The 288358-nt window shown below is 49.0% G+C and overlaps 3 protein-coding genes across 3 annotated transcripts in view; 1 reads left to right on the top strand and 2 right to left on the bottom strand.

Moving 5' to 3' along the window:
• The first annotated feature begins 59973 nt into the window (after positions 1-59973).
• POMGNT1 (protein O-linked mannose N-acetylglucosaminyltransferase 1 (beta 1,2-)) lies at positions 59974-191719 on the top strand. The gene is made up of 22 exons (XM_077278903.1): positions 59974-60178; positions 61937-62149; positions 68685-68787; positions 68861-68976; positions 69166-69231; positions 83864-83977; positions 110385-110502; positions 111825-111923; positions 150061-150188; positions 155503-155573; positions 155645-155720; positions 155871-155954; positions 156097-156138; positions 156499-156557; positions 158200-158272; positions 158361-158489; positions 158582-158707; positions 159055-159119; positions 176198-176242; positions 176317-176452; positions 188008-188117; positions 190919-191719. Exons 2-22 carry the CDS (start codon positions 61967-61969, stop codon positions 191004-191006), a joined length of 2031 nt encoding a protein of 676 aa, XP_077135018.1. The 5' UTR covers positions 59974-60178; positions 61937-61966; the 3' UTR covers positions 191007-191719.
• A 77984-nt stretch (positions 191720-269703) lies between these two features.
• LOC143788192 (uncharacterized) lies at positions 269704-282417 on the bottom strand. Its single transcript, XM_077277632.1, has 6 exons — positions 282309-282417; positions 275008-275102; positions 272896-272970; positions 271875-272073; positions 271558-271720; positions 269704-270759 (listed from the first exon to the last, which is right to left on the bottom strand). Exons 1-6 carry the CDS (start codon positions 282415-282417, stop codon positions 270408-270410), a joined length of 993 nt encoding a protein of 330 aa, XP_077133747.1. The 3' UTR covers positions 269704-270407.
• A 3342-nt stretch (positions 282418-285759) lies between these two features.
• TSPAN1 (tetraspanin 1) overlaps positions 285760-288358 on the bottom strand; it is a 7695-nt gene continuing 5096 nt past the window's right edge. The window contains exons 4-8 of the mRNA XM_077278027.1: positions 288104-288178; positions 287611-287709; positions 286563-286706; positions 286402-286485; positions 285760-286088 (exon numbers count right to left, since the gene is read on the bottom strand). Coding sequence (XP_077134142.1) covers positions 286023-286088; positions 286402-286485; positions 286563-286706; positions 287611-287709; positions 288104-288178 — 468 coding nt within the window. The 3' untranslated portion in view covers positions 285760-286022. The remainder of the gene's footprint in view (positions 286089-286401; positions 286486-286562; positions 286707-287610; positions 287710-288103; positions 288179-288358) is intronic.

The raw sequence follows: 288358 nt of genomic DNA, 5'->3' as shown, positions 1-288358 counted from the left end.
GCGCGCATAGACGTCGGATTCAAATGATGATTGGCTCCTGTTAAAGCGTGGTGCGGAGGGCTGCCGGGCGCTTATTGGCTGCAAGGAGCCCAGGGGCGGAGCGATATCTGAGCTCGGGCTCTTTGTCTGCTGGAGAACGCGAGAGCTGAGGAGAGGAGAACCACTCACCGCCGACCCTGCACCATACCAGCCAATCAAAGAGCAGGGCTAAAAAGCGGTGCCAGTGATTGGCTGCTGCAGTTACTAAGATGGACAAAGAGAAAGAAAAGGTTTCTGGGAGTATTTAGGAGAAGAGGCGCGAGTGTAGGCGAGATGTCCGAGGAAGGTGAGGGAGAAGAGGAAGGTGAGGGACAAGAAGAGAAAGATGAGGGAGAAGAAGAGGAAGGTGACGGAGAAGAGGAAGGTGAGGGACAAGAAGAGAAAGATGAGGGAGAAGAAGAGGAAGGTGAGGAAGAAGAGGAAGGTGAGGGAGAAGAAGAGGAAGGTGACGGAGAAGAGGAAGGTGAGGGAGAAGAGGAAGGTGAGGGAGAAGAAGAGGAAGGTGAGGGAGAAGAAGAGGAAGGTGACGGAGAAGAGGAAGGTGAGGGACAAGAAGAGAAAGATGAGGGAGAAGAAGAGGAAGGTGACGGAGAAGAGGAAGGTGAGGGAGAAGAGGAAGGTGAGGGAGAAGAAGAGGAAGGTGAGGGAGAAGAAGAGGAAGGTGAGGGAGAAGAAGAGGAAGGTGACGGAGAAGAGGAAGGTGAGGGAGAAGAAGAAGGTGAGGGAGAAGAAGAGGAAGGTGAGGGAGAAGAAGAGGAAGGTGAGGGAGAAGAAGAGGAAGGTGAGGGAGAAGAGGAAGGTGAGGGAGAAGAAGAGGAAGGTGAGGGAGAAGAAGAGGAAGGTGAGGGAGAAGAGGAAGGTGAGGGAGAAGAAGAGGAAGGTGACGGAGAAGAGGAAGGTGAGGGAGAAGAAGAGGAAGGTGAGGGACAAGAAGAGGAAGGTGAGGGACAAGAAGAGGAAGGTGAGGGAGAAGAAGAGGAAGATGAGGGAGAAGAAGAGGAAGGTGAGGGAGAAGAGGAAGGTGAGGGAGAAGAAGAGAAAGATGAGGGAGAAGAAGAGGAAGGTGAGGGACAAGAAGAGAAAGGTGAGGGAGAAGAAGAGGAAGGTGAGGGAGAAGAAGAGGAAGGTGACGGAGAAGAGGAAGGTGAGGGAGAAGAAGAGGAAGGTGAGGGAGAAGAAGAGGAAGGTGACGGAGAAGAGGAAGGTGAGGGAGAAGAAGAGGAAGGTGAGGGAGAAGAAGAGGAAGGTGAGGGAGAAGAAGAGGAAGGTGAGGGAGAAGAAGAGGAAGGTGAGGGAGAAGAGGAAGGTGAGGGAGAAGAAGAGGAAGGTGAGGGAGAAGAGGAAGGTGAGGGAGAAGAAGAGGAAGGTGAGGGAGAAGAGGAAGGTGAGGGAGAAGAGAAAGATGAGGGAGAAGAAGAGGAAGGTGAGGGAGAAGAGAAAGATGAGGGAGAAGAAGAGGAAGGTGAGGGAGAAGAAGAGGAAGGTGAGGGACAAGAAGAGAAAGATGAGGGAGAAGAAAAGGAAGGTGAGGGAGAAGAGGAAGGTGAGGGACAAGAAGAGAAAGATGAGGGAGAAGAAGAGGAAGGTGAGGGAGAAGAAGAGGAAGGTGAGGGAGAAGAAGAGGAAGGTGAGGGAGAAGAGGAAGGTGAGGGACAAGAAGAGAAAGATGAGGGAGAAGAAGAGGAAGGTGAGGGAGAAGAAGAGAAAGATGAGGGAGAAGAAGAGGAAGGTGAGGGAGAAGAAGAGGAAGGTGAGGGAGAAGAGGAAGGTGAGGGAGAAGAAGAGGAAGATGAGGGAGAAGAGAAAGATGAGGGAGAAGAAGAGGAAGGTGAGGGAGAAGAAGAGGAAGGTGAGGGAGAAGAGGAAGGTGAGGGAGAAGAAGAGGAAGGTGAGGGAGAAGAGGAAGGTGAGGGACAAGAAGAGAAAGATGAGGGAGAAGAAGAGGAAGGTGAGGGACAAGAAGAGAAAGATGAGGGAGAAGAAGAGGAAGGTGAGGGAGAAGAGGAAGGTGAGGGAGAGGAAGGTGAGGGACAAGAAGAGAAAGATGAGGGAGAAGAAGAGGAAGGTGAGGGAGAAGAGGAAGGTGAGGGACAAAAAAGAGAAAGATGAGGGAGAAGAAGAGGAAGGTGAGGGACAAGAAGAGAAATGAGGGAGAAGAAGAGGAAGGTGAGGGAGAAGAGGAAGGTGAGGGAGAAGAAGAGAAATGAGGGAGAAGAAGAGGAAGGTGAGGGATTAGAGGAAGGTGAGGGACAAGAAGAGAAAGATGAGGGAGAAGAAGAGGAAGGTGAGGGAGAAGAGGAAGGTGAGGGACAAGAAGAGAAAGATGAGGGAGAAGAAGAGGAAGGCGAGGGAGAAGAAGAGAAAGATGAGGGAGAAGAAGAGGAAGGTGAGGGAGAAGAGGAAGGTGAGGGACAAGAAGAGAAAGATGAGGGAGAAGAAGAGGAAGGTGAGGGAGAAGAAGAGGAAGGTGAGGGAGAAGAGGAAGGTGAGGAAGATGAGGGAGAAGAAGAGAAAGATGAGGGAGAAGAAGAGGAAGGTGACGGAGAAGAGGAAGGTGAGGGAGAAGAGGAAGGTGAGGGAGAAGAAGAGGAAGGTGAGGGAGAAGATGAAGGTGACGGAGAAGAGGAAGGTGAGGGAGAAGAAGAGGAAGGTGAGGGAGAAGAAGAGGAAGGTGAGGGAGAAGAGGAAGGTGAGGGAGAAGAAGAGGAAGGTGAGGGAGAAGAAGAGGAAGGTGAGGGAGAAGAGGAAGGTGAGGGACAAAAAAGAGAAAGATGAGGGAGAAGAAGAGGAAGGTGAGGGACAAGAAGAGAAATGAGGGAGAAGAAGAGGAAGGTGAGGGAGAAGAGGAAGGTGAGGGAGAAGAAGAGAAATGAGGGAGAAGAAGAGGAAGGTGAGGGAGAAGAGGAAGGTGAGGGAGAAGAAGAGGAAGGTGAGGGAGAAGAAGAGGAAGGTGAGGGAGAAGAGGAAGGTGAGGGACAAAAAAGAGAAAGATGAGGGAGAAGAAGAGGAAGGTGAGGGACAAGAAGAGAAATGAGGGAGAAGAAGAGGAAGGTGAGGGAGAAGAGGAAGGTGAGGGAGAAGAAGAGAAATGAGGGAGAAGAAGAGGAAGGTGAGGGATTAGAGGAAGGTGAGGGACAAGAAGAGAAAGATGAGGGAGAAGAAGAGGAAGGTGAGGGAGAAGAGGAAGGTGAGGGACAAGAAGAGAAAGATGAGGGAGAAGAAGAGGAAGGCGAGGGAGAAGAAGAGAAAGATGAGGGAGAAGAAGAGGAAGGTGAGGGAGAAGAGGAAGGTGAGGGAGAAGAGGAAGGTGAGGGACAAGAAGAGAAAGATGAGGGAGAAGAAGAGGAAGGTGAGGGAGAAGAAGAGGAAGGTGAGGGAGAAGAGGAAGGTGAGGAAGATGAGGGAGAAGAAGAGAAAGATGAGGGAGAAGAAGAGGAAGGTGACGGAGAAGAGGAAGGTGAGGGAGAAGAGGAAGGTGAGGGAGAAGAAGAGGAAGGTGAGGGAGAAGAAGAGGAAGGTGAGGGAGAAGATGAAGGTGACGGAGAAGAGGAAGGTGAGGGAGAAGAAGAGGAAGGTGAGGGAGAAGAAGAGGAAGGTGAGGGAGAAGAAGAGGAAGGTGAGGGAGAAGAGGAAGGTGAGGGAGAAGAAGAGGAAGGTGAGGGAGAAGAAGAGGAAGGTGAGGGAGAAGAGGAAGGTGAGGGAGAAGAAGAGGAAGGTGAGGGACAAGAAGAGGAAGGTGAGGGACAAGAAGAGGAAGGTGAGGGACAAGAAGAGGAAGGTGAGGGAGAAGAAGAGGAAGGTGAGGGAGAAGAAGAGAAAGATGAGGGAGAAGAAGAGGAAGGTGAGGGAGAAGAAGAGAAAGATGAGGGAGAAGAAGAGGAAGGTGAGGGATTAGAGGAAGGTGAGGGACAAGAAGAGAAAGATGAGGGAGAAGAAGAGGAAGGTGAGGGAGAAGAGGAAGGTGAGGGAGAAGAAGAGGAAGGTGACGGAGAAGAGGAAGGTGAGGGAGAAGAGGAAGGTGAGGGAGAAGAAGAGGAAGGTGAGGGAGAAGAAGAGAAAGATGAGGGAGAAGAGGAAGGTGAGGGATTAGAGGAAGGTGAGGGACAAGAAGAGAAAGATGAGGGAGAAGAAGAGGAAGGTGAGGGAGGAGAAGAGGAAGGTGAGGGAGAAGAGGAAGGTGAGGGAGAAGAGGAAGGTGAGGGACAAGAAGAGAAAGATGAGGGAGAAGAAGAGGAAGGTGAGGGAGAAGAAGAGAAAGATGAGGGAGAAGAAGAGGAAGGTGAGGGAGAAGAAGAGGAAGGTGAGGGAGAAGAGGAAGGTGAGGGAGAAGAAGAGAAAGATGAGGGAGAAGAAGAGGAAGGTGAGGGAGAAGAGAAAGATGAGAGAAGAAGAGGAAGGTGAGGGAGAAGAAGAGGAAGGTGAGGGAGAAGAGGGAGGAGAAGAGGAAGGTGAGGGAGAAGAAGAGGAAGGCGAGGGAGAAGAGGAAGGTGAGGGACAAGAAGAGAAAGATGAGGGAGAAGAAGAGGAAGGTGAGGGAGAAGAGGAAGGTGAGGGACAAGAAGAGAAAGATGAGGGAGAAGAAGAGGAAGGTGAGGGAGAAGAGGAAGGTGAGGGACAAGAAGAGAAAGATGAGGGAGAAGAGGAAGGTGAGGGACAAAAAGAGAAAGATGAGGGAGAAGAAGAGGAAGGTGAGGGACAAGACGAGAAAGATGAGGGAGAAGAGGAAGGTGAGGGAGAAGAAGAGAAAGATGAGGGATTAGAGGAAGGTGAGGGACAAGAAGAGAAAGATGAGGGAGAAGAAGAGGAAGGTGAGGGAGAAGAGGAAGGTGAGGGACAAGAAGAGAAAGATGAGGGAGAAGAAGAGGAAGGCGAGGGAGAAGAAGAGGAAGGTGAGGGAGAAGAGGAAGGTGAGGGAGAAGAGGAAGGTGAGGGACAAGAAGAGAAAGATGAGGGAGAAGAAGAGGAAGGTGAGGGAGAAGAAGAGAAAGATGAGGGAGAAGAAGAGGAAGGTGAGGGAGAAGAAGAGGAAGGTGAGGGAGAAGAGGAAGGTGAGGAAGATGAGGGAGAAGAAGAGAAAGATGAGGGAGAAGAAGAAGGTGAGGGAGAAGAGGAAGGTGAGGGAGAAGAGGAAGGTGAGGGACAAGAAGAGAAAGATGAGGGAGAAGAAGAGGAAGGTGAGGGAGAAGAGGAAGGTGAGGGAGAAGAGGAAGGTGAGGGACAAGAAGAGAAAGATGAGGGAGAAGAAGAGGAAGGTGAGGGAGAAGAGGAAGGTGAGGGAGAAGAGGAAGGTGAGGGACAAAAAGAAAGATGAGGGAGAAGAAGAGGAAGGTGAGGGAGAAGAGGAAGGTGAGGGACAAGAAGAGAAAGATGAGGGAGAAGAAGAGGAAGGTGAGGGAGAAGAGGAAGGTGAGGGAGAAGAGGAAGGTGAGGGAGAAGAGGAAGGTGAGGGAGAAGAAGAGGAAGGTGAGGGAGAAGAAGAGGAAGATGAGGGAGAAGAAGAGAAAGATGAGGGAGAAGAAGAAGGTGAGGGAGAAGAAGAGAAAGATGAGGGAGAAGAAGAAGGTGAGGGAGAAGAAGAGAAAGATGAGGGAGAAGATGGAAACTCCCTTGACTTGGTCTTCTTCCGGCTTTGCTCACTGGATGATTTCACAAACTCCCCTCTCCCGCTCTTTGACCACAACCTTCTTTCATTCTCTATCAAGAACTGCCATCCCGCTCAGGTCACCCCCACTTTCCACACTGATAGAAACATACAGGCCATTAACACCCAGAAACTTATGAAGAACTTGCAGTCCTCATTGGCCCCAATCTCCTCCATCTCATGTCCTGATTCTACTCTGAAGCATTACAATGAAACCCTGAAAAGTGCCCTGGATGAAGCGGCACCTCCTATACATAGAACAACTCAGCACAGACGACGACAACCCTGGCACACGCTGCAAACACGTTTCCTGCAGCGGTGCTCCAGGTGCGCTGAACTGTGGAGAAAATCTAATCTACCCGAAGATTTCATCCATTATAAGTTAATGCTAAAAACATACAACTCTGCCCTTGACCTCTCCAAACAAACCTATTTCAACACCCTCATCACCTCACTGTCAAATAACCCTAAACATCTCTTTGACACTTTCCAGTCCCTACTCAACCCAAGAGAGCAGGCCCCAACCACAGAGCTCCGCGCTGACAATCTGGCCAATTACTTAAAAGAAAATATTGACCACATTCGACAGGAAATCACCTCCCAATCTCTTCATACCATGCACTGTCCTCCCTCCCCCACTGCATCTAGTTCACTCTCTGACTTTGAACCAGTTACAGAAGAAGTAAGCAGGCTCCTTGCATCTTCTCGCCCAACCACTTGCACCAGTGACCCCATTCCGTCACATCTCCAGTCCCTTTCCCCGGCTGTCACCTCTCACCTAACAAAAATATTCAACCTTTCACTCACTTCTGGTATTTTCCCTCATTTAAGCATGCCATCATACATCCATTACTTAAAAAACCCACCAAAACTGTGCCGCTAATTATAGACCTGTCTCTAATCTTCCCTTCATCTCTAAACTCCTCGAACGCCTGGTCCACTCCCGTCTTACCCGCTATCTCTCAGATAACGCTCTTCTCGACCCTCTTCAATCTGGCTTCCGCTCTTTACACTCTACTGAAACTGCCCTCACTAAAGTCTCTAATGACCTACTAACAGCTAAATCTAATGGTCACTACTCCATGCTAATTCTCTTGGATCTCTCCGCAGCATTCGACACTGTGGATCATCAGCTCCTCCTCACTATGCTCCGCTCCATCGGCCTCAAGGACACCGTTCTCTCTTGGTTCTCCTCCTATCTCTCTGACCGATCCTTCACTGTATGTTTTGCTGGTTCCTCCTCCTCTCACCTTCCCCTTACTGTTGGGGTTCCTCAAGGATCAGTCCTAGGCCCCCTCCTCTTCTCTTTGTATACCGCCCCTATTGGACAAATAATCAGTAGATTTGGTTTCCAGTACCATCTCTATGCTGACGATACCCAATTATACACCTCTCCTGTTATCACGCCGACCTTTTTAGAAAACACCAGTGATTGTCTTACCGCTGTCTCTAACATCATGTCCTCCCTCTATCTGAACCTGTCAAAAACTGAACTCCTCGTTTTCTCTCCCTCTACTAACCTACCTTTGCCTGACATTGCCATCTCCATGTGTGGTTCCACCATTACTCCAAAGCAACATGCCCGTTGCCTTGGGGTCATCCTTGATTCCGAGCTTTCATTCACCCCCCACATCCGATCACTGGCTCGCTCTTCTTATCTGCATCTCAAAAACATTTCTAGAATTCGCCCTTTTCTTACTTTCGACTCTGCAAAAACTCTTACTGTCTCACTCATTCATTTTCGTCTGGACTATTGTAACTGTCTACTAATCGGCCTCCCTCTTACCAAACTCTCCCCGCTCCAATCTGTCCTGAATGCTGCTGCCAGAATCATATTCCTCACCAACCGTTACACCGATGCCTCTACCTTGTGCCAGTCATTACATTGGCTACCCATCCACTCCAGAATCCAGTACAAAACTACTACCCTCATCCACAAAGCACTCCATGGCTCAGCACCACCCTACATCTCCTCTCTGGTCTCAGTCTACCACCCTACCCGTGCCTTCCGCTCTGCTAATGACCTCAGGTTAGCATCCTCAATAATCAGAACCTCCCACTCCTGTCTCCAAGACTTTACACGTGCTGCGCCGATTCTTTGGAATGCACTACCTAGGTTAATACGATTAATCCCCCAATCCCCACAGTTTTAAGCGAGCCCTAAAAACTCATTTGTTCAGACTGGCCTACCGCCTCAATGCATTAACCTAACCATCCCTGTGTGGCCCTGTCACGGATTGGGGTGCCTTTAGGCCAACAGACGGCTATCACATGCGCAGGGGGGCTTATCTTAGTTACCCCTCCACTGCCACAATGTGATGAAAAAACACACACAATGCTATTGACCTCTTAGTTTACGCAGGGGCTTATTTTAGGTATCCCACTGCTCTTCAATATACCATGAACTGCAGGGATTTGGGTATATCCCGCTTACAGTTCCACTTAACACTTGCAGCTCTCTGGCGCCCCCCTTACTGTCAGGTCAGATTAGGTACTGCACCTAGGGTAATTAGTCGCCAGAATGGCTGCCTGCTATGTACTGGCTATTGGGCAGGCTGCAGCGACGCGATAACTACTCCCGCTCAGGCAGGAACAATAATTATCAAGCCGCAGTCGCTACAATCACCCAAAAGTCTGCACACGGTCGCTGCCACCAGCTCCGATCAAACGGGTCCGGAGCTAACCCAACACAGCGTAATTTCCCTTCAAAGACAGGGTACGTTTTTAGAGCATGGAGAAATAACTGGCATGAAATAATATACCCATAAAGTTTATGCAGTGTTTATCAAAATATTTTACAAAGATGTTACAAATGAGACAATTGCAAATATGTACAAGGTAATTATGAAAATAAAAGGATTAAATGAAGAAAAAAGATAACACTCACATATTCTCAGTTCAGGCAACCACACGTCCCAGCTCATTGGACGTGCTCCGGGCTCTTCCAGGAAAAGACTCAAAATCTCCCTCCTGAAAGTCTCCCAGCAACTTAAAACCTGCAGTCTGTGACCTCACAGAAAGGGCTGGCTTTTCCAACCCCTCCTACTTCTTCAGTATTACTCACTGGGCATTAAATATATCTGATGCCCGTAACTTCGCCACAGAACATATCATAATCGTACCATACCCAGCATTCATCTCGTATTATCGCTGGCATTCTAGTGAGATCAAATATGTCCTATTATTTACAGAGCAATCCCTACTTCTTCCCCCGATGGAGTTAGACGACTGTGTTTAGAGTGATGGGTAGATGCTTCGATGGAGATCAAGGATATGTATTTATCATTCTCCTATCCTAAATAGTTTGCCTAATATCTCACAATAACAGAACAAAGGACCGCATGGTTCTAGAGACTTAGAATCCAGTTCTTGCTGGGCACTTTCTACTACAGGAAATGCCGGTCGTAAATACCTTAGTGCTGGGGATGAGGGCTTGTGAGCTGAAAGTCAGGTCTTGGCAGCCACAAGCTGCTACAGAATCACTCCAAGAAGGGGGCTTAGCCCACAGCAGGCTAGCAAGAGAACTAAACTTATATGATTTCCTACCATATCGTGACAGGCCCATTCAAAAAAAAAAAAAAAAAACATAATCAGGTTCCTCTCATCATGTTCTCATACATTTTATGCAGTTAATAGCCCTCTGTGTCTGTACTGTTACATACTTAGGCAGTTAACTGGTTCATGCAGCTTTACATGAACACCCGATCCTTACACTATGGCTGGTCCAAATAACTAAAGCAATTGTTACCATCCACCTCTCGTGTCTCCCCTTTTCCTCATAGTTTATAAGCTTGCGAGCAGCAGGGCCCTCATTCCTCCTGGTATCTATTTTGAACTGTGATTTCTGTTATGCTGTAATGTCTATTGTTGTGATCCGGTGACCTAGGAGCCGCATGAGAGACGTTCTCAGGAGTAGGTGGTATCTGTACTGACCGCAAACCCTAAACTGACACCGCAACTAGAAGTAGCCGTGGGATGTACCTAACGTCCTAGACACCTCGACACAGCCGGAGGACTAAATACCCCTATAGATGGAAATGGGAATTCTATCTTGCCTCAGAGCAGAACCCCAAAGGATAGGCAGCCCCCCACAAATATTGACTGTGAGTATAAGAGGAAAGACACACGCAGGCAGAAAAACAGAATTTAGCAAAAGAGGCACTTCTAGCTAAATAGAAAAGGATAGGACAGAATTCTAAGCGGTCAGTATTAAAATCCTAAAAATATCCACAGCAGAAAATACAAATATTCTACATCTAACTAAAGACATAGCAAGTATATCTGCATCTCCCGAGAATCCAGCATGACTGAAAAATCCAAACAAAGTCTAAGCTGGACAAAAACAAAATGAATTGCACTGAATTGCAAAGCACACTGCATGTGTGCACAGAGACAAAAAAAACCCAGACACTTATCTTAGCTGAATTGGTGGCAGAGCATGAGGAACCAGAGAGAGCTGCAATCCCTCCAAGAACAATGGACAACTGGCCAGGAGTAATGGATCCTGCACACCTAAATACCTAGTAGAGCTACAATCAGCAGAAACACCTGCCCGGATTACAACCCCAAGACAACTGCACTACCACTAACAACCACCGGAGGGAGCCCAAGAGCAGAATTCACAACAGTACCCCCCCCCCCCCTTGAAGAGGGGTCACCGAACCCTCACCAGAGCCCCCAGGATGATCAGGACGAGCCAGATGAAAGGCACGGACCAAATCAGCAGCATGGACATCAGAGGCAAAAACCCAAGAATTATCCTCCTGACCATAACCCTTCCACTTGACAAGGTACTGAAGCCTCCGCCTCGAAAAACAAGAATCCAAAATCTTCTCAACCACATACTCCAACTCCCCATCAACCAACACAGGAGCAGGAGGATCAACAGAGGGAACAACGGGCACCACATATTTCCGCAATAAAGATCTATGGAAAACATTATGGATGGCAAAAGAGGCCGGAAGGGCCAAACGAAAAGACACCGGATTGATAATCTCAGAAATCCTATAAGGACCAATAAACCGAGGCTTAAACTTAGGGGAAGAAACCTTCATAGGAACATGACGGGAAGAAAACCAGACCAAATCCCCAACCCGAAGCCGGGAACCAACACACCGACGACGGTTAGCAAAACGCTGAGCCTCCTCCTGAGACAACACCAAATTGTCCACCGCATGAGCCCAAATCTGCTGCAGCCTGTCAACCACAGAATCCACACCAGGACAATCAGAAGGCTCAACCTGCCCCGAAGAAAAACAAGGATGAAAACCAAAATTACAAAAGAAGGGCGAAACAAAGGTAGCCGAACTAGCCCGATTATTATGGGCGAACTCGGCCAATGGCAAGAAAGCCACCCAATCATCCTGATCAGCAGACACAAAGCATCTCAAATAAGTTTCCAAAATCTGATTAGTTCGCTTGGTCTGGCCATTTGTCTGCGAATGAAATGCGGAAGAAAAAGACAAATCAATGCCCAGCCTATCACAAAAGGCCCGCCAAAACCTAGAAACAAACTGGGAACCTCTGTCGGACACAACATTCTCCGGAATACCATGCAAACGAACCACATGCTGAAAAAACAACGGAACCAAATCAGAAGAGGAAGGCAATTTAGGCAAAGGCACCAAATGAACCATCTTAGAGAACCGGTCATAAACCACCCAGATAACCGACATCCTCTGGGAAACCGGAAGATCTGAAATAAAATCCATAGAAATATGCGTCCAGGGCCTCTCAGGGACCGGCAAAGGCAAAAGCAACCCACTAGCACGGGAACAACAAGGCTTGGCCCGCGCACAAGTCCCACAGGACTGCACAAAAGAACGCACATCACGCGACAAAGAAGGCCACCAAAAAGACCTACCAACCAAATCTTTGGTACCAAAAATACCAGGATGTCCAGCCAACACAACAATGAACCTCAGAAATCACTCTACTTGTCCATCTGTCAGGAACAAACAGTTGGCCCACTGGACAGCGGTCAGGTTTGTCAGCCAGAAATTCCTGCAGAACCCGTCGCAAATCAGGAGAAATGGCAGAAAGGACCACCCCTTCCTTCAGAATGCCGACCGGTTCCAGTACCTCAGGAGAATCAGGCAAAAAACTCCTAGAGAGGGCATCAGCCTTAATATTCTTAGAACCCGGAAGATACGAAACCACGAAATCAAAACGGGAAAAAAACAAGGACCATCGAGCCTGTCTAGGACTCAGCCGTTTAGCAGACTCGAGGTAAATCAGATTATTATGATCGGTCAGGACCACAATACGGTGCTTATCTCCCTCAAGCCAATGTCGCCACTCCTCAAACGCCCGCTTCATAGCCAACAACTCCCGATTGCCGACATCATAATTGCGTTCAGCAGGCGAAAACTTGCGGGAAAAGAAGGCACACGGTTTCATCAAGGAACCAACAGAATCCCTCTGAGACAAAACGGCCCCTGCCCCAATCTCAGAAGCGTCAATCTCAACCTGAAACGGAAGGGAAACATCCGGTTGGCGCAACACCGGAGCAGAAGTAAATCGGCGTTTAAGCTCCTGAAAGGCAGAGACAGCCGCAGAGGACCAATTCGCCACATCAGCGCCTTTCTTCGTCAAATCGGTCAAGGGTTTAACCACGCTGGAGAAGTTAGCAATGAAACGGTGATAAAAATTTGCAAAACCCAAAAATTTCTGAAGGCTCTTCACGGATGTGGGTTGAATCCAATCATGAATGGCCTGAACCTTAACCGGATCCATCTCCATAGATGAGGGAGAAAAAATAAAGCCCAAAAAAGAATCCTTCTGCACCCCAAAGAGACACTTAGACCCCTTCACAAACAAAGCATTGTCACGAAGGATCTGAAATACCATCCTGACCTGTTCCACATGAGACTCCCAATCATCTGAAAAAATCTAAATATCATCCAAATATACAATCAAAAATTTATCAATATAAGTCCGGAAGATATCATGCATGAAGGATTGAAAAACAGATGGAGCATTAGTGAGCCCTAATGGCATCACAAGGTATTCAAAATGGCCTTCGGGCGTATTAAATGCAGTTTTCCATTCATCTCCCTGCTTAATACGAACAAGATTATATGCCCCCCGAAGGTCAATCTTAGTAAACCAACTAGCCCCCTTAATCCTAGCAAACAAATCGGAAAGCAAAGGTAAAGGGTATTGAAACTTGACCGTGATCTTATTCAAGAGGCGATAATCAATACAAAGTCTCAAGGAGCCATCCTTCTTAGCAACAAAAAGAAAACCTGCTCCCAACGGTGAAGAAGATGGCCGAATATGCCCTTTCTCCAAAGACTCCTTAACATAACTCCGCATGGCGGTATGTTCAGGCACAGACAGGTTGAAAAGTCGGCCCTTAGGAAACTTACAGCCTGGAATCAAGTCAATCGCACAATCACAGTCCCTGTGCGGTGGAAGGGAACTGGACTTGGGCTCATCGAATACATCCTGAAAATCAGACAAAAACTCTGGAATTTCAGAAGAGGAAGAAGAGGAGATTGACATCAAAGGAACATCATTATGAACCCCCTGACAACCCCAACTAGTCACAGACATAGACTTCCAATCCAACACAGGATTATGTACCTGCAACCACGGAAAACCCAGCATGATAACATCATGCAAATTATGCAACACCAGAAATCGACAATCTTCCTGATGGGCTGGCGCCATGTGCATGGTCACCTGTGTCCAAAACTGGGGCTTATTTTTAGCCAAAGGTGTAGCACCAATCCCCCTTAAAGGAATAGGGTTCTGCAAAGGCTACAAGGGAAAACCACAACGCCTGGCAAACTCAAAGTCCATTAAGTTCAAGGCGGCGCCTGAATCCACAAACGCCATGACAGAAAATGATGACAATGAGCAGATCAAGGACACCGATAACAGAAATTTAGGTTGTACTGTACTGATGGTAAATGAACTAGCGATCCTTTTTGTCCCCTTAGGGCAGACTGAAATGACATGAGAAGCGTCGCCACAATAATAACACAACCTATTCTGACGTCTGAATCCTTGTCGTTCCGTTCTAGACAAAATCCTATCACACTGCATTGGCTCAGGACTTTGCTCTAAGGATGACGCCACAGCGTGCACAGTTCGACGCTCCCGCAAGCGCCGATCAATCTGAATGGCCAGAGACATAGAATCACTCAGACCGGAAGGCGTGGGAAACCCCACCATAACATCTTTAACGGATTCAGAAAGACCCTTTCTGAAAATTGCCGCCAAAGCATCATCATTCCATTTAGTCAACACAGACCATTTTCTAAATTTCTGACAATACAATTCTGCCGCCTCTTGACCCTGAGACAGGGCCAACAAGGTCTTCTCCGCTTGATCCACAGAATTCGGTTCATCATATAATAATCCTAAAGCCTGAAAAAAGGAGTCTGCATTAAGCAAGGCCGGATTCCCAGATTCCAGGGAAAATGCCCAATCCTGTGGATCACTACGCAGCAGGGAGATGACAATTTTAACCTGCTGAATGGAATCACCGGGGGATCGCGGTCTCAGAGCAAAAAACAGTTTACAATTGTTTTTAAAACTCAAAAATTTGGACCTGTCACCAAAAAACAAATCAGGAGTAGGAATCTTTGGCTCTAAAACAGGAGTCTGAACAATATAATCAGAAATACCCTGTACCCTAGCAGCAAGCTGGTCTACACGAGAAGCTAATTCCTGAACATCCATGCTGGCACAAGACTCCTCAGCCACCCATAGATAAAGAGGGAAGAAAAGACAAAGCAGACTGCAGAAAAAAAAATGGCTCAACACCTTTCTTCCCTTCTTCTGAGATGCATTTAACTCATTATTGGCCAGTTGTACTGTTATGATCCGGTGACCTTGGAGCCGCATGAAACTTTCTCTGGAGTCGGTGGAACCTGTACTGACCGCAAATCCTGAACTAACACCACAACTAGAAGTAGCCGTGGGGTGTGCCTAACAAACCCTAGACACCTCGACACAGCCGGAGGACTAAATACCCCTATAGAAAGCTCTTGAAACGCGTTGGCTTCAATAAACTACCTAAAAATTCATACCGTGTGCGCGGTCTTCAGTTCGCCTAAGACTATCACAATCTAACTAAAGACGTGGAATGAATATCTGCAACCCCAGAGAATCCAACAAGACTGAGAAAATACTGACACAATCTAAGCTGGACAAGAAAGCACAAAAGAATAGCACTGAATTATGAAGCACACAGCATGTGTGCCACAGAAAAAAAAACCAGACACTTATCTTTGCTGATTTGGCAGAAAGGCAGGAGGAACCAGGCAGAGGTCCAACACCTCCCAACAACAATTGACAACTGGCAAGGACTAATGAATCCTGCACACCTAAATACCCCAGTCAGAACTGCAATCAGCAGAAACACCTGACCAGGACTGCAACCCAGGGACAACTGCATTACCACCTACTACCACCGGAGGGAACCCAAAAGCAGAATTCACAACACTTCCTGCCGTCCCTCTGTGCCTGGTTATCATTTGTTCCTTCAGGTGTTCCTGGCCGCTCTTAGTCTCTGTGAAGTTCGGTTTCCCTCTGACTTTGGGTTTATCTTGTCTTTCCTGTATCCTGCTAGCCTCTGTGTTCCCTCAGTTCCTCCACCAGTCCCTGCACTAATGCAGTTTACCCACCAGTCCTGTGTCTCTGCAGTACTCACCTATCCTGTGGTCCTACTATCTCCGCCTCTTCTTGGTCTTCTCCCGTCCTGGTCCTCCAGCTTCCATTGCGATAGTCCTTCACGGGCCTGCCCCTAACTCTCCCTGTATAGGGGGCGGTCTATCTGGTCAGCTCGTCCGTGAGGGGTTCGTCGTCGCGGTCTAGAGGTTCCACTTTCCGTTTTCCCTTTTTGAATCGTCACACTCACATTTGGACTGCACTCAGATGACATCTGAGTGCAGCCTGATTCTTACAGCATAACAACAGTGATCGATGAGCCTTTCCAGCAAGTGGCTGTGGATATCATAGGGCCACTTTCAATACCTAGCAGCTCTGGCAAAAAGTTGATTCTCACAGTGGTGGACTATGCTACATGATACCCGGAAGCTGTGGCACTGTCCTCCATCTGAGCAAAGTGGCGGATGCTTTACTGACTGTTTTCTCTCATGTGGGTTTCCTCAAGGAAATGTTGACCGATCAGGGAACCCAATTCATGTCCAATCTGATGGAAAGGCTCTGCAAAAAAATACAAGTACAGAATTTTGTGGCCAGCGCCTATCATCCCCAAACCAACGGACTCGGCGAGCGTCTTAACGGGACATTAAAAAAAATGCTCAAAATGCTGGTGGAGACTGAAGGGAGAGACTGGGAGCGGTACCTCCCCCATCTGTTGTTCGCATACAGAGAGGTACCCCAGGCATCTACTGGATTCTCCCCCTTTGAACTGGTTTATGGGAGGAGGGTCAGGGGGCCACTTGATTTGATTAAGGACAGTTGGGAGGGTGACCCCAAAACTTCGGGAGTCTCGGTGGTTGAATAGGTACTGTGATTCAGAGAAAGAATGCAAAAACTAAGCAACCTGGCCCATGCGAACAGGACCCAGGCCCAAATTTGCCAGAAGGTCTGGTACGACCGTAATGCCAGACTGAGGGCCTACGAGGAGGGGCAGAAGGTTTGAGTGTTGGTCCCTATGTTACAGAATAAATTACAGGCCGCATGGGAGGGACCATACACTGTAAATAAGCAACTAAATTATGGTAATTATGTGGTGACACTAGATGAACAGGCAAAGAGTCAGAAAATGTTTCATGTAAATATGTTGAAGGCTCATCATGCCAGGGAGGCCTGTGTCTTACCTGTCTGTAGCCTGCCTGAAAAGGGGGAGGCTGATCTGTTGCTAGATGTGGGGACTGGGACTCAGTACATGGAGTCCCTGGAGTCAGCAGAGATTAACCCCAAGCTATCCCACTGTCAGGTCTGAGCTGATGGAGGTGCTCAGCGAGTTCACAAAAGTCTTCACAGGGGAGCCTGGGAGGACGCACTTAGCAACTCACCATGTGGACACTGGTACTAATCCCCCAGCATGGCTGCATACCGGGTGTCAGCAGAGGTGAAGGCACACATAAGGGAACAGGTAGAGGAGATGCTAAACCTCAAGGTAGTACAAAAATCCCAGAGTGCCTGGGCCTCGCCTGTGGTCCTTGTCCCGAAAAAGGACCGTAATACCCGGTTCTGTGTAGACTACAGGAAATTAAATGTACTGACTACATGTGAGGTCTACCCCATGCCGAGGATAGATGAGCTGTTAGAGAAGCTAGCTAACTAACGCATCATACCTCACTATCATGGACTTAAGTAGAGGATATTGGCAGATACCCCTGACCAAAGAAGCTCAAGAGAGGTCTGCCTTTATAACGCCATTTGAGCTGTTTGAGTTTCTGGTGATGCCATTTGGTATGAAAAATGTCCCTGCGACCTTCCAGAGGTTAGTCACTTATTCGAAAGATGTGATGGCTTTGCCCTCGCTTATCTTGATGATAGTCTTAGTTACTCACCGGTTAACGTTTTTTTTCGGAGTCCATGACAGCACTACGGAGAGAGGGGATCCGCCCTTCAGGAACAGGAAACCTACAGATACATAAGGGCGGCACCTGTCCCACGCCTCAGTTGGTTTACAGAGCACAAGATGACCACCAAGGTTAATAGCATACATAATAAACAATGATACAAATAACTAACTATTCACTACCCGTGAATTATATAAATAAAGGAAGAGGTGTACACCCAGAACTTAAGAAGACGGAAGGGTATGTACAGGTGCTGTCATGGACTCCGAAAAACACCGTTAACCGGTGAGTAACTAAGACTTTATCGGTCGTCCATGACAGCACTACGGAGAGAATTACAGAGAGTAACTAACTAGGGAGGGACTACAGCTTGCAGCACCCTTACACCAAACGAAAGGTCAGAAGAGGCACCCAAGTTCAATCTATAATGGTTATAGAATGTGTGTGGAGAAGACCAAGTAGCAGCCTTACAAATTTGGTCGATCGACACCTCCAATCTTTCCGCCCACGAAGCCGCCATAGCTCTAGTGGAATGCGCTTTCAGACCTTCAGGCGCCGGCTTGCCCTTTGAGATGTATGCCAGCGAGATAGCCTCCCTGATCCATCTAGCTAAAGTAGATTTTGATGCCCTGTGACCCTTCCTACTACCCTGATAGGACACGAATAGGGCGTTATCTATCTTCCAGGGATCAGTTACTGCCAGATATTCCAGGATACATCTTTTTACATCTAAAGTGTGTAGCTTCCTTTCCTTATCGTTAGTAGGATTGGGGAGGAAGGATGGAAGAACTATTTCCTGTGTTCTGTGGAACCTGGACACTACTTTAGGAAGATATGCTGGATCAGGGGATAGTATCACTCTATCATCCCTAAGCTGCATGTAAGGGGGAACCCTGGATAATGCTTGGATGTCGCCTATCCTACGCGCCGATGTTAGGGCCACCAGGAAGGCTACTTTAAGTGATACATTTTTAATAGAGGCTGATGCAATTGGCTCAAATGGGGCCTCTGTCATGGCTGAGAGGACTAGGTTCAGGTCCCATGGCATGACCCTATTCTTCACCATTGGCCTGGACCGTTTTGTCGCTCTGATGAATCTGCTGACCCAGTGATTCTCAGCAATGTTGCAGCCAAAGAGGGCCCCTAAGGCTGATACCTGCACTTTAAGTGTATTTGGGGATAACCCCATATCTAACCCTTTCTGTAAGAATTCTAAAATCTGGTCTATTGGTATTGACTGACCAGCTATTACCCCCGAGTTTTGAAGGAACCTCTTCCAGATCCTAACATAAATCTTTGTGGTGATTATTTTTCTGCTCTTCAGTAGAGTGTTAATGAGGCCCGGAGAGAACCCCCTATCCTTTAACAGCACCCGCTCAAAATCCACGCCGTCAGATGAAGGCCAACCGCCCGAGGATGGTAGACTGGGCCCTGGGACAGGAGATCCGGGATGTCTGGCAAGACCCATGGGTCGGATATCGACATAGCCCTCAGGCATGGAAACCACGTCCTTCTGGGCCAGAAGGGGGCAATTATTATCACTGTGGCTTTGTCCTTCCTGATTTTCCTCACCACCAGAGGAAGTAGAGACAGGGGAGGAAAGGCGTAGGCTAGCCTGAAGTTCCAGTCTATGAGGAGGGCGTCTACTGACAGAGGATTTTCTCTGGGGTTGAGAGAGCAGAATTGTGCCACTTTCCTGTTTTCTTTTGTGGCAAACAGGTCTATTTCTGGTTGACCCCATCTTTCCACGATGAGGTTGAAGATGGAGTCGTTCAGGGACCACTCCCCCTGCCTCAATGTGTTGCGGCTTAAGAAATCCGCTGTAGTGTTTTCTGCCCCTCTTATGTGAAGAGCCGTCAATGAGAGAAGATGTTGCTCTGCTAGATGGAATAGACGATCTGCTACGCACATTAGGGATTTGGAACGAGTCCCGCCTTGGTGATTTATGTATGCCACGGCGACCCGATTGTCCGAGAATACCCGCACGTGGTGGCCCTGTAGATAGACAAGGAGTGATTTAACTGCCTGTTCCACAGCCGTTAACTCCTTTAGGTTGGAAGACATTTCTATCTGATCCTGATCCCAAAGCCCCTGGATCAATGTATCCCCCATGTGAGCCCCCCATCCAGAAGGGCTAGCGTCCGAGGTGACTATACGAGTTACATTATATTCCCAGGGGACCCCTGTGGACAGGTTCTCTTGGACTAGCCACCATCCGGGGGATATAATAGCGTCTTGGGATAGGGTCATCAGGCTCTCCAGACATCCCCCCAACCTTTTTTGTTGTAACAGCACCTCGCCCTGAAGTATCCTCGTATGATACTGGGCCCATCGGACCGCTGGAATACAGGACGAGAGAGAGCCCAACAGAGACATGGCTCTTCTAAGGGACATGGTGGGGTTTTTAGAGGCATTCAGCACCTGAAGGTGCAGGCGATCAATTTTCTCTTGAGGCAAACGGCATTCCTGAACCTGGGAATCCAGGGTCAGGCCTAAAAATCGCTGCACCGTCATGGGCTGTAAGCGTGATTTTTTGACATTTAGCATCCACCCCAGACGCTCCAGAGCAGACATCACTTTATGTAACTGTTCCAGACAGTGATCCGCCGTTTTACCTACGATAAGGAGATCGTCCAGGTAGGGGATTATTAGAATGTTGGACTCATGCAAGTGAGCCATAACCTCCGCCATAACTTTGGTAAACACTCGAGGGGCGACCGATATACCAAAAGGGAGGGCCCTATACTGGAAGTGTCTGATTACCCCATCCAACCTTACCGCCACCCTCAGGTATCGTTGGTGACCTGCATAAATGGGGATATGGTAATAGGCGTCCTTCAAATCCAATACTACCATAAAGCAGTTTTTAAACAGCAGCTTTATTGCGGTGTTAATAGTTTCCATCTTAAATGATTGGACGGTCAGGAAATTATTAAGAGCCCTAAGGTTAATAATTGTTCTGAAGGAGCCATCAGGTTTACTTATTAGAAATAGAGGAGAGTAGAATCCTCTACCCTGTTCTCCTTCCGGAACCTCTGACAGGACATTCTTACTGAGCAGGTCGTGAACTTCTGCTTCCAGGGCCGCCTGTTCTGCTGGAGAGGACCTGAGTGGGGTAACTCTGAAGAAGTTCTGAGGGATGGAGGAGAACTCTAGCCGCAGACCCGTAGCTATTAACCCCAAAATCCAATCACTACTGGAGATTTTGGACCAGGCCGGGTAGAAGGCAGATAGTCTACCTCCCACCGGGGCGACTAGTCATTGGGGTGGTTTTTTGACCTCACGGGATGGCTCCTGACGTCCTCCACCTCCAAACATAAATCCAGTACCTTTCTTCTTTTTCTCATCCCATCTGCTCTGGTCTCTGGCTGGTCTCCTCCGAAAGAATCTTTTCCCTGTGAAGGGACGCCTGTAAGAGGTAGCTGGTAGATTGGGAAACTTTTTCTTCTCGTCTCCAGCTTTCTCCAGCAGTTCGTCTAGGACTGGACCAAACAGGTATTCCCCTTCGCATGGGATAGAGCACAGACGGGATCTGGATTGAAGGTCACCTGGCCAACATTTCAGCCATAGGGCCCTGCGTGCTGCGTTTGATAGTCCGGCCGCCCTAGCCGCCATTCTTGCCGAATCCGCAGATGCGTCCGCGAGAAAGGCAGCGGCATTCTGAATTGTTGGCAGGAATTTCAACATAGAGTCTCTGGAAACACCGCCTTCCAACTTAGACCCTAGCTGATCCAGCCAGACCATCATCGATCTGGCTGCACATGTCGCCGCTACAGCAGGTCTCAGGGCACCCGCCGACATCTCCCATGTCCCTTTAAGGAATGAGTCAGCCTTCTTATCGAGAGGGTCCTTTAGGGAAGCCATGTCGTCGAAGGGGATAGATGATTTTTTAGACGCCTTAGACACCGCTGCGTCCAATTTCGGCGCCTTATCCCATGTATTCACCATGGGGTCCTCAAAGGGATATCTGCGTTTAAAGGCAGGTGGAAAAGAGCCTTTCTTCTCCGTTTTTTTCCATTCCCTTTTGATGAGGTTCTGGACCTTGTCATTGAGCGGAAAAGACCTACGTTTTTTAGGGTCTAGACCGCCAAACATTAGGTCCTGTGTAGAGAGTTCTGGCCTTTCATCAGCCACCCCCATGGTGGATCTAACTGACTTAATAAGTTTGTCCATTTGGTCCAATGGGAAACAGAACCGGTTAGACTCCTCTTCCGAAGAGGACGCTGAGGAGACAGAGGCGTCTGACTCATTCTCCCTACTAGGGCCAGCGGACAACTCCGACTCTGAGGCGCTAGGCTCCCTTCTTCTTTTTGAAGACTCCCCCCGGGACAGGGATTTCAGGGAATCTTTCACCTCCTTCCTGATAATCTCCCTAAGGCTTGATGTGAAATCAGGAGACTCTTCCGCCACCTATGGGAGCGGAGAAAAAGGCTATGTAATTTATCTGGCGCTACCGCTATCAGTGTTCCCATCAATTTATTTCCTACCGTCTGCCGTACACACGACTGACAAAGTCTCTTAGGGTAGGCGTCTGGCAAAGGGCAAGCGCATAACGCGCACTCCTTGTTTTTTGATTTACCAGCGCTTTTTTTCCCCTACGGAAATAAACATAGGAAAAGACTGCATCAGGGTACATTCACGAAGATCTCTTACCCAGGCAGTAGCGGTAGGTACCGGATTACTGGGGGGTCGGTCCAGATCCTTCTGCTTAGATCTGCGACTGGTCTGGTTACTGCGTCCGCGGGTCTTCAGCTGGGGGTTCGCATGGGACTTCTCCGAGGATCCATCCTGCTCCTGCTCCAGCAGACCGACGGCAGCTTCCGGCTCATCCATAGCTGCAGATGGGCTCACAAGCAGTGCTGCAGCATTCTGTTTGGCTATAAATAGCCCTCCCCCGGATCCGGAATCAGTGCAGGTGTGTGGCCAAATCCACCCCCCCGACTTGCAGGTGACTGCTCCACCCCCCCCTGCACCCAAACGCCCCCCCCCCCCCGCCCCCGCCGCATGCAGGACAGCGGCGTTTTTAGAAAAAAAACCGGCCGGCGTTTGACTTCCGGTTTTGGCCCCGCCCCCTGCGCGTCACTTCCGGTTTCGGGCAGAACGCTCAGAAACGTGCCCGGAAGCCGGGGAACGGTGCCGCCGGACCATCCAGCCGCCCCCCCGCTACGCCACCGCAGCTTCCACGGCCGCAGCCCAGCGGTGACCGCGGCAGAGGCCGGCGTCCGACCCCCAGCTCTGGTCCCGAATCAAAAGGAGCACACAGGACGCCGCGCTGCACCGCACCGACGGGGATCAGAGTGGGGAAGACCGAGGCCCAGGGGGGAGAGCGGACCCCGGGGGGGGACATACTCACCTGCTGACCACTGGGGATGGAGCTCCTCCGGACGTCGCTCCACACTGCACCGCTCACTGTCGTGGAGCCCTACCCGGACCCACCGTGGCGCTTCCAGGGACCCGCACTGCCCGAGGTAGGAGACCCCCTCACTACCTGGGTCGGACAGCCGGCCTGGGTATTGATAGGAGAAACGAAGTCGTATCTGCAGGGAATCCTGTCCTCCAGGAACAGGAAACCAACTGAGGCGTGGGAGAGGTGCCGCCCTTATGTATCTGTAGGTTTCCTGTTCCTGAAGGGCGGATCCCCTCTCTCCGTAGTGCTGTCATGGACGACCGATAAATAGCCATTTTTAGTTATTCTTGGGAGGAACACCTCGTACATCTTTCCCAAGTGTTGCAAAGGCTTAATGCTGCAGGTCTTACTGTTAAGCCGGGGAAGTGTCAGGTAGCCATGCGGGAAGTACAATACCTGGGACACCGGGTGGGGGGAGGACTGCTAAAACCTGAGCCAGGGAAGGTAGAAGCCATTACAGCCTGGTCCACCCCACGAACCAAGAAGCAGGTACTGTCCTTCCTGGGTACGGCTGGCTACTATAGGAGATTTGTACCAAACTACAGTGCTCTGGCCAAACCATTAACTGATCTGACCAGGAAGAAACTTCCCAAAATTGTCTCCTGGAGTCCTCAGTGTGAGGAATCATTTTCTGCCCTAAAGTCGGCATTGGTTAGCTCACCAGTCCTTCAGGCCCCAGATTTCACTCACTGGTGTGTAGTCCAGACAGATGCCAGTACCTATGGGATGGGTGCGGTTCTCAGCCAGGTGAACCAACAAGGAGAGGAACACCCAATTCTTTACCTAAGCAGGAAACTTCTATCCAGAGAAATGGCTTATGCCACCATTGAGAAGGAATGTTTGGCAATTGTGTGGGCTCTGCAGAAGCTGCAACCATACCTCTATGGGCGCAACTTCACCGTGATCACAGATCATAACCCACTGAGTTGGCTCAACAGGGTAGTTGAGGGCAATGGGAAATTGCTTAGATGGAGTTTGATATTACAGCAATATGATTTTACAATTCAGCATAAGAAGGGAGCTGATCATGGCAATGCTGATGACCTATCTCGCCAAGATAAAAGTGAGAGAATACTATCAGGTACTTGCCAAAATTTAGACTTGGGGTACCGTCACACATTGAAATTTCCATCGCTACGACGTTACGATTCGTGACGTTCTAGCGATATCGTTACGATATCGCAGTGTCTGACACGCAGCAGCGATCAGGGATCCTGCTGAGAATCGTACGTCGTAGCAGATCGTTTGGAACTTTCTTTCGTCGCTTGATCACCCGCTGACATCGCTGGATCGTTGTGTGTGACAGCGATCCAGCGATGTCTTCGCTTGTAACCAGGGTAAACATCGGGTAACTAAGCGCAGGGCCGCGCTTAGTAACCCGATGTTTACCCTGGTTACAAGTGTAAACGTAAAAAAACAAACCGTACATACTCACCCGTCGGTGTCCTTCAGGTCCCTTGCAGTCTGCTTCCTGCTCTGAGTGCCGGCCGGAAAGTGAGAGCAGATCACAGCGGTGCTGCGCTCTGCTCTCACTGTACGGCTGCACTCAGAGCAGGAAGCAGACTGCAAGGGACCTGAAGGACACCGACGGGTGAGTATGTACTGTTTGTTTTTTTACGTTTACGCTGGTAACCAGGGTAAACATCGGGTTACTAAGCGCGGCCCTGCGCTTAGTTACCCGATGTTTACCCTGGTTACCCGGGGACTTCGGCATCGCTCCAGCGCCGTGATTGCAACGTGTGACCGCAGTCTACGACGCTGGAGCGATGATCATACGATCGCTGCGACGTCACGGATCGTGCCGTCGCAGCGATGAAAATTTCAATGTGTGACGGTACCCTTGGGACCCCACCTGCATGGTCAGTTGTATGTACCTTTGTAGTGTTTAAGATCCTATAAAGATATGTGTTCACCCCCCATGTAATGATGTGCCTCATCCTGACCCCTAATAGGCATAATGTCACCCCATCCTAGGCCCTTTTCCAGTAAAAATGTCCCCCCTCCCATGGATAATGTCTCCCATCGTGGTCCCCTTCCTGTGATATAATGTGCCCCTTCCTGATTTGCCTCCTGGGATATAATTTGCCCCATCCTGATTTCACTCCTGGGATATAACTTGCCCCATCCTGGTTTCCTTCCTGAGATAATGTGCCCCATCCTGGTTTCCTTCTTGGGACAGAATGTGCCGCAATCTAGTTTCCTTCCAGGGATATAATGTGCTCCATCCTAGTCCCCTGCTTGGTATAATGTGCCATATCCTGGTCCAGTTCCTTGGATAATTTGTCCTGTTTTTCTGCAACACATGAAAAAAATGATTCTCCTCACCTTCCTCCGCTCCCACACCACGCAACGTACTCTTCTGTAGCCGACGCAGGAGACGCCAGCTGACCTCGGCATCCCCACCATGGCGCATGACATCACTGCCATGTGCCCCCAGTCATGGGCACACCGAGATCAGCTGCTGAGCTCTGATTGGCCAGCGGCATGTACTGCAGCGCAGGGAGCCGGAGGATCCCCTGCGCTGCGATATATTTCAGCTCCACCGATGCACATCCAGCTGAAATATTCGTTGGTGCCAGAGGGCCTCCCTTCATCTTTGGGCCCGATGCGGCTGCATCAGCGATTTGTCCGCCTCTGGGAAAACCTCAATATTTACCTGTACACAAACTGTCTATAGTATCTCCATACATAAATTAGGGGGCTTTAGACATTGTGGGGAGACTTTTTGAGACTAGCATTAGACATACAGTGGTTGCCTTTATCAATGAGCCAGTATTTACCTATATATTTAATACACAAATACAGTATGAATCTACTGTACACAGGTGGAATATACTCATATAATACACACGTGTGTACTATACTATTTATGTGCACATATTATACTGTATATATTATGTGCAGCACTACAAATGCAGCACAGGAGGAAGGCTGGGGTCAGGGGTCACTCTGAGCCTGGAGATATTGCAGCAGTAATGGCAGGGGGAGTCTGGGGTCAGGGATTACAAGCAGTGAATTAGTGCCTGTGAGGCAGCTCCGTGCTATCCGCTATCCGCTCGATCGGTGCAGGATCAGGTCTCTCAGCCATTCACTGCACCGACCAGAAAGCACCGAGCGCACAGTCACTGCTGTCATCAGGGACATGCTGCCTCCTGACACTGCTGCTCTGAGGATGCTAACCAGCAGCAGTGATAACTCCCGGCCATCCCTCACCCTGTGCTCTGGAAGGTAAAGAGGCCGTGAGATCCCGAACACAGGGTGCAGGAGGCACGCTCTGCCCAGGATGGATGCTGGAGCAGTAGACCTGTGACAAGCAGAGAGGACCCAGACGAGGGGCTGCGCAGACCAGGGCAGCGTGTGTGCACTAAGAGGCAGACGCTATGGAAGATTGCAATCAAACTGATGTATCTACTGCCTAGTCACACCCCTGCATATGGAACTGTGAAACGATGCTGCGATTCTCCTGCATCATAGAGCCAGCAGCAGCATTGAGAGGAAGCGGCCCCTACAGCATCTCCTGCAGCGTGCAGGGCCCTCAGGTACCGGCCCCCTTCCTCTCCACTTACTGGAGGGGCTGCTGCTGGCTTTATGACAGAACAGTTCAGCAGCTGATCGGGCCCCCTCTCCTTCGGGGCCCCTGTGCAGCTGCACCGGCGTATGTCCGCCCCTGCATCTATTACACTATGTAACGCAATTATTGTCTCCACCTTTTAAGTGCTATATTCCAGATACTCATGCCTAAATAGTAAAGAAAAGCTATGTAATTATAGACTTGGTGTTTGTGACCAGGACAATGAAATATTCAGTTTTATACAATTACGTAGGGAAATAAAAAATGTTAATTTCTTTCTGTTGATACAGTTACAAAAACATTGTATATGCGTTTAATATTGGCCAAGATGAGTAAGAGTGGTTTAGAAGTGAGCAGCTTTTGTCGATTTACGATGATACAGCAAATCACTTTCACGAATCAACCTCCAAATAGTCTCCCATCATGGTCTCGTTATACTGTCCTGGGTGGAGTAGTTCAAAGTCCTTTATATCCTGATGAAAGCACCCGCCTTGCTCTTCTGTTTAAGCCCCCATGTTTTCCTTGAATTTGTCAAGATGAGCATTCAAGATATGTATTTAGAGAGACATCCTACATCCCATATTTCCAAAGTTCTTTATCAGTCTGAACCAGTTGCACATATCTCTCATCCTTGTGATTGCACATGAAACCATGCACAACTGCAGCAAAGCTGCTCCAAGCTGCTTTCCATATTCTGGTCAGCTTCTTTATGAATTCTTCTTGCTCTAGAATCTGCATGATTTGTGGTCCGAAGAAGATACCAGCATTTACCTTTGCCTCAGACAGCTTAGGAAAGAGATCTTGTAGGTACTTGATGGCTGCCGATTCTTTGTCGAGAGCTGTGACAAACTGTTTTATCAGGCCTTGATGTGCAGGGGTGGCATCAGCACATTCCGTGGGTCCACCAATGGCTCCTACTTCACATTATTTTACACAAAAAACTCGGTCCTGTTGCCAGTCCTGCCTGTGATAGTGCTTATTGGTGTCCCGGCTGTCCCAAAGGCAAAGAAAACAAGGAAACTTTGTAAAACTGCCTTGGAGTCCCATCAGAAATGCCACCATTTTGAAGTCTCCAATGATGTCCCAGCCATAATCCTAGTACTTCAAGACACATGACAGCAGCTTGACACTGGTGTAGTCCTCGTTGAGGTGAACTAAGTGCGCCACAGGCAAAGATGTGTATTTGTTCCCATTATTCAGCAGCACAGTTTTGAGGCTCCTGGATCAACTATCTATGAATAGGTGCCACTCGCTCGAGTTGCACATGATTCCTATAGCTTTGAATACACTCCCTGACAGAAGTTATGTCGCTTATCCATGTTATGTAAATAAAAGCTTATAACCTGACGTTAAATTCATCCATTGGTTGTATCAATAATTCTTTTGAAAGCTGAAACCCTCCGAAATGTGGCTTAGATTAAGAAAATAAATTGGCATCAATACAGAAATATTGATCAGTTAATGGACACAGAATGGTCAGATTTTGACAAAAGTTTTGTCGCCTGGTCATATAATGTACCCAATCCTAGTTTACATCCTCACCTGTGCTCAGTAAATGATCGGTTAATTAGCGTGTGTGTATAAAAAGAAGCCCAGCACCCCAGACCTTCACTTGAACTGCAACTTGAGCTCTGACAACATGCCAAATATCCACCCTGCGACCAAAGCCTGGATTATCAAGAGGCTGAAGACCAGATCCACTGCAGAGGTGGCTGGCACCTTCAATATGTCTCAGCGTCAAGTACAAAAAATCTAAAAGATTTGAAGACCAGAAAGCATAGGACCTGGTATAAGAGAGATGCCGTAAAGTGGCTACCAGGTACACATAAAATTGGCCTTTTTTATGCGCTAAACGGTCTCATTTTTCATATTTCTAGTGCAGCAATGCAGTTCAATTTTCGTGTTTCATGTTTGCATGTTTTAGCGCTGCAGTGTGCTGCCTTATTTGCTTGACTGTATAGGAGTTGGTGACTCTAAGGTTCAGCACCTGTTCACACTTAGTCTATGTTTGGATGTGACGGTGTTTTTTGAAATGTATTATTTAGCCTTCTGACCGAGCACTCCGCCTCCTAGTCACAGGTGTTTTGATTGCAACAGGTCCAGTACCCCTCCACAGAGAGAGAGAATTTTAGTCTCATAAGAGGTTTTCACAGGTACCCATTCACATGGAGACGTTTATTTTCAGCGAGGAAGGAAAGCATAGGACCTGGTATAAGAGAGATGCCGTAAAGTGGCTACCAGGTACACATAAAATTGCCCTTTTTTATGCGCTAAACGCTCTCATTTTTCATATTTCTAGTGCAGCAATGCAGTTCAATTTCCGTGTTTCATGTTTGTATGTTTTAGCGCTGCAGTGTGCTGCCTTATTTGATTGACTGTATAGGAGTTGGTGACTCTAGGTTCAGCACCTGTTCAAACTTATTCTATGTTTGGATGTGACGGTCAGTTTTTTGAAAAATAAAAGATTTGAAGAGTTTGGAGATGTGTTTGACAAGCCCAGGTCCAGCAGACCCCGCAAGACAACTGCTCAGGAGGAACGTTTGTTGGTTAGAAAATCCAAAGCAAGCCCCTCTTCCACTGCAGCAGAGCTCCAACAGGCCTGGTCACCTCAAGTCCCTGTGTCAACTAGAATGGTTTATAGGATTCTGTCTCGAAATGGCCTCCATGGTCAAATCAGTGCCCAGAAGCCAGCGCTAAAGAAAAGGCAAATATAAAACCGTCTGGCATTTGCAAAGTCCCACAGCCTGCTAAACAGATGGACGCTGAAAAAGTGGCAGAAGGTGGATTTCTCTGATGAATCTTCAGTAGAATTACACCACCATGGTCTGGGGTTACATTCAGTGTGGGGGTGTGCGAAACATTTGCAAGGTAAAAGGCAATATCAATAGCCTAAAATATCAAGAAGTATTAGCTACCTCTTATATTCCAAATCATAAAAGGGGTCAAACTCTGCAGCAGGATGGTGCTCCATCTCATACATCCATCTCTACAACAAAGTTCCTCCAGGCAAAAAAGATCAAGGTGCTCAAGGACTGGCCAGCCCAGTCACCAGCCATGGACATCATTGAGCATGTTTGGGGTAGGATGAAAGAGGAAGCTTGGAAGACAGAAACAAAGAATCTAGATGAACTCTGGGAGGCATGTAGGACTGCATTCTTTGCTATTCCTGATGACTTCATTAATAAATTGTATGAATCATTGTTGAACCGCATGGATGCAGTCCTTCAAGCTCATGGAAGTCACACAAAATGTTAAATATGACTAATAGCACCACTTCATTCACCAATGTTATGCAACATATATTTGTATTTTAAGTTATTTGTTTGAATATCATACTTCTTTCTGTGGGCGACAACACTTTTGTCTTGGCAAAATCTGATCAATAATTGTGCAATTTTCTGATACCCATTGCGTCTCCACTTTTCGTGATCTCGAGTTGGGTGAGGGCTTATTTTTTGCACGCCGAGCTGATGTTTTTAATTATACCAATCTGGTGTAGATACAATCTTTTGATCGCCCGTTATTGCATTTTAATGCAATGTCGCAGAGACCAAAAAAAAGTAATTCTGGCATTGTCTTTTTTTTATCACTACGCCTTATAGTGATCAGGTTAATCCTTTTATCATTGATAGATCAGGCGATTTTGAAGGCGGCGATACCAAATATGTGTTTTTTTTGTTTTATTTTGAATGGAGAAAAAGGAAGGTGATTTGAACTTTTATATTTTTAAAAACATTTTTCTTCAACTTTTGGCATGGTTCAATAGTCACCATTGGAGACTAGAAGCTGCCATAGCCCGATCGGCTCAGCTACATACAGGCGATGGTCAGATCGCCTTTATGTAGCTGAATTGCTATGAGCACCGACCACTGGGTGGCGCTCAGCAATCTGGCACTGAAATCCATAGAGGTCTCAAGGAGACCGCTGGTTGTCATGATGACGAACCAGCTGGTTTATTGACTCAGGAGCAACAAGTCACATGACTAGTGATAAAAGCTTCTTTACTGAACTTGATGATAATAAGAAGGAAGCAATTTAATCTTGCAGATGGGAGTAAAATAACCGCAGAAGGTATTGGACAAGGAATGCTAATCTGTCCTGATAGATTTGGGCACAATTCAAAATTACTAGTCAAGGATGTGTTATATGTTCCAGGACTAGAAGGAGGATTGTTATCCATAAAGTCTCTGACAGCCAAAGGACTTACTGTAAAATTCAAAGATGATAATTGTGCAATCCTAGCAGGAGATAAGGTAATAATTAATGTCAAAGCAGGTGAACAATTATATCATCTAGACACATTAAAGGAACAGATGAAGATATGTACGCAAGATCACAAGAATTGTATTCACATGTGGCATAGACGTCTAGGACACAGACATCCTGAGAGTATAATGGCATTACAAAAGAATTTGACAAAAGACCTATTGATATCTGATTGCACAATTACAGTAAAATGTAAATGTTGTATAAAATCTAAAGCTACAAAAGTATCTATACCTAAGGGTACCGTCACACTGAGCAACTTTTGAACGAGAACGATAGCGATCCGTGACGTTGCAGCGTCCTGGATAGCGATCTCGTTGTGTTTGACACGCAGCAGCGATCAGGATCCTGCTGTGACATCGCTGGTCGGAGCTAGAAGTCCAGATCTTTATTTCGTCGCTGATTACCCGCTGTCATCGCTGGATCGGCGTGTGTGACGCCGATCCAGCGGTGTTCACTTGTAACCAGGGTAAACATCGGGTTACTAAGCGCAGGGCCGCTGTTGTGAATTCTGTTGTGGGTTCTGCTCTTAGCCTCCCTCCAGTGGTTATAAGTGGTAGTGCTTCTGTTTGTCCTTCACAACAGTCATCAGCTGCTTCCACTTTGGACGGGGCTATTTAGTCTGGCTTCTTCCTTTAGTGAGTGCCAGTTGTCCATTGTTTTCTAAGGGATCCACATCTCTGCTTGGTTTCTCCTTCTGGATTGTCCAAATCATCAAAGATAAGTCCTGGCTCTGTTTTTGCAGTCCACATGCGGAGGACTTAATAGTTCTGTGAATTGCTATGTTTTTTCTTGTCCAGCTTTGTCTGTGTTAAGATTTACTCAGCCAAGTTGGAAGCTCTGGAGTCACAGAGTTACCCTCCATGCCTTTAGTTAGGTGTGGAGATTTTTGTATTCTCTGTGGTGGATTTTGTAGTATTTTAATACTGACCGCACAGTACTCTTTCCTGTCTTTTCTTTCTAGGTAGCGTGGCCTCCTTTGCTAAATTCTGTTTTCAGTCTGCGTTTGTAATTTCCCTCTCCTCTCACAGTCAATATTTGTGGAGGGCTGCCTTTCCTTTGGGAATTTTCTCTGAGGCAATAGTTTTCCTGTTTCTTCCTTTAGGTGTAATTAGTCCTCTGGCCGTGACGAGGTGTCTAGGGAGTGACAGGAACATCCCACGGCTACTTCTAGTTGATGTGTTAAGTTCAGGGTCTGCGGTCAGTATAGAGGCCACCTACTCCAGAGCTCGTCCATGCTGCTCCTAGGCCACCAGTTCATAACAGTACAACTGGCCAACAATGAGTTAACCGCATCTCAAAAGAAGGGAAAGTGCTGAGCCATTTTTTTTTCTGTACTCTGTTGTGTTTTTTTTTTCCTCTTTACATCTGGGTGGTTCAGGAGTTAGGCGTTGACATGGATGTTCAGGGACTTGCTTCTCGTGTGGATCAACTTGCTGCTAGAGTACAGGGTATTTCTGATTATATTGTGCAGACTCCTGTTTTAGAGCCTAGAATTCCTACCCCCGATCTGTTCTTCAGGGACAGGTCCAAATTTTTGAGCTTTAAAAATAACTGTAAACTGTTTTTTGCTCTTAAGCCCCGTTCCTCTGGTGATCCCATCCAGCAGGTAAAAATTGTCATTTATCTGTTGCGTGGTGACCCGCAGGATTGGGCATTTTCCCTGGAATTTGGGAATCCGGCCTTGCTTAATGTAGACACCTTTTTTCAGGCGCTTTGGTTATTGTATGATGAACCTAACTCTGTAGAGCATGCTGAGAAAACACTTTTGGCCCTGTGTCAGGGTCAAGAAGCGGCAGAGTCATATTGCCAGAAATTCAGAAAATGGTCTGTGCTTACTAAGTGGAATGAGGATGCTTTGGCGGCAATTTTCAGAAAGGGTCTTTCTGAATCTGTTAAAGATGTTATGGTGGGGTTCCCCACGCCTGCAGGTCTGAGTGATTCTATGTCTCTGGCCATTCAAATTGATCGGCGCTTGCGTGAGCGCAGAGTTGTGCACACTATGGCGTTGTCTTCCGAGCGGAGTCCTGAGCCTATGCAGTGTGATAGGATTGTGTCTAGAGCGGAACGCCAAGGATTCAGACGTCAGAATTGGTTGTGCTTTTACTGTGGCGATTCTGTTCATGTTATTTCTGATTGCCCTAAGCGTGCCAAGAGAATCGCTAATTCCGTTACTATCAGTACTGTACAACCTAAATTTCTGTTGTCTGTGACCCTGATCTGCTCATTATCGTCATTTTCTGTCATGGCATTTGTGGATTCAGGCGCCGCTTTAAATTTAATGGACTTAGAATTTGCCAGACGTTGTGGTTTCCCCTTGCAGCCTTCACAGAGTCCTATTCCTTTGAGGGGCATTGATGCTACACCGTTGGCTAAAAATAAACCTCAGTTTTGGACACAGCTGACCATGCACATGGCGCCAGCCCAACAGGAAGATTGTCGTTTTCTGGTGTTACATAATTTGCATGATGCTGTTGTGCTGGGGTTTCCATGGTTACAGGTACATAATCCGGTGTTGGATTGGAAATCTATGTCTGTGACTAGTTGGGGTTGTCAGGGGGTTCACGATGACGTTCCTCTGATGTCAATTTCCTCCTCCCCCTCTTCTGAAATTCCTGAGTTTCTGTCAGATTTCCAGGATGTTTTCGATGAGCCCAAGTCCAGTTCCCTTCCACCGCATAGGGACTGTGATTGTGCTATTGATTTGATTCCAGGCTGTAAGTTTCCTAGGGGCCGACTTTTCAGCCTGTCTGTGCCTGAACATGCCGCCATGCGGAGTTATGTTAAGGAGTCTCTGGAGAAGGGGCATATTCGGCCATCTTCTTCTCCATTAGGAGCAGGGTTTTTTTTGTTGCCAAGAAGGATGGCTCCTTGAGACCCTGTATTGATTATCGCCTCTTGAATAAGATCACGGTCAAATTCCAATACCCTTTGCCTTCTGATTTGTTTGCCAGAATTAAGGGGTCTAGTTTGTTTACTAAGATTGACCTTCAAGGGGCATATAATCTTGTTCGTATTAAGCAGGGTGATGAATAGAAAACTGCGTTTAATACGCCCGAGAGCCATTTTGAGTATCTTGTGATGCCATTCGGACTCTCTAATGCCCCATCTGTGTTTCAGTCCTTCATGCATGATATTTTTCGGAATTATCTTGATAAATTCATGATTGTATATTTGGATGATATTTAGATTTTTTCAGATGATTGGGAGTCTCATGTGAAACAAGTCAGGATGGTATTTCAGGTCCTTCGTGACAATGCCTTGTTTGTGAAGGGGTCTAAGTGCCTCTTTGGTGTACAGAAGGTTTCTTTTTTGGGCTTCATTTTTTCTCCATCATCTATAGAAATGGATCCGGCTAAGGTTCAGACCATTCATGATTGGATCCAGCCCACATCCGTGAAGAGCCTTCAAAAATTTTTGGGCTTTGCTAATTTTTATCGCCGTTTCATTGCCAACTTCTCCAGTGTGGTTAAACCCCTGACCGATTTGACGAGGAAGGGCGCTGATGTAGCTAATTGGTCCTCTGAGGCCGTTTCTGCCTTTCAGGAGCTTAAGCGCCGATTTACTTCTGCCCGTGTTGCGTCAGCCGGATGTTTCTCTTCCTTTTCAGGTTGAGGTTGACGCTTCTGAGATTGGGGCAGGGGCCGTTTTGTCTCAGAGGAATTCTGATGGTTACTTGATGAAACCGTGTGCCTTCTTTTCTCGAAAGTTTTCGCCTGCGGAACGCAATTATGATGTCGGCAATCGTGAGTTGTTGGCTATGAAGTGGGCATTTGAGGAGTGGCGACATTGGCTTGAGGGAGCCAAGCACCGTATTGTGGTCTTGACCGATCATAAGAATCTGATTTACCTCGAGTCTGCCAAACGGCTGAATCCTAGACAGGCCCGATGGTCCCTGTTTTTCTCCCGTTTTGATTTTGTTGTCTCGTGTCTTCCAGGTTCTAAGAATGTTAAGGCTGATGCCCTCTCTAGGAGTTTCTTGCCTGATTCCCCTGGGATTCTTGAGCCGGTTGGTATTCTTAAGGAGGGGGTGATTCTTTCTGCCATCTCCCCTGATTTACGACGGGTTCTTCAGGAATTTCAGGCTGATAAACCTGATCGCTGTCCAGTGGGGAAACTGTTTGTTCCTGACAGATGGACTACTAAAAGTGATTTCGGAGATTCACTGTTCTGTGTTGGCTGGCCATCCTGGGATTTTTGGTACCAGAGATTTGGTTAGTAGGTCCTTTTGGTGGCCTTCTTTGTCACGGGATGTGCGTTCTTTTGTGCAGTCCTGTGGGACTTGTGCGCGGGCCAAACCTTGCTGCTCCCGCGCCAGTGGGTTGCTTTTGCCTTTGCCGGTCCCTGAGAGGCCTTGGACGCATATTTCTATGGATTTTATTTAGGATCTTTCTGTTTCCCAGAGGATGTCTGTTATCTGGGTGGTCTGTGACCGGTTTTCTAAGATGGTTCATTTGGTACCTTTGCCTAAGTTGCCTTCCTCTTCTGAGTTGGTTCCGTTGTTTTTTCAGCATGTGGTTCGTTTGCATGGCATTCCGGAGAATATTGTGTCCGATAGAGGTTCCCAGTTTGTTTCTAGGTTTTGGCGGTCCTTTTGTGCTAAGCTGGGCATTGATTTGTCTTTTTCTTCCGCATTTCATCCTCAGACAAACGGCCAAACCGAGCGAACTAACCAGACTTTGGAAACTTATTTGAGATGCTTTGTGTCTGCCGATCAGGATGATTGGGTGGTTCTTGCCATTGGCCGAGTTTGCCCTTAATAATCGGGCTAGTTCTGCTACCTTGGTGTCACCATTCTTTTGTAATTCTGGGTTTCATCCTCGTTTTTCTTCAGGGCAGGTTGAGTCTTCTGATTGTCCTGGGGTGGGCTCTGAGGTTGACAGGTTGCAGCAGATTTGGGCTCATGTTGTGGACAATTTGGTGTTGTCTCAGGAGGAGGCTCAGCGTTTTGCCATCCGTCGTCGGCGTGTGGGTTCCCGGCTTCGGGTTGGGGATTTGGTCTGGTTGTCTTCTCGTCATGTTCCTATGAAGGTTTCTTCCCCGAAGTTCAAGCCTCGGTTTATTGGTCCTTATAGGATTTCTGAGATTATCAATCCAGTGTCTTTTCGTTTGGCCCTTCCAGCCTCTTTTTCCATCCATAATGTTTTTCATAGATCTTTGTTGCGGAAATATGTGGTGCCCGTGGTTCCCTCTGTTGATCCTCCTGCCCCGGTGTTGATTGATGGGGAGTTGGAGTATGTTGTGAAGATCTTGGATTCTCGTTTTTCTAGACGGAAGCTTCAGTATCTTGTCAAGTGGAAGGGTTATGGCCAGGAGGATAATTCTTGGGTTGTTGCCTCCGATGTTAATGCTGACGATTTGGTTCGTGCCTTCCATTTGGCTCGTCCGGATCGGCCTGGGGGCTCTGGTGAGGGTTCGGTGACCCCTCCTCAAGGGGGGGGGGTACTGTTGTGAATTCTGTTGTGGGTTCTGCTCTTAGGCTCCCTCCGGTGGTTATAAGTGGTAGTGCTGCTGTTTGTCCTTCACAACAATCATCAGCTGCTTCCACTTTGGACGGGGCTATTTAGTCTGGCTCCTTCCTTTATTGAGTGCCAGTAGTCCATTGTTTTCTAAGGGATCCACATCTCTGCTTGGTTTCTCCTTCTGGATTGTCCAAATCATCAAAGATAAGTCCTGGCTCTGTTTTTGCAGTCCACATGCGGTGGACTTAATAGTTCTGTGAATTGCTATGTTTTTTCTTGTCCAGCTCTGTCTGTGTTAAGATTTACTCAGCCAAGTTGGAAGCTCTGGAGTCACAGAGTTACCCTCCATACCTTTAGTTAGGTGTGGAGATTTTTGTATTCTCTGTGGTGGATTTTGTAGTATTTTGTAAACCGACCGCACAGTACTCTTTCCTGTCTTTTCTTTCTAGGTAGCGTGGCCTCCTTTGCTAAATTCTGTTTTCAGTCTGCGTTTGTAATTTCCCTCTCCTCTCACAGTCAATATTTGTGGGGGGCTGCCTTTCCTTTGGGAATTTTCTCTGAGGCAAGATAGTATTCCTGTTTCTTCCTTTAGGTGTAATTAGTCCTCCGGCCGTGACGAGGTGTCTAGGGAGTGACAGGAACATCCCACGGCTACTTCTAGTTGATGTGTTAAGTTCAGGGTCTGCGGTCGGTATAGAGGCTACCTACTCCAGAGCTCGTCCATGCTGCTCCTAGGCCACCAGTTCATAACAGGCCGCGCTTAGTAACCCGATATTTACCCTGGTTACCACTGTAAATGTAAAAAAAAAAAAAAACAGTACATACTCACATTCTGATGTCTGTCACGTCCCTCGCCGTCAGCTTCCCGCACTGTGAGCGCCGGCCGTAAAGTAAAAGCAGAGCACAGCGGTGACTGTCATGATTCTCAATGGCGAGAGAACATAGCCCAGCATATATGAGAACTAGCTCTTGGAAGATGGAAACTATACTGACCATGAACTAAACCTGCCGCACAACTAGAAGTGGCCGGGTAGCATGCCTACGTTTTTTATCCCTAGATGCCCAGCGCCAGCCGGAGAACTACCTAATCCTAGCAGAGGAAAAGACAGTCCTGGCTCACCTCTAGAGAAATTTTCCCAAAAGGCAGACAGAGGCCCCCACATATATTGGCGGTGATTTTAGATGAAATGACAAACGTAGTATGAAAATAGGTTTAGCAAAATCGAGGTCCGCTTACTAGATAGCATGAAGACAGAAAGGGCACTTTCATGGTCAGCAGAAAACCCTATCAAAACACCATCCAGAAATTACTTTAAGACTCTAGCATTAACTCATAACACCAGAGTGGCAATTTCCGCTCACAAGAGCTTTCCAGACACAGTAACGAAACAGCAGCTGTGAACAGGAACAAAATGCAAAAACACACAAGGACAAAAGTCCAACTTAGCTAGGAGTTGTCTAGTAGCAGGAACATGCACAGAAGGCTTCTGATTACATTGTTGACCGGCATGAAACTGACAGAGGAGCAAGGTTATATAGCGACTCCCACATCCTGATAGGAGCAGGTGAACAGAGGGGATGATGCACACAAGTACAATTCCACAAGTGGCCACCGGGGGAGCCCAGAATCCAATTTCACAACAGTACCCCCCCCTCAAGGAGGGGGCACCGAACCCTCACCAGAACCACCAGGGCGATCAGGATGAGCCCTATGAAAGGCACGGACAAGATCGGAGGCATGAACATCAGAGGCAGTGACCCAAGAATTATCCTCCTGACCGTATCCCTTCCATTTGACCAGATACTGGAGTTTCCGTCTGGAAACACGAGAGTCTAAGATCTTTTCCACAACGTACTCCAACTCACCCTCAACCAACACCGGAGCAGGAGGCTCAACGGAAGGCACAGCCGGTACCTCATACCTGCGCAACAATGACCGATGAAAAACATTATGAATCGAAAAGGATGCAGGGAGGTCCAAACGGAAGGACACAGGGTTAAGAATCTCCAATATCTTGTACGGGCCGATGAACCGAGGCTTAAACTTAGGAGAAGAAACCCTCATAGGGACAAAACGAGAAGACAACCACACCAAGTCCCCAACACAAAGCCGAGGACCAACACGACGACGGCGGTTGGCAAAAAGCTGAGTCTTCTCCTGGGACAACTTCAAATTGTCCACCACCTGCCCCCAAATCTGATGCAACCTCTCCACCACAGCATCCACTCCAGGACAATCCGAAGATTCCACTTGACCGGAGGAAAATCGAGGATGAAACCCCGAATTACAGAAAAACGGGGACACCAAGGTGGCAGAGCTGGCCCGATTATTGAGGGCGAACTCCGCCAAAGGCAAAAAAGCAACCCAATCATCCTGATCCGCAGACACAAAACACCTCAAATATGTCTCCAAGGTCTGATTAGTCCGCTCGGTCTGGCCATTAGTCTGAGGATGGAAAGCAGACGAAAAAGACAAATCTATGCCCATCCTAGCACAGAATGCCCGCCAAAATCTAGACACGAATTGGGTCCCTCTGTCAGAAACGATATTCTCCGGAATACCATGCAAACGAACAACATTTTGAAAAAACAGAGGAACCAACTCGGAAGAAGAAGGCAACTTAGGCAAGGGAACCAGATGGACCATCTTAGAGAAACGGTCACACACCACCCAGATGACAGACATCTTCTGAGAAACAGGCAGATCCGAAATAAAATCCATCGAGATGTGCGTCCAAGGCCTCTTCGGGATAGGCAAGGGTAACAACAATCCACTAGCCCGAGAACAACAAGGCTTGGCCCGAGCACAAACGTCACAAGACTGCACAAAGCCTCGCACATCTCGTGACAGGGAAGGCCACCAGAAGGACCTTGCCACCAAATCCCTGGTACCAAAGATTCCAGGATGACCTGCCAACGCAGAAGAATGAACCTCAGAGATGACTCTACTGGTCCAATCATCAGGAACAAACAGTCTACCAGGTGGGCAACGATCAGGTCTATCCGCCTGAAACTCCTGCAAGGCCCGCCGCAGGTCTGGAGAAACGGCAGACAATATCACTCCATCTTTAAGGATACCTGTGGGCTCAGAATTACCAGGGGAGTCAGGCTCAAAACTCCTAGAAAGGGCATCCGCCTTAACATTCTTAGAACCCGGTAGGTAAGACACCACAAAATTAAACCGAGAGAAAAACAACGACCAGCGCGCCTGTCTAGGATTCAGGCGCCTGGCAGACTCAAGGTAAATTAAATTTTTGTGGTCAGTCAATACCACCACCTGATGTCTGGCCCCCTCAAGCCAGTGACGCCACTCCTCAAAAGCCCACTTCATGGCCAAAAGCTCCCGATTCCCAATATCATAATTCCACTCGGCGGGCGAAAATTTACGGGAAAAAAAGGCACAAGGTCTCATCACGGAGCAGTCGGAACTTCTCTGCGACAACACCGCCCCAGCTCCGATTTCAGAAGCGTCGACCTCAACCTGAAAAGGAAGAGCAACATCAGGCTGACGCAACACTGGGGCGGAAGAAAAGCGGCGCTTGAGCTCCCGAAAGGCCTCCACAGCATCAGGGGACCAATCAGCAACATCAGCACCCTTCTTAGTCAAATCAGTCAATGGTTTTACAACATCAGAAAAACCAGCAATAAATCGACGATAAAAGTTAGCAAAGCCCAAAAATTTCTGAAGACTCTTAAGAGAAGAGGGTTGCGTCCAATCACCAATAGCCTGAACCTTGACAGGATCCATCTCGATGGAAGAGGGGGAAAAAATGTATCCCAAGAAGGAAATCTTTTGAACCCCAAAAACACACTTAGAACCCTTCACACACAAGGAATTAGACCGCAAAACCTGAAAAACCCTCCTGACCTGCTGGACATGAGAGTCCCAGTCATCCGAAAAAATCAGAATATCATCCAGATACACAATCATAAATTTATCCAAATAATCGCGTAAAATGTCATGCATAAAGGACTGGAAGACTGAAGGGGCATTTGAAAGACCAAAAGGCATCACCAAATACTCAAAATGGCCCTTGGGCGTATTAAATGCGGTTTTCCACTCATCCCCCTGCTTGATTCGCACCAAATTATACGCCCCACGGAGATCAATCTTAGAGAACCACTTGGCCCCCTTTATACGAGCAAACAAATCAGTAAGCAGTGGTAACGGATATTGATATTTAACCGTGATTTTATTCAAAAGTCGATAATCAATACACGGCCTCAAAGAGCCGTCTTTCTTAGACACAAAGAAAAAACCGGCTCCTAAGGGAGATGACGAAGGACGAATATGTCCCTTTTCCAAGGACTCCTTTATATATTCTCGCATAGCCGCGTGTTCAGGCACAGACAGATTAAATAAACGACCCTTAGGGTATTTACTACCCGGGATCAAGTCTATGGCACAATCGCACTCCCGGTGCGGAGGTAGTGAACCAACCTTGGGTTCTTCAAAAACGTCACGAAAGTCAGACAAGAATTCAGGAATCTCAGAGGGAATAGATGATGAAATGGAAACCAAAGGTACGTCCCCATGAGTTCCTTTACATCCCCAGCTTAACACAGACATAGCTCTCCAGTCGAGGACTGGGTTATGAGATTGCAGCCATGGCAATCCCAGCACCAAAACATCATGTAGATTATACAGCACCAGAAAGCGAATAACCTCCTGGTGATCCGGATTAACACGCATAGTCACTTGTGTCCAGTATTGTGGTTTATTACTAGCCAATGGGGTGGAGTCAATCCCTTTCAGAGGTATCGGAGCCTCCAATGGCTCCAAATCATACCCACAGCGTTTGGCAAAGGACCAATCCATAAGACTCAAAGCAGCGCCAGAGTCGACATAGGCGTCCGCGGTAATAGATGACAAAGAACAAATCAGGGTCACAGATAGAATAAACTTAGACTGTAAAGTGCTAATTGAAACAGACTTGTCAGGCTTCTTAGTACGCTTAAAGCATGCTGATACAACATGAGTTGAATCACCACAATAGAAGCACAACCCATTTTTTCGTCTAAAATTCTGCCGCTCGCTTCTGGACAGAATTCTATCACATTGCATATTTTCTGGCGTTTTCTCAGTAGACACCGCCAAATGGTGCACAGGTTTGCGCTCCCGCAGACGCCTATCGATCTGAATAGCCATCGTCATGGACTCATTCAGACTCGCAGGCACAGGGAACCCCACCATAACATCCTTAATGGCATCAGAGAGACCTTCTCTGAAAATCGCCGCCAGGGCGCACTCATTCCACTGAGTAAGCACAGACCATTTGCGGAATTTTTGGCAGTATATTTCAGCTTCATCTTGCCCCTGAGACAAGGACATCAAGGCCTTTTCCGCCTGAAGCTCTAAATGAGGTTCCTCATAAAGCAACCCCAAGGCCAGAAAAAACGCATCCACATTGAGCAACGCAGGATCCCCTGGTGCCAATGCAAAAGCCCAGTCCTGAGGGTCGCCCCGGAGCAAGGAAATTACAATCCTGACCTGCTGTGCAGGGTCTCCGGCAGAGCGAGACTTCAGGGACAAAAACAATTTGCAATTATTTTTAAAATTTTGAAAGTGAGATCTATTCCCCGAGAAGAATTCAGGCAAAGGAATTCTAGGCTCAGACATAGGTGCATGAACAACAAAATCTTGCAAATTTTGTACCTTTGTGGCGAGATTATTCAAACCTGTAGCTACACTCTGAAGATCCATTTGAAACAGGTGAACACAGAGCCATTCAAGGATTAGAAGGAGAGAAAGAGAGGAAAGCTGCAGTATAGGCAGACTAGCAAGTGATTCAATTAAGAGCACACTCAGAACTAGAGGGAAAAAAAAAAATAAAAAAAATTGTAGCAGACTTCTTTTTTCTCTCCTTTCTCAGCCAGTAATTTAACCCTTTTTTGGGCCGGTCAAACTGTCATGATTCTCATTGGCGAGAGAACATAGCCCAGCATATATGAGAACTAGCTCTTGGAAGATGGAAACTATACTGACCATGAACTAAACCTGCCGCACAACTAGAAGTGGCCGGGTAGCATGCCTACGTTTTTTATCCCTAGATGCCCAGCGCCAGCCGGAGAACTACCTAATCCTAGCAGAGGAAAAGACAGTCCTGGCTCACCTCTAGAGAAATTTTCCCAAAAGGCAGACAGAGGCCCCCACATATATTGGCGGTGATTTTAGATGAAATGACAAACGTAGTATGAAAATAGGTTTAGCAAAATCGAGGTCCGCTTACTAGATAGCATGAAGACAGAAAGGGCACTTTCATGGTCAGCAGAAAACCCTATCAAAACACCATCCAGAAATTACTTTAAGACTCTAGCATTAACTCATAACACCAGAGTGGCAATTTCCGCTCACAAGAGCTTTCCAGACACAGTAACGAAACAGCAGCTGTGAACAGGAACAAAATGCAAAAACACACAAGGACAAAAGTCCAACTTAGCTAGGAGTTGTCCAGTAGCAGGAACATGCACAGAAGGCTTCTGATTACATTGTTGACCGGCATGAAACTGACAGAGGAGCAAGGTTATATAGCGACTCCCACATCCTGATAGGAGCAGGTGAACAGAGGGGATGATGCACACAAGTACAATTCCACAAGTGGCCACCGGGGGAGCCCAGAATCCAATTTCACAACAGGTGACGTCACCGCTGTGCTTTACGGCCGGCACTGACAGTCAGTGCGGGAAGCTGACGGTGAGGGACGTGACAGACATCGGAATGTGAGTATGTAGTGGGTTTTTTTTTTACATTTACAATGGTAACCAGGGTAAACATCGGGTTACTAAGCGCGGCCCTGCGCTTAGTAACACGATGTTTACCCTGGTTACCCGGGACTTCGGCATCGTTGGTCGCTGGAGAGCTGTCTGTGTGACAGCTCTCCAGCGACCACACAACAACTTACCAACGATCACGGCCAGGTCGTATCGCTGGTCGTGATCGTTAGTAAATCGTTTAGTGTAACGGTACCTTAAAGAGAGACAAAAAGCACAAGACCACTTGCCTTGGTACACACTAATGTATGTGGACCCATGAAAGTGACCACATCAGGAGGTAGTAGATATGGTGACATTCATAGTTGATTACTCAATATACACAGTAACGTACTTGATAAAGAACAAAAGAAAAGTTTTTTAAAAATTTGAAGACTGTGACAAAGTCAAATAATTTGCAGAAGAAGCCAATCATCATCAGAAAGAATAATGGAGGTGAATTTACAGGACACCAAATAGAAAACTACTTAAGACAGAATGGAATAGAGCATCAAAAGACTGTTCCATACACACCTGAACAGAACGGGGTAGCAGAAAGAAAAAACAGAAGTGACTGAAGTGATAAGACGTATGCTAACAGACTCCAAACTACCAGAGAAATATTGGGGTGAAGCAGCAATGACAGCTACTTATCGGCAAAACAGACTTTTTTCAAGAAAACTGGAAAAAAAACAAAACATATGAACTGTGGCAGGGCAAGAAACCAAGTGTGAATCATTTGAGTTTTTGGTTGCAAAGTTTATGTTTATTCCAGAAGAAAAATGGTCCAAACTTCAAAACAAAGCCAGTGAATGAATATTTGTCGGATATAGTGACAATTGCAAAGGATACCGAATCCTAGATCCTAAGACAGAATCACAGTAACAGTGTAACAATCGTTGAAGATGTAAATGATGATATAACGACATTACTGGAAACAAAAAATGAGAGAAACGACAGTGATATAACTACAGGAACATCTGATAAGAAGTGGAAATCGATGAAAATCAAACAAGGCCAACTCAATGTCTTTCATACAAGGCAAATACAAATAAAATGCATGAACCTACAACTTGGGAGGACATAGCTCAACTTTCAGAAGAGGCTAATAAATGGATAAAGGCTGCAGAAACAGAAATAAAATCCATGCATGATTCAAAGACATGGACACTGAGAACTACCAAAAGAAGAAAAGGCTATAGGATGTAAATGGATTTTTAAAGTAAAATACCAGGCGGCACAGCTGATCGATACCGAGCAAGACTCGTAGCTAAAGGCTATTCTCAGAAATATGGAGAAGACTGTGATGTACAATAACAAATTGTATTGTGGTACCATATTAGCCAGAAAAATCGATGTGAATACTTTTCTGCCCAATGATAACAGAAGTATTCTAGGAGTGATACCTTTATTGGCTAACCAGAAAATAATATGTTTGCAAGCTTTCAGAGCACAGTGGCTCCTTCTTCAGGCGAGATTACAAATAGATTAATAAGAAACAAACACATTTAAAGGATACTAAAGCAGATTTGTTAGGTGGTGGGAAGTGTGATGAGTCCATAGATAAGCCATGGTAATCAAATTAGGCATTTTCCTACAAATGGAGAGGCGGTGGGAATAATGTTCTTAATTATCTGGAGTCCGTCTGGTGGAGGTGTGAATTGTATCTATGTAGAGACTCATAAATCCAGGGGTTACACTGAGTCCTAGTGTCAACGAATTAAACATATTCATTAGTTTGTATTCCCAAATTTTTCTTTCTCTTTGGTCCTTAAAATAACCTTTTAGTACTAAGACTTTTAAATCTGTTATGCTGTGTCCAGGTCAAGAAATGTTTTCCCACAGGCGTGTCCATTTCATTCCTGATTGTGTGTCTGTGTAGATTCATCCTAGTTTGTAGTCTCTGCATGGTTTCCCCTATATAGATACTTCCAGGGCACCTCGTACATTTTATCATGTACACCACGTTGGAGGATGTACAAGAAAAGGAACCCATGACCTTATAGTCCTGATTTGTGTTTGGTACATGGACTATATCTGTTGGTAATATGTGGGGACAAGTTTTGCATTTTTTATTGTTACAAGGGATTGTGCCGGTCACTGATGGTGGTGAGAGGACACTCCGGACAAGCAGATTCCTTAAGTTAGGGGGCTGTTTATAGGAGAGAAGTGGTAGTTCTGGGAATAGGTCTTTCAATTTGTGATCTCTATGGAATATGGGTTGGAGATCAGCACCAATTTTCCTTACGATGCTCATGTGGGGGTTGTATGTGACCACAGGAGGTACCCTGTTGTTATCCTCTCTCAGTTTGTAATCCAGGAGGCTGTTTCTTGGGATCCTTGTAGCCCTGTGGATCTGCTCATCTATTACCAGTGGATGTAGCCTTGTAGGAATGTATTCCTCAGTGATCGCAGCTGTAGTTCCGTCTTTGCTGTCTGAACAGATCCGAATATATCTCAGAGCTTGACTGTAGATGATGGATTTTTTTGTGTCTTGGATGAAAGCTGTTCCATCTAAGATAAGCCGGACGTCCGGTGGGCTTGTGGTAAATAGAGGTCTGTATGGCATTGTCCTTGATGTGTATGGTCATGTCCAGAAAATGTATTTGGGTCTTTGAGACGTTGAGGGTGAGCTTGATGGTTGGGTGGTACTTGTTGAAGTTATTGTGGAAGGTGAGTAGATCATCTTTCGAGTCTGTCCATATTATTAGCAGATCATCAATGTAGCGGAAGTATACAAAAGGTTTAACAGAACAAGACAAAAATTCTTCCTCTAGTTTCGCCATAAATAAATTAGCATAGTGTGGGGACATTTTGCTTCCCATGGCACTGCCCATACACTGTTGGTAATTGTGATGGAGCACAAACCTGATAAATTGCAGTGTTGGTTCTGTGGCTAGATTGTTCTTTTGAAGGAAATATTTACATGCTGCAATTCCATCCTCATGAATGCTGGACTCTACATCCATGGTGGCTAGTAGCGTGTCCTGTGGAAGTGGGCCCAGCGCTGACAATTTGCAATGAATATCCGTGGTGTCCTGGATATAGCTGGGTGTGCGCTTCACCAAGGGTTTCAGAATGTTCTCCACCCAACCCGAGATATTCTCAGTTAAAGTCCCAATACCAGAGATGATAGAACTCCCAGGATTACCTTCTTTATGTATTTTAGGCAACATGTAGAAGGTACCTGTTTGGGGATTGAAGTGGAATCAAATCCATTGATGATGTGTTAGTTTGTCTGAGAAGACTGTGATGAGACATTTGCTCCAGTTGTTAAACACGCCACAATCAGAACTTTGCAGTTGCAGCAACGAAACAAATGCAGTAGAAACATCTAAATGTAAAGGCAGCATTTCTGAATGGAGACTTAACAGAAGAAATTTACATGGAACATCCCCAGGATTCAAGGATAAAAGGAAACCAAACATGGTTTGTAAGCTGCAGAAAAGTATATATGGTTTAAAACACGCCGCTAAAGCGTGGAATGATAAAATCACAGAAGTGCTCATAAATTTCACATGTAAAGCGCCATGGAATAAATGGCGCTATAAAAATGTTTAATAATAATAATTGAACATTTTCAAAGAAGCAAAGTGGATCCGTGTCTATATACAAAGAGACTAACAGACGGATCTATGTGCTAATATATGTGGACGATATTTTAGCTTGTTTTGAAAAAGAAAGGGATGAAGCGGAGATAGTGAAAACATTGGATCAACACTTCGAGATCAAAGATCTAGGAAATGTGAAACAGTACCTAGGAATACAGATAGAAGAAGACGGAAGTTTACTTCTTAATCAAAATCACATGATTCAAGACATAAAACATTTGGATTGAAAGATGCAAAACAAGTCTCCAATGGAAACCAACTATCTGAAGGAAATAGTGAACAGAATCTGTTATGAAATAATGAACAATACAGAAAGGCAATGGGAAAATTATTATATCCTGCGACTGTTACAAGGCCGGACATTGCAGCAGCAGTGGGAATTTTGAACAGGAAGGTGTCAAAGCCAAACAAAACGGATTGGAATGCAGTGAAGAGGGCAATCCGTTATCTGAAAGGGACTAGCAGTGTTACACTGAAGCTACCTGCAAGTGAGAAATGCACTTTACCCGGATACGTCGACGCAAACTGGGCTACAGATCCAATTGACAGGAGATCTACCAGTGGCTCTCTTTTCTTGCTCTCAGGCGGACCAATTAGTTGGACTAGTAAGAAACAATCTATAGTAACACTGTCGTCGATAGAAGCAGAATATGTCACAGCAGCACATGCCAGTCGGTTAAGACAACTGCTAACATACTTAGGACAATAATTGGGACCAACAAAGATGTACGAGGACAATGATGTCTAGTTCTTGTTCAGATGGAAAGAGTTAATCTAAGAACTAAACACATTGATGTGAAGGTTCACTTCTTGAGAGATCACCAGGAACAAGAAATCCAAAATTTAGAGCACTGCCCAAATGAAGATATGACAGCAGATATTTTCCCTAAGGCATTGAACGCTGAAAGACATCAGAGCCTGATGAAGAAATTTGGCTTACCTGAATAAGTCCTTACTCTTGAGAAAGGGTGCTGGCAGATATGCAACAGATAGACTTATTTGTGTGCAGGAGTTTACACTTTTCTGACATGAGATGGCGATGGTGTTACTATTATATGCTTCGTTGACTGTAATGCATATACTTGTACTTTGGTTTCACTTTCTCTCTGGTAAAAGGTTTTTCAGACTTCCTGTTATGCTGTATTAAGAAGCTGATGCATGTACCTCACCTTGTGGAGATAAAAGTTGAATTACCCCATATAATCTACTCACAAGTAACAGACTGTGCAACACCCACTTCTGCAGCCAGCTCCTGCAGCAGGGACCGTCTCCTGTGACCCAGCTCCACAACTGCCACCACACCCATCCCCGTAAGCTATATTTGGACTATAACACACCCCAATTTTCCTTACAAATTTTTTTGGGCAAAATTGCGTCTTCTAGTCTGACAAATAAGATAAATGCTGCTGAGGACAGGAAGGAAATGGTCAGTGAGATCTGAATGATTTAGAGCGGGACTACTGGTGAGGACCTTGCTGCAAATGTGTGAACACACTGCAAGCTTTAGAAACATAGAAATAAAAATTCAACACAGTTCTGTTTTATTAAAAACACAAATGAATAACAAAAAGGAGAAAGAAATATATTGATACAAAGAAGTCTGTAACAAATGGACTTTACAAACCAATATGTAGAACGAAGAGATAAGTAACAAAAAGCAAACGAGTGACACCACCCTCCCCACGAGTGACATCAACCCCCCAACATGCAGCCTCAAGAGTGACATCACCCCCCCAACATGCAGCCTCACGAATGACATGACCCCCCCAACATGCAGCCTCACGAGTGACATCACCCCCAGTCCCCCAAAATGCAGCCTCACGAGTGACATCACCCCCCAGTCCCCCAAAATGCAGCCTCACGAGTGACATCACCACCCCCCCAACAGGCATCCTCACAAGCGTGAAATCACCTCCCCCTCACACCCGACAATATGTGCTATTTTAAGGCTACCGTCAAACTATCAGTATTTGGTCAGTATTTTACATCAGTATTTGTAAGCCAAAACCAGGAGTGGAAGAAATCGAGGAAAAGTATAATAGAAACATATGCACTATCATACCGCTGCTGCCGCCTCCTCGCTCGCTCCCGGCCTCTGCTTCTCGTGCGCGCACATACCAGGTTCAGTGCTGCGCGTGTGCACTTCTGATCTTCTGTCGGCGCCCCTCTTCGTCTCCTCTATGGTCCTGGAGAACTAGTACCTGGAAGTCGGTCCTCCTTATTGTCCTCTCTATGGTTCTGGAGGTCTGTTACCCGGAAGGGCTACCCTGCCTTTAGGTATTTAAACTGCTTCCTGCCGTCCCTCTGTGCCTGGTTATCATTTGTTCCTTCAGGTGTTCCTGGCCGCTCTTAGTCTCTGAAGTTCGTTTTCCCTCTGACTATGGGTTTATCCTGTCTTTCCTGTATCCTGCTAGCCTCTGCGTTCCCTCAGCTCCTCCGCCAGTCCCTGCACTGCTGCAGTTTACCCACCAGTCCTGTGTCTCTGCAGTATTCACCTATCCTGTGGTCCTACTATCTCTGCCTCTTCTAGGTCTTCTCCCGTCCTGGTCCTCCAGCTTCCGTGGCGATAGTCCCTCACGGGCCTGCCCCTAACTCTCCCTGTATAGGGGGCGGTCTATCTGGTCAGCTCGTCCGTGAGGGGTTCGTCGTCACGGTCTAGAGGGTCCACTTTCCGTTTTCCCTCTTTGAATCATCACACTCACAATATGACTGCACTCGGATGACATCTGAGTGCAGCCTGACTCTTACAGCATAACAGTATAACCAGGCCATGGACCCCGCTGGTGTCTCTGCCACTCAAAAGGAGTTACTTTTTTTGCAGGAGAACCAGACTAGAATCATGTCCTTTCTCAAGAACATGGAGTCTCATCTCGCGACGTTACAGTCTACCGACCCTGGTAACGCTACTCAGTTGGCGGCTCTTCAGCAAGAGTTAAGTCAACAATGGGACACTCAGTCCCATATTTTGAATTTTATGGCCTTGTCGATAATCGACTTCTCTCTCTTCAGACTGCCGCTTTTGCTCCTGTACAGGTGTCCGCTCCACAGCCCTCGCCCCATCTTGCCAGGCCACCTCGGTATGGTGGGGATCCTAAATTATGTCGCGGGTTTCTCGACCAGTGTCAACTACACTTTGAATTATCCCCGCTACTGTACCCAACTGACCGAGCTAAGGTGGCTTTTGTGATGTCCCATTTGGAGGGCGAGGCTTTGGCTTGGGTGAACCCTCTTTGGGAGAGAGATGATCCAGTGGTTTCTCAACTTGCTCTCTTTTTAGACACCTTCCGCAAGCTTTTTGATGAACCTGGTCGTCTGGTATCGACTACTGAGTCCCTTTTCAACCTTAGTCAGGGGACCCTTTCTGTAGCTCAATATGCCATCTGTTTCCGGACTCTGTCCTCTGATTTAGGTTGGAATAATGAGGCTTTGGTGGGAGCATTTTGGCGAGGTTTGTCTTCTCGTATTAAGGATGAGCTGGCAGGGCGGGATACTCCTTCTGCTTTAGATGACCTTATCTCTTTGGCGACTCGCATTGATTTGCGGTTCCAGGAGCGTTCTCATGAGGTTGTCAGAGAGAGATCTCCTTGTTTATCCTCCGTTACACGTGGTACTTCTCTTTCCCAAACCACTGCAGCTTCTTCCTCTTCTTCCCCTGAGCCTATGCAGGTTGATCGCCTCAAGCCTGCCGAACAACGCCGAAAGGAGACTCGCACAGGGCTTATACTTTTATTGTGGCAGCGCTTCTCATCTTCTGCGTTCTTGTCCCCAGAAGCCGGGAAACGCCTCCGCCTAGGTCAAGTAAGAGAGGCCTCCCTAGGTAGCCATGATTCCTCTCCACCTTTGATTTTGCCTGTTATTTTACACATGGGTTCCAGTCGCATCTCTCTTGAGGCTTATGTAGATTCTGGTGCAGCTGGGAATTTTGTTCAACTTGAGCAGGTCGAGAGGCTTGGGATTCCTGTCAGATCCTTGGAGGTTCCTAGGCAAATAGCTTCTGTCGACGGTCAGCCTTTGCGGGAGGTCGTTTCTTCTGTCACAGAGGAGATTGAGATTCAAATTGGAGCTTTACATCGAGAAAAGTTGGCATTTTATATTTTACCGTCCTTATCTCATGCATTTCTTTTAGGACTCCCCTGGCTAAGAAACCATGAACCTACTCTGAATTGGAGTACTGGGGATGTCCTATCCTAGGGACAGTTTTGTCAAAACAGATGCCTGCTTCCCGTCAAGCCTGATAGTTTCTCTCCCTCGGTTCCGGAACTAGCAAATCTACCCGCAGCTTATCACTCTTTTTCGGACGTTTTCAACAAAAAGGAAGCAGAGGTCTTACCTCCGCATCGCCCATACGACTGTCTGATAGATCTTGTATCCGGCTCTACTCCTCCTAGAGGTCGTATTTATCCTCTGTCACCCTCCGAGACTCAAGCCATGTCTGAATACGTCCAAGAGAATCTGGCTAGAGGCTTTATACGGAAGTCCTCCTCTCCTGCAGGCGCTGGTTTTTTCTTCGTCAAGAAGGACGGTTCCCTTCGTCCCTGCATTGATTACCGTGGCCTCAATAACATCACCATTAAAAACAAGTATCCACTTCCTCTCATCCCAGAACTTTTTGATCGTCTGCGTGGAGCACGAATCTTCACTAAACTGGATCTCAGAGGAGCCTACAACTTGATCCGAATTCGTTCGGGAGATGAATGGAAGACTGCGTTTAACACCAGAGACGGTCATTATGAGTATTTGGTGATGCCTTTCGGCTTATGTAATGCTCCTGCAGTTTTTCAAGAGTTGGTGAATGATGTTTTCCGGGACCTACTTTACACCTGTGTAGTGGTGTACTTGGACGACATCCTTGTGTTTTCACCGGATCTGCTTTCTCATAGGAGACATGTGCGGCAAGTTCTTCTCCGTCTGAGGGAGAATTGTCTGTATGCTAAACTTGAGAAGTGTGCCTTCGAACAGTCGTCCCTGCCGTTCCTGGGCTTCATCATCTCTGATTCTGGTCTGTGTTTGGATCCGGCTAAAGTTTCTGCCGTACTCAACTGGCCACGTCCGCTTGGGGTTAAGGCGATTCAGCGTTTTCTAGGATTCGCGAATTACTATCGGCAATTTATTCCTCATTTCTCCTCCTTGTCGGCTTCCATCTCTTCTTTGATAAAGAAGGGTGCCAATCCTCGTCTTTGGCCAGCAGAGGCTGAAAAGGCTTTTCATTCTCTCAAAGAAGCATTCGTCTCCGCTCCTTTACTCCATCGCCCTGAAGCTAATAAACCCTTCTTCCTAGAGGTTGACGCCTCTGCTGTCGGTGCCGGAGCTGTGCTTTCTCAGAAGTCTTCTACTGGTCATCTTGTGCCCTGTGGTTTCTTCTCCAAGAGTTTCTCTTCTTCTGAAAGAAATTATTCCATTGGCGACAGAGAACTTTTGGCCATTAAATTGGCCTTAGAGGAGTGGAGATATCTGTTGGAAGGAGCCTTACACCCCTTTGTCATCTTTACGGATCATAAGAATTTGGCATACATCCGTTCAGCGCACCGACTGAATCCACGACAGGCCAGGTGGGCCTTGTTCTTTGCCCGATTTGACTTTAAACTTCGCTTCCTGCCTGGAGAAAAGAACTTCAAAGCTGACGCTCTATCCAGGTCCTTCTTGTCGGTGGACACTGAGGAGTCCTCGCACATCATTGACCCCGCTAGAATCATCACACTTGCTCCAGTATCTATGACCTCTTTACCTCCGGGTAAGACTTTCGTTTCTGAGAGGAACAGGAGACGTGTGTTACTCTGGGGACATGCTTCCAAGCTAGCAGGCCATGTCGGTTTCAAGAAAACTCTTGATCTAATATCTCGTTACTACTGGTGGCCGACTCTTTTGAAGGATGTCCAAGCTTTTGTGGTCTCTTGTCCTTCCTGTGCCAAGAACAAAGTACCCAGGTGGCTTCCTTCCGGGCTTCTTCTTCCTCTTCCAGTGCCTACTGCTCCGTGGCAACATATTGCAATGGATTTCTTAACTGATCTGCCTCGTTCCTGTGGTTGTACCGTCATCCTCGTGGTTGTGGACCATTTTTCTAAAATGGCACATTTCATTGCTCTTCCTGGTCTGCCTTCGGCTCCTGAACTGGCGAAGATTTTTGTTCAACATATTTTTCGCATTCATGGTCTTCCACAGCACATTGTTTCTGACCAGGGAGTTCAGTTCACCGCTCGTTTCTGGAGATCTCTCTGTAAGTCATTGAACATTTCGCTTGATTTTTCTTCGGCCTATCATCCACAGTCAAACGGCCAAGTGGAGCGTACCAATCAGATCCTGGTTACTTATCTCCGGCATTTCTCCAACGCTCATCAAAATGATTGGTCTGACTTACTACCATGGGCCGAGTTTTCTTATAATAACCACACCAGCGAAGCTTCTACCAAATCTTTTTTTGTCGTCTACGGACAACACCCTGGTCTTCCTCTACCAGTTCCTCCTGTCTCTACTGTGCCTGCGGCAGATCTTTTGTCTAGAGAATTCTCCAGGGTTTGGCAGGAGACCAAGTCTGCTCTCGAACTAGCTCAGCATAGGATGAAGAGGCATGCAAATAAAAGGCGTCGATTCTCCTGTGTTCCATCCTGGGGATAAAGTCTGGCTTTCTTCTATATTTATTCGCCTTAAAATCCCTTCACATAAACTGGGTCCCCGTTATATTGGTCCTTTCGAGGTTTTGGCACGTATTAACAACGTTTCTTACAAACGTAAGTTACCTGCCTCTCTTCGCGTCCCTAATTCCTTTCATGTATCTCTCCTTAAGCCTGTAGTTTTTAATCGGTTTCATACCTCGACTCTTTCTTCACCTTCGCTTGTTTCCGCAGACAATGTTTTTGAGGTTAAGGACATTTTGGCCATGAAAAAAATTAGAGGTAGAACTTTGTTTTTGGTCGACTGGAAGGGTTTCGGTCCTGAGGAGAGATCCTGGGAGCCTCGGGAGAATATTCAGGCTCCTCGAATTTTAGCCAAGTTTCTTTCTGGCCTAAAGAGGAAGGAGGGATGTAAAGACGGGGGGTACTATCATACCGCTGCTGCCGCCTCCTCGCTCGCTCCCGGCCTCTGCTTCTCGTGCGCGCACATACCAGGTTCAGTGCTGCGCGTGTGCACTTCTGATGGCGCTCCTCTTCGTCTCCTCTATGGTCCTGGAGGACTAGTACCCGGAAGTCGGTCCTCCTTTTTGTCCTCTCTATGGTTCTGGAGGTCTGTTACCCGGAAGTGCTACCCTGCCTTTAGGTATTTAAACTGCTTCCTGCTGTCCCACTGTGCCTGGTTATCATTTGTTCCTTCAGGTGTTCCTGGCCGCTCTTAGGCTGGTTTCACACTTGCGTTTTTGTCTGCAGCGTTTTTTGCACAAAAAACGCATGCGTTTTTTTCCCTATATTTAACATTGAAAACGCATGCGTTTTTTTGCACATGCGTTTGGTCGCGTTTTCAAACGCATGCGTTTGCATGCGTTCATTTTCAAAAATGCTACCTGCAGTATTTTCTTGCGCGTTTTTTTGCCGCGAAAAAACGCATGTGTTTTTTCGCGGCAAAAAAATGCATTGCTGTCTATGTAAACGCATGCGTTTTTAAGCACATGCGTTTGTTTGCGCTAAAAACGCATGCGTTTTTATAGAAAAAAACCAGAAAACACTGAAAAGCCACCCACCACCATCAAGGTGATAAAGGGATCCAAACCCTAACCCTACCCCTAACCTCACCCCTAACCGTTTAATGAACATTTTCTGACAGTCATATTGCCACGTATTTAAGTGCCACGTATCACGTATTTCAGTGCCACGTATGCCACGTATTTAAGTGCCACGTGCCACGTATTAAAGTGCCACGTATTTAAGTACCACATATTTAAGTGCCACGTGCCACGTATTTAAGTGCCACGTGCCACATATTTAAGTGCCACGTATTAAAGTGCCACGTGCCACGTATTTAAGTGCCACGTATTTAAGTACCACATATTTAAGTGCCGCGTATTTAAGTGCCACGTATTTAAGTGCCACGTGCCACGTATTTAAGTGCCACATGCCACGTATTTAAGTGCCACGTATTTAAGTGCCACATGCCACGTATTTAAGTGCCACACGCCACGTATTTAAGTGCCACACGCCACGTATTTAAGTGCCACGTATTTAAGTACCACGTATTTCAGTTGCACGTATTTCAGTGCCACGTATTTCAGTCACGTTTAGGGTTAGGGGTAGGGTTTTCTTGTGTTTTCTTGTGTTTTTCTATAAAAACGCATGCGTCTAAAAAACGCATGCGTTTTACATGCGTTTTTCACACATGCGTTTTTTTTAAAAACGCATGCAGATAAAAACGCAAGTGTGAAACCAGCCTTAGTCTCTGTGAAGTTAGTTTTCCCTCTGACTTTGGGTTTATCCTCTTTCCTGTATCCTGCTAGCCTCTGCGTTCCCTCAGTTCCTCCGCCAGTCCCTGCACTGCTGCAGTTTACCCACCAGTCCTGTGTCTCTGCAGTACTCACCTATCCTGTGGTCCTGCTATCTCCGCCTCTTCTTGGTCTTCTCCCGTCCTGGTCCTCCAGCTTCCGTGGCGATAGTCCCTCACGGGCCTGCCCCTAAATCTCCCTGTATAGGGGGCGGTCTATCTGGTCAGCTCGTCCGTGAGGGGTTCGTCGTCACGGTCTAGAGGGTCCACCTTCCGTTTTCCCTCTTTGAATCATCACACTCACACTAGGACTGCACTCGGATGACATCTGAGTGCAGCCTGATTCTTACAGCATAACATGCCCACTTCTGCATTTATCACCCACTCCTGGTTTTGGCTACAAATACTGATGTAAAATACTGACCAAATACTGATAGTGTGACGGCAGCCTAAATGTTATTTTTCAGTGGCTTCAAGCCTCCGCTGGATTCATTCCTCCCTTTTCTTTGACATCACCCTCCCCCAACATGCAGCCTCACAAGTGACATCATCCCCCCCCCCACACAGCCCCTCATTATCACTTTCCCTACGCAGCCCCACTCAAGCAATATCAACCCTTTCCAAAATATATCCTCAGACTCCAGTGTCCTCATTCCCATTTGTACAAAATTCATGCGGCTCCATGGTGCGGCCCCTCCGTCCTCTCCTCGCGCGGCTCTACGGTGCGGCCCCTCCGTCCTCTCCTCGCGCGGCTCTACGGTGCGGCCCCTCCGTCCTCTCCTCGCGCGGCTCTACGGTGCGGCCCCCTCCGTCCTCTCCTCGCGCGGCTCTACGGTGCGGCCCCTCCGTCCTCTCCTCGCGCGGCTCTACGGTGCGGCCCCTCCGTCCTCTCCTCGCGCGGCTCTACGGTGCGGCCCCTCCGTCCTCTCCTCGCGCGGCTCTACGGTGCGGCCCCTCCGTCCTCTCCTCGCGCGGCTCTACGGTGCGGCCCCTCCGTCCTCTCCTCGCGCGGCCCCTCCGTCCTCTCCTCGCGCGGCCCCTCCGTCCTCTCCTCGCGCGGCCCCTCCGTCCTCTCCTCGCGCGGCCCCTCCGTCCTCTCCTCGCGCGGCCCCTCCGTCCTCTCCTCGCGCGGCCCCTCCGTCCTCTCCTCGCGCGGCCCCTCCGTCCTCTCCTCGCGCGGCCCCTCCGTCCTCTCCTCGCGCGGCCCCTCCGTCCTCTCCTCGCGCGGCTCTACGGTGCGGCCCCTCCGTCCTCTCCTCGCGCGGCCCCTCCGTCCTCTCCTCGCGCGGCCCCTCCGTCCTCTCCTCGCGCGGCTCTACGGTGCGGCCCCTCCGTCCTCTCCTCGCGCGGCCCCTCCGTCCTCTCCTCGCGCGGCCCCTCCGTCCTCTCCTCGCGCGGCTCTACGGTGCGGCCCCTCCGTCCTCTCCTCGCGCGGCTCTACGGTGCGGCCCCTCCGTCCTCTCCTCGCGCGGCTCTACGGTGCGGCCCCTCCGTCCTCTCCTCGCGCGGCTCTACGGTGCGGCCCCTCCGTCCTCTCCTCGCGCGGCTCTACGGTGCGGCCCCTCCGTCCTCTCCTCGCGCGGCTCTACGGTGCGGCCCCTCCGTCCTCTCCTCGCGCGGCTCTACGGTGCGGCCCCTCCGTCCTCTCCTCGCGCGGCTCTACGGTGCGGCCCCTCCGTCCTCTCCTCGCGCGGCTCTACGGTGCGGCCCCTCCGTCCTCTCCTCGCGCGGCTCTACGGTGCGGCCCCTCCGTCCTCTCCTCGCGCGGCTCTACGGTGCGGCCCCTCCGTCCTCTCCTCGCGCGGCTCTACGGTGCGGCCCCTCCGTCCTCTCCTCGCGCGGCTCTACGGTGCGGCCCCTCCGTCCTCTCCTCGCGCGGCTCTACGGTGCGGCCCCTCCGTCCTCTCCTCGCGCGGCTCTACGGTGCGGCCCCTCCGTCCTCTCCTCGCGCGGCTCTACGGTGCGGCCCCTCCGTCCTCTCCTCGCGCGGCTCTACGGTGCGGCCCCTCCGTCCTCTCCTCGCGCGGCTCTACGGTGCGGCCCCTCCGTCCTCTCCTCGCGCGGCTCTACGGTGCGGCCCCTCCGTCCTCTCCTCGCGCGGCTCTACGGTGCGGCCCCTCCGTCCTCTCCTCGCGCGGCTCTACGGTGCGGCCCCTCCGTCCTCTCCTCGCGCGGCTCTACGGTGCGGCCCCTCCGTCCTCTCCTCGCGCGGCTCTACGGTGCGGCCCCTCCGTCCTCTCCTCGCGCGGCTCTACGGTGCGGCCCCTCCGTCCTCTCCTCGCGCGGCTCTACGGTGCGGCCCCTCCGTCCTCTCCTCGCGCGGCTCTACGGTGCGGCCCCTCCGTCCTCTCCTCGCGCGGCTCTACGGTGCGGCCCCTCCGTCCTCTCCTCGCGCGGCTCTACGGTGCGGCCCCTCCGTCCTCTCCTCGCGCGGCTCTACGGTGCGGCCCCTCCGTCCTCTCCTCGCGCGGCTCTACGGTGCGGCCCCTCCGTCCTCTCCTCGCGCGGCTCTACGGTGCGGCCCCTCCGTCCTCTCCTCGCGCGGCTCTACGGTGCGGCCCCTCCGTCCTCTCCTCGCGCGGCTCTACGGTGCGGCCCCTCCGTCCTCTCCTCGCGCGGCTCTACGGTGCGGCCCCTCCGTCCTCTCCTCGCGCGGCTCTACGGTGCGGCCCCTCCGTCCTCTCCTCGCGCGGCTCTACGGTGCGGCCCCTCCGTCCTCTCCTCGCGCGGCTCTACGGTGCGGCCCCTCCGTCCTCTCCTCGCGCGGCTCTACGGTGCGGCCCCTCCGTCCTCTCCTCGCGCGGCTCTACGGTGCGGCCCCTCCGTCCTCTCCTCGCGCGGCTCTACGGTGCGGCCCCTCCGTCCTCTCCTCGCGCGGCTCTACGGTGCGGCCCCTCCGTCCTCTCCTCGCGCGGCTCTACGGTGCGGCCCCTCCGTCCTCTCCTCGCGCGGCTCTACGGTGCGGCCCCTCCGTCCTCTCCTCGCGCGGCTCTACGGTGCGGCCCCTCCGTCCTCTCCTCGCGCGGCTCTACGGTGCGGCCCCTCCGTCCTCTCCTCGCGCGGCTCTACGGTGCGGCCCCTCCGTCCTCTCCTCGCGCGGCTCTACGGTGCGGCCCCTCCGTCCTCTCCTCGCGCGGCTCTACGGTGCGGCCCCTCCGTCCTCTCCTCGCGCGGCTCTACGGTGCGGCCCCTCCGTCCTCTCCTCGCGCGGCTCTACGGTGCGGCCCCTCCGTCCTCTCCTCGCGCGGCTCTACGGTGCGGCCCCTCCGTCCTCTCCTCGCGCGGCTCTACGGTGCGGCCCCTCCGTCCTCTCCTCGCGCGGCTCTACGGTGCGGCCCCTCCGTCCTCTCCTCGCGCGGCTCTACGGTGCGGCCCCTCCGTCCTCTCCTCGCGCGGCTCTACGGTGCGGCCCCTCCGTCCTCTCCTCGCGCGGCTCTACGGTGCGGCCCCTCCGTCCTCTCCTCGCGCGGCTCTACGGTGCGGCCCCTCCGTCCTCTCCTCGCGCGGCTCTACGGTGCGGCCCCTCCGTCCTCTCCTCGCGCGGCTCTACGGTGCGGCCCCTCCGTCCTCTCCTCGCGCGGCTCTACGGTGCGGCCCCTCCGTCCTCTCCTCGCGCGGCTCTACGGTGCGGCCCCTCCGTCCTCTCCTCGCGCGGCTCTACGGTGCGGCCCCTCCGTCCTCTCCTCGCGCGGCTCTACGGTGCGGCCCCTCCGTCCTCTCCTCGCGCGGCTCTACGGTGCGGCCCCTCCGTCCTCTCCTCGCGCGGCTCTACGGTGCGGCCCCTCCGTCCTCTCCTCGCGCGGCTCTACGGTGCGGCCCCTCCGTCCTCTCCTCGCGCGGCTCTACGGTGCGGCCCCTCCGTCCTCTCCTCGCGCGGCTCTACGGTGCGGCCCCTCCGTCCTCTCCTCGCGCGGCTCTACGGTGCGGCCCCTCCGTCCTCTCCTCGCGCGGCTCTACGGTGCGGCCCCTCCGTCCTCTCCTCGCGCGGCTCTACGGTGCGGCCCCTCCGTCCTCTCCTCGCGCGGCTCTACGGTGCGGCCCCTCCGTCCTCTCCTCGCGCGGCTCTACGGTGCGGCCCCTCCGTCCTCTCCTCGCGCGGCTCTACGGTGCGGCCCCTCCGTCCTCTCCTCGCGCGGCTCTACGGTGCGGCCCCTCCGTCCTCTCCTCGCGCGGCTCTACGGTGCGGCCCCTCCGTCCTCTCCTCGCGCGGCTCTACGGTGCGGCCCCTCCGTCCTCTCCTCGCGCGGCTCTACGGTGCGGCCCCTCCGTCCTCTCCTCGCGCGGCTCTACGGTGCGGCCCCTCCGTCCTCTCCTCGCGCGGCTCTACGGTGCGGCCCCTCCGTCCTCTCCTCGCGCGGCTCTACGGTGCGGCCCCTCCGTCCTCTCCTCGCGCGGCTCTACGGTGCGGCCCCTCCGTCCTCTCCTCGCGCGGCTCTACGGTGCGGCCCCTCCGTCCTCTCCTCGCGCGGCTCTACGGTGCGGCCCCTCCGTCCTCTCCTCGCGCGGCTCTACGGTGCGGCCCCTCCGTCCTCTCCTCGCGCGGCTCTACGGTGCGGCCCCTCCGTCCTCTCCTCGCGCGGCTCTACGGTGCGGCCCCTCCGTCCTCTCCTCGCGCGGCTCTACGGTGCGGCCCCTCCGTCCTCTCCTCGCGCGGCTCTACGGTGCGGCCCCTCCGTCCTCTCCTCGCGCGGCTCTACGGTGCGGCCCCTCCGTCCTCTCCTCGCGCGGCTCTACGGTGCGGCCCCTCCGTCCTCTCCTCGCGCGGCTCTACGGTGCGGCCCCTCCGTCCTCTCCTCGCGCGGCTCTACGGTGCGGCCCCTCCGTCCTCTCCTCGCGCGGCTCTACGGTGCGGCCCCTCCGTCCTCTCCTCGCGCGGCTCTACGGTGCGGCCCCTCCGTCCTCTCCTCGCGCGTCTCTTTGGTGCGGCCCCTCCGTCCTCTCCTCGCGCGTCTCTTTGGTGCGGCCCCTCCGCCCTCTCCTCGCGCGGCTCTATGGTGCGGCCCCTCCGTCCTTCCCTCACGCGGCTCTTTGGTGCGGCCCCTCCGTCCTCTCCTCACGCGGCTCTATGGTCCTCTCCTCACGCGGCTCTATGGTGCGGCCCCTCCGTCCTCTCCTCGCGCGGCTCTATGGTACAGCCCCTCCGTCCTCTCCTCACGCGGCTCTATGGTACAGCCCCTCACTTTCCGCCTCTCTTCCACAACAGCCTCAAAATAACGCTGTTTCCTGCTCTCGAGTCTTCACTGACCTGGAGGCCCCGCCCCTTCCGGTGACATCAAACCCGCAAGAAATCTCCTCCAGTCTAATCGCTCCTCTCTCGCCATTGGTCGGCGTCTGTGCGGCCGCATGTCACGTGTTACGCCCCTCCCCCCTCCACTTTCTCCGTTTTCCTCTGGTGTAAGATGAGAGGAATCGCAGTACAGGGAGCGAGGAGGGAACCGGGAGTCAGCAGCGGCGCGGCACGCCCCGCCGGGAGCTCCGGGGCTCGTAGGACGGGACCACCGATGACGAATCACTGACGGTTATTCATAACACCGAAGTCTCCCCCCGACCCCAACACCGGAGCGCCTCCCCCCCCCCCCTGACACCCACCGGAGCGTTCCCCCCCAACACCGGAGCGTCTTCCCCCCCCCCCCCCGACACCGGAGCGCCTTCCCCCCCCCCCCCAACACCGGAGCGCCTCCCCCCCCCCTGACACCCACCGGAGCGTTCCCCCCCAACACCGGAGCGTCTTCCCCCCCCCCCCCCCCGACACCGGAGCGCCTTCCCCCCCCCCCCAACACCGGAGCGCCTCCCCCCCCCCCTGACACCCACCGGAGCGTTCCCCCCCAACACCGGAGCGTCTTCCCCCCTCCCCCCAACACCGGAGCGCCTACCCCCCCCCCCCCCCCAACACCGGAGCGCCTCCCCCCCCCCCTGACACCCACCGGAGCGTTCCCCCCCAACACCGGAGCGTCTTCCCCCCTCCCCCCAACACCGGAGCGCCTCCCCCCCCCCTGACACCCACCGGAGCGTTCCCCCCCAACACCGGAGCGTCTTCCCCCCTCCCCGACTCCGGAGCGCCTACCCCCCCCCCCCAACACCGGAGCGCCTACCCCCCCCCCAACACCGGAGCGCCTACCCCCCCCCCCCAACACCGGAGCGCCTCCCCCCCCCCCTGACACCCACCGGAGCGTTCCCCCCCAACACCGGAGCGTCTTCCCCCCCTCCCCAACACCGGAGCGCCTACCCCCCCCCCAACACCGGAGCGCCTCCCCCCCCCCCCCCTGACACCCACCAGAGCGTTCCCCCCCCAACACCGGAGCGTCTTCCCCCCTCCCCGACTCCGGAGCGCCTACCCCCCCCCCCAACACCGGAGCGCCTCCCCCCCCCCCCCCCCCCTGACACCCACCGGAGCGTTCCCCCCCAACACCGGAGCGTCTTCCCCCCTCCCCGACTCCGGAGCGCCTACCCCCCCCCCCCAACACCGGAGCGCCTCCCCCCCCCCCCCTGACACCCACCAGAGCGTTCCCCCCCAACACCGGAGCGTCTTCCCCCCTCCCCGACTCCGGAGCGCCTACCCCCCCCCCCCAACACCGGAGCGCCTACCCCCCCCCCCCAACACCGGAGCGCCTACCCCCCCCCCAACACCGGAGCGCCTACCCCCCCCCCAACACCGGAGCGCCTACCCCCCCCCCAACACCGGAGCGCCTCCCCCCCCCCTGACACCCACCGGAGCGTTCCCCCCCAACACCGGAGCGTCTTCCCCCCCCAGCACCGGAGCGCCTACCCCCCCCCCCCAACACCGGAGCGCCTACCCCCCCCCCCCCCCCAACACCGGAGCGCCTTCCCCCCCCCCCCCCCCCCGACTCCGGAGCGCCTACCCCCCCCCCGACACCGGAGCGTCTTCCCCGCCCCCAAGACGCCGGAGCGTCTCCCCCCCCGTACCCGGAGCGTCTCTCCCCCACCCCTCCGACACCGGTGTTCCTCCCCCCCGATACCGGAGCGTCTCCCCCCCCGACACCGTTGCGCCTCCCCCCCGGCACCGGAGCATCCCCCCCCCCCCCCCCGACACCGGAGCGTCTCTCCCCCCCCCCAACCCCCCCCCCCCCGACACCGGAGCGTCTCCCCCCCCCCTCCCCCCCCGACACCGGAGCGTCTCTCTCTCCCCCCCCCCCCACTCCCCGTCGCGCCTCCCCCACTCCCCGTTGCGCCTCCCCCACTCCCTGACATGGGAGTCTCAGTGTGCCGGCCTCTGCAGTGCAGGGTGACGTGTGACGCCGTGTCCTTCTCTCTGCAGCATCCACGTTCCCTCTGGGCGGCGTCTCGCATGTCCATCACCAGAGCTCAGAGACTCCTCCAGCCGCAGGGGACCCCCGACAACCAAGGGCCTATGGATCAGTGGGACCCTAGTGACCAGGGGAAGCCCCCATTACCCCACAAGAAGCGCAGCTGGTATCTGGCCTGGAAATACAAACTGAGCAACCAGAGGACGGTGCGGCGGATGTGCCAGGTGAGGGAAACAGTCAGCATGCTGGTAGACAGCCGCCCCTAAGGGAGTGTGCACACGGTCAGGATGTGCCAGGTGAGGGAAACAGTCAGCATGCTGGTAGACAGCCGCCCCTAAGGGAGTGTGCACACGGTCAGGATGTGCCAGGTGAGGGAAACAGTCAGCATGCTGGTAGACAGCCGCCCCTAAGGGAGTGTGCACACGGTCAGGATGTGCCAGGTGAGGGAAACAGTCAGCATGCTGGTAGACAGCCGCCCCTAAGGGAGTGTACACACGGTCAGGATGTGCCAGGTGAGGGAAACAGTCAGCATGCTGGTAGACAGCCGCCCCTAAGGGAGTGTGCACACAGTCAGGATGTGCCAGGTGAGGGAAACAGTCAGCATGCTGGTAGACAGCCGCCCCTAAGGGAGTGTGCACACGGTCAGGATGTGCCAGGTGAGGGAAACAGTCAGCATGCTGGTAGACAGCCGCCCCTAAGGGAGTGTGCACACGGTCAGGATGTGCCAGGTGAGGGAAACAGTCAGCATGCTGGTAGACAGCCGCCCCTAAGGGAGTGTGCACACGGTCAGGATGTGCCAGGTGAGGGAAACAATCAGCATGCTGGTAGACAGCCGCCTCTAAGGGAGTGTGCACACGGTCAGGATGTGACACCGGTGAGGGAAACAGTCAGCATGCTTGTAGAGAGCCGCCCCTAAGGGAGTGTGCACACGGTCAGGATGTGCCAGGTGAGGGAAACAGTCAGCATGCTGGTAGACAGCCGCCTCTAAGGGAGTGTGCACACGGTCAGGATGTGCCAGGTGCGGGAAACAGCATGCTGGTAGACAGCCGCCCCTAAGGGAGTGTGCACACGGTCAGGATGTGCCAGGTGAGGGAAACAGTCAGCATGCTGGTAGACAGCCGCCCCTAAGGGTGCGTGCACACGGTCAGGATGTGCCAGGTGAGGGAAACAGTCAGCATGCTGGTAGACAGCGGCCCCTAAGGGAGTGTGCACACGGTCAGGATGTGCCAGGTGAGGGAAGCAGTCAGCATGCTGGTAGACATCCGCCCCTAAGGGAGTGTGCACACGGTCAGGATGTGCCAGGTGAGGGAAACAGTCAGCATGCTGGTAGACAGCCCCCCCTAAGGGAGTGTGCACACGGTCAGGGTGTGCCAGGTGAGGGAAACAGTCAGTATGCTGGTAGACATCCGCCCCTAAGGGAGTGTGCACACGGTCAGGATGTGACACCGGTGAGGGAAGCAGTCAGCATGCTGGTAGACAGCCGCCCCTAAGGGAGTGTGCACACAGTCAGGATGTGCCAGGTGAGGGAAACAGTCAGCATGCTGGTAGACAGCCGCCCCTAAGGGAGTGCGCACACGGTCAGGATGTGCCAGGTGAGGGAAACAGTCAGCATGCTGGTAGACAGCCGCCCCTAAGGGAGTGTGCACACGGTCAGGATGTGCCAGGTGAGGGAAACAGTCAGCATGCTGGTAGAGAGCTGCCCCTAAGGGAGTGTGCACACGGTCAGGATGTGCCAGGTGAGGGAAACAGTCAGCATGCTGGTAGACAGCGGCCCCTAAGGGAGTGTGCACACAGTCAGGATGTGCCAGGTGAGGGAAACAGTCAGCATGCTGGTAGACAGCCGCCCCTAAGGGAGTGTGCACATGGTCAGGATGTGCCAGGTGAGGGAAACAGCATGCTGGTAGACAACCGCCTCTAAGGGAGTGTGCACACGGTCAGGATTTGCCAGGTGAGGGAAACAGTCAGCATGCTGGTAGACAGCCGCCCCTAAGGGAGTGTGCACACGGTCAGGATGTGCCAGGTGAGGGAAACAGTCAGCATGCTGGTAGACAGCCGCCCCTAAGGGTGCGTGCACACGGTCAGGATGTGCCAGGTGAGGGAAACAGTCAGCATGCTGGTAGACAGCGGCCCCTAAGGGAGTGTGCACACGGTCAGGATGTGCCAGGTGAGGGAAGCAGTCAGCATGCTGGTAGACATCCGCCCCTAAGGGAGTGCGCACATGGTCAGGATGTGCCAGGTGAGGGAAACAGTCAGCATGCTGGTAGACAGCCGCCCCTAAGGGAGTGTGCACACGGTCAGGGTGTGCCAGGTGAGGGAAACAGTCAGTATGCTGGTAGACATCCGCCCCTAAGGGAGTGTGCACACGGTCAGGATGTGACACCGGTGAGGGAAGCAGTCAGCATGCTGGTAGACAGCCGCCCCTAAGGGAGTGTGCACACAGTCAGGATGTGCCAGGTGAGGGAAACAGTCAGCATGCTGGTAGATAGCCGCCCCTAAGGGAGTGTGCACACGGTCAGGATGTGCCAGGTGAGGGAAACAGTCAGCATGCTGGTAGACAGCCGCCCCTAAGGGAGTGTGCACACGGTCAGGATGTGCCAGGTGAGGGAAACAGTCAGCATGCTGGTAGACAGCTGCCCCTAAGGGAGTGTGCACACGGTCAGGATGTGCCAGGTGAGGGAAACAGTCAGCATGCTGGTAGACAGCCGCCCCTAAGGGAGTGTGCACACGGTCAGGATGTGCCAGGTGAGGGAAACAGTCAGCATGCTGGTAGACAGCCGCCCCTAAGGGAGTGCGCACACGGTCAGGATGTGCCAGGTGAGGGAAACAGTCAGCATGCTGGTAGACAGCCGCCCCTAAGGGAGTGTACACATGGTCAGGATGTGCCAGGTGAGGGAAACAGTCAGCATGCTGGTAGACAGCCGCCCCTAAGGGAGTGTGCACACGGTCAGGATGTGCCAGGTGAGGGAAACAGTCAGCATGCTGGTAGACAGCCGCCCCTAAGGGAGTGTGCACACAGTCAGGATGTGCCAGGTGAGGGAAACAGTCAGCATGCTGGTAGATAGCCGCCCCTAAGGGAGTGTGCACACGGTCAGGATGTGCCAGGTGAGGGAAACAGTCAGCATGCTGGTAGATAGCCGCCCCTAAGGGAGTGTGCACACGGTCAGGATGTGCCAGGTGAGGGAAACAGTCAGCATGCTGGTAGACAGCCGCCCCTAAGGGAGTGTACACATGGTCAAGATGTGCCAGGTGAGGGAAACAGTCAGCATGCTGGTAGACAGCCGCCCCTAAGGGAGTGTACACATGGTCAGGATGTGCCAGGTGAGGGAAACAGTCAGCATGCTGGTAGACAGCCGCCCCTAAGGGAGTGTGCACACGGTCAGGATGTGCCAGGTGAGGGAAACAGTCAGCATGCTGGTAGACAGCCGCCCCTAAGGGAGTGTGCACACGGTCAGGATGTGCCAGGTGAGGGAAACAGTCAGCATGCTTGTAGACAGCCGCCCCTAAGGGAGTGTACACATGGTCAGGATGTGCCAGGTGAGGGAAACAGTCAGCATGCTGGTAGACAGCCGCCCCTAAGGGAGTGTACACATGGTCAGGATGTGCCAGGTGAGGGAAACAGTCAGCATGCTGGTAGACAGCCGCCCCTAAGGGAGTGCGCACACGGTCAGGATGTGCCAGGTGAGGGAAACAGTCAGCATGCTGGTAGACAGCCGCCCCTAAGGCCAGCGTCACACTCAGCGTAAGACAATATGGTCCGTTTTTTACGGCCGTAATACGCAGAAAAGTCCCCAAAATAGTAATCCGTATGTCATCCGTAGGCAGGGTGTTTCAGCGTATTTTGCACATGGCATCCTCCGTATGTAATCCGTACTGCGAGATTTTCGCGCAGGCTTGCAAAACCGACATCTAATAGATTTATGGGCTCAAATGTTCGTTAAAACCTATATACAGTGTATATATATATATATATATATATATATATATATATATATATATATATATATATATGTCATTGAGACACACACACACGTAAATACAGTATATATATATATCATTGAGACACATATATATATATTCTGTATTTATATTTAATTCAGCGCGAGATATGTGAAAAGCCGGTAATTAAATTGCCGGCTTTTCATTTCTTCTTCCCAAACCCGACATGATATGAGACATGATTACATACAGTAAACCATCTCATATCCCTTTTTTTTTGCATATTCCACACTACTAATGTTAGTAGTGTGTATGTGCAAAATGTGGGCGCTGTAGCTTGTAAAATAAAGGGTTAAATCGCGGAAAATACTGGCGTGGGCTCCCGCGCAATTTTCTCCGCCAGAGTGGTAAAGCCAGTGACTGAGGGCAGATATTAATAGCCAGGAGAGGGTCCATGGTTATTGCCCCCCCCCCCTGGCTACAAACATCTGCCCCCAGCCACCCCAGAAAAGGCACATCTGGAAGATGCGCCTATTCTGGCACTTGGCCACTCTCTTCCCACTCCCTGTAGCGGTGGGATATGGGGTAATGAAGGGTTAATGCCACCTTGCTATTGTAAGGTGACATTAAGCCAGATTAATAATGGAGAGACGTCAATTATGACACCTATCCATTATTAATCCAATAGTACGAAATGGTTAATAAAACACACACACATTATTACAAAGTACTTTAATGAAATAAAGACACAGGTTGTTGTAATATTTTATTAGACTCTTATTTTTATTAGATTCCCCTGCACTCCATTCATTCCCCGTCTTTTTACAACCATGAGCACAGCTGCTTTAGCACAGCTCCTGGGTGTAAAATGCTTTAACCCCTTCAGATGGATTTACATCGTGGGACGTGACCTGATCATCGGAAGGTATGGGATATTGTTGTTTTTTTATTTTTCCTTTTTTACAGAACGAGGGTCTTCAGCTGGATTAAGAGTCTAATAAAATATTACAACACCCTGTGTCTTTATTTCATTAAAGTACTTTGTAATAATGTGTGTGTGTTTTTTAACCCTTTCCAACAATTGGATTAATAATGGATAGGTGACATAATTGACGCCTCTCCATTATTAATCTGGCTTAATGTCACCTTACAATAGCAAGGTGGCATTAACCCTTCATTACCCCATATCCCACCGCTACAGGGAGTGGGAAGAGAGTGGCCAAGTGCCAGAATAGGCGCATCTTCCAGATGTGCCATTTCTGGGGTGGCTGGGGGCAGATATTTGTAGCCAGGGGGGGGCCAATAACCATGGACCCTCTCCTGGCTATTAATATCTGCCCTCAGTCACTGGCTTTACCATTCTGGCGGAGAAAATTGCGCGGGAGCCCACGGCAATTTTTTCCGCGATTTAACCCTTTATTTTACAAGCTACAGCGGCCAAATTTTGCACATACACACTACTAACATTAGTAGTGTGGAATATGCAAAAAAAAGGGGATATGAGATGGTTTACTGTATGTAATCATGTCTCATATCCTGTCGGGTTTGTGCAGGAGAAATGAAAAGCCGGCAATTGAATTACCGACTTTTCACTAACACCGCTGCGTATTTCTCACAAGTCACACTGCAGGTCCGTGTGGAATCCGTATTTTTCTCGCCCCCATAGACTTTCATTGGCGATTTTTTTTGCGCAATACGGTGACAAACGCAGCATGCTGGGATTTTGTACGGCCGTACAAGACCGTATAATACGGAGCCGTAATATACGGCTAATAGGAGCTGGGACATAGAGAATCATTGGGCCGTGTGTTATGCGTATTTTACGGGTGTATTTTCTGCGCTCAAACGTCCCTAAAACTCGCAAGTGTGACGCCGGCCTAAGGGTGCGTGCACACGGTCAGGATATGACACCGGTGCAGCTCTGGGGTATAATACAGGAGGTAACTCAGGATCAGTAATGTAATGTATGTACACAGTGACTGCACCAGCAGAATAGTGAGTGCAGCTCTGGGGTATAATACAGGATGTAACTCAGGATCAGTAATGTAATGTATGTACACAGTGACTGCACCAGCAGAATAGTGAGTGCAGCTCTGGGGTATAATACAGGAGGTAACTCAGGATCAGTAATGTAATGTATGTACACAGTGACTGCACCAGCAGAATAGTGAGTGCAGCTCTGGGGTATAATACAGGATGTAACTCAGGATCAGTAATGTATGTACACAGTGACTGCACCAGCAGAATAGTGAGTGCAGCTCTGGAGTATAATACAGGATGTAACTCAGGATCAGTAATGTATGTACACAGTGACTGCACCAGCAGAATAGTGAGTGCAGCTCTGGAGTATAATACAGGATGTAACTCAGGATCAGTAATGTAATGTATGTACACAGTGACTGCACCAGCAGAATAGTGAGTGCAGCTCTGAGGTATAATACAGGATGTAACTCAGGATCAGTAATGTAATGTATGTACACAGTGACTGCACCAGCAGAATAGTGAGTGCAGCTCTGGGGTATAATACAGGAGGTAACTCAGGATCAGTAATGTAATGTATGTACACAGTGACTGCACCAGCAGAATAGTGAATACAGCTCTGGAGTATAATACAGGAGGTAACTCAGGATCAGTAATGTAATGTATGTACACAGTGACTGCACCAGCAGAATAGTGAGTGCAGCTCTGGGGTGTGATACAGATATAACTGTTTTTGCAGCTGTTGGGTTCCTGGTGCAGGTTGCGTCTGTCTCCTGTAGGGGGCGCATCGTCTCATAGCTGCGGACGCTCCGTGCTGTGAGTGTAATTGTGCCTCTCTTGCAGACCGCCGCGGTTCTCTTCCTGCTCGTCACCGTCATTGTGAACATTAAGCTGATCCTTGAGACGCGGCGCGCGGTGAGTGAGGAGGCCGTGGAGCAGGATTACGGTGAGTGCTGCGCACGTTGGGGCCGCGCTTCCTTTGCGTCTGATGTGCATCGTCTCTTATTTCTGTGATGCAGATATTAATGCACAGATCCGAGAGTCTCCTCATCGAGTTAACAGTGGAAAGAACGTGCTGGACGTAGAGGTTTACTCCAGCCGCTCCAAGGTTTACATTGCGGTGGACGGGACGGCGGTGAGTGCGCCATTCCATCCCTGGGTGGTCACATGACGAGGGAGGGGCACATGGGCGTCATCTATTGGCCCTCTCTGTTAGGTGCTCGGGGCCCAGCCGTCAGATCATTGTTGTGTGCCCTCTAATATTAACTCTTGGTGACCCAGCCGGGATCCTCTGGGTAACTCTCCATTACTTCCTGTTTTACAGGTGCTGGAAGACGAGGTCAGAGAGCAAAGTAGAGGCGTCCACGTCATCGTCCTGAACCAGGCCACGGTACGACCCGGGCCGCTGCTTACTGGGGGGCCCTGCGCTCTGATCCTCATCTGCCTGTACATGGATGGATGTGTGTGTGTATGTGTATATATATATATATATATATATATATATATATATATATATATATATATATATATATATATATATATATATATATATATATATATATATATATATTATATATATATACACAGTGGGGCAAAAAAGTATTTAGTCAGTCAGCAATAGTGCAAGTTCCACCACTTAAAAAGATGAGAGGCGTCTGTAATTTACATCATAGGTAGACCTCAACTATGGGAGACAAACTGAGAAAAAAAAATCCAGAAAATCACATTGTCTGTTTTTTTATCATTTTATTTGCATATTATGGTGGAAAATAAGTATTTGGTCAGAAACAAAATTTCATCTCAATACTTTGTAATATATCCTTTGTTGGCAATGACAGAGGTCAAACGTTTTCTGTAAGTCTTCACAAGGTTGCCACACACTGTTGTTGGTATGTTGGCCCATTCCTCCATGCAGATCTCCTCTAGAGCAGTGATGTTTTTGGCTTTTCGCTTGGCAACACGGACTTTCAACTCCCTCCAAAGGTTTTCTATAGGGTTGAGATCTGGAGACTGGCTAGGCCACTCCAGGACCTTGAAATGCTTCTTACGAAGCCACTCCTTCGTTGCCCTGGCGGTGTGCTTTGGATCATTGTCATGTTGAAAGACCCAGCCACGTTTCATCTTCAATGCCCTTGCTGATGGAAGGAGGTTTGCACTCAAAATCTCACGATACATGGCCCCATTCATTCTTTCATGTACCCGGATCAGTCGTCCTGGCCCCCTTGCAGAGAAACAGCCCCAAAGCATGATGTTTCCACCGCCATGCTTTACAGTAGGTATGGTGTTTGATGGATGCAACTCAGTATTCTTTTTCCTCCAAACACGACAAGTTGTGTTTCTACCAAACAGTTCCAGTTTGGTTTCATCAGACCATAGGACATTCTCCCAAAACTCCTCTGGATCATCCAAATGCTCTCTAGCAAACTTCAGACGGGCCCGGACATGTACTGGCTTAAGCAGTGGGACACGTCTGGCACTGCAGGATCTGAGTCCATGGTGGCGTAGTGTGTTACTTATGGTAGGCCTTGTTACATTGGTCCCAGCTCTCTGCAGTTCATTCACTAGGTCCCCCCGCGTGGTTTTGGGATTTTTGCTCACCGTTCTTGTGATCATTCTGACCCCACGGGGTGGGATTTTGCGTGGAGCCCCAGATCGATGGAGATTATCAGTGGTCTTGTATGTCTTCCATTTTCTAATTATTGCTCCCACTGTTGATTTCTTCACTCCAAGCTGGTTGGCTATTGCAGATTCAGTCTTCCCAGCCTGGTGCAGGGCTACAATTTTGTTTCTGGTGTCCTTTTGACAGCTCTTTGGTCTTCACCATAGTGGAGTTTGGAGTCAGACTGTTTGAGGGTGTGCACAGGTGTCTTTTTATACTGATAACAAGTTTAAACAGGTGCCATTACTACAGGTAATGAGTGGAGGAAAGAGGAGACTCTTAAAGAAGAAGTTACAGGTCTGTGAGAGCCAGAAATCTGGATTGTTTGTTTCTGACCAAATACTTATTTTCCACCATAATATGCAAATAAAATGATAAAAAAACAGACAATGTGATTTTCTGGATTTTTTTTTCTCAGTTTGTCTCCCATAGTTGAGGTCTACCTATGATGTAAATTACAGACGCCTCTCATCTTTTTAAGTGGTGGAACTTGCACTATTGCTGACTGACTAAATACTTTTTTGCCCCACTGTATGTATGTATGTATATATATGTATGTGTGTATATATATATATATATATATATATATATATATATATATATATATATATATATATATATATATATATATATATATATATATATATATACAGTACAGACCAAAGGTTTGGACACACCTTCTCATTTAAAGATTTTTCTGTATTTTCATGACTATGAAAATTGTACATTCGCACTGAAGGCATCAAAACTATGAATTATCACATGTGGAATTATAGACTTAACAAAAAAGTGTGAAACAACTGAAATTATGTCTTATATTCTAGGTTCTTCACAGTAGCCACCTTTTGCTTTGATGACTGCTTTGCACACTCTTGGCATTCTCTTGATGAGCTACAAGAGGTAGTCACCGGGAATGGTTTTCATTTCACAGGTGTGCCCTGTCAGGTTTATTAAGTGGGATTTCTTGCCTTATAAATGGGGTTGGGACCATCAGTTATGTTGTGCAGAAGTCTGGTGGATACACAGCTGATAGTCCTACTGAATAGACTGTTAGAATTTGTATTATGGCAAGAAAAAAGCAGCTAAGTAAAGAAAAACGAGTGACAATCATTACTTTAAGAAATGAAGGTCAGTCAGTCCGAAAAATTGGGAAAACTTTGAAAGTGTCCCCAAGTGCAGTGGCAAAAACCACCAAGCGCTACAAAGAAACTGGCTCACATGAGGACCGCCCCAGGAAAGGAAGACCAAGAGTCACCTCTGCTTCTGAGGATAAGTTTATCCGAGTCACCAGCCTCAGAAATCGCAGGGTAACAGCAGCTCAGGTTAGAGACCAGGTCAATGCCACACAGAGTTCTAGCAGCAGACACATCTCTACAACAACTGTTAAGAGGACACTTTGTGCAGCAGGCCTTCATGGTAAAACAGCTGCTAGGAAACCACTGCTAAGGACAGGCAACAAGCAGAAGAGACTTGTTAGGACTAAAGAACACAAGGAATGGACATTAGGCCAGTGGAAATTGGTGCTTTGGTCTGATGAGTCCAAATTTGAGATCTTTGGTTCCAGCCACCGTGTCTTTGTGTGACACAGAAAAGGTGAACGGATGGGCTCTACATGCCTGGTTCCCACCGTGAAGCATGGAGGAGGAGGTGTGATGGTGTGGGGGGGCTTTGCTGGTGACACTGTTGGGGATTTATTCAGAATTGAAGGCATACTGAACCAGCATGGCTCCCACAGCATCTTGCAGCGGCATGCTATTCCATCCGGTTTGCGTTTAGTTGGACCATCATTTATTTTTCAACAGGACAATGACCCCAAACACATCTCCAGGCTGTGTAAGGGCTATGTGACCAAGAAGGAGAGTGAAGGGGTGCTACGCCAGATGACATGGCCTGCACAGTCACCAGACCTGAACCCAATCGAGATGGTTTGGGGTGAGCTGGACCGCAGAGTGAAGGCAAAAGGGCCAACAAGTGCTAAGCATCTCTGGGAACTCCTTCACGATTGTTGGAAGACCATTCCCGGTGACTACCTCTTGAAGCTCATCAAGAGAATGCCAAGAGTGTGCAAAGCAGTCATCAAAGCAAAAGGTGGCTACTGTGAAGAACCTAGAATATAAGACATAATTTCAGTTGTTTCACACTTTTTTGTTAAGTATATAATTCCACATGTGATAATTCATAGTTTTGATGCCTTCAGTGTGAATGTACAATGTTCATAGTCATGAAAATACAGAAACATCTGTAAATGAGAAGGTGTGTCCAAACTTTTGCTCTGTACTGTGTGTGTGTGTATATATATATGTATATATATATATATATATATATATATGTATATATATATATATATATATATATATATATATATATATATATATATATATATATATATATATATATATATATATATATTTATTATAATCTCACATCCAACCTATGGTTAAAGTTCGCACAGAAAACGGATTGGGCTAAATCCACACATGTAAAGAAAACCCTTTTTGTTCCTCCAGCGATCCGCCCAATGGTGGAGTAAAATATACCTTTTATTTATCCATTAAAAGTTCCAGATTCCTTCCGTTACAATGTTGCACACACTCAGTCCCTTCTGGACGCCTTGTTTGGACACCACGTGTGTTTTCCTCCAGGTACAACTGAGTACTGAATCAAGACCCCAAATGTAGTATGGGGAAGCAAAAAATAAATTCCCATCCTGGTTACTGGTGTCACAGATGTGTATAGAGAATTCCAATAATTTGATGTAACCCAGTTAACCCCTTAGCCAACAGTAACCCCTTGCGGTATTGATCCTTCCCCAAGGATTTGAACAACATGAAAAAATCGAATGATTTAAATCCACATTAAATACAAATGAAAATCAATTATATCTATGGGATACAAAAAAAAATTCATATTAAATATTCAGATGCTCACAGCACAAAGCAGAAAAAAAGGGGGAGGTAATAGTGGAATAATTTCATATAGAATAAATCCCTGTGACTCTAGAGCTTCTATTATAACATCTCAGTGTGTATTTAATATACTCTAGTTTCCAGTAACAAATCCACTTCCTTTCCTTGCCAGGATTTTTTCGTGTAACTCGCCCCCCTAACGGTTAGACACTTTCTCTATTCCTTTGAAGGAACAATATTTGAGATCCCCATGATGCGTATTGGCGAAATGTCGTGAGACTGCAGAGAAACCTGCTGGGGGAAATGAACGCATCGGACAAGTGTGACGGAGGCGTTTTTCAGAGGGTTCATGGTACAACCCACATATTGGAGTTGACAAATATTGCACTGAATTAGATAAATAACATTGTCCGTATTGCAATTTATAAAACTGCGGATTGGAAACTTTTTTTGTTTGTAAAAGAGATACATTTTTTTATCCTTTGTATCATCCTGGCCCCATTGGCACACGTTCGCTCCACATTGGTGGAGACCGACAGCACTGAGCCAGTTTTCCCTTTGATCTCGTTCTACATCCACAGATAAGCTGCGAGACAGAGGTTTTCTAATGTATTTGCTCTTTTTGGCACAAATCGGACCATGTGATTATCCCAGATGTTTCTGAGAATTGGATCTTGCGGCAGAATAGCTATGTGCTTCCGTATGATGTCGGTGATCGGGTTACATTGTGGACTGCACCCCGTGGTGAATGTAATAAGGCTACGTTAACATTTGCGTTGTGCGCCGCAGCGTCGGCGACGCACAACGCAAATGTGAACGCATGCACAACGCAGCGTTTTGTGACTCATGCGTCCTTTTTTTGCTTGATTTTGGACGCACAAAAAATGCAACTTGCTGCGTCCTGTGCGCCCTGACGCGTGCGCCGCAGTGACGCATGCGTCACAAAACGCAAGTGCAACGCATGTCCATGCGCCCCCATGTTAAATATAGGGGTGCATGACGCATGCGTCGCCGCAGCGGCGACAGACGCTGCTTCGAACAACGCTAATGTGAACGTAGCCTAATATTGTTATCCGTTTTATTTTTCTTATGTTTAAGTAAAGAGTCTCTGCTAATATTCCTGACAATGGAATGGGCTCTCTCCAGACACCATTTAGGGGAACCGCGGTTTTGTAATCTGCTCCTTGTGTATATATAGAACCATCAGAACTATTGCGTTTGGTCCTGATGATCAGTGATGAGTTCCCCCACAGGTAGGTTCCTAATAACATGTTGGGGGGGGGGCACGATGTGGCTGCCAGTACACTGCTTGAAGCAGTTGATTTTCGGTAAGGGAATGCCAATACCCTGTTCTCCTCAATACTAGCAACAAACGTTACATCTAAAAAATCAATCTGCGACTTCTCAGGAAAACCAGGAAATTGGAGATTATAATCATTGTTGTTTAAATATTCGAGAAAAGACTGGGCATCATCCTCCATATCTTTCAGCACAAAGTCCAGATCATCGATATATCTTCCCATCCACACCACATTGTCTCTGAATGCGTTTGAAGATATATAGATAATGTTCTCTTCCCAGGTTGCCATTACAATATCAGCGAGTGAAGGGGAGAATTTTGCTCCCATGCTTACACCAGTCTGCAAAAAATACCTATTGTCAAACATGCAATAATTGTGACTCAAGAGGAATTTAGTTGCTTCAAGTAAAAAATCACATAAAGCCTCGGAATAGCTGCTGTATTTCCTGAGATAGAAGGATAAACATTTCAGAGCTACATTGTGGGGAGTAAAGGGACACAGACTAATTCCATCACACGAGAACCATGTGAATCCAGCCTCCCACTTAAAAGCATGCATCATGGTAACCACTGCCTTCGTGTCACGTATATGGCTACGAGTCAAAGAAACGAGTTTCTGGAGATGTGCATCCTCCCACTCAGCCAGCCTTCCACCCCCTGCACCGATCCAAAGAAACGAGTTTCTGGAGATGAGCATCCACCCACTCAGCCAGCCTTCCACCCACTGCACCGATCCAAAGAAACTAGTGTCTGGAGATGTGCATCCACCCACTCAGCCAGCCTTCCACCCCCTGCACCGATCCAAAGAAACGAGTTTCTGGAGATGAGCATCCACCCACTCAGCCAGCCTTCCACCCACTGCACCGATCCAAAGAAACGAGTGTCTGGAGATGAGCATCCACCCACTCAGCCAGCCTTCCACCCACTGCACCGATCCAAAGAAACGAGTGTCTGGAGATGTGCATCCAACCACTCAGCCAGCCTTCCACCCACTGCACCGATCCAAAGAAATGAGTTTCTGGAGATGAGCATCCAACCCCTCAGCCAGCCTTCCACCCCCTGCACCGATCCAAAGAAACTAGTGTCTGGAGATGTGCATCCACCCACTCAGCCAGCCTTCCACCCCCTGCACCGATCCAAAGAAACGAGTGTCTGGAGATGAGCATCCACCCACTCAGCCAGCCTTCCACCCACTGCACCGATCCAAAGAAACGAGTGTCTGGAGATGAGCATCCACCCACTCAGCCAGCCTTCCACCCCCTGCACCGATCCAAAGAAACTAGTGTCTGGAGATGTGCATCCACCCACTCAGCCAGCCTTCCACCCCCTGCACCGATCCAAAGAAATGAGTTTCTGGAGATGAGCATCCAACCCCTCAGCCAGCCTTCCACCCACTGCACCGATCCAAAGAAACGAGTGTCTGGAGATGAGCATCCACCCACTCAGCCAGCCTTCCACCCCCTGCACCGATCCAAAGAAACTAGTGTCTGGAGATGTGCATCCACCCACTCAGCCAGCCTGTCACCCACTGCACCGATCCAAAGAAACGAGTGTCTGGAGATGTGCATCCACCCACTCAGCCAGCCTTCCACCCACTGCACCGTTCCAAAGAAACGAGTTTCTGGAGATGACCATCCACCCACTCAGCCAGCCTGTCACCCACTGCACCGATCCAAAGAAACGAGTTTCTGGAGATGTGCATCCACCCACTCAGCCAGCCTTCCACCCACTGCACCGATCCAAAGAAACGAGTTTCTGGAGATGAGCATCCACCCACTCAGCCAGCCTTCCACCCACTGCACCGATCCAAAGAAACGAGTTTCTGGAGATGAGCATCCAACCACTCAGCCAGCCTTCCACCCACTGCACCGATCCAAAGAAATGAGTTTCTGGAGATGAGCATCCAACCCCTCAGCCAGCCTTCCACCCACTGCACCGATCCAAAGAAACGAGTGTCTGGAGATGAGCATCCACCCACTCAGCCAGCCTTCCACCCCCTGCACCGATCCAAAGAAACTAGTGTCTGGAGATGAGCATCCACCCACTCAGCCAGCCTGTCACCCACTGCACCGATCCAAAGAAACGAGTTTCTGGAGATGTGCATCCACCCACTCAGCCAGCCTTCCACCCACTGCACCGATCCAAAGAAACGAGTTTCTGGAGATGAGCATCCACCCACTCAGCCAGCCTTCCACCCACTGCACCGATCCAAAGAAACGAGTTTCTGGAGATGAGCATCCAACCACTCAGCCAGCCTTCCACCCACTGCACCGATCCAAAGAAATGAGTTTCTGGAGATGAGCATCCAACCCCTCAGCCAGCCTTCCACCCACTGCACCGATCCAAAGAAACGAGTGTCTGGAGATGAGCATCCACCCACTCAGCCAGCCTTCCACCCCCTGCACCGATCCAAAGAAACTAGTGTCTGGAGATGTGCATCCACCCACTCAGCCAGCCTTCCACCCACTGCACCGATCCAAAGAAACGAGTGTCTGGAGATGTGCATCCACCCACTCAGCCAGCCTTCCACCCACTGCACCGATCCAAAGAAACGAGTTTCTGGAGATGTGCATCCACCCACTCAGCCAGCCTGTCACCCACTGCACCGATCCAAAGAAACGAGTGTCTGGAGATGTGCATCCACCCACTCAGCCAGCCTTCCACCCCCTGCACCGATCCAAAGAAACTAGTGTCTGGAGATGTGCATCCACCCACTCAGCCAGCCTTTCACCCACTGCACCGATCCAAAGAAACTAGTGTCTGGAGATGTGCATCCACCCACTCAGCCAGCCTTCCACCCCCTGCACCGATCCAAAGAAACGAGTGTCTGGAGATGTGCATCCACCCACTCAGCCAGCCTTCCACCCACTGCACCAATCCCCGCCACTATGGGCCTCATAGGAGGTGGGAATATATTTTTATAAACTTTTGGTAGGGAATGATACACTGGAATGACAGGGTGGTCCAAGTAGCAATATTTTTTTGTTTTTTCGTTCAAAGCTCCAGTTGTTACACCGTCCAGGAGTAAATGTAGAAGTTCACCGTTACATCTCACTGTAGGATTTTCTTTTAATTCCAAATAAACATCCGGATTCTCTAGGTCTCTAAGGTTTAGGATTTTCTACAGTCCAGCATTAATCCCCACAATCGCCCCACCTTAGTCCGCATTTTGAATTAGAAGATCTTTATTTTGTGCTAATTGATTTAACGCTATTTTTTCTTTTCTACTCAAATTGCCCTTGGATTTTTTTGTTGTCTTTTTACTCAGTTCATTCAGTTCCAATTCTACAACGTCTTGAAATGTATCCAGGATTGCTGGTCTTCAGCGGATAATAATCCGTATTAGACGATAGGAATCTGACTGATCCCCAGGTTTTTTATCAGTCGTATCCAAGTCATACAAATCTTTTACTGTCCTCTGTTCTTCAAACACAAGGAGAGTTCTGTATTCGGCTTGGTCTCGGCACCTTCCAGAAAGCTCTTATCTGTAATATAGAGGCTTCTTAAAGTTCAGTTCTGTGCAAACCTGTTGATATCCACAATGGTTTGGTGAAGTCTTTAGGGTACCGTCTCACATAACGATTTACCAACGATCATGACCAGCGATACGACCTGGCCGTGATCGTTGGTAAGTGGTTGTGTGGTCGCTGGGGAGCTGTCACACAGTCAGCTCTCCAGCGACCAACGATGCCGAGGCCCCCGGGTAACCAGGGTAAACATCGGGTTACTAAGCGCAGGGCCGCACTTAGTAACCCGATGTTTACCGTGGTTACCAGCGTAAAAGTAAAAAAAACAAACAGTACATACTCACCTTCCAGTGTCTGTCCCCCGGCGTTCTGCTTCTCTCCACTGTGTCTGCCAGCCGGAAAGCAGAGCGGTGACGTCATCGCTGTGCTTTCCGGCCGGCAGGCGCTCACAGTGCAGAGAAGCAGAACGCCGGGGGACAGACACTGGAATGTAAGTATGTACTGTTTGTTTTTTTTACTTTTACGCTGGTAACCACGGTAAACATCGGGTTACTAAGCGCGGCCTGCGCTTAGTTACCCGATGTTTACCCTGGTTACAAGCGAACACATCGCTGGATCGCTGTCACACACAATGATCCAGCGATGACAGCGGGAGATCCAGCGACGAAAGAAAGTTCCAAACGATCTGCTACGACGTACGATTCTCAGCAGGGTCCCTGATCGCTGCTGCGTGTCAGACACTGCGATATCGTAACGATATCGCTAGAACGTCACGGATCGTACCGTCGTAGCGACAAAAGTGCCACTGTGTGACGGTACCCTTAGTAGGGCAGAGGCGCAGTCCCTTTGATAACAGGATATCTGGGCTTGGGGAGCACATAGCTGGATAGGTTCCAAATTGGGATATTTACCGTTTCCGGTTTTCCCCCCGTGTCTGGTAACCCCCTCCTTCCATGCTTGCGCCCCCCCTCTTTTCCTCTGTTTTTTTTTATACTACAATTGGGGTCTTGATTTAGTACTTAGTCGGACCTGGAGGAAGACACACGTGGTGTCCACACATGTCGTCCATAAGGGATATGAATCTATGCAATATTGTAATGGAAGAAATCTGGAACTTTTAATGGATAAATAAAAGGTATATTTTACTCTACCATTGGACGGATTGCTGGAGGAACAAAAAGTTTTTTCTATATATATATATATATATATATATATATATATATATATATATATATATATATATATATATATATATATATATATATATATATATATATACACATATACACAGTGGGGCAAAAAAGTATTTAGTCATTCAGCAATAGTGCAAGTTCCACCACTTAAAAAGATGAGAGGCGTCTGTAATTTACATCATAGTTAGACCTCAACTATGGGAGACAAACTGAGAAATAAAAATCCAGAAAATCACATTGTCTGTTTTTTTATCATTTTATTTGCATATTATGGTGGAAAATAAGTATTTGGTCAGAAACAAAATTTAATCTCAATACTTTGTAATATATCCTTTGTTGGCAATGACAGAGGTCAAACGTTTTCTGTAAGTCTTCACAAGGTTGCCACATACTGTTGTTGGTATGTTGGCCCATTCCTCCATGCAGATCTCCTCTAGAGCAGTGATGTTTTTGGCTTTTCGCTTGGCAACACGGACTTTCAACTCCCTCCAAAGGTTTTCTATAGGGTTGAGATCTGGAGACTGGCTAGGCCACTCCAGGACCTTGAAATGCTTCTTACAAAGCCACTCCTTCGTTGCCCTGGCGGTGTGCTTTGGATCATTGTCATGTTGAAAGACCCAGCCACGTTTCATCATCAATGCCCTTGCTGATGGAAGGAGGTTTGCACTCCAAATCTCACGATACATGGCCCCATTCATTCTTTCATGTACCCGGATCAGTCGTCCTGGCCCCTTTGCAGAGAAACAGCCCCAAAGCATGATGTTTCCACCACCATGCTTTACAGTAGGTATGGTGTTTGATGGATGCAACTCAGTATTCTTTTTCCTCCAAACACGACAAGTTGTGTTTCTACCAAACAGTTCCAGTTTGGTTTCATCAGACCATAGGACATTCTCCCAAAACTCCTCTGGATCATCCAAATGCTCTCTAGCAAACTTCAGACGGGCCCGGACATGTACTGGCTTAAGCAGTGGGACACGTCTGGCACTGCAGGATCTGAGTCCATAGTGGCGTAGTGTGTTACTTATGGTAGGCCTTGTTACATTGGTCCCAGCTCTCTGCAGTTCATTCACTAGGTCCCCCCGCGTGGTTCTGGGATTTTTGCTCACCGTTCTTGTGATCATTCTGACCCCACGGGGTGGGATTTTGCGTGGAGCCCCAGATCGAGGGAGATTATCAGTGGTCTGGAATGTCTTCCATTTTCTAATTATTGCTCCCACTGTTGATTTCTTCACTCCAAGCTGGTTGGCTATTGCAGATTCAGTCTTCCCAGCCTGGTGCAGGGCTACAATTTTGTTTCTGGTGTCCTGTGACAGCTCTTTGGTCTTCACCATAGTGGAGTTTGGAGTCAGACTGTTTGAGGGTGAGCACAGGTGTCTTTTTATACTGATAACAAGTTTAAACAGGTGCCATTACTACAGGTAATGAGGGGAGGAAAGAGGAGACTCTTAAACAAGAAGTTACAGGTCTGTGAGAGCCAGAAATCTTGATTGTTTGTTTCTGACCAAATACTTATTTTCCACCATAATATGCAAATAAAATGATAAAAAAACAGACAATGTGATTTTCTGGATTTTTTTTCTCAGTTTGTCTCCCATAGTTGAGGTCTACCTATGATGTAAATTACAGACGCCTCTCATCTTTTTAAGTGGTGGAACTTGCACTATTGCTGACTGACTAAATACTTTTTTGCCCCACTGTATATGTATATATATATAAATAGACTGTGGCCCGATTCTAACGCATCGGGTATTCTAGAATATGCATGTCCCCGTAGTATATGAACAATGATGATTCCAGAATTCGCGGCAGACTGTGCCCGTCGCTGATTGGTCGAGGCAACCTTTATGACATCATCATCGCCATGGCAACCATTATGACATCTACGTCGATACTGTGCCCGTCGCTGATTGGTCGAGGCCTGGCGGCCTCGACCAATCAGAGACGCGGGATTTCCAGGACAGACAGACAGAAAAACCCTTAGACAATTATATATATAGATATATATAATTTATTTATACTCTTTAGAGTTTATAGTCTCTTCTATATTCACTAGATGGTGGCCCGATTCTAACGCATCGGGTATTCTAGAATATGTATGTCCACGTAGTATATTGCCCAGCCACGTAGTATATTGCCCAGCCATGTAGTATATTGCCCAGTGACGTAGTATATTGCCCAGTGACGTAGTATATTGCCCAGCCATGTAGTATATTGCCCAGTGACGTAGTATATTGCCCAGCCATGTAGTATATTGCCCAGTGACGTAGTATATTGCCCAGCCATGTAGTATATTGCCCAGTCACATAGTATATTGCCCAGTGACGTAGTATATTGCCCAGCGACGTAGTATATTGCCCAGCCACGTAGTATATTGCCCAGCCACGTAGTATATTGCCCAGCGATGTAGTATATTGCCCAGCGATGTAGTATATTGCCCAGCGATGTAGTATATTGCCCAGCCACGTAGTATATTGCCCAGCCACGTAGTATATTGCCCAGTGACGTAGTATATTGCCCAGTGACGTAGTATATTGCCCAGCATGGAGTATATTGCCCAGTTACGTAGTATATTGCCCAGTTACGTAGTATATTGCCCAGTGACGTAGTATATTGCCCAGCCACGTAGTATATTGCCCAGTTACGTAGTATATTGCCCAGCCATGTAGTATATTGCCCAGCCATGTAGTATATTGCCTAGTTACGTAGTATATTGCCCAGCCACGTAGTATATTGCACAGGCACGTAGTATATTGCCCAGCCACGTAGTATATTGCCCAGCGACGTAGTATATTGCCCAGTGACGTAGTATATTGTCCAGCGACTTAGTATATTGCCCAGCCACGTAGTATATTGCCCAGTCACGTAGTATATTGCCCAGCGACGTAGTATATTGCCCAGTGACCTAGTATATTTCCCAGTTACGTAGTATATTGCCCAGCCACGTAGTATATTGCCCAGCCACGTAGTATATTGCCCAGCCACGTAGTATATTGCCCAGTGACCTAGTATATTGCCCAGTTACGTAGTATATTGCCCAGCCACGTAGTATATTGCCCAGCCACGTAGTATATTGCCCAGCCACGTAGTATATTGCCCAGCCACGTAGTATATTGCCCAGTTACGTAGTATATTGCCCAGCCACGTAGTATATTGCCCAGCGACGTAGTATATTGCCCAGCCACGTAGTATATTGCCCAGCCACGTAGTATATTGTCCAGCGACGTAGTATATTGCCCAGCCACGTAGTATATTGCCCAGCCACGTAGTATATTGCCCAGTGACCTAGTATATTGCCCAGCCACGTAGTATATTGCTCAGTTAGGCTACGTTCACATTTGTGTTGTGCGCCGCAGCGTCGGCGACGCAACGCACAACGCAAACAACGCAGCAAAACGCATGCACAACGCTGCGTTTTGCGCCGCATGCGTCCTTTTTTTGGTTGATTTTGGACGCAGCAAAAATGCAACTTGCTGCGTCCTCTGCGCCCGGACGCGTGCGCTGCAGTGACGCATATTGCCCAGCCACGTAGTATACAGCACAGGGTCACGTAGTATATTGCCCAGCCATGTAGTATACAGCACAGGGTCACGTAGTATATTGCCCAGCCACGTAGTATACAGCACAGGGTCACGTAGTATATTGCCCAGCCATGTATGACACAGGTTAAAAAAATAAAAAATAAACATATACTCACCTTCCGCAGGGGCGTTGTAGCTCTGTCGCCTGTGCGCGGTGCAGGCGGCAGCTTCCGGTCCCAGAGTGTGATGACGTCGTGGTCACATGACCGTGTCGTGGTCACATGACCGTGACGTCATGGCAGGTCCTTCTACCAGACCATCCTTGCCACCGGAACGTGCCGGTTGCATCGCGAGGAGCGGGAAAGGCGGCGTAGGTGAGTATATAATCTTTTTTTATTATTATTATTTTTAACATTAGATGTTTTTACTATTTATGCTGCATAGGCTGCGTCAATAGTAAAAACTTGGTCACACAGGGTTAATAGCGGCGGTAACGGAGTGCGTTACCCGGGGCATAATGCGGTCCGTTACCGCCGGCATTAACCCTGTGTGAGCGGTGACCGGAGGGGTGTATGTGGGCGCCGGGCACTGAGTGCGGGGAGTAAGGAGCGGCCATTTTCTTCCGGACTGTGCGCGTCGCTGATTGGTTGTGGCAATGGTCGTGGGCGTTTTGCCACGACCAATCAGCGACTTGGATTCCATGACAGACAGAGGCCGCGACCACTGAATATCCATGACAGACAGAAGGACAGACAGACGGAAGTGACCCTTAGACAATTGTATAGTAGATTAGTGCTCATTAGTGTATAGCGCCATAGTGGTGGGAGGAGCCTGTGCTGATCCGCTCTGCCTTCATATACGGGGTAAGCCTCGCTGATTCTCCAGACAGTAGCCCGTCACTCCAGCTCTAGTGCACCCATGTGACTGGTGGCGCTGCGGGGCCCTCGCACACAGTAATTTACTGTTCTGTCCACAGGGCCACGTTATGGCTAAGAGGGTGTTCGACACGTACTCCCCACACGAGGATGAGGCCATGGTCCTGTTTCTTAACATGGTCGCCCGGGGTCGTATTCTCATCTTTACAGTCAAGGTGATTTTCTGAGTTTTCTACTGTCCTGCTGCTCATACATGGCCGAGAGCTTCTGTCCCGGCTGCACCACTGATCCAATGAAATGAGCCCTCCCCCGTCCTGGCTGCACCACTGATCCAATAAAATGAGCCCTCCCCCCTCCTGGCTGCACCACTGATCCAATGAAATGAGCCCTCCCCCCTCCTGGCTGCACCACTGATCCAATGAAATGAGCCCTCCCCCGTCCCGGCTGCAGCACTGATCCAATGAAATGAGCCCTCCCCCGTCCTGGCTGCACCACTGATCCAATGAAATGAGCCCTCCCCCGTCCCGGCTGCACCACTGATCCAATGATATGAGCCCTCCCCTGTCCCGGCTGCACCACTGATCCAATGAAATGAGCCTTCCCCGTCCCGGCTGCACCACTGATCCAATGAAATGAGCCTTCCCCGTCCCGGCTGCACCACTGATCCAATGAATTGAGCCCTCCCCCGTCCCGGCTGCACCACTGATCTAATGAAATGAGCCCTCCCCCGTCCCGGCTGCACCACTGAACCAATGAAATGAGCCCTCCCCCGTCCCGGCTGCACCACTGATCCAATGAAATGAGCCCTCCCTCGTCCTGGCTGCACCACTGATCCAATGAAATGAGCCCTCCCCCGTCCTGGCTGCACCACTGATCCAATGAAATGAGCCTTCCCCGTCCCGGCTGCACCACTGATCTAATGAAATGAGCCCTCCCCCGTCCCGGCTGCACCACTGATCCAATGAAATGAGCCCTCCCCCGTCCCGGCTGCACCACTGATCCAATGAAATGAGCCCTCCCCCGTCCCGGCTGCACCACTGATCCAATGAAATGAGCCCTCCCCCCTCCTGGCTGCACCACTGATCCAATGAAATGAGCCCTCCCCCGTCCCGGCTGCACCACTGATCTAATGAAATGAGCCCTCCCCCGTCCCGGCTGCACCACTGATCCAATGAAATGAGCCCTCCCCCGTCCCGGCTGCACCACTGATCCAATGAAATGAGCCCTCCCCCCTCCTGGCTGCACCACTGATCCAATGAAATGAGCCCTCCCCTGTCCTGGCTGCACCACTGATCCAATGAAATGAGCCCTCCCCCCTCCTGGCTGCACCACTGATCCAATGAAATGAGCCCTCCCCCTCCTGGCTGCACCACTGATCCAATGAAATGAGCGCTCCCCCGTCCTGGCTGCACCACTGATCCAATGAAATGAGCCCTCCTGGCTGCACCACTGATCTAATGAAATGAGCCCTCCCCCGTCCTGGCTGCACCACTGATCCAATGAAATGAGCCCTCCCCCCTCCTGGCTGCACCACTGATCCAATGAAATGAGCCCTCCTGGCTGCACCACTAATCCAATGAAATGAGCCCTCCCCCGTCCCGGCTGCACCACTGATCCAATGAAATGAGCCCTCCCCCCTCCTGGCTGCACCACTGATCCAATGAAATGAGCCCTCCCCCTCCTGGCTGCACCACTGATCCAATGAAATGAGCGCTCCCCCGTCCTGGCTGCACCACTGATCTAATGAATTGAGCCCTCCCCCCTCCTGGCTGCACCACTGCTCTAATGAAATGAGCCCTCCCCCTCCTGGCTGCACCACTGATCCAATGAAAAGAGCCCTCCCCCGTCCCGGCTGCACCACTGATACAATGAAATGAGCCCTCCCCCTCCTGGCTGCACCACTGCTCTAATGAAATGAGCCCTCCCCCTCCTGGCTGCACCACTGATCCAATGAAATGAGCCCTCCCCCGTCCCGGCTGCACCACTGATCCAATGAAATGAGCCCTCCCCCGTCCAGGCTGCACCACTGATCTAATGAAATGAGCCCTCCCCCTCCTGGCTGCACCACTGATCCAATGAAATGAGCCCTCCCCCGTCCCGGCTGCACCACTGATCCAATGAAATGAGCCCTCCCCCGTCCAGGCTGCACCACTGATCTAATGAAATGAGCCCTCCCCCTCCTGGCTGCACCACTGATCCAATGAAATGAGCCCTCCCCCGTCCAGGCTGCACCACTGATCTAATGAAATGAGCCCTCCCCCTCCTGGCTGCACCACTGATACAATGAAATGAGCCCTCCCCCGTCCTGGCTGCACCACTGATCTAATGAAATGAGCCCTCCCCCGTCCCGGCTGCACCACTGATCTAATGAAATGAGCGCTCCCCCGTCCCGGCTGCACCACTGGTCCAATGAAATGAGCCCTCCCCCGTCCAGGCTGCACCACTGATCTAATGAATTGAGCCCTCCCCCTCCTGGCTGCACCACTGATCCAATGAAATGAGCCCTCCCCCGTCCTGGCTGCACCACTGAACCAATGAAATGAGCCCTCCCCCGTCCCGGCTGCACCACTGATCCAATGAAATGAGCCCTCCCCCGTCCCGGATGCACCACTGATCCAATGAAATGAGCCTTCCCCCGTCCCGGCTGCACCACTGATCTAATGAAATGAGCCCTCCCCCGTCCTGGCTGCACCACTGATCCAATGAAATGAGCCTTCCCCCGTCTGGCTGCACCACTTATCTAATGAAATGAGCCCTCCCCCCTCCTGGCTGCACCACTGATCCAATGAAATGAGCCCTCCCCCGTCCCGGCTGCACCACTGATCCAATGAAATGAGCCCTCCCCCGTCCAGGCTGCACCACTGATCTAATGAATTGAGCCCTCCCCCGTCCCGGCTGCACCACTGATCCAATGAAATGAGCCCTCCCCCGTCCTGGCTGCACCACTGATCCAATGAAATGAGCCTTCCCCCGTCCCGGCTGCACCACTGATCTAATGAAATGAGCCCTCCCCCGTCCTGGCTGCACCACTGATCCAATGAAATGAGCCCTCCCCCGTCCCGGCTGCACCACTGATCTAATGAAATGAGCCCTCCCCCGTCCTGGCTGCACCACTGATCCAATGAAATGAGAGCTCCCCCCTCCCGGCTGCACCACTGATCTAATGAAATGTGCCCTCCCCCGTCCCGGCTGCACCACTGATCCAATGAAATGAGCCCTCCCCCGTCCCGGCTGCACCACTGATCTAATGAATTGAGCCCTCCCCCTCCTGGCTGCACCACTGATCCAATGAAATGAGCCCTCCTGGCTGCACCACTGATCCAATGAAATGAGCCCTCCCCTGTCCTGGCTGCACCACTGATCCAATGAAATGAGCCCTCCCCCGTCCCGGCTGCACCACTGATCTAATGAAATGAGCCCTCCCCCGTCCTGGCTGCACCACTGATCTAATGAAATGTGCCCTCCCCCGTCCCGGCTGCACCACTGATCCAATGAAATGAGCCCTCCCCCGTCCCGGCTGCACCACTGATCTAATGAATTGAGCCCTCCCCCTCCTGGCTGCACCACTGATCCAATGAAATGAGCCCTCCTGGCTGCACCACTGATCCAATGAAATGAGCCCTCCCCCGTCCTGGCTGCACCACTGATCCAATGAAATGAGCCCTCCCCCGTCCCGGCTGCACCACTGATCTAATGAAATGAGCCCTCCCCCGTCCCGGCTGCACCACTGATCCAATGAAATGAGCCCTCCCCCCGTCCTGGCTGCACCACTGATTCAATGAAATGAGCCCTCCCCCGTCCCGGCTGCACCACTGATCCAATGAAATGAGCCCTCCCCCGTCCAGGCTGCACCACTGATCTAATGAATTGAGCCCTCCCCCGTCCCGGCTGCACCACTGATCCAATGAAATGAGCCCTCCCCCGTCCTGGCTGCACCACTGATCCAATGAAATGAGCCTTCCCCCGTCCCGGCTGCACCACTGATCTAATGAAATGAGCCCTCCCCCGTCCTGGCTGCACCACTGATCCAATGAAATGAGCCCTCCCCCGTCCCGGCTGCACCACTGATCTAATGAAATGAGCCCTCCCCCGTCCTGGCTGCACCACTGATCCAATGAAATGAGCCCTCCCCCGTCCCGGCTGCACCACTGATCTAATGAAATGTGCCCTCCCCCGTCCCGGCTGCACCACTGATCCAATGAAATGAGCCCTCCCCCGTCCCGGCTGCACCACTGATCTAATGAATTGAGCCCTCCCCCTCCTGGCTGCACCACTGATCCAATGAAATGAGCCCTCCTGGCTGCACCACTGATCCAATGAAATGAGCCCTCCCCCGTCCTGGCTGCACCACTGATCCAATTAAATGAGCCCTCCCCCGTCCCGGCTGCACCACTGATCTAATGAATTGAGCCCTCTCCCGTCCCGGCTGCACCACTGATCCAATGAAATGAGCCCTCCCCCCTCCTGGCTGCACCACTGATCCAATGAAATGAGCCCTCCCCCGTCCCGGCTGCAGCACTGATCTAATGAAATGAGCCCTCCCCCTCCTGGCTGCACCACTGATCCAATGAAATGAGCCCTCCCCCGTCCTGGCTGCACCACTGATCCAATGAAATGAGCCCTCCCCCGTCCTGGCTGCACCACTGAACCAATGAAATGAGCCCTCCCCCGTCCCGGCTGCACCACTGATCTAATGAATTGAGCCCTCTCCCGTCCCGGCTGCACCACTGATCCAATGAAATGAGCCCTCCCCCCTCCTGGCTGCACCACTGATCCAATGAAATGAGCCCTCCCCCGTCCCGGCTGCAGCACTGATCTAATGAAATGAGCCCTCCCCCGTCCTGGCTGCACCACTGAACCAATGAAATGAGCCCTCCCCCGTCCCGGCTGCACCACTGATCCAATGAAATGAGCCCTCCCCCGTCTGGCTGCACCACTTATCTAATGAAATGAGCCCTCCCCCCTCCTGGCTGCACCACTGATCCAATGAAATGAGCCCTCCCCTGTCCCGGCTGCACCACTGATCCAATGAAATGAGCCCTCCCCCGTCCTGGCTGCACCACTGAACCAATGAAATGAGCCCTCCCCCGTCCCGGCTGCACCACTGATCCAATGAAATGAGCCCTCCCCTGTCCCGGCTGCACCACTGAGCTAATGAAATGAGCCCTCCCCCGTCCCGGATGCACCACTGATCCAATGAAATGAGCCCTACCCCGTCCTGGCTGCACCACTGATCCAATGAAATGAGCGCTCCCCCGTCTGGCTGCACCACTGATCCAATGAAATGAGCCCTCCCCCGTCCTGGCTGCACCACTGATCCAATGAAATGAGCCCTCCCTCTCCTGGCTGCACCACTGATCCAATGAAATGAGCCCTCCCCCTCCTGGCTGCACCACTGATCCAATGAAATGAGCCCTCCCCCGTCCTGGCTGCACCACTGATCTAATGAAATGAGCCCTCCCCCTCCTGGCTGCACCACTGATCCAATGAAATGAGCCCTCCCCCGTCCTGGCTGCACCACTGATCCAATGAAATGAGCCCTCCCCCGTCCTGGCTGCACCACTGATCCAATGAAATGAGCCCTCCCCCTCCTGGCTGCACCACTGATCCAATGAAATGAGCCCTCCCCCGTCCTGGCTGCACCACTGATCTAATGAAATGAGCCCTCCCCCTCCTGGCTGCACCACTGATCCAAAATAATGAGCCCTCCCCCGTCCTGGCTGCACCACTGATCCAATGAAATGAGCCCTCCCCCGTCCTGGCTGCACCACTGATCCAATGAAATGAGCCCTCCCCCGTCCTGGCTGCACCACTGAACCAATGAAATGAGCCCTCCCCCGTCCCGGCTGCACCACTGATCCAATGAAATGAGCCCTCCCCCGTCCCGGATGCACCACTGATCCAATGAAATGAGCCCTCCCCCGTCTGGCTGCACCACTTATCCAATGAAATGAGCCCTCCCCCCTCCTGGCTGCACCACTGATCCAATGAAATGAGCCCTCCCCTGTCCCGGCTGCACCACTGATCCAATGAAATGAGCCCTCCCCCGTCCTGGCTGCACCACTGAACCAATGAAATGAGCCCTCCCCCGTCCCGGCTGCACCACTGATCCAATGAAATGAGCCCTCCCCCGTCCTGGCTGCACCACTTATACAATGAAATGAGCCCTCCCCCGTCCTGGCTGCACCACTGATCCAATGAAATGAGCCCTCCCCCCTCCTGGCTGCACCACTGATCCAATGAAATGAGCCCTCTCCCGTCCCGGCTGCACCACTTATACAATGAAATGAGCCCTCCCCCGTCCTGGCTGCACCACTGATCCAATGAAATGAGCCCTCCCCCCTCCTGGCTGCACCACTGATCCAATGAAATGAGCCCTCCCCCTCCTGGCTGCACCACTGATCCAATGAAATGAGCCCTCCCCCGTCCTGGCTGCACCACTGATCTAATGAAATGAGCCCTCCCCCTCCTGGCTGCACCACTGATCCAATGAAATGAGCCCTCCCCCGTCCTGGCTGCACCACTGATCCAATGAAATGAGCCCTCCCCCGTCCTGGCTGCACCACTGATCCAATGAAATGAGCCCTCCCCCGTCCTGGCTGCACCACTGAACCAATGAAATGAGCCCCCCCCCGTCCCGGCTGCACCACTGATCCAATGAAATGAGCCCTCCCCCGTCCCGGATGCACCACTGATCCAATGAAATGAGCCCTCCCCTGTCCCGGCTGCACCACTGATCCAATGAAATGAGCCCTCCCCCTCCTGGCTGCACCACTGATCCAATGAAATGAGCCCTCCCCCCTCCTGGCTGCACCACTGATCCAATGAAATGAGCCCTCCCCTGTCCCGGCTGCACCACTGATCCAATGAAATGAGCCCTCCCCCGTCCTGGCTGCACCACTGAACCAATGAAATGAGCCCTCCCCCGTCCCGGCTGCACCACTGATCCAATGAAATGAGCCCTCCCCCGTCCCGGATGCACCACTGATCCAATGAAATGAGCCCTCTCCCGTCCTGGCTGCACCACTTATACAATGAAATGAGCCCTCCCCCGTCCTGGCTGCACCACTGATCCAATGAAATGAGCCCTCCCCCCTCCTGGCTGCACCACTGATCCAATGAAATGAGCCCTCCCTCTCCTGGCTGCACCACTGATCCAATGAAATGAGCCCTCCCCCTCCTGGCTGCACCACTGATCCAATGAAATGAGCCCTCCCCCGTCCTGGCTGCACCACTGATCTAATGAAATGAGCCCTCCCCCTCCTGGCTGCACCACTGATCCAATGAAATGAGCCCTCCCCCGTCCTGGCTGCACCACTGATCCAATGAAATGAGCCCTCCCCCGTCCTGGCTGCACCACTGATCCAATGAAATGAGCCCTCCCCCGTCCTGGCTGCACCACTGAACCAATGAAATGAGCCCTCCCCCGTCCCGGCTGCACCACTGATCCAATGAAATGAGCCCTCCCCCGTCCCGGATGCACCACTGATCCAATGAAATGAGCCCTCCCCTGTCCCGGCTGCACCACTGATCCAATGAAATGAGCCCTCCCCCTCCTGGCTGCACCACTGATCCAATGAAATGAGCCCTCCCCCGTCCCGGCTGCACCACTGATCCAATGAAATGAGCCCTCCCCCTCCTGGCTGCACCACTGATCCAATGAAATGAGCCCTCCCCCGTCCCGGCTGCACCACTGAGCTAATGAAATGAGCCCTCCCCCGTCCTGGCTGCACCACTGATCCAATGAAATGAGCCCTCCCCCCTCCTGGCTGCACCACTGATACAATGAAATGAGCGCTCCCCCGTCCTGGCTGCACCACTGATCCAATGAAATGAGCCCTCCCCCGTCCCGGCTGCACCACTGAGCTAATGAAATGAGCCCTCCCCCGTCCCGGATGCACCACTGATCCAATGAAATGAGCCCTACCCCGTCCCGGCTGCACCACTGAGCTAATGAAATGAGCCCTCCCCCGTCCCGGATGCACCACTGATCCAATGAAATGAGCCCTACCCCTCCTGGCTGCACCACTGATCCAATGAAATGAGCCCTCCCTCTTCTGGCTGCACCACTGATACAATGAAATGAGCCCTCCCCCTCCTGGCTGCACCACTGATCCAATGAAATGAGCCCTCCCCCGTCCCGGCTGCACCACTGATACAATGAAATGAGCGCTCCCCCGTCTGGCTGCACCACTTATCTAATGAAATGAGCCCTCCCCCCTCCTGGCTGCACCACTGATCCAATGAAATGAGCCCTCCCCCGTCCTGGCTGCACCACTGATCCAATGAAATGAGCCCTCCCCCGTCCTGGCTGCACCACTGATCCAATGAAATGAGCCCTCCCCCCTCCTGGCTGCACCACTGATCCAATGAAATGAGCCCTCCCCCCTCCTGGCTGCACCACTGATCCAATGAAATGAGCCCTCCCCCGTCCTGGCTGCACCACTGATCCAATGAAATGAGCCCTCCCCCGTCCCGGCTGCACCACTGATACAATGAAATGAGCGCTCCCCCGTCTGGCTGCACCACTTATCTAATGAAATGAGCCCTCCCCCCTCCTGGCTGCACCACTGATCCAATGAAATGAGCCCTCCCCCCTCCTGGCTGCACCACTGATCCAATGAAATGAGCCCTCCCTCTTCTGGCTGCACCACTGATACAATGAAATGAGCCCTCCCCCTCCTGGCTGCACCACTGATCCAATGAAATGAGCCCTCCCTCTTCTGGCTGCACCACTGATACAATGAAATGAGCCCTCCCCCTCCTGGCTGCACCACTGATCCAATGAAATGAGCCCTCCCCCGTCCCGGCTGCACCACTGATACAATGAAATGAGCGCTCCCCCGTCTGGCTGCACCACTTATCTAATGAAATGAGCCCTCCCCCGTCCTGGCTGCACCACTGATCCAATGAAATGAGCCCTCCCCCGTCCTGGCTGCACCACTGATCCAATGAAATGAGCCCTCCCCCCTCCTGGCTGCACCACTGATCCAATGAAATGAGCCCTCCCCCCTCCTGGCTGCACCACTGATCCAATGAAATGAGCCCTCCCCCGTCCTGGCTGCACCACTGATCCAATGAAATGAGCCCTCCCCCGTCCCGGCTGCACCACTGATACAATGAAATGAGCGCTCCCCCGTCTGGCTGCACCACTTATCTAATGAAATGAGCCCTCCCCCCTCCTGGCTGCACCACTGATCCAATGAAATGAGCCCTCCCCCCTCCTGGCTGCACCACTGATCCAATGAAATGAGCCCTACCCCGTCCAGGCTGCACCACTGATCCAATGAAATGAGCCCTCTCCCCTCCTGGCTGCACCACTTATCTAATGAAATTAGCCCTCCCCTGTCCAGGCTGCACCACTGATCCAATGAAATAAGCCCTCCCCCCTCCTGGCTGCACCACTGATCCAATGAAATGAGCCCTCCCCCGTCCCGGCTGCACCACTGATACAATGAAATGAGCGCTCCCCCGTCTGGCTGCACCACTTATCTAATGAAATGAGCCCTCCCCCCTCCTGGCTGCACCACTGATCCAATGAAATGAGCCCTCCCCCCTCCTGGCTGCACCACTGATCCAATGAAATGAGCCCTACCCCGTCCAGGCTGCACCACTGATCCAATGAAATGAGCCCTCTCCCCTCCTGGCTGCACCACTTATCTAATGAAATTAGCCCTCCCCTGTCCAGGCTGCACCACTGATCCAATGAAATGAGCCCTCCCCCGTCCCGGCTGCACCACTGATCTAATGAAATGAGCGCTCCCCCGTCTGGCTGCATCACTTATCTAATGAAATGAGCCCTCCCCCCTCCTGGCTGCACCACTGATCTAATGAAATGAGCCCTCCCCCCTCCTGGCTGCACCACTGATCCAATGAAATGAGCCCTCCCCCCTCCTGGCTGCACCACTGATCCAATGAAATGAGCCCTCCCCCGTCCCGGCTGCACCACTGATACAATGAAATGAGCGCTCCCCCGTCTGGCTGCACCACTTATCTAATGAAATGAGCCCTCCCCCCTCCTGGCTGCACCACTGATCCAATGAAATGAGCCCTCCCCCCTCCTGGCTGCACCACTGATCCAATGAAATGAGCCCTCCCCCGTCCCGGCTGCACCACTGATCCAATGAAATGAGCCCTACCCCGTCCAGGCTGCACCACTGATCCAATGAAATGAGCCCTCTCCCCTCCTGGCTGCACCACTGATCCAATGAAATGAGCCCTCCCCCCTCCTGGCTGCACCACTGATCCAATGAAATGAGCCCTACCCCGTCCCGGCTGCACCACTGATACAATGAAATGAGCCCTCCCCCTCCTGGCTGCACCACTGATCCAATGAAATGAGCCCTCCCCCGTCCAGGCTGCACCACTGATCCAATGAAATGAGCCCTCCCCCGTCCAGGCTGCACCACTGATCCAATGAAATGAGCCCTCCCCCGTCCAGGCTGCACCACTGATCCAATGAAATGAGCCCTCCCCCTCCTGGCTGCACCACTGATCCAATGAAATGAGCCCTCTCCCGTCCCGGCTGCACCACTGATCCAATGAAATGAGCCCTCTCCCGTCCCGGCTGCACCACTTATACAATGAAATGAGCCCTCCCCCGTCCTGGCTGCACCACTGATCCAATGAAATGAGCCCTCCCCCCTCCTGGCTGCACCACTGATCTAATGAAATGAGCCCTCCCCCTCCTGGCTGCACCACTGATCCAATGAAATGAGCCCTCCCTCTCCTGGCTGCACCACTGATCCAATGAAATGAGCCCTCCCCCTCCTGGCTGCACCACTGATCCAATGAAATGAGCCCTCCCCCGTCCTGGCTGCACCACTGATCTAATGAAATGAGCCCTCCCCCTCCTGGCTGCACCACTGATCCAATGAAATGAGCCCTCCCCCGTCCCGGCTGCACCACTGATCTAATGAAATGAGCCCTCCCCCGTCCTGGCTGCACCACTGATCCAATGAAATGAGCCCTCCCCCGTCCTGGCTGCACCACTGATCTAATGAAATGAGCCCTCCCCTGTCCAGGCTGCACCACTGATCCAATGAAATGAGCCCTCCCCCGTCCTGGCTGCACCACTGATCCAATGAAATGAGCCCTACCCCGTCCAGGCTGCACCACTGATACAATGAAATGAGCGCTCCCCCGTCTGGCTGCACCACTGATCCAATGAAATGAGCCCTCCCCCCTCCTGGCTGCACCACTGATACAATGAAATGAGCGCTCCCCCGTCTGGCTGCACCACTTATCTAATGAAATGAGCCCTCCCCCCTCCTGGCTGCACCACTGATCCAATGAAATGAGCCCTCCCCCGTCCCGGCTGCACCACTGATACAATGAAATGAGCCCTCCCCCTCCTGACTGCACCACTGATCCAATGAAATGAGCCCTCCCCCGTCCAGGCTGCACCACTGATCCAATGAAATGAGCCCTCCCCCGTCCAGGCTGCACCACTGATCCAATGAAATGAGCCCTCCCCCGTCCAGGCTGCACCACTGATCCAATGAAATGAGCCCTCCCCCTCCTGGCTGCACCACTGATCCAATGAAATGAGCCCTCTCCCGTCCCGGCTGCACCACTGATCCAATGAAATGAGCCCTCTCCCGTCCCGGCTGCACCACTTATACAATGAAATGAGCCCTCCCCCGTCCCGGCTGCACCACTGATCCAATGAAATGAGCCCTCCCCCCTCCTGGCTGCACCACTGATCCAATGAAATGAGCCCTCTCCCGTCCCGGCTGCACCACTGATCCAATGAAATGAGCCCTCTCCCGTCCCGGCTGCACCACTTATACAATGAAATGAGCCCTCCCCCCTCCTGGCTGCACCACTGATCCAATTAAATGAGCCCTCCCCCCTCCTGGCTGCACCACTGATCCAATGAAATGAGCCCTCCCTCTCCTGGCTGCACCACTGATCCAATGAAATGAGCCCTCCCCCTCCTGGCTGCACCACTGATCCAATGAAATGAGCCCTCCCCCTCCTGGCTGCACCACTGATCTAATGAAATGAGCCCTCCCCCTCCTGGCTGCACCACTGATCCAATGAAATGAGCCCTCCCCCGTCCCGGCTGCACCACTGATCTAATGAAATGAGCCCTCCCCCGTCCTGGCTGCACCACTGATCCAATGAAATGAGCCCTCCCCCGTCCTGGCTGCACCACTGATCTAATGAAATGAGCCCTCCCCCTCCTGGCTGCACCACTGATCCAATGAAATGAGCCCTCCCCCGTCCCGGCTGCACCACTGATCTAATGAAATGAGCCCTCCCCCGTCCTGGCTGCACCACTGATCCAATGAAATGAGCCCTCCCCCGTCCTGGCTGCACCACTGATCTAATGAAATGAGCCCTCCCCTGTCCAGGCTGCACCACTGATCCAATGAAATGAGCCCTCCCCCGTCCTGGCTGCACCACTGATCCAATGAAATGAGCCCTCCCCCGTCCTGGCTGCACCACTGATCTAATGAAATGAGCCCTCCCCCTCCTGGCTGCACCACTGATCCAATGAAATGAGCCCTCCCCCGTCCCGGCTGCACCACTGATCTAATGAAATGAGCCCTCCCCCGTCCTGGCTGCACCACTGATCCAATGAAATGAGCCCTCCCCCGTCCTGGCTGCACCACTGATCTAATGAAATGAGCCCTCCCCTGTCCAGGCTGCACCACTGATCCAATGAAATGAGCCCTCCCCCGTCCTGGCTGCACCACTGATCCAATGAAATGAGCCCTCCCCCGTCCTGGCTGCACCATTGATCTAATGAAATGAGCCCTCCCCCTCCTGGCTGCACCACTGATACAATGAAATGAGCCCTCCCCCCTCCTGGCTGCACCACTGATCCAATGAAATGAGCCCTCCCCCTCCTGGCTGCACCACTGATCCAATGAAATGAGCCCTCCCCCGTCCTGGCTGCACCACTGATCTAATGAAATGAGCCCTCCCCCTCCTGGCTGCACCACTGATCCAATGAAATGAGCCCTCCCCCGTCCTGGCTGCACCACTGATCCAATGAAATGAGCCCTCCCCCGTCCTGCCTGCACCACTGATCTAATGAAATGAGCCCTCCCCTGTCCAGGCTGCACCACTGATCCAATGAAATGAGCCCTCCCCCGTCCTGGCTGCACCACTGATCCAATGAAATGAGCCCTCCCCCGTCCTGGCTGCACCACTGATCTAATGAAATGAGCCCTCCCCTGTCCAGGCTGCACCACTGATCCAATGAAATGAGCCCTCCCCCGTCCTGGCTGCACCACCGATCCAATGAAATGAGCCCTCCCCCGTCCTGGCTGCACCACTGATCTAATGAAATGAGCCCTCCCCTGTCCAGGCTGCACCACTGATCCAATTAAATGAGCCCTCCCCCGTCCTGGCTGCACCACTGATCCAATGAAATGAGCCCTCCCCCGTCCTGGCTGCACCACTGATCCAATGAAATGAGCCCTCCCCCGTCCTGGCTGCACCACTGATCTAATGAAATGAGCCCTCCCCTGTCCAGGCTGCACCACTGATCCAATGAAATGAGCCCTCCCCCGTCCTGGCTGCACCACTGATCCAATGAAATGAGCCCTCCCCCGTCCTGGCTGCACCACTGATCTAATGAAATGAGCCCTCCCCTGTCCAGGCTGCACCACTGATCCAATGAAATGAGCCCTCCCCCGTCCTGGCTGCACCACTGATCCAATGAAATGAGCCCTCCCCCGTCCTGGCTGCACCACTGATCCAATGAAATGAGCCCTCCCCCTCCTGGCTGCACCACTGATCCAATGAAATGAGCCCTCCCCCGTCCTGGCTGCACCACTGATGCAATGAAATGAGCCCTCCCCTGTCCCGGCTGCACCACTGATCCAATGAAATGAGCCCTCCCCCTCCCGGCTGCACCACTGATCCAATGAAATGAGCCCTCCCCCGTCCTGGCTGCACCACTGATCCAATAAAATGAGCCCTCCCCCCTCCTGGCTGCACCACTGATCTAATGAATTGAGCCCTCCCCCGTCCTGGCTGCACCACTGATCTAATGAAATGAGCCCTCCCCCGTCCCGGCTGCACCACTGATCCAATGAAATGAGCCCTCCCCCGTCCTGGCTGCACCACTGATCCAATGAAATGAGCCCTCCCCCTCCTGGCTGCACCACTGATCCAATGAAATGAGCCCTCCGCCGTCCCGGCTGCACCACTGATCCAATGAAATGAGCCCTCCCCGTCCTGGCTGCACCACTGATCCAATGAAATGAGCCCTCCCCGTCCTGGCTGCACCACTGATCCAATGAAATGAGCCCTCCCCCGTCCTGGCTGCACCACTGATCCAATGAAATGAGCCCTCCCCCGTCCTGGCTGCACCACTGATCCAATGAAATGAGCCCTCCCCGTTTTGGCTGCACCACTGATCCAATGAAATGAGCCCTCCCCGTCCTGGCTGCACCACTAATCCAATGAAATGAGCCCTCCCCCGTCCCGGCTGCACCACTGATCCAATGAAATGAGCCCTCCCCCTCCTGGCTGCACCACTGATCCAATGAAATGAGCCCTCCCCCGTCCCGGCTGCACCACTGATCCAATGAAATGAGCCCTCCCCCGTCCCGGCTGCACCACTGATCCAATGAAGTGAGCCCTCCCCCCTCCTGGCTGCACCACTGATCCAATGAAATGAGCCCTCCCCCTCCTGGCTGCACCACTGATCCAATGAAATGAGCCCTCCCCCGTCCCGGCTGCACCACTGATCCAATGAAATGAGCCCTCCCCCTCCTGGCTGCACCACTGATCCAATGAAATGAGCCCTCCCCCCTCCTGGCTGCACCACTGATCCAATGAAATGAGCCCTCCCCCGTCCCGGCTGCACCACTGATCCAATGAAATGAGCCCTCCCCTGTCCTGGCTGCACCACTGATCCAATGAAATGAGCCCTCCCCCCTCCTGGCTGCACCACTGATCCAATGAAATGAGCCCTCCCCCGTCCCGGCTGCACCACTGATCCAATGAAATGAGCCCTCCCCCGTCCCGGCTGCACCACTGATACAATGAAATGAGCCCTCTCCCTCCTGGCTGCACCACTGATCCAATGAAATGAGCCCTCCCCCCTCCTGGCTGCACCACTGATCTAATGAAATGAGCCCTCTCCCTCCTGGCTGCACCACTGATCCAATGAAATGAGCCCTCCCCCTCCTGGCTGCACCACTGATCCAATGAAATGAGCCCTCCCCCGTCCCGGCTGCACCACTGATCTAATGAAATGAGCCCTCCCCCGTCCTGGCTGCACCACTGATCCAATGAAATGAGAGCTCCCCCCTCCCGGCTGCACCACTGATCTAATGAAATGTGCCCTCCCCCGTCCCGGCTGCACCACTGATCCAATGAAATGAGCCCTCCCCCGTCCCGGCTGCACCACTGATCTAATGAATTGAGCCCTCCCCCTCCTGGCTGCACCACTGATCCAATGAAATGAGCCCTCCTGGCTGCACCACTGATCCAATGAAATGAGCCCTCCCCCGTCCTGGCTGCACCACTGATCCAATGAAATGAGCCCTCCCCCGTCCCGGCTGCACCACTGATCTAATGAAATGAGCCCTCCCCCGTCCCGGCTGCACCACTGATCCAATGAAATGAGCCCTCCCCCCGTCCTGGCTGCACCACTGATTCAATGAAATGAGCCCTCCCCCGTCCCGGCTGCACCACTGATCCAATGAAATGAGCCCTCCCCCGTCCAGGCTGCACCACTGATCTAATGAATTGAGCCCTCCCCCGTCCCGGCTGCACCACTGATCCAATGAAATGAGCCCTCCCCCGTCCTGGCTGCACCACTGATCCAATGAAATGAGCCTTCCCCCGTCCCGGCTGCACCACTGATCTAATGAAATGAGCCCTCCCCCGTCCTGGCTGCACCACTGATCCAATGAAATGAGCCCTCCCCCGTCCCGGCTGCACCACTGATCTAATGAAATGAGCCCTCCCCCGTCCTGGCTGCACCACTGATCCAATGAAATGAGCGCTCCCCCCTCCCGGCTGCACCACTGATCTAATGAAATGTGCCCTCCCCCGTCCCGGCTGCACCACTGATCCAATGAAATGAGCCCTCCCCCGTCCCGGCTGCACCACTGATCTAATGAATTGAGCCCTCCCCCTCCTGGCTGCACCACTGATCCAATGAAATGAGCCCTCCTGGCTGCACCACTGATCCAATGAAATGAGCCCTCCCCCGTCCTGGCTGCACCACTGATCCAATGAAAGGAGCCCTCCCCCGTCCCGGCTGCACCACTGATCTAATGAATTGAGCCCTCTCCCGTCCCGGCTGCACCACTGATCCAATGAAATGAGCCCTCCCCCCTCCTGGCTGCACCACTGATCCAATGAAATGAGCCCTCCCCCGTTCCGGCTGCAGCACTGATCTAATGAAATGAGCCCTCCCCCTCCTGGCTGCACCACTGATCCAATGAAATGAGCCCTCCCCCGTCCTGGCTGCACCACTGATCCAATGAAATGAGCCCTCCCCCGTCCTGGCTGCACCACTGAACCAATGAAATGAGCCCTCCCCCGTCCCGGCTGCACCACTGATCTAATGAATTGAGCCCTCTCCCGTCCCGGCTGCACCACTGATCCAATGAAATGAGCCCTCCCCCCTCCTGGCTGCACCACTGATCCAATGAAATGAGCCCTCCCCCGTCCCGGCTGCAGCACTGATCTAATGAAATGAGCCCTCCCCCGTCCTGGCTGCACCACTGAACCAATGAAATGAGCCCTCCCCCGTCCCGGCTGCACCACTGATCCAATGAAATGAGCCCTCCCCCGTCTGGCTGCACCACTTATCTAATGAAATGAGCCCTCCCCCCTCCTGGCTGCACCACTGATCCAATGAAATGAGCCCTCCCCTGTCCCGGCTGCACCACTGATCCAATGAAATGAGCCCTCCCCCGTCCTGGCTGCACCACTGAACCAATGAAATGAGCCCTCCCCCGTCCCGGCTGCACCACTGATCCAATGAAATGAGCCCTCCCCTGTCCCGGCTGCACCACTGAGCTAATGAAATGAGCCCTCCCCCGTCCCGGATGCACCACTGATCCAATGAAATGAGCCCTACCCCGTCCTGGCTGCACCACTGATCCAATGAAATGAGCGCTCCCCCGTCTGGCTGCACCACTGATCCAATGAAATGAGCCCTCCCCCGTCCTGGCTGCACCACTGATCCAATGAAATGAGCCCTCCCTCTCCTGGCTGCACCACTGATCCAATGAAATGAGCCCTCCCCCTCCTGGCTGCACCACTGATCCAATGAAATGAGCCCTCCCCCGTCCTGGCTGCACCACTGATCTAATGAAATGAGCCCTCCCCCTCCTGGCTGCACCACTGATCCAATGAAATGAGCCCTCCCCCGTCCTGGCTGCACCACTGATCCAATGAAATGAGCCCTCCCCCGTCCTGGCTGCACCACTGATCCAATGAAATGAGCCCTCCCCCTCCTGGCTGCACCACTGATCCAATGAAATGAGCCCTCCCCCGTCCTGGCTGCACCACTGATCTAATGAAATGTGCCCTCCCCCGTCCTGGCTGCACCACTGATCCAATATAATGAGCCCTCCCCCGTCCTGGCTGCACCACTGATCCAATGAAATGAGCCCTCCCCCGTCCTGGCTGCACCACTGATCCAATGAAATGAGCCCTCCCCCGTCCTGGCTGCACCACTGAACCAATGAAATGAGCCCTCCCCCGTCCTGGCTGCACCACTGATCCAATGAAATGAGCCCTCCCCCGTCCCGGCTGCACCACTGATCCAATGAAATGAGCCCTCCCCCGTCCCGGATGCACCACTGATCCAATGAAATGAGCCCTCCCCCGTCCCGGATGCACCACTGATCCAATGAAATGAGCCCTCCCCCGTCTGGCTGCACCACTTATCCAATGAAATGAGCCCTCCCCCCTCCTGGCTGCACCACTGATCCAATGAAATGAGCCCTCCCCTGTCCCGGCTGCACCACTGATCCAATGAAATGAGCCCTCCCCCGTCCTGGCTGCACCACTGAACCAATGAAATGAGCCCTCCCCCGTCCCGGCTGCACCACTGATCCAATGAAATGAGCCCTCCCCCGTCCCGGATGCACCACTGATCCAATGAAATGAGCCCTCTCCCGTCCCGGCTGCACCACTTATACAATGAAATGAGCCCTCCCCCGTCCTGGCTGCACCACTGATCCAATGAAATGAGCCCTCCCCCCTCCTGGCTGCACCACTGATCCAATGAAATGAGCCCTCCCTCTCCTGGCTGCACCACTGATCCAATGAAATGAGCCCTCCCCCTCCTGGCTGCACCACTGATCCAATGAAATGAGCCCTCCCCCGTCCTGGCTGCACCACTGATCTAATGAAATGAGCCCTCCCCCTCCTGGCTGCACCACTGATCCAATGAAATGAGCCCTCCCCCGTCCTGGCTGCACCACTGATCCAATGAAATGAGCCCTCCCCCGTCCTGGCTGCACCACTGATCCAATGAAATGAGCCCTCCCCCGTCCTGGCTGCACCACTGAACCAATGAAATGAGCCCTCCCCCGTCCCGGCTGCACCACTGATCCAATGAAATGAGCCCTCCCCCGTCCCGGATGCACCACTGATCCAATGAAATGAGCCCTCCCCTGTCCCGGCTGCACCACTGATCCAATGAAATGAGCCCTCCCCCTCCTGGCTGCACCACTGATCCAATGAAATGAGCCCTCCCCCGTCCCGGCTGCACCACTGATCCAATGAAATGAGCCCTCCCCCTCCTGGCTGCACCACTGATCCAATGAAATGAGCCCTCCCCCGTCCCGGCTGCACCACTGAGCTAATGAAATGAGCCCTCCCCCGTCCTGGCTGCACCACTGATCCAATGAAATGAGCCCTCCCCCCTCCTGGCTGCACCACTGATACAATGAAATGAGCCCTCCCCCGTCCAGGCTGCACCACTGATCCAATGAAATGAGCCCTCCCCCGTCCCGGCTGCACCACTGAGCTAATGAAATGAGCCCTCCCCCGTCCCGGATGCACCACTGATCCAATGAAATGAGCCCTCCCCCCTCCTGGCTGCACCACTGATACAATGAAATGAGCCCTCCCCCGTCCAGGCTGCACCACTGATCCAATGAAATGAGCCCTCCCCCGTCCCGGCTGCACCACTGAGCTAATGAAATGAGCCCTCCCCCGTCCCGGCTGCACCACTGATCCAATGAAATGAGCCCTCCCTCTCCTGGCTGCACCACTGATACAATGAAATGAGCCCTCCTGGCTGCACCACTGATCCAATGAAATGAGCCCTCCCCCGTCCTGGCTGCACCACTTATCTAATGAAATGAGCCCTCCCCCCTCCTGGCTGCACCACTGATCCAATGAAATGAGCCCTCCCCCCTCCTGGCTGCACCACTGATCCAATGAAATAAGCCCTCCCCCCTCCTGGCTGCACCACTGATCCAATGAAATGAGCCCTCCCCCGTCCCGGCTGCACCACTGATACAATGAAATGAGCGCTCCCCCGTCTGGCTGCACCACTTATCTAATGAAATGAGCCCTCCCCCCTCCTGGCTGCACCACTGATCCAATGAAATGAGCCCTCCCCCCTCCTGGCTGCACCACTGATCCAATGAAATGAGCCCTACCCCGTCCAGGCTGCACCACTGATCCAATGAAATGAGCCCTCTCCCCTCCTGGCTGCACCACTTATCTAATGAAATGAGCCCTCCCCCGTCCCGGCTGCACCACTGATCTAATGAAATGAGCGCTCCCCCGTCTGGCTGCATCACTTATCTAATGAAATGAGCCCTCCCCCCTCCTGGCTGCACCACTGATCCAATGAAATGAGCCCTCCCCCGTCCCGGCTGCACCACTGATCTAATGAAATGAGCGCTCCCCCGTCTGGCTGCATCACTTATCTAATGAAATGAGCCCTCCCCCCTCCTGGCTGCACCACTGATCCAATGAAATGAGCCCTCCCCCCTCCTGGCTGCACCACTGATCCAATGAAATGAGCCCTCCCCCGTCCCGGCTGCACCACTGATCCAATGAAATGAGCCCTACCCCGTCCAGGCTGCACCACTGATCCAATGAAATGAGCCCTCTCCCCTCCTGGCTGCACCACTGATCCAATGAAATGAGCCCTCCCCCCTCCTGGCTGCACCACTGATCCAATGAAATGAGCCCTACCCCGTCCCGGCTGCACCACTGATACAATGAAATGAGCCCTCCCCCTCCTGGCTGCACCACTGATCCAATGAAATGAGCCCTCCCCCGTCCAGGCTGCACCACTGATCCAATGAAATGAGCCCTCCCCCGTCCAGGCTGCACCACTGATCCAATGAAATGAGCCCTCCCCCTCCTGGCTGCACCACTGATCCAATGAAATGAGCCCTCTCCCGTCCCGGCTGCACCACTGATCCAATGAAATGAGCCCTCTCCCGTCCCGGCTGCACCACTTATACAATGAAATGAGCCCTCCCCCGTCCTGGCTGCACCACTGATCCAATGAAATGAGCCCTCCCCCCTCCTGGCTGCACCACTGATCCAATGAAATGAGCCCTCCCTCTCCTGGCTGCACCACTGATCCAATGAAATGAGCCCTCCCCCTCCTGGCTGCACCACTGATCCAATGAAATGAGCCCTCCCCCGTCCTGGCTGCACCACTGATCTAATGAAATGAGCCCTCCCCCTCCTGGCTGCACCACTGATCCAATGAAATGAGCCCTCCCCCGTCCCGGCTGCACCACTGATCTAATGAAATGAGCCCTCCCCCGTCCTGGCTGCACCACTGATCCAATGAAATGAGCCCTCCCCCGTCCTGGCTGCACCACTGATCTAATGAAATGAGCCCTCCCCTGTCCAGGCTGCACCACTGATCCAATGAAATGAGCCCTCCCCCGTCCTGGCTGCACCACTGATCCAATGAAATGAGCCCTACCCCGTCCAGGCTGCACCACTGATACAATGAAATGAGCGCTCCCCCGTCTGGCTGCACCACTGATCCAATGAAATGAGCCCTCCCCCCTCCTGGCTGCACCACTGATCTAATGAATTGAGCGCTCCCCCGTCTGGCTGCACCACTTATCTAATGAAATGAGCCCTCCCCCCTCCTGGCTGCACCACTGATCCAATGAATTGAGCGCTCCCCCGTCTGGCTGCACCACTTATCTAATGAAATGAGCCCTCCCCCCTCCTGGCTGCACCACTGATCCAATGAAATGAGCCCTCCCCCGTCCCGGCTGCACCACTGATACAATGAAATGAGCCCTCCCCCTCCTGGCTGCACCACTGATCCAATGAAATGAGCCCTCCCCCGTCCAGGCTGCACCACTGATCCAATGAAATGAGCCCTCCCCCGTCCAGGCTGCACCACTGATCCAATGAAATGAGCCCTCCCCCGTCCAGGCTGCACCACTGATCCAATGAAATGAGCCCTCCCCCTCCTGGCTGCACCACTGATCCAATGAAATGAGCCCTCTCCCGTCCCGGCTGCACCACTGATCCAATGAAATGAGCCCTCTCCCGTCCCGGCTGCACCACTTATACAATGAAATGAGCCCTCCCCCCTCCTGGCTGCACCACTGATCCAATTAAATGAGCCCTCCCCCCTCCTGGCTGCACCACTGATCCAATGAAATGAGCCCTCCCTCTCCTGGCTGCACCACTGATCCAATGAAATGAGCCCTCCCCCTCCTGGCTGCACCACTGATCCAATGAAATGAGCCCTCCCCCTCCTGGCTGCACCACTGATCTAATGAAATGAGCCCTCCCCCTCCTGGCTGCACCACTGATCCAATGAAATGAGCCCTCCCCCGTCCCGGCTGCACCACTGATCTAATGAAATGAGCCCTCCCCCGTCCTGGCTGCACCACTGATCCAATGAAATGAGCCCTCCCCCGTCCTGGCTGCACCACTGATCTAATGAAATGAGCCCTCCCCCTCCTGGCTGCACCACTGATCCAATGAAATGAGCCCTCCCCCGTCCTGGCTGCACCACTGATCTAATGAAATGAGCCCTCCCCTGTCCAGGCTGCACCACTGATCCAATGAAATGAGCCCTCCCCCGTCCTGGCTGCACCACTGATCTAATGAAATGAGCCCTCCCCCTCCTGGCTGCACCACTGATACAATGAAATGAGCCCTCCCCCCTCCTGGCTGCACCACTGATCCAATGAAATGAGCCCTCCCCCTCCTGGCTGCACCACTGATCCAATGAAATGAGCCCTCCCCCGTCCTGGCTGCACCACTGATCTAATGAAATGAGCCCTCCCCCTCCTGGCTGCACCACTGATCCAATGAAATGAGCCCTCCCCCGTCCTGGCTGCACCACTGATCCAATGAAATGAGCCCTCCCCCGTCCTGGCTGCACCACTGATCTAATGAAATGAGCCCTCCCCTGTCCAGGCTGCACCACTGATCCAATGAAATGAGCCCTCCCCCGTCCTGGCTGCACCACTGATCCAATGAAATGAGCCCTCCCCCGTCCTGGCTGCACCACTGATCTAATGAAATGAGCCCTCCCCTGTCCAGGCTGCACCACTGATCCAATTAAATGAGCCCTCCCCCGTCCTGGCTGCACCACTGATCCAATGAAATGAGCCCTCCCCCGTCCTGGCTGCACCACTGATCCAATGAAATGAGCCCTCCCCCGTCCTGGCTGCACCACTGATCTAATGAAATGAGCCCTCCCCTGTCCAGGCTGCACCACTGATCCAATGAAATGAGCCCTCCCCCGTCCTGGCTGCACCACTGATCCAATGAAATGAGCCCTCCCCCGTCCTGGCTGCACCACTGATCTAATGAAATGAGCCCTCCCCTGTCCAGGCTGCACCACTGATCCAATGAAATGAGCCCTCCCCCGTCCTGGCTGCACCACTGATACAATGAAATGAGCGCTCCCCCGTCTGGCTGCACCACTGATCCAATGAAATGAGCCCTCCCCCCTCCTGGCTGCACCACTGATCTAATGAATTGAGCGCTCCCCCGTCTGGCTGCACCACTTATCTAATGAAATGAGCCCTCCCCCCTCCTGGCTGCACCACTGATCCAATGAATTGAGCGCTCCCCCGTCTGGCTGCACCACTTATCTAATGAAATGAGCCCTCCCCCCTCCTGGCTGCACCACTGATCCAATGAAATGAGCCCTCCCCCGTCCCGGCTGCACCACTGATACAATGAAATGAGCCCTCCCCCTCCTGGCTGCACCACTGATCCAATGAAATGAGCCCTCCCCCGTCCAGGCTGCACCACTGATCCAATGAAATGAGCCCTCCCCCGTCCAGGCTGCACCACTGATCCAATGAAATGAGCCCTCCCCCGTCCAGGCTGCACCACTGATCCAATGAAATGAGCCCTCCCCCTCCTGGCTGCACCACTGATCCAATGAAATGAGCCCTACCCCGTCCTGGCTGCACCACTGATCCAATGAAATGAGCCCTCCCCCGTCCCGGCTGCACCACTGATCTAATGAAATGAGCCCTCCCCCGTCCTGGCTGCACCACTGATCCAATGAAATGAGCCCTCCCCCGTCCTGGCTGCACCACTGATCTAATGAAATGAGCCCTCCCCCTCCTGGCTGCACCACTGATCCAATGAAATGAGCCCTCCCCCGTCCCGGCTGCACCACTGATCTAATGAAATGAGCCCTCCCCCGTCCTGGCTGCACCACTGATCCAATGAAATGAGCCCTCCCCCGTCCTGGCTGCACCACTGATCTAATGAAATGAGCCCTCCCCTGTCCAGGCTGCACCACTGATCCAATGAAATGAGCCCTCCCCCGTCCTGGCTGCACCACTGATCCAATGAAATGAGCCCTCCCCCGTCCTGGCTGCACCACTGATCTAATGAAATGAGCCCTCCCCCTCCTGGCTGCACCACTGATACAATGAAATGAGCCCTCCCCCCTCCTGGCTGCACCACTGATCCAATGAAATGAGCCCTCCCCCTCCTGGCTGCACCACTGATCCAATGAAATGAGCCCTCCCCCGTCCTGGCTGCACCACTGATCTAATGAAATGAGCCCTCCCCCTCCTGGCTGCACCACTGATCCAATGAAATGAGCCCTCCCCCGTCCTGGCTGCACCACTGATCCAATGAAATGAGCCCTCCCCCGTCCTGGCTGCACCACTGATCTAATGAAATGAGCCCTCCCCTGTCCAGGCTGCACCACTGATCCAATGAAATGAGCCCTCCCCCGTCCTGGCTGCACCACTGATCCAATGAAATGAGCCCTCCCCCGTCCTGGCTGCACCACTGATCTAATGAAATGAGCCCTCCCCTGTCCAGGCTGCACCACTGATCCAATGAAATGAGCCCTCCCCCGTCCTGGCTGCACCACTGATCCAATGAAATGAGCCCTCCCCCGTCCTGGCTGCACCACTGATCCAATGAAATGAGCCCTCCCCCTCCTGGCTGCACCACTGATCCAATGAAATGAGCCCTCCCCCGTCCTGGCTGCACCACTGATGCAATGAAATGAGCCCTCCCCTGTCCCGGCTGCACCACTGATCCAATGAAATGAGCCCTCCCCCTCCCGGCTGCACCACTGATCCAATGAAATGAGCCCTCCCCCGTCCTGGCTGCACCACTGATCCAATAAAATGAGCCCTCCCCCCTCCTGGCTGCACCACTGATCTAATGAATTGAGCCCTCCCCCGTCCTGGCTGCACCACTGATCTAATGAAATGAGCCCTCCCCCATCCCGGCTGCACCACTGATCCAATAAAATGAGCCCTCCCCCCTCCTGGCTGCACCACTGATCCAATGAAATGAGCCCTCCCCCGTCCTGGCTGCACCACTGATCCAATGAAATGAGCCCTCCCCCTCCTGGCTGCACCACTGATCCAATGAAATGAGCCCTCCGCCGTCCCGGCTGCACCACTGATCCAATGAAATGAGCCCTCCCCGTCCTGGCTGCACCACTGATCCAATGAAATGAGCCCTCCCCCGTCCTGGCTGCACCACTGATCCAATGAAATGAGCCCTCCCCCGTCCTGGCTGCACCACTGATCCAATGAAATGAGCCCTCCCCGTTTTGGCTGCACCACTGATCCAATGAAATGAGCCCTCCCCGTCCTGGCTGCACCACTAATCCAATGAAATGAGCCCTCCCCCGTCCCGGCTGCACCACTGATCCAATGAAATGAGCCCTCCCCCTCCTGGCTGCACCACTGATCCAATGAAATGAGCCCTCCCCCGTCCCGGCTGCACCACTGATCCAATGAAATGAGCCCTCCCCCGTCCCGGCTGCACCACTGATCCAATGAAATGAGCCCTCCCCCCTCCTGGCTGCACCACTGATCCAATGAAATGAGCCCTCCCCCGTCCCGGCTGCACCACTGATCCAATGAAATGAGCCCTCCCCCTCCTGGCTGCACCACTGATCCAATGAAATGAGCCCTCCCCCCTCCTGGCTGCACCACTGATCCAATGAAATGAGCCCTCCCCCGTCCCGGCTGCACCACTGATCCAATGAAATGAGCCCTCCCCTGTCCTGGCTGCACCACTGATCCAATGAAATGAGCCCTCCCCCCTCCTGGCTGCACCACTGATCCAATGAAATGAGCCCTCCCCCGTCCCGGCTGCACCACTGATCCAATGAAATGAGCCCTCCCCCGTCCCGGCTGCACCACTGATACAATGAAATGAGCCCTCTCCCTCCTGGCTGCACCACTGATCCAATGAAATGAGCCCTCTCCCTCCTGGCTGCACCACTGATCCAATGAAATGAGCCTTCCCCCGTCCCGGCTGCACCACTGATCTAATGAAATGAGCCCTCTCCCTCCTGGCTGCACCACTGATCCAATGAAATGAGCCCTCCCCCTCCTGGCTGCACCACTGATCCAATGAAATGAGCCCTCCCCCCTCCTGGCTGCACCACTGATCCAATGAAATGAGCCCTCCCCCGTCCCGGCTGCACCACTGATCCAATGAAATGAGCCCTCCCCTGTCCTGGCTGCACCACTGATCCAATGAAATGAGCCCTCCCCCGTCCCGGCTGCACCACTGATCCAATGAAATGAGCCCTCCCCCGTCCCGGCTGCACCACTGATACAATGAAATGAGCCCTCTCCCTCCTGGCTGCACCACTGATCCAATGAAATGAGCCCTCCCCCCTCCTGGCTGCACCACTGATCTAATGAAATGAGCCCTCTCCCTCCTGGCTGCACCACTGATCCAATGAAATGAGCCCTCTCCCTCCTGGCTGCACCACTGATCCAATGAAATGAGCCCTCCCCCCGTCCTGGCTGCACCACTGATCCAATGAAATGAGCCCTCCCCCCTCCTGGCTGCACCACTGATCCAATGAAATGAGCCCTCCCCCCTCCTGGCTGCACCACTGATCCAATGAAATGAGCCCTCTCCCTCCTGGCTGCACCACTGATCCAATGAAATGAGCCCTCTCCCTCCTGGCTGCACCACTGATCCAATGAAATGAGCCCTCCCCCGTTCCGGCTGCACCACTGATCCAATTAAATGAGCCCTCCCCCGTCCCGGCTGCACTGGTGACAGCTGTCTCTTCCCGTAAGTCTCCTTCATGGGGTTTGCAGCAGCTCTTCAAGCATCGCTGCTGCCAGGCGTTTCCAGCGCATCTTAACACTCAGAAATAAGACCTGCTGCACAACCTCTTCTCATCCTGGTTATCGCTTTTTTGTGTGGCAGGATGAAGGCTCCTTCCATCTCAAGGACACAGCCAAGAACTTGCTGAAGAGTCTGGGCAGTCAAATAGCGCCAAGTCTTGGCTGGAGGGACATGTGGACATTTGTGGTGAAAAAAGGAGGTAAATCCATCCCTGCGGCATCTGCTGCTGCGGTGACTGCGTCGTCGTCTGCTGCGGTGACTGCGTCGTCGTCTGCTGTGGTGACTGCGTCGTCGTCTGCTGCGGTCACTGCGTCGTCGTCTGCTGCGGTGACTGCGTCGTCGTCTGCTGCGGTGACTGCGTCATCATCTGCTGCGGTGACTGCGGAGTCTGCTGCTGCGGTGACTGCGGAGTCTGCTGCTGCGGTGACTGCATCATCGTCTGCTGCGGTGACTGCGTCGTCGTCTGCTGCGGTGACTGCGTCGTCGTCTGCTGCGGTGACTGCGTCGTCGTCTGCTGCGGTGTCTGCGTCGTCGTCTGCTGCGGTGACTGCGCCGTCGTCTGCTGCGGTGACTGCGTCGTCGTCTGCTGCGGTGACTGCGTCGTCGTCTGCTGCGGTGACTGCGTCGTCGTCTGCTGCGGTGACTGCGTCGTCGTCTGCTGCGGTGACTGCGGAGTCTGCTGCTGCGGTGACTGCGGAGTCTGCTGCTGCGGTGACTGCATCATCGTCTGCTGCGGTGACTGCGTCGTCGTCTGCTGCGGTGACTGCGTCGTCGTCTGCTGCGGTGACTGCGTCGTCGTCTGCTGCGGTGACTGCGTCGTCGTCTGCTGCGGTGACTGCGTCGTCGTCTGCTGCGGTGACTGCGGAGTCTGCTGCTGCGATGACTGCGGAGTCTGCTGCTGCGGTGACTGCGGAGTCTGCTGCTGCGGTGACTGCGGAGTCTGCTGCTGCGGTGACTGCGGAGTCTGCTGCTGCGGTGACTGCGGAGTCTGCTGCTGTCGGCTTTTGCTGTGGTGATTGCGGCGTCTGCTGCTGCAGTGTCTGCGGCGTGTACTGCTGTGTCGACATTTGCTGTGGTGACTTTGGCGTCTGCTGCCAGGGGACTGTGACGTCTGCTTCTGTGTCGGCGTTTGATGCCGACTGTGGCGTCTACTGCCGGGGGACTGCGGCATCTCCTGTTGCGGCATTTGCTGCGGTGTCGGCATTTGCTGCGGCGTCTGCTGCCGGAGGGACTGCGGCGTCTCCTTTACGGCATCTGCTGCTTTGTAGACATCTGCTGCCGGGGGGTCTGCTGTTGCAACGTTTGCTGCTGTGTCGGCGTTTGCTGTGGCTTCTGCTGTCAGAGGGAGTGTGGTGTTTGCTGTGGCGTCTGCTGCCGGAGGGACTGCGGCGTCTGCTTTTCGGCGTCTGCTGCTGTGTCGGCGTTTGCTGTGGTGACTGCGGCGTCTGCTGCCGGGGGACTGCGGCGTCTGCGGTGCTTTCATAGCCACTTGTTATCTGGCATCTGTACTGTTTGCTGTAGGCCAGATGTATGGGGAAAAATACTCCAAGTCTCCAGCGCTGTCCACGTGGGGAGATCCAGTTCTGCTGAAGACGGACATCCAGCTGGTTCCTCCTGAAGGTGAGCTCCCCAGATTCCTCTTGCGCCTTTTTCACATGTCCGTGTTACGACACTTGTGCCCACTATAACTGGTTGTGATTGTCACATACCCGTTTTCCTGTGGCAGGGGCCAATGCAAGTCTACGGATTTGTGAAAACCCCGCACAGTGCACAAGTGGCGTCTGGGTGTAGGAGAAGCTTTGCAATTTCTTTCTTTCTTTAACTATACTGGAAACACAGGGCTGGGACACTGGAAACTGATCCAAAACACGGATTACACCTGACACAACTTTTCTGTGGCTTAAGCTTGCGAACCTTGCACTTGTGGATCTTGGCTTAGATGGGGTCGGAGTTGATGAGGGAGTTAGAAAACTTTGAATTAGGAGAGTAACTGTGTGGTAGTGGCATAATGGGGAAGGGAACTGCAATAACCAGAGAGCAACCGATACTCCATTTTTGGTTGGAGAACACCAGTACATCATTGTTCGGCATTGTAGAGACACGGGTGGGCTGGGGATGAGGCAGCTAGCCAAAGCTGCATGGACCCGGACCCATGGGCCCACTGCATGCCTGTTCTCCTTTTAACATGGGCATAACGCTTCTCAGACAACACAGGGTGAGGGTAAAACAGTGTGGCAATCACAAAACAGGCAGATAACTCGTAGAACAGTTCCAGCAAAATATTCCAAGATGGTGCACATTACAGAGCCTTACCCTTCCGCTGACTCACCTGGATATTGGCAGCTGTTACTTCAGAGCTCCCAGGGTCGCTACTGCATTTATAGCAAGCACACAGAGAGAAGGTAACGACAAGCGTAGAAAGATGAAAGTCCATTCAGGTAGAAGGCTAGTTGACCAGAGGGTCACAACCTGACATCTCCGATCATCTCCATGGAGCCAGGCGACCGGCGGATCCCAATCCTGGCTTTCTCCAAACGTATCCATGGTTCAGTGATGGTCAATGGATTAGATCTGTGTTCTTCCAACTGGGGCCATGGTCCCCTAGGTTGTTTCCTGTAGAATAAATCCGTGTCCCTCGTGATGGAGCCATGTTGTCTTAGCTTCAGTCCTGTAGAGTCTCTGGATGTCTTGGCTGAATCTCTGGCTCTTCATACAGAGGCATATAGCCTCTTTTTATAATTAAAGGGAACCTGTCACACCCAAAATCGATGGTGAGGTAAGCTCACTGCTATCAGGGGCTTATCTCCAGCATTCTGTAATGCATGCTGTAATGCTGTAGATAAGCCCCCGATGTTACCTGAAAGATGAGAAAAAGACATTAGATTATACTCACCCAGGGGCGGTCCCGGTACGATGGACGTCGCAGGTCTGGTCTGGGCCTCCCATCTTTATTCCATGACGTCCTCTTCTGGTCTTCACGCCGCGGCTCCGGCGCCGGTGTACTTTGTCTAGTACTGCAGTGCGCAGGCGCCGGAAAGGTCAAAGCGACCTGGCGCCTGCGCACTGCAGTACTTTGCTCTGCCCTCAACAGGACAGATCAGTACGCCTGCGCCGGAGCCGCGGCATGAAGACCAGAAGAGGACGTCATGGAATGAAGATAGGAGGCGCCGGAGCGGACCTGAAACGCCCATCGGACCGCAGCAGGACCACCCCTGGGTGAGTATAATCTAACCTCTTTTTCTCCTCTTTCAGGTAACATCGGGGGCTTATCTACAGCATTACAGAATGCATTACAGAATGCTGGAGATAAGCCCCTGATAGCAGTGAGCATACCTCACCATCGATTTTGGGGGGGACAGGTTCCCTTTAACAACTGTCCTTCATTCAGTATTTACAGGTAATACTGATAAGACCAACTCTTATTGTTTGATTGTCATCTATATGCATAAGAAAACTGGCTGGCCTGGACAATGTGTAATTAACATATCAGTAAATATCACTAGTCATCCAGGATAACAGCACAGTATATTGAAATGTCAACTGACAAAACAATATTCCAGGCTTACACAAGCAAAAGTCTGTTTTCTTGACCAACCAGATAGAAACACAAATTCAAAAGTCCACATATAGATAAGTCTATTCTTCCTGGCTTGCTGATAATTGACGCCTGGTTAATTAAGATACAATGCTGTGTCTCCACAAGCATTTTATGTACAGTGGGTACGGAAAGTATTCAGACCCCTTTACATTTTTCACTCTTTGTTTCATTGCAGCCATTTGGTAAATTCTATAAAGTTCATTTTGTTCTCATTAATGTACACTCTGCCCCCATCTTGACTGAAAAAAAACACTTGTAGAAATTTTTGCAAATTTATTAAAAAAGAAAAACTGAAATATCCCATGGTCATAAGTCTTCAGACGCTTTGCTCAGTATTGAGGAGAAGCACCTTTTCAGCTAAAAACTCATATCAAAGAAACCGCTCCAATCCGAACCACATAATAAAAATATGAAACTTTATTAAAGACGTCAATATAAGAAACATATCACTGAAAGTAACTAGGAATGTGACAGTGAAGCCAAAGGTGGAACCACACATTTACCGTAACCATGTGGCATGTAACTAATGACGCTCAGCACTTTTTGTCCGGTATCTGTATACAGCCTTTCTCCAGTCCCCTTCGGAGGTTTGTCTTCCCCGCCCTAATCGGGGACAGGAACACAGAGGTTAAATACCCCTCCCCTTCCTGCAACCACCAGTGTTTTCCTGTCCCCTATGGGGCATGAAGAGGATCTCTGAAGGTGCTGCCATGGCCGGCGATCGGAGCACCCCACCTTACCTCTAGAAGCCGGGCAGCTGAGGTCGGGGGCTTCTTCTCTCCTCCTCTAGTGCTGCTCCCGTCTCCTCGCTCTTGCTAGACACGGGACCTTCCCGCCCCTCCTGCGCTCCCTCCAGGGCTAAAGCGGGGTGGTGACGTGCGTGCCGGGGGCCTGCTGCAGCTCCCCGATTTCCTCCTCCCCCGGCTGCCGTTCCCGGAGCACGCGCTGGCCGGGGATGGCGCGCCCCACTTCTGGGTCATCTCGGCGCATTCCACGCTGTGGTTCACGTCACTTTGGGTGGGGCGCGCGTCACTTCCGGTCCTTTCCCTGATGCGTTCCACGGTGGAGCGCGCGCTGGCCGACGGTTTTCTCCTTCGTCTCATTGGGGAACACAGGACTGTGTATGCTACTGCCCCCAGGAGGCTGACAATAAGCAAACCTAAAAAAAAGGTTAGCTCCTCCTCCGCCGTATACACCCGGACACTGGCCGCAGGGGAACCCAGGTCATGCTTAGTGTCTTTAGGAGGCACATGTCTGTGTTTTTCCAGACCTCCTTTTTTTTTTTTTACCATGAAGAACGAGACAGGGGCGAAGGACCCTTTTGAAGGGGTCCGATCTCCCCAAACCAACAACAGGCGAGCACGTGGAGTGTCGCCTCCACGTATCCTCTCCCGCAACGTGGGACAAGATGCCGGACTCAGCCCTGACCACCCTCAGGTATAGAAACCCTAGGCTGTACAGGTGCATATGTGCTGTCCGTGCAGCCCCCACTGCATCACCAATGGTAAGCCAGCGGTGATGGAAGGAGGCGGACGGTCCCTCTCATCCCCTGAAGGGAAGATGGAGCTAGGGTGCCTGCACCGTCCTTTATACAGCCCCCCTCTAACCTTAATCTCTGGAGCCATGCAAGGTGGGGGGCTGGGAGGGCTCCTGCTGCAGCGCTCTAACTGGCGCTTCTATGCGCTTCCTTCCCCCTGTTTCGTCGGACCTGGCGTCAGAGCTCCGGATCGGCAGGCGACGGAGGTTCTACTCCTGTGGGCCTTCTAGCGTATTCTTGGGCAGGCGCTGGAAATTTAGCCTCCGCCTTCTGGCAGCGCTGGGCTGCAGGCGGAAGTCCCGCCCTCTTAGTCGTGTCATCTTCCAGCGGGTCCGCCCCCTCTATCCTTGAGCAGATGCCAAAGAAATTTAGTCCCTGGCTTCGGCCACCGCTAGGCCGCGGGCAGAAACTCCGCCCATAGTGCATATTTTCCGGTGAATCGCCCTCCAAATGGGCGCGGTTTTCATCTCTAAGACAAGAGACACTGCTGATGTTATCTGCTGCTCCCTGTGATGTGTCCACGGGACGGCCAGGGACTCTGGACTGGGATAAGTGCTACTCCCCCCAGTCTGGCAGGTACCTTCTCTATTCCTGCACCTTGTCCAGACTAGCCCTCAGATCATATCGGCAGCAGGTCCAGTATGTCTAGAAGGACCAAGACTCATACGGTATTATATACCTCATGTCTTACCTGTCGGTCCGCTTTTCCGCATGCCCCGAGCAGTCATCTCTGTGAGGCCTGCAATTCCGAACACGCCCTGGAGCCCTCCCCTGCGACTGAGCCTAGTGTGTCTGGACCCCCGGAATGGGCCTTGTCGCAGTCTATGGCGTCTCTAACGAGCAATCGAGTTCCTACAGACCCCAGCTGGGGGTAGGGGCTGTGGCTCACCTGTCTTGGTGGGTGTGGTGAATGTGTGTGTGTGTATGTATATATATATATATATATATATATATATATATATATATATATATATATATATATACACTCACCGGCCACTTTATTAGGTACACCTGTCCAACTTCTTGTTAACACTTAATTTCTAATCAGCCAATCACATGGCGGCAACTCAGTGCATTTAGGCATGTAGACATGGTCAAGACAATCTCCTGCAGTTCAAACCGAGCATCAGTATGGGGAAGAAAGGTGATTTGAGTGCCTTTGAACGTGGCATGGTTGTTGGTGCCAGAAGGGCTGGTCTGAGTATTTCAGAAACTGCTGATCTACTGGGATTTTCACGCACAACCATCTCTAGGGTTTACAGAGAATGGTCCGAAAAAGAAAACAAATCCAGTGAGCGGCAGTTCTGTGGGCGGAAATGCCTTGTTGATGCCAGAGGTCAGAGGAGAATGGGCAGACTGGTTCGAGCTGATAGAAAGGCAACAGTGACTCAAATCGCCACCCGTTACAACCAAGGTAGGCCTAAGAGCATCTCTGAACGCACAGTGCGTCGAACTTTGAGGCAGATGGGCTACAGCAGCAGAAGACCACACCGGGTACCACTCCTTTCAGCTAAGAACAGGAAACTGAGGCTACAATTTGTACAAGCTCATCGAAATTGGACAGTAGAAGATTGGAAAAACGTTGCTTGGTCTGATGAGTCTCGATTTCTGCTGCGACATTCGGATGGTAGGGTCAGAATTTGGCGTAAACAACATGAAAGCATGGATCCATCCTGCCTTGTATGGAGCATCTTTGGGATGTGCAGCCGACAAATCTGCGGCAACTGTGTGATGCCATCATGTCAATATGGACCAAAATCTCTGAGGAATGCTTCCAGCACCTTGTTGAATCTATGCCACGAAGAATTGAGGCAGTTCTGAAGGCAAAAGGGGGTCCAACCCGTTACTAGCATGGTGTACCTAATAAAGTGGCCGGTGAGTGTATATATATATATATATATATATATATATATATATATATATATATATATATATATATATATATATATATATATAATGTGTATATAATTGTCTAAGGGGTACTTCCGTCTGTTTGTCTGTCTGTAACGGAAATCCCGTGTCCACAATTGGTCGCGGCCGGCCGTGACCAATCGGCAACAGGCACAGTCCGGCCACGAATTCACCCCTCCCTACCTATCTATGCCTATGCAGCATCAATAGTAAAAAGATCTAATGTTAAAAATAATAAAAATAAAAAATCATTATATTCTCACCTTCCGGCGCCTTTCCAGCTCCTTGCGACGCTCCAAAACCAAGAATCCATTGCGGCAATGACTGGAGATGACGTAGCGGTCTCGCGAGTTGATGAAGTAGCGGTCTCACGAGACCGCTCCATCATCATGTGGTATTGCTGTAATGCATTCTTGGGACCGGAGCGTCGCGAGGAGCATCACTAACTCCTGGGCTGGATCCAGGGGCCGACGGAAGGTGAGTATATATCAAAAATGCTATTTTTTATTTTAATTCTTTTTTAATAGGGAGATGGTGCCCACGTTGCTATATACTGTGTGGGCTGTGCTATATACTGTGTGGGCTGTGCTATATACTGTGTGGGCTGTGCTATATACTGTGTGGGCTGTGCTATATACTGTGTGGGCTGTGCTATATACTGTGTGGGCTGTGCTATATACTGTGTTGGCTGTGTTATATACTGTGTGGGCTGTGCTATATACTGTGGGCTGTGCTATATACTACATGGGCTGTGTTATATACTGCATGGGCTGTTATATACTGCGCGGCCTGTGTTATATACTACTTCTCTGTGCTATATACTGTGTGTGCTGTGCTATATACTACGTGGCTGTGTTATATACTGCATGGGCTGTGTTATATAATGCGTGGCCTGTATTATTTACATCTCTGTGCTATATACTACGTGGCCTGTGTTATATACTATGTGGCTGTGCTATATACTACGTGGCTGTGCAATATTCTACCTATGCGGCATCAATAGTAAAAAATGTCATGTTAAAAATAATTTTAAAAAACAGCTATACTCAACCTCCGGCGTCTGATGATGCGCTTGCGCCTGCCGCCATCTTCCGTTCCCAGAGATGCATTGCGAAATGACCCAGAAGACTTAGCGGTCTCGTGAGACCGCTAAGTCATCTGGGTAATTTCGCAATGCATCCTGGGAACGGAAGATGGCGGCAGCCACGAGCGATCGTTGGAGCTTCGATGGATCTCAGGGGGTGAGTATATAACTATTTTTTATTTTCATTATTTTTTTTTTACAGGGATATGGTGCCCACACTGCTAAATACTGCGTGGGCTGCGTTATATGCTACATGGCTGCTATATACTACATGGGCAGTGTTATATACTACATAGCTGCTATATACTACATGGGCAGTGTTATATAGTGCGTGGGTTGTGCTATATACTACATGGGCAGTGTTATATACTGCGTGGGCTGTACTATATACTATGTGCCCTGTGTTATATACTGCGTGGCCTGTGTTATATACTGCGTGGGCTGTGTTATATAGTACGTGGGCTGTGGTATATACTGTTTGGGCTGTGTTATATACTGCGTGGCCTGTATTAACGCATCGGGTATTCTACAATATGTATGTATGTATATAGCAGCCACATAGTATATAGCACAGGCCACGTAGTATTTGTCTGCTATATACTACATGGCTCCTATATACGTGGCCTGTGCTATATACTATGTGGCTGCTAAATATATATATACATACATACATACATACATACATACATACATATATATTCTGGATTTATTGTGTCACTGGCAATAATATAACATCTGTCTTGAAATGCTGCAGGTCGCACCCAGGTGTTAATATGTATTTTCCTGAGACAAGTAGACTTCTGTCTCCAATCTCACCAGGGGGTCCTGCTGGAAGCCAAGAAGAAAGGTAACATTTGACACCTCCTAGCTCTTGGAAGAGAGATGTTAATCACGGCCTGATAGTATCTCTGTAAGAACGTTTACACAAAGGAGCTCAAGAGAAAATAATATATTCATTGGGGGCGCGGCCTAGGACCAATCAAAAAAACAAGCAATTATGATATTAATCTGAGGGGCTGGTCTAGAAACCTGACCTCCAGACCAAAGCTATTAATTTGGCCTGTTTACATAGAAACGTGTTCACATGTGAGGGCATCCTGAGACACTGATGTGTTCCACCAACTCCATTCACCCATATTCCCCCCCCCCCCTCCCTCAGGGAGCAGAAAGCAAACTACCAGTTAGATGATTTCTGTAAGTTTCTCCTGTTTATTTTTATACTGTGTTGCATAAGTTGTATGTCTTTTTATTATCATATTTTTATACCTTTTCATACTATAAGCATTGAACCTTTTTGTATTAAAGTATAAAACGTTAACAAGTTGAACCTTGCATGTTCTAAAGGAATCCATAGCCTAAGGTGTGAGCCTTATGAGTGGTAGACATTATTAGGGTTAATATTTCCGGGACTCATCGCCCGTGTATTCGGTGAGTGGTGGCAGCGTGTATGAGTGGGTGTGCGATTTACACTCCCATTACAGCATAGGACAGAGGTTGAATGCTGGACTGAGAGTGGGGAGATAGATTAACCCTTGCAGGCACAACCCAGGTTACGTTCTGAGAGCGGGCACGTGACTAATTAGTTACACCACGGAGTAGGGATCCGTGACAGAGGGGTCCTCCGTCTCACAGGAGCCTCCAGCCTGCAGGGGCCGCTCTCTCACTAGGCAGATGCGGGGGAAACGAACCTACACAGCGTCGCTCGGTCCGTGCTTCTGCATCTATGAGTTCCGTCTCTCACTCGCCCGCTCGATCGGAGGTTAGCAAACAAACAGGGTTTGGACTACAATTCCGAAGGGTCCTTCAATTTAGAGGCGCCTAATTACCAGGAGACAGTCGACAGTCTCATTGAAGCAGTCAGCCAAACCGTGGGGTTAGATGACGAATCCACCTTGGCCTCGGGTCATAAGGTCTCTTTTAAGCTGATCAAGCAGCCTCATAGAGTATTTTGCACTCATCCTGAGTTTGAGGTTTTTGTGCAACTTCACATGGAGCTGCCGGACAGGTGTTTCTCGGGGCAAAAGGCTCTGAATGCAAGATATCCTTTCACCCCTGAGCTCCGTAAAAAGTGGGCAGAATCCCCTTCGGTAGACCCTCCTGTATCACGTTTGGCTTCTAACACATTGTTATCCCTTCCTAATGGTTCTTCTATTAGGGATCCAACTGATCAACTCGTAGAAGGCCTGGCTCGTTCAGTGTTTGAGGCGTCAGGCTCAGCTCTCTCACCCTCTGGGCGGCGACTTGGGTAGCCAAGGCCATGCTATCCTGGTCAGAGTCTTTGAGTAGAGCTCTAAAGGATAGGACCTGCCATCAGAGGTGACCGAGATCTCGAATCAGATCGCTCTAGCAGGAAGCTATCTGATTAATGCGCCCTTGGATGCGGCAAATAGTGCGGCATTGGCTGCCGCAAATGCAATTTCCATTAGAAGGGCTTTATGGTTGAGGACATGGCGGGCGAACACTACCTCAAAAAAGTCCCTTACTGCTCTGCCATATCAGAGTGGCCGATTATTCGGTGAAAAACTGGATCAGCTAATTTCTGACACCACAGGAGGGAAAAAGAGTTTTCTCCCGCAGCAAAAGATTAAGCAGCCATTTTGTCGCCAGTCTCGGGCACGATTTAAGTCCTTTCGCAACCCCGGGTGGACCGCAGCAGCAAATCCCACCGGCTCAGATCGACCTAATCAGGACAGAGATTGTCAGATCTCTTGCAGAGCCAACCCGTTGGGAAATTTGCGGTCCCAGCAGCCAAAATCAAGGGGATATAGATCACACAGATTTTAGGCCAAATGACTGGAGGCAGGCTCCGGTCGACACCAACAGAGTAGGTGGCCGCCTGCTCTGGTTTCACCAGTCCTGGCTCGCTGTCGTTCACGACAGGTGGGTAAGAGAGCTGGTATCCTCAGGGTACAAGATAGTTGATTAGCCGCCCCCTGAGTCGTTTTTTTCTCTCCCGTCTTCCCAGTTCAGGATCCCGTGTACGAGCCTTATTCAAAGCTGTGCATTCTTTTTGGCGCAGTGGAGTTATCATTCCCGTGCCGGAGGACGAGGAATTTCAAGGGTTCTATTCCAACCTGTTCATAGTTCCCAAAAAAGATGGAGCTGTAAGGCCCATCCTGGACCTGAAATATTTGAACAGGTTTGTCAACATTCATCTCTTCCGAATGGAGTCTCTCCGGTCAGTCATTGCTGCTATGGAAAAAGGAGAATTCTTAGCTTCAATAGACATTCAAGACACCTATCTTCACATCCACATATTCCCTCCGCATCAAAGATTTCTACGTTTTGCCATAAGCAACCTACATTTTTAGTTCACAACCTTACCTTTCGGGCTGGCCACTGCTCCCAGGGTGTTCATAAAGGTCATGGCAGCAGTTGTATCCATCCTGCCATATTTAGACAATCTTCTAGTCAAGGGTCCTTCTTTTCGAGTCTGGGAGGAAAATGTCAGCATTACGCTGGATACTCTGTCGCCTAGGGTGGCTGGTGAATTTAAAGAAAGTTATCCCTTGTGCCATCTCAGAAGATCTCCTTTCTAGGGATGATCTTCGACACCTCCCGAGGGTTGACAGTCCTCCCCCGGGACAAGATCCTGGCCCTCCGGGCAGGAAGTGCGGGTCCTTCGCCAGCCGGTCTCTCATACCATCCGATTTTGCATGAGAGTCTTGGGAAGGATGGTGGCAGCAATAGAGGCAGTTCCATTTGCGCAACTCCATCTTCGCCCCCTCAAGCATGCTCTTTTTGGCATCTTGGGACAGGAATCCACTTTCTCTCAACCACATGTGCCGTCTGTCTCCCCAGGTCAGGCAAGCTCTTACATGATGGACAATGAGTTCCTCTCTGCAACGGGGGAAGCCTTTTCCCCCAGTCCATTGGCTGGTCGTCACGACCGACGCCAGTCTCCTCTGATGGGAAGCCGTGTTTTGCCACCACACAGCCCAGGGACGCTGGTCTTCGCGGGAGTCAACCCTCCGGATCAACCTGGAGATTCGGGCGGTTCGGCTGGCTCTGCAGCATTTTCATTATCTTCTGGAAGGCCGCCCCGTCCGGATTCAATCGGACAATGTCACGGCCGTGGCATACATAAATCATCAAGGGGGTACCCGCAGCAAGGCAGGCACGCACGAGGTAAAATAGGTCCTCTACTGGGCCGAGAAAATCCATTCGGTGATCTCGGCAGTCCACATCCCGGGCAAGGAGAACTGGGCGGCAGATTTTCTCAGCCGTCAGGGTCTTGCGTCTGGGGAGTGGTCATTCCATCCTGACGTTTTCCAGCAGATTTGCCAACACTGGGGGACTCCGGACGTGGACCTGATGGCCTCCGGGATAAATGCCAAAGTACCCTTATTCGTCGCCCGATATCGGGATCCACAAGCAATCGCCGTGGATGCGTTAGTTCTACCCTGGAACCAGTTTCACCTCACATAAGTTTCCCCCTCTGGCACTGCTCCCGAAGGTAGTCAGGAAAATCAAGACAGAAGGGGTCCCAGCAATTCTGGTTGCCCCAGATTGGCCTCATCGGTTATGGTATGTAGACCTAGTTCAGCTGCTCGCTGAAGCTCCCTGGCGGCTACCAGGGCGCCCGGATCTTCTCTCCCAGGGCCCGATCTACCACCAGAACTCGGGCCCTGCGTTTAACGGCCTGGCCATTGAATCTTGGATGCTAACCCGGGCTGATTTTTCCCAGAAGGTAGCCGCTACTATGATTAGCGCCCGGAAGCCCGTCTCAGCACTTATTTACCATCACACCTGGAAAGTTTTCTTCGCATGGTGCAGAAAGCGTGGTCTCTCCCCATTTCGTTTCTCTATCCCTAACATTTTAGCGTTCCTCCAAGCTGGCCTGGATTCGGGTCTTGCACCAAGTACCCTCAAAAGACAAATATCAGCCTTGTTGGTTCTTTTTGCAGCGCAGGATCGCTACCAATTTACAGGTGAAGACTTTCATACAGAGCGTTGCTCACATGGTACCGCTTACAAGGCCCCCTTGGACGCTTGGGACCTTAACCTGGTCTTGTGCCCTGCAGGAATCCCCTTTCGAGCCTCTTCAGGACATCTCCTTGGCATACCTTTCCTGGAAGGTCGTTTTTTTAGAAGCCATAACATCCATTAGGCGGGTCTCGGAACTGGCGGCTCTGTCCTGCCTAGCTCCGTTTTTCCATCAGGATAAGGTGGTGCTCTGACAGCACCCTCTTTTTTGCCAAAGGTGGTTTCCTCGTTTCACATTAACGAGGACATTGTCTTACCTTCTTTTTGTCTGGTGTCAACGCACGATGTGGAAAAGGCTCTCCATACGCTGGATCTAGTAAGAGCGCTCAGGAGGTATGTTTCACGGACGGCATCTTTCCAGCAGACCTATACACTGTTCGTCCTTCCTGAGGGTCGCAGGAAAGGTCTCGCTGCCTCAAGATCGACCATAGCCAGGTGGATACAATCGACTGGTCGAGAGTCATACCGCATCAGGGTACACTCCACTCAGGCAGTGGGCGCTTGCTGGGTGCATCGGCACCAGGCATCGGCAGAACAGGTTTACACTATAACAAACACTATAATATCCATACTCAGACTTCTGCGGATGCAAGTCTGGGTAGAAGGATTCTTCAGGCATCTGTAGCGCACTTATAGGCGGTAAGTGCCTAGGGTTTATTCCGTTGAGTCAATCTCCCACCCAGGGACTGCTTTGGGACGTCCCACAGTCGTGTGTCCCCCAATGAGATGAAGGAGAAACATGGATTTTTGTGTTACTCACTGTAATATCCTTTTCTCCGAGACGCTCATTGGGGGACACCGCTCCCACCCTGTTAGCCAGATGGCTCCTTTTTTTTTCTCTCAAGTTTATCAGTCGGTGGGGTTGTTTCTAGACATATTGTTCCTGTATTAAAGCTGATTTACTTTTTGTTCTCCTACTGCTTTTTGCACCAAACTGGGTTCCCCTGCGGCCAGTGTCAGGGTGTATACGGCGGAGGAGGAGCTAACTTTTTTTTTTTATGTTTACTTAGTGTCAGCCTCCTGGCGGCAGTAGCATACACCCACAGTCCTGTGTCCCCCAATGAGCGTCTCGGTGAAAAGGATTTTACTGTAACACAAAAATCCATATTTTCCCCCGGGCCAAAGCAGCAACACTAGGGACAATCCTTGGAGGTTTCCCCCCCCCATTGGGACAGGTTTCGGGGAGGAGGAGCAGAGATGACGCTGGACCCTCGATCCTTTAAAGATCCGGGTGGGGATCCTTTAAAGATCCGGGTCAGTCTGATGCTGACTGTGGACTAAAGGACGTGGACGGTGACAAGCCCCCTTTCTCTGCGTCTGCGAAGCCCAGCGTACCCCCTTCTGTAAGTAGCAGGTGTCTGCCCCGGCTCTCCAGTATTTATTCCCACAAAGTGGCTTAGCAAACCTTCTCTCTCTTATAGGGAGAAAAGGTCTCTGACCCTAAAAGGACAAGCCACAAGTGTAAAATGTGTGCTGCCAGGCTCCCCTCTACATGTGGGGAAAAAGCTCTGCCAGTCCTGTACAGATGAGGTCCTACTCTCCGAGCAGCCCTCCCTCATGGATAGCATCAAATCCCTCATTTAAACAAGAGGTCCAGACCTCCATGCCTACCTTCTCCCAGATCCCTGTGCCTCAACCACCTCCTAAAAAGAGAAAGATGGCTCCAGGAGAGTCGGACTCAGGTGAGATTCGATCCTCGGGCTTGGAGGACGTTTGGGAGAATGAGGGTTCCACTTCCACCCCCACTCCTAAATCAGAGAACAAAAAATACTACTTTAGTTCCAAGGATATGGGTGAGCTGATCAGTATAGTGAGAGGCACCATGGGGGTGGAGGATGAGGAAGTTAAACTCAAGGTACAGGATGAAATGTTTGGAGATCTGAAGCCCAAAGATCAAAAGGGTTTTCCTGTACATAAAAATGTGCAGAATCTGATTCTACATTAATGGGGCCTCCCTGAAAAAGGATTTGGTGTGCCCTCAGAACTAAAAAAACGTTTCCCCTTGGACGGGGATAACTCCTTATGGGAGACCCCTAAAGTGGATGTACAAGTGTCCAGGGTAACTAAAAAAAAATAGCCCTTCTCTTTTGAGGACTCTTTCCAGCTCAAAGATCCAATGGATCGAAAAATAGATAGCTTGTTAAGGAAGTCCTGGGACACCTCCACAAATTTACTGAAAACCAACATAGCCTCCACATGCGTTGCCAGATCCCTGTTTATCTGGTTACGCAAACTTGAGGATCATCTGACACAGGGCACCTCAAGAGAGGAGATCCTAGACTCCCTACCCCTCCTAGCCGACGTCTCTGCTGAGTCTGTCCGAGTAGCCACAAAAGCCGCCGTCCTCTCCAATTCATCCAGGAGAGCACTCTGGCTAAAATCTTGGGGGGGCGACTAAGTCTCCAAATCCGTATTGTGTGGCATCCCCTTCCAGGGCCAAACATGTATTTGGGCCCATTCTGGATGATATCCTGGATAAGTCTTCGGACAAGAAAAAATCTCTCCCTAAACAGAAAAACCCTAAGAGACTGTTTTTTCACCCCTCCCGTGACCAACCTTCACAGAGAGATTATAGGGGAAAAGGCAAAACAGGGAGATGGAGCTATCCCAAAGGAGGCAAGGGCAGGAACATCCTTGTCCCTCTACTACAACAGACCCCAGATAAGTAATGATGGCGCTCCGGTCGGGGGTCGTCTCTCACTCTTTCTCACCCAGTGGCAGTCCATCTCCACAAATCAATTGGTCCTTTGTACCATACGAAATGGGCTAAAAATAGATGGACAATGCTTGAGGGTAACCTCCCTACAAACCCCATGTGGTGAAATATGTGTATATATATCTATATGTGTGTGGTGGCATATGTCTAGGGTTATATGTGTGACTAGTGATAATGTAACATCTGTCCTGAAGGCAAGTCGCACCTAGGTGTTAATAGGTACTTCCTTGGGATGAGTAAGACCTCTGTCTCCAAATCTCACCAGGAGGCCTAGCTAGAGCCAAGAAGGAAGGAACACTTGACACCTCCTAGTGCTTGGAGGGGAGATGTTAATTGCTTGGAGGTTAGCTATTCCTGGGAACCATCTCACAAGTGTCTCCAGAGGAAAATAATATATATTCATTAGTAGAGCGGCTGTGCCCAATCAAACAGGCAGCAGTTATGATATTGGCCTGAGGGGCCGGTCTAGAAACCTGACCTCAGACCAAAGTTATAAATTTAGGCTGCAGACAGAGAATTGTGTTCACACGATGAGGGCAGCCTGAGAAGCTGTTGTGATCCAATCTACATTCGTCCTACCCTCAGGGAGCAGAAGCAACTACCAGTTAGATAACTTCTGTAAGTTTCTCTTGTTTATTTTGATACTGTTTTGCATAAGTTGTATGTCTTTTTATTATCATATTTTTATACCTTTTCTTATTGTAAGCACTGACCCTTTTGTTATTAAAGTATAAAACTTTAACAAGTTGAACCTTGAATGTTCTAAAGAATCCATAGCCTAAAGGTGTGTGAGCCTTATGAGTGATAGACATAATTTTATTAGTATTATTATTAGTCCGGGACTCATCGCCCGTGTATTCGATGAGTGGTGGCAGCGCGTATGAGCGGGTGTGTGGCCTGGGTCGGTGTGTGATTTATGCTCCTGTTACAGCAAAGGACAGAGATGGAATTCTGGACTGAGAGAGGGGAGATAGATTAACCCTTGCAGGCACAACCCCAAGTCACGTGTGAGAGCAGGCACGTGACGAATAAGTGACACCACGGAGTAGGGATCCGTGACAATTGGCAGCGGTGGGAAATTGTCACGGATCCCTACTCCGTGGTGTCACTTATTCGTCACGTGCCTGCTCTTATACGTGACTTAGATTAACCCTTGCAGGCACAACCCCATCTCCCCTCTCTCAGTCCAGCATTCCACCTCTTTGCTGTAACGGGAGCATAAATCTTACACCGACCCAGGCCACACACCCGCTCATACGCGTTGCCACCACTCATCGAATACACGGGCGATGAGTCCCGGACTAATAATAATACTAATAAAATTATGTCTATCACTCATAAGGCTCACACACCTTTAGGCTATGGATTCTTTAGCACATTCAAGGTTCAACTAGTTAAAGTTTTATACTTTAATAACAAAAGGGTCAGTGCTTACAATAAGAAAAGGTATAAAAATATAATAAAAAGACATACAACTTATGCAAAACAGTATCAAAATAAACAAGAGAAACTTACAGAAGTTATCTAACTGGTAGTTGCTTCTGCTCCCTGAGGGTAGGACGAATGTAGTTTGGATCACAACAGCTTCTCAGGCTGCCCTCATCGTGTGAACACAATTCTCTGTCTGCAGCCTAAATTTATAACTTTGGTCTGAGGTCAGGTTTCTAGACCGGCCCCTCAGGCCAATATCATAACTGCTGCCTGTTTGATTGGGCACAGCTGCTCTACTACTGAATATATATTATTTTCCTCTGGAGACACTTGTGAGATGGTTCCCAGGAATAGCTAACCTCCAAGCAATTAACATCTCCCCTCCAAGCACTAGGAGATGTCAAGTGTTCCTTTCTTCTTGGCTCTAGCTAGGCCTCCTGGTGAGATTTGGAGACAGAGATCTTACTCATCCCAAGGAAGTACCTATTAACACCTAGGTGCGACTTGCCTTCAGGACAGATGTTACATTATCACTAGTCACACATATAACCCTAGACATGTCACTACACACATATAGATATATACATATTTCACCACACCTCCCTCCTTATGAACGTGCATGGGGGTTGACTTACAGGTCAGCTCCCGAGCACGTATCTGGTTCTGCCCCATCTTGGCGAGAAAGGCCATTTAATTTCCTATAGTCTACACAGAACCGAGTAGTACGGTCCGTTTTTGGGACAAGAACCACAGGTGAGGCCCAGGCACTCTGGGATTTTTGTATCACCTTGAGTTTCAGCATCTCCTCTACCTGTTCCCTCATGTGAGTCTTCACCTCTGCTGACACACGGTATGCAGACTGCCATACTGGGGGATTAGTACCAGTGTCCTCATGGTGAGATGCTAAGTGTGTCCTCCCAGGCTCCCCTGTGAAGACTTCGGTGAACTCGCTGAGCGCCCCCATCAGCTCAGACCTCTGACTGTGGGATAGCTCAGGGTTAAACTCTGCTGAATCCAGGGACTCCATGTACTGATTCCCGGTCCCCACATCCAGTAACAGATCAGCCTCCCCCTCTTCAGGCAGGCTACAGACAGGTAAGACACAGGTCTCCCTGTCATGATAAGCCTTCAACATAATTACATGAAACACTTTCTGACGCTTTGCATGCTCATCTAGGGTCACCACATAATTAACATCATTCAGCCGCTTATGTACAGTATATGGTCCCGCCCATGCGGCCTGCAATTTATTCTGTAACATAGGGACCAACACCCAAACCTTCTGCCCCTCCTCGTAGGCCCTCAGTCTGGCATTACGGTCATACCAGACCTTCTGGTTGATTTGGACCTGGGTCACGTTCTCATGGGCCAGGTTGGTCAGTTTTTGCATTCTCTCTGAGCCGCAGTACATATTCGACCACTGAGACTCCAGTAGTTCTGGGGTCGTCCTCCCAACAGTCCTTAATCAAATCAAGTGGCCCCCTGACCCTCCTCCCATAAACCAGTTCAAAGGGGGAGAATCCAGTAGACGCCTGGGGTACCTCTCTGTAGGCAAACAACAGATAGGGGAGGTACCGCTCCCAGTCTCTTCCTTCAGTCTCCACCAGCATTTTGAGCATTTGCTTTAATGTTCCATTAAAACGCTCGCAGAGTCCGTTGGTTTGGGGATGATAGGCGCTGGCCACAACATGCTGCACTTGTATTCTTTCACAGAGGCTTTCCATCAGATCAGACATGAACTGGGTTCCCTGATCGGTCAACATTTCCCTGGGGAAACCCACACGAGAGAACACAGTCAGTAAAGCATCCGCCACTTTGTCTGCTCGGATGGAGGATAGTGCCACAGCTTCCGGGTATCGTGTAGCATAGTCCACCACTGTGAGAATGTACTTTTTGCCAGAGCTGCTAGGGATTGCAAGTGGCCCTATGATATCCACAGCCACTCGCTGGAAAGGTTCATCGATCACAAGCAGTGGTATCAATGGAGCTTTCTGTATATTCCCAGACTTTCCAACTCTCTGACAAACTACACATGATCGGCAGTAATTGGCAATATCTGTCCCCATCTTGGGCCAATAGAAGTTATGTGTCAGGCGAGCTTTAGTCTTTTGTATTCCAAGGTGTCCAGCCAGAGGAATTTCATGGGCAATCCTCAATAATTGTTCCCTAAATGGATAAGGGACGTTCAGCCGCCGTTCATAGTCCCAAGATTCTGTAGTATCCGTGGGGATAGTCTCTGTATACAGTCTGCCCTGGTCCCAGTATACTCTTTGTCAGGAGCAGCAGGGGGTCGGTCTGCAAGACATCTGAGCTCCTCCAGACTGACATCTGTCTGCAGGGCTTCCTGGAAGCTCTGACGGTCAGCCTGCAGGTCCTGGCCTAGTGTGACTGCCAGGCGCTGGTCTGAAGCTGAGTTTTCAGTGTCTGTTATCAGGGACCTTGGTGGGTCTGCCATGTATGGAGGCTCCGGGACCACAGTATGGGCCTCCTGTGCTGGCAGTTCTGTCTGAGACTCATCCTCTAATCTCTGGGCCTGAGTCTGAGCCGCAGCCTGACTCCGGGTCACAGCTGCCACATAATTACAGTCCTGTGCATTGGGACATTTTCCCTCCTCACACGGGATCTCAGGTGGGTCTCTTTCTTCCACCTTCTCTGCATCATTTGCTTGCAAGGGAGGAGCATAGTGGGACACCATCCTGCCCAGGTCCGTGCCTAGCAACATATTGGTGGGAATAGCCTCTGTGAGGAAAATGTATGTCCGATAATGGAAAAAACCATAGCTGAGGGATTTTTGCACTTCTGACTATGGTCCTAAAAGCTGCGGGCTAAAAAAAACCCCCTTCCGTGTGTTTCTGAATGTGTGTGTAGAAGAGCTTTTATGGCTTCTTGCTGCATTCCTGACTTTTAGCTCCCAAATCCCTCATGCCCCTCCTAAAAGAATTTTTACGATCGGGATAGATGCATAGACAGTTGTACCAGCTTAAACTGGTTGGATCTCCCTTGTAAAACATGAGGTCCTTTGTCCTAATATTGCAAGATATTGAGCAAACGATTTAGGCTAGGAAAATAATGAGTACATATTGCTAAAGTCCATCGGCGCATCTATCCATCACTGTAAGCAGGAGCTTCCAAGTCCAACAGGGACAGAGTACGGATTTCTCTGGAACTGAGTGTCCCTACTAGCCTGAATTTAGTATCTATAGAGAGCAAATCTTGATACAAGATGAATGCTGGGTGTGTTATGATTCTGACATGTTCTGGAGCGGAGATACAGGCATTAGACAAACTTGTGTGAAATTTACTAAGACTGAAGAGAGAGGAGGGTCTGGGTAAGCCAGCCCTGTTGGTGACGGGCTGCGGTTTATAAGTTTCTGCCACTACCAGGCCCCCAGGAGTGAGTTTTGACCTGAGAAGCCTGACTGCCAGTCCTGATCCATTGGGACATATGGGAACTCCACCCACTAGCCTGGTTGCCTGCAATGTCCTGAGAACATGTGAGTGTTACCTTTTCTCATTTAACCCCTTTATTTTATAATTACCTTGTACATTTTCAATTGTCTCATATTGTAACATCCTTATATACCTTTGTAAACACTGCCTTAATCTTGCAGAGTAAAATATTTAATACTAGTTTTGTTCTTCATGCTCTAAAACGTACCTTAAGCCTTCTGAAGGGAATTACGCTACTGTTTTGGGTTAGCTTCGGACCCGTTTAATCAAAGCTGGTGGCAGCATACCGTTGTACTGGGTAGTTGGGAGTCGTTGTAGCGACTGCGGCGTTGACAATTATTGTTCCTGCCTGAGCGGGAGTATTTATATCGCCTCATTGCAGCGTGACCAATAGCCAGTACATAGCAGGCAGCCTTTCTGGCAACTAATTACCCTAGGTGCAGTACCTAATCTGACCTGAGAGTAAGGGGGGGCGCCAGAGAGCTGCAAGTTTCAAGTGGAACTGTAAGCGGGACATACATAAATCCCTGCAGTTCGTGGTATATTGAAGAGCAGCACATGTGATAGCCATCTGTTGGCCTAAAGTCACCCCGATCCGTGACGTAGGGGTGACAGTCACGGTGTGAATCGTGACATATTGGCAGCGGTGTGGATTCGTGACAAATTGGTGGCAAGGCGGTGGGATCTTAGAGCATTAGTGATCTGGTTTGAGCAATCGTTCCTCTCACTAAAAACTTGCAAAGTCCTTGTGAGGACTCTGCGCAAATAAGTTTGGAGAACGAACTCAGTGTTTATTAGTCCTGAGACAATTGTGTGTACTGGTAATTATCCCTTCCCTTTCTCTTCGTTTTTCTATCTTATTTTTTATTTAGCGACCATGGCTGCGAAAGGAGAAGCCTGGTATGCCCAGCAGAAGAAGGACACTCTTGCTTGGATATGCACGTACCGTGGCCTGAATTCCCAGGGCAAGACCAAGGCTCAAATGGTCACTGAACTGGTGCAATTTGAAGCAGACCAAGCCAGGCCACAGAGGCCGCAGAAGCCAGCACAAGTGAACATGGTGCTGCAGCAGAGGTCCAACCACTGAATACGGGCCCTACTTGCACCAGGGAAGCGCAGACCTCCGGCTGCAGCTGGCTCTGCAACAATGCTCCGCAGATGACCTAGAGAGACGTCTGCAGCTGGTCCTGCAATTCGAAAAGGCTGAGAGAGCCGAGGGTGAGGCCAAGGCCCAACGAGCTGAGCGCCAAGCCCAGCGAGAATATGAACTGGAGATGCTCCGGCAGGGGGGGATGCCCTCCACCTCCGGGAGCCAAACAGTGCTCAGATACCGAAGCCCCGGCCCGATCACTTTCCTGTTATGGAAAAGGATGGGGACTTGGACACTTTTCTGCGGGCCTTTGAGAAAGCCTGCAGGCAGTACCAGCTGCATACACAAGAATGGGCACGATACCTGACACCAGGGCTGAGAGGCAAAGCTCTGGAGGCGTTTGCTGCCCTCCCTCGAGAACAAGATGGTGACTGAGGCCATCAAGCAGGCTCTGATAGCCAAGTACCAGCTTACACCCAAGGTGTACCGTAGAAAGTTCCGGAACCTCCACCATGGCCCACATGACAGCTACGGCGATGTGGCACATGGACTGGGGACCCACTTTGACCAGTGGACCCAGGGACTGTCAGTGACCACCTTTGCACAGCTGCGAGACCTGATGATCAAAGACCAGTTCTTACATCTTTGCCCAGCTGAGGTGCGACAGTTCGTGATGGACCGAGAACCCAAAGACGTGACGAAAGCAGCGCAGATTGCCGATGCCTATGAGGCCAACCGTAGATCGGAAGTGCGGAAGCCAGTCACCACCAGCTGGAGAGGGGGTAAGCCTGCAACCAACGCCAGTACCCCTGCCAGCCAACACCCCAGAAGTCCTGTCCCCGTAGCCAACAGCACCAGACCTACCACCGAACCTCGCCAGTGTTTCGTCTGCAACCGGACTGGTCATATCAGTCCCTACTGTCCAGACAAGCAGAAGAACCCCTCATCCAAGGCCCCAGGGCCTAATGTCGCAGTTCTTTTGGTGGGTGGTGTGGCTGGGAGGGTGTGTGACAACGTACAGCATGTCACTGGGAGGTCATGTTGCTACAGGCCTCAAGGACACCGGGTCTGAACAAACCCTCATCCGACCCAAACTGGCGGCCCCTGAAGAAATCATTCCGGGGAAAACCCTAACTGTCACTGGGATTGTGGGCATCAGCTGTCCCTTGCCGATGACCCGGGTTTATATTGATTGGGGTGCCGGGAGCGGGGTGAAAAAAGTGGGGCTGTCTGATAATTTGCCCACTGATGTTTTGTTGGGGACTGATTTGGGGAGGATGGTTGCATACTACGTCCCTGACACCCCTCCCCAATCAGCTAATAAGGGTGACGTTAACCCTGATGATGATGATGGGAAATCGCATGTGTTACCTGACCATGCTTTATCTTATAATGATGCATCTGATATCATTTTTTCCCTAGGATTGATGGTGAAAATGTTGTACCTGTGCCAACTGAACCTGATAATGATTTTTCTGTGAAAGTTGATGTGTCCATAGGTACAGGAGTGCTCAGCCACGTCGCTCTGCGGAGTGAGACGGCTGAGGAACCCCTAGCAGGGGCAAGTGTAGGTGCTACAGGAAATGGGGAGATATATGGGAACCGTGAGGAAGGTGATGCCATGAAATTGACCAGTGCCACCGAGGAAGGTAACTGGCCCATAAGTAGCAATGCTCCTGAGGTGATGGGGGTGGATGGTGAGGTAGAGCCCATAGCAGCGTCGGCTGATGGGTCGGTAGAAATCCCCGGGGAGACAGCCTACATTGCTGCTGTCACCCGCAGTCCGAGTGCCCGGAACGCAGATAACTGTCTGCCTTCCGGACTCTCCTCAGTCATCATTGTGACTGAACCAGAGGTGGACCCAGAGCAGGTCCCAGAGGGCTCCCGTGGGGAAGGGACCCTGACGTCGCTTCTGGCTTCCCCTAGCCAGGAGTTTCAGGCCGCTCTGCACACAGATGCGAGCCTAGAGAGATTGAGACAACTCGCCGAGACGCCCATCTCCGAGACTGATAAGGAGAGGGTGTTCTGGGAAAGAGGAAGGTTGTACCGGGAGACAGTGTTATGATCCCAATGGCAGAGGATCTCTGATATTCCGGCAAGATAGCAAAAATATAAATACTGCTCTAGGGAGGTGGAAACTGGACTAACCGCATACCTGATCCTGACACAAACAACTAAAAGTAGCCGGTGAACGTGCCTACGTTGGTTCTAGACGTCTCGAGCCAGCCGGAGGACTGACTACCCCTAGAGGGAAAAAATAAGACCTCGCTTGCCTCCAGAGAAATTGAACCCCAAAGATATAGAAAGCCCCCAACAAATAATAACGGTGAGGCAAGAGGAAAACACAAACGTAGAGATGAACTAGATTCAGCAAAGTGAGGCCCAATAGTCTAGATAGCAGAAAATAGATAGTGGACTATGCGGTTAGCAGAAAACCCTACAAAACATCCACGCTGAACATTCAAGAACCCCCACACCGACTGACGGTGTGGAGGGAGAATATCAGCCCCCTAGAGCTTCCAGCGAGTCAAAAATCAAATGTAAAGCAAGCTGGACAAAAACACTGAATAATGCAAACGATCCAAATTGTACAAAACAGACTTAGCTTTTCTTGCATGAGGCAGACTGAAAGGAATCCGGAGGAGACCAAATAGGTCTGGATACAACGATGCCAGGCAAGAGACTGAGTCCAGAGGAGACTCAAATAGGAAACACCCGCTGCTTAACGACACATCTGGAGCTCAGGCCTGCAACAAGACATACCTAACACAATACGGTTAGTGACCACCAGAGGGAGCCCAGAAACACAGTTCACAACAAGACAGTACCCGGAAAATCGCAAAAGGAGTGATTGAGGGAAACACAGCTGGTCATCCCGCAGCAATTCCGAGGCGAGTTGTTACGGATTGCCCATGAGATCCCACTAGCTGGACACTTGGGGATCAGCAAAACTAAGGCCCGGCTGTCTCAACACTTCTATTGGCCTAAGATGGGGACAGATGTGTCAAACTACTGCCGCTCCTGTGTCATCTGTCAAAGAGTGGGGAAGGCGGGGCCTGCTCTTAAGGCTCCCCTGATCCCTTTGCCAGTGATAGAGGAGCCTTTCCAGAGGATCGCGGTGGACATTGTGGGCCCGCTGGCCGTCCCCAGCAGCTCTGGAAAGCAATACATCCTTACTGTGGTAGACTACCGTACCCGGTACCCAGAGGCAGTAGCTCTGCCGTCAACTAGGGCAGATAAGGTGGCGGATGCCCTGTTGGCTATCTTTTCACGTGTAGGATTTCCCAGGGAGATGCTGACTGATCAAGGGACCCAATTCATGTCTCGCCTAATGGAGGCTCTCTTTAAGAGAATGCAAGTGAAGCACCTGGTATCGTGTGCGTATCACCCACAGACCAATGGCTTGTGTGAACGCTTCCATGGTACCCTCAAACAGATGCTACGCATGCTTGTTGAGACACAAGGGCGCAACTGGGAGCGGTACCTCCCACACCTGCTGTTCGCTTACCGAGAGGTTCCGCAGGCCTCGACGGGGTTCTCCCCCTTCGAGCTCCTGTACGGCAGGCGAGTCCGGGGACCCCTTGGGTTGGTAAGAGAATCCTGGGAAGAGGAGCCGAACCCTTCTGAAGTGTCCATAGTGGAGTATGTCATGCGCTTCCGTGACAAGATGCAGACCTTGACGCAATTGGTGCATGACAACATGACGCAGGCTCAGGCTGACCAGAAGCACTGGTACGACCAGAACGCCCGGGAGCGGACCTACCACGTGGGTCAGAAGGTGTGGGTGCTGGTCCCCGTACCAAAGGATAATCTTCAGGCAGCCTGGGAGGGCCCGTACGTCGTCCACCAACAGCACAACCCGGTCACCTACGTGGTCACGCTTGACCACGCTTGGGGTAGGCGAAAGGCCTTTCACGTCAACATGAAGGCTCATCACGAACGTGAACCTTTCGTCCTACCGGTCTGCAGCTTACCCGAAGACGGGGAGGAAGACACCCTCCTGGACATGCTGGACCAAGCCAAGGCCGGTGGGTCCATTGAGGACGTGGAGGTAAGCGCCTCGCTAACTGAACCACAGTGTTTGCAGTTGCAAACCACCCTGGAACCCTTCCGGGTTGTCTTCAACCGACCTGGAAGGACTGAGTTAGCAGTCCACGAGGTGGACACCGGGAATCATGCCCCACTACGGCGAACACCCTATCGAATCTCTGACCAGGTGCAGCAGGTTATGCGCCAGGAGATCGATGAGATGTTACAGCTGGGGGTGATTCGACGGTCAAAGAGCGCGTGGGCCTCACCCGAAGTCCTCGTTCCAAAGAAGGACCGGACCACCCGATTCTGCGTGGACTACAGGGGGCTCAACGCCATTACAGCCTCTGACGCGTACCCAATGCCGCGCATCGAGGAGCTGCTTGAAAAGTTAGCTGGCGCAAAATACCTGACAATAATGGATCTGAGTCGAGGATACTGTCAGATTCCCCTGAGCCCCGAGGCGCAGGAGAAGTCCGCCTTTATTACACCCTTTGGACTGTACGAGTCCACGGTCATGCCCTTCGGCATGAAGAATGCACCTGCCACTTTCCAGCGGATGGTCAACCTCCTGCTTCAGGGACTGGAGGAGTACGCCGTGGCCTACTTGGATGACATTGCCATCTTCAGTCCCTCCTTGAAGGAACACCTGCAGCATCTCGAGGAGGTGCTCAGGCAAATTCACCGAGCAGGACTGACTATCAAGCCGGGAAAGTGCCAGATGGGCATGAGGGAGGTCCACTACCTGGGGCACCGGGTAGGCGGAGACACCCTAAAGCCAGAGCCTGAGAAAGTGGGAGCGATCGTGGACTGGCCCACTCCCAGGACCAAGAAACAGGTGATGTCCTTCCTGGGCACTGCAGGGTACTATAGGCGCTTCGTACAGCACTATAGTAGCCTGGCCAAACCTTTGACGGACCTCACCAGGAAGAAGCTACCCCACATCGTCAACTGGACCGATGGCTGTGAGGGGGCCTTCCAGGCATTGAAAACTGCACTGTGCAACGCCCCTGTGTTGAAAGCAGTCGACCGTTCTTGGTACAGACTGACACCAGCGAGTTTGGCCTCGGTGCTGTGCTCAGCCAGGTTGACTCGGAGGACCAAGAGCACCCCGTGTTGTACCTGAGCCGGAAACTTTTGCCGAGGGAAGTGGCCTACTCCACCATTGAGAAGGAGTGCCTGGCCATAGTATGGGCCCTGCAGCGCTTGCAGCCCTACTTGTACGGTCGCACCTTCACCGTGGTGACCGACCACAACCCTCTGCGCTGGCTAAACGCCATGTGTGTTCAACGGCAGGTTGCTACGCTGGAGCCTTGCCCTTCAGCAGTTTGACTTCACCATTGAACACAAAACGGGCAGGGAGCATGGGAATGCAGATGGACTGTCCCGCCAGGGTGAACCTACTGAGGTGCGCATGGAGGCATACCGTGGGGTTCTGCCTCCCTAGCGCAGACCAAAAGGGGGAGGTGTGAAGAAAATGTATGTCCGATAATGGAAAAAACCATAGCTGAGGGATTTTTGCACTTCTGACCATGGTCCCAAAAGCTGCGGGCTAAAAACCCCCCTTCCGTGTGTTTCTGAATGTGTGTGTAGAAGAGCTTTTATGGCTTCTTGCTGCATTCCTGACTTTGAGCTCCCAAATCCCTCATGCCCCTCCTAAAGGAATTTTTACGATCGGGATAGATGCATAGACAGTTGTACCAGCTTAAACTGGTTGGATCTCCCTTGTAAAACATGAGGTCCTTTGTCCTAATATTGCAAGATATTGGGCAAACGATTTAGGCTAGGAAAATGAGTACATATTGCTAAAGTCCATCAGCGCATCTATCCATCACTGTAAGCAGGAGCTTCCAAGTCCAACAGGGACAGAGTACGGATTTCTCTGGAACTGAGTGTTCCTACTAACCTGAATTTAGTATCTATAGAGAGCAAATCTTAATACAAGATGAATGCTGGGTGTGTTATGATTCTGACATGTTCTGGAGCGGAGATACAGGCATTAGACAAACTTGTGTGAAATTTACTAAGACTGAAGAGAGAGGAGGGTCTGGGTAAGCCAGCCCTGTTGGTGATGTCACGGGCTGCGGTTTATAAGTTTCTGCCACTGCCAGGCCCCCAGGAGTGAGTTTTGACCTGAGAAGCCTGACTGCCAGTCCTGATCCATTGGGACATATGGGAACTCCACCCACTAGCCTGGTTGCCTGCAATGTCCTGAGAACATGTGAGTGTTACCTTTTCTCATTTAACCCCTTTATTTTATAATTACCTTGTACATTTTCAATTGTCTCATATTGTAACATCCTTATATACCTTTGTAAACACTGCCTTAATCTTGCGGAGTAAAATATTTAATACTAGTTTCATTCTTCATGCTCTAAAACGTACCTTAAGCCTCGTTGCAGCGTGCCCAATAGCTAGTACATAGCAGGCAGCCTTTCTGGCGACTAATCACCCTAGGTGCAGTACCTAATCTGACCTGAGAGTAAGGGGGGCGCCAGAGAGCTGCAAGTTTCAAGTGGAACTGTAAGCGGGATATAAATAAATCCCTGCAGTTCGTGGTATATTGAAGAGCAGTGGGATAATTAAAATAATCCCCTGCTGTAAACTAAGAGGTCAATAGCCTTGTGTGTGTTTTTTTTCATCACATTGTAGCAGTGGAGGGATAACTAAGATAAGCCCCCTGCACATGTGATAGCCATCTGTTGGCCTAAAGTCACCCCGATCCGTGACGTAAGGGTGACGGTTACGGTGTGAATCGTGACATTGGTGGCAGCGGTGTGGATTCGTGACAGCCTCTGATACTCCCACTTCCCTCAGTCCCTTCCCTGCTCCCCAGTCCAGGTACACATGGGCACAGCAGGGTTGACCCCTCCAATCCCAGTTATAGACATAGTCTTTCCTGGTATGATATCGTCAGGGGTTATCATGGCTGGACGCACCAGGGTCACCTCTGCCCCAGTGTCTCTGAGACCGATGGTGACTTTATTGCCAACAGTGACAGATTGGCAGTTCATTCGCCCTCGCATCAGAGCCGGCTACAAAGAGGACAGACTGTGAGGGCACAGACGGCTTTGTGGTGGTAGTTGGGCGTTTCTCCCTATCAGGGCAGACAGCGCTAACATGTCCCACTTTGTTGCAGGAGAAGCACCGGCGTGCATCGCCTACAGAATGTCTATTCCCCGGGGCCCCATAGAAGGTGGGCTTGGACAGCACTGGTGATCGGCCGGCAGAGGGAGAAGGGTCCCCGTTTGGCTTACCTCCCCTCCAGCTGAATCCCGATGGCTTCCGCACCTCAGGCATCCTTTTAGCCACATAGCAGTCTGCAATCCTTGCAGCCTGATCTGCAGTTTGTGGCTCCCGATTACACACAAATTGTCGTACATCCGTGGGGCACATGTGAAGAAATTGATCCTTGACCATAAGATCCGTTAAGTCCTCAAAACTGTTAACAGAAAGTCCCCTAATCCATTGGTGGAACGTGGTCCTCAAGCTGCTCACAACATCCGCATAGCTGTCCGTTGATCCACGTTGTAGGTTCCGGAACTTTCTCCGATACACTTCTGGTGTCAGGTTGTATTTCCTGATCAGGGCCTCTTTTATGGTCTCATAGTTCACATCTAGCTCTGGTGGGAGGCCAGTAAAAACTTCCAGGGCTTTGCCTCTCAACCCTGGGGTTAGATACTGCGCCCACTGCTCACGGGGTAGATGGTACTGCCTGCAAGTTTTTTCAAATCCCCGAAGGAAAGTATCTAAGTCCGTATCCTTCTCCATCACAGGGAAGTTTTCTAGACGTGGTCTCCTTGGATTTATGTCCTGTGAGGGGGTTATCTGAGGACTGATACCCCGCTCTATTTGAGCCATCTGAAGCTGGAAAGCTCTCTCCTCCCGGCGTTCTGCAGCAGCAGCCTGTCGGTACTGTAGAATCAGCTGCATGCACAGATTGGGATCACTTGTTCCCAGCCGTTGTAAGTCCATTCGTAAAGTACAGTCCATAGGCTCCTCAGCACTGGCATTTCCATCAGGCATCTCCGGTGCAAGAGCTGGCATTGCTGTGTCTCTCTGAGGTGGGCTCTCTCCTTGCCCAGATGTTCCAGCACTTTGCTCTATGTCCTGCTCGACCAAGGCGCGTATCAGCAGCTCCTTGGATCTGTCGGCTGTCTCTATTCCTCTCTGCTCACAGAGGTCGGTCAAGGCCTCTTTGCTCTGCTTCTTGTACTGTGCTGCCATATCGATGAACAGCCTTTGCCAAATAAAAGATAGAAAAGAAAAACGGGGAGGTGAAACTGTTTGCAAGTATGTCTAAGTAAGCACTGAGTTGAACCTTGAAGAACTGGTGCACTCCTCGCAAGGATACCAATTCTTTAGTACAGGGAATGTACTAAAGGATCTACAAAATCTTTTCCAGTCAATGGTGATCTCACGGGTGCCAAGACAGGAAGAAGGACGTGGCCATTACTCATGTCTCTTCCTGGTAACGAAGCCATCAGGGAAAAACAGGATCATCATAAACCTGAAGCCATTAAACGAATCAGTCCGGTACAGGAGGTTCAAAATGGAAACAATCAGGTCGGCAATCCCCCTCATTGGGCAGAATTGGGTAATGGCAACACTGGATCTGAGGGATGCATACTACCATGTACCAATCCACCCAGAGCACAGGGAATTTCTCAGATTCGCAGTCTCTCAAGGGCAGCAAATCAAACATGTCCAATTCAACGTCCTACCCTTCGGCATCTCTTCGGCACCACGGGTGTTTACCAAAATTATGGCAGAAGCAGTGATTTTCATGCCAGGGAATATGCATTGTCCCATATCTGGACGATTTTCTCATCACTGCACCATCTACCCCCTGTCTGAAGATGGACGTAACAAAGACCCTGGAGATATTAAGAATCCTGGGCTGGATCCCGAACCTAAAAAGAAAAAATCAGAGGTCCATCCCTCCACAAGGAGGAAGTTTCTGGGGGTTCTTCTGGACTCAAAGGAAAGGACATCTTTTCTACCCAAGGATCATCAGATCGACCTTGTCCGCAGAATAACCAGATTCAGGGACCAGCGGGCTCCAACCCTCAGGGAATCAATGTCTGTTCTAGGATCCCTGACCGCATGTATCCAAGCGGTTTCCTGGGCTCAGGCTCTTACGTGAATCCTACAGACCCACGTGCTTCTACATTCCAGAAGACAACAGATTCCATTGACCCAAAGGATTTCCCTTCCCGGCCACGTAAGATCGGCCCTGAAGTGGTGGTTAAACTACTGAAACCTTCAGAGGGGGGTCAGCTGGGATCAGCTTCCCCTGAAAACACTCCGCTCAGATGCCAGGCAACGAGGTTGGGGTGCAGTGGTAGAGGGTTCATACTTCCAGGAACAATGGCCATCAAGCATCAGCAGTAGTTCCTCGATCTTGCGAGAACTAAAGGCTGTGGAAGAAGCCCTAAAAGCATCATCATCGCTGATCCAAAACCACCACGTCCGTGTCTACTCGGGCAACATGACCACAGTGGCCTACTTCCGGCACCAAGGAAGCACGAAGTACGCCGATCAAAAGGAAATAGTAGTAAAGATTTATTTTCTGGGCAGAGAATAACCTACTATCAGTCACAGCGGTACATCTGAGAGGGTTAGACAGTACCCAGGCAGACTTCCTCAGCCGGAAAGACATACATCCAGGGGAGTGGTGTCTGGACCAGACAGTGTTCTTGTCCCTAACCTCAAGATGGGGGACTCCAGAGGTGGACCTATTTGCCAACAGACAAAATGCAAAAGTGGAGACATTCTTCTCCCTCTACCACATGGACGGGGCGCAGGAAATAAATGCGTTCGCAAAACTGTGGAATTTCAAACTCGCATATGCCTTTCCACCCATACCCATGCTGGCAAAGACGTTACAAATAATCCAGACAGATCAAGTCACTACAATCTTATTCGCCCCTCTGTGGCCTAGGAGGAGCTGGTACAGTGCCCTACTGGACATGGCTGAGGAAGGCCCCTGGCTTCTACCTCAAAAAGTCGACCTCCTTCACCAGGGTCCTTTACTACACCCGGACCTACACAAACTGAACCTGGCAGCATGGTTACTGAGGACGAAATTCTGAGAGCCAAAGGACTCTCGGATAAAGTAATCCAAACTCTCCCAAAAATCAGGAAGCCAATAACCAATGCCATCTATGCATGCTAAAGTTTGAAAAAGGTTTTCATCCTGGTGCTCCCCAAAAACCCCTGACCCTTTCCACCCCAATATAGCACACGTCTTAGACTTTTTACAGAAATGTCTAGAAATGGGCCTTACCCCTAGCACACTAAAAGTGCAAGTATCAGCTCTTAGCACCTTTTTTGATCTTGACTCGGCCAGCCACCGCTGGATCAAGCGCTTTATGGCATTGGCAGCCAGGATTCGCCCTAAACTCCGTAGTCAGGTGCCTCCTTGGGATCTCAATATTGTGCTTAACAGCCTAACCCAAGATCCATTTGAGCCTTTAGAATCTTTGACCATAAAAAACTTGACCCTTAAAACCGTCTTCTTAGTCGCAATCACTACTGCTAGACATATAGGAGAATTGCAGGCCCTGTGGATACAGGAACCTTATCTGACGCTCACTGCAGATAGTATTATCCTGAAATTGGATCACTCTTTTTTACCTAAAGTGGTCTCAAACTTCCATAGGGATCAGGATATTGTGCAGCCCTCATTCTGCCCAAACCTTCCACACCCACGACGTTCGCAGGGTGGTCCTATCTAACCTTATATCTTACCTACAACAGACTGAAGCCTGGTGAATTAACCAGAATCTATTCATCCAGGTCTCAGGAAGGAATAAGGCCATGTGCACACGTTCAGTATTTTTCGCGTTTTTTTCGCTATAAAAACGTGATAAAAACGCGAAAAAAACGCTTACATATGCCTCCCATTATTTTCAGTGTATTCCGCATTTCTTGTGCAAATGTTGCATTTTTTTCCGAGAAAAAATCGCATCGCGGGAAAAAAAAGCAACATGTTCATTAAATTTTTGAACATAAAGATCCATAGAGCAACTATTAAGGTGCATATTGAATCAAGAAGTGTTAGGCTTTTAAAACGTTATAACTTTATTAATATACAAAAACTACACACAATAAAACACAAAGTAAAACAATGCCTCATCAACTTGAAAAATTTTTTGAAAAATTTTTTTAAAAATATTATGGCAGAAAAATGCAGAAAAATTCAAAGGCTAGCAGGAGCAAACGGTGATAATGAAATTTCTATAGTTAAATTTAATCTGACCCAATAGTTCAATATAGTATGGTTACATAGTTGGGTAAATACCACTAGAATTTATCATGTCCTTTAATAGTATTTGATGTAATAAATATATTGCAGCACCTTATCAGTACACTAATACCCGAGCTTTCAATATTATGAAGTTTAAAAGGTTCTTACAGGACAGCTGCAGTTACTCAATTTTGTAACATATAAAAATGGACTAACACAGTAATTGTGCTCAGGAACACAGTATTAAGTCAGAGCACTATGCATAGATTTCAGCAGTAGGTTTCTGAAAAACAAATGCAGACAAGCCGGCCTTTAAGTCACACAATGCAATGCAATCTCCATGTGCACCTGTAAGGCAGCAGCTAAATTCCTTTAGTATACATCATAACAACAACGAACACCAATGAATTCAAGGCGTCACTTAGCCAATGTAAAGTAAGTCTTGCAAAGACAAGATCCGCTGCTAATCAGTACATGGCATATGCGAATGGAAAAAATAAACAAAAACTACAAAAATACATATTACCTGGCAGTATAATGCGATGCTATGCTTCCTGCTGCCAGCCACGTGAGGCACACCAGTCTCTGCCTAACCCCGACACGTGTTTCGCAACAGCTTCCTCTTGGGGGCATCAGAGCGGATATGAAGAGCCGCCACCCGGTCGTCTATCCATACGTTCACCAGACTTTACAGGCTACATTTCAATAGGGATTTAACATTTGGCAGACGAGTTCTGCAGGCCGTGATCCCTCCCTAGGGAAATTAGCTGTTGGTACTACTCCGAAGTGGCTGTCGTGGAAGGTGACTGGACAAAATAGAATTAGTCTTACCGGTAATTCGGTTTCTAGGAACCTTCCACGGCAGCACGAATTTCCCTCCCTGTCTGATGTTCTTATTGGATGATTCCTGCACTTTTATGGTAACTATACATGCTAGTGTGACCAGGAAAACACTGGTGGTTGCAGGAAGGGGAGGGTATTTCACCTCTTTGTGTTCCTGTCCCCTGTTAGGGCAGGGAAGACAACCTCCGAAGTGGCTGTCGTGGAAGGTTCCTAGAAACCGAATTACCGGTAAGACTAATTCTATTTTCCGGCTTCTTTTCGATCGTATGTCCCTCTTATTTATTGCATATCCTTGTTTACATCTCAGGGCTACAAATTACATTTTTTTGCACATGCACTTTGAGCTTATCAGGTCTTTATATTTCATCCATATGCCTGTAGGTTTGCCAGGGTTTTCACTGTGGTTCCACCTTTGGCTTCACTGTCATATTCCTAGTTACTTTCAGTGATATGTTTTTTATATTGATGTCTTTAACCCCTTTCTGACCTCGGAAGGGATAGTACGTCTGAGGTCAGAACCCCCGCTTTGATGCGGGCTCCGGCGATGAGCCCGCATCAAAGCCGGGACATGTCAGCTGTTTTGAACAGCTGACATGTGCCCGCAATAGCGGCGGGTGAAATTGCGATTCACCTGCCGTTATTAACTAAATGCCGCTGTCAAACGCACACAGCGGCATTTAACCGGCGCTTCCGGCCAGGCGGCCGGATATGAGCGCATCGCCGACCCCCGTCACATGATCGGGGGTCAGTGATGCTTCTGAATAGTAACCATAGAGGTCCTTGAGACGTCTATGGTTACTCATCCCCACTAGCTGTGAGCGCCACCCTGTGGTCGGCGCTCATAGCACACCTGCAATTCAGCTACATAGGAGCGATCTGATGATCGCTGTTATGTAGCAGAGCTGATCGCGTTGTGCCAGCTTCTAGCAAGTAAAAAGTAAAAAAAAAAAAAATGTGAAAAAAAATATAAAAGTTTAAATCACCCCCCTTTCGCCCCATTCAAAATAAATCAATAAAAAAAATCAATCCTACTCATATTTTGTATTGCTGCATTCAGAATCGCCCGATCTATCAATAAAAAAAGCATGAACCTGATCGCTAAACAGCGTAGCGAGAAAAAATTTTGAAACGCCAGAATTACGTTTTTTTGGTCGCTGCGACATTGCATTAAAATGTAATAACGGACGATCAAAAGAACGTATCTGCACCGAAATGGTATCATTAAAAATGCCAGCTCGGCACGCAAAAAATAAGCCCTCACCTGACCCCAGATCATGAAAAATGGAGACACTACGGCTATCGGACAATGGCACAATTTTTTTTTTATTTTTTTTTTAGAAAAGTTTGGATTTTTTTTTCACCACGTAGATAAAAAAGAACCTAGTCATGTTAGGTGTCTATGAACTCGTAATGACCTGGAGAATCATAATGGCAGGTCAGTTTTAGCATTTAGTGAACCTAGCAAAAAAGCCAAACAAAAAACAAGTGTGGGATTGCACTTTTTTTGCAATTTCACCGCACTTGGAATTTTTTTCCCGTTTTCTAGTACACGACATGTTAAAACCAATGATGTCGTTCAAAAGTACGACTTTTTTCTCAAAAAATAAGCCCTCACATGGCCAAATTGACGGAAAAATAAAAAAGTTATGGCTCTGTGAAGGAGGGGAGCGAAAAACGAACACGGAAAAAATCCCAAGGTCATGAAGGGGTTAATAAAGTTTCATATTTTTATTATGTGGTTCTGATTGGTGCTGTTCTTTTAATATGAGTTTCAATACTTTTTGCGCTGAAACCTCTCTACCTATTCTTACACCCTGCTACACTGATTGTTCTTTCTAATTGTGGGTGTTGGCCTGTTTATAGGTTTTTTACCCTTTGGAGCTAGTACAGCCATGAGTCGTCTTGGGAATGGTGCAGCAAGTTTTTCACCCCTGGATTTTGTGATCCTCGGCTATTCTTCCTTGCAGATCCTCTCCAGTTCCGTCAGGTTGGATGGTGAACGTTGGTGGACGCCATTTTCAGGTCTCTCCAGAGATGCTCATTTGGGTTTAGGTCAGGGATCTGCTGGCTGGAGCAGTTAAGAATGGTCACAGAGTTGTGAAGTGTCACGTACCCGCTCTCAGCACGTGACTTGGGGTTGTGCCTTCAAGGGTTAATCTATCTCCCCTCTCTCAGTCCAGCATTCGACCTCTGTCCTATGCTGTAATGGGAGCATAAATCACACCCCGACCCAGGCCACACACCCGCTCATACACGCTGCCACCACTCACTGAATACACGGGCGATGAGTCCCGGAAATATTACTACTACTGTCTGCCAATCACCAGGGTCACACACTCTAAGGCTATGGATTCTTTAGAGCATACAAGGTTCAAACTTATTAGTTTTAAGCTTTAATAGAAAAGGTACAGTGCTTACAATAAAAGGATATAAAATATGGAAATAAAAAGTGATATACAAGTATGCAAAACAGTGATAAAAAAGGGAGAAACTTACAGAAATATCTAACTTTGCAGTCCGGCATTCTGCTCCCTGAGGGGGGAGAAATATGAAATGGCTCACGTCAGCTTGGTTCCCCTCAGTCTGTGAACAACCTTCTATGGGTAAAGGCTTAGTTTATAGATTTAACCTGGAGATCAGATTTCTGGACCAGCCTTCATGTTAATATTCTAATTCCTGGTTTGTGACCGGACCATGGCTACTTTACCAAGGAATGCCTTATTTTTTCTCTAAACTCTTTGTGTAGCCTTGCTTTCTCAAAGTAAATAGAAATTGTCAGGTTGCAATTTGGCAACTCCCTTCACAGGAGTCAGAAGGTGTGAAATGTTTCCAATTCTGTTTTTGTCAGGAAGGCCCCCTGGGGCCGGAGGCCCTGACACCAGGAAAGCTGTGTTTTCTCATGATAACATATGTCATGACCTTTGTGAAGATATGCAATCTAAAACCGATGCGAATTTACTGCTGGTCATACATCTTACAAATACATATTTCACTACATGAAGCTGTGTGCTTAGGGTCATTGTCTTGTTGGAAGGTGAACCTTCGGCCAAGTCTGAGGTCCAGAACACTCTGGAAGAGGTTTTCATCCAAGATATCTCTGTACTTGGCCGCATTCATGTTTCCTTCAATGACAACTAGTCGTCCTGTCCCTGCAGCTGAAGAACACCCCCATAGCATGATGCTGCCACCACCATGCTTCACTGTTGGGATTGTATTGGGCAGGTGATGAGCAGTGCCTGGTTTTCTCCACACATACCTCTTAGAATTATCACCAGAAAGGTCTATCTTCGTCTCATCAGACCAGAGAATCTTATTTCTCATAGTCTGGGAGTCCTTCATGTGTTTTTAGCAAACTCTATGCGGCTTTCATATGTCTTGCACTGAGGAGAGTCTTCCATCGGGCCACTCTGCCATAAAGGCCGGACTGGTGGAGGGCTGCAGTGATAGTTGACTTTGTGAAACTTTCTCCCATCTCCCTACTACATCTCTGGAGCTCAGCTACAGTGATCTTGGGGTTCTTCTTTACCTCTCTCACCAAGGCCCTTCTCCCACGATTGCTCAGTTTGGCAGGACGGCCAGGTCTAGGAAGACTTCTGATGGTCCCAAACTTCTTCCAATTAAGGATTATGGAGGCCACTGTTCTCTTAGGAACCTTGAGTACTGCAGAAATTCTGTTGTAGCCTTGGCCAGATCTGTGTCTTGCCACAGTTCTGTCTCTGAGCTCCTTGGCCAGTTCCTTTGACCTCATGATTCTCCTTTGGTCTGACATGCGCTGTGAGCTGTGAGGTCTTATATAGACAGGTGTGAGCTGTGAGGTCTTATATAGACAGGTGTGAGCTGTGAGGTCTTATATAGACAGGCGTGCGCCTTTCCAAATCAAGTCCTATCAGTTTAATTACACACAGCTGGACTCCAATGAAGGAGCAGAACCATCTCAAGGAGGATCACAAGGAAATGGACAGCATGGGACCTAAATATGAGTGTCTGAGCAAAGGGTTTGAAGACTTATGATCAGGTGATATTTCAGTTTTTCTTTTTTAATAAATTTGCAAAAATGTCTTCATTTTTTTATTCAGTCAAGTTGGGGTGCAGAGTGTACATTAATAAGGAAAAAAATGAACTTTTTTGAATTTACCAAATGCTGCAATGAAACAAAGAGTGAAAAATTTAAAGAGGTCTGAATACTTTCTGTACCCACTGTGTATTTGGCCTCGACATTTTCCAGTCACCACCATGGATCCAGTATTAGCTGCATCGGTGGTCGGCGCTGCATCTGGAAGTGAACACACTGCCATCAGATGTCACAGGACCCTGAAACTTGTGATCTGGTGCAGAGGTTGGGTGACTGGCACAGCGCATCATCCGCAGTCTCAGACCTCTGGAATTGCAGATCTCTGGAGCTGCTCACGTGGAGTCCACGAGGGTGCAGGAACTGAGGATCCACTGCTAGTTTGGAAGAGTCCCTATCTAAGAAAAATCTGAATTTAACGTTACACAACCTCTAAGTATGTGGTGATATAATATGAGCTCCTCTGCCACCAGTCATGTGGATTGGGATGTGCTCAGTGCAGGGGTTCCTTCTGCCCCGGGCTCTCCAGGATGTTGGGGGCTCTGTCTGGCCCCCGGGCTCTCTAGGATGTTGGTGGAACCCTCTGGCCCCCGGGCTCTCTAGGATGGTGGTGGTCTCTCTCTGTCCCCTGGGCTCTCTAGCATGTTGGGGGTTGCCTCTGGCCCCGGGGCTCTCTAGGATGTTGGGGGGGTCACCCTCTGGCCCCCGGGCTCTCTAGGATGTTGGGGGGTCACCCTGTGGCCCCTGGGCTCTCTAGGATGTTGGGGGGTCACCCTCTGGCCCCGGGCTCTCTAGGATGTTGGGGGCACCCTCTGGCCCCCGGACTCTCTAGGATGTTGGGGGGTTCCCTCTGGCCCTGTGCTCTCTAGGATGGTGGGGGGCTCCCCCTGGCCCCCAGGCTCTCTAGGATGGTGAAGGGCTGCCTCTGGCCCCCGGGCTCTCTAGGATGTTGGGGGGCACCCTCTGGCCCCCAGGCCCTCTAGGATGGTTGGGGGTTCCCTCTGGCCCCGGGCTCTCTAGGATGGTGAAGGGCTCCCTCTGGCTCCAGGGGTCTCTAGCATGTTGGGGGTTCTCTCTGGCCCCCAGGTTCTCTAGGATGTTGGGGGGGGGGCACCCTCTGGCCCCCGGGCTCTCTAGAGGATGGTTGGGGGTTCCCTCTGGCCCCCGGGCTCTCTAGGATGGATGGGGGTTCCCTCTGGCCCCCGGGCTCCCTAGGATGGTTGGGGGTTCCCTCTGGCCCCCTGGCTCTCTAGGATGATTGGGGGTTCCCTCTGGCCCCCGGGCTCTCTAGGATGGTTGGGGGTTCCCTCTGGCCCTCGGGCTCTCTAGGATGTTGGGGGGTGGCTCCCTCTGGCCCCCGGGCTCTCTAGGATTGTGGGGGTTCCCTCTGGCCCCGAGCTCTAGCATGTTGGGGGGGCTCCCTCTGGCCCCCAGGCTCTCTAGGATTGTGGGGGTTCCCTCTGGACACCTTTCTTTCTAGGTTGGTGTGGGGGCTACCTCTGGCCCCCGGGCTCTCTAGCATGTTGGGGGTTCCCTCTGATCCCAGGGCTCTCTAGCATGTTGGGGGGGCTCCCTCTGGCCCCCGTTCTCTCTAGGATGTTGGTGGGGAGCTCCCTCTGGCCCCCGGGCTCTCTAGGATGTTGGGGATTCCTTCTGGCCTCTGGGCTCTCTAGGATGGTGGGGGTTCCGTCTGGCCCCCGGGCTCTCTAGGATGATGGGGGGTTCCCTGAATGTTTCTTTGTAATTCTCTGCCCCCTCCAGATGCAGAATGCCACTGGCCGGACACAGAGCAGAACCGCCGGCGCAAACACTTTTGCGGCAAAGTAGAGGGATACGGTAGTGTGTGCAGCTGCAAGGACCCGACTCCAATAGAGTTTAACCCTCTAACCGTGAGTATCCGCCTCATGTCTGTGCACATTTATGACCCATGACGGGTGTCGTGGTTAAGATCGGTGGATGTCCACCAGCCGGAGTCACTATGAAGGAGCCGTATGCCCACTGCCCAGCTAATACCCACACGCTGCAGGTTTGTGGCAGAAATTGATATACACTGGTTTGCGAAAATATTCACCACTTTGGCATTTTTTTGTGTTTTGCTATCTCACTACCTGGAGTTTCACTGTTTCTTTGAGGATTTGCACGAGATCATGTAAAGAACATGCCGACAGCTGAGAACATTTGGTTTTCTTTTTATTGTGAAGCAAACAACAAATAGGACAAAATAACTGAAAAGTTCAGTGTGCATAACTATTCACCCCCTAAAGTCAGTACTTTGTGGAGCCTCCTTTTGTGGCAATTAGAGCTGCAAGTCGCTTTGGATGAATCTCTATAAGCTTTCTGCATCTTGTCACTGGGATTTTTTCCCATTCCTCAAGACAAAACTGCTCTGGGTCCTTCAAGTTAGATTACTGTTCACGAGTGAAACCATCTTCATGTCTGACCACAGATTCTCCATTGGATTAAGGTCTGGATGTGAAGGAGGAGAGGGGGATACAGTTATCCCTCCGCCGTCACCCTTATGTGACAGAGCTTACACAGTTAGCTCTCTGGCGCCCCCTTACCCTCAGGTCAGTCGGGGAACTGCACCTAGGATAAGTAGTCGCCGGAGAGGCTGCCCTGTCACGTACTGGTTATCGGGGCACTCTGCAGTGAGGGCGGTATATGTATCACCAGGCTCACCACGGATAATATACACTGTGTTCCAAATTTTTATACAAATTGGATTTAAGTGTCATAAAGATTTAATTGTTTTGTTTTTCAAATAATCTCGTGGATGGTATTGTGTCTCAGGGCTCAATGGATCACTGAAATCAATCTTAAACACGTGATAATTGGTTTTCCAGGTGATTCTAATTAAAGGAAAACTACTTAAAAATGATGTTCCACATTATTAAGCAGGTCACAGGTTTCAAGCAATATGGGAAATAAAAAGCATCTCTCTGCTGCTGAAAAGCATCAAATAGTGCAATGCCTTGGTGAAGGGATGAAAACATTAGAAATTTCCCGAAAACTTAAGCGTGATCATCGTAGTGTGAAGAGATTTGTGGCTGTATCTGAGCACAGACGTGTTTGTGCTGATAAAGGCATAATGAGGAAGATTTCTGCCAGGCAAGTTCATCGGATTAAGAGAGCAGCTGCTAAAAAGCCATTACAAAGCAGCAAACAGATATTTGAAGCTGCTGATGCCTCTGGAGTCCCTCGAACCTCAAGGTGTAGGATCCTTCAAAGGCTTGCTGTGGTGCATAAACCTGCTATTCGGCAACTCTTAAACAGTGTTCACAAGCAGAAATGGTTGCAGTGGGCCCAGACATACATGAAGACTAATTTCCAAACAGTCTTGTTTACTGATAAGTGTTGAGCAACCCTGGACGGGTCCAGATGGATGGAGTAGTGGATGAGTGGTGGATGGCCACCATGTCCCAACAAGGCTGCAACGTCAGCAAGGAGGTGGAGGAGTCATGTTTTGGGCCAGAATCATGGGGAAACAACTGGTAGGGCCCTTTAAGGCTCCTGAGGGGTGAAAATGACCTCTGCAAAGTATATAGAGTTTCTGACTGACAACTTTCCTCCATGGTATAAAAAGCAGAAACGTGCCTTCAGGAGCAAAATCATCTTCATGCTGACAATGCCCCATCTCATGCTGCAAAGAAAACCTCTGAGTCATTGGCTGCTATGGGCATAAAAGGAGATAATCTCATGGTGTGGCCACCATCTTCCCCTGACCTCAACCCTATAGAGAACCTTTGGAGTATCATCAAGCAAAAGATCTCTGAGGGTGGGAGGCCGTTCACATCCAAACAGCAGCTCTGGGAGGCAAAGAAATACAAGCAGAAACTCTCCAAAAACTCACAAGTTCAATGGATGCAGAATTGTGAAGGTGACATCACAGAAGGCTCCTATGTTACATGTAACTTGGCCTGTTAGGAGGTTCTGGAGGTAAATAGCTTTTTTGTTCAGTGAATGTGATCTCCTAATGCTGCAAATTCCACAAATGAGAATTTTCAGTTCTTTAAAACAGATCAAATGTTTAGAAATTCTACTGTGCCTAATAATTTGGAACAGTGCATTGTGGGGTTTTATTCATTGTGGAGATTATACTGTTATCATTGGGAGGTTTCTCCAATAAAATTCGATGTATAATCTAAGGCTACTTTCACACTAGCGTCGTGCACTGCACGTCGCAATGCGTCGTTGTGGATAAAAAACGCATCCTGCAAAATTGCTTGCAGGATGCGTTTTTTCTGCATAGACTAACATTAGCGACGCATTGCCACACGTCGCAACCGTCTTGCGTCGGACCGTCGGCACCAAAAAACGTTGCATGTAACGTTTTTTGGTGCGTCGTGTCCGCCCCCTCCTCCCCGCACCTCACATTGGGGTAGCGGATGCGTTGAAAAACAGCATACGCTGCCCCCATTGTGCGGCGCTTTCACTGCTTGCGTCGGTACGTCGCAACGACGCAATTCGTCGTGCGTCGTACAACGCTAGTGTGAAAGTAGCCTAATGGGTGATTACTTTTATTAGGCTGACTGTCATTTGCACCAACCATTTAGGAAAATCCGATAAAAATGTAATTGGCATAATAATTTGGAGCATAGTGTATATGCGTGTGTATTGTAGATTGTAAGCTCTCACGAGCAGGGTCGTCTTATTGTGCTTTAATTATTGTATAGATAACGTTGTTACTTATGACTGTTGTTTGAAAGTGTTAAACTGTAAAGCGCTGCGGAATATGTTGGCGCTATATAAGTGAAGATTATTATTATTATTATCTCCGTGTCATTGCCGCTCCGTCTACGACTTCCATTGATAGCTGGCCGCCCTGCACAAAAGTCGGCAGGGGTCCCATCTCTTTTCCTCCTCGCATTAATTAACATGGGGCCTCTAATTCTCTTGCCATATGGCACATTTCTGTTCTTTGGAAGAATTGTGTTGTGTGTTTATCTCATGCGTGGGAGCAACAGTTCAAGAGCAGGGGAGAATGTGAAGTCTGGATAATATATTGGACCTCAAATTAATAAATCAAAATGGTGTCTCCCTCGTCCCTCACACTGGGTTTTGACTCGACCACTCCGGAACGTTTACATGTTTACCCTTAAACCACTCGGATGTTGCTTTAGCAGTTTGCTGTGGGTCATAGTCTAGTTGGAAGGTGAACCTCTGTCCCAGTCTCAAACCACTCACAGACTGAAACAGGCCGTGCTCAAGAATATTCCAGTGTTTCATACCATCCATCTTTCCCTCAACTCGGACCATTTTCCCTGCCCCTGCTGCAAAAATACTTCCCAACAGCATCCTCCTTGGGGTGATGGATTGGCTCAAGACACAGCATAATAATAACAACAATAATAATAATTTTATTTATATAGCGCCAACATATTCCACAGCGCTTTACCTTGGTGGCCAAAAAGATCCAGTTTTGGTCTTATCTGACCAAAGCACCTTCCTCCATACATTTGGGGAGTCTCCCACATGTCTTTTGGAAACTCAAAACAAGCATTACAATTTTTTGTGTGTAAGTAAAGCCTTTTTTTCTGCCCACTCTTCCATAAAGGCCACCTCTAAGGAGTGTACTGCTTTTTTTTGGTCTTATGGACAGATACTCCATTCTCTGCTTGGAAACTCAGCTCCTTCAGGGTTACCTTTGGTCTCTGTACTTCCTCTCTGATTAATGCCCTCCTTGCCCGGGTTGAGTGTTTTGGTGGGCGCTTTCTCTCAGCAGGTTTGTTGTGGTACCATGTTCTCTTCATTTGATGATAATGGATTTGATGGTGTTTCGGGGATCATCAAAGAATGGGAGATTTTTCTTTTTTTATAACCCTAACCCCCTACCCTAACTTGTAGTTCTCAATAACTCTGACTTGACTTGTTTAGAGAGATCCTTGGTCTTCGTGGTGGTGGTTGGAGATCGCCTTGGTCTTCGTGGTGGTGGTTGGAGATCGCCTTGGTCTTTGGTGGTGTTTGGCGATCGCCTTGGTCTTTGTGGTGGTGTTTGGAGATCGCCTTGATCTTCGTGGTTGTCACATACCTGCTTCTCAGCAATTAGGTCCCATTTTGGCGTCTCTCTTCAAGCTATCAGAAGGCGTGAAATGTTTCCACTTCTGTGTTCAAGGAAGGCACCCTGGGGTCTGAGAGCAGGAAAACTGTCTCTTCTCAGGATAACATGGGTTATGACCTTTGTAAAGAGCTGCAGCCTAAGACAGATGTTAATTACTGCTGGTCATACATCCATACCAAAACATATTTTCCACTACAGAGGTGAGATCACCTTGGTCTTCGTGTTGTTCGGTTAGTGGTGCCTCTTGTGAATGGTGGTGTTTGGAGATCACCTTGGTCGTGATGCTTGGTTAGTGGTGCCTCTTGTGAATGGTGGTGTTTGGAGATCACCTTGGTCTTCGTGTTGCTTGGTTAGTGGTGCCTCTTGTGAATGGTGGTGTTTGGAGATCACCTTGGTCTTCGTGTTGTTCGGTTAGTGGTGCCTCTTGTGAATGGTGGTGTTTGGAGATCACCTTGGTCTTCGTGTTGTTTGGTTAGTGGTGCCTCTTGTGAATGGTGGTGTTTGGAGATCACCTTGGTCGTGTTGTTTGGTTAGTGGTGCCTCTTGTGAATGGTGGTGTTTGGAGATCACCTTGGTCGTGTTGTTTGGTTAGTGGTGCCTCTTGTGAATGGTGGTGTTTGGAGATCACCTTGGTCTTCATGTTGTTTGGTTAGTGGTGCCTCTTGTGAATGGTGTTGCAGCCTCTTTCAGAGAACGTAAAGTGTAAATAGTGACCGACATGTGACACTTAAATTGTACACGGGGGACGTCCTGTCACTGAGCATGGGACTTATGAAGGGAAGTGCTTGCACCAGACTTTTATAGGGGCTTTATCGCAAAAGGGGTGAATACATATGTACATGTCAATTTTTTGTTATTTGATCACATAAATTGAATTTTATGCCTGTATTTTTCTCACTTCACCATCTTAGACTATTTAGCGCTGATGTATCACACAAATCGGATGACAAAAGTATTTACACACAGGTTGTGTAACAAAATGAGTCCAAAGGCAAGGGGGTGAATACTTTTGCAAGCTACTGTACGACTGGCTGTTTTGCGGTATATCTGCAGCGTGTGACGGGTCTCCTGTGGTGACGATCCTGGGTATTCCACCCCTGATCACTTGCAGGATTTGCCTTTATTCTATATTTTTTTTCTTTCAGCTTAAACATAACAAGGTATTTCAGGTTCCAATCGCGGTGATAGCGGGAAACCGCCCTAATTACCTGTACAGGTGAGCAGTGGCCAGGAGGGGCGCTGTGGTGCCTGCCACTGAGGGGATAATCTGAGCCGTCTGTCTTCCAGGATGCTGCGGTCGCTGCTCTCGGCACAAGGAGTTAATCCCCAGATGATCACAGTCTTCATTGATGGATACTATGAAGTAAGGAATTGCTGCTTCTCGTAATGTCGTGCACCATTAGCGGGGCTTTTGGGTGGGAGGGGCTTCCGTTTCGTGTGGGCGGTGCTTGTCTACAATCCGCCGCGGTCCCTTATCTTTTCTCTCCATTACCTTTGTCGTGTCTTCGTGCAGGAACCGATGGACGTGGTCGAGCTGTTTGGACTGAAGGGCATCCAGCACACCCCAATAAGCATCAAGAACGCCCGCGTGGCGCAGGTGACCCCGTATAACTGGCGCTCTGCGCTGCTGGCGTTGTGTCCTGTGTGTCTTCCACATCTCTGTGGGGTTATCCCCATAACATCGGGTCGTGTGACCGCTCTTTTATCCTTGGACTGACATTTTTCCTTTTTTTCCATAGCATTATAAAGCGAGCCTGACTGCCACCTTCAACCTGCACCCGGTGAGTGTCCGCTCGTAGTACCCTGCTCGTAGTGTGCGGTGGTCCAGCATATTCACCACCGAGCCGCGGGGCAGGGCCACATTGCTGCAGCTACACCACCAGTGTCTGGGTATGTGACTGGCCCTGTTACCCTGCAGACACAGCGCACCCTCCTGTCAGCTGTGGGAACATGTGTGGACTACAAACACCAGCATTATGGTGCAAGCAGCTACAGCCATGGCCCACTCACTGGGGCTCTGTTCACATCTGTAGTTATGGAGAAAGTGGTTCATCTGTAGCTCCATCAAGCTATAAGGCAGAGAACCAGGGATCCCTCCACGGCACACACATTATAATCTTCTCCATTCCCTACATTCTCAGGATGCCAAGTTTGCTGTTGTTCTAGAAGAAGATTTGGACGTCTCTGTGGATTTCTTCAGGTGACTTATGATTAATGAACAGTGTGAGAGATCAGTCTGGTCACACGTGGAGTCTGTGCTGCGCTCAGTAGTGTCCTGTGTCTGGTCACACGTGGTGTGTGTGCTGCGCTCAGTAGTGTCCGGTATCTGGTCACACGTGGAGTGTGTGCTGCGCTCAGTAGTGTCCGGTGTCTGGTCACACGTGGTGTGTGTGCTGCGCTCAGTAGTGTCCGGTGTCTGGTCACACGTGGAGCCTGTGCTGCCCTCAGTAGTGTCCGGTGTCTGGTCACACGTGGAGTCTGTGCTGCGCTCAGTAGTGTCCTGTGTCTGGTCACACGTGGTGTGTGTGCTGCGCTCAGTAGTGTCCTGTGTCTGGTCACACGTGGAGCCTGTGCTGCCCTCAGTAGTGTCCGGTCACACGTGGAGCCTGTGCTGCCCTCAGTAGTGTCCGGTGTCTGCTCACACGTGGAGTGTGTGCTGCGCTCAGTAGTGTCCGGTGTCTGGTCACACGTGGAGTGTGTGCTGCGCTCAGTAGTGTTCTGTGTCTGGTCACACGTGGTGTGTGTGTGCTGCGCTCAGTAGTGTCCGGTGTCTGGTCACACGTGGTGTGTATGCTGCGCTCAGTAGTGTCCGGTGTCTGGTCACACGTGGAGTGTGTGCTGCGCTCAGTAGTGTCTGGTCACACGTGGAGTCTGTGCTGCGCTCAGTAGTGTCCTGTGTCTGGTCACACGTGGTGTGTGTGCTGCGCTCAGTAGTGTCTGGTCACACGTGGTGTGTGTGCTGCGCTCAGTAGTGTCCGGTGTCTGGTCACACGTGAAGTGTGTGCTGCGCTCAGTAGTGTCCGGTGTCTGGTCACACGTGGAGCCTGTGCTGCCCTCAGTAGTGTCCGGTGTCTGATCACACGTGGAGTGTGTGCTGCCCTCAGTAGTGTCCTGTGTCTGGTCACACGTGGAGTGTGTGCTGCGCTCAGTAGTGTCCGGTGTCTGATCACACGTGGAGTGTGTGCTGCCCTCAGTAGTGTCCTGTGTCTGGTCACACGTGGAGTGTGTGCTGCCCTCAGTAGTGTCCTGTGTCTGGTCACACGTGGAGTCTATGCTGTGGTCAGCAGTTTCCACTCTGTGTCTGGTAACACGTGGAGTCTGAGCTTGCTCTGACCTCTTACTGTGACTCTGCTGACTGCCTTCTGACCTCCTTGCTGTGTTTCTGCTGATTGCCGTCTGACCTCTGGCTGTGTCTCTGCTGATTGCCTTCTGACCTCCTTGCTGTGTCTCTGCTGATTTGCCGTTTGACCTCTGGCTGTGTCTCTGCTGATTGCCTTCTGACCTCTTAGTGTGACTCTGCTGATTGCCTTCTGACCACCTTACTGTGTTTCTGCTGACTGCCTTCTGACCTCTGGCTGTGTCTCTGCTGATTGCCTTCTGACCTCCTTGCTGTGTTTCTGCTGATTGCCTTCTGACCTCCTTGCTGTGTCTCTGCTGATTGCCGTCTGACCTCTGGCTGTGTCTCTGCTGATTGCCGTCTGACCTCTGGCTGTGTCTCTGCTGATTGCCTTCTGACCTCTGGCTGTGTCTCTGCTGATTGCCTTCTGACCTCTGGCTGTGTCTCTGCTGATGGCCTTCTCACCTCTTTCTGGTCTCTGCTGATGGCCTTCTCACCTCTGCAGCTTCCTTAGTCAGACCATCCATCTCCTGGATGAAGACGAGAGCTTGTACTGCATATCGGCCTGGAACGATCAGGTTTGTCATGGCCAGTGGTGTGTGCGTAGACACTGCTTCTAAGTCGCATCATCCATGTTGTGACTGCAGCGTCCTCTGCATTTCTCAGGGGTATGAACATACCGCAGAGGACCCGTCCCTCCTTTATAGGGTGGAGACCATGCCAGGTCTGGGCTGGGTGCTCAGGAAAACTCTGTACAAGGAGGAACTGGAACCGAAATGGCCGACTCCAGAGAAGGCAAGTGTCCGCGGAGGATGACGTATCCTTCCTTAGTGGGTGGGATGTGCCCATTATCACTCATGTCATTTTTCTTCCCCTGGGCCGGCAAGTTGTGGGACTGGGATATGTGGATGCGGATGCCGGAGCAGAGGAAGGGCCGGGAATGTCTGATCCCTGATGTGTCCAGATCCTATCACTTCGGTATTGTAGGTCTGAACATGAATGGCTATTTCCATGTGAGTATCTGTGCAGGCGATGTGCAGCCGTTTGGTCTGGCTGTCATACTGGACGTGTCTCCCCTAGTGATTTTCTACCCTTGGGCTATTTCTGTTTCTGCCCCTTGTTTTTCCCCCTAGCTGTTGTTCCGATGGACCCCGGCTGAGTGACCCCATGTGTTGTGCCGATTCATACCCTCAGCCCGGTGAAATCTCATTTCCCCCGAGGTGTACCCCTGGGGCTATTATCCTGTTCTTCCTCTGTTACGTTATGATCCAAGCCTTGTGCTTCTCATCATGTCGTGATAATGGCTGTTGCTCTATCATTTGTTCTTCTCCTGTGATAACTCCGGATATTTCTTCCATAGGAAGCTTATTTCAAGAAACACAAGTTCAACACGGTCCCGAACGTGCAGCTCTCTAACGTGGAAAGGTGAGATGTAGAGTGCTGTAGAAGGTGTCATGGGAGCGGGGGCTCCGCTGTGTGACTAAGGCCAAGTTCACTCTAGGCATTTTTTTTCTATAGAAAAACCCGATTTCTTGGCAGGAAAGAAGGTGCAACAAAAACCATGTTTTTTGGTGCGTTTTTTATTCATGCATTTTTTGGGACTAACTTGTGTTTCTTTGTGCACAATAAAGATGAGTGCCCCCAGATAAAAAAAAAAAAAAAAACTTCCTGTAGAACCATACCCCTACATAGATGGATTACACACAGTGTATACACATAGAATAGATGATTACACACAGTATATACACATAGAATAGAAAGATTACACACAGTATATACACATAGAATAGATGATTACACACAGTATATACACATAGAATAGATGATTACATACAGTATATACACATAGAATAGATGGAATACATACAGTATATACCCATAGAATAGATGGAATACACACAGTATATACACATAGAATAGATGGAATACATACAGTATATACACATAGAATAGATGGATTATACACAGTATATACACATAGAATAGATGGATTACACACAGTGTATACACATAGAATAGATGATTACACACAGTATATACACATAGAATAGATGATTACACACAGTGTATACACAGAATAGATGGATTACACACAGTATATACACATAGAATAGATGGATTACACACAGTGTATACACATAGAATAGATGATTACACACAGTATATACACATAGAATAGATGGATTACACACAGTATATACACATAGAATAGATGGATTACACACAGTATATACACATAGAATAGATGGATTACACACAGTATATACACATAGAATAGATGGATTACACACAGTGTATACACATAGAATAGATGATTACACACAGTATATACATAGAATAGATGATTACACACAGTATATACACAGAATAGATGGATTACACACAGTATATACACATAGAATAGATGGATTACACACAGTGTATACACATAGAATAGATGGATTACACACAGTGTATACACATAGAATAGATGATTACACACAGTATATACACATAGAATAGAAGGATTACACACAGTATATACACATAGAATAGATGATTACATACAGTATATACACATAGAATAGATGGATTACACACAGTGTATACACAGAATAGATGGATTACACACAGTATATACACATAGAATAGATGATTACATACAGTATATACACATAGAATAGATGGAATACACACAGTATATACCCATAGAATAGATGGATTACACACAGTATATACACATAGAATAGATGGATTACACACAGTATATACACATAGAATAGATGATTACATACAGTATATACACATAGAATAGATGGAATACACACAGTATATACCCATAGAATAGATGGAATACACACAGTATATACCCATAGAATAGATGGATTACACACAGTATATACACATAGAATAGATGGAATACATACAGTATATACACATAGAATAGAAGGATTACATACAGTGTATACACATAGAATAGAAGGATTACATACAGTGTATACACATAGAATAGAAGGATTACATACAGTGTATACACATAGAATAGAAGGATTACATACAGTGTATACACATAGAATAGATGGATTACATACAATGTATACACATAGAATAGATGGATTACACACAGTATATACACATAGAATAGATGATTACATACAGTATATACACATAGAATAGATGGAATACACACAGTATATACCCATAGAATAGATGGATTACACACAGTATATACACATAGAATAGATGGATTACATACAGTATATACACATAGAATAGATGGATTACATACAGTGTATACACATAGAATAGAAGGATTACATACAGTGTATACACATAGAATAGATGGATTACATACAATGTATACACATAGAATAGATGGATTACACACAGTATATACACATAGAATAGAAGGATTACATACAGTATATACACATAGAATAGATGGATTACACACAGTATATACACATAGAATAGATGGAATACATACAGTATATACACATAGAATAGAAGGATTACATACAGTGTATACACATAGAATAGAAGGATTACATACAGTGTATACACATAGAATAGAAGGATTACATACAGTGTATACACATAGAATAGATGGATTACATACAATGTATACACATAGAATAGATGGATTACATACAATGTATACACATAGAATAGATGGATTACATACAGTGTATACACATAGAATAGATGGATTACATACAATGTATACACATAGAATAGATGATTACACACAGTATATACACATAGAATAGATGATTACACACAGTGTATACACAGAATAGATGATTACATACAGTATACACATAGAATAGATGGATTACACACAGTGTATACACAGAATAGATGATTACATACAGTATATACACATAGAATAGATGGATTACACAAAGTGTATACACAGAATAGATGGATTACATACAATGTATACACATAGAATAGATGATTACACACAGTGTATACACAGAATAGATGGATTACACACAGTGTATACACATAGAATAGATGGATTACATACAATGTATACACATAGAATAGATGAATTACATACAGTGTATACACAGAATAGATGATTACACACAGTGTATACACATAGAATAGATGGATTACATACAGTATACACATAGAATAGATGGATTACACACAGTGTATACACGTAGAATAGATGGATTACATACAGTATACACACGTAGAATAGATGGATTACATACAGTGTATACACGTAGAACAGATGGATTACATACAGTGTATACACATAGAATAGATGGATTACGTACAGTATACACACGTAGAATAGATGGATTACATAGTGTATACACATAGAATAGATGAATTACATACAGTGTATACACATAGAATAGATGGATTACATACAGTGTATACACATAGAATAGATGGATTACATACAGTGTATACACAGAATAGATGGATTACATACAGTGTATACACATAGAATAGATGGATTACACACAGTGTATACACAGAATAGATGGATTACACACAGTGTATACACATAGAATAGATGGATTACGCACAGTATATACACATAGAATAGATGATTACACACAGTGTATACACAGAATAGATGGATTACATACAGTGTATACACATAGAATAGATGGATTACATACAATGTATACACATAGAATAGATGAATTACACACAGTGTATACACAGAATAGATGATTACACACAGTGTATACACATAGAATAGATGGATTACATACAGTGTATACACATAGAATAGATGGATTACATACAGTATACACATAGAATAGATAGATTACACACAGTATATACACGTAGAATAGATGGATTACATACAGTATACACACGTAGAATAGATGGATTACACACAGTATATACACGTAGAATAGATGGATTACATACAGTATATACACATAGAATAGATGGATTACATACAGTATACACCCGTAGAATAGATGGATTACATACAGTGTATACACGTAGAATAGATGGATTACATACAGTATACACACGTAGAATAGATGGATTACATACAGTATACACGTAGAATAGATGATTTCGCACAGTGTATACACGTACAATAGATGGATCACACACAGTGTATACACATAGAATAGATGGATTACACACAGTGTATACACATAGAAGTAGTACAGTGTGTGTGCAGCTTACTGTCCATGTGTTCAATGATTAAAAGATTATTTTTCTGAAAAAAATATTGTGGGCTCCCGCATCATTTTCTTTACCAGCAGAGGGAAAGCTGATGGCTGGGGGCAGATGTTTATAGCCTGGGAAGTAGGTAATACACATGGATCTTCACAGGCTATTAATATCACCTCACAGCTGTATACTAAGCATTTACTGGCTATTAAAATGGGGGACCCCCAAAAAATCATGTATGGTTCCCCCTATAATTAACAACCAGCAAAGGCTATGCAGACAGCTGTGGGCTGATATTAATAACATAGGAAGGGGTCATTGATGCCATGTTTTGTGAGGTGACATCAAGTCCAGAGTTTAGTGATGGGGAGGCGTCTATACGACACCCCCATTACTAACCCCATAGTCATATTGTATAAAAATACAGACCCCCAGTATAAAGTCCTTCAATTGAAAGAATGACACAGGCTCCTTTAATAAATCTTAATTAAACCATACTTGCGACGTCGCCCAGTCCACTGACGCCATTGTCTCCTGCAAGAGAATTAAAATAAGAAACAAAAATATCCCTCACCTGTCCGTCGTTCTGTTCCACGCCATAATCCATGTCTGGGGGATAACGGACAGGTGAGGGACATGTACTCAGCCTGGCTAGTAGCTGTAAATCATTTTGCTGCCGCAATGAAAACTTAATCTCCGAACACTAACAGATACTCGGAGACCACCCGAGCATGCTCGGGAAAACTGGAGCAACGAGTGTATTAGCTCATCACTAGTTCTTATAGACGCTTCTCCATTATTAAACCATGAGCTTGATGTCACCTGACAATACAAAGGTGACATCAACCCCACAAATATGAACCCCACTTACCACCGCTACAGGGCAAGAGTGAAGAGCCGGGCAATTTATCTAATCTAATAGATGCGCCTTTTCTGAGCGGTTACGGGCTGGTATTTTTAGACTGGGGCCATTATCCAGGGCTCCTTGCCAGCCCCCCAGCTGTCTGCTTTAGCTTGGCTGGTTGTCAAAATGGGGGGGACCCCACATTATTTTTTTTAAATTATTTATTTATATAATTAAAAACACAGCGTGGGGACCCCTCTATTCTTTATAACCAGACTTGCTAATGCTGACAGCTGAGGGTTGCCTGGCTGGTTACCAAAAATACAGGGGAACCCACCCAGGTTTTTATTTATTTAGAGCGCAGGAGTCGGCTGATGAATACTCCCATCGGACGCCTGCTCTCACTGTTATCAGCAGCAGGCGTAGGCTGATGAGAGCAGTAGTCCCATCAGCTGACGACAGTGACTTAATACCTCCGATCACAGCTGCTGGCTCATACTATCTTTTGATATCGTAGGAGTCGCGACTGACCGGAAGGGATGATTTTACCGCCAATGAGAAGCGGTGTTTGCCATGTTGTCAAGCATATAACAGCGTGGAAAATCCTGTATGTTCAGGCCCCCCATTCAAGTGAATGAGATCCGGGTCCGCTGCCCAGCGTCTCTGCTGGATGACAGGCTGTATGGTCGTATCATGCAACCATGCAGCCGGCCATCTAGATGTAGCAGAGCCGATTGTGAGGTCACATCCTGCTGTCCTTGACTTTTCTGCAGCAAATACGGTGCAAAAAAATCAACCTGCGCTTTCACCATCAATTCAAGTCAATGGGTGAAAAACGCTGAAAGAAGTGACATGTTCTATGTCAAAAAAGTAGCAAAGCACAAAATCCTGATGAGAAAAATTAAACAATGTGTGTGCATGAGATTTCTGAAATCTCATAGGCGTTACTGGTACTGTAAAAAGCAGCTGTAAATCAGCATAGAAAAAAGCAGCAAAACTGCCCAGTGTGAACATAGGATTAGAGGGAACCTGATTGCTGATACAAGCTGCTCGGGGACTTACATCACTGCAGACTACAGTGTGTTCCAAATTATTATGCAAATTGGATTTAGTGTCATAAAGATTTAATTGTTTTGTTTTTCAAATAAACTCGTGGATGGTATTGTGTCTCAGGGCTCAATGGATCACTGAAATCAATCTTAAACACATGTGATAATTGGTTTTCCTGGTGATTTTAATTAAAGGAAAACTACTTAAAAATGATGTTCCACATTATTAAGCAGGTCACAGGTTTCAAGCAATATGGGAAATAAAAAGGATCTCTCTGCTGCTGAAAAGCGTTAAATAGTGCAATGCCTTGGACAAGGTATGAAAAAATTAGATATTTCACGAAAACTTAAGAGTGATCATCATACTCTGATGAGATTTGTGACTGAAACAGAGCACAGACAGAGTTCATGCAAATAAAGGCATAATGAGGAAGGTTTCTGCCAGACAAATTCATCGGATTAAGAGAGCAGCTGCCAAAATACCATTACAAAGCAGCAAACAGATATTTGAAGATGCTGGTGCGTCTGGAGTCCCTCGAACCTCAAGGTGTAGGATCCTTCAAAGGCTTGCTGTGGTGCATAAACCTACTATTCGGCCACTCCTAAACAGTATTCACAAGCAGAAATGGTTGCAGTGGGCTCAGACATACATGAAGACTAATTTTCAAACAGTCACTGATGAGTGTGGAGCAACCCTGGATGGTCCAGATGGATGGAGTAGTGGATGGTTGGTGGATGGCCACCATGTCCCAACAAGGCTTCAGCGTCAGCAAGGAGGTGGAGGAGTCATGCTTTAGGCCGGAATCATGGGGAAACAGCTGGCGGGGCCCTTTAAGGTCCCTGAAGGTGTGAAAATGACCTCTGCAAAGTATATAGAGTTTCTGACTGACAACTTTCCTCTATGGTATAAAAAGCAGAAACGTGCCTTCAGGAGCAAAATCATCTTCATGCTGACAATGCCCCATCTCATGCTGCAAAGAATCCCTCTGAGTCATTGGCTGCTATGGGCATAAAAGGAGATAAACTCATGGTGTGGCCACCATCTTCCCCTGACCTCAACCCTACAGAGAACCATTGGAGGATCATAAAGCAAAAGTTCTATGAGGGTGGGAGGCCGTTCACATCCAAACAGCAGCTCTGGGAGGCAAAGAAATACAAGGAGAAACTCTCCATAAACTCACAAGTTCAATGGATGCAGGAATTGTGAAGGTGACATCACAGAAGGCTCCTATGTTACATGTAACTTGGCCTGTTGGGAGGTTCTGGAGGTAAATAGCTTTTTTGTTCAGTGAATGTGATCTCCTAATGCTGCAAATTCCACAAATGAGCATTTTCAGTTCTTTATATCAAATGTTTAGAAATTCTACTGTGCCTAATAATTTGGAACAGTGCATTGTGGGGTTTTATTCATTTTGGAGATTATACTGTTATCATTGGGAGGTTTCTTCAATAAAATTCGATGTATAATCTAACGGGTTATGACTTTTATTAGACTGACTGTCATTTGCACCGACCATTTAGGAAAATCAGAGAAAAACGTCATTTGCATAATAATTTGGAACACCGTGTAGTCGGACAGGTGGATCCCTGGCGGCGGCTTCTCACCCAGTGATTGGTGTCTGCCTATGTACAGGTCCTTCTCAAAAAATTAGCATATAGTGTTAAATGTCATTATTTACCATAATGTAATGATTACAATTAAACTTTCATATATTATAGATTCATTATCCACCAACTGCAATTTGTCAGGTCTTTTATTGTTTTAATACTGATGATTTTGGCATACAACTCCTGATAACCCAAAAAACCTGTCTCAATAAATTAGCATATCAAGAAAAGGTTCTCTAAACGACCTATTACCCTAATCTTCTGAATCAACTAATTAACTCTAAACACATGCAAAAGATACCTGAGGCTTTTAAAAACTCCCTGCCTGGTTCATTACTCAAAACCCCCATCATGGGTAAGACTAGCGACCTGACAGATGTCAAGAAGGCCATCATTGACACCCTCAAGCAAGAGGGTAAGACCCAGAAAGAAATTTCTCAACAAATAGGCTGTTCCCAGAGTGCTGTATCAAGGCACCTCAATGGTAAGTCTGTTGGAAAGAAACAATGTGGCAGAAAACGCTGTACAACGAGAAGAGGTGACCGGACCCTGAGGAAGATTGTGGAGAAGGACCGATTCCAGACCTTGGGGAACCTGAGGAAGCAGTGGACTGAGTCTGGTGTGGAAACATCCAGAGCCACCGTGCACAGGCGTGTGCAGGAAATGGGCTACAGGTGCCGCATTCCCCAGGTAAACAGCGGCAGAAGCGCCTGACCTGGGCTACAGAGAAGCAGCACTGGACTGTTGCTAAGTGGTCCCAAGTACTTTTTTCTGATGAAAGCAAATTTTGCATGTCATTCGGAAATCAAGGTGCCAGAGTCTGGAGGAAGACTGGGGAGAAGGAAATGCCAAAATGCCTGAAGTCCAGTGTCAAGTACCCACAGTCAGTGATGGTGTGGGGTGCCATGTCAGCTGCTGGTGTTGGTCCACTGTGTTTCATCAAGGGCAGGGTCAATGCAGCTAGCTATCAGGAGATTTTGGAGCACTTCATGCTTCCATCGGCTGAAATGCTTTATGGAGATGAAGATTTCATTTTTCAGCACGACCTGGCACCTGCTCACAGTGCCAAAACCACTGGTAAATGGTTTACTGACCATGGTATTACTGTGCTCAATTGGCCTGCCAACTCTCCTGACCTGAACCCCATAGAGAATCTGTGGGATATTGTGAAGAGAAGTTGAGAGACGCAAGACCCAACACTCTGGATGAGCTTAAGGCCGCTATTGAAGCATCCTGGGCCTCCATAACATCTCAGCAGTGTCACAGGCTGATTGCCTCCATGCCACGCCGCATTGAAGCAGTCATTTCTGCCAAAGGATTCCCGACCAAGTATTGAGTGCATAACTGAACATTATTATTTGATGGTTTTTTGTTTGTTATTAAAAAACACTTTTATTTGATTGGACGGGTGAAATATGCCAATTTATTGAGACAGGTTTTTTGGGTTATCAGGAGTTGTATGCCAAAATCATCAGTATTAAAACAATAAAAGACCTGACAAATTTCAGTTGGTGGATAATGAATCTATAATATATGAAAGTTTAATTGTAATCATTACATTATGGTAAATAATGAAATTTAACACTATATGCTAATTTTTTGAGAAGGACCTGTACACATGCGGCAGGAGAAGCCACTGGGATCCGCCTGTCTGACTAGTCTCGTGCCGCTCAGTCCGCAGCGGCTATGGAATTAGGTTTCCCTTTACAGCAGCTCCGCGTTTCAGAGTTAAATGCGTACAAGTGCTTCACACAAAATGAGAATATCATCGAAAAGTGAATTTATTTCAGTTCTTCAATACAAAAAGTGAATCTCCTATATTCTATAGAGTCATTACACACAGAGTGATCTATTTTTGTGTTTATTTCTGTTAATGTTGATGATTATGGCTTACAGCCAATGAAAACACACGAGTCATTATCTCAGTAAATTAGAATAACGAACTAAAAACACCTGTAAAGAAACGCCATGGCTGCCTAATCTATATCATTTGGATGGGTTTAAACATTGGAGTCTAAAATGAGAAGAACGATGAGCACATGGTTTAGAGGGAGATCCGCTCCTGGAGATCTCACAAATACAGGATGAATATGGACTACCCAACACGGACCGTTATAAGTATCCTCGGTTACGGCGTGCATGTCCCGTCCTAAACAACGAAGTGACCAGAAATGGTGGAATACAGGGAACAGCCAGCTCCCATGGAGGACTGATCTCGTTACTTTATAGATCTCTGCTGGACCTGGTATTAGTAATGGGAGGGCGTGATCGGCTGTAATGAAATACCGGAAAGTTCCACAGTTGTCCCTGAGCGAGTCCCATAGATGTTCCCACTTACTGGTATTGCACCAGTCCTATAGAACACCCCAATTTCTCCACGATATAGGGTTTCGACCTAACCCCCTATGTGATGTAGAACAGCCCGGCTAACATGCTTCATATGATGTGGACGTGCTAAGCTTTGGATACTTTTTGGAGGGATGTACTAGTGATCATTATAGATCCCTCACCATTAGGCTTCTTTTACACTTACCGGGTTTAACAAGCTGCATTGCCGCAATTTTCATGGTCTGCCGCAATATCGGACCGCAAAAAACTTGCGGATCGCCGTTTTCCGGGTTTACAATACTATAGGAAAAGTATTGGGGAAAAAAAACAGCGGTCCGCAAAACCGGAAGTCACGGTGCACCACAAAAAGAACCTTCCGTTGTTTTTGCGGCCCCATTGATTTATAATGGGGGCCGTGTCCATAAGCCGTGAAAAAGATCAAGCAGGCTCAATCTTTTTCCACAGCCATAACTACTGCCATACAGTGCGCCATGGGATTATTGCTGCCCGTTTTTGCGGCCCCATAGCAAAATCATGGCAAGTGTAAAAGAAGCCTTAGTATGTATACTGGGATATATAGAAGATCTGAGCACTGACGAACATGGCAAAATAGCGGTGGCACGCATGTTATATATGGCCAGGAAATGGATAGCCCAACATTGGTTATCAGAGCTGCCGCCCACAGTAACAGAATTTATAAATACAATTAATTGACTATTAAATCTGGAGCAAAATATATATTTGAAAGGGAAGGCCATCTCCAAATTTGAAAAAAATATGGGTTCCATGGATTGACGGCTCGGCCTAGCATCTCGAGAACTGCCAAGATTTAGACTAGGTCTGTTATGATTTATGTCTAGATTTAGTTTAAATACTTGATAGATGCCGAATTCCATATTGGGCAGCTTTAGTCCTGTATACAAATGTGCCCAGCCAAGTTCTGGATTCCCCATTATTATTGTTACGATAGTAGGTATTCATAGTGCAAGACTTACAATCTGCTGTGGACAGATCTGTGAAAGATTTATCTTATGTTTAAAAGGGTGACATGTTGTGGGAGGGATAGAAGAGGGATTGGGTCCCGTTTATGGTTGTGTTGTTGTTTTCTGTTGTTATAAAAATAATTTTAATAATGAAAAAAAAATTGATTAAAAAAAAAAAAAAACACCTGTAAAGGTTCCTAAGTGTTTATAAAGGTCCTTAGTCTGTTTCAGTTGCTCCACAATCATGGGGAAGACTGCTGACCTGACAGATGTCCAGAAGGTAGTCATTGACACACTCCACAAGGAGGGGAAGCCACAAAAGGTCATTGGTAAAGAAGCCGGCTGTTCACACAGTGCTGTATCCAAGAATATTAATGGAAAGTGGAGTGGAAGGAAACAGTGTGGTAGAAAAAGGTGCACAAGCAACCGGGATAACCGCAGCCTGGAAAGGATTGTTAAGAAAAGGCCATTCATTAATGTGGGGAGATTCACAAGGAGCGGACTGCTGCTGGAGTCATTGCTTCACCACACACAGACGTCTCCAGGACATGGGCTACAAGTGTCACATTCCTTGTGTCAGCCACTCATGACCAATAGACAACGCCAGAAGTGTCTTACCTGGGCCAAGGAGGAAAAGAACTGGACTGTTATCAGGGGTCCAAGCTCCCAGAGTCTGGAGGAAGAGTGGAGAGGCCACAATCTAACCTGCTGGAGGTCTGATGTGAAGTGTCCACAATCAGTGATGGTTTGGGAGCCATGTCATCTGCTGGTGTAGGTCCACTGTGTTTTACCAAGAACAAAGTCAGCGCCGCCGTCTACCAGGACATTGTAGAGCACTTCATGCTTCCCTCTGCCGACAAGCTTTTTGGAGATGGAAATGTCATTCTCCAGCAGGACTTGGCCTCTGTCCACACGGCCAAAAGTACCAATACCTGGTGTAAAAACAACAGTATCACTGGGCTTAATTGGCTGCAAACTCTCCTGACCTTATCCCCATAGAGAATCTATGGAGTATTGTCAGGAGGAAGATGAGACACCAGACCCAACAATGCAGACGAGCTGAAGGCTGCTATCAAAGCAACCTGGGCTTCCATAACCCCTCAGCAATGCCACAGGCTGATCGCCTCCATGCCACACCGCATTGATGCAGTTATTGATGCACAAGGAGCCGCAACCAAGTATTGAGTGCATTTACTGATCATACATTTCAGTAGGACGACATTTCAGATGTTAAAATTATTGTTCCAGCTGGTGTTATAAAGTATTCTAAATTTACTGAGATAATGACTTCTGGGTTTTCATTGGCTGTAAGCCATAATCATCAACATTAACAGAAATAATACAAAAAATCCAAGACTCATATTGTTCAGTGAACTAAGTGAAAATTGCCTAGCTACCCTCATACCACTCCATATTGCATATACCAACAAAGGAGAAACATAGGAGTTTGTGGTAAAATTTATAACAAATCTTTATTATCAAAATTACACATAAATAGACAAAATATTGAAAGATGTGATAACAAGGACACCAATCCAAGTAACATTCAGCACCCTGCTTCAAGGGGAAAGCTGAGCTGTATAGTGGAGAAACGCGCGTCGGGGTGCATCCAGAGGTGTATATCAGCACCGGTAGGGGTAACTTACATTCATTTGGCCACATATTTATGTTGTGACTATATGCACTTTATATGTGATTATATGCGGTTGGGTGGCAGCATGACAAAAAGGACCTTTGGGTCTAGGGATATCATTATGTATTAACCACTAGGTCACAATGAGTGGCGTCCTCCCTCCAAAGACTTTGGGAGTACATGGATGGACTTGATATTGGATTGGGTTATATTTAATACACTTGTAGTCCCTTTGTTTGGGACAGATACTCAGCAGGGTGCTGAATGTTACCTGGATTGGTGTCCTTGTTATCACATCTTTTAATATTTTGTCTATGTGTAATTTTGATAATAAAGATTTGTTATAAATTTTACCACAAACTACTATGTTTCTCCTTTGTTGGTATTAACAGAAATAAACACATGAAATAGATCGCTCTGTGTGTAATGACTCAATAGAATACATGAGATTCACTTTTTGTATTGAAGCACTGAAATAAATTAACTTTTTTATGATATTCTAATTTTGTGAGAAGCACTTGTATGTTTGAAGTCCTACAGAAAGTACCCAATGCTGCCTGTGAGTCGGCACATGTCAGCTGTCAGGTTCCCGTTAGTTGGCCATACACATGTACCCGATGCTTCCTGGGGTTGGCACATGTCGGCTGTCAGGTTCCCGATAGTTGGCCATACACATGTGCCCGATGCTGCCTGTGGGTCGGCACATATCAGCTGTCAGGTTCCTGTTAGTTGGCCATAAACATGTGCCCGATGCTTCCTGGGGTCGGCACATGTCGGCTGTCAGGTTCCTGTTAGTTGGCCATACACATGTGCCCGATGCTTCCTGGGGTCGGCACATGTCAGGTTCCCGTTAGTTGGCCATACACATGTGCTCGATGCTTCCTGGGGTTGGCACATGTCAGCTGTCAGGTCCCCGTTAGTTGGCCATACACATGTGCCCGATGCTTCCTGGGGTTGGCACATGTCAGCTGTCAGGTTCCCGTTAGTTGGCCATACACATGTGCCCGATGCTTCCTGGGGTTGGCACATGTCAGCTGTTAGGTACCCGTTAGTTGGCCATACACATGTGCCCGATGCTTCCTGGGGTTGGCACATGTCAGCTGTCAGGTACCCGTTAGTTGGCCATACACATGTGCCCGATGCTTCCTGGGGTTGGCACATGTCAGCTGTCAGGTTCCCGTTAGTTGGCCATACACATGTGCCCGATGCTTCCTGGGGTTGGCACATGTCAGCTGTCAGGTTCCCGATAGTTGGCCATACACATGTGCCCGATCTTCCTGCGGTCGGCACATGTCAGGTCCCCGTTAGTTGGCCATACACATGTGCCCGATGCTTCCTGGGGTTGGCACATGTCAGTTGTCAGGTTCCTGATAGTTGGCCATACACATGTGCCCGATGCTTCCTGGGGTTGGCACATGTCAGCTGTCAGGTTCCCGATAGTTGGCCATACACATGTGCCCGATGCTTCCTGGGGTCGGCACATGTCAGGTCCCCGTTAGTTGGCCATACACATGTGCCCGATGCTTCCTGGGGTCGGCACATGTCAGCTGTCAGGTTCCCGATAGTTGGCCATACACATGTGCCCGATGCTTCCTGGGGTCGGCACATGTCAGGTCCCCGTTAGTTGGCCATACACATGTGCTCGATGCTTCCTGGGTTTGGCACATGTCAGCTGTCAGGTCCCCGTTAGTTGGCCATACACATGTGCCCGATGCTTCCTGGGGTCGGCACATGTCAGGTTCCCGTTAGTTGGCCATACACATGTGCCCGATGCTTCCTAGGGTTTGCACATGTCAGCTGTTAGGTACCCGTTAGTTGGCCATACACATGTGCCCGATGCTTCCTGGGGTCGGCACATGTCAGGTTCCCGTTAGTTGGCCATACACATGTGCTCGATACTTCCTGGGGTTGGCACATGTCAGCTGTCAGGTCCCCGTTAGTTGGCCATACACATGTGCCCGATGCTTCCTGGGGTTGGCACATGTCAGCTGTCAGGTTCCCGTTAGTTGGCCATACACATGTGCCCGATGCTTCCTGGGGTTGGCACATGTCAGCTGTTAGGTACCCGTTAGTTGGCCATACACATGTGCCCGATGCTTCCTGGGGTTGGCACATGTCAGCTGTCAGGTACCCGTTAGTTGGCCATACACATGTGCCCGATGCTTCCTGGGGTTGGCACATGTCAGCTGTCAGGTTCCCGTTAGTTGGCCATACACATGTGCCCGATGCTTCCTGGGGTTGGCACATGTCAGCTGTCAGGTTCCCGATAGTTGGCCATACACATGTGCCCGATCTTCCTGGGGTCGGCACATGTCAGGTCCCCGTTAGTTGGCCATACACATGTGCCCGATGCTTCCTGGGGTTGGCACATGTCAGTTGTCAGGTTCCTGATAGTTGGCCGTACACATGTGCCCGATGCTTCCTGGGGTTGGCACATGTCAGCTGTCAGGTTCCCGATAGTTGGCCATACACATGTGCCCGATGCTTCCTGGGGTCGGCACATGTCAGGTCCCCGTTAGTTGGCCATACACATGTGCCCGATGCTTCCTGGGGTCGGCACATGTCAGCTGTCAGGTTCCCGATAGTTGGCCATACACATGTGCCCGATGCTTCCTGGGGTTGGCACATGTCAGGTGTCAGGTCCCCGTTAGTTGGCCATACACATGTGCCCGATGCTTCCTGGGGTTGGCACATGTCAGGTTCCCGATAGTTGGCCATACACATGTGCCCGATAATTCCTGGGGTTGGCACATGTCAGCTGTCAGGTTCCCGATAGTTGGCCATACACATGTGCCCGATGCTTCCTGGGGTCGGCACATGTCAGGTCCCCGTTAGTTGGCCATACACATGTGCCCGATGCTTCCTGGGGTTGGCACATGTCAGGTGTCAGGTCCCCGTTAGTTGGCCATACACATGTGCCCGATGCTTCCTGGGGTTGGCACATGTCAGGTTCCCGATAGTTGGCCATACACATGTGCCCAATAATTCCTGGAGTTGGCACATGTCAGCTGTCAGGTTCCCGATAGTTGGCCATACACATGTGCCCGATGCTTCCTGGGGTCGGGACATATCAACTGTCAGGTCCCCGTTAGTTGGCCATACACATGTGCCCGATGCTTCCTGGGGTTGGCACATGTCAGCTGTCAGGTTCCCGTTAGTTGGCCATACACATGTGCCCGATGCTTCCTGGGGTTGGCACATGTCAGCTGTTAGGTACCCGTTAGTTGGCCATACACATGTGCCCGATGCTTCCTGGGGTTGGCACATGTCAGCTGTCAGGTACCCGTTAGTTGGCCATACACATGTGCCCGATGCTTCCTGGGGTTGGCACATGTCAGCTGTCAGGTTCCCGTTAGTTGGCCATACACATGTGCCCGATGCTTCCTGGGGTTGGCACATGTCAGCTGTCAGGTTCCCGATAGTTGGCCATACACATGTGCCCGATCTTCCTGGGGTCGGCACATGTCAGGTCCCCGTTAGTTGGCCATACACATGTGCCCGATGCTTCCTGGGGTTGGCACATGTCAGTTGTCAGGTTCCTGATAGTTGGCCGTACACATGTGCCCGATGCTTCCTGGGGTTGGCACATGTCAGCTGTCAGGTTCCCGATAGTTGGCCATACACATGTGCCCGATGCTTCCTGGGGTCGGCACATGTCAGGTCCCCGTTAGTTGGCCATACACATGTGCCCGATGCTTCCTGGGGTCGGCACATGTCAGCTGTCAGGTTCCCGATAGTTGGCCATACACATGTGCCCGATGCTTCCTGGGGTTGGCACATGTCAGGTGTCAGGTCCCCGTTAGTTGGCCATACACATGTGCCCGATGCTTCCTGGGGTTGGCACATGTCAGGTTCCCGATAGTTGGCCATACACATGTGCCCGATAATTCCTGGGGTTGGCACATGTCAGCTGTCAGGTTCCCGATAGTTGGCCATACACATGTGCCCGATGCTTCCTGGGGTCGGCACATGTCAGGTCCCCGTTAGTTGGCCATACACATGTGCCCGATGCTTCCTGGGGTTGGCACATGTCAGGTGTCAGGTCCCCGTTAGTTGGCCATACACATGTGCCCGATGCTTCCTGGGGTTGGCACATGTCAGGTTCCCGATAGTTGGCCATACACATGTGCCCAATAATTCCTGGAGTTGGCACATGTCAGCTGTCAGGTTCCCGATAGTTGGCCATACACATGTGCCCGATGCTTCCTGGGGTCGGGACATATCAACTGTCAGGTCCCCGTTAGTTGGCCATACACATGTGCCCGATGCTTCCTGGGGTTGGCACATGTCAGCTGTCAGGTTCCCGATAGTTGGCCATACACGTGTGCCCGATGCTGCCTGTGGGGTCGGCACATGTCAGCTTTCAGGTTCCCATTAGACGGCCATACACATTAGACCTCGGTCTCACTCGTGATTGTGTGACTCTCCTGACTGCCCTATTCTCGGCCCAGCCGAGTGCTCATGTGCGCTTTTGATAGTGCTGCTCCAAGACTCCCCTGTCCCCTCAAGACTTCTTTCTAAGACAGACAAAAAGATAAGCTACTAACATTCAACAGGCCGGATCCCTCTCTCCCCAAGATTGTGTGGTGGAGAGTTGTGAAGCCCCAGAACATTAGACTTTTAGCCGCTAATGGTGGCTTCAGCAGACTTTTATGTGTATGGGTGCCTTTCTTTTTGTTGGCCGTGGATGTGTAATGGGGTTTTTGTTGGACCTTTTCGTAGGTCTTTGAAGGGGGCTTAGATTGTTCATGATCTTTTAATGAACTTTATGCAGTGATTTATTAGTGGTGTCCTCCATGAAATATCCTCCCCTATGACTGAATTCCTGCCGTTCTCATTGGCTGAGCGCCCTCTGGGCACATGATGGGCTTGTATTTAATGACTTGTGCTTGTGTAACGGTGTATCCTGTCCATAGCCTTAGGAAGGACGCCTACGAGATAGAGGTGCATCGAATACTCAGGTATGTTGTCTCCGTACTCTTACTTTGGCTCTGGACGCTTGGTCATCTTGTGCTCATAATGGCTGTGCTTTTAGTGAGGCGGAGGTGCTGGATCACTCAAAGAACCCTTGTGAGGACTCCTTCATCCCGGATACAGAAGGCAGGACCTACATCATGTATATTCGCATGGAGCAGGAAGCAGATTTTACTACCTGGTCTCAGCTGGCGAAGGTGCCTGCCCCTCTACCACTGATACTGCTGTACAATCCGAGTGCCCCTGTACCACTGATACTGCTGTACAATCCGAGTGCCCCTGTACCACTGATACTGCTCTATAATCCGAGTGCCCCTGTACCACTGATACTGCTGTACAATCCGAGTGCCCCTCTACCTCTGATACTGCTGTACAATCCGAGTGCCCCTGTACCACTGATACTGCTGTACAATCCGAGTGCTCCTGTACCACTGATACCGCTGTATAATCCGAGTGCCCCTCTACCACTGATACTGCTGTACAATCCGAGTGCCCCTGTACCACTGATACTGCTCTATAATCCGAGTGCCCCTCTACCACTCATACTGCTGTACAATCCGAGTGCCCCTGTATGGGCTCATTTCCACTGGCGAGGAAAACGGACGAGTGCAATCCGATAAAAAATCGGATTGCACTCGGACCAATGTTATTCAATAGGTGTCTTTTCATTTGTGATATTTTTCTCAGCCGAAATCGGGCTGAGAAAAAAATCGCAGCATGCTGCGATTTGCTGCGAGTCTCGGACGAGACTCGCCAATGCAAGTCAATGGGTGCGAAAGAAAAAACGGACGGAATACGGACCATCCGTATTCCGTCCGTTTTTTACGGATACATCACCATTCCGTGGCCTAGAACACTGTCCATGGTCCTGTAAATGACTGTATGAAAATAGTTGCAGAGAAATAAAACGGATTGCATACGGATGTAAAACGGATGGTGCGATTAAAAATCGCATTGCACTCGCATTACACTCGCATGACAATCGCATACGCTACATCCCTTTTTTCGGGCCAGATTACGGACCGATTTGTCTCTTGCCAGTGGAAATGAGCCCTAACACTGATACTGCTGTATAATCCGAGTGCCCCTGTACCAGTGATACTGCTGTACAATCCGAGTGCCCCTTGTCACGATCCCTTAACCGTTGCCACCAATTGTCACGGATTGGGGTGACTTTAGACCAACAGACGGCTATCACATGTGCAGGGGGGCTTATCTTACTTATCCCTCCACTGCCACAATGTGATAAAAAAAAAAAAACACACACAAGGCTATTGACCTCTTAGTTTACAGCAGTGGCCTATTTTAAGTATCCCACTGCTCTTCCACATACCATGAACTGCAGGGAGTTGTGTATATCCCGCTTACAGTTCCACTTAAACCTTGCAGCTCTCTGGCGCCCCCCTTACTCTCAGGTCAGATTAGGTACTGCACCTAGGGTAATTAGTCGCCAGAAAGGCTGCCTGCTATGTACTGGCTATTGGGCACGCTGCAGCGACGCGATAAACTACTCCCACTCAGGCAGGAACAATAATTATCAATGCCGCAGTCGCTGCAATGTCACCCAAAGGCCTGCACACTATCGCTGCCACCAGCTTCGATTAAACGGGTCCGAAGCTAACCCAAAACAGTAGCGTAAATTCCCTTCAAGAGACAGGGTACGCTTTTAGAGCAGGAGAACGAGTCTAGTATTAATTATTATACTCATAAAGTTTATGCAGTGTTTATAAAAAGTTCTATAAAGATGTTGCAAATGAGACAATTGCAAATATGTACAAGGTAATTATAACATAAAGAGGATTAAAGGAGAAAAGATAACACTCACATGTTCTTAGTTCATATCAGTTCAGGCAAAAACCATGCTGGTGGGCGGAGCTCCCAAAAATCCCAATGCATGAGGTACAGCTCTTCAGATCAGACTCACATGTTCTTCCAGCGGCAGACTGACTGCTGGAATCCGGCCAAAACAGTTATAGCTCAGCTTGGTGACATCACCAAAAAGGGCTGGCTATCCCAGACCCTCCTACCTTTTCCATCTGACTAAGTGTAAGCTAAATTTTCTAAGACTTGTAATTCCGCTACCGAACATGTCATAGTCCTAACAAAACCAGCATTCATCTCGGATTAACGTGGGCTTTCTAATGAGATCAAATATGTCCTATTATTTACAGAGCAATCCCTACTTCTTCACCAGATGGAGTTAGAAGCCCGTGCTTAGAGTGATGGATAGATCCTCCGATGGACTTTGCGAATATATATTTTCGTGTTCTTAACTTAAATGGTTTGCCTAATATCTTACAAAAACCAAACAAAGAACTTTCATGGATTCTAGAAGTTTCTAGTCCAGTTATAGCTGGACAAGAGCTTACACGGCAGGAAATGCCGGTCGTAAATACCTTGGCTCTCATAAAACCCCCACACTCTCTGAGAAGGAAAGCTAAATCCTGAAGTAATGGGAAGGGGGGGTTTTGAACCCAGTGTCTGCCATGTGTTCTTGGGGACCATGGTCAGAAGTGCAAAAATCCCTCAGCTGGTGCTAACAGGCAGAGAAACTACTACTTATTTTATACATTTTCCTCACACCTCCCCCTTCAGGTGTGCGCTACGGAGGCAGGACCTGATGGTTCTCCTCCATGCGCACCTCAGCAGGTTCACCCTGGCGGGACAGTCCATCTGCATTCCCATGCTTCCTGCCCGTTTTGTGTTCAATGATGAAGTCAAATTGCTGAAGGGCAAGGCTCCAGCGTAGCAACCTGCCGTTGGTTCCACACATGGCGTTTAGCCAGAGCAGAGGGTTGTGGTCAGTCACCACAGTGAAGGGGCGACCGTACAAGTAGGGCTGCAGGGCCCAGGCTATGGCAAGGCACTCCTTCTCGATGGTGGAGTAGGCCACTTCCTTCGGCAAAAGTTTCCGGCTCAGGTACAACACTGGGTGCTCTTGGTCCTCCGAGTCAACCTGGCTGAGCACAGCACCGAGGCCAAACTCGCTGGCGTCAGTCTGTACCAAGAACGGTCGACTGCTGTCGACTGCTTTCAACACAGGGGCGTTGCACAGTGCGGTTTTCAACGCCTGGGAGGCCCCCTCACAGCCATCTGTCCAGTTGACGATGTGGGGTAGCTTCTTCCTGGTGAGGTCCGTCAAAGGTTTTGCCAGGTTACTATAGTGCTGTACGAAGCGCCTATAGTACCCTGCAGTGCCCAGGAAGGACATCACCTGTTTCTTGGTCCCAGGAGTGGGCCAGTTCACGATCGCGCCCACTTTCTCAGGCTCTGGCTTCAGGGTGCCTCCGCCTACCCGGTGCCCCAGGTAATGGACCTCCCTCATGCCCATCTGGCACTTTCCCGGCTTGATAGTCAGTCCTGCTCGGTGAATTCGCCTGAGCACCTCCTCGAGATGCTGCAGGTGTTCATCCCAGGAGGAACTGAAGATGGCAATGTCATCTAAGTACGCCACTGCGTACTTCTCCAGTCCCTGAAGCAGGAGATTGACCATCCGCTGGAAAGTGGCAGGGGCATTCTTCATGCCGAAGGGCATGACCGTGGACTCGTACAGTCCGAAGGGTGTGATAAAGGCAGACTTCTCCTGTGCCTCGGGGCTCAGGGGAATCTGCCAGTATCCTCGACTCAGATCCATTATTGTTAGGTAATCTGCGCCAGCTAACTTTTCAAGCAGCTCCTCGATGCGCGGCATTGGGTGCGCGTCAGCGGCTGTAATGGCGTTGAGCCCCCTGTAGTCCACGCAGAACCGGGTGGTCCGGTCCTTCTTTGGCACGAGAACTACAGGTGAGGCCCACGCGCTCTTTGACTGTCGAATCACCCCCAGCTGTAACATCTCATCGATCTCCTGGCGCATAATCTGCTGCACCTTGTCAGAGATTCGATAGGGTGTTCGCCGTAGTGGGGCGTGATTCCCGGTGTCCACCTCGTGGACGGCTAACTCAGTCCTTCCAGGCCGGTTGGAGAACACGACCCGGAAGGGTTCCAGTGTGGTTTGCAACTGCAACCGCTGTGGTTCATCTAGCGAGGCGCTTACCTCCACGTCCTCAATGGACCCACCGGCCTTGGCTTGGGCCAGCATGTCCAGGAGGGCGTCTTCCTCCCCGTCTTCAGGCAAGCTGGAGACCGGTAGGACGAAAGGTTCACGTTCGTGATGAGCCTTCATCATGTTGACGTGAAAGGCCTTTCGTCTACCCTGAGCGTGGTCAAGCGTGACCACGTAGGTGACCGGGTTGAGCTATTGGTGGACGACGTATACGGGCCCTCCCAGGCTGCCTGAAGCTTATCTGTTGGTACGGGGACCAGCACCCACACCTTTTGACCCACGTGGTAGGTCCGCTCCCGGGCATTCTGGTCGTACCAGTGCTTCTGATCAGCCTGAGCCTGCGTCATGTTGTCATGCACCAACTGCGTCAAGGTCTGCATCTTGTCACGGAAGCACATGACATACTCCACTATGGACACTTCAGAAGGGTTCAGCTCCTCTTCCCAGGATTCTCTTACCAACCCAAGGGGTCCCCGTACTCGCCTGCCGTACAGGAGCTCGAAGGGGGAGAACCCCGTCGAGGCCTGCGGAACCTCTCGGTAAGCGAACAGCAGGTGTGGGAGGTACCGCTCCCAGTCGCGCCCTTGTGTCTCAACCAGCATGCGTAGCATCTGTTTGAGGGTACCATTGAAGCGTTCACACAAGCCATTGGTCTGTGGGTGATACGCCCTCGATACCAGGTGCTTCACCTGCATCCTCTTACAGAGAGCCTCCATTAGGCGAGACATAAATTGGGTCCCTTGATCAGTAAGCATTTCCCTGGGAAACCCTACACGTGAAAAGATGGCCAACAGGGCATCCGCCACCTTATCTGCCCTAGTTGACGACAGAGCTACTGCCTCTGGGTACCGGGTAGCGTAGTCTACCACAGTAAGGATGTATTGCTTTCCAGAGCTGCTGGGGACGGCCAGCGGGCCTACAATGTCCACCGCGATCCTCTGGAAAGGCTCCTCTATCACTGGCAAAGGGATCAGGGGAGCCTTAAGAGCAGGCCCCGCCTTCCCCACTCTTTGACAGGTGACACAGGAGCGGCAGTAGTTTGACACATCTGTCCCCATCTTAGACCAATAGAAGTGGTGAGACAGCCGGGCCTTTGTTTTGCTGATCCCCAAGTGTCCAGCTAGCGGGATCTCATGGGCAATCCGTAACAACTCACCCCGGAATTGCTGCGGGATGACCAGCTGTCTTTCCCTCAACCACTCCTTTTGTGATTCTCCGGGTACTGTCTCCCGGTACAACCTTCCCTGTTCCCAGAACACCTCCTTATCAGTCTCGGAGAAGGGTGTCCCGGCGAGTTGTCTCAAACTCTCTAGGCTCGCATCTGTGTGCAGAGCAGCCTGAAACTCCTGGCTAGGGGAAGCCAGAAGCGATGTCAGGGTCCCTTCCCCACGGAACCCTCTGGGACCTGCTCTGGGTCCACCTCTGGTTCAGTCACAATGATGACTGAGGAGGGTCCGGGAGGCAGACAGTTATCTGCGTTCCGGGCACTCTGACTGCGGGTGACAGCAGCTACGTAGGCTGTCTCCCCGGGGGTTTCTACAGACCCATCAGCCGACGCTGCTACGGGTTCTGCCTCCCCATCCACCCCCATTACCTCAGGAGCATTGCTACTTATGGGCCAGTTACCTTCCTTGGTGGCACTGGTCAATTGCATGGCATCACCTTCCTCACGGTTCCCATGTATCTCCCCATTTCCGGTAGCACCGACACTTGCCCCTGCTAGGGGTTCCTCAGCCGTCTCACTCCGCAGAGCAACGTGGCTGAGCACTCCTGTACCTATGGACACATCAACTTTCACAGAAACATCATTATCAGATACAGTTGGCACAGGTACAACATTTTTACCATCAATCCTAGGGAAAAAATGGTTATCAGATGCATCATTACTAGATAAAGCATGGTCAGGTAACACATGCGATCTCTCATCATCATCAGGGTTAACGTTACCCTCATTAGTAGATTGGGGAGGGGTGTCAGGGACGTAGTATGCAACCAGCCTCCCCAAATCAGTCCCCAACAAAACATCAGTGGGCAAATTATCAGATTGCCCCACTTCCTTCACCCCACTCCCGGCACCCCAATCAATATAAACCTGGGTCATCGGTAAGGGACAGCTGATGCCCCCAATCCCAGTGACAGTTAGGGTTTTCCCTGGAATGATTTCTTCAGGAGCCGCCAGTTCGGGTCGGATGAGGGTTCGTTCAGCCCCGGTGTCTTTGAGGCCTGTAGCAACATGGCCTCCCACCGTGACGTGCTGTACGTTGTCACACACCCTCCCAACCACACAACCCACCAAAAGAACTGCTGCATTAGGCCCTTGGGCCTTGGCTGGGGGGTTCTTCTGCTTGCCTGGACAGTTGGGACTGATATGACCAGGCTGCCTGCAGTGGTAACACTGGCGAAGTTCGGTGGTAGGTCTGGTGCTGTTGGCCACGGGGACAGGACCTCTGGAGTGTTGGCTGGCAGGGGTACTGGCGTTGGATGCAGGCTTACCCCCTCTCCAGCTGGTGGTGACTTGCTTCCGCACTTCCGACCTACGGTTGGCCTCATAGGCATCGGCAATCTGCGCTGCTTTCGTCACGTCTTTGGGTTCTCTGTCCATCACGAACTGTCGCACCTCAGCTGGGCAAAGATGGAAGAACTGGTCTTTGATCATCAGGTCTCGCAGCTGTGCAAAGGTGGTCACTGACAGTCCTTGGGTCCATTGGTCAAAGTGGGTCCCCAGTCCATGCACCACATCACTGTAACTGTCGTGTGGGCCACGTTGGAGGGTCTGGAACTTCTTACGGTACACCTCGGGTGTAAGCTGGTACTTGGCTATGAGGGCCTGCTTGATGGCCTCATAGTCACCATCTTGTTCTTGAGGGAGGGCAGCAACGCCTCCAGAGCTTTGCCTCTCAGCCCTGGTGTCAGGTATCGTGCCCATTCTTGTGTAGGCAGCTGGTACTGCCTGCAGGCTTTCTCAAAGGCCCGCAGAAACGTGTCCAAGTCCCCATCCTTTTCCATAACAGGAAAGTGGTCGGGCCGGGGCTTTGGTGTCTGAGCGCTGCTGGGCTCACGGCTCTGGGCGGTGGAAGGCGTCCCCCCCTGCCGGAGCATCTCCAGTTCATGTTCTCGCTGGGCTTGGCGCTCAGCTCGCTGGGCCTCTCGCTCGGCTCACTGGGCCTCTCGCTCGGCTCTCTCTGCCTCTCGCTGGGCTCGGGCCTCGGCCTCCTGCCGGTATTGCTGAATCAGCTGCCGACGTCCCTCATGGTCGTCAGCGGGGAATTCTTTCAAGGCTGCCTGCAGGTGGGGGTCCAATTCGCCCGGATTGCTAACGGGGCCAGCATTCAGTGGTTGGACCTCAGCTGCAGCACCATGTTCGCTGGTGCTGGCTTCTGCGGCTTCTGGGCTCTGTGAGTGGTCTAGAGCGGCTTCCCATTGCATCAGGACTGCGACCAGTTGGCTTTTGTTTTTGCTTGCATAGTCAATGTGCTGTGACTTGCATAAGGCAACAAGGGTGTCTCTGGTCTGCTGTTCATAAAAGGCTTCTCCCAGCCCAATCATGGTTGCCAAATAAAAGATAGGATAGAAAAACGAAGAGAAAGGGAGGGGATAATTACCAGTACACAATTGTCTCACAACTAATAAACACTGAGTTCGTTCTCCAAACTTATTTGCGCAGAGTCCTCGCAAGAACTTTCTGCAAGTTTTTAGTGAGAGGAATGATTGCTCAAACCAAATCACTAATGCTCTAATATCCCACCGCCTTGCCACCAATTGTCACGATCCCTTAACCGCTGCCACCAATTGTCACGGATTGGGGTGACTTTAGACCAACAGACGGCTATCACATGTGCAGGGGGCTTATCTTAGTTATCCCTCCACTGCCACAATGTGATAAAAAAAAAACACACACAAGGCTATTGACCTCTTAGTTTACAGCAGGGGCTTATTCTAGGTATCCCACTGCTCTTCCATATACCATGAACTGCAGGGAGTTGTGTATATCCCGCTTACAGTTCCACTTAAACCTTGCAGCTCTCTGGCGCCCCCCTTACTCTCAGGTCAGATTAGGTACTGCACCTAGGGTAATTAGTCGCCAGAAAGGCTGCCTGCTATGTACTGGCTATTGGGCACGCTGCAGCGACGCGATAAACTACTCCCACTCAGGCAGGAACAATAATTATCAATGCCGCAGTCGCTGCAATGTCACCCAAAGGCCTGCACACGGTAGTGCCGCCACCAGCTTCGATTAAACGGGTCCGAAGCTAACCCAAAACAGTAGCGTAAATTCCCTTCAAGAGACAGGGTATGTTTTTAGAGCAGGAGAACGAGTCTAGTATTAATTATTATACTCATAAAGTTTATGCAGTGTTTATAAAAAGTTCTATAAAGATGTTGCAAATGAGACAATTGCAAATATGTACAAGGTAATTATAACATAAAGAGGATTAAAGGAGAAAAGATAACACTCACATGTTCTTAGTTCATATCAGTTCAGGCAAAAACCATGCTGGTGGGCGGAGCTCCCAAAAATCCCAATGCATGAGGTACAGCTCTTCAGATCAGACTCACATGTTCTTCCAGCGGCAGACTGACTGCTGGAGTCCGGCCAAAACAGTTATAGCTCAGCTTGGTGACATCACCAAAAAGGGCTGGCTATCCCAGACCCTCCTACCTTTTCCATCTGACTAAGTGTAAGCTAAATTTTCTAAGACTTGTAATTCCGCTACCGAACATGTCATAGTCCTAACAAAACCAGCATTCATCTCGGATTAATGTGGGCTTTCTAATGAGATCAAATATGTCCTATTATTTACAGAGCAATCCCTACTTCTTCACCAGATGGAGTTAGAAGCCCGTGCTTAGAGTGATGGATAGATCCTCCGATGGACTTTGCGAATATATATTTTCGTGTTCTTAACTTAAATGGTTTGCCTAATATCTAACAAAAACCAAACAAAGAACTTTCATGGATTCTAGAAGTTTCTAGTCCAGTTATGGCTGGACAAGAGCTTACACGGCAGGAAATGCCGGTCGTAAATACCTTGGCTCTCATAAAACCCCCACACTCTCTGAGAAGGAAAGCTAAATCCTGAAGTAATGGGAAGGGGGGGTTTTGAACCCAGTGTCTGCCATGTGTTCTTGGGGACCATGGTCAGAAGTGCAAAAATCCCTCAGCTGGTGCTAACAGGCAGAGAAACTACTACTTATTTTATACATTTTCCTCACACCCCTCTACCACTGATACTGCTGTACAATCCGAGTGCCCCTGTACCACTGATACTGCTGTACAATCCGAGTGCCCCTCTACCACTGATACTGCTGTACAATCCGAGTGCCCCTGTACCACTGATACTGCTGTATAATCCGTGTGCCCCTGTACCACTGATACTGCTGTACAATCCATGTGCCCCTGTACCACTGATACTGCTGTATAATCTGAGTGCCCCTGTACCACTGATACTGCTGTACAATCCGAGTGCCCCTCTACCGCTGATACCGCTGTATAATCCGAGTGCCCCTCTACCACTGATACTGCTGTACAATCCGAGTGCCCCTGTACCACTGATACTGCTGTATAATCCGAGTGCCCCTGTACCACTGATACTGCTGTACAATCCGAGTGCCCCTCTACCACTGATACTGCTGTACAATCCGAGTGCCCCTATACCACTGATACTGCTGTATAATCCGAGTGCCCCTGTACCACTGATACTGCTGTACAATCCGAGTGCCCCTGTACCACTGATACTGCTGTACAATCCGAGTGCCCCTGTACCACTGATACTGCTGTATGCTGTATAATCTGAGTGCCCCTGTACCACTGATACTGCTGTACAATCCGAGTGCCCCTCTACCACTGATACCGCTGTATAATCCGAGTGCCCCTCTACCACTGATACTGCTGTACAATCCGTGTGCCCCTATACCACTGATACTGCTGTATAATCCGAGTGCCCCTGTACCACTGATACTGCTGTACAATCCGAGTGCCCCTCTACCGCTGATACCGCTGTATAATCCGAGTGCCCCTCTACCACTGATACTGCTGTACAATCCGAGTGCCCCTGTACCACTGATACTGCTGTATAATCCGAGTGCCCCTGTACCACTGATACTGCTGTACAATCCGAGTGCCCCTGTACCACTGATACTGCTGTATAATCCGAGTGCCCCTGTACCACTGATACTGCTGTATAATCTGAGTGCCCCTCTACCACTGATACCGCTGTATAATCCGAGTGCCCCTGTACCACTGATACCGCTGTACAATCCGAGTGCCCCTGTACCACTGATACTGCTGTACAATCCGAGTGCCCCTGTACCACTGATACTGCTGTACAATCCGAGTGCCCCTCTACCACTGATACCGCTGTATAATCCGAGTGCCCCTGTACCACTGATACCGCTGTACAATCCGAGTGCCCCTGTACCACTGATACTGCTGTACAATCCGAGTGCCCCTGTACCACTGATACTGCTGTACAATCCGAGTGCCCCTCTACCACTGATACCGCTGTACAATCCGAGTGCCCCTCTACCACTGATACCGCTGTATAATCCGAGTGCCCCTGTACCACTGATACTGCTGTATAATCCGAGTGCCCCTGTACCACTGATACCGCTGTATAATCCGAGTGCCCCTGTACCACTGATACCGCTGTACAATCCGAGTGCCCCTGTACCACTGATACCGCTGTATAATCCGAGTGCCCCTCTACCACTGATACCGCTGTATAATCCGAGTGCCCCTGTACCACTGATACCGCTGTACAATCCGAGTGCCCCTGTACCACTGATACCGCTGTACAATCCGAGTGCCCCTGTACCACTGATACCGCTGTATAATCCGAGTGCCCCTCTACCACTGATACCGCTGTATAATCCGAGTGCCCCTCTACCACTGACACTGCTGTATAATCCGAGTGCCCCTGTACCACTGATACCGCTGTACAATCCGAGTGCCCCTGTACCACTGATACTGCTGTACAATCCGAGTGCCCCTGTACCACTGATACTGCTGTACAATCCGAGTGCCCCTGTACCACTGATACTGCTGTATAATCCGTGTGCCCCTGTACCACTGATACTGCTGTACAATCCGAGTGCCCCTGTACCACTGATACCGCTGTACAATCCGAGTGCCCCTGTACCACTGATACTGCTGTACAATCCGAGTGCCCCTGTACCACTGATACTGCTGTACAATCCGAGTGCCCCTGTACCACTGATACTGCTGTATAATCTGAGTGCCCCTGTACCACTGATACTGCTGTACAATCCGAGTGCCCCTCTACCACTGATACCGCTGTACAATCCGAGTGCCCCTGTACCACTGATACTGCTGTACAATCCGAGTGCCCCTCTACCACTGATACCGCTGTACAATCCGAGTGCCCCTGTACCACTGATACCGCTGTACAATCCGAGTGCCCCTGTACCACTGATACTGCTGTACAATCCGAGTGCCCCTGTACCACTGATACTGCTGTATAATCCGAGTGCCCCTGTACCACTGATACCGCTGTACAGAGTGGCCCTTTTTGATTCTCGCATATTCAGGCCCCCTGGATCCCACACTACCACATTGCATGTAGGGGTCACATTGTGATTCCACTGTGTTCTCTCCTGAATTCCCTCCCTGGTCGCTGTTAGGACCTCAAATTCAGTGTAAAGATGACTTGTGCTCTGGAATAAAACTGTTCCTTTCTTTTCGATTCTTAGTGCCTGCACATTTGGGACCTTGATGTTAGAGGAAATCATAAGGGACTTTGGCGGATCTTCAGAAAGAAGAACCATTTCTTTGTAATTGGGTTTCCTTCCTCACCTTACTCGTGAGTATCAGGATTTCCTCATGCATGAGTAAGACCATGAGTCCACTCAATGCCCTCAGTATGAAGTCTAGATACCAGAATGTGTCTAGTGTGAGGGTGCAGGGACTCCAGGGTCAGTCTGAAGTCCAGGTAGCAGAATGTGTCTAGTGTGAGGGTGCAGGGACTCCATGGTCAGTCTGAAGTCCAGGTAGCAGAATGTGTCTAGTGTGAGGGTGCAGGGACTCCAGGGTCAGTGTGAAGTCCAGGTAGCAGAATGTGTCTAGTGTGAGGGTGCAGGGACTCCAGGGTCAGTCTGAAGTCCAGGTAGCAGAATGTGTCTAGTGTGAGGGTGCAGGGACTCCAGGGTCAGTGTGAAGTCCAGGTAGCAGAATGTGTCTAGTGTGAGGGTGCAGGGACTCCAGGGTCAGTGTGAAGTCCAGGTAGCAGAGTGTGTCTAGTGTGAGGGTGCAGGGACTCCAGGGTCAGTCTGAAGTCCAGGTAGTAGAATGTGTCTAGTGTGAGGATGAAGGGACTCCAGGGTCAGTCTGAAGTCCAGGTAGCAGAATGTGTCTAGTGTGAGGGTGCAGGGACTCCAGGGTCAGTGTGAAGTCCAGGTAGCAGAGTGTGTCTAGTGTGAGGGTGCAGGGACTCCAGGGTCAGTCTGAAGTCCAGGTAGCAGAGTGTGTCTAGGGAGAGGGTGCAGGGACTCCAGGGTCAGTCTGAAGTCCAGGTAGCAGAATGTGTCTAGTGTGAGGGTGCAGGGACTCCAGGGTCAGTCTCAAGTCCAGGTAGCAGAGTGTGTCTAGTGTGAGGGTGCAGGGACTCCAGGGTCAGTCTGAAGTCCAGGTAGTAGAATGTGTCTAGTGTGAGGGTGCAGGGACTCCAGGGTCAGTCTGAAGTCCAGGTAGCAGAATGTGTCTAGTGTGAGGGTGAAGGGACTCCAGGGTCAGTCTGAAGTCCAGGTAGCAGAATGTGTCTAGTGTGAGGGTGCAGGGACTCCAGGGTCAGTCTCAAGTCCAGGTAGCAGAGTGTGTCTAGTGTGAGGGTGCAGGGACTCCAGGGTCAGTCTCAAGTCCAGGTAGCAGAATGTGTCTAGTGTGAGAGTGCAGGGACTCCAGGGTCAGTGTGAAGTCCAGGTAGCAGAGTGTGTCTAGTGTGAGGGTGCAGGGACTCCAGGGTCAGTCTGAAGTCCAGGTAGCAGTGTGCTAGTGTGAGGGTGCAGGGACTCCAGGGTCAGTGTGAAGTCCAGGTAGCAGAGTGTGCTAGTGTGAGGGTGCAGGGACTCCAGGGTCAGTCTGAAGTCCAGGTAGCAGAATGTGACTAGTGTGAGGGTGCAGGGACTCCAGGGTCAGTCTGATGTCCAGGTAGCAGAATGTGTCTAGTGTGAGGGTGCAGGGACTCCAGGGTCAGTCTGAAGTCCAGGTAGCAGAATGTGACTAGTGTGAGGGTGCAGGGACTCCAGGGTCAGTCTGAAGTCCAGGTAGCAGAATGTGTCTAGTGCGAGGGTGCAGGGACTCCAGGGTCAGTCTGAAGTCCAGGTAGCAGAATGTGTCTAGTGTGAGGGTGCAGGGACTCCAGGGTCAGTCTGAAGTCCAGGTAGCAGAATGTGTCTAGTGTGAGGGTGCAGGGACTCCAGGGTCAGTCTGAAGTCCAGGTAGCAGAATGTGTCTAGTGTGAGGGTGCAGGGACTCCAGGGTCAGTCTGAAGTCCAGGTAGCACAGTGTGTCTCGTGCAGAGTCCTGTTTTGTTTTCTCTACCACTTTCCTCTGATTAGTGGAGGCCATGTTGGCTAGCTTGTCTTATTGCTGCTGATTTGGCTGCAGTGTCCTGGGTTCGGGTCACTCACTCCCGTTCAGCCAGAATTGGACACTCATCGGCCATATCATGTATGAGCATAGACAGTGAAACGAATGAAGTAGTTTTCGCCCCTATGTGAACATAGCCGTGCAGTCTCAGGACATCCATTATTCTGGGTCATACATTGGGAGGTATCTGCATCGTGAACATGGCTACGTGTCTGTTTTACACTGGGTGGTCTCTGCCTGCACTTCCAGGTATGAGTCACCGGAGGTGTAGAGATGTCACCGGAAGTGTAGAGAAGTCACCGGAGGTGTAGAGAAGTCACCGGAAGTGTAGAGAAGTCACCAGGGGTGTAGAGAAGTCACCAGGGGTGTAGAGAAGTCACCGGAAGTGTAGAGAAGTCACCAGGGGTGTAGAGAAGTCACCAGAGGTGTAGAGAAGTCACCGGAAGTGTAGAGAAGTCACCAGGGGTGTAGAGAAGTCACCAGGGGTGTAGAGAAGTCACCAGAGGTGTAGAGAAGTCACCAGAGGTGTAGAGAAGTCACCGGAAGTGTAGAGAAGTCACCAGGGTTGTAGAGAAGTCACCAGGGGTGTAGAGAAGTCACCGGAAGTGTAGAGAAGTCACCAGGGTTGTAGAGAAGTCACCAGAGGTGTAGAGAAGTCACCGGAAGTGTAGAGAAGTCACCAGGGGTGTAGAGAAGTCACCGGAGGTGTAGAGAAGTCACCGGAGGTGTAGAGAAGTCACCAGAGGTGTAGAGAAGTCACCGGAAGTGTAGAGAAGTCACCAGGGTTGTAGAGAAGTCACCAGAGGTGTAGAGAAGTCACCGGAAGTGTAGAGAAGTCACCAGGGTTGTAGAGAAGTCACCAGGGATGTAGAGAAGTCACCGGAAGTGTAGAGAAGTCACCGGAAGTGTAGAGAAGTCACCGGAAGTGTAGAGAAGTCACCAGGAGTGTAGAGAAGTCACCGGACATTAGAAAGTTTTGCTTCTCACCATTAGTAACTGGTTTGTTCTATGTTGTAGAAGTAAGAAGCCTCCATCTGTGACCCCCATTTACTTGGAGCCTCCACCCAAAGAAGATGCTGCTGTTGCTGGCGTTGAGCAGTCCTGACCTCTGTCCTGTTGCGTATTTTTGGTGTCAATCTTGAGGAAAGTCTCGTGACATTTACACTTGTCACCAGAACTTTTGCTTGTAGCATTTTGTTTCTGGACCATTTTGTTTTTCACTGGAAGCCGTGTGTTCCAGAACAAGACCTCTCGGCTCTCATCCAGAGGACGAGTAGAACCTCATCAGATTACAGACTTCTCACACTCTTATGGATAAAGTGGGAAATTGACTGATTCTGCCCTCGGCTCTCTGCTGTGAGGATGGCGTCTCTTCTCCTGACATCGATTCACTATTGGGGATGATTTCTACCAGTGCCTTATTCCTCGGAGCAGTGATCAATCGGAAGGTTCCCGACTCTCCTGAGCCCCGTCGGTCCCTCACGTTGATGCTCAGTTACACCCGTGTTGTGTGTCCTGAGATGTAGCGTGACTGAGGGATGCTGGAAGGGTTTGTTAGGGAGGACCTTTTCAGACTGAGTGTCCTCCAATGATCACCTGGGGGCTGTCCTATCACTGGGGGTATTCTTGTCTGTCGTGGAGGGGTCTGACATGCTGGGGGGTCACAGGGGACTCTTGGTCCATTAGTGTGGCTGGGTCCATGTTTGTAGCTTTACGGTCTCCACCGATATCCGTCTGCCACTGTAGTGTGCGTCTGACCTGGGCCCTGAGTGGATTTTCACTGGTTCTATAAATCAGATTTGCTTTGTGTTTCTCTCACCTTGTTATGGATCCCTCTATTCCAGGTTACATGGTCCTTGTTGGTTCCCACATTTATAAAGAGTAATGTTAAATTAATAGAATATACTAGAGAATAAAGCAGGGCTCACTATTAATTAGGATCAGAATTACAATATCATAGTGCATACACAGACTACTCGTTCACAGACTATACACATAGAACCCCTATTTTTCAGTCACCCATGATGGCACCATGAGAGGGGGGATCCGCCCTTCAAGGACAGGAAACCTCCAAGATAACAAGGGGCGGCTCCTCTCCACATCAGTTAGGATTCCCCATCAAGGACAGGAAACCATGTAAATCGGGGGAGGGGGATAGGAGGTCCATAGGAAGTGTACAGGGAAAATGAACTACAGGGAATTCCCACTCTGGGCAGGGGCTACCGAGAACATGGTAAAAAAAGCTATGCCAGTTATGTATAGAGCAAGGCAGGCTCACCCTTCCTGGGGACGTGATCCATTCTCTCCTGTGGTGGCTAGGAATAAATTCAACACTAAAGGGAGTTCCCTGGTTAAACAATGAGGTCAGGGTGGTTACGACAGCTTCCAGGCCAAAGGGGTGGGGAGACCACCTAGATGACTATTGGGTACAGGGAACCTGGTCGAAGGAAGAGAAGTTAGCCTCCTTACACAGCTGGGAGCGCCTGGCAGTAGAGTGGGCATTATATGAGCTGCGGTCGTTCCTGTGGAGTCACTATGTGAGGGTTCTTTCCGACAACTGGGTTACAGTATAAACCACCACGGAGGCACTCACTCTTGTCCACTAATGTTGATTGCAAGGCGGGTATTTATAATAGCAAAAGGGCATTTCCTTTCATTATTGGCTCTGCAGAGGAACGAAAAATCACAAGGCAGACTTCCTGAGCCGCAGACAGCTAAACCAGGGAGAATTGTCTCTATAGAAGACAGTATTTGATCAGATCGTGGACATGTGGGGGTCTCCTTCAAGTTGATCTTTTCACCTCAAGGAAGGTCTGAAAATTCTGCTCTGGACACACGAGAGAACCCTCACATGGTGGACGCATTCAGGAAGAAGTGGACCCTCGGGCTACTCTACATGTTTCCCTTGGTGTGTCTCATCACGTCAATCCTAAGAAAGATCAGGGAAGATGAAGCAAGGGTTATCCTCATAGCTCCTTTTTGGTTGAAAGCAATGCCGATGTTGGATCTGTGGGTTCTCCCAGAGGACCCAGATCTTCTGTCCCAGGGACCTTTTCTTCATCCTCAGGTGTCCAGCCTGCATTTAACAGCCTGGAATTTGAGAGGTCAATTATAGAGAAAATGGGTTTTCAGCTAGGTTAGTTTGTACCCTTCTTAGTAGTAGAAAGCCAGTAACCATAAAGATCTATGGCAGTCCCTGGAGAAAATTCTTATCCTCCTTGGAGGCAGATCCGGAGGGGGAGATCCCTTTAACATCTATCCTGGAGTTCCTTCGTAAGGAGCTTGAGCTCGGTATTTCAGTTAGCACCCTTAACGTGCAAGTCTCAGCCCTAGGGGCACTATACAGTTATGAACTGGCAAGTAATAGGCGGATTGCTAGTATATCTAAGTCTGCAGCAGAGCTAGATCAATCCCTGCCTGTACAGCGCCTCCATGGGACCTGAATTTAGTCTTAACAGCATTGACAGAAGGCCCCTTTGAGCCCTTACATTCCGCATCAGACAAGATAGTCTTGCTAGAAATATCCCCGCTAGCAGCCCGCAGAATAAGCGACATCCAGGCTTTGTCCACACATCCCCATACACTCAGGTTCTGAGGATAGGGTAGTTTTGAGGTTAGACCCCAGATCTCCCTAAAGTCTTTACAAAATTCCACAAGTCACAAGAGATTATAATTACCATCATTCTGTTCCAACCCTAGAAATGTTAAGGAAGAAAAATTTACATACCCTGGACGTTAGATGTTTGCTTGGGTATTTAGAAGTTACAGAACCATGGAGGAGACAGAGGGTCCTATTTGTATCATTCCAGGAGCCTAGAACGTTTCTTAAGGCGTCCAAGTGGACCTTAGTGAGATGGGTCAGAGAGGCTATAAAGCTAGCTTATGTGAGTGTAGGTAGAGGTTTTCAGAAGGTCTGAAGGCCCAGTCCACAAGAGCCGTGGCAGCATCCTGAGCAGAGAAGGCGGGTGTCGCCATCGACCAGATCTGTGTTATGGACCTGGTGGTTAGGAGCACCCGAAGTGACCTGATGGTTAAAACAGAAAACCTGGGACAAGCTCTGAGGAGGTGGTAACTCTACTGACCGCAATCCCTAATCCTATCACACACACTAGAAATAGCCGTGGAGCGTACCTAACTCTCCCTAGACGCCTCTTCACAGCCTAAGAGCTAACTACCCCTAAAGATAGAAATAGCAGCCTACCTTGCCTCAGAGAAATTCCCCAAAGTAAAGGTAGCCCCCCCACAAATATTAACTGTGAGTTAAGAGGGAAGTGACAAACACAGGAATTAAACAGATTTTAGCAAAGGAGGCTGAATCTTCTCTAGAAAGACAGAGGATAGGAAAGGGAACTATGCGGTCAGTATTAAAAACTACAAAAACCACGCAGAGTGTACAAAAAGACCTCCAGAGCTTCCAGCTAGCAAGGAAATATCATAATAGCAAGCTGGACTAGAAACATAGCATGTACTGAAATATATTCAAAAACCAATAAACAACAAATGAACTAGCAGGGACTTAGCTTCTGCTGGAGTAGACAGGTCATCTGAGAAATCCAAGAGAGATCTGAACCAGTACTGAAACATTGACAGCTGGCATGAACTAACGACCTGGGCAGAGTTAAATAGGGAAGCGAGCAGAAGCAATAAACGAGGGCAGCTGAGAAAGCCAACCTCAAAGATCAGCAGTTCCACTCAAAGCCACCAGAGGGTGTCCAAGGACAGAACTCACCAAAGTACCATTCACGACCACAGGAGGGAGCCCGAGAACGGAATTCACAACAGATCTGTAAGGCAGCCACATGGTCCTCTCCGTCTACCTTTTATAAGCACCATAGACTGGATCTATCTGCTTCCTCTGATCTCGCATTTGGGAGAAGGGTTCTTCAGGCTGTGGTCTCTCCCTAAGGCTAGGTTCACATTTGCGTTCAGGAGGGCTGCGTACATCCTCTCTAAAGCTCCACCTATGCTCCGCCTACTTATGTATACGTCCTGCGTTTCCCTGCATACCTATCTTTAATATTGGGTATGCAGGAACATGCGTTGTATGGGGATGCGTCTGCATGCAGCGATTTGACGTGTGCGGCAGCCGCACTGAAACGCAAAATTTTGCATTTTTGTGCGGTCACCGCATACAGATGCATCCACATACCACGCATGTCCCTGCGTACCCAATATTAAAGACAGGTATGCAGGACGCTGTAGTATAGTGACCTATGTTGTAGGTAGGGGGTGCTGTATGAGCTTCCCAGAGTGCGCATAGAGGCGTATGGAGGCCATAGGAATGCATGGCAATCGCAGATATGAGTGGTGATAAGTCAAAGTTCGGCATTATGGTGAATGGCCGGTGTGTGTGTCGTAGAGGGAGACACTCTGCACTGTCGGCCTGAAGCAAGGATGTTCTGGGACCTGTACTCCTACATGTGAATGGTGTTATTTAGCTAGAGAGATTGGCAGGGCTAGTTCTGACAGATGGAAGGATCAGACTAGCCAAACACACTCCCATCTAGGGGAGTGGTTAGTACTATATAAGGTGACTGAGGGCTGGTCACATGGGCTCTGAGTGTGGATCTGAATGGTCTGTGCTGGAAGGTCCTGGAGAGAGCCCCATGTGTTGGGAGTGTTGGCTCCCTGGAGAGCACATGGCAGGGGCTCTGGACCTCGCACAGACCAGAATGGAACGGATGGAGATCTGTGTTGTACTGACCGGGGTCAGAGTGAAAGAATGTTTGAAGGATGCCTCTAGTGAAGAGAGGTATCCGAGAACCTGTGCGGTAATGGCAGGTAACGAATGAAGATCCGTGTGATATGCTAACCGGGGTCAGAGAAAAGGAAAGACAGTGTGAACGTCTGAAGGATGCCTCTGTGGAGGAGAGGTATCCGAGAAACCTGTGCGGCACCAACAGGTAACGGAAAGGGATCCGTGTGATACTGACCGGGGTCAGAGAGAGACATTGTGTATGGGGCACCCCTGAGGCCAAGAGGTGTCCAGGAACCCGTGAAGGTTGCCAACGGGTGACGGTCTGAAAACCATGTGTTATGCTGATCGGGATCAGTGAGGTACTTTGATAAAGCTGAATATGTACAGACGGTGTTCATGCGGTCATCAAATTCCTGAAGATGTTCATGTGGATGTGAAATAAAGCTAAGAGACTGTGTTTTGATAGAAAAACGTGCCTGTATGCGTTATTCCCGTGCCAAGCGAGTGTCCCCCAAGACCTGAAGTAAGGGAAACGCTACAACGCATACAGAAGTAGGCGGAGCTTCAGGCAGGAAGTACGCAGCCATCTGCTGCCCTCCTGAATGCAAATGTGAACCTAGCCTAATATGAGGAATTCTCTGTAATTCTCTCGTGCTGCCATCATTGATGACTGAAAAACACGGATATTACCAGTAAGGTGTTTTTTCATAACCCATGATGGCACCCTTATGTTCCCTCCCTTTTTTTGCTGAACTAATCACTTTCTGATCTGTGGTTCCTTATTTTTATACACCCTTTGTGGAAATGAAGAATAGGGATATGAAAGTATATAGCTAGGTGTGTATGCTGTCCTGGAAGTTCCTCTCGTGCTCTGTAAACCAACTCCTGCGGAGCCGCCCTTTTTATCTTGAAGGTTTCCTGTTCTTGAAGGGCAGATCCTGTCTCGTGTCGTCATGGGTTACAAAAAAACACATTACCGGTAAGTAATATGTGTTTATTGGTATCAATTAAAATAAAAATTTCAGTGCAGAGTGGTATAAGACACAAGTGATGAGGACAGGTCCGTCGCCCTATTCTACCCCCTAACCTTGTCCCTATCTGTCAGCAGAGGTTGGTGCGCCCGCTCCACGACGGCGCTCATTGTAGGGACAGACCACAAACTGGGGATTCATTGTTAGATATCTCGGCCCAATCCATTGGACAATACAACAGACAACACTGCAACACATGGAACGTTCTACATGGAGATAATGGTGCAAAAATGTGAAGATATCAAGATGCCATCAACACAAACCTGACACAAGAATATGCTGAACAAGATATCAGACATCGCCAGTAACATTCTCCGGATTAGTACTGCACCACCGCTGCCAAACAAGGGTTCACGACCCACAAAGTGCACAGAAGAATATGAAGAAAATCTGTACAAAAGCTGGCCACAACATAGTGTATGCAACACTCACGTATGCCACAACATACAGCGTATGCAACACTCACGTATGCCACAACATACAGCGTATGCAACACTCACGTATGCCACAACATACAGCGTATGCAACACTCACGTATGCCACAACATACAGCGTATGCAACACTCACGTATGCCACAACATACAGCGTATGCAACACTCACGTATGCCACAACATACAGCGTATGCAACACTCACGTATGCCACAACATACAGCGTATGGAACACTCACGTATGCCACAACATACAGCGTATGCAACACTCACGTATGCCACAACGTACAGCGTATGCAACACTCACGTATGCCACAACATACAGCGTATGCAACACTCGGTTATGCCACAACATACAGCGTATGCAACACTCGGGTATGCCACAACATACAGCGTATGCAACACTCGGGTATGCCACAACATACAGCGTATGCAACACTCGGGTATGCCACAACATACAGCGTATGCAACACTCACGTATGCCACAACATACAGCGTATGCAACACTCACGTATGCCACAACATACAGCGTATGCAACACTCACGTATGCCACAACATACAGCGTATGCAACACTCACGTATGCCACAACATACAGCGTATGGAACACTCACGTATGCCACAACATACAGCGTATGCAACACTCACGTATGCCACAACATACAGCGTATGCAACACTCACGTATGCCACAACATACAGCGTATGCAACACTCACGTATGCCACAACATACAGCGTATGCAACACTCACGTATGCCACAACATACAGCGTATGGAACACTCACGTATGCCACAACATACAGCGTATGCAACACTCACGTATGCCACAACGTACAGCGTATGCAACACTCACGTATGCCACAACATACAGCGTATGCAACACTCGGTTATGCCACAACATACAGTGTATGCAACACTCGGGTATGCCACAACATACAGCGTATGCAACACTCGGGTATGCCACAACATACAGCGTATGCAACACTCGGGTATGCCACAACATACAGCGTATGCAACACTCGGATATGCCACAACATACAGCGTATGCAACACTTACGTATGCCACAACATACAGCGTATGCAACACTCGGGTATGCCACAGCATACAGCGTATGCAACACTCACGTATGCCACAACATACAGCGTATGCAAAACTCACGTATGCCACAACATACAGCGTATGCAACACTCACGTATGCCACAACATACAGCGTATGCAACACTCACGTATGCCACAACATACAGTGTATGCAACACTCACGTATGCCACAACATACAGCATATGCAACACTCACGTATGCCACAACATACAGAGTATGCAACACTCGGTTATGCCACAACATACAGCGTATGCAACACTCGGGTATGCCACAACATACAGCGTATGCAATACTCGGGTATGCCACAACATACAGCGTATGCAACACTCGGGTATGCCACAACATACAGCGTATGCAACACTTACGTATGCCACAACATACAGCGTATGCAAAACTCACGTATGCCACAACATACAGCGTATGCCACAACATACAGCGTATGCAACACTCACGTATGCCACAACATACAGCGTATGCAACACTCATGTATGCCACAACATACAGCATATGCAACACTCACGTATGCCACAACATACAGCGTATGCAACACTCGGTTATGCCACAACATACAGCGTATGCAACACTCGGGTATGCCACAACATACAGCGTATGCAACACTCGGGTATGCCACAACATACAGCGTATGCAACACTCGGGTATGCCACAACATACAGCGTATGCAACACTTACGTATGCCACAACATACAGCGTATGCAACACTCACGTATGCCACAACATACAGCGTATGCAACACTTGGGTATGCCACAGCATACAGCGTATGCAACACTCGGGTATGCCACAACATACAGCGTATGCAACAGTCGGGTATGCCACAACATACAGCGTATGCAACACTTACGTATGCCACAACATTCAGCGTATGCAACACTCGGGTATGCCACAACATACAGCGTATGCAACACTCGGGTATGCCACAGCATACAGCGTATGCAACACTCACGTATGCCACAACATACAGCGTATGCAAAACTCACGTATGCCACAACATACAGCGTATGCAACACTCACGTATGCCACAACATACAGCGTATGCAACACTCACGTATGCCACAACATACAGTGTATGCAACACTCACGTATGCCACAACATACAGCATATGCAACACTCACGTATGCCACAACATACAGAGTATGCAACACTCGGTTATGCCACAACATACAGCGTATGCAACACTCGGGTATGCCACAACATACAGCGTATGCAATACTCGGGTATGCCACAACATACAGCGTATGCAACACTCGGGTATGCCACAACATACAGCGTATGCAACACTTACGTATGCCACAACATACAGCGTATGCAAAACTCACGTATGCCACAACATACAGCGTATGCCACAACATACAGCGTATGCAACACTCACGTATGCCACAACATACAGCGTATGCAACACTCATGTATGCCACAACATACAGCATATGCAACACTCACGTATGCCACAACATACAGCGTATGCAACACTCGGTTATGCCACAACATACAGCGTATGCAACACTCGGGTATGCCACAACATACAGCGTATGCAACACTCGGGTATGCCACAACATACAGCGTATGCAACACTCGGGTATGCCACAACATACAGCGTATGCAACACTTACGTATGCCACAACATACAGCGTATGCAACACTCACGTATGCCACAACATACAGCGTATGCAACACTTGGGTATGCCACAGCATACAGCGTATGCAACACTCGGGTATGCCACAACATACAGCGTATGCAACAGTCGGGTATGCCACAACATACAGCGTATGCAACACTTACGTATGCCACAACATTCAGCGTATGCAACACTCGGGTATGCCACAACATACAGCGTATGCAACACTCGGGTATGCCACAGCATACAGCGTATGCAACACTCGGGTATGCCACAACATACAGCGTATGCAACACTCACGTACGCCACAAAATACAGCGTATGCAACACTCACGTATGCCACAACATACAGCGTATGCAACACTCACGTATGCCACAACATACAGCGTATGCAACACTCACGTATGCCACAACATACAGCGTATGCAACACTCACGTATGCCACAACATACAGCGTATGCAACACTCATGTATGCCACAACATACAGCGTATGCAACACTCACGTATGCCACAACATACAGCGTATGCAACACTCACGTATGCCACAACATACAGCGTATGCAACACTCACGTATGCCACAACATACAGCGTATGCAACACTCACGTATGCCACAACATACAGCGTATGCAACACGTATGCCACAACATACAGCGTATGCAACACTCACGTATGCCACAACATACAGCGTATGCAACACTCGGTTATGCCACAACATACAGCGTATGCAACACTCGGGTATGCCACAACATACAGCGTATGCAACACTCGGGTATGCCACAACATACAGCGTATGCAACACTCACGTATGCCACAACATACAGCGTATGCAACACTCACGTATGCCACAACATACAGCGTATGCAACACTCACGTATGCCACAACATACAGCGTATGCAACACTCGGTTATGCCACAACATACAGCGTATGCAACACTCACGTATGCCACAACATACAGCGTATGCAACACTCGGTTATGCCACAACATACAACGTATGCAACACTCGGGTATGCCACAACATACAGCGTATGCAACACTCGGGTATGCCACAACATACAGCGTATGCAACACTCGGGTATGCCACAACATACAGCGTATGCAACACTCGGGTATGCCACAACATACAGCGTATGCAACACTCGGGTATGCCACAACATACAGCGTATGCAACACTTACGTATGCCACAACATACAGCGTATGCAACACTCGGTTATGCCACAACATACAGCGTATGCAACACTCGGGTATGCCACAGCATACAGCATATGCAACACTCGGGTATGCCACAACATACAGCGTATGCAACACTCGGGTATGCCACAACATACAGCGTATGCAACACTTACGTATGCCACAACATACAGCGTATGCAACACTCGGGTATGCCACAACATACAGCGTATGCAACACTCGGGTATGCCACAGCATACAGCGTATGCAACACTCGGGTATGCCACAACATACAGCGTATGCAACACTCACGTATGCCACAAAATACAGCGTATGCAACACTCACGTATGCCACAAAATACAGCGTATGCAACACTCACGTATGCCACAACATACAGCGTATGCAAGACTAGGGTATGCCACAACATATAGTGTATGCAACACGTATGCCACAACATACAGCGTATGCAACACTCACGCATGCCACAACATACAGCGTATGCAACACTCGGGTATGCCACAGCATACAGCGTATGCAACACTCGGGTATGCCACAACATACAGCGTATGCAACACTCACGTATGCCACAAAATACAGCGTATGCAACACTCACGTATGCCACAACATACAGCGTATGCAAGACTCGGGTATGCCACAACATACAGCGTATGCAACACTCACGTATGCCACAACATACAGCGTATGCAACACTCACGCATGCCACAACATACAGCGTATGCAACACTCGGGTATGCCACAACATACAGCGTATGCAACACTCACGTATGCCACAACATACAGCGTATGCAACACTCGGGTATGCCACAACATACAGTGTATGCAACACTCACGTATGCCACAACATACAGCGTATGCAACACTCGGGTATGCCACAACATACAGTGTATGCAACACTCACATGTGAAGAAACTAGATTATATTTTTCGGACTATAAGACGCACTTTTTTCCTCCCAAAATGTGGAGGAAAATGGGTGGGGGGTGCGTCTTATAGTCTGGATATATGGGCTGAGGTGGGGGAGCGGTTTCGGCTGAGCATCGGGTCACAGGAGGCTGGAGCCTGCACTCCGGCTATCTCCTGTGCCCGCTGCTAAAGAGAAATTAATATGCACTGCATTCCACGCCCATGGGCGTGGAGGGCAGTGCATATTCATTTTTCTGGCCTGGTATAAAAGGCCCCATCCTGTTCCTGGTATGATTGGTCTCATCCTTTTTCTTTTATAATTGGCCCCATCAGAAAAGATTAGAAATAAAAATATTACACTCACCTACACGGTGCTCCCTCGCAGCGTCCTGCTTCGGTGTCGGCAGCTGTTTAATGCTTGTAAGCAGCGCATGTCAGGGACGTCATGTGCTGCTCACAAGCAGAGCACAGCTGCCAAAATACTCACCGGAACCGTTCATCGCAAAGAGCGGTGAGTATCCATTCCTCTTCAGTAGCGCGCAGTGTCAGCCGTCGGCTTCCTGCTGGGGTCAGTGGTCATGTGTGCCGATACTTAAGAGAAATGAATATTCAGAATATTCATTTCTCTTAAGTATTGGCCGGCCACAGCAGGAAGGTTGCGGCTGACAATGCGCGCTACTGAAGAGGAATGAATACTCACCACTCTCTGCGATGAACGGTCCCGGTGAGTATTCTGGCAGCTGCGCTCTGCTTGTGAGCAGCCCATGACGTCCCTGACATGTGCTGCTTACAAGCATTAAGCAGCTGCTGGCACCAGAGCAGGACGATGCGAGGGAGCGCCGTGTAGGTAAGTGTAATTTTTTTTTTTTTTTTATCTTTCCTGATGGGGCCATGTATACCAGGAATGGGATGGGGCCAATTCTAAAAGAAAAAGGATTTGGATTCTGTGGAAAGAAGCCACCCCCTGCAGCCCGTAGACTGGGTGGTGGTCAAAAGATACATCAGGAGAGCCCTCAAGCCTCAATTTGATGGACCCTTCCAAGTTATTCTAACAACTGAGACAGCGGTAAAGCTTGAAGGAAAGCCCAACTGGATCCATGCCTTACACTGCAAGAAGACAGCTGAGCCCAAGAAAGCCGCCGAATGATGCGGACGCATACCCTGTTCCTTAACAAATGGGATTCATCCAGGCCTATGTCCCAAGAGAGAAAGAATGGGAAGCTATTTACCACTTTCTGGTTTAATATCTCAGACACTGTAGTCGGTTATGTTTGACCTGTGTAACATGTTTTCCTGGCAGCGTGGAGACACCTATAGATTCACCCAAAAGTACATATGTGTCACCACCATCAATATTGGATATGGGTCTGAGTGTGAGTCCTGGAGAATGGTGGGGTGGAACAGTGGGGAAGACTGGGCCTACAAACCTTTCGTAGCCCAAGAAAAGTTAGAAGCCGCCTTACTAGAATGACTGACTCTGTTAGTAAAAGAATATGTGTCCAAACGTTATAGAGTAGGCTCCTGTTTTGTAAGTTTGGCAACTGTCTTCCCCCATACTTCATGATAGAGAACCCCTCTGTTACAGACGTAGGACTATAGGTGTTGGGCATAAATATTGTGGGGGGCACTGACTCATTAGGACCTGTTCTAAATAAGACTGAGACCTTGCAACCTAATAATTCCAAAGACTTGTTCCTGGTGCCCCTAACCTAGGAGGATAAGCAATCAGTGGAGACGGGATATTCTGAGACCAATTATTGGTTAGAATGGGTAAAATACTATGCACTCGCCATGAACAAGAGCGATTGTAGTCTGTGGTTGGCCAGACCTCATCTAGACACGGTGCACCTCCCTATAAGCAACCAGACAAACCCCATTGCTTTCTCCTGCCTACATCAGCTATTTTCAGCTACAGAAGGAGAAAATACTTCAGAGTATAATCTGCTCCAACAGTTGTATCCCCCCATAAACCCTAAACCTGTAAAGGCCAATAGAGTTTGCCCCTATTTGGGAATTGCATGTGTTTCCAGAGTTTAACAGGTACCATTGACCTAAAGCCCTTAGGTTCCTCGTACTTCAGTCCCACCACTACGTGGTATGAGGCCATGCCCTCCTGAATCAGACGGTAGCTAGGGGTGACTTGTGGTGGATGTGTGGAAATGGTGACTTTTATCCAATACTGCCAGTGGGATGGAAGGGTACATGTGATATCGTTAAATTCCTGATACCATTCAAGATTGTGACTCCAAATACAGACAAGGGCCACGACTATGAAGCGGAAAACCAGAGACACAAGTGTGCCACCAGCATGTACATTAATTCTATTGGGGTTCCAAGAGGCGTACCAGACGAGTTCAACGCCTGAGATCAAGTAGCAGTGGGATATGAATCGTTATTCCACATCGTTACAGCAAATATAAATGTGGATCGCATAAATTGTATCTGCTACAACCAACAAAGATTGGTTAATTTGAGAGCTGGTGTCACTTCGACCATGACTTTTCAGAGTAATCTGAACCTTGATATGATCCTGGCAAAGAGGGGAGCAGTCTGTAAGATGGTTGGGGCATTATGCTATACCTTTATTCCCAACAACACTGCTCCAGATTGCAGAAGAAGCCCTGAGAGGAACCGATGCCCTACCTAACGAATTAGCAGAAAACTCACGTTAGCAACCCTTCAGTAAGTGGTTAGAATACTATAACCAACTGTTGGATGCTAACTCTGACCGGTACATGAATGTGGCACCCGTATAGTTTCCTTGCATGTTATGGCTTGTGTGTGCATGTGTCCATCCGATGGAGTGACAGGAAGAGCGATCCGGAGAATCTGGTGAAGCAGTGGAGGAAGACCAGACTCTTCTATTAGGGGAGGAGAACATATCTGAGGGAGGCACTTCAGCCGGAGCAGCCACCCACTGCCACAAGAGAAGGGAATTGTGAGAGCAGGATCTATACTTTTTCTATCCTGACTTCATTTTACTTTCTTTCTAATGTATTTATTTCCTTCCAAGATGGAGTCCATGATCGGGTGAGGGGCCTCAGGAATGTCTTTGTGTGTAGAGACATAATTCAGACAAAGGAAACTTAGAGGCCACAAGCTAGGTGTCAATAGTGTTAATTAGAAGTGTGTATGCTAATTCCAGCACATAGTTACAGATAAGATGAGCCAATGTATGAATAGTAATAACCTATGTACAGACTGACCGGATGATGTAATAAAGAGATCTGATACTAAGAGCGTCAGTGTGGTTCTCGCTCTCTGTACTTGGATTTTATAATTGAACTAGATGGTGGCCCGATTCTAACGCATCGGGTATTCTAGAATATGTATGTGTAGTGTATAGCACAGCCCACGTAGTACATTGCGCAGCGAACGCTGTACATTGCGCAGCCCACGTATTATATTGCCCAGCCCACGTTGTATATTACGCAGCCCACGTTGTATATTGCGCAGCCCACGTAGTATATTGCGCAGCCCACGTTGTATATTGCGCAGCCCACGTAGTATATTGCACAGCCCACATAGTATATTGCACAGCCCACGTTGTATAGTCACGTTGTATATTGCACAGCCCACGTTGTATAGTCACGTAGTATATTGCGCAGCCCACGTTGTATAGTCACGTAGTATATTGCACAGCCCACGTAGTATATTGCACAGCCCACGTTGTATAGTCACGTAGTATATTGCGCAGCCCACGTTGTATAGTCACGTAGTATATTGCACAGCCCACGTAGTATATTGCCCAGCCACGTAGTATATAGCACAGCCCACGTAGTATATTGCCCAGCCACGTTGTATATTGCGCAGCTCATGTATATTGCCCAGCCACATAGTATATAGCACAGCCACGTAGTATATTGCCCAGCGACGTAGTATATTGCCCAGCCACGTAGTATATTGCCCAGCCACGTAGTATATTGCCCAGCAACGTAGTATATAGCACAGCCCATGTAGTATACTGCCCAGCCACGTAGTATACAGCACAGCCCACGTAGTATACAGCACAGCCCATGCAGTATATTGCCCAGCCCACGTAGTATATTGCCCAGCCCATGTAGTATATTGCCCAGTCCATGTAGTATATTGCCCAGCCACGTAGTATATAGCAATGTGGGCATCATATCCCTGCTAAAAAAAAAAAAAAGAAAATAAAAAATAGTTATATACTCACCTTCGGGCGAAGCGGTTGCCGACGCGACGCTGCTGGTGCGCTCCGGTCCCAAGAGTACATTGCGATCTCGCGAGATGATGACGTAGCTGTCTCGCGAGACCGCAACATCATCATCTCGCGAGATCGCAGCATGGAGCAGTAACCGGTGCGTCGCAAGCGGGAAAGTCCGGTTCTGGATCCGAGGGGCTGACGGACGGTGAGTATATAACGATTTATTTTTTTTTTTAATTATTTTTAACATTAGATCGGTTTACTATTCATGCCGCATAGGCAGCATGAATAGTAAAAAGTTGGTCACACAGGGTTAATAGCAGCGGTAACGGAGTGCGTTACCTGCGGCATAACGCGGTCCGTTACCGCCACCATTAACCCTGTGTGAGCAGTGAGCGGAGGGGTGTATGCGGGCGCCGGGCAGTGAGTGCGGGGAGTAAGGAGCGGCCATTTTCTTCCGGACTGTGCGCGTCGCTGATTGGTTGCGGCAGCCATGACAGGCAGCTGCCGAGACCAATCAGCGAACGAATAACGGTGACAGAAAGAAGGACAGAAAGATGGAAGTGACCCTTAGACAATTATATAGTAGATATGAACAGACACAACGTCTCACAATACGTGGCAACGACAATTACATTACTGATCCGGAGTTACATCCTGTAGATCTTTTATTATAAAAATGAAAAACATAACAATAATAATAACAGAAACAAAACCGAAATATCAGCCAGAAAAAAATCACTATAAGGCTCATACTCACTTGCGAGCAACTCGGATCAGTCTCACACGGCAATACCCGGCACTCAGATCGGAGCGTGCGGCCGCACAGGAATACATGCAGCCGCACGCTCCGCTCCTGAGTGCCGGGTGCAGGGCCGGGTATTGCCGTGCGAGACTCATCCGAGTTGCTCACAAGTGAGTATGAGCCCTAATGAACACTGGTCCAGCCGCTCATTCTCTCCTCTCACATATTATACAGCATATACAGAATAATAACTACTTTCACCTTCCAGTCCGGTCACCAAACAAAATAATAACCAATGAACAATAAATAAAATAAACAAAAGCCACCATAAATATCTACATAAACTTTTATATAAATATATGAAATAAACACAAACTAAACAAATATCTACAATACTACAAGCTATCCTCCATTCCCAACCCCCCGCACTGACCTGAGAGCTGGTCCTGCGTCTCATGCCTCAGTCCATGTCCAACGTCCATAGGCCAGATCAGGCAGTGCCAGTTTTTCCCCCAAACAACCCAGTGTCCCATAGTCCCACAAGATAATCCCACCTCCCCCCCTTTCCCACCACCCAACCTAACACCTACACCCAAATCTATATCCCTATATACAATATATACATTATATACAGCAGCACACACCACAATAATTACAAAACACGAAGCCCAAGTTCGGCGCCTGCAGCCCTACATCACTGTATAATGATCAAACAAAACAAAAATCTACAGTGTCAGCAGCAGCCCACCACCAGGAAAGGAGATGACCAGACTAGGGCACACTAAAAGAAAAGCCCCTCCAGAGGAGCGCGGCCCTCCGTGTGCCCAGTCTCCCATACTCCAGAGAGCGCACCTTCACCAGGTCACCGAGTATGGTCCTAAACACATCGTCCAAAAATAGAAAAGACTGTCCCGGCACTCAAGTTAATTATGCTTTAACCAAAGAAGTTTTATTGAAGATACATGTTCCAGAATTTCATTGTAACGTTTCGGTCTATACATTGACCTTCGTCAGACTGGAGTACATAAACAAAACAAAAAGAAAATTAAGTCTTTATATAATCTAATCAACGTCCATCTAGAAAAATTTGCAAGGTAGTATACAATCAATGATACTGTTAATGAGCATTATTTGTTTATAATAATAATAATTTTTTTTGAAAACAGTAAAAGAAAAAATCAAAGAATAAAACAGAAAAAAATGGAAAAAAAAAATAGAAAAAAATAACAAATTATTGTATTAGTCCTGTCTCAAATACGACACTTACATGGTGACTCGCTGCAACATAGTCTCACATGGAGCCATTATATATAATGTCTATACCAATTTCCTGATTATTATTATTATTATTATTATTATTATTATTAAAATTATCAAAAAAACAAGTAAAAGCAGAAACAAAACAAGAAAAAAGAAGGAAAAGACAAAGAAAAATAAAGAAAATATAAATTGGCTCATGGTCTTACCAAGGAACTATAAAGCATATGTGCTCATGTGTGCAGTCCTATAAATTTCTATAGGTAGGGAAGGGCCATCCGTATTATATTCCTAAAGGTAAGACACCAAATCAAATAGTGAAAAAATGATATATCCAAACAGATAGCCAATACCATAAGTATCAGCAATTGCAATCGACTCTAATGTGTGAGTGTAAGTCCTTACCAGAAAGGGGCATAGTTGTGGAATCCGACGCTCCGTGTGTCAGCTAGAAACTGGTGGATGGACGCCATAAGTTAACTACAAACGGCTGCCTCTTAATATAGTGACCTGACCGGAAGGTCGGTGTATAAGTGACGGCGCCTGAAATGGCGAGGTAAGCGTCACTGAACCGCATATGAAACGCGGCACAGCCGTCCCAGTATGGCGCTCGCCATATGCACCACTCTGTGCAGTGCCCTGTGTTTACTCACGTGACGCGTCTATACCGGAAGTGCGTCACCGTGTCTCTCGGTCCAGCGGAAGTGCTCAGCGGAACGCTCTTATGGAACGCAAACAGATACCAAGAAACAGAAGGAGAAGAAGGGCGGTGCAGGAGGCGGTCCTTATCGCTGGAATGTGTAAATTAGGTGAGTATCATTGCAAGAAAAAAGGTGGAAGAAGAGATATCATGAAGTAACCTAGGAGACATCAGAGAAAAACATAATCAATAACTGAAACAAATAGAGTATACAAACAATAACAGCAATCATACATTGATGTTGGAAAAATCCATGAATGTATAACAAACAGGCACGAGACAAATTCATAATGAGGTATAGTTGGAAAAAAAAAGGATTTTTTGAGATTAAATTAAGCTCATAACATCAAAGTCCCTATTGAGACCCCGTGGTTCCATGCTCTGTAGAAAATGGATCCAAAATGCCTCTCTAGCTAATAATTTCTTAGTTACGTCTCCACCTCTTCTATTCATGGAAATTTGCTCCAAAACCAAAAACCGCAACTGAGCTATAGAGTGGCCTGCTGTATTGAAATGATATGGAATTGGAAGATGATTCTTTTTGCAGCGGATATCAGATTTATGGTGAGAGATGTGATCTTTGATCGCCTGCGTTGTCTCACCCACATAAATCTTGCCGCAGGGACACTTAATTGCATAAACGACTAATTTGGAGTTGCAGGTAAAAAAGCCATTAATTGGAATATCAGCTCCTGTTTGTGGGTGAGATATTCTGGGACCCTTAAGAACATTTGCACATTGAGCGCATTGTAAACACGGAAACGTTCCCTTACGTTGGGTAGACAGGAAAGTTTGCCTAGGGCTAGTCAAAGCTGAGCCTACATCTGCTCTAATGATTTTATTCTTGAGGTTTTTCGGTCTCCTAAAACAGGGCAAGAATGGTACTTGGAATTCTGGAATGTCAGGGAAACTCTCTTGCAAAATATGCCAATGTTTACGAATTTTCCTATGTACTCTATACATAAATGGATGGAATGTATGTACAAAAGCTACACGCCGGGAGGTGTTGTGAATTCCGTTCTCGGGCTCCCTCCTGTGGTCATGAGTGGTACTGTGTGAGTTTGTTCTTGGGCTCCCTCTGGTGGCCTTTAGCGATATGGCTGGTCTTGGCTGGGCTCAGCTGTTTCATCTCCTGCTAGGCTGGGCCTATTTAACTCACCTGGACCTTTACTTGTCGCCTGCTGTCGGTGTATTCAGTCCTGATCCTGTGCTCTCCTGAATATTCCTTGTGACCAGTCTCCTGCTACGAGAAGCTAAGTTTGCTTGTTCAGTTTCTCATTATTTCCTTGAAAACGTTTCTCATTATATAATGAGTTCAGCCCAGCTTGCTTTTATGTGATTTTTTGCTTGCTGGTTAGTTCTGGGGTGCAGAGTGCGCCTCTCACATCGTGAGTCGGTGTGGGGGTTCTTGTATTCTCTGCGTGGTTTACTTTTGATAGTTTTTGTACTGACCGCACAGACACCTATCTATTTTCTGCCTATCTAGTATTAGCGGGCCTCATTTGCTAAATCTGTTTCATCTCCACGTTTGTGTTTTCCCCTTGACTCACCGTTATTATTTGTGGGGGGCTATCTAAAACTTTGGGGTACATTTCTCTGAGGCAAGTGAGGTCATTACTTTCTCTCTAGGGGTAGTCAGTTTCTCAGGCTGTGACGAGACGTCTAGGTTTTCAGGTAACGTTCCACAGCTGCCTTTAGTGTGTTTGGATAGGATCAGGATTGCGGTCAGTATAGCTTCCACATCCCCAGAACTTGTCCTATATACTCAGGGTATATTTGTCAGGTCAGTTTGAGATCCTACCACCAGGATCATAACAGGGAGGTGTTTAACCTAGGAGGTCTAGTCTCAGTACATTGGACCTGATGAAGGAGTTGCGGAGGATAGCCTCTCTGTAGGAACTTGTCTTTCATCTCTTCCAAACGTTGTGTACGTGTTTGGGGATTGCTCACTATCCTCCAAACCCTTTCAAATTGTGAGATTGGGACTGACCTCTTAACAGCTTTTGGATGACAACTCTGGAAAAGCAATAGATTATTTCGGTCAGTATCTTTAATATGAAGATCCAATGTTAAGTTACCATCCTCCCCTTGTAGCACTTTGGTATCCAGGAAATTTATCTCATGTCGATTGAAATTAAGCCTAAATTTCAATTCTGGCCAAATGGAATTAATATAGTCCAAAAATTGTGATAAGCTTTCACTCGTGCTTTGCCACAGACAAAACACATCGTCAATATAACGACGCCATAATAGGCAATGTGCTTGATAGAGTCTATTGGGATAAATGTAATCCAACTCGAAGCGAGACATAAAACAATTCGCATACGGTGGGGCCACATTGGACCCCATCGCTGTTCCCTGTAATTGAAGATAAAATTGATTATCAAACATTAAAAAAAATTTTGTGAGGACAATTTCCAGAAGTTCCAGAAGAAAATTAGTCACATTGGGTTGCATACAGGATTCCTCCAATAATGCCTTCATTGCCTTCATACCTTTAGAATGCTGAATGGATGTATATAGATTGTTTACGTCAAAAGTTGCCAATAAAGTACCCTGTGGTAATGTACCAAAGTTCTGAATGAGCTGCAAAAAAGAACCTGTATCAAGCAAAAATGAGGGAGTGTTTTTAATGAGGGGTGTTAGAATCTTTTCCAGTAAAATTGATAGGGGAGAGAGGATCGAATCTGTGGAAGCCACTATAGGTCGTCCTGGAGGTTTATCGAGTCTTTTGTGTATTTTGGGTAAAACATAAAAAATGGGAATTAATGGATGGCTTTTTATCAGGTAATCCCTTGTTTTTATGTCTATGATTTGTGCTTGTAATGCTCTATCCAATGTTGCCGCAATTTGTTGTTTGATGGAAAAAGTGGGATTATTGGGTAAAAGTTGATAGATTTCTGCATTGGTTAACTGAGAAAGAATCTCTTCCTTATACAGTAAATAATCCATGACCACAATGGCCCCCCCTTTGTCGGCAGGTTTAACCACTATTTCTTTGTCCTCTATCAATGTCCTCAACGCCATTCGATCGACCGGTTTCAGATTAGGTCGTAAACTAAATTCCCCCTTAGCTATTTGCTTAGTATAATCAGATACCTCCCTATCAATATGTGCAATAAAAGTTTCAATAGGATGACTGTTTTTTGGTGGAGAAAAGGTGCTACGTACTTTCAGGCCTAGATCAGTTAGGTTAATTGGTGTTGGACATATTGCAGGTGGTGTCATATTCTCAGTATTCTTAAAAAATGCTTTGAGACGCAGATTCCTGTAAAACCTCTGCAAATCAACTTCTAGTTGGAAAGTATCAAAACGATAGGTTGGACAGAATGAGAGGCCTCTTTGTAACAAACTTATTTGAGAATTACTTAGACATTTTGACGAAATGTTAACTACTAGATTAGAGTTACCTGGGATCTGGTGTACATCCCTTGTCGATTGGTCTCTGTAGCATTGACCCCCCCTCCTCGTCCCTTTCTTGGATACGTTTTTCTGCTGGAGCCTAAAAAGAAGAAGAAGTAGGTCGAGCATAATCTGGACGTTCGCTGTCGGAGCTGGACGCTGAAGTTCCGTCTATGTTCCTGTAGGGGCGGTAATTTCGACGGGAGGAGGAGCCTTGCCATTTATAAACTCGTTTTTGTAAATAGTCCTGAGTGTCCCGTATAAACTTCTGCCTCTTTCGTTTCTCTGGGTCCTTTTTCAAAATGTCTATATTCTCCTTGGTATGAGATTTTATTACTTCAAATTCTTCCTTTGGTAAGGAGTCCTTAAGTTGAGTCTCAATAGTTGATACCTTTTCTTGGCAATTCTTTACCTCCTTGTTTAGGTTATCCAAAGTTAATGCTATAAGATCTAGAGAACATTTATTTAGGATCAACTCAAATTTCTGACAAAACTCTGGGTTGTCTTGAAAAAGGGTCGGCCTCAGGGACACCCGAAGACCTCGCGGGATCCTTTGGGTCTTAATATACTCGGCAATAGTGATACTATGTAACTCTAAACCTACCAAATGTCGGGTCTCTCGTTCTAAATCACGTGTTTTGAATTCACTTCCTGATATTTGCAGAAAGTCACCAGGCGTTGTCACTTGTGCAACGATCTCGGCTATCTCTGTCTCGTTGTAGGAGAAGCCTGTTGTGGACATCTCGTATATTATTCAACAGAAAAGACAAAGAAAAAATAAGTAAAAATAAAAAATAAAAATAATAAATAATAAATACAAAAATGAAAAATGAATTCTTCTTGAGACATTTTTTTTATAAGAAAATGAAAGTAGAAAAATTGGAAAAAATGAAAATATCCGGACTCTTGCAGAGGGTGCCCGTGAGTTATTGGTCACACAATTATTGGAAGAATTGACACGTCACTCCTCTTCTATATATGAGTTTTGGTGCCTGAGACAAGGGTTACCACTCCCTTATCATACAAAAATAGAAAAGACTGTCCCGGCACTCAAGTTAATTATGCTTTAACCAAAGAAGTTTTATTGAAGATACATGTTCCAGAATTTCATTGTAACGTTTCGGTCTATACATTGACCTTCGTCAGACTGGAGTACATAAACAAAACAAAAAGAAAATTAAGTCTTTATATAATCTAATCAACGTCCATCTAGAAAAATTTGCAAGGTAGTATACAATCAATGATACTGTTAATGAGCATTATTTGTTTATAATAATAATAATAATTTTTTTTGAAAACAGTAAAAGAAAAAATCAAAGAATAAAGCAGAAAAAAATGGAAAAAAAAAATAGAAAAAAATAACAAATTATTGTATTAGTCCTGTCTCAAATACGACGCTTACATGGTGACTCGCTGCAACATAGTCTCACATGGAGCCATTATATATAATGTCTATACCAATTTCCTGATTATGGGTCTATACAGGAAAATCTGGTCAAATGATTCTAATCAATGCTTCAGATTGAGATATCTTAAGAAAAATGTCTCCTAAAAAAATTATCAAAAAAAACAAGTAAAGGCAGAAACAAAACAAGAAAAAAGAAGGAAAAGACAAAGAAAAATAAAGAAAATATAAATTGGCTCATGGTCTTACCAAGGAACTATAAAGCATATGTGCTCATGTGTGCAGTCCTATAAATTTCTATAGGTAGGGAAGGGCCATCCGTATTATATTCCTAAAGGTAAGACACCAAATCAAATAGTGAAAAAATGATATATCCAAACAGATAGCCAATACCATAAGTATCAGCAATTGCAATCGACTCTAATGTGTGAGTGTAAGTCCTTACCAGAAAGGGGCATAGTTGTGGAATCCGACGCTCCGCGTGTCAGCTAGAAACTGGTGGATGGACGCCATAAGTTAACTACAAACGGCTGCCTCTTAATATAGTGACCTGACCGGAAGGTCGGTGTATAAGTGACGGCGCCTGAAATGGCGAGGTAAGCGTCACTGAACCGCATATGAAACGCGGCACAGCCGTCCCAGTATGGCGCTCGCAATATGCATCACTCTGTGCAGTGCCCTGTGTTTACTCACGTGACGCGTCTATACCGGAAGTGCGTCACCGTGTCTCTCGGTCCAGCGGAAGTGCTCAGCGGAACGCTCTTATGGAACGCAAACAGATACCAAGAAACAGAAGGAGAAGAAGGGCGGTGCAGGAGGCGGTCCTTATCGCTGGAATGTGTAAATTAGGTGAGTATCATTGCAAGAAAAAAGGTGGAAGAAGAGATATCATGAAGTAACCTAGGAGACATCAGAGAAAAACATAATCAATAACTGAAACAAATAGAGTATACAAACAATAACAGCAATCATACATTGATGTTGGAAAAATCCATGAATGTATAACAAACAGGCACGAGACAAATTCATAATGAGGTATAGTTGGAAAAAAAAAGGATTTTTTGAGATTAAATTAAGCTCATAACATCAAAGTCCCTATTGAGACCCCGTGGTTCCATGCTCTGTAGAAAATGGATCCAAAATGCCTCTCTAGCTAATAATTTCTTAGTTACGTCTCCACCTCTTCTATTCATGGAAATTTGCTCCAAAACCAAAAACCGCAACTGAGCTATAGAGTGGCCTGCTGTATTGAAATGATATGGAATTGGAAGATGATTCTTTTTGCAGCGGATATCAGATTTATGGTGAGAGATGCGATTTTTGATCGCCTGCGTTGTCTCACCCACATAAATCTTGCCGCAGGAACACTTAATTGCATAAACGACTAATTTGGAGTCGCAGGTAAAAAAGCCATTAATTGGAATATCAGCTCCTGTTTGTGGGTGAGATATTCTGGGACCCTTAAGAACATTTGCACATTGAGCGCATTGTAAACACGGAAACGTTCCCTTACGTTGGGTAGACAGGAAAGTTTGCCTAGGGCTAGTCAAAGCTGAGCCTACATCTGCTCTAATGATTTTATTCTTGAGGTTTTTTGGTCTCCTAAAACAGGGCAAGAATGGTACTTGGAATTCTGGAATGTCAGGGAAACTCTCTTGCAAAATATGCCAATGTTTACGAATTTTCCTATGTACTCTATACATAAATGAATGGAATGTATGTACAAAAGCTACACGCCGGGAGGTGTTTAACCTAGGAGGTCTAGTCTCAGTACATTGGACCTGATGAAGGAGTTGCGGAGGATAGCCTCTCTGTAGGAACTTGTCTTTCATCTCTTCGAAACGTTGTGTACGTGTTTAGGGATTGCTCACTATCCTCCGAACCCTTTCAAATTGTGAGATTGGGACTGACCTCTTAACAGCTTTCGGATGACAACTCTGGAAAAGCAATAGATTATTTCGGTCAGTATCTTTAATATGAAGATCCAATGTTAAATTACCATCCTCCCCTTGTAGCACTTTGGTATCCAGGAAATTTATCTCATGTCGATTGAAATTAAGCGTAAATTTCAATTCTGGCCAAATGGAATTAATATAGTCCAAAAATTGTGATAAGCTTTCACTCGTGCCTTGCTACAGACAAAACACATCGTCAATATAACGACGCCATAATAGGCAATGTGCTTGATAGAGTCTATTGGGATAAATGTAATCCAACTCGAAGCGAGACATAAAACAATTCGCGTACCATTCTTGCCCTGTTTTAGGAGACCGAAAAACCTCAAGAATAAAATCATTAGAGCAGATGTAGGCTCAGCTTTGACTAGCCCTAGGCAAACTTTCCTGTCTACCCAACGTAAGGGAACGTTTCCGTGTTTACAATGCGCTCAATGTGCAAATGTTCTTAAGGGTCCCAGAATATCTCACCCACAAACAGGAGCTGATATTCCAATTAATGGCTTTTTTACCTGCGACTCCAAATTAGTCGTTTATGCAATTAAGTGTCCCTGCGGCAAGATTTATGTGGGTGAGACAACGCAGGCGATCAAAGATCACATCTCTCACCATAAATCTGATATCCGCTGCAAAAAGAATCATCTTCCAATTCCATATCATTTCAATACAGCAGGCCACTCTATAGCTCAGTTGCGTTTTTTGGTTTTGGAGCAAATTTCCATGAATAGAAGAGGTGGAGACGTAACTAAGAAATTATTAGCTAGAGAGGCATTTTGGATCCATTTTCTACAGAGCATGGAACCACGGGGTCTCAATAGGGACTTTGATGTTATGAGCTTAATTTAATCTCAAAAAATCCTTTTTTTTCCAACTATACCTCATTATGAATTTGTCTCGTGCCTGTTTGTTATACATTCATGGATTTTTCCAACATCAATGTATGATTGCTGTTATTGTTTGTATACTCTATTTGTTTCAGTTATTGATTATGTTTTTCTCTGATGTCTCCTAGGTTACTTCATGATATCTCTTCTTCCACCTTTTTTCTTGCAATGATACTCACCTAATTTACACGTTCCAGCGATAAGGACCGCCTCCTGCACCGCCCTTTTTCTCCTTCTGTTTCTTGGTATCTGTTTGCGTTCCATAAGAGCGTTCCGCTGAGCACTTCCGCTGGACCGAGAGACACGGTGACGCACTTCCGGTATAGACGCGTCACGTGAGTAAACACAGGGCACTGCACAGAGTGATGCATATGGCGAGCGCCATACTGGGACGGCTGTGCCGCGTTTCATATGCGGTTCAGTGACGCTTACCTCGCCATTTCAGGCGCCGTCACTTATACACCGACCTTCCGGTCAGGTCACTATATTAAGAGGCAGCCGTTTGTAGTTAACTTATGGCGTCCATCCACCAGTTTCTAGCTGACACACGGAGCGTCGGATTCCACAACTATGCCCCTTTCTGGTAAGGACTTACACTCACACATTAGAGTCGATTGCAATTGCTGATACTTATGGTATTGGCTATATCATTTTTTCACTATTTGATTTGGTGTCTTACCTTTAGGAATATAATACGGATGGCCCTTCCCTACCTATAGAAATTTATAGGACTGCACACATGAGCACATATGCTTTATAGTTCCTTGGTAAGACCATGAGCCAATTTATATTTTCTTTATTTTTCTTTGTCTTTTCCTTCTTTTTTCTTGTTTTGTTTCTGCTTTTACTTGTTTTTTTTGATAATTTTAATAATAATAATAATAATAATAATAATCAGGAAATTGGTATAGACATTATATATAATGGCTCCATGTGAGACTATGTTGCAGCGAGTCACCATGTAAGCATCATATTTGAGACAGGACTAATACAATAATTTGTTATTTTTTTCTATTTTTTTTTTCCATTTTTTTCTGTTTTATTCTTTGATTTTTTCTTTTACTGTTTTCAAAAAAAATTATTATTATTATTATAAACAAATAATGCTCATTAACAGTATCATTGATTGTATACTACCTTGCAAATTTTTCTAGATGGACGTTGATTAGATTATATAAAGACTTAATTTTCTTTTTGTTTTGTTTATGTACTCCAGTCTGACGAAGGTCAATGTATAGACCGAAACGTTACAATGAAATTCTGGAACATGTATCTTCAATAAAACTTCTTTGGTTAAAGCATAATTAACTTGAGTGCCGGGACAGTCTTTTCTATTTTTGTATAAGGGAGTGGTAACCCTTGTCTCAGGCACCAAAACTCATATATAGAAGAGGAGTGACGTGTCAATTCTTCCACTAAACACATCGTCCACGGGGAGGATTTTTCGTTGCGTCGATACTAAGCACCGCACGTTCCACGTGTGATACCTAACCACTGCGCTAACTAGATATAAGGTGCAGCGGTCCCGACAACCAAGGTCTCCGAATTCTCCATAGGCCCATTCCGCATAAGAAAGACCGGCCAGCCGAGACCAACCAATGAAGGCGCCCACCCTGCTGTACACCTCTGTGTTAAAGGAACATGGAAGTGGTCCATGCTTTCCAGCAAGGTACCACAATGCGCCTGAGGACAGTTCCTGTTCTCAGAGCTCCTACGCTTCAGATTGTCCCTGTTATGATCCTTAGTGGCTGAGGATCACAGATTGGACTAGCTAAGTTACTGAACATAGAACAAGCTCTAGGGAGGTGTGTTGTGAATTTGGATTCTGGGCTCCCCCGGTGGCTACTGGTGGAATTGAACTGGTGTCTTCATCTTCTCTGCTCACCTGTTCCCATCAAGATGTGGGAGTCGCTATATAACCTTGCTGCTCTGTTAGTTTCTTGCCGGTCAACAATGTTATCAGAAGCCTCTCTGTGCTTGTTCCTGCTCCTAGACAACTACTAGATAAGTTGGACTCTTGTCCATGTTTGTTTTTGCATTTTTGTTCCAGTTCACAGCTGTAGTTTCGTTACTGTGTCTGGAAAGCTCTTGTGAACAGGAATTGCCACTCTGGTGTTATGAGTTAATGCCAGAGTTTTAAAGTAATTTCTGGATGGTGTTTTGATTAGGGTTTTTAGCTGACCATGAAAGTGTCCTTTCTGTCTTCTGCTATGTAGTAAGTGGACCTCAAATTTGCTAAACCTATTTTCATACTACGTTTGTTATTTCATCTCAACTCACCGCCAATACATGTGGGGGGCCTCTGTCTCCTTTCGGGGTATTTCTCTAGAGGTGAGCTAGGACTAATATTTTCCTCTGCTAGCATTATTTAGTCCTCCGGCTGGTGCTGGGCATCTAGAACCAACGTAGGCATGCTACCCGGCCACTGCTAGTTGTGTGTTAGGTTTAGTTCATGGTCAGCTCAGTTCCCATCTTCCAAGAGCTAGTTCCTATATATGCTTATGCTATGATCTCTTGCCATTGAGATCATGATAGTTTGACCGGCCCACTAAAGGGTTAAAATCCTTGGCTGAGAAAGGAGAGAAATAAGTAGTCTGCTGAAAATTTTTTTTTTTTTTTTTTTCTCCCCTTTGAATGGCTCTGTGTCCACCTGTTTGTAATGGATCTTCAGAGGGTAACTGCAGGTTTGAATAATCTCGCCACGAAGGTACAAAATTTGCAAGATTTTGTTTGTCATGCACCTGTATCTGAGCCGAGAATTCCTTTGCCGGAATTTTTCTCGGGGAATAGATCTGGGTTTCAGAATTTTCGAAATAATTGCAAATTATTTTTGTCCCTGAAATCTCGTTCTGCCGGAGACCCTGCACAGCAGGTCAGGATTGTGATTTCCTTGCTCCGGGGCGACCCTCAAGACTGGGCTTTTTCATTGACACCAGGGGATCCTGCGTTGCTCAATGTGGATGCGTTTTTTCTGGCCTTGGGGTTGCTTTATGATGAACCTCATTTGGAGCTTCAGGCAGAAAAAACTTTGATGTCCCTATCTCAGGGGCAAGATGAAGCGGAAATCTACTGCCAAAGATTCCGTAAATGGTCTGTGCTTACTCAGTGGAATGAGTGCGCCCTGGCGGCGACTTTCAGAGAGGGTCTCTCTGATGCCATTAAGGATGTTATGGTGGGGTTCCCTGTGCCTGCGGGTCTGAATGAGTCCATGACAATGGCTATTCAGATCGATAGGCGTTTGCGGGAGCGCAAACCAGTGCACCATCTGGCGGTGTCCACTGAGAAATCGCCAGAGAGTATGCAGTGTGATAGAATTCTGTCCCGAAGCGAGCGGCAGAATTTTAGACGGAAAAATGGGTTGTGTTTCTATTGTGGTGATTCTACTCATGTTATATCAGCATGCTCTAAGCGCACTAAAAAACTTGGTAAATCTGTTTCCATTTGCACCTTACCGTCTAAGTTTATTCTATCTGTGACCCTGATTTGCTCTTTGTCATCTATTACCACGGACGCCTATGTCGACTCTGGCGCCGCTTTGAGTCTTATGGATTGGTCCTTTGCCAAACGCTGTGGGTATGATTTTGAGCCTTTGGAGACTCTTATTCCTCTGAAGGGGATTGACTCCACCCCATTGGCTAATAATAAACCACAATACTGGACACAAGTAACTATGCGTATTAATCCGGATCACCAGGAGATTATTCGCTTTCTGGTGCTGTATAATCTACATGATGATTTGGTGCTAGGATTGCCTTGGCTGCAATCTCACAACCCAGTCCTCGACTGGAAAGCTATGTCTGTGTTGAGCTGGGGATGTAAGGGGGCTCATGGGGATGTACCTGTGGTTTCCATTTCATCATCTATTCCCTCTGAAATTCCTGAGTTCCTGTCTGACTATCGTGACGTCTTTGAAGAATCCAAGCTTGGTTCGTTACCTCCGCACCGAGAGTGCGATTGTGCCATAGATTTAATCCCGGGTAGTAAATACCCAAAGGGTCGTTTATTTAATCTGTCTGTGCCTGAACATGCTGCTATGCGTGAATATATAAAGGAGTCCTTGGAAAAGGGACATATTCGTCCATCGTCATCTCCCTTAGGAGCCGGTTTTTTCTTTGTGTCAAAAAAAGACGGCTCTTTGAGACCATGTATTGATTATCGGCTTTTGAATAAAATCACTGTTAAATATCAATACCCATTGCCGTTGCTGACTGATTTGTTTGCTCGCATAAAGGGGGCCAAGTGGTTCTCTAAGATTGACCTTCGTGGGGCGTATAATTTGGTGCGAATCAGGCAGGGGGATGAGTGGAAAACCGCATTTAATACGCCCGAGGGCCACTTTGAGTATTTAGTGATGCCTTTTGGTCTTTCTAATGCTCCGTCAGTTTTCCAGTCCTTTATGCATGATATTTTTCGCGATTATTTGGATAAATTTATGATTGTGTATCTGGATGATATTCTGATTTTTTCGGATGACTGGGACTCTCATGTCCAGCAAGTCAGGAGGGTTTTTCAGGTTTTGCGGTCTAATTCTTTGTGTGTGAAGGGTTCTAAGTGTGTTTTTGGGGTGCAGAGGATTTCCTTTTTGGGATATATTTTTTCCCCCTCTTCCATTGAAATGGATCCTGTCAAGGTTCAAGCTATTTGTGATTGGACGCAGCCCTCTTCTCTTAAGAGTCTTCAGAAATTTTTGGGCTTTGCTAACTTTTATCGTCGATTTATTGCTGGTTTTTCGGATATTGCTAAGCCATTGACCGATTTGACTAAGAAGGGTGCTGATGTTGCTGATTGGTCCCCTGATGCTGTGGAGGCCTTTCGGGAGCTTAAGCGCCGTTTTTCCTCTGCCCCTGTGTTGCGTCAGCCTGATGTTGCTCTACCTTTTCAGGTTGAGGTCGACGCTTCTGAGATCGGAGCTGGGGCAGTGTTGTCGCAGAAAAGTTCTGACTGCTCCGTGATGAGGCCTTGTGCCTTCTTTTCCCGTAAATTTTCGCCCGCTGAGCGGAATTATGATGTTGGGAATCGGGAGCTTTTGGCCATGAAGTGGGCTTTTGAGGAGTGGCGCCATTGGCTTGAGGGGGCCAGACATCAGGTGGTGGTATTGACTGACCACAAAAATTTGATTTATCTTGAGACCGCCAGGCGCCTGAATCCTAGACAGGCGCGCTGGTCATTATTTTTCTCTCGGTTTAATTTTGTGGTGTCATACCTACCGGGTTCTAAGAATGTTAAGGCGGATGCCCTTTCTAGGAGTTTTGAGCCTGACTCACCTGGTAACTCTGAGCCCACAGGTATCCTTAAGGATGGAGTGGTATTGTCAGCCGTTTCTCAAGACCTGCGGCGGGCCTTGCAGGAGTTTCAGGCGGATAGACCTGATCGTTGCCCACCTGATAAACTGTTTGTTCCTGATGATTGGACCAGTAGAGTCATCTCTGAGGTTCATTCTTCTGCGTTGGCAGGTCATCCTGGCATTTTTGGTACCAGGGATTTGGTGGCAAGGTCCTTCTGGTGGCCTTCCCTGTCACGAGATGTGCGAGGCTTTGTGCAGTCTTGTGACGTTTGTGCTCGGGCCAAGCCTTGTTGTTCTCGGGCTAGTGGATTGTTGTTGCCCTTGCCTATTCCTAAGAGGCCTTGGACGCACATCTCGATGGATTTTATTTCAGATCTGCCTGTTTCTCAGAAGATGTCTGTCATCTGGGTGGTGTGTGACCGTTTCTCTAAGATGGTCCATTTGGTTCCTCTGCCCAAGTTGCCTTCTTCTTCCGAGTTGGTTCCTCTGTTTTTTCAAAATGTTGTTCGTTTGCATGGTATTCCTGAGAATATCGTTTCTGACAGAGGGACCCAATTCGTGTCTAGATTTTGGCGGGCATTCTGTGCTAGGATGGGCATAGATTTATCTTTTTCGTCCGCTTTCCATCCTCAGACGAATGGCCAGACCGAGCGGATTAATCAGACCCTGGAGACATATCTGAGGTGTTTTGTGTCTGCTGACCAGGATGATTGGGTTGCTTTTTTGCCATTGGCGGAGTTCGCTCTCAATAATCGGGCCAGCTCTGCCACTTTGGTGTCCCCGTTTTTCTGTAATTCGGGGTTTCATCCTCGATTTTCCTCTGGTCAGGTGGAATCTTCGGATTGTCCTGGAGTGGATGCTGTGGTGGAGAGATTGCATCAGATCTGGGGGCAGGTGGTGGACAATTTGAGGTTGTCCCAGGAGAAGACTCAGCTTTTTGCCAACCGCCACCGTCGTGTTGGTCCTCGGCTTTGTGTTGGGGATTTGGTGTGGTTGTCTTCTCGTTTTGTCCCTATGAGGGTCTCTTCTCCTAAGTTTAAGCCTCGGTTCATTGGCCCGTATAAGATATTGGAGATTCTTAACCCTGTTTCCTTCCGTTTGGACCTCCCTGCATCCTTTTCTATTCATAACGTTTTTCATCGGTCATTATTGCGCAGGTATGAGGTACCGGTTGTGCCTTCCGTTGAGCCTCCTGCTCCGGTGTTGGTTGAGGGTGAGTTGGAGTACGTTGTGGAGAAAATCTTGGACTCTCGTGTTTCCAGACGGAGACTCCAGTATCTGGTCAAGTGGAAGGGATACGGCCAGGAGGATAATTCTTGGGTGAATGCATCTGATGTTCATGCCTCTGATCTGGTTCATGCCTTTCATAGGGCCCATCCTGATCGCCCTGGTGGTTCTGGTGAGGGTTCGGTGCCCCCTCCTTGAGGGGGGGGTACTGTTGTGAATTTGGATTCTGGGCTCCCCCGGTGGCTACTGGTGGAATTGAACTGGTGTCTTCATCTTCTCTGCTCACCTGTTCCCATCAAGATGTGGGAGTCGCTATATAACCTTGCTGCTCTGTTAGTTTCTTGCCGGTCAACAATGTTATCAGAAGCCTCTCTGTGCTTGTTCCTGCTCCTAGACAACTACTAGATAAGTTGGACTCTTGTCCATGTTTGTTTTTGCATTTTTGTTCCAGTTCACAGCTGTAGTTTCGTTACTGTGTCTGGAAAGCTCTTGTGAACAGGAATTGCCACTCTGGTGTTATGAGTTAATGCCAGAGTTTTAAAGTAATTTCTGGATGGTGTTTTGATTAGGGTTTTTAGCTGACCATGAAAGTGTCCTTTCTGTCTTCTGCTATGTAGTAAGTGGACCTCAAATTTGCTAAACCTATTTTCATACTACGTTTGTTGTTTCATCTTAATTCACCGCCAATACATGTGGGGGGCCTCTGTCTCCTTTTGGGGTATTTCTCTAGAGGTGAGCTAGGACTAATATTTTCCTCTGCTAGCATTATTTAGTCCTCCGGCTGGTGCTGGGCATCTAGAACCAACGTAGGCATGCTACCCGGCCACTGCTAGTTGTGTGTTAGGTTTAGTTCATGGTCAGCTCAGTTCCCATCTTCCAAGAGCTAGTTCCTATATATGCTTATGCTATGATCTCTTGCCATTGAGATCATGACAGAGGTGGTAACTGGACTGACCGCAAAACCTGATCCTAACCAAACACACTAAAGGTAGCCGGTGAACGTGCCTAAATTTCTGGACGTCTCGACGCAGCCTGAAAACTTGCTACCCCTATAGAGAAAGTAAGACCTCACTTGCCTCAGAGAAATGACCCCAAAGATATAGGAAGCCCCCAACAAATAATAACGGTGAGGTAAGGGGAAAATACAAACGCAGAAATGAAAACAGATTCAGCAAATGAGGCCCACTAATACTAGATAGCAGAAGACAGACAGGGAACTGTGCGGTCAGTAAAAAACCCTATACAAAATATCCACGCTGAGAATACAAGAACCCCCACACCAACTAACGGTGTGAGGGGAGAAACTCAGCCCCCTAGAGCTACCAGCAAGCAAGGAAATCACATATTAGCAAGCTGGACAAGGACAAATAAATAACCAAGAAACATATTGAACTCTGATGAGCAAAAAATAACCAAACAGAAACTTAGCTTCTCTTGGCGAGACTGATAGCGAGGGAATTCAGGAGAGATCAAAATAGCACTGAATACATCGACAGCAGGCAACAACTAATAGTCCAGGTGAGCTAAATAGGAAACCAGCTAACAGATAACGAGACAGCTGATCCAGCCTCAGACCTGCAGAATGACACAAAGAGCCACCAGAGGGAGCCCAAAGCCAGCACTCACACAGTACCACTTGTGACCACAAGAGGGAGCCTAAAAACAGAGTTCACAACAGTACCCCCCCTTGAGGAGGGGTCACCGAACCCTCATCAAAACCCCCAGGGCGATCAGGATGAGCCACATGGAAGGCATGAACCAAATCGGCCGCATGAACATCAGAGGCGACGACCCAGGAAAAATCCTCCTGACCATAGCCCTTCCACTTAACCAAATACTGAAGCCACCGTCTAGAAATACGAGAATCCAAGATCTTCTCCACCACGTACTCCAATTCGCCCTCAACCAGCACCGGGGCAGGGGGCTCCACAGAAGGAACCACAGGCACCACATACCTCCGCAACAAAGACCTATGGAACACGTTATGAATGGCAAACGACGCTGGGAGGTCCAAACGAAATGACACCGGGTTAAGGATTTCCAAAATCTTATAAGGACCGATGAAGCGAGGCTTGAACTTAGGAGAGGAGACCTTCATAGGAACATACCGAGAAGACAGCCATACCAAATCCCCAACACGAAGTCGGGGACCCACACCGCGACGGCAGTTTGCAAAGCGCTGAGCCTTCTCCTGTGACAACTTCAAATTGTCCACCACATGGTTCCAAATCTGCTGCAACCTATCCACCACAGAATCAACCCCAGGACAGTCAGAAGGCTCAACCTGACCCAATGAAAAACGAGGATGAACGCCAGAATTGCAGAAAAAAGGCGAAACCAAAGTAGCAGAACTAGCCCGATTATTAAGGGCAAACTCGGCCAATGGCAAAAAAGTCACCCAATCATCCTGATCAGCAGAAACAAAACATCTTAAATAAGTTTCCAAGGTCTGATTAGTTCGCTCGGTTTGGCCATTCGTCTGAGGATGGAAGGCCGACGAAAAAGACAAATCAATGCCCATCTTAGCACAAAAGATCCGCCAAAATCTGGACACAAACTGGGATCCTCTGTCAGACACAATATTTTCAGGAATGCCGTGCAAGCGAACCACATTCTGAAAAAATAGAGGAACCAAATCGGAGGAGGAAGGCAACTTAGGCAAGGGCACCAAATGGACCATTTTGGAAAAACGATCACACACCACCCAGATGACAGACATTCTCTGAGAGACTGGAAGATCTGAAATAAAATCCATGGAAATGTGGGTCCAAGGCCTCTTCGGGACAGGCAAAGGCAAAAGCAAACCGCTGGCACGAGAACAGCAAGGCTTAGCCCGAGCACAAATCCCACAGGACTGCACAAAGGAACGCACATCCCGCGACAAGGAAGGCCACCAGAAAGACCTAGCCACCAAATCTCTGGTACCAAAAATCCCAGGATGGCCTGCCAACACCGAAGAATGAACCTCGGAAATAACTCTGCTGGTCCATCTATCTGGGACAAACAGTCTCTCTGGTGGGCAACGGTCAGGTCTATCCGCCTGAAATCTCTGCAGCACTCGTCGCAAATCTGGGGAAATGGCAGACAAAATCACTCCCTCTCTGAGGATACCAGCCGGCTCTGAAACTCCCGGAGAGTCAGGCACAAAACTCCTAGAAAGAGCATCAGCCTTCACGTTCTTCGAACCAGGCAGGTACGAGACCACGAAATCGAAACGGGAGAAAAACAACGACCAACGAGCCTGTCTAGGATTCAGCCGCTTGGCAGACTCGAGATAAATCAGATTTTTGTGATCAGTCAAGACCACCACACGATGCTTAGCTCCCTCGAGCCAATGTCGCCACTCCTCAAATGCCCACTTCATAGCCAACAACTCCCGATTACCAACATCATAATTCCGCTCGGCAGGCAAAAACTTTCTTGAAAAGAAAGCACAAGGCTTCATCACAGAGCAATCAGAGCTTCTCTGCGACAAAACAGCCCCTGCTCCAATCTCAGAAGCATCAACCTCGACCTGAAAAGGAAGAGAGATATCAGGCTGACATAAAACTGGAGCCGAAGAAAACCGGCGCTTCAGCTCCCGAAAGGCTTCCACGGCCGCAGGAGACCAATTAGTCACATCAGAACCCTTCTTGGTCAAATCCGTCAAGGGTCAAGGGTTTAACCACGCCAGAAAAATTAGCAATGAAACGACGGTAAAAATTAGCAAAACCCAAGAACTTCTGAAGACTCTTAACAGATGTAGGCTGAGTCCAGTCATGAATAGCCTGGACCTCCTGACGAAGCCTTGTAAGGCGAAACGTACGTCGAGGTTCCTTCCTGCCCACACCACGCTGGTGACCGGTTACTACCATGTCTCAAGGTAATGTCTCTTACCATCCTTAGCATGCATACATTTTCCCTTAGACGTGGAGGTACCGGTTCCAGTTACACCTTTATGCCCTGCTTTTGACCTGGCGTAGTGATTTTGTCATCTCATACTACATGTGTGATCTCACACTATGGTTAAGGGGTCTACTCCATGGCTTTATGAGTTATTTTAACTTTTACTTTTTCTACTTGGAGGTCCCAGTTATTTAGCTACATCACAGTGTGCCATGGGTCTCAATCTTGGGCACTCCCCAGCGTAGGTGTGGAGCTTGGTTGCCTGTATGTGTTGTGTCTGCCTCCAGCCATTCATCAACACCTGGTTTTTGCTGGCGGCACTAGTTGCACGTCCTCACTTTCACCAATTTTGTCCGTATGTAGTATTACATTATTATGTATAGGTTATCTCAATAAAATTACGTGTTTTGGTTACCTCTTCTGCTTGGTTGTGAACTTTTATCTATACTTGGTTCCTGATCTTGCAACTTAGCAGGTTTTTTGTAGGTTTACATGAATAGCCTGGACCTTGACTGGGTCCATCTCAATAGTAGAAGGAGAAAAAATAAAACCCAAAAAGGAAACCTTCTGTACTCCGAAGAGACATTTTGAGCCCTTCACAAATAAGGCATTAGCACGCAGGACCTGAAATACCATCCTGACCTGCTTTACATGGACTCCCAGTCCTCAGAAAAGACCAAAATGTCATCCAGATACACAATCATAAATTTATCCAGATATTCTCGGAAGATGTCATGCATGAAGGACTGGAACACAGAAGGAGCATTAGAGAGTCCAAAAGGCATCACCAAGTACTCAAAAGGCCTTCGGGCGTATTAAATGCTGTTTTCCATTCATCTCCCTGCTTAATACGCACAAGGTTATACGCACCATGAAGATCTATCTTGGTGAACCAACTGGACCCCTTAATCCGAGCAAACAGATCAGATAATAATGGCAAAGGATACTGAAATTTGACCGTGATTTTATTTAGAAGACGATAATCTATACAAGGTCTCAGAGAACCATCCTTTTTGGCCACAAAAAAGAATCCTGCACCAAGAGGGGAGGAGGACGGGCGAATATGTCCCTTCTCTAAAGACTCCTTTATATAACTCCGCATCGCGGCATGTTCTGGTACAGACAAATTAAAAAGTCGTCCCTTAGGGAACTTACTACCAGGAATCAAATTTATAGCACAATCACAATCCCTGTGAGGAGGCAGGGCACCGGATCTGGGCTCATCAAATACATCCTGGTAGTCCGACAAAAACTCAGGGACCTCAGAAGGAGTGGAAGAAGCAATTGACACCAAAGGAGTATCGCCATGAATCCCCTGGCAACCCCAACTTGAAATAGACATAGCTTTCCAATCCAGAACTGGATTATGGGCCTGCAGCCATGGCAGACCCAAAATGACAACATCATGCAAATTATGCAGCACAAGAAAGCGAATCACCTCCTGATGCACAGGAGTCATGCACATGGTCACTTGAGTCCAATACTGAGGCTTATTCTCAGCCAATGGTGTAGCATCAATTCCCCTCAGTGGAATAGGGAATTCCAAAGGCTCCAGGAACAAACCACAGCGCCTGGCAAACGACAAATCCATCAGGTTCAGGGCAGCACCCGAATCCACAAAAGCCATAACCGGGTAGGATGACAAAGAAGAAATTAAAGTAACAGACAAAATGAATTTAGGCTGTATAGTACCAACGGTGACAGATTTAGCGATTTTTTTAACGCGCTTAGAGCATGCTGAGATAACATGAGTTGAATCACCACAGTAAAAGCACAACCCATTTTGACGTCTATGATTTTGCCGCTCAATTCTGGTCAGAATTCGGTCACATTGCATAGACTCAGGTCTCTGTTCAGAAAACACCGCCAGATGGTGCGCAGATTTGCGCTCCCGCAAACGCCGGTCAATCTGAATGGCCAAAGCCATTGAGTCATTCAGACTTGCAGGCGTGGGGAACCCCACCATAACATTCTTAATGGCTTCAGACAGACCTCTGAAATTTGCAGCCAGGGCACACTCATTCCATTGAGTAAGCACCGACCATTTCCGAAATTTTTGACAATACACCTCGGCTTCATCCTGGCCCTGAGAGAGAGCCAGCAAGGCCTTTTCTGCCTGGTTCTCAAGATTAGGTTCCTCATAAAGCAATCCAAGCGCCAGAAAAAACGCATCCACATTCCGCAATGCAGGATCTCCTGGCGCCAGGGAGAAAGCCCAATCCTGAGGGTCGCCACGTAACAGGGAGATAATAATTCTAACTTGCTGAGCGGAATCACCAGAGGAACGAGGTGTCAAAGAAAGAAATAATTTACAATTATTCTTAAAATTCAGAAACCTAGATCTATCTCCAGAAAACAACTCAGGAATAGGTACTTTTGGCTCAGATATAGGACTGTGAACAACAAAATCCTGAATGCTTTGCACCCTTGCAGCAAGATGATCCACACTAGAAGTCAGATTCTGAATATCCATGTCTGCAGCTGAATTCAAAGCCACCCAGAGATTAAGGGGATGAGAGAAGCTGGACAGACTGCAGCAAAGGGAGAGTAAAAAAAAAAAAATTGTACTCAGGACTTCTCTTATCCCACTTCTGCGATGCATTAAACACTTTTCGGCCTGCTGTACTGTTATGATCCTTAGTGGCTGAGGATCACAGATTGGACTAGCTAAGTTACTGAACATAGAACAAGCTCTAGGGAGGTGGTAACTGGACTGACCGCAAAACCTGATCCTAACCAAACACACTAAAGGTAGCCGGTGAACGTGCCTAAATTCCTGGACGTCTCGACGCAGCCTGAGAAACTTGCTACCCCTATAGAGAAAGTAAGACCTCACTTGCCTCAGAGAAATGACCCCAAAGATATAGGAAGCCCCCAACAAATAATAACGGTGAGGTAAGGGGAAAATACAAACGCAGAAATGAAAACAGATTCAGCAAATGAGGCCCACTAATACTAGATAGCAGAAGACAGACAGGGAACTGTGCGGTCAGTAAAAAACCCTATACAAAATATCCACGCTGAGAATACAAGAACCCCCACACCAACTAACGGTGTGAGGGGAGAAACAGCCCCCTAGAGCTACCAGCAAGCAAGGAAATCACATATTAGCAAGCTGGACAAGGACAAATAAATAACCAAGAAACATATTGAACTCTGATGAGCAAAAAATAACCAAACAGAAACTTAGCTTCTCTTGGCGAGACTGATAGCGAGGGAATTCAGGAGATATCAAAATAGCACTGAATACATCGACAGCAGGCAACAACTAATAGTCCAGGTGAGCTAAATAGGAAACCAGCTAACAGATAACGAGACAGCTGATCCAGCCTCAAACCTGCAGAATGACACAAAGAGCCACCAGAGGGAGCCCAAAGCCAGCACTCACACAGTACCACTTGTGACCACAAGAGGGAGCCTAAAAACAGAGTTCACAACAGTCCCTCACACAGTTTCCCATGGAAGCCGAGCCACAAGTCCCAAAACTTTGAGGGGATCCTAATAAAATTCAGAAGATGCAAACCCACCTCAAGATCTGGACTTGGGTAATCCTTGAGCGCCAGAGGCCTCTGGAAATGGCTCAACAGAACCCTATTGTCAAAGAGTTTCCTTGGCAGAGTCCTGATCTCCCACATTCCCAGACCCCACAGGTGAATTACCTTCAGAACCAAGGTAGCGTAAGCCGGAAGATGTCCATGTGGTATGCAAAGATCCTTCACTTTCCCTCCTGTCTCCCATTCCTGGAAGAAAAGCTGAAACCATCCCCTACAGGAGAATACCCACGGAGGAGCCCTCTCTTTCCAGGTTTGTAATATTGATCTTAATGAAGGTATCCACAAGAAATACCACAGGGTTGACCATACCCAACCCTCCTAGTCTTATCGCACGGTAACCTGGCTCTTTACCAGGTTCAGTCTATTCCCTCACTGAGGAGCGCACCACAGTATCGTGGCCTGACCATTCGCCCACCCCTGGACCGCTCTCACTGTCCAGCCTCTCGGCTGATGCACCTCCTGCTACTACAAGCAGAGACAGCTCTGCGCCTCACTACGTTGCTTTGTAATCTCCCCGCGCCTTTGCACCAGATTCACAGCAGAATCCGGCCTGGGCTGGGCAATGGGGCTTATAGAAAAAGCTGACCCGGCAGCTTACTCGGGGTACAGGGAGGGGGGCATGCACATAGATCACCGCTTCCTGCAGCTTTGGCTTGGTGGTCTTCTTTTGCCATTTCTGGCCCCCAGGTGCCTCCTCTGGTAAATCATCACCAAGATGGAAGTTCTGAAAGCACACTGGGGACTCCAGGATCTTAACCCCTTCATGACCCAGCCTATTTTGACCTTAATGACCTTGCCGTTTTTTGCAATTCTGACCAGTGTCCCTTTATGAGGTAATAACTCTGGAACGCTTCAATGGATCCTAGCGGTTCTGAGATTGTTTTTTGGTGACATATTGGGCTTCACACTAGTCGTAAATTTAGGTCGATAATTTTTGCGTTTATTTGTGGAAAAAATGGAAATTTGGCTACAATTTTGAAAATTTCGCAATTTTCAAATTTTGAATTTTTATTTTGTTAAACGAGAGAGTTATGTTACACAAAATAGTTAATAAATAACATTTCCCACATGTCTACTTTACATCAGCACAATTTTGGAAACCAAATTTTTTTTTGCTAGGAAGTTATAAGAGTTAAAATTTGACCAGCGATTTCTCATTTTTACAGCAAAATTTACAAAAAACATTTTTTTTAGGGACCACCTCACATTTGAAGTCATTTTGAGGGTTCTATATGGCTGAAAATACCCAAAAGTGACACCATTCTAAAAACTGCACCCCTCAAGGTGCTCAAAACCACATTCAAGAAGTTTATTAACCCTTCAGGTGCTTCACAGCAGCAGAAGCAACATGGAAGGAAAAAATGAACATTTAACTTTTTAGTCACAAAAATGATTTTTTTATTTTCCCAAGGGTAAAAAGAGAACTTGGATGCCAAAAGTTATTGTACAATTTGTCCTGAGTACGCCGATACCCCATATGTGGGGGGGAACCACTGTAGGGCGCACGACAGGGCTCGGAATGGAAGGAGCGCCATTTGACTTTTTCAATGAAAAATTGGCTCCAATGTAGAGTCCCTGTGGGTGGAGATAAGGGGAGGGGGAAAAAATAATAAATTACTGATAGGGGTTTGTTATAAATCTCCAAAAATAATGGAAGCAATGGAGAATATCCTCGTAAAGCAAATAGATGAAGCTGCGACTCAAGGAGAAGTCATTATTATGGGGGACTTCAACTACCCTGAAATAGATTGGGGAACAGAAACCTGCAGTTCCAGTAAAGGTGATCGGTGTCTGACAACTATGAGAGACAATTACCTTTCACAACTGGTTCAGGACCCAACAAGAAGGGGGGCACTGCTAGACCGAATATTAACCAACAGGCCAGACCGCATAGCAAATATAAGGGTTGGGGGTCACTTGGGGAATAGTGATCACAAAATAATAAGTTTTCATGTCTCCTTTAATAAGATGTGTAGTAGAGGGGTGACAAGGACACTAAACTTCAGGAGGGCAAATTTCCAACGGATGAGAGAGGATCTTGGTGCAATTAACTGGGATGATATCCTGAGACACAAAAATACACAAAGAAAATGGGAGACGTTTATTAGCATCCTGGATAGGACCTGTGCACAGTATATACCATATGGGAATAAACATACTAGAAATAGGAGGAAACCAATATGGCTAAATAGAGCTGTAAGGGGCGCAATAAGGGACAAAAAGAAAGCATTTAGAGAATTAAAGGAAGTAGGTAGTGAGGAGGCATTAAATAAATACATAAAATTACATCACTTCTGTAAAAAGCAAATCAAGGCAGCAAAGATTGAGACAGAGAGACTCATTGCTAGAGAGAGCAAAAATAATCCCAAAATATTCTTTAACTACATAAATAGTAAGAAACTAAAAAATGACAGTGTTGGCCCCCATAAAAATAGTCTGGGGGAAATGGTGGATGAGGATGAGGAAAAAGCCAATATGCTAAATGACTGTTTTTCATCAGTATTTACAAAAGAAAATCCCATGGCGACAATATGATCAGTGATAAAAATTCCCCATTAAATGTTACCTGTTTAACCCAGCAGGAAGTACAGCGGCGTCTAAAAATAACTAAAATTGACAAATCTCCGGGCCCAGATGGGATACACCCCCGAGTACTGCAGGAACTAAGTACAGTCATTGATAGACCATTATTTTTAATCTTTAAAGAGTCCATAATAACAGGGTCTGTACCACAGGACTGACGTATAGCAAATGTGGTGCTAATATTCAAAAAAGGGGCAAAAACTGAACTCGGAAATTATAGGCCAGTAAGCTTAACCTCTACTGTGGGTAAAATCCTGGAGGGCATTCTAAGGGATGCTATACTGGAGTATCTGAAGAGGAATAACCTCATGACCCAGTATCAGCACGGGTTTACTAGGGACCGATCATGTCAGACTAATCTGATCAGCTTCTATGAAGAGGTAAGTTTCGGACTGGACCAAGGGAACCCAGTAGATGTAGTGTATATGGACTTTTCAAAAGCATTTGATACGGTGCCACACAAAAGGTTGTTACATAAAATGAGAGTAATGGGGATAGGGGAAAATATGTGTAAGTGGGTTGAGAGCTAGCTCAGGGATAGGAAACAAAGGGTGGTTATTAATGGAGCACACTCGGACTGGGTCGCGGTTAGTAGTGGGGTACCACAGGGGTCAGTATTGGGCCCTCTTCTTTTTAACATATTTATTAATGACCTTGTAGGGGGCATTGAGAGTAGAATTTCAATATTTGCAGATGACACTAAACTCTGCAGGGTAATCAATACAGGGGAGGACAATTTTATATTACAGGATGATTTATGTAAACTAGAAGCTTGGGCTGATAAATGGCAAATGAGCTTTAATGGTGATAAATGTAAGGTCATTCACTTGGGTAGAAGTAATAAGATGTATAACTATGTGCTTAATTCTAAAACTCTGGGCAAAACCGTCAATGAAAAAGACCTGGGTGTATGGGTGGATGACAAACTCATATTCAGTGGCCAGTGTCAGGCAGCTGCTACAAAGGCAAATAAAATAATGGGATGCAGTAAAAGAAGCATAGATGCTCATGAGGAGAACATAATTTTACCTCTATACAAGTCACTAGTGCGACCACACTTAGAATACTGTGCACAGTTCTGGTCTCCGGTGTATAAGAAAGACATAGCTGAACTGGAGCGGGTGCAGAGAAGAGCGACCAAGGTTATTAGAGGACTGGGGGGTCTGCCATACCAAGATAGGTTATTACACTTGGGGCTATTTAGTTTGGAAAAACGAAGACTAAGGGGTGATCTTATGTTAATGTATAAATATATGAGGGGACAGTACAAAGACCTTTCTGCTGATCTTTTTAATCATAGACCTGAGACAGGGACAAGGGGGCATCCTCTACGTCTGGAGGAAAGAAGGTTTAAGCATAATAACAGACGCGGATTCTTTACTGTAAGAGCAGTGAGACTATGGAACTCTCTGCCGTATGATGTTGTAATGAGTGATTCATTACTTAAATTTAAGAGGGGACTGGATGCCTTCCTGGAAAAGTATAATGTTACAGGGTATATATACTAGATTCCTTGATAAGGCGTTGATCCAGGGAACTAGTCTGATTGCCGTATGTGGAGTCGGGAAGGAATTTTTTTCCCCATGGTGGAGCTTACTCTTACCACATGGGTTTTTTTTGCCTTCCCCTGGATCAACATGTTAGGGCATGTTAGGTTAGGCTATGGGTTGAACTAGATGGACTTAAAGTCTTCCTTCAACCTTAATAACTATATATATATATAACTATATAATCTGTAGCGGACACCATGTCGCATTTGGAGAGCCCCTGTGTGCCTAAACATTGGAGCTCCCCACAAGTGACCCGATTTTGGAAACTAGAGCCCCCAAGGAACTTATCTAGATGCATAGTGAGCACTTTGAACCCCCAGGTGCTTCACAAATTGATCTGTAAAATTGAAAAAGTAATTTTTTTCACACAAAATTTCTTTTAGCCTCAATTTGTTCATTTCCACATGGGCAACAGGATAAAATGGATCCTAAAATTTATTGGGCAATTTCTCCTGAGTACACCGATACCTCACATGTGGGGGTAAACCACTGTTTGGGCACACGGCAGGGCTCGGAAGGGAAGGAGCGCCATTTGACTTTTTGAATGAAAAATTAGCTCCAATTGTTAGCGGACACCATGTCGCGTTTGGAGAGACCCTGTGTGCCTAAACATTGGAGCTCCCCGACATGTGACCCCATTTTGGAAACTATACCTCCATTGGAACTAATCTAGATGTGCAGTGAGCACTTTAAACCCCCAAGTGCTTCACAGAAGTTTATAACGCAGAGCCGTGAAAATAAAAAATCATTTTTCTTTCCTCAAAAATGTTTTAGCAAGCAATTTTTTTATTTTTACAAGGGTAACAGATGAAATTGGACTCCAATAATTGTTGCCCAGTTTGTCCCGAGTATGCTGGTACCCCATATGTGGGGGTAAACCACTGTTTGGGCGCACGTCGGGGCTCGGAAGGGAGGGAGCACCATTTGACTTTTTGAACGCAAGATTGGCAGAAATCAATGGTGGCGCCATGTTGCGTTTGGAGACCCCTGATGTGCCTAAACAGTGGAAACCCCTCAATTCTATCTCCAACACTAACCTCAACACACCCCTAACCCTAATCCAAACTCTAGCCATAACCCTAACCACAACCCTAACCCCAACACACCCCTAACCACAAGCCTAACCCCAACACACCCCTAACCCTAATCCCAACCCTAATCCTAACCCTAATCCCAACCCTAACCCCAACACACCCCTAACCATAACCCTAACCACAAGCCAAATCTTAACCCTATTTCCAACCCTAGCCCTAATTCCAACCCTAACTCTAATTCCAACCCTAACCCTAAGGCTATGTGCCCACGTTGTGGATTCGTGTGAGATTTTTCCGCACCATTTTTGAAAAATCCGCAGGTAAAAGGCACTGCGTTTTACCTGCGGATTTACCACGGATTTCCAGTGGTCTTTGTGCGGATTTCACCTTCGGATTCCCATTGAGAGACTGGTGTAAAAAGCTGTGGAATCCGCACAAAGAATTGACATGCTGCGGAAAGTACAACGCAGCGTTTCCGCGCGGTATTTTCTGCACCATGGGCACAGCGGATTTGGTTTTCCATGGGTTTACATGGAACTGTAAACCTGTTGGAAAACTGCTATGAATCCGCAGCGGCCAATCAGCTGCGGATCCGCAGCCAAATCCGCACCGTGTACACATAGCCTAATTCTAGGGCTATGTGCACACGCTGCGGAAAACGCTGCGGATCCGCAGCGTTTCCGCAGCTGCGGGTCCGCAGCAATTTCCCATGAGTTTATAGTTCAATGTAAACCTATGGGAAACAAAAAACGCTGTGCACATGCTGAGGAAAAAACTGCGCGGAAATGCAGCGGTTTACATTCCGCAGCATGTCACTTCTTTCTGCGGATTCCGCAGCGGTTTTACAACTGCTCCAATAGAAAACCGCAGTTATAAAACCGCAGTGAAATCCGCAGAAAAACCACGTTGAATCTGCGATAAATCCGCAGCGGTTTTGCACTGCGGATTTATCAAATCCGCTGCGGAAAAATCCGCAGTGGACCAGAATACGTGTGTATAGGCATAGCCTAACCCTAACCTTAGCCCTAACCCTAGTTCTAACCCTAACCCTAACCCTAGTTCTAACCCTAGTTCTAACCCTAGTGGGGAAAAAAAATTAAAAAAAATATTTTATTTATTTTATTGTTGTCCCTACCTATGGGGATAATAAAGGGGGGGGGGGTTCATTTACTATTTTTTTATTTTGATCACTGTGATAGGTTTTATCACAGTGATCAAAATGTACATGGAACGAATCTGCCGGTCAGCAGATTCGACGGGCGCACTGCGCATGCGCCCGCCATTTTGGAAGATGGCAGCGCCCATGGAGGAGACGGACGGACACCGGGAGGCTCGATAAGTATGAGGGGGTGTGGGGGAGCACGGGGGGTGGATCGGAGCACAGGGGGGTGGATCGGAGCACGGAGGGAGCGGACAGGAGGACGGGGGAGCAGACAGGAGGACGGAGGGGAGCGGACCACAGAACGGAGGACTGGGGAGAAGATCGGAAGCGGTGGGGGGGGGGCAGATCAGGGTTTCCAGCAATGGCCGATGATGTTGCAGCATCGGCCATGGCTGGATTGTAATATTTCACCACTTTTCAAAGGTGAAATATTACAAATTGCTCTGGTTGGCTGTTGCACTTTCAACAGCCAATCAGAGCGATCGTAGCCACGGGGGGGGTGAAGCCACCCCCCCTGGGCTAAAGTACCCCTCCCCCTGTCCCTGCAGATCGGGTGAAATTGGAGTTAACCCTTTCACCCGATCTGCAGGGACGCGATCATTCTGTGACACAGCATATGCGTCACAGGTCGGATTGGCACCGACTTTCATGACGCATACGCTGTGTCACAGGTCGGGAAGGGGTTAATCTCTGCCATTAGCGCCCCTCCCTGGCCGATGTTGTCACTGTCATCCCCACTACCAGCAGAACTGCGCCCAGATGTTAATGTCACTTGTCCAGCAGGGAGCTCGCTGCACGTGGCCTGAGGGTGACTTTGCAGGCTAGCACGTGGGGCTTTCTGCTGGTCATCATCCACCTGACTCTCAGGCTGCAGCCCCATCTGCTTTTGCGCTCTGTTATCAGCCATTTCTCTGAATCAATCTTCATGCAACAGTTTTTCTTTAAATGGTCCACTTTTCTCTCTAATAAACGCTTTTCTCACTTCCAACTCATTAATTTCAAGTTTATGTCTCCTTACCTCTGCCTGGAGTTGGGTCTTCCTGGGTTTGGAGGCACCTGCAGCTTTAGCGCTTGTAAAGTGCAGCTCCTCCCGGAGCCTCCTCGGGGTCTTACTCGCCTCTTCATGCTCACGGAGGTGGCTCATGACCCTGTCTCTGCAGCCCCAACCCTCACTGAGGTCGGCCTCACCTCCGTGAGCACTCAGCTTTCCTCCGGAAGGACCGCCATCTTGCATGCTAGCAGGCTTCTCCATGTTGGAAGTCTTGCGGCTTCTCTGGGTCTCTGCAGACATGGAGGGAGTAGGAGCCACATTGCTGCAACTCCTGGTGGAGCGTAACACCCCCGAGTCCTCTGATATGCAGGGAAGCAAAAGCCTGGGACTTGACTCCTTCACTCATCCCAGTAAACCCACTCCCTCCCTGGGTAGGAGAGCAGATCCCCAGGTGGAGAGGTGGTGATTCCCTGGAGCTCAGGTGCACACCCACAATTACTAAAGCGAGCAACGGCTGAACAGAGCTGCACTCACTATTCTGCTGGTGCAGTCACTGTGTACATACATTACATTACTGATCCTGAGTTACCTCCTGTATTATACCCCAGAGCTGCACTCACTATTCTGCTGGTGCAGTCACTGTGTACATACATTACATTACTGATCCTGAGTTACACCCTGTATTAGGCCGGCCTCACACTCAGCGTATGTAAATATGGTCCGTTTTTTACGGCCGTAATACGCAGAAAAGTCCCCAAAATAGTGATCCGTATGTCATTCGTAGGCAGGGTGTGTCAGCGTATTTTGCGCATGGCATTCTCCGTATGTAATCCGTATGGCATCCGTACTGCGATATTTTCTCGCAGGCTTGCAAAACCGACATCTAATGGATTTATGTGCTCAAATGTTCGGTAAAACATATATACAGTATAATATATATGTCATTGAGACACATATATATATATTCTGTATTTATATTTAATTCAGCGCGATATATGTGAAAAGCCGGTAATTCAATTGCCGGCTTCTCATTTCTCCTTCCCAAACCCGACAAGATATGAGACATGATTACATACAGTAAACCATCTCATATCCCCTTTTTTTTTGCATATTCCACACTACTAATGTTAGTAGTGTGTATGTGCAAAATTTGGGTGCTGTAGCTGCTAAAATAAAGGGTTAAATGGCGGAAAAAAATGGCGTGGGGTCCCGTGCAATTTTCTCCGCCAGAGTGGTAAAGCCAGTGACTGAGGGCAGATATTAATAGCCTAGAGAGGGTCCATGGTTATTGGCCCCCCCGGCTACAAACATCTGCCCCCAGCCACCCCAGAAAAGGCACATCTGGAAGATGCGCCTATTCTGGCACTTGGCCTCTCTCTTCCCACTCCCGTGTAGCGGTGGGATATGGGGTAATGAAGGGTTAATGTCACCTTGCTATTGTAAGGTGACATTAAGCCAGATTAATAATGGAGAGGCGTCAATTATGTCACCTATCCATTATTAATCCAATTGTATGAAAGGGTTAAAAAAAGACACACATTATTAAAAAGTATTTTAATGAAATAAACACACAGGTTGTTTTAATATTTTATTGCTCTCTCAATCCACCTGAAGACCCTCGCTCGGCAAAATAATAAACCAACAATATACATACCTTCTGTTGATCTGTCACGTCCCACGAAGAAAATCCATCTGAAGGGGTTAAATCATTTTACAGGCAGGAGCTGTGCTAAAGCACTCGCTCGTGCCTGTAAACCCCGGGTGCTGAAAGGAAAGCTGGGTGATCTGTACTTACATTGAGTTGCGGTGAGGCGCCATCTGCTGGATGAACTCATGAACTGCAGCCTTGGAAAAGTTCCCACGCTCGAGTTCATATGAGTTCATCCAGCAGAGGGCACCTCACCGCGACTCAATGTAAGTACAGATCACCCTGCTTTCCTTTCAGCACCCGGGGTTTACAGGCACGAGCGAGTTCTTTAGCACAGCTCCTGCCTGTAAAATGATTTAACCCCTTCAGATGGATTTACTTCGTGGGACGTGACAGATCAACAGAAGGTATGTATATTGTTGGTTTATTATTTTGCAGAGCGAGGGTCTTCAGGTGGATTGAGAGAGCAATAAAATATTACAACAACCTGTGTGTTTATTTCATTAAAATACTTTTTAATAATGTGTGTGTCTTTTTTTAACACTTTCATACAATTGGATTAATATTGGATAGGTGACATAATTGACGCCTCTCCATTATTAATCTGGCTTACTGTCACCTTACAATAGCAAGGTGGCATTAACCCTTCATTACCAGATATCCCACCGCTACACGGGAGTGGGAAGAGAGTGGCCAAGTGCCAGAATAGGCGCATCTTCCAGATGTGCCTTTTCTGGGGTGGCTGGGGGCAGATGTTTTTAGCCAGGGGGGGGGGGCAATAACCATGGACCCTCTCTAGGCTATTAATATCTGCCCTCAGTCACTGGCTTTACCACTCTGGCGCCCACATTTTGCACATACACACTACTAACATTAGTAGTGTGGAATATGCAAAAAAAAGGGGATATGACATGGTTTACTGTATGTAAACCATGTCTCATATCCTGTCGGGTTTAGGAAGGAGAAATGGAAAGCCAGTGTAGCGCCCCCACTGCCGCAGGGCTGAGGGGTACCCGGTACCGGGCCTCTGAGTCTCTGCTCTGGGGTTGTCACGGTGGCTAGGCCCGGTCCGTGACCCTGCTGAGGGGCGTACAGTAAATGATGTGGATAGATGGTGGCAGTGAGGCTGTAGTGGTGCGGTGCAGGAAATAACGAGGACACCAGGTTGCAGTCTCTTTACCTCTTTACTGAAGATCTCTGGGTCCTCAGTCCGGAATCCGGATAACCAGGCTGCGCAAGTCCGGCCGGTCCAATGGCACCTCCAGAGTTCTCTTAACAGGTGGAAATCTGCGCCTTCCTGCTAGCGCTATGTGTTGTGGTCCTTCCCTGCTGTGCTTACGGAAAGTCCCCACAACTGTTGTGTCCGTTTCTTAAGTTCCCTCACAACTCGATTAGATGATGTTCTGCTAATCCTCCGTCCCTCCCTGATGTTACGGTTGGAACGGCACCCGTATGACGGGTAGGCTCGGAGCTCTTCCGGGACCCTAGAGTCTCCCCTCTCCACTAGTTGCCCCCCAAGACTGCATAGGTGATTTAGGTGAGACAGCCCGCCTTAGACTGACTGTACTGCCGTTGGTTTAGAGTATTGCTTGAAGCTGAATATTGTAATACTCCCTCGGCGTTCCGGCCGCCGGTTGTGCGCCTCAGTAGGATGTTGCCTCGGTCTTACAGCACGACTCCTACTGGTATTCTCCTTGTTGCTTTGATCTCGTTTCTCACTCAGCACAATCTATCTCGCTTCCAGTCCCTCCTTGGGTACCGCCACTATACTGAGCAGGCACGGTCCCGTTACGTTCGCTCAAGTTGCCAAGTCTCTGTCAGGATCCCACCCCTGACAGGGACCCTACCGAATCTTCTCCCGCAACACCCTCTGCCACAAGGTGTTGCCTGGTTCCAACCCAGTCAGCTTTCTGTCTAACTTCCTGCCTGACCCCCAGTTTACCCACAATGGTGGGGAGTGGCCTAATGAATAGAACCCTTAGCTCCCCCTGGTGGCCCGGCTGTGAAATGTATTGGTGTCTGTGATACCTGGTCAGATGAACTCCTTCAGTGCCATCGGACGTACCATAGCTCCCCTTAGTGGCGGAGCCACAGTACTGCAACGACCAGGACTCTGGGGCGCTGCACTCCCCCCCGGTTAAATCCAGTACTCCTGGACTGGGAAGAAAACAACAATACAGGTTAGCAAAAAGACATACAATTTTGTTGAGTGCAATAACAATAAGCATACTTGAACAGAGCTTCCCTTTATGGGAGGTGAGGACACTTGAACGTTACAAACATGGTTAAATATCATAGCAACATGCTATAAGTAACTTTTCTTACCCAACCGGGTATTCTACTTAGTACAAAGGTTCAAACAATAGTTTAACTTTGCCTTTAAGGACGTACACTCTGAATCCACTAAAGACCTTCTTATAATCACATTATAAGGCAATTTTAACTTTTCATTCTCCTTCTTTAAATCTGCAGGACCGCCTGTCCTAACGGCACCAGACCTTCTGCCTCTCCTTTCTGTTACAGGACCGCCCCGTTCAGCCCGGGCCTACTGCCTTTTCAACTACTATACACAGTATAGAACATAACATTACTTTCAGTTTTAGATCCATGAGCCATCTCTATATGGCTCCTAAGAGGACTCACTAACTAACCCTGTACGGGTTCACTGTCTGTCCCCAGGTTTCTATCATCATTATTAAACATTTTCCACAATTAGCTTGTTAAATACACATAACTTCTTCATATAAGCACCTTCATCATTTTCTTTTGTCAAGACATTTACTTTCTGTCTTAAAGCAATATCACCCTTCAAGTGCAACAGGTGAACGTCCTCTTTAAAAGGTGACCAAGTCTCCATGAGGTAACATATCTTCTGAGGCAGGGCCGTTTCTTCAACAGGGCGGGCAGGGCGGCCACACGGGGCGCCGTGGGGCCGGGGGGCGCAGGAGAGGCCTCGGGCCCCGGTGGTCCCCTGCCCGCTGCTGCTGCTGTTTAAGGGCTGTCAGGGGCGCGGATGCCGCGCTCAGTGCTGAGCGCGGGCGCGCCCTGCCCGAACTCAGCTGCAAATCTGACAGCTGAGCGGTCAGATCATCGCCTCGCGTCGCCGCGCCCCCCCCCCCGCACCGCACATAATGGTTGCGGCCACCTCGGCGCCGCCACTCACCTCCGCTCCGCGCTGGATGAACAGCGAGAATGAACAGCCAGGATGAGGCAGCTCGGCCACTCCCACACTGATAGCAGGGGCGCCGCGCTCTCGGCTGAGCACGGGCGCTCCCTGAGACAGTGATCAAAGAGCTAAGCACACACACTATCACTGTCAGACTAGGCTGCCTGGCTGTTGCCAATTTCAATGCTGGACAGGACAGGCTGCAGTCTAGTCTGACAGTGGTAGCAGTATAGCAAAAATGCCCACCCCCTGCCTATGGATTAGTCCTTCCCTTCCCAGCAGCCCCATTTAGCAGTCTGAGCGCGCTCAGACTCAGAGGGCAGAGGGCACTGACACACTGAACAGGTGAGGGGGTCTGAGGGATGGGATGGGTTGGGCTAGCCTTTTTTTTTGGATGGGGACCCCCACACCTGCCCCCCCCCCAACCACCCTTGGGGCATGCTGATTTGGCATGCCCCACAGCATGAAACCCGGGAGGGGGCCCAGCTGACTTACCTCATCTTTGGCAGTCTGGTGGCATCCTCACCCAGCGCACTCTTTGCACCAGACAAACATTTCAACATTCTGCTTGTATGATTGCATAACATAAAATGATATCTTTTACTGTCAAATTTTTGTCTTTTCTTTTTAAAGACCAGTTATAATGCCACCTCCTAAGCCTTCAGGAGCACAATTTCGAAAAAGAAAGCAAAAAAAGAAGAGTGAAGATGCAAAAGGTGCAAAATTAATGGCAATGTACTTGCAGACAGAAAGTGCAGTACCACACCCAGGATATGTTTCTTCAGAAACGGAACCACAAGGTTCAGGCTCTCAAAGTCTGAGCTACTTTTCACATGAAGAACGTGATCCCAAATCTGGAGATGAACATCACAAATCAAGAATGATGTCTTCAACACTGGAGTCTGAAACATCTTGTTCAATAAATACATCTGAAAATGAGCAGACTGCACCTAAACCTGCAGAGGCTGTTACAGCTGTGTCATCGCATGAGTCTGGAAGTACAAATGATGTTCTTTCTACAGACATTTCCGAAGATAACTCAGAGTGTTCAAATAAGGATGTCTTTACCTATAAAGATATAGCATTGTGGCCAAAACCAATCAAGGGTCAAGTAAAAGACCATATTGTCCTCCAAGGACCACAACCTCTGCCTGCCTCTGATTTCATATACCCCAGGGACAATGAAAAGCGTCATTTTTCCTCATTTTATGGATTCCTTGTGCTGCCAAATCGAGAGAAGGTACCCAGACGATGGCTACAATATTCTGTTTCTGCAGACAGAGTGTACTGCTTCTGCTGTAAGTTGTTTGATCACAATCCAAAATCCAAGCTTGGGACTATAGGCATCAGCAACTGGGCACATATTGGGGAATACCTATCTACACATGAATTGTCTGCTGCACATGTAAATTCACGTCATGCATGGATTGATGCACAGAATAATCTTAAAAAAAATACAGGAATTGATAAAGATTTGCAAACCCAGATTACACAGGAACATAACCGCTGGCGAGAAGTGTTGGAAAGAGTTATGGCAGTAACTGTATACCTGGCAACCAATAATTTAGCTTTTCGAGGATCGTCAAATACATTGTTTACACCAAATAATGGACATTTCCTTGGGCTTATAGAGCTTCTTGGAAAATTTGAACCAGTAATGAGAGATCATTTAAAACGAATTACTTCCCAGGAAATCCATACACATTACTGTGGAAATTTAATTCAAAATGAAATTATCTGCTTGATGGCCTCTCAGGTGAAGAAATGTATTCTAGAAAAAGCCAAAAGATCTAAGTATTTTTCAATAATGTTGGACTGCACACAAGATGCAGGTCACACTGAACAGTTGTCATACACCTTAAGATTTGTTGATATAGATGATGATCACGTAGCAATAAAGGAACATTTTATTGGCTATCGTCCTGCTACTGATACATCTGGGGAAAGTCTCGCCAATCTCCTTTTAGAAGAGATTAGTAAATGTGACCTGGACATGAACAATTGTCGAGGACAAGGATATGACAATGGTGCCAACATGATAGGCATGCAAAAAGGAGTTCAGGCTAGAATCTTAAAAAAATATCCTCGGGCATTTTTTAACCCCTGTGGATGCCATAGTTTAAACTTGGTTATAGGTGACGCTTCCAAATCATCGGTAAAATCTGTAAATCTGTTCGGTGTGTTACAAAGGCTTTATAACCTGTTTGCATCATCTTCTAAACGATGGTGTATAATAAGTGAACATGTGAAGCATCTTACGCTGAAGAAGGTATGTGCTACTCGTTGGGAATGCCGTGTTGAAAGCTTAAAGGCAGTACGCTATCAATATCCGGAAATTCACGAGGCTCTCCTAGATTTGGAGCAAAAGGTTGATGATCCCACTCTTGCTTCTGAAGCAAAGTCACTGTCAGTGATGTTGGAAGACTTTGCCTTTCTAATCACACTGGTAGTATGGTATGACCTTTTATTTCAGGTACAAATCGTAAGTAAATCTATGCAGTCAAAAAATATGGAGATGACTCGATGCAACGATTTGTTGAAGAAGTGTACCATATTTGTAAAAGAATATCGTGATTCTGGCTATGAATCTGCAAAGACCGTGGCCACTGAAATGGCTACAGACTTGGGCATCGAAGCTAAATTTACAATAAATAAAAGGCCCAGTAAAAAAAAAAAATTGTTTGACTATGAAAGTCAGGATGAGTTAATTACAGATGCAGAGCAACATTTTAAGATTTCTGTTTTCTACCCTCTTGTAGATAACATGGTTGCATCACTGGAGAGGCGTTTCTCACAACTGTCTGAGCATAATAAATGTTGGGGCTTTCTATACAACATTAAAGATTTGCCAGAAAAAGAACAACTTAAAAATATGTGCAAATCGTTGGAAAATATGCTAAGCCATACTGCAGAGGTAGACAAACTACAATGTGACATTGACGGCAATGAATTGCTGGAAGAATTAAAACATATTCAGCCAATGATTTCAAATTCTTCTATAACACCACTGGAGGTTTTGAAGCACATAAATTACACGCACTCTCATGACCTGTTTAAAAACATATGGATTGCCATGAGGATATTACTAACTATTCCGATTACAGTTGCAAGCAGTGAGAGAAGCTTTAGCAAACTGAAGCTGATAAAAACATATCTTCGTACCACAATGACAGATGAGAGGTTATCATCTCTTGCTATTTTATCAATAGAAAATGAACTGGCAGAAAAGCTGAATTATTCGGAAGCTATTAATGCTTTTGCAGCGGCTAAATCTAGAAGAGTCAGTTTCTCATAAATCTGCAACCTACAATTTTTAGGATCTGTTTCCAAAATAATTAATAGATATTATTTACCTACAACTTTGTTCTCACCGTTAATAATTAGCATACTTGTCCCTTTTCCCCAAGTTCTATATAAGTTAAAGGCAAATTATAATTTATTAAAAAAAGGGAAGATACAAGCCTGCTCTCTATTTATTACTCAAGCCCACAAAAATAATGTTTATTATTTTCGGTGCCGGGGGGGGGGGGGGGGGAGAAATTTCCTACTCTCGCCCTGTGTCATTTTTGGGCTAGAAACTGCCCTGTTCTGAGGCTACCAGTCCGTACTCAGCAAAGGCTCCGGTGCGGTATCTTCGCAAAGAGTCTCTTATTAAGTAAAACCAGTAGGGAGCACCTTTAAGAAGGTGCAAACTATTTACAAGCAGTTTGTATCATGCACTGTTCATGATTGCGGCAGTTCTGGAAACTTGTGCAAATCTTGGAAAAAGCAAACAAAACAATAGGGATCCCGGGTCAACAAGGGGATCCCTTTAAGAGTTAACCCTGAACGGGTTTATGTTATGGTTTCCAATGGCAAGGAAACATCAGAAGCATAGAATAAACGGACAAGCTCTCGGGTGATGGAAACTAGAGCTGACCGCGATGCTAAACCTACACACCACACTAGAAGTAGCCAGGGGGCATTCCTGCGTTGTCTCTAGATGCCGCGCGCCAGCCGGAGAACTAACTACCCCTGGTAGAAGAAAACACAGTCCTGGCTTGCCTCCAGAGAATGTCCCCACAGGAGATAGCAGCCCCCCACATATAATAACGGTGAGAGCAGATGAAAAGACACACGTAGTATGAAAGCAGATTTAGCACAGAGAGGCCCGCTAACTAAATAGCAGAAAGATACAACAGAGGACTTCGCGGTCAGCTGCAAAACCCTTCAAAACACCATCCTGAAATTACCTTAACTCATGTGACAACTCATGCCACTGGAGTGGTAATTTCAGCCCAACAAGAGCTTCCAGCTGCAGAGATTCACATAAGTGCAAACTGGACAAAACATACAAAAATAGACTTAAGGACTAAAGTGTCCAACTTAGCTGAGCAGAAATCTGGGAGCAGGAACATGCAACAGAATCACTCTGGATACATTGATGGCCAGCATTAGAATGACTGAGGAGCAAGGTTAAATAGGATACTCCCACATCCTGATAGGAACAGGTGAACTGAGAAGGCAAAGCTTGCAGGACACCAGTACCACAAGAGACCACCGGGGGAGCCCATGAACCGAATCACAACAGTACCCCCCCCTTAAGGAGGGGGCACCGAACCCTCACAAGAACCACCAGGGCGATCTGGATGAGCCCTATGAAAGGCACGGACCAAATCAGAAGCATGAACATCAGAAGCTGTAACCCAAGAATTATCCTCTTGACCATAGCCCTTCCATTTCACCAGATATTGAAGTCTCCGTCTGGAAACACGGGAGTCCAAGATTTTCTCCACCACGTACTCCAATTCACCCTCAACCAGCACAGGAGCAGGAGGCTCAACAGAAGGCACAAGTGGTACCTCATACCTCCGCAATAATGACCGATGGAAGACATTATGGATAGCAAAGGATGCTGGGAGGTCCAAACGAAAAGACACAGGGTTAAGAATTTCCAAAATCTTATAAGGACCGATGAACCGAGGCTTAAACTTAGGAGAAGAGACCCTCATAGGGACAAAACGGGAGGACAACCACACCAAGTCCCCAACACGAAGACGAGGACCAACACGACGATGGCGATTAGCAAAACGTTGAGTCCTCTCCTGGGACAACTCCAAATTGTCCACCACCTGCCCCCAAATACGATGCAACCTATCCACCATGGTATCCACTCCAGGACAATCCGAAGACTCCACCTGACCAGATGAAAAACGAGGATGGAACCCTGAATTGCAAAAGAAAGGGGAGACCAAAGTGGCAGAACTGGCCCGATTATTAAGGGCAAACTCAGCCAACGGCAAAAAGGAGACCCAGTCATCCTGATCAGCAGACACGAAACACCTCAAATAAGTCTCCAAGGTCTGAATAGTACGTTCCGTCTGGCCATTTGTCTGGGGATGAAATGCAGACGAAAAAGACAAATCAATGCCCATCCTGGCACAAAACGCCCGCCAAAATCTGGACACAAACTGGGATCCCCTGTCGGAAACGATATTCTCCGGAATACCATGCAACCGAACCACATTCTGAAAAAACAGGGGCACCAACTCAGATGAGGAAGGCAGCTTGGGCAAGGGCACCAAATGAACCATCTTAGAAAAGCGATCACACACCACCCAAATGACGGACATCTTCTGAGAAACAGGGAGATCAGAAATAAAATCCATAGAGATGTGTGTCCAAGGCCTCTTAGGAACAGGCAAGGGCAACAACAACCCACTAGCCCGAGAACAACAAGGCTTGGCCCGAGCACAAACATCGCAAGACTGCACAAAAGTACGCACGTCCCGAGACAGGGAAGGCCACCAGAAGGACCTAGCCACCAAATCTCTGGTACCAAAAATTCCCGGATGACCTGCCAACGCAGAAGAATGAACCTCCGAGATGACTCTATTGGTCCACTCATCCGGCACAAACAATCTACCAGGCGGACAACGATCAGGCCGATCCGCCTGAAACTCTTGTAAAGCCCGTCGCAGGTCTGGGAAGACAGCAGACAATATCACCCCATCCTTAAGTATACCCGTAGGTTTAGAATCACCAGGGGAATCAGGTTCAAAACTCCTAGAAAGGGCATCCGCCTTCACATTCTTAGTACCTGGCAGATACGAAACCACAAAATTAAACCGGGAGAAAAACAACGACCAGCGCGCCTGTCTAGGATTCAGACGTCTGGCCGACTCAAGATAAATCAAATTTTTGTGATCAGTCAAGACCACCACCTGATGTTTAGCACCCTCAAGCCAATGACGCCACTCCTCGAATGCCCACTTCATCGCCAAAAGCTCCCGATTACCGACGTCATAATTTCGCTCAGCGGGCGAAAATTTTCGAGAAAAGAACGCACAAGGTCTCATCACTGAACAATCTGAACTTTTCTGCGACAAAACCGCCCCCGCTCCGATCTCGGAAGCACCAACTTCCACCTGAAAAGGAAGAGAAACATCAGGCTGGCACAACACCGGAGCAGAAGAAAAACGGCGCTTAAGCTCCCGAAAGGCCTCCACAGCAGCAGGAGACCAATCTGCAACATCAGCACCCTTTTTAGTCAAATCAGTCAAAGGCCTGACAACGCTAGAAAAACCAGTTATGAATCGACGATAAAAGTTAGCAAAGCCCAAAAATTTCTGAAGGCCCTTAAGAGAAGTCGGCTGCGTCCAGTCACAAATAGCCCGAACCTTCACAGGATCCATCTCAATAGAAGAGGGGGAAAAAATGTACCCCAAAAAAGAAATCTTCTGAACCCCAAAAACACACTTTGAACCTTTAACAAACAGAGAATTGGTCCGCAAAACCTGAAAAACCCTCCTAACTTGTTGAACATGAGATTCCCAGTCATCCGAAAAAATCAAGATATCGTCCAAATACACAATCATAAATTTATCCAGATATTCACGGAAAATATTGTGCATAAAAGACTGAAAGACCGAAGGGGCATTTGACAGACCAAAAGGCATCACCAAATACTCAAAATGGCCCTCGGGCGTATTAAATGCGGTTTTCCACTCATCCCCCTGCTTAATTCGCACCAAATTATACGCACCGCGAAGATCAATCTTAGAGAACCACTTCGCCCCCTCAATGCGAGCAAATAAATCAGTCAGCAATGGCAAAGGATACTGATACTTGACTGTGATCTTATTCAAGAGTCTATAATCAATACAAGGTCTCAAAGAACCATCGCTTTTAGCTACGAAAAAGAACCCCGCTCCAAGAGGAGACGAAGAAGGACGAATATGTCCCTTTTCTAAGGACTCCCTAATATACTCTCGCATGGCAGCATGTTCAGGTACAGACAGATTGAATAGACGACCCTTAGGAAATTTACTGCCAGGGATCAAATCTATGGCGCAATCGCAATCTCTGTGAGGAGGAAGAGAATTAAGAGTAGATTCCTCAAAAACCTCACGATAATCAGACAAAAACTCAGGAATTTCAGAGGGAATAGATGAAGCAATGGAGACCAAAGATGTGTCCCCATGATTTCCCTGACATCCCCAGCTTAGTACAGACATTGTTTTCCAGTCAAGGACTGGGTTATGAGTTTGCAACCATGGCAATCCCAGCACCAACACATCATGTAGATTATACAGTACAAGGAAGCGAATCACCTCTTGATGGTCTGGAGTCATACGCATAGTCACTTGTGTCCAGTATTGTGGTTTATTACTAGCCAATGGTGTAGAATCAATACCCTTTAAAGGTATAGGAACTTCCAGAGGCTCTAGATCAAACCCACAGCGCCTGGCAAAGGACCAATCCATAAGACTCAAAGCGGCGCCAGAATCCACATACGCATCCACAACAATAGAAGATAACGAACAAATTAGAGTTACAGACAGAATAAACTTGGACTACAAAGTGCCAATAGCAGAGGATTTATCAACTTTCTTTGTTCGTTTAGAGCATGCTGATATAACATGAGTAGAATTTCCACAATAGAAGCACAAATGATCTTTGCACCTATAAATCTGTCGTTCGCTTCTGGACAGAAAGCTATCACATTGCATACTCTGTGGTGCCTCTTCAGAAGACACCGCCAACTGGTGCACAGGTTTGCGTTCCCGTAAACGCCGATCAATCTGAATTGCCATTGTCATGGACTCATTCAGACCAGTAGGCGCAGGAAACCCCACCATGACGTCTTTTACAGCATCAGAGAGACCTTCTCTGAAAATTGCCGCCAGAGCGCACTCATTCCACTGAGTAAGCACAGACCATTTTCGAAATTTTTGGCAATATATTTCGGCTTCATCTTGCCCCTGAGAGAGGGCTATTAGGGCTTTCTCAGCCTGAATCTCCAAATTTGGTTCCTCATAAAGCAACCCCAAAGCCAGAAAAAACGCATCCACATTGAGCAACGCAGGATCCCCTGGTGCCAATGAAGATGCCCAATTTTGGGGGTCACCCCGCAGTAAAGAAATAACAATTTTTACTTGCTGGGCAGGATCTCCAGCAGAATGAGATCTCAGCGAAAGAAACAATTTACAATTGTATTTAAAATTTAGAAAACAAGATCGATCTCCAGAAAAAAACTCCGGTATAGGAATTTTAGGTTCAGACCGAGGAGCATGTAACAAAAAATCTTGTATATTCTGAACTTTAGAGGCAAGATTATTCAAATTGGTAGCCAGACTCTGGAGATCCATATTTCAACAGATAAAGTCTGAGCCATTCAGGGGTTAAGAGGAGAGGAAAACAGGAGACTGCAATTAGAGCTGGAGTGCAACTTCAGAGGAAGGAAAAAAAAAAAAAAAAAAAAGGTTTCACACAGTTCCTTTTCTCTCCTGCTTCAGCCTATAGATTAAACATTTTGGGCTGGCCATACTGTTATGGTTTCCAATGGCAAGGAAACATCAGAAGCATAGAATAAACGGACAAGCTCTCGGGTGATGGAAACTAGAGCTGACCGCGATGCTAAACCTACACACCACACTAGAAGTAGCCAGGGGGCATTCCTGCGTTGTCTCTAGATGCCGCGCGCCAGCCGGAGAACTAACTACCCCTGGTAGAAGAAAACACAGTCCTGGCTTGCCTCCAGAGAATGTCCCCACAGGAGATAGCAGCCCCCCACATATAATAACGGTGAGAGCAGATGAAAAGACACACGTAGTATGAAAGCAGATTTAGCACAGAGAGGCCCGCTAACTAAATAGCAGAAAGATACAACAGAGGACTTCACGGTCAGCTGCAAAACCCTTCAAAACACCATCCTGAAATTACCTTAACTCATGTGACAACTCATGCCACTGGAGTGGTAATTTCAGCCCAACAAGAGCTTCCAGCTGCAGAGATTCACATAAGTGCAAACTGGACAAAACATACAAAAATAGACTTAAGGACTAAAGTGTCCAACTTAGCTGAGCAGAAAACTGGGAGCAGGAACATGCAACAGAATCACTCTGGATACATTGATGGCCAGCATTAGAATGACTGAGGAGCAAGGTTAAATAGGATACTCCCACATCCTGATAGGAACAGGTGAACTGAGAAGGCAAAGCTTGCAGGACACCAGTACCACAAGAGACCACCGGGGGAGCCCACGAACCGAATCACAACAGGTTTAGCAGCAAAAATCAGGAAACGAACAAACAGTTAAGGAACTATTTACATTAATGAAGCGTTCTTGCTTACTCATTTTGTGGCTGTGCAGGGGGTGGTCTCCTTCCAGGCCTCACTCGGCCAACGGGTCGCCTCGGTGTATCAAGGGCCGGTCCTGGCTCCAACAGCGACAGGACCCCTCTGCGGGATGCCCTCCTTGCTTGTGGGCAAGCGCGACCCAGAGGCACGCGGTGGACCCGGACCTCCTGAGGTTCCGCGGGGACGGGCCCCGGCACCTTCCCTGCAGAAGGCTCGTCCTCCAGCGTCCCGGCAGCAGCCTGGAGGGCGATGCACCGCTGGATGCCTCGAGCAATCCAGCCAGTTTCGCCAGCCTCCCTCCTCCACCGGGTGTAGGTCACTGCATCACCAGGCTCCAGGTCAGAATCGTACCTTCCCCCGCAGGGCTCCACTTCTTCCCGATCCACACGGACCTGCAGTGGCTCCCCGATCTCCTGGATAACTCCCCTCCTCTTCCGGGAGTTGAAGGACACCACAACACCCCAGTGTGACGGTGGGGTCTCCGCGACGCTTGTCAGATCTACCTGGGCTGCAGGTTGGGGCCTGTTCCGCCATGCTGTCATCAGGCGCCGGAGGTGTTCTGCCTCCGGTAAGATCCTCAGGCCCCGTGCCTGCAGGGTACCTTCAGCCGCGACGGGGTCGGAAGGAGCAGGGGACACCGGAAACAGGCAGACCTCAGTGGGCTGGCCCAGCCGAGCGAGCACGCGGGCATCAGCCTCCAAGCGGCGTGCTATTTGTCGGGCTTCGGCGGCGGCCACACACTCCTCGGACATCTGCCAGTTGGGTCGACCCATCGGTGGTTCCGTGAGGGCCAGTCCCCGCAACGATGGCGTCTCCGAGGCTGTGTCCGGTGATGCGGCTCCATGCCGAGTCAGGTCATCCACACGCGGTGCTCCTGGCGTCGCCATCTTTATCTCCTCCCCAGCGTCTTCTTCCCGCGGTCTCTTTCGTGGGCGGCCCCGTCTCCATGGTCTCCACCCTCCAAACAGGATCAGGAGGCGGACCTCGGCTGTTTACGGACACGTCGTCAGGACACAGAAATATTTAGACTGGGCGGCCATTGTCGTTCGCGCTCTCCAGCTTGCCTACGCCCACTCCACGCCCCTCTTCTTCTCCTGCACTCTCCTCAGCGCTGTAATGGCGGCGGATTTTGGTGGCAAGTGGCCCAGCACAGTCTTTACAATAAAGTACAGTCCAAGCACAATAAATCACAGTTCCAAGGCACACATGACCTGATTCTTCAGGCTTAAGTACATCCTGTTCGTGACGCCAAGTTGTAGCGCCCCCACTGCCGCAGGGCCGAGGGGTACCCGGTACCGGGCCTCTGAGTCTCTGCTCTGGGGTTGTCACGGTGACTAGGCCCGGTCCGTGACCCTGCTGAGGGGCGTACAGTAATAGATGTGGATAGATGATGGTGGTGGTGATGTTGTAGTGGTGCGGTGCAGGAAATAACGAGGACACCAGGTTGCAGTCTCTTTACCTCTTTACTGAAGATCTCTGGGTCCTCAGTCCGGAATCCGGATAACCAGGCTGCGCAAGTCCGGCCGGTCCAATGGCACCTCCAGAGTTCTCTTAACAGGTGGAAATCTGTGCCTCCCTGCTAGTGCTATGTGTTGTAGTCCTTCCCTGCCCTGCTTACGGAAAGTCCCCACAACTGTTGTGTCCGTTTCTTAAGTTCCCTCACAACTCGATTAGATGATGTTCTGCTAATCCTCCGTCCCTCCCTGATGTTACGGTTGGAACGGCACCCGTATGACGGGTAGGCTCGGAGCTCTTCCGGGACCCTAGAGTCGCCCCTCTCCACTAGTTGCCCCCCAAGACTGCATAGGTGATTTAGGTGAGACAGCCCGCCTTAGACTGACTGTCCTGCCGTTGGTTTAGAGTATTGCTTGAAGCTGAATATTGTAATACTCCCTCGGCGTTCCGGCCACCGGTAGTGCGCCTCAGTAGGATGTTGCTTCGGTCTTACAGCACGACTCCTACTGGTATTTCTCCTTATTGCTTTGATCTCGTTTCTCACTCAGCACAATCTATCTCGCTTCCAGTCCCTCCTTGGGTACCGCCGCTATACTGAGCAGGCACGGTCCCGTTACGTTCGCTCAAGTTGCCAAGTCTCTGTCAGGATCCCACCCCTGACAGGAACCCTACCGAATCTTCTCCCGCAACACCCTCTGCCACAAGGTGTTGCCTGGTTCCAATCCATGACACAAGAGGGAAACGATGAAAAATGGTCACACACAATAAATAGAAATGCTATAACCTTTATTAATACCAAACCACAATATTAAAACCAGGTGAGCGGAGGGAAGGTAGTAAAGCACAGAAAACACTGTTATGAAGTTAACAGGAAGGGCGCCACCAGAGATAACAGTCCTACAGGCTTATACATTATCAGAGTAAACAAATAAGCAAAAATAGGAAACAAATAGTAAAAAACTAAATAAACCAAAATAATAACTTGATCCTACTGCAGTCAGGGATACCAAGCCAAGTACCAACTGTTTCACATATAAGATAGGTGAGTGCAAGAACCGCTATAATGCTATCCTAATTGAAATCCCATACCTATCAAACCGACACAGTAGATATTAGTAAAGCAAGGTACCCACCGCACAGAGGACTGTAGTACTGGAGGCGCGCTTCCACCCCAACGCGCGTTTCGGCGATCACACCTTCATCTGATGAAGGTGTGATCGCCGAAACGCGCGTTGGGGTGGAAGCGCGCCTCCAGTACTACAGTCCTCTGTGCGGTGGGTACCTTGCTTTACTAATATCTACTGTGTCGGTTTGATAGGTATGGGATTTCAATTAGGATAGCATTATAGCGGTTCTTGCACTCACCTATCTTATATGTGAAACAGTTGGTACTTGGCTTGGTATCCCTGACTGCAGTAGGATCAAGTTATTATTTTGGTTTATTTAGTTTTTTACTATTTGTTTCCTATTTTTGCTTATTTGTTTACTCTGATAATGTATAAGCCTGTAGGACTGTTATCTCTGGTGGCGCCCTTCCTGTTAACTTCATAACAGTGTTTTCTGTGCTTTACTACCTTCCCTCCGCTCACCTGGTTTTAATATTGTGGTTTGGTATTAATAAAGGTTATAGCATTTCTATTTATTGTGTGTGACCATTTTTCATCGTTTCCCTCTTGTGTCATGTGCTTATCTTGATGATAGGTCTTGTTGGTCCTTTTTCACCTATGGTACAGATTTTTGTCATATTATGAGTTACCATGGTGTTTAGTCTTATAAGTTGTTATTCTGGTTCCAATCCAGTCAGCTTTCTGTCTAACTTCCTGCCTGACCCCAGTTTACCCACAATGGTGGGGAGTGGCCTAATGAATAGAACCCTTAGCTCCCCCTGGTGGCCCGGCTGTGAAATGTATTGGTGTCTGTGATACCTGGTCAGATGAACTCCTTCAGTGCCATCAGACGTACCATAGCTCCCCTTAGTGGCGGAGCCACAGTACTGCAACGACCAGGACTCTGGGGCGCTGCACCAGCAATTGAATTTCCGGCTTTTGACCAACACCGCTGCGTATTTCTCGCAAGTCACACTGCTGGTCCGTGTGGAATCCGTATTTTTCTCGCCCCCATAGACTTTCATTGGCGATTTATTTGCGCAATACAGTGACAAACGCAGCATGCTGCGATTTTGTACGGCCGTAGAGGACCGTATAATACGGATCAGTAAAATACGGCTGATAGGAGCTGGGCCATAGGGAATCATTGGGCCGTGTGTTATGCGTATTTTACGGATTGTATTTTCTGCGCTCATACGTCCGTAAAACTCGCCAGTGTGACGCCAGCCTTATACTCCAGAGCTGCACTCACTATTCTGCTGGTGCAGTCACTGTGTACATACATTACGTTACTGATCCTGAGTTACATCCTGTATTATACTCCAGAGCTGCACTCACTATTCTACTGGTGCAGTCACTGTGTACATACATTACATTACTGATCCTGAGTTACCTCCTGTATTATACTCCAGAGCTGCACTCACTATTCTGCTGGTGCAGTCACTGTGTACATACATTACTGATCCTGAGTTACCTCCTGTATTATACTCAGGAGCTGCACTCACTATTCTGCTGGTGCAGTCACTGTATACATTACATTACTGATCCTGAGTTACCTCCTGTATTATACTCCAGAGCTGCACTCACTATTCTGCTGGTGCAGTCACTGTGTACACACATTACATTACTGATCCTGAGTTACCTCCTGTATTATACCCCAGAGCTGCACTCACTATTCTGCTGGTGCAGTCACTGTGTACATACATTACATTACTGATCCTGAGTTACCTCCTGTATTATACCCCAGAGCTGCACTCACTATTCTGCTGGTGCAGTCACTGTGTACATACATTACATTACTGATCCTGAGTTACCTCCTGTATTATACCCCAGAGCTGCACTCACTATTCTGCTGGTGCAGTCACTGTGTACATACATTACATTACTGATCCTGAGTTACATCCTGCATTATACCCCAGAGCTGCACTCACTATTCTGCTGGTGCAGTCACTGTGTACATACATTACATTACTGATCCTGAGGTACCTCCTGTATTATACTCCAGAGCTGCACTCACTATTCTGCTGGTGCAGTCACTGTGTACATACATTACATTACTGATCCTGAGTTACATCCTGTATTATACTCCAGAGCTGCACTCACTATTCTGCTGGTGCAGTCACTGTATACATTACATTACTGATCCTGAGTTACATCCTGTATTATACCCCAGAGCTGCACTCACTATTCTGCTGGTGCAGTCACTGTGTACATACATTACATTACTGATCCTGAGTTACATCCTGCATTATACTCCAGAGCTGCACTCACTATTCTGCTGGTGCAGTCACTGTGTACATACATTACATTACTGATCCTGAGTTACATCCTGTATTATACTCCAGAGCTGCACTCACTATTCTGCTGGTGCAGTCACTGTATACATTACATTACTGATCCTGAGTTACATCCTGTATTATACCCCAGAGCTGCACTCACTATTCTGCTGGTGCAGTCACTGTGTACATACATTACATTACTGATCCTGAGTTACATCCTGTATTATACTCCAGAGCTGCACTCACTATTCTGCTGGTGCAGTCACTGTGTACATACATTACTGATCCTGAGTTACCTCCTGTATTATACTCCAGAGCTGCACTCACTATTCTGCTGGTGCAGTCACTGTGTACATACATTACATTACTGATCCTGAGTTACATCCTGTATTATACTCCAGAGCTGCACTCACTATTCTGCTGGTGCAGTCACTGTATACATTACATTACTGATCCTGAGTTACATCCTGTATTATACCCCAGAGCTGCACTCACTATTCTGCTGGTGCAGTCACTGTGTACATACATTACATTACTGATCCTGAGTTACATCCTGTATTATACCCCAGAGCTGCACTCACTATTCTGCTGGTGCAGTCACTGTGTACATACATTACATTACTGATCCTGAGGTACCTCCTGTATTATACTCCAGAGCTGCACTCACTATTCTGCTGGTGCAGTCACTGTGTACATACATTACTGATCCTGAGTTACCTCCTGTATTATACTCCAGAGCTGCACTCACTATTCTGCTGGTGCAGTCACTGTGTACATACATTACGTTACTGATCCTGAGTTACATCCTGTATTATACTCCAGTGCTGCACTCACTATTCTGCTGGTGCAGTCACTGTGTACATACATTACTGATCCTGAGTTACCTCCTGTATTATACTCAGGAGCTGCACTCACTATTCTGCTGGTGCAGTCACTGTGTACATACATTACTGATCCTGAGTTACCTCCTGTATTATACTCCAGAGCTGCACTCACTATTCTGCTGGTGCAGTCACTGTGTACATACATTACATTACTGATCCTGAGTTACATCCTGTATTATACTCCAGAGCTGCACTCACTATTCTGCTGGTGCAGTCACTGTGTACATACATTACATTACTGATCCCGAGTTACCTCCTGTATTATACTCCAGAGCTGCACTCACTATTCTGCTGGTGCAGTCACTGTGTACATACATTACATTACTGATCCTGAGTTACATACTGTATTATACTCCAGGGCTGCACTCACTATTCTGCTGGTGCAGTCACTGTGTACATACATTACATTACTGATCCTGAGTTACATCCTGTATTATACTCCAGAGCTGCACTCACTATTCTGCTGCTGCAGTCACTGTGTACATACATTACATTACTGATCCTGAGTTACATCCTGTATAATATACTCCAGAGCTGCACTCACTATTCTGCTGGTGCAGTCACTGTGTACATACATTACATTACTGATCCCGAGTTACCTCCTGTATTATACTCCAGAGCTGCACTCACTATTCTGCTGGTGCAGTCACTGTGTACATACATTACATTACTGATCCTGAGTTACATACTGTATTATACTCCAGGGCTGCACTCACTATTCTGCTGGTGCAGTCACTGTGTACATACATTACATTACTGATCCTGAGTTACATCCTGTATTATACTCCAGAGCTGCACTCACTATTCTGCTGGTGCAGTCACTGTGTACATACATTACATTACTGATCCTGAGTTACATCCTGTATAATATACTCCAGAGCTGCACTCACTATTCTGCTGGTGCAGTCACTGTGTACATACATTACATTACTGATCCCGAGTTACCTCCTGTATTATACTCCAGAGCTGCACTCACTATTCTGCTGGTGCAGTCACTGTGTACATACATTACATTACTGATCCTGAGTTACATCCTGTATTATACTCCAGAGCTGCACTCACTATTCTGCTGCTGCAGTCACTGTGTACATACATTACATTACTGATCCTGAGTTACATACTGTATTATACTCCAGGGCTGCACTCACTATTCTGCTGGTGCAGTCACTGTGTACATACATTACATTACTGATCCTGAGTTACATCCTGTATTATACTCCAGAGCTGCACTCACTATTCTGCTGCTGCAGTCACTGTGTACATACATTACATTACTGATCCTGAGTTACATCCTGTATAATATACTCCAGAGCTGCACTCACTATTCTGCTGGTGCAGTCACTGTGTACATACATTACATTACTGATCCTGAGTGACATCCTGTATTATACTCCAGAGCTGCACTCACTATTCTGCTGGTGCAGTCACTGTGTACATACATTACATTACTGATCCTGAGTTACATCCTGTATAATATACTCCAGAGCTGCACTCACTATTCTGCTGGTGCAGTCACTGTGTACATACATTACATTACTGATCCTGAGTTACATCCTGTATTATACTCCAGAGCTGCACTCACTATTCTGCTGGTGCAGTCACTGTGTACATACATTACATTACTGATCCTGAGTTACATCCTGTATAATATACTCCAGAGCTGCACTCACTATTCTGCTGGTGCAGTCACTGTGTACATACATTACATTACTGATCCTGAGTTACATCCTGTATAATATACTCCAGAGCTGCACTCACTATTCTGCTGGTGCAGTCACTGTGTACATACATTACATTACTGATCCGGAGTTACATCCTGTATTATACCCCAGAGCTGCACTCACTATTCTGCTGGTGCAGTCACTGTGTACATACATTACATTACTGATCCTGAGGTACCTCCTGTATTATACTCCAGAGCTGCACTCACTATTCTGCTGGTGCAGTCACTGTGTACATACATTACATTACTGATCCTGAGGTACCTCCTGTATTATACTCCAGAGCTGTGCTCACCATGCTGACAGTACACTATTTCCCATCAGGTACAGTACGGGGATTTTTCTCCATTACTTATCACTCTTTATCAGTTTCACAGCCCCTGTTATCAGTTCCGGTCAGTCAGGTGTTACTCTGTTAATCTTTAATCCTCTTGGTCGGGGTTGGGTGCTGCTTTATTTGTTTACTTTTATGGCTTCAATTTGCTGCTCTCTGATAATAAAGGTCACAAATAGAGAAGGAGCCATAAAGAAATATTGGCTGATGATGAAACCGGTGGAGCCTTGCCTGTGTGTGGGTGTACTGGGAGTCACTGGTGCGTGCGATGGGGCGATGCCACACTTGTTACACCGTGTAGTCTCCACAGGGGTTGGATATTTTGCAGGGTTCCGGGGCTGCATAGATTAACGTCACTGGGGGGAGGGGAGGATTAACCTCTTAGAGAGAAAAATATTTAGAATTGAGAGTCCTCAGTGGTTGATACCTTTTAATGGCTAACTGAAAAGATGGTAACAAATTGCAGCTTTCGAGACTACACAGGTCTCTTCATCAGCCATAGACTAATACAAATTCTGAAGAATCACATATTTATGCACAACACAGCACATAATTGTTTATCACCTATAATTCTCCCATAATGACAGTTGTGTCCATAAATATTGGAAAGTTCCTAGATAAGGAGTTAATGTTGTGTTGTCCTCTGATTGGGGTCTGGTTCTGTTGTGATGACCCCACATGGTCTGAGGAGCAAATTCCTTAATTGATGTAAAAAGTAATAAATCCATGCGACACATTCATTCCTGCACTGAGTGTCAAAGGTCGTCATCAGTTTATATTCCCAGACTCTTCTGTCTCTCTGAGATTTGAAGTTACCCTTTAATACCAGTAATTACAGGTCCATGGTGCTGTGATCAGGGAGACAAAAGTGTTTGGCCACAGGTACATCCATTCTTTTTTCTCTTATTGTATGGTGATGAGAGTTCATCCTTGTTCTCAGTTTCGGCCCTGTCTCCCCCACATACAGACCCCAGTTGGACATTTAGTACAAATAATTAGGTACACCACATTAGAAGTGACGCAGCTGAATGTACCTGGGATCTTGTAGTCCTGATGTGAATTGGGATCTTTATCTTGTCCGTGGTCATTATACATGGACAGGTTTTACATTTCTTCTGATTGCAGGGAAAGGTACCTGCAGCTGTTGGAGAGGACAAGGAGCTTCTGACAATGATGCTTCTTAGATTTGGGGGCTGCCTAAAACACAGTAGTGGGGGGTCTGGAGGATTGTATTCGGGCATCTTTTTGCAGTAAAGGGTGTAATTTCCGTGCAGCTCCCCTTAGCGCCTCCAGATTTGGACTGTAGGTGACTACTAGAGGCACCCGGTTATTTTCTTCTTTAGTTTTGTAATGTAGCAGGTGATTCCTTGATATTCTGGTGGCTCTTGTGATCTGGTTTTCAATTGTTCTTGGATGGTAGCCCTGATTCAAAAAGGGCTTTCTGAGGCGACCAAGGTGTTCATCCCTGTCTATTGGGTTGGAACATATACGACTGTATCTGATGGCTTGGCTGTAGACAATGGAGTTTGTGTGTTTTGGATGGAAACTGTCCCATTTAAGGTATGTTGGACGGTCGATTGGCTTCTGATACAGGGATGTCTCTATTTTATTGTTCTGCAGCTTAATGATGGTGTCCATTAAGGTAATTTCAGTGCAGGAGTAGTTGAGTGTCAAGTTGATGGTGGGATGAAATTGATTAAACTGTTCATGGAACGTCTTTAGCTGTGGCTCAGACTCCGTCCAGATGATTAAAATGTCATCAATGTAGCGGTAGTACGCCAGAGGCCTGGTGGGACATGAGGACAAAAAGTCGCTTTCAAGCTTGGCCATGAAAAGATTTGCATACTGTGGGGCCATTTTACTTCCCATTGCTGTGCCAGTCTCCTGTAGATAGATCTTGTCAAACTCAAAGTAATTGTGGGTGAGGATGAATTTTATAAGTTTCACCAGAGAATCAGCATCAGTCCCTGTGTTTTCCAGGAAGAATTTGCAGGCATTTAATCCATCCTGGTGTGGGATATTGGAGTACAAAGATTCCACATCCATGGTGGCCAGGATGGTTCCTTCTGGTAGAGGACCTATTGCTGATAGTTTATTCATTGGTCAGTTGTGTCCTGAATGAAGCTGGGTGTATCCTTTACCAAGGGTTTAAGAATACCCTCTACCCATCCAGATACCTGCTCAGTAAGGTGCCCACACATGACATAATTGGTCTTCCTGGGTTTCCACATTTGTGGATTTTGGGAAGCATGTAGAATGTCCCTGTTCCTGGACTTTGTTCTGCCCATTAATGTGCAGCCAAGTAATTCACAATGTAGCACCACTTGTCACCATTAGAGGTCATTAGGTACACATTTATCCTGTTCCTGTCTCCAGGAGCATATCACTTTAAGCCTGTGTTCTGACTAGAACTGCCCCTCTGGTTTCCCGGGCAAAGTAGCCATTTTCCCCAGACCTTGAGTCTTACACACATGTTCCTGACTCTTCCTGCAGACCATTGCTCTCAATAAGCGATTTCCGGTGAGGCACAAATGTACTTACATGTGTGTGTTATGTTAGAACAGTTACGCAGCCACGGTGTAGCAGGGTGTGTAGTCCGGCATGTTGTGCTGTTTCTCTGTATGCAGATAGGTGTTTGCCTGTCTAAAGTAATACAATGCTGACAGCCTGAACTTGCCCTAAGATAGCCATGATAACTGTGTATCTGCCTTATACTCTGTTAGCTCTGTAATCTGTTATTCATGTTATTGCATCCTGTAACATGCTGTAGTCTGCCAAGTACTGATGCACTGTTATTTCCTTTGTAGTTTTCACCTGATCATCCATTATATCGAATATCTCACAATATCATCTACTATTGTTGTTCATCGTTCACCATCTCAATAAATATAGACTTAAGAACCTATACAGTCTGTTTACTCAGGAAATGGATGAAGGTTTATCTGTATGCTAGAATCCACACCGCATCATACGTGGAGGAAGGCAGAACAGTAAAAACGTAACCGCCAGTTGCACGCGGTGATTGCACAGACTGTACGGGACTGCTACCACCTAGATTGCACCGCATACAGGTATTACAGCAGCCGCCACACAGCCGCAAGGGACAAGAGTCAAGGGCCCGGTAAGAACAGATTAGCTGCCTTCAGTGAAACTGATAGCCGGTCGCAGGCTGTAGTTGATTACACTGTACGGGACCGCTAACACCCACACTGCTCCCCATAAGGGTATCACAGTAGCCACCATACAGTCGCAGAACGATACTGAAGCCAAGAAGTGCTACGTCATTCCCGCCAAGCGGAAGCTCGCCTGCACAAAGACTCAGTTTCCCACCAAAATACTCAGTAGTATGCAGCTAAGTGCACAATGTCTCGACCCGATACATCCTCGCTCAAAACGAGGTCACGAGCAGGCTCTAACAAGTCTTCAATAAAAGAGCTTGCTGCTGTTGCTCGTGCCAAAGCCGAAGCGGCCAAAGCGAGGTCCTCTTTCGCCGAACAAGAGATTCATCTAAAGATGAGACAAGCAGAAACTGCACGTTTGTAGGCAGAGAATGAAAAGGAGAGTGTTCGCCTGGGAGCGTCTCTAGAAAAACTTGCGGCAGACAAAGAGACAGCAGCTGCAATAGCTAAGGCAGTGTACTTGGAAGCTATGGAGTATCCTGATGATGAGAAATGCAGCAACGTTCTCGAAAAACATCTAGAGCAGCAAGATCCAGCACAGCACGTCGCAGTCCAGCGGGACTGTCCCGATTTTGACAGTCAGCCCCGCGATCCCGGGCGGAACATTAGTTGTCCCGCACTGGTTGGGAGGTGTGTACATCACCCGGCAGAGCCGTATCACGTGCCTAGGGCGGGGACAATGCAGGGGGCGGCACCTGAGCAAGGTTTGTTGTTGTTTTTTTTTTTTTTTATAAAAGCTGGGTCACCTCCCGACCGACCCCGCCCCCCCCGGCCGCCTCCCACCCACCCTCCTTGAAGACGATACTCACCCTGCTCCAGCGATGCCTGGTCTCGGCTTCTGCAGCGCTCCTGAATGAGCGGTCACGTTGTACCACTCATTAAGGTCATGAATATGCGCATATTCATGACCTTAATGAGCGGTATCACATGACCGCTCACGCAGGAAGAAGGTGCTGCGCCGGGAGTCGGGACAGAGCGAGAGGGATGTCGGCGCGGCCGCGCGGTGAGGAACAGGTAAGTATGAGGGACAGGGTAGGGGGGATTAAAGAGGACGGTAAGCCACGCCATTCAAGATGGGAGCGGGGGGTGGGGTGGAGAGATGAGCCATGCATACAGGGGGGGGAATATGTGTCATGCATACAGGGGGGGAATATGAGTCATGCATACAGGGGGGGGGAATATGAGCCATGCATACAGGAGGGGGAAATATGAGCCATGCATACAGGGGGGAATATGAGCCATGCATAAGGGGGGGGGGGAATATGAGCCATGCATACAGAAGGGGGAAATATGAGCCATGCATACAGGGGGGGAGGAATATGAGCCATGCATACAGGGGGGAATATGAGTCATGCATACAGGAGGGGAATATGAGCCATGCATACAGGGGGGAATATGAGTAATGCATACAGGGGGGGATATGAGCCATGCATACAGGAGGGGGAAATATGAGCCATGCATACAGGGGGGAATATGAGCCATGCATACAGGGGGGGGGGGAATATGAGCCATGCATACAGGAGGGGGAAATATGAGCCATGCATAGGGGGGGAATATGAGCCATGCATACAGGAGGGGGAAATATGAGCCATGCATACAGGGGGAGGGGGAAGATGAGCCATGCATACCGGAGGGGGGTCATTATACAGTATTAAGCATCATGTGGGATCATTATACAGTATGGAGAACTGTGTGGCCATTATAGAGTATGGAGCATCATGTGTGGCCGTTATACAGTATGGAGCATCATGTGTGGCCACTGGCCATTATACAGTATGGAGCATCATGTGTGGCCGTTATACAGTATGGAGCATCATGTGGGATCATTATACAGTATGGAGAACTGTGTGTGGCCGTTATACAGTATGGAGCACTATGTGTGGCCATTATACAGTATGGAGCACTGTGTGGCCAATATACAGTATGGAGCATCATGTGGAGCCATTATACAGTATGGAGCATCATGTGTGGCCATTATACAGTATGCAGCATCACGTGGGCCCATTATACTGTATGGAGCATCACGTGGGGCCAGTACACTGTACGCAGCATCATTTGGGGCCATTATACAGTATGGAGCATAATGTGGCCATTATACAGTATGGAGCATTATGTGTGGCCATTATACAGTATGGGGCACTGGGTGGCTATTATACAGTATGGAGCATCATGTGGAGCCATTATACATTAAGGAGCATCATGTGTGGCCATTATACAGTATGGAGCATCATGTGTGGCCATTATACAGTACGCAGCATCATGTGTGGCCATTATACAGTGAGAAGCATCATGTGGGGCTGTTATACAGTATGGAGCATAATGTGGCCAATGGCCATTATACAGTATGGAGCGTCATGTGTGGCCATTATACAGTATGGAGCATCATGTGGCCATTATACAGTATGGAGCATCATGTGTGGCCATTATACAGTGCGAAGCATCATGTGGGGCTGTTATACAGTATGGAGCATAATGTGGCCAATGGCCATTATACAGTATGGAGCGTCATGTGTGGCCATTATACAGTATGGAGCATCATGTGGCCATTATACAGTATGGAGCATCATGTGGCCATTATACAGTATGCAGCATCATGTGGGCCCATTATACTGTATGGAGCATCACGTGGGGCCAGTACACTATACGCAGCATCATTTGGGGCCATTGTACAGTATGGAGCGTCATGTGTGGCCATTATACAGTATGGAGCGTCATGTGCGGTCATTATACAGTATGGAGCGTCATGTGTGGCCATATTTTTTTGTTTATAATTATTGTTTACGAAACATTGTGATCAGAAGTGCTAAATGGGTGTGGTTGGGGCGTGACTAGTTGCGAAATGGGTGTGGTCAGAGGTGTGGCCTAAAATTTGCTGACTTTGTCCCGCTTTCCCTTCCTCGAAAGTTGGGAGGTATGTGTATCTGACAGTCAAGTGACAGAGCAGCGCAGAGAAGGAAAGTGGGATGAAGAGAGAGAGGGCCCCGTGTGGCAGCTCTAAGGTGTCGGCAAGTAGAGAAGCTAAGTAACGACCATAGTAGCATAAGCAGCTCCCCTACGGGGAAAAGGATGGGGAACGGCGGGTTTAGAAATAGGACTTTTGCTTACCGGTTAGGCTTCTTTCACACTTCAGTTGTTTGGCGTCAGTCTGCTCCGCCATAATGACGGATCGACAGATCCGTCACAATTGCTGAGAAAACTGTTCTAACGGATCCGTTTTTTTGACGGATCAGTTACTTGTGGGTTGTATATACTTTTTGGAGCATGCGCAATTGAAAAAACGGATTGGGGCGACGGATCCGCCGAAATGACGGTCGCGACGGATCCGTCGCCCATAGGTGGCCATTCTATGGAATGACGGACGCGACGGATCCGCCATTTCAACGCAGACAAAAAACGTTGCAATGACCGTCAATGTCTAGATGACGTCCGCCAAATTTTGACAGATCCGTCGCATGACGGATGGAACGGACGACCATCCGTCACAATCCGTCGCTAATGCAAGTCTATGGGGAAAATAACGGATCCGTCACAAAAAATGACGGATCCGTTATTTGAGGAAAATGGCGGTTTTAGACTGACGCCAAACAACTGAAGTGTGAAAGAGGCCTTAGTGGTGCTGTTGTTGGGGATTAGGGAAGCCCTGTAGTGCTGTGCTGGGTGGTGGTGAAGCTAGAGAGAGGCTAAGGGACAGAGTGCAGCGAGCTCTGCAATGTGTATGAAGATGTCATATGTTCTAAGGCTACGTTCACATTTGCGGTGTGCGCCGCAGCGTCGTCGCCGCAACGCACAACGCAAACAAAAACGCAGCAAAACGCATGCACAACGCTGCGTTTTGCGCCGCATGCTTTCAACGCATGCGGCGCAAAACGCTGCGTTTTTTGTAAACGCAGTTGCGTTTTCAACAAAAAACGCAGCGTTTTGCGCCGCATGCGTTTTTTGTGCAGTGAGTCATTCTTCATCCCACCCACAAAAAAAAGTGTCTACACAATAGATAAGGACCACCAATGGCTAGAAGAGGGTTGGTGTTTATGTAATTGTGTATATATACAATGGCAGACATGAATTCCTCCCATTTTGCTGGTATTCATGATGGAGCGTCCCATGGACAGTATCGTCATGGATATGGAGATGGAATTTGCCTTGGCTCATGCCTATGCTGTCGCCTGTGCTCATCAAAGAGAAAGAGAAAAACGGAGATGGATTCATCGCCGATTTTGGATACACCCTATCTTGGAAGTCCGGGAGAGCCGTGGAGCATACCATAGCTTGTTTGGCGAACTGAATGAGAACCTGGAGAAATATTTCGAGTACACCAGGATGTCTCAGGAGAGCTTCCGGTATCTTCTGCGTCGGGTGGAAGGAGCCATTAGCAGGCAGGATACTCAGCTCCGGAGAGCTATATCCGCAGAGGAGCGGCTGCTGGTGACTCTACGGTACGTAGCTGTTTGAATGACTGAGATATGTTCGGCTACGTTCACATCTTCCCTTTTTTTTTTTTTTTTCTTAATTTTTTTTGGGGGTGGTATGGTCAATGTACTTTTATAAATTGCAATGTACTAATGTAATTTCTTTATCTTCTTGGCAGTTTCCTGGCTACCGGAGAGACCTTGCGATCCCTTCAATTTCAGTTCCGGATTGGAGTCTCCACTCTCTCCGGAATTATTGCTGAGACCTGCCGCGCTTTGTGGGATAATCTCCGGGAAGAATTTTTACCCGTCCCTACAAGCGATATCTGGTTGGCCAACGCCGAGAAATTTGAGGAAGTGTGTTCGTTTCCAAACTGTATTGGCGCGGTGGATGGCAAGCACATTCGGATTACCAAGCCAGGGAAAAGTGGATCCCTTTTCTACAACTACAAAAAATATTTTTCCACTGTGCTGATGGCAATTGCCGGTGCGGACTGCCGTTTTCTCGCAGTCGACATTGGTGCGTTTGGCCGTTCAAATGACTCGCGCACATTCAAAGAGTCGGATATGGGCCAAAAATTATATGGCAACAATTTCAATTTCCCCCAGCCACGACCTCTTCCCCACACCGAAGGCCCTGCGATGCCATTTGTTGTGGTTGGGGATGAGGCATTCCAAATGTCTGCCAACCTATTGAAACCCTACTCCAGTCGGGGCTTGGACCATACGAAAAGGGTGTTCAATTACAGACTGTCCAGGGCCAGAAGGACTGTGGAGTGCGCCTTTGGCATCCTTGTCTCCAAATGGCGGATATTAGGATCCGCCATTAATCTGAAAACTGAGACAGTGGATGAGGTGGTGAAGGCGTGTGTGGTTCTCCACAATTTTATTCTGGCCAAAGAGAGACTGAACGTTGATCTCGATGAAACCATAGCCAACCCATTGCCCGATTACCAGGATCATCCTCTGAGGACAAGTGTGGAAATTGCGCAGATGAGGGATCGTTTTGCGGCCTATTTTGTGTCAGATGTTGGCCGTCTGTCATGGCAAGATACAATGGTGTAGTAAACTGTTGGACTGTATTCTGGTGTGACTATGCTAAAAATAGTTCACCAATGTAATGTGCCTTATCTAAAAAACTTGGAACCCTTTGTTTTTAAAATGTTGTGTTTTAATAAAAAAATTTTCTTAAGTTTTCTACCCTGCTTCAAAGACAAAATTTATACCATACCATATAACATATTTATTTGTTTGTCAGATCGCCGTGTATCGTTGTGTTTGACAGCAAAATCAACGATACCAGCGATGTTTTACAATGGTAATCAGGGTAAATATCGGGTTACTAAGCGTAGGGCGGCGCATAGTAAACTGATATTTACCCTGTTTCCCAGTGTGAAAGTTTACAAAAAAAACAGTACATATACTCATCTTCGCGTCCCCCGGCGTCCGCTTCCTGCACTGACTGAGCGCCGGCCGTAAAGTGAATGCACAGCACAGCGGTGATGTGACCGCTCTGCTGTTAGGGCCGTCACTCAGTCAGGGCAGGAAGCGGACGCCGGGGGACGCAATTCTGAGTGTATGTACTGTTGTTTTATTTACATTTAACACTGGTAACCAGGGTAATCATCGGAAGCGCGGCGGCCTGCGCTTAGCAACCTGATGTTTACCCTGGTTACCCGGGGACCTCGGCATCGTTGGTCGCTGGAGAGCTGTCACACAGACAGCTCTCCAGCGACCAAATAGCGATGCTGCAGTGAATTGCATCATTGTATGTTTCGCTGCAGCATTGTTAAGTGTGAAGGTACCTTTACGGTATGTGTCCACGTTCAGGATTGCATCAGGATTTTGTCACGATTTTTCTTCAGTATTTGTAATACAAAACCAGGAGTGGAACAATTAGAGGCAAAGTAGAATAGAAACATCTGCTCCACTTCTGGATTTATCACCCACTCCTGGTTTTGGGTTACAAATACTTATGTAAAATCATGACCAAATCCTGATGCAATCCTGAGCGTGGACACATAGCCTTAGTGATTGAAAACACCTCATACACTTTATTGTTTGTGAACACCTCATACAGCAATGAGAGACACACCAAAAAAGGCAAAATAAAAATGGTAAAAATAGTGTCTGACATTGCATATATGAGTTGTTTGAAGCACAAAATATGTGTAGACGGCGCACGGTGTGACTTGCTGAGAAGTATACAGGAAAATAAGAGCAAATATTGTATTAAAACCAAAATTTTTTATTGGGGGGAAACAGAAAAAAAAAAGGGGAAATAAACTTAGGGGGTATCAACCTGTGCCACCATGGGGGAATGGTAGGTTTCTTTTTCGGAATGGGGAGCGGAAAATGAGGATGACGAGGAGGAGGAGGAGGATGTTGACCTATTATAGTCCAGGAGGCTGGATGGCAGGTCTAAACCCTCCGCAGGGTCTAATGGGGAGGAAACCGCCACCCCTGTAGGGGAGGGAGGAGGCAACACGAGCCTTTGTGAGGTTCTTGGTTGGCTCTGGCTGCTCCTACTGCGGCTAGAGCCCCGACGTCTACTTGTTGTTTGTACTGGAGCAGCCAGAGCCTCAGTGCGTGTCCTCTTGCTTTTGTGTTTTCTTTTTCTTTTCTTTCCACGATCTCCCCTAGAATGATGGCTGCGGGAGGATGAGGGCCTGGCAGGAGCAGGAGTCGGCGGCACACTGCTATGGTGCCTGTGGTGGCGTCGCTCGGCACTTGGACCAGGGTGGGGTGGCTGGAGTGGCTCTGCAGCAGTAGTCGGAGTCATGCTAGCCAGCGACGGTACTACTGGCAGTGTCGCTGACTGCATGCGCCGAGACTGCTGCAGAGCCCTCACGTAGGAATTGTTGCAGTCCTGCATCACCGAAATCTGGAGTTCCGGCGTAAGGTTTTCCACCATGCCTTTAGCAATTGTACTTTAAAAATGCTTTGCCGGATTTGAGAGCTCGGCTTCCAGGATTTCAAGGCGCCGTTCCATACTGGACATTTTATCGCTCAACGCCTTGAAACCGTTCTGGAACACCGTGCCCAAGTGCAAAAATTCGGGCATGACTGACCTGTCCGAGGCCTGCTGGCGCTGTCGGGAATTCCCGAACGAAGGTGCGCCAGAGGCCTCGGGCAGGGGAAAACCTGATGTACCGGCAGCCGGTTCTCCAGATGATGGTGGTGCAAGCCTGCTGTCGCTGTGGGAGGGCTGTGACGGGTCAGATGGCGATCCATGAAGTTCCGCTTCACAGGGGGGAGCTCGCTGGAGGGTGCTGCTGTGTGTCCTGTGAAAAGATAAGGAAAAAATTAGTCTTCAATTAATAACCTATCACATACGCCAACTCCTGTTAAAAAATTAACATTACATGACACATCAATACATTACAATCCCCTGTCTCTCAGTCTGTGTTGCCTATAATAAATTGCTGATTGTTACCGCCAGCTGACCATTAGGGCTGACGATAACAATCATGGACATACCTACGGTAGAAAATGACTGGTCATTCCCGCTGCAAAAGTCAATGCATACCTCTGTCATCGTTTTAAAACATTTAAAAAAAAAAAAATCTTTCTTGATGCTGCCTATGCCGCCAAATTAGTAAAAAATTTAAAGTAAAAAAAAACATTTAAAAAAAACTTAAAAAAAAAAACACTTTGCTGATCTGATCGCAGGAACGGCCATGACGGCCATGACGTTAGGATCATGTGATCCAGACGTCATCATTATTCATGCGATCAGAACTACCCTGACTCAGAACGTAACCTGTCATGGACTACAATGACTCACGCCTAACCAAAAAATTACTAATGGGCTATATACCATTCCACTAGGGTAAAAGGATGGCCAAAATGCTACAATGACTACATGGATGGCCAATACACTATGTTCCTTTGGAAATATACTATGTGTATATGTAGCTAGAACGTGTACTATGTGGCTGCTATATAGTGGCCTGGCAATCTACTATGTGGATGCACAATGTACGTGGCTGGGCAATGTACTATGTGGCTGTGCAATATGCTATGTGGCTGGGCAATGTACAATGTGGATGTGCAATATGTTATGTGGCCAAAATACTTACTGTCGGCGGGTAAGGACCGGTCTTAGGAACTGGAGTGCCCTGTTATATTTGTAGGGCACCGACTTGGACGCAGCAGCACCACTCCGAGCGTGCTCCTCCGCAACACGGATCCCCTTATTGAAACGGTCCTTCATGGATCGCCATCTGGTCCTCAACTTTTTCACTGTGAATGTAAAGACAAAAAAATGGTTACATATTTAGCATTTTAAAAGGATAAAACAACCGTGAGCGATGCAAAGTTTAGGCGTTGATCGCATCACACACGGTTGTGTTTATCCTGGCAAGATGGGTCATAGCAGCGTATCTGCAATACTCACTAAAGTTGCCTTTGGCCTTCGCTGAGGCACTGTCAAAGCCATCCCACAGCGACTTTGCCACCTCTGCCCACAAACGCCTCGACACCACCTGGTCCATGTGCCGAGGGTCACGGCTGTCCCACAACGGGCCACGCTCCTGGATGCTGGAGATCAGGAGGTCCACATCTATTCCACTGTCTCCTTGGTCCCGTTGTGAAACCTAGAAAAATTAGAAAACAAATAGGTTAAAAATATGCAAATAATAACAACCACCAGTACCTGGAATGATAGGTACCTTTGCCCTATCCTTTGCCATTTGATGTATGTATATTGATGTTTTCTACACCTGTGTTTTGGAATGTTTGTGTGCAGGGAGTTCAACTTTATTTTACCTTCCCCCAATACTTGCTGCCCTGAAAATCTATAATGTACAAAGGCCCCGTCTCACATAGCGATTTACCAACGATCACGAATAGCGATACTGCCTGGCTGTGATCGTTGGTAAGTCGTTGTGTGGTCGCTGGGGAGCTGTCACACAGACCGCTCTCTCCAGCGACCAACGATCAGGGGACCGAATTCAGCATCGTTGAAACTGTCTTCAACGATGCCGAAGTCCCCCTGCAGCATCCGGGTAACCAGGGTAAACATCGGGTTACTAAGTGCAGGGCCGCGCTTAGTAACCCGATGTTTACCCTGGTTACCAGTGAAGACATCGCTGGATCGGTGTCACACACACCGATTCAGCGATGTCAGCGGGGCCTCAACGACCAAAAAACGGCCCAGGCCATTCCAACACGGCCAGCGATCTCACAGCAGGGGCCTGATCGCTGGTACGTGTCACACATAGCGAGATCGCTACTGAGGTCGCTGTTGCGTCACAAAACTAGTGACTCAGCAGCGATCTCGCTAGCGATCTCGCTATGTGTGACGGGGGCCTAAGCTTAGTAAACATCCCTAGTGAAAGCAGGATGCTCCTCAAATGTAATGTTCCTCACAGCAGGATGCTACTGAAAAAAAAAAAATAAAGAAAAAAAATACTCACTCGCCGGCCTGACGCCACATCTTGGCCCCGATCTCTCTGCTCCCGCTGACCGTCTTCCCCCTCACTTGAAGAAGCCTGGAAAAATTGTATACAAAAATTATTGTCAATGCTACAAATGGCAGCGAATTGTAAGCAACTAGACATAATTACTCACCGCACTCCCCCGCGCCGATTGGCTATGCTCCGAAGAACTTGGCATTCTTGCAAGTTTGTTCTGCAATGAAAAAAATGAGCAAAAAATCACATCCAATGCCACATACAATAAAATAGGCCCAAAACATTAAAACAACCACAATTGACTGTTGACTGATAGGACAATGCAAACTCAAAAAGCGACACCACAACGCCATACATTGCAAGAGAACACAATCGAAGAAACAATACAAGAATAGAACCAAATAAAATTCAGAAAAAATAGACACCTATGTAAAAATTTCTACAGGAAAAAAAAAAGGCACAATGAAATAAGCAAACTAATGAACGCCATAATTTACAATTACAACAAGACATAATCCAAAACAACACCATCTGGTGACATCCACCAAAATACATCAGAAAAAGGCGCTAAATAACATTCTAGATAATAAGCAATAAACATTACGGGACAACCGCTGTTACAATATACAGCAACCCAAAAGATAAAACATAGTCCAAATGAAAAGAAAACACAATAAATTTAAAAAAAAAGGCCCCCAACTAAAAAAAAAAAAAAAAAAAAAAAAAGGCCATACTACACACTTCTCAATGGAAACATTCAAGAAAGGAGATACATACGGAAGCCATGGGGAAAACGACATAAAACCATCAGTTAAAAAAAAAAAAAAAAAAGGGAAAATACAATTGAAAATAGAATGGCATAGCAGCACAGAACAATACAATACAAATGAAACATCATAAATGTAGCCCCCCCACCAGCAAGAAAAGACACTCAAGGAAAGAAAAAAAAATGCCAACAGCATAAAACACAGCAAGACATGAGCCAAGAAAATGCCATACGGTTACCCCCAACAATAGAAACCAGAAAAACATGCACCAGAAATTTAACATAAAAATCTGCCAAATTTAAAGACATTGAACAACCGCATGACACCAGAACAACCCCAAATCCATAAAACCAATCCAAAACCAAGCAAGGCCGGTGACAATAAACGCCAGCATATAACGCCAGAAGTACATCAAAACAAGATTAAAAAACACAATTTTTCACTAACAACCCACAGTGCCATAACCGTACAATAGCACAGACCAAACATTGCACAAATTAAATCCAAATCAAAAAATAACACACAGAATAAAAAATATGCAAAGAGAAATATATACTTACAGGTTTGGAAAGCAGATTCCCTTCAGTCAGTCTTCTCTGTAGATAGCCTTGTGAAAGACAATGCCAAACCCCTTTTTTTATCTCTATATATAGTGGGTTTTTTTTGTCTAGACAAAAGTCTAGACAATGTTTTGCATTTTTTATTGGAAAACGCATGCGTCGTACAACGCACCACGACGCAAGTACTTGCGTCGTCTGCGTTGTCAATACAAGTCAATGGGAAAAAAGCCGCATCGACGACGCAAACACGACGCAAACACGACGCATGCGTTTTTTCCAAAGTCTGCGCCGCCCAAAAAATGCAACATGTTGCGTTTGCCGCGCCCTGACAGGTGCGCCCTAACGCCGCATGCGGCGTACAACGCACCAAAACGCATGACAACGCATGTACATGCGGCGCCATGCGGCCCCAATGTTAAAGATAGGGCCGCACGCCGCATGCGTTTTGTTGCGGCGACGACGCTGCGGCGCACAACGCAAATGTGAACGTAGCCTAAGAGAAACATCCACAAAGTTTTGCACCCGCTATCTACTGTACATACTTCCGCATAAGTTATCGTTTAGTGGCCATTCAAAGTCCATGGTATCATGCGGTCTGCGATGGCATAGCCCCCCACAGATGAAGTCCACAGACCCAGCCAGGACCTCTATCTTTCCCGTAGTGTGACGGGCATGGAAGCCGAGTACCTCACCCACGTCTACTGCCTCGCGCCACGTTACATTTGTAGCAGCACTGATCCTCTGCAACCAGGATCTCTGTGCAGCGGCTCTGACACAGGACTCTGCACCATACCCCGGGCGTCACTGAATAACTGTGAGAACTGGTTCATCCAGTGACGCAGAAAGCTGAGAATATAAACAACAGAAGAGCAGGAACTGTGACCTACAGAGAAAGCACAGAAGAAAAAGGAGCTCCTGCTACAGTAGAAAGAGCAGAGAAAGTAGCTCAACAACTTCCATGACCAGTACAATCCCCATTATCAGTACAACCTCACTGCCACCAGACTCCTCCGCCCTTCTCCCTTCAGACTGCTCCATCCTTCACACTCCTGACTCCTCCATCCTTCACACTCCTTCGCCCTTCTCCCTCCAGACTGCTCCATCCTTCACACTCCAGACTCCTCCGCCCTTCTCCCTTCAGACTGCTCCATCCTTCACACTCCAGGCTCCTCTACCCTTCTCCCTCCAGACTGCTCCATCCTTCACACTCCTGACTCCTCCACCCTTCTCCCACCAGACTGCTCCATCCTTCACACTCCAGACTCCTCCGCCCTTCTCCCTCCAGACTGCTCCATCCTTCACACTCCAGACTCCTCCGCCCTTCTCCCTCCAGACTGCTCCATCCTTCACACTCCTGACTCCTCCACCCTTCTCCCACCAGACTGCTCCATCCTTCACACTCCTGACTCCTCCGCCCTTCTCCCTCCAGACTGCTCCATCCTTCACACTCCAGACTCCTCCACCCTTCTCCCTTCAGACTGCTCCATCCTTCACACTCCAGACTCCTCTACCCTTCTCCCACCAGACTGCTCCATCCTTCACACTCCAGACTCCTCCGCCCTTCTCCCTCCAGACTGCTCCATCCTTCACACTCCAGACTCCTCCGCCCTTCTCCCTCCAGACTGCTCCATCCTTCACACTCCAGACTCCTCCATCCTTCTCCCTCCAGACTGCTCCATCCTTCACACTCCAGACTCCTCCACCCTTCTCCCTCCAGACTGCTCCATCCTTCACACTCCTGACTCCTCCATCCTTCTCCCTCCAGACTGCTCCATCCTTCACACTCCAGACTCCTCCACCCTTCTCCCTTCAGACTGCTCCATCCTTCACACTCCAGACTCCTCTACCCTTCTCCCTCCAGACTGCTCCATCCTTCACACTCCAGACTCCTCCATCCTTCTCCCTCCAGACTGCTCCATCCTTCACACTCCAGACTCCTCCACCCTTCTCCCTCCAGACTGCTCCATCCTTCACACTCCAGACTCCTCCACCCTTCTCCCTTCAGACTGCTCCATCCTTCACACTCCAGACTCCTCCACCCTTCTCCCTCCAGACTGCTCCATCCTTCACACTCCAGACTCCTCCACCCTTCTCCCTTCAGACTGCTCCATCCTTCACACTCCAGACTCCTCCACCCTTCTCCCTCCAGACTGCTCCATCCTTCACACTCCTGACTCCTCCATCCTTCACACTCCTTCGCCCTTCTCCCTCCAGACTGCTCCATCCTTCACACTCCAGACTCCTCCGCCCTTCTCCCTTCAGACTGCTCCATCCTTCACACTCCAGACTCCTCCACCCTTCTCCCTCCAGACTGCTCCATCCTTCACACTCCAGACTCCTCCGCCCTTCTCCCTTCAGACTGCTCCATCCTTCACACTCCAGACTCCTCTACCCTTCTCCCTCCAGACTGCTCCATCCTTCACACTCCAGACTCCTCCACCCTTCTCCCTTCAGACTGCTCCATCCTTCACACTCCAGACTCCTCCGCCCTTCTCCCTTCAGACTGCTCCATCCTTCACACTCCTGACTCCTCCACCCTTCACACTCCTTCGCCCTTCTCCCTCCAGACTGCTCCATCCTTCACACTCCAGACTCCTCCGCCCTTCTCCCTTCAGACTGCTCCATCCTTCACACTCCTGACTCCTCCATCCTTCACACTCCTTCGCCCTTCTCCCTCCAGACTGCTCCATCCTTCACACTCCAGACTCCTCCGCCCTTCTCCCTTCAGACTGCTCCATCCTTCACACTCCAGACTCCTCCACCCTTCTCCCTCCAGACTGCTCCATCCTTCACACTCCAGACTCCTCCGCCCTTCTCCCTTCAGACTGCTCCATCCTTCACACTCCAGACTCCTCCACCCTTCTCCCTCCAGACTGCTCCATCCTTCACACTCCTGACTCCTCCACCCTTCTCCCACCAGACTGCTCCATCCTTCACACTCCTGACTCCTCCGCCCTTCTCCCTCCAGACTGCTCCATCCTTCACACTCCAGACTCCTCCACCCTTCTCCCTTCAGACTGCTCCATCCTTCACACTCCAGACTCCTCTACCCTTCTCCCACCAGACTGCTCCATCCTTCACACTCCAGACTCCTCCGCCCTTCTCCCTCCAGACTGCTCCATCCTTCACACTCCAGACTCCTCCGCCCTTCTCCCTCCAGACTGCTCCATCCTTCACACTCCAGACTCCTCCATCCTTCTCCCTCCAGACTGCTCCATCCTTCACACTCCAGACTCCTCCACCCTTCTCCCTCCAGACTGCTCCATCCTTCACACTCCTGACTCCTCCATCCTTCTCCCTCCAGACTGCTCCATCCTTCACACTCCAGACTCCTCCACCCTTCTCCCTTCAGACTGCTCCATCCTTCACACTCCAGACTCCTCTACCCTTCTCCCTCCAGACTGCTCCATCCTTCTCCCTCCAGACTGCTCCATCCTTCACACTCCAGACTCCTCCATCCTTCTCCCTCCAGACTGCTCCATCCTTCACACTCCAGACTCCTCCACCCTTCTCCCTCCAGACTGCTCCATCCTTCACACTCCAGACTCCTCCACCCTTCTCCCTTCAGACTGCTCCATCCTTCACACTCCAGACTCCTCCACCCTTCTCCCTCCAGACTGCTCCATCCTTCACACTCCTGACTCCTCCATCCTTCACACTCCTTCGCCCTTCTCCCTCCAGACTGCTCCATCCTTCACACTCCAGACTCCTCCGCCCTTCTCCCTTCAGACTGCTCCATCCTTCACACTCCAGACTCCTCCACCCTTCTCCCTCCAGACTGCTCCATCCTTCACACTCCAGACTCCTCCGCCCTTCTCCCTTCAGACTGCTCCATCCTTCACACTCCAGACTCCTCTACCCTTCTCCCTCCAGACTGCTCCATCCTTCACACTCCAGACTCCTCCACCCTTCTCCCTTCAGACTGCTCCATCCTTCACACTCCAGACTCCTCCGCCCTTCTCCCTTCAGACTGCTCCATCCTTCACACTCCTGACTCCTCCACCCTTCAGACTGCTCCATCCTTCACACTCCTGAATCCTCCGCCCTTCTCCCACCAGACTGCTCCATCCTTCACACTCCTGAATCCTCCACCCTTCTCCCTCCAGACTGCTCCATCCTTCACACTCCAGACACCTCCACCCTTCTCCCTTCAGACTGCTCCATCCTTCACACTCCAGACTCCTCCGCCCTTCTCCCTTCAGACTGCTCCATCCTTCACACTCCAGACTCCTCTACCCTTCTCCCTCCAGACTGCTCCATCCTTCACACTCCAGACTCCTCTACCCTTCTCCCTTCAGACTGCTCCATCCTTCACACTCCAGACTCCTCCACCCTTCTCCCTTCAGACTGCTCCATCCTTCACACTCCAGACTCCTCTACCCTTCTCCCTTCAGACTGCTCCATCCTTCACACTCCAGACTCCTCCACCCTTCTCCCTCCAGACTGCTCCATCCTTCACACTCCAGACTCCTCCACCCTTCTCCCTTCAGACTGCTCCATCCTTCACACTCCAGACTCCTCCACCCTTCTCCCTTCAGACTGCTCCATCCTTCACACTCCAGACTCCTCTACCCTTCTCCCTCCAGACTGCTCCATCCTTCACACTCCAGACTCCTCCACCCTTCTCCCTTCAGACTGCTCCATCCTTCACACTCCAGACTCCTCCACCCTTCTCCCTCCAGACTGCTCCATCCTTCACACTCCTGACTCCTCCATCCTTCTCCCTCCAGACTGCTCCATCCTTCACACTCCTGACTCCTCCATCCTTCTCCCTTCAGACTGCTGCATCCTTCACACTCCAGACTCCTCTACCCTTCTCCCTCCAGACTGCTCCATCCTTCACACTCCAGACTCCTCCACCCTTCTCCCTCCAGACTGCTCCATCCTTCACACTCCAGACTCCTCCACCCTTCTCCCTCCAGACTGCTCCATCCTTCACACTCCTGACTCCTCCATCCTTCACACTCCTTCGCCCTTCTCCCTCCAGACTGCTCCATCCTTCACACTCCAGACTCCTCCGCCCTTCTCCCTTCAGACTGCTCCATCCTTCACACTCCAGACTCCTCCACCCTTCTCCCTCCAGACTGCTCCATCCTTCACACTCCTGACTCCTCCACCCTTCTCCCACCAGACTGCTCCATCCTTCACACTCCTGACTCCTCCGCCCTTCTCCCTCCAGACTGCTCCATCCTTCACACTCCAGACTCCTCCATCCTTCTCCCTCCAGACTGCTCCATCCTTCACACTCCAGACTCCTCCACCCTTCTCCCTTCAGACTGCTCCATCCTTCACACTCCAGACTCCTCCGCCCTTCTTCCTCCAGACTCCTCCATCCTTCTTCCTCCAGACTGCTCCATCCTTCACACTCCAGACTCCTCCCTCCAGACTGCTCCATCCTTCACACTCCTGACTCCTCCATCCTTCTTCCTCCAGACTGCTCCATCCTTCACACTCCAGACTCCTCCGCCCTTCTTCCTCCAGACTCCTCCACCCTTCTCCCACCAGACTGCTCCATCCTTCACACTCCAGACTCCTCCGCCCTTCTTCCTCCAGACTCCTCCATCCTTCTTCCTCCAGACTGCTCCATCCTTCACACTCCAGACTCCTCCCTCCAGACTGCTCCATCCTTCACACTCCTGACTCCTCCATCCTTCTTCCTCCAGACTGCTCCATCCTTCACACTCCAGACTCCTCCACCCTTCTCCCTTCAGACTGCTCCATCCTTCACACTCCAGACTCCTCTACCCTTCTCCCACCAGACTGCTCCATCCTTCACACTCCAGACTCCTCCACCCTTCTCCCTTCAGACTGCTCCATCCTTCACACTCCAGACTCCTCTACCCTTCTCCCACCAGACTGCTCCATCCTTCACACTCCAGACTCCTCCGCCCTTCTCCCTCCAGACTGCTCCATCCTTCACACTCCAGACTCCTCCACCCTTCTCCCTTCAGACTGCTCCATCCTTCACACTCCAGACTCCTCTACCCTTCTCCCACCAGACTGCTCCATCCTTCACACTCCAGACTCCTCTACCCTTCTCCCACCAGACTGCTCCATCCTTCACACTCCAGACTCCTCTACCCTTCTCCCTCCAGACTGCTCCATCCTTCACACTCCAGACTCCTCCATCCTTCTCCCTCCAGACTGCTCCATCCTTCACACTCCAGACTCCTCCACCCTTCTCCCTCCAGACTGCTCCATCCTTCACACTCCAGACTCCTCCACCCTTCTCTTCAGACTGCTCCATCCTTCACACTCCAGACTCCTCCACCCTTCTCCCTCCAGACTGCTCCATCCTTCACACTCCTGACTCCTCCATCCTTCACACTCCTTCGCCCTTCTCCCTTCAGACTGCTCCATCCTTCACACTCCAGACTCCTCCGCCCTTCTCCCTTCAGACTGCTCCATCCTTCACACTCCAGACTCCTCCACCCTTCTCCCTCCAGACTGCTCCATCCTTCACACTCCTGACTCCTCCACCCTTCTCCCTCCAGACTGCTCCATCCTTCACACTCCAGACTCCTCCGCCCTTCTCCCTTCAGACTGCTCCATCCTTCACACTCCAGACTCCTCCACCCTTCTCCCTCCAGACTGCTCCATCCTTCACACTCCTGACTCCTCCACCCTTCTCCCACCAGACTGCTCCATCCTTCACACTCCTGACTCCTCCGCCCTTCTCCCTCCAGACTGCTCCATCCTTCACACTCCTGACTCCTCCATCCTTCTCCCTCCAGACTGCTCCATCCTTCACACTCCTGACTCCTCCATCCTTCTCCCTCCAGACTGCTCCATCCTTCACACTCCTGACTCCTCCACCCTTCTCCCTTCAGACTGCTCCATCCTTCACACTCCAGACTCCTCCGCCCTTCTCCCACCAGACTGCTCCATCCTTCACACTCCTGACTCCTCCGCCCTTCTCCCTCCAGACTGCTCCATCCTTCACACTCCTGACTCCTCCATCCTTCTCCCTCCAGACTCCTCCATCCTTCACACTCCTGACTCCTCCACCCTTCTTCCTCCAGACTCCTCCATCCTTCTTCCTCCAGACTGCTCCATCCTTCACACTCCAGACTCCTCCCTCCAGACTGCTCCATCCTTCACACTCCTGACTCCTCCACCCTTCTTCCTCCAGACTGCTCCATCCTTCACACTCCTGACTCCTCCGCCCTTCTCCCTCCAGACTGCTCCATCCTTCACACTCCGGACTCCTCCATCCTTCTCCCTCCAGACTGCTCCATCCTTCACACTCCAGACTCCTCCGCCCTTCTCCCTTCAGACTGCTCCATCCTTCACACTCCAGACTCCTCCATCCTTCTCCCTCCAGACTGCTCCATCCTTCACACTCCTGACTCCTCCGCCCTTCTCCCTCCAGACTGCTCCATCCTTCACACTCCGGACTCCTCCATCCTTCTCCCTCCAGACTGCTCCATCCTTCACACTCCAGACTCCTCCGCCCTTCTCCCTCCAGACTGCTCCATCCTTCACACTCCTGACTCCTCCATCCTTCTCCCTCCAGACTCCTCCGCCCTTCTCCCTCCAGACTGCTCCATCCTTCACACTCCTGACTCCTCCGCCCTTCTCCCTCCAGACTGCTCCATCCTTCACACTCCTTCGCCCTTCTCCCTCCAGACTGCTCCATCCTTCACACTCCAGACTCCTCCGCCCTTCTCCCTCCAGACTGCTCCATCCTTCACACTCCTTCGCCCTTCTCCCTCCAGACTGCTCCATCCTTCACACTCCGGACTCCTCCATCCTTCTCCCTCCAGACTCCTCCATCCTTCACACTCCAGACTCCTTCGCTCTTCTCCCTCTAGACTCTTCTGTCCTTCACACTCCAGACTCCTCCATCCTTCAACCTTTTCCCTCCAGAATCCTCTGCCCTTCTCTCTCCAGACTCCTTTGTCCTTCTCCCTCCAGACTCCTATTATTATAGCGCCATTTATTCCATGGAGCTTTACATGTGAGGAGGGGTATACATAATGAAAAACAAGCACAATAATCTTAAACAATACAAGTCAGCGACTGGTACAGGAGGAAAGAGGACCCTGCCCATGAGGGCTCACAGTTTACAAGGGATGATGGAGGATACAGTAGGTGAAGGTTATGGCCTCATCCTTCCAGATTCCTCTGGAGTTTTTCTCCAAACTCATCTGTATTATCTTAAGACGAATCTGGCCTCCTCTGATTTCTTCTGTCATTGTGGTGGATCATGGATCCACTGTGCCACAGACTATGGAGAGCCTGTAGAGGAGTAACTAAGCAACCACCTGGATTTTCACTAGAGATCCTGATGGTGGGGATAGACTTGAGCCACATGTGGATGTCAGGTGCCACTCCAGGAAAGATCCTGATACCACAGCAGCTGCTCCAAAGGTCCAGACAGTAGACATGGACTCAGATTCCAAGGCAGGACCAGATTCTCATGGAACAGATATCGGAGCCAATTTAGAAGAGACCGACACAGGAGCAAATAATGCAGGTCTCAAGCACGGGTCTGGGAACCTCAGGTATGGTTTCAGGATCATGTACCGATTCAGACAGGACTGGTAAACTGGACAGTACAGGGACCTAACAGACTCGCAGCTTGCAGACTGACAATTGTTGCTCAGGCACCACCCAACAGGTGGAGGTGCCTTGAGTACTAAGTGCCTCCCAGCTACTGGCTGGCGACACAGAGGCAGTACATGTGCACATACTCCTACTTAGGGCTGTCCCACACGTCCAGATAATTCCGGTACCGGAATAAATCGGTACCGGAGTTATCCGTGTCCGTGTGCCTGGGAACTCACGGAGGCCATACCTGCGGCACACGTGTGCCGCCCGTATGGCGAGTGGGTACCACACGGAGCGTGTGGTACCCACTCTGCATGGTGCTGAAGCTGCGATTCATATCATCCCTGCAGCAACGTTTGCTGCAGGGAAAATATGAAGAATAGTGTTTAAAATAAAGATCCATGTGTCCGCCGCCCCCCCACCCCCTGTGCGCCCCCCCCGCTGGTCAGAAAATACTCACCCGGATCCCCCGTCGGCAGTCGCTCCTTCCTGGTCTGGCCGCGGCTTACTGTATGCGGTCACGTGGGGCCGCTCATTTACACTCATGAATAGGCGGCTCCGCCCCTATTGGAGGTGGAGCCACATATTCATGAGTGTAATCGGCCGCATACAGTAGGAGGCGCGGCCAGACCAGGAAGGAGCGACTGCCGACGGGGGACCCGGATAAGTATTTTCTGACCAGCGGGGGGGGGCGCACAGGGGGTGGGGGGGCGGCGGACACATGGATCTTTAGTTTAAACACTATCATTCATATTTTCTCTGTAGCAAACGCTGCTACAGGGAACATATGAATCGCGGCTTCAGCACCATGTGGGGGGGACAGCGCTTACTGTAGCGCTGTCTCCTGCACGCACACGGACCCCAGACGGAGAATGTCCGTGTGAGGTCCGTGTTTTACACGGACCCATTGACTCTATTGGGTCCGTGTAATCCGTGCGCTCCCACGAACACTGACATGTCTCCGTGTTTGGCACACGGAGACACGGTCCGCACACGGTCCGCACAAAATCAATGACATCTGAACAGATGCATTGATTTTTATGGGTCTACGTGTGTCAGTGTCTCCGGTACGGGAGGAAACTGTCACCTCACGTACCGGAGCCACTGACGTGTGAAACCGGCCTAAGAGACAGGGAGCGTGTGTGTCTACAGACCTGTGTGGTGCGTGCAGACCTTGGGAGAGGAGAGCAGGAGACGCAGCAGGGCGGCATGTCCATGCTGGGATGGAGGAGTGGAAGCATGCAGGGATACTGGTGTTACATTTTCTTTAGACTCCTTGGACCTCATTCAGACACCTCCATCTTCCTCCCTCCAGCTGCCTCTGGTACCTGCACACTTATTTCTGGCCTTGCAGGGGTGTGTTGTCTGCCTTTGGAGGGTTTTATTGCTCGTTATTTTCATCTCCTCTTGCAGTTGAAGTTGCAATTGGGATTTATTGGTGCAGATTATGATAACATTTCTGACTTGGCGCTAGAGCCATTGATCTCACGGCTGCAGAAACTTGTGATCTGTACCACTAAACTCGAGACATTTGTTTCTCTAGAGGATCAGCGATGGGGCAGAGTGCTGGTGACTTGTCCCTGTATTCAGTGCACAGATCAGCCGAATGCATCAATGTGAATAGTTTAAGGGCTCATACTCACTTGCGAGAAACTCAGATGAGACTCGGACGTCAACACCCAGCAGTAAGGAGCGGAGCGTGTGGCTGCATGTATTGCTATGCGGCCGCACGCTCCGATCTGAGCGCCGGGTATTGACGTGCGAGTCTCATCTGAGTTTCTCACAAGTATGAGCCCTTAAAGCGACTGTTGGCACATGACTGTTCACACTGCACACAAGCACTCGGTGCATCACAGCAGCCATTTATCTGCACCTTCGCACCGGTTTCTCTCCATCTGGGCCTTCTCTGATCTATGGAGCTGTCAGAGAAGAGGGGGAGACTGAGCAAAGACAGGCAGGTAAAGGACTGGCTAAAATGATGCTCCGAGCACAGTGTGAACAGTCATTCTGTGTCAACTGAGGCCTTCACAAGGGTTTGGTTTCTAGCAAGTTTGTTCACCCCAGTTAAGAGCGATATTCCCTAAAGATCTACTGCAGGACTAGGGGGATGAGGTGCAGCTACCACTGATCCCCACTATGAGCAGTGTCGTCACCACATAATGTGGGATGTTCTGAGACGTTGTGCCTGTTCCAAATTAAATTATAAAATTCAAATATGTGCACGGAAGAGCCACGCTGATACACTGAGCATCAAAGCAGATCTCTATTACATCATCCGGTCAGTCTTTACATAGGTTATCACTATTCATGCATTGCAACAATATAATTGGCTCATCTCTATGTGCTGGCATTAGCATAGACACTTCTAACTGGCTACGTTATCACTGTTAACACCCAGCTTGTGGTCTAGGGCTCGTACTGCCTCTGTACTTTCAATTCTCATTTTCCTGTTTTTCCTAAGAGCGTTACACAAAGACATTCCTGAGCCCCCTTACCCAATCATGGACTCCAGCTTGGAAGGAAAGAAATACATGTAGAAACGAAAAGAAGTCAGGATAAAGCTTAAGTAGTTTCTCTAACAGTGGTGAAGCTGCCGGCCGTGGCCCCAGACTGAACACCAGTGTTCCCCAACTCCGGCCCTCAAGAGCCACCAACAGGTCAGGTCTTCAGGATTTCCTTAGTATTGCACAGGTGATCACTGCATTACCTGGAAAGGAAAGAATCCCATCCCCTGGGCCATACTAAGGAAATCCTGAGGACATGACCAGTTGGTGGCTCTTGAGGGCCAGAGTTGCGGAGCACTGGTGTACATTATGGCAGAAAGGTGAGCGACGGATTGTCTGACTAATCTGTCAGCGTGGAGATCCGTCACCATAATCAGTACAGGGACAATGGGCAATCAGTGATTCCGGGGTGGTCGAGCCCCCAGCAACACAGCCCTGCAGTCAGTGCCAGGCCTCCCACATGGAGCTGATACCAGAGAGCAGTAGAGTGAACCGTAACTTTATTACATTAAATATTAATAAAAAATACATTTACATTCCTATTCTTGTCACAAAATGGGGAAGAGGGAATGAAAGGTGAAATGCAGTCACGGCAACCAGAACCTTGGGATGGGACAGTTGTGTCCAGGTCGGACTGGTGGGACGGAGGCAGGTGGGGGGGTCCTAGTACAGCACGTTCATGTCACATTGCACCACTTGTCCTCTTGAAATGTCTTTCACACGATGGACACAGCTGCTCCGTGGCCTCAGTGGATGGAGCCCTCCTTGTCGATCTTGCAGTACAAGTACATGGACACGACCATGGCAGCCAGCTGTGGAGAGATCAGACCTCAGTGTGCCCCTTACTGTAGAGGGCCACCCCATCCACAGGCTGTACGTGGTAGTGTAGCACACTCACCCCAGGGACCCTGAAGGAGCCACGTTCATTTCACACAGTGGTGGGGGTATGATCCCTGCCCTGGGTTCTGAGGGTCTCCCAGTGAAATCCTCCATCTCTATGGGGGTGGTCACTAAGCATCTGGCCCTCACTGCCATCATGGACAGTGGACTTCTCCAGAAATTAAAATCCAGAAAAAAAAAAAAAAGGAGCCGCAACAGAGCTGCATTATCCTGCTGATCACCTACCTCCAGCGCACAGATCCCTGCGGCCACTCCACCCACGATGGCGGCATTTGACTTCAGCAGGTCCACGATTTGTTGCATGCAGCCCTGTGTGGAGAGGGTCAGGTCAGCGGCTGCAGGCCCGAGGACACACACGGCGCCCGGAGCCCACCCGCGGCACTCACCGGTTTGTAGCTGGCCTGGGCCGCCTGCATGGTGCACGAGCTGATGGTGGCGTTGCAGCAAGGTTTTGGGTATTGCCCGTTGCTTGATTGCACAAATGTGGAATTATTGAAGTCAGTGTAGTTGCTCAGTCCACAACAGTTTAGCTGCAAGAGAACATAGCAATATTGTAGCAAGCATGTTACATGTAAGGAATTCAGTTCTATCAAAAGCAATATTAATCCAGGCCATTAAAATAAATGCATGCAAGGACCATTAGGGGCCAACTGCAACATGCATGTGCCACACCAAGAAAACAAAATAGCAATGAAGTCCCGGAAAAATATATAAACTATTAAATAATGATTTAAAACTTGAAAAATACAGGTAAAATGGCATAAGTAGGAAAGATTGCACGCTCACACATCAAAAAAGGGGCTGAAATGGCCAGCCACCCCTGTAAAAATAACATACCGCTATAATAGCACATCTCAGCTAAGAAATACATTGCTGCTATTATACTATTTAGATTATGCGCTATCAGTGAGAAAAATCATGGTACCATACCTAGTAAATGCAGGAGTGGAAGGCCAATAGCCCACCCCGACGCGCGTTTGAGCAACCAGCTTACGCCCCTGAGGAAGAAGCTGGCTGTTCTGACACGCACGTCGGGGAGGGCTATTGGCCCTCCACTCCTGCATTTACTCTATGGTACCATGATTTTTCTCCCCGATTGCTGCTATTATACTATTTAGATTTTGTGCTATATATTTCTTAGCTGAGATATGTGCTATTATAGCGGTATGTTATTTTTGCAGGGGTGGTTGGCCATTTCTGCCCCTTTTTTGATGTGTGGCCGTTGTGAGCGTGCAATCTTTCCTACTTATGCCATTTTACCTGTATTTTTCAAGTTTTAAATAATTTAATAAAGTTGATATATTTTTACAGGACTTCATGACTGCCATTTCGTTTTCTTGGTTTGGAAGCTGTAAGAGAAGCAGAGCGTGTGATGAGCGTGTGGGGGGGGGGGGGGGGAAACAGACCACCACCACCACACGGCACCGTGCTCACCTCAGACATCATGTTGTCCCAGATCTTCGTCACATCCTTATTTTCTCCATAGTCTTTCTGTAGAACCGGAGTCAGGACTGAAGTCAGGAAGGACTCCGCCTAAGAAACATGGCAGATCGGCAGTCATTTAGGTGGAGCATCGAGGGGCACCCCACGTCATAGAAGGAGCAGCCGCCATGAGACGCAGCCTTCTGGTCGCTAAGGTGCCACACTTTGGAACGAGGTTAGGGGCAAAGCTCATGTGACATTTGTCCTGCTGCAAGGACAGGACCCCTGCCACAATCAAGAGATCTGGGTGGCAGGATTTGGCACAGACATGGATACATGGCAAAGTGTCTGCTGTGGGACCCCCGAACCGGAGGAAAAGTGAACATCCTGGTCACCGAGCTACAGACACGCAGCAACCCCCGATCCCAACAACCAAAGTGAGCGGCTGCATTATTCCTGGGAGGAAGAAGGGCGGAGGTCAACAGTCATTTATGGGGAGACTTACCACAGAGGAATAAACGAGAGCGACCACCGCGCCCGCGACCTCCGCAATGAAGATGATCAGCACGATGCAGAAGAACTGGAGAAGGGAAACAAGTTATCCAATACACCGCTAGTAACCCTCCTCCAGCCCGAGACCCCACTGCATGCGCCACCTGCAACCCTCCTCCAGCTCGAGCCCCCCACTCCATGCGCCACCTGCAACCTTCCTCCAGCCTGAGCCCCCACTGCATGCGCCACCTGCAACCCTCCTCCAGCC

Source organism: Ranitomeya variabilis, chromosome 8 (genome assembly GCF_051348905.1).
Source record: "Ranitomeya variabilis isolate aRanVar5 chromosome 8, aRanVar5.hap1, whole genome shotgun sequence".
Classification (NCBI taxonomy): domain Eukaryota; kingdom Metazoa; phylum Chordata; class Amphibia; order Anura; family Dendrobatidae; genus Ranitomeya; species Ranitomeya variabilis.
Note: the sequence above shows the minus strand (reverse complement) of the source record. Positions and strands in the feature narration are given on the sequence as shown.

Coding starts and splice junctions, on each gene's coding strand:
- POMGNT1 (XM_077278903.1), top strand. CDS start 61,967: ATGTCCATCACCAGAGCTCAGAGACTCCTCCAGCCGCAGGGGACCCCC. Junction 68,788..68,860: donor GGCCGTGGAGCAGGATTACG/GTGAGTGCTGCG, acceptor TCTGTGATGCAG/ATATTAATGCACAGATCCGA. Junction 155,574..155,644: donor CGCCCTAATTACCTGTACAG/GTGAGCAGTGGC, acceptor TCTGTCTTCCAG/GATGCTGCGGTCGCTGCTCT.
- LOC143788192 (XM_077277632.1), bottom strand. CDS start 282,417: ATGACAGAAGAAATCAGAGGAGGCCAGATTCGTCTTAAGATAATACAG. Junction 275,103..282,308: donor GGCCATAACCTTCACCTACT/GTATCCTCCATC, acceptor CTTTCTCTGTAG/GTCACAGTTCCTGCTCTTCT. Junction 270,760..271,557: donor CCGGTCCTTACCCGCCGACA/GTAAGTATTTTG, acceptor ATCTTTTCACAG/GACACACAGCAGCACCCTCC.